The sequence below is a fragment of the Perognathus longimembris genome, chromosome 2, assembly GCF_023159225.1.
Source record: "Perognathus longimembris pacificus isolate PPM17 chromosome 2, ASM2315922v1, whole genome shotgun sequence".
Classification (NCBI taxonomy): Eukaryota; Metazoa; Chordata; class Mammalia; order Rodentia; family Heteromyidae; genus Perognathus; species Perognathus longimembris.
The window spans coordinates 29,836,559-30,091,880 of record NC_063162.1 but is presented as its reverse complement, the minus strand read 5'-3'; the positions used below and the strand labels follow the sequence as shown (position 1 = coordinate 30,091,880).

At 39.0% G+C, this 255,322-nt stretch overlaps 4 protein-coding genes and 1 non-coding gene across 7 annotated transcripts; 3 read left to right on the top strand and 2 right to left on the bottom strand.

The window, feature by feature from the left end:
• The first annotated feature begins 32,584 nt into the window (after positions 1-32,584).
• Positions 32,585-33,340, top strand: LOC125343018 (COMM domain-containing protein 8-like). The gene has a single exon (XM_048335348.1). It carries the CDS (start codon positions 32,585-32,587, stop codon positions 33,185-33,187), a length of 603 nt encoding a protein of 200 aa, XP_048191305.1. The 3' UTR covers positions 33,188-33,340.
• Positions 33,341-95,129: 61,789 nt separating this feature from the next.
• Positions 95,130-173,743, bottom strand: Htr7 (5-hydroxytryptamine receptor 7). 3 transcript variants are annotated; one of them, XR_007209896.1, is made up of 4 exons: positions 173,083-173,743; positions 110,058-110,813; positions 105,085-105,228; positions 95,130-95,204 (listed from the first exon to the last, which is right to left on the bottom strand). XR_007209896.1 is itself a non-coding variant. In XM_048338727.1 (3 exons), the coding sequence occupies exons 1-2, from the start codon at positions 173,643-173,645 to the stop codon at positions 110,054-110,056; spliced, it is 1,323 nt and encodes a 440-aa protein (XP_048194684.1). In that variant the 5' UTR covers positions 173,646-173,743; the 3' UTR covers positions 103,668-105,228; position 110,053. The 3 variants fall into 3 exon arrangements, 2 of the variants coding, with proteins under 2 accessions (XP_048194684.1, XP_048194683.1); XM_048338727.1 differs by lacking the exon at positions 95,130-95,204 and having other exon boundaries at positions 103,668-105,228; positions 110,053-110,813; XM_048338726.1 differs by lacking the exon at positions 95,130-95,204 and having other exon boundaries at positions 103,668-105,228.
• On the top strand, positions 161,420-161,553 carry LOC125347428. The gene has a single exon (XR_007210208.1). It is a non-coding gene; the product is annotated as a small nucleolar RNA SNORA46 (small nucleolar RNA).
• Positions 173,744-187,721: 13,978 nt separating the features above from the next.
• Positions 187,722-210,416, top strand: Rpp30 (ribonuclease P/MRP subunit p30). The gene is made up of 11 exons (XM_048338725.1): positions 187,722-187,839; positions 189,966-190,021; positions 190,684-190,740; positions 191,482-191,556; positions 194,428-194,499; positions 198,195-198,284; positions 206,104-206,220; positions 206,747-206,776; positions 207,357-207,394; positions 207,777-207,856; positions 210,227-210,416. The coding sequence occupies exons 1-11, from the start codon at positions 187,758-187,760 to the stop codon at positions 210,334-210,336; spliced, it is 807 nt and encodes a 268-aa protein (XP_048194682.1). The 5' UTR covers positions 187,722-187,757; the 3' UTR covers positions 210,337-210,416.
• Positions 210,417-213,676: 3,260 nt separating this feature from the next.
• Positions 213,677-221,314, bottom strand: Ankrd1 (ankyrin repeat domain 1). Its single transcript, XM_048338724.1, has 9 exons — positions 221,198-221,314; positions 220,412-220,591; positions 219,019-219,156; positions 218,807-218,914; positions 217,915-218,013; positions 216,093-216,191; positions 215,828-215,926; positions 215,596-215,694; positions 213,677-214,548 (listed from the first exon to the last, which is right to left on the bottom strand). The coding sequence occupies exons 1-9, from the start codon at positions 221,306-221,308 to the stop codon at positions 214,438-214,440; spliced, it is 1,044 nt and encodes a 347-aa protein (XP_048194681.1). The 5' UTR covers positions 221,309-221,314; the 3' UTR covers positions 213,677-214,437.
• Positions 221,315-255,322: the final 34,008 nt, after the last annotated feature.

Sequence of the window (255,322 nt, the reverse complement as noted above, 5' to 3'; positions counted from 1 at the left end):
CCGGGTGGGCGGGGGGGGGGGGTCCCAGGCCGGATGGTGGCACCCGCTCCAGGCACCATAGCCGCCTGCGCTACCCTGCCATGCCGGCCGCAGGACGCGCACTCTGCTCCACCCCGCCCTGCACGAAGCCGCCATGGCGGGACCACTGCGGGACCTGAGAGCCATCCCCCCCTGGCAGCTGCAAGCCCACATCTCTCTCTAGCAGCCAGGTTGAAAAGGCCAGCAGCATGTTTTGAAATCCCTCGGTCCTCAGCTCGAGTGTCCCACAAGTCCAATCCAGTATCTTTGGAGCGTGGACCAACTTGAGCTCTGCCCCACCATTCGGGGGTACTACACACACACGTCCGGTCAATACCGTCCACGACCCAAGGGCTTGCCGTGTGCCCTGCGTTGGCGCCATTTCTGTCGGGCTTCCCTCTTCACCCTTGCGCATATCCCACCTCATCCCGCCAGGCAGAAAAGCTGGAGTGCAGCCCAGTGTGCAAACCTTGAGGGTGCGTAGTCACAAGACGCCCCTCCTCCCCTCAGTCCCCTAAAGAACGACACAGGATGCGAGTGCAGGCGATCTCAGGGTGAGCTTCTGGAACTCCCACCGGGTTTACTGGGGGGGGGGGGGGGAGGTATAAAACAGTAATGGCGGCAGGAAGGGGAGGGACTAACTGGGTATTAACGATTGGCTAATGAACTGTCCATCACAGTGATGACACAGAACTTCCCGCAGAGGCCCGGCCTCTTGGCTCGGCCTCCTGGTTCAGCCGGCGCCATGGTGGCACATGTGCTCATAGACAAGAGGCGGGGCTGATTTGGCATCTCTTCCAGTAGAACCCGGAAGGGGTTAGGAGGGGATAGCAGCCAAACAGCCCCAGATCTTAAAGGTATAGCCATCCCCTACAACATTTGATAAGAGAGTTGAACTATGAGGAAGCATTAAAGAGGCAAAGGATAGTCCCAGCAATGGGAAAATTTGGTGCAAAGTTCCCCAAAGGAAGAACAAATGGGAAACATTCAAGAAGCCAAGAAGGATTCAGTAGGCAAGGTGAAGGCTGAGAGTTAAACCTGTAGAGATAGACAAGGGTTAGGTTTGTACTTTTTCTCTAAAAATTAACAAAAATTAAGTCCACAGATTAAAAGTAAAAATTGGTATTTTAAAAAGATCATTTCCTGACACAATGGATGAGAGGGCCACATATGGATTAAAAAAGTAGGAACAAAGGTAGGCTGCTATCCTAGGCCAGGCATAATCATAATTCAAGATGGCTGTTCACAAGGAAGTTATCTCATTGACAATGAAGAGACTTGGGTTTCAAAGTGTTAAATGACCTAGGCTCTGTCACACAGCTAAATGATCAAGCTGGGCCAATTCAGAAACTCAGTCTTCCGAATTGAGATTCAGAGCAATTTCAATTCCACCAATAAGCTTACTTGAAGAACTAAAATGGCTTCAACCCAGAACAATTATAATATCATTGGTGGCAATTTATCTAGAAGATTTCAGTAAAGGCAAGAAAGGATAGATGGCTATAGAATCATATGAGCTTGATGCCAGTAATGATGGAGAAGCAGAAAGATCAAAGAAATACTGAGGTGAAAACAAGCACAGAGCATGGTGCTAGAATAGCACTGAGGTGGGAGAGAGCAATGTCAGGGAAATCTCCTGTTTCTGTTTCGAGCAAATGAGGAGAGAGTGGACTTAGTCTCAGACACTGAAAATTTAGGTGCTGGACAATGATTGTGTTTCATGACTTCCAGACCTCCAGATGGGAAGCTGGAGCAAGTAGCAGCAGCAGCAGGTTCAGAACAGGAAGAACCTTGATCCAAGGTAGAATCATACTTGGTTAGGCAAACACTGTAGAAAGCAGAGAAATGTTCTCTCTGATGAGTGGGAGAGGAGGAAACACCAGTCAGAAGTGGGCTTTTCTCCTGCTCAAAAGTCAAAAACACCTAAGATGACTCCATTAGTTCGCTTTCTTTCTCTATTCAAAAACCTTCACTTTCCCAAGTGCATTCACAGTCACCAATGAAGGTTTGTAGAGATTTCTTTTTACTGGTAGAGAATGTATCTTTTAATTGGGACAGGAATTGATGTTTGACCAACAGCAGGAAAAGCAATCATTAAGGCAGTGAGGCTTTCTCATTTGCTCTGAAATTGCTGGCTTTTTCTTACAAGCAAGGGTGACTGACCTTACAAGTGCTCAGAATAAGCAGCATTGGAAAAGCCTCTGAACAAGGGGATATCCCAGACCCCTGCTGTCCAGGCCAGGCTATGTCAACAGCTGTCTTCTTTCAGGTTCTCAGCCAGCTCTTCTTATTCATTTCCTGTGAGAAAAGTGCTAGTGACCCTTTTGGGCCAGCTAATTTTCCCAGATGAAGCAAAGAAAGCTTAGGAATACAGATTTGTGGTTAAAATTCCCTTTCCCTGGTAGGAAAACTACTCCTAGGTGACCCCAAGCTCTGTTTTTACTACCTTTGTATTTCTGAATAAGTTATTTAAATCATTTTCACTGGTGCCTCCTTAACTATAAAATGACATATCAATGTTTCCTCATAGAAGTATTGTGAGGTTGTGAAGCTTAAACAAGATGATATGTTCACAGTTATGGTTTCGATGTGGTTTTAAATGACATGTCCACCAAAATGGTCAATTCCCAGTACTATCCTGACAGGTGTTGCTTTTGGAGAAATAATTGCATCATTGCGTCCTCTGACCCAAGCAATAGATTAATTCACTGATGGAATTTCATGGTATCGATTGCCAGGTAATGAAAACTAGGAGTAGGTAACTGGAGATAGCCCTTGATGCTTTATGTTAGCTTTATGCTAGGTTCCTTCCTTTTTCTTCTTACTTTCTGGCTGCCACTAAGTAAATAGCTTTGCTCAACCACATACCTCCTGCCAGGATGTTCATTCAGCCAACTAGCTATGCTTCAAAAACCTCTGAACTAGGAACCAAAATTTAATCTTTCTAATTATTTTGTTTAGGTATTTTGTCACAGCAATGAAAAGTCATGGAGACATTATGATAAAAAATCATATGTATAACATGGAAATGCTTTCTTTTGTTCCCATTCTACAAGAGTTTTTTAATGGCCATAAACTGTATCTGTCTGTTTTCTGTTGCTATACTTGCATACTTCAGGCTAGATGAATTTGTAAAGAACAGGAATCTCCTTAGTACATAACTAAAGGGGCTAGAAAGCCCAAGAACATGCTACCATCATGGTCTCAGTGTCTGGTGGGCTGTCTTAATGCTATCTTTCTTCCTCTTCTTATAAAGCCAATAATGCAATATCGAAGCCACATCCTCATAATTTCATCTACTTCTATTTCCCTTCCAAAGGCTTCTACCACTTATTTCCATTAACATGTGAATTTGAGAATTAAGTTTTCAATAATGAATTTTTGGGAGCACATTCAAATCACAGGGCTATCTGAATCACCTAATAGGCTTATTTTTCATAATAATCTCTTGTTCTCTCCTTTAAGAGTGGTAGGAAAGCCTTATTCCAGATGTTTTAATAGAAAAAAAAGTAGTAATCACATAAAAGTCTTTATTGCTATGGGGGGAACCTACTATGGAACGCCGTATTCCCATAAACACTCAACAGTCATCTGTTTCCTGGTCTCTTTAGGTCCTAATGGAAAATACCAGTGGAATCAAACATTAAATAAGGGAATACATAAAACTATATTGGGAATATTTGAGTATGAAGAGAGAAACAAAGACAGTCCTGGGGGTACTCTGAATTGAATATGTGTTGTCCAAGGATCTACCTGAAATTCAAAACTGTGAAATAAATTGTTTGAAAGCCAGTTAAGAATCATTCAGGTCATGGTACAGAACATTTTGATTAAGAATCACCCATCTTGATTCAGGGAAGAACTGTCCTTAATACCTGCTGCAAGCTTTGAAGTCTTTTTTATGCACATGACAATGTGTGAGTGAAGCAATTCACTCATACTTTTCAGAAACCTTTTAACATAGTTTAACTTTTGGAGATAATAGCCAAAGCAAATGTCAAATGATAAAGGGTAAAATAAAGCTTTATGTCTAAAAACCCTAAGACTAGAAGATTAAAAAAAAGTCACAGGTATCTCCAGAGTTCACTTAAAATGGATGACTGAGATTATTTATAATGAGGCTAGAGAAAAGGATCCTATTACAGCTTTTTAGCAACAATTACTACTGTGGACAGATACATCTAATTCCACTCAAATTGTCTTGACATATGTTTCTGAGGCTATAGAATATGGAGAATAAGAGAAGATACACATAGCAGTTTAATATGTCTTTCTTAAACTGGCAAATGAATCCATGTCAGACTTTACCCTAACCAGCCATTTCCACTTGCTTCCTTCCTGTAAATCTTAAGGAAAATCTCATTCAACGTGAAACTGGAGTTTTTAGACCGCAGGCCACAAACTCCGGGGATTGTATAGGTCAGCCACTCACTCCTGTGTGACTAATAAAAGGACATAGTGAAAGGCAGAGAAAGGAAATTTATTGCAAGCCCCTGGAAGCTGGTATAAGAGGATCAGGAAGGACTTCAACCCATTTTCAGCTGTCTTGGAATGAAGACATGAGCATTAGGTTTAAATAGACATAGAACAGAGACAGGGATCAAAAGATTTGCATAGTTAAACAATTCCAGTTACAGAAGTGTCTAGCTGACCCTTCTCTCTGTTTTGGCACTTGGGGATTATGGAGAAGTTCTTATCATGTCTTCACTTGAGGGCAGCAATGGGGTTCCAGAGTATAATCTCACCATTATAGGTGATTGTCATGGGTAGAGGGCATCTGACCTTGAAAGACTCTGCTGTGCCTTAGGGGTAGTTTCAGTCCAGTTCCTTGTCATAAAGATGTTATTAGTCCTTTCTTTCCTTTCTTTAGAACAAGGACTGATACAATATGGAGACTGAGATAACAAGCATTTTTCCTGCTTTTACTTAATTCCTGGGTACAAGTAAGTACATACTTATCAGAAAAAGCAGCTTTAAAGCATTGGAGGCAGCTAGAAGCTTTATTTACTACACTGGAACTAGTGTACTAGCTCATTCATCAAGTTCCATCCAGGTCTTGTGTTTCCATCTCTCTACTCACCACCTAACTGCCTTGATACTACTACAATGAATACCTTGTCTTTGATGAGACACAGTCACTCTTCCCTAACTGCCATCCATAAGGATGGGCCTCTGGGGGGTTGTTTACGACCTAAGCCAGATTTCCCTACCTTTGTGATTAGTTTGGAGTTAGGCAACTGACCGAAGCTAGACAAGTCATATGTCCTTCCAAAACAATTAGAATTGCAAGTCTTAATGCTTCTGCTATGGCTTGAAGCATTAAATTAAAAACTAAGTCACCAAGGAAAACAATACTCCCTTAAAAAGATCAAAAAAATCGAAATGGTAAAGACGAGATTGAAAAGTATATGCAAGAAAAGAAATGGGAAATGTTCCACTAAATTACAAATCTGTATTTACTTCCTATATCTGTCCATGAGACACCATTTTATCTTTGAATTTAAGTGTTGTCTCTTTTCCAAATTAGCTAGAATCGCCTCTTCCTTGAAGACACTTCCTCATCTCAACCAGATGCCCTCTTTGTTCTCTCATGGATACTTTGATCATCGTGTATTTCCAGTTCCCTCTTTTCCTCACTTCCTATATCCCTCAAGATGCTGGTTTATCAGTATCCTGCAACTGACTCTGAAAAAGCTCTGCTGTGTTCTTATGACTAAGGGATTGCGCTGATGGTAGAAGAAATTTATTCATCTCCAAGTTCTAGGAATCCCTAAAGTATCTTTTATTAGTGAGATGAGGCATAGAATGACAGATTTTTTAACTTCCCTTAGGCAAAGAATTCCTTGCCTATTAATTCTGCTATCCCTTAGGGTGTCTAGAAGTTATATGGATTCCAAAAATCCAAACAAGCAAAAGCCTACATCTTTTATTTTCCTGCAGGTATTGTGGGAAATGTGAATTCCTATTGGCCAAATAGAGCCTGTAACTTCCTTGAAGTCTGTTTTCATGACATGACTTCCAGGATGCCTCTGCTACACCCTAAGTTCCTAAGAAATTATGAAATGTCATAGAGGTTCAACATATATGCCAAAAACTGTGGGGCACACCTGGAAGTCAACTAGCTGGCCCCGTCTGTTTTCAGTCTTGGGGCCATGTGTGGCTAAGATGGTGGTGCCTAACAACAATGTGCAGCTGCTACAAGTGTCTTTGGTTATAACCTGGAGGCGGTTCTGTGGGCTGTGACGTCCCAGCTCTTCCGCCCTTGATGGACAGCTCATGTCTCCCCTTCCTGCCAATCTTAGACCTGATTGGCTCCTGTGCCTTATATTAGTGGCACATACTTCCCCAATAAACGAGATCTTGCTTCGACTTGACTCCCAGGCTATCTGATTGTCCTCCGGTGAGGGAGGGCTGGGTGCAGGCAGCCTGCCCAACCCTTCTCCTTTCTTGGCTCGTCCAGTTGGGGTGTGCCTCCCCCATCTCTCCCATGGGTCAGGGGAGCGTGAGGGGCTAAAGACCCTGACAAAAAACAAATCCCCCCTGAGACATAAATTAGGATCTTTAGTTAATAGTAGCCTGAAGAATGTTCTTTTATTCTGAATTATACCAACTCCTAACTTATATACAGTCACCAGGATCTTTTATTGTTATTCATTCATGTCTTTACATTAGAAATATTTATTATTTACTATATTCCAGTCACTATTGCATGTTACATTGAGGCAATGATTGAGGGAACCAAACAAGACAAGGAATTTTGGTTCCTTGTCAGAAGGGATTGCATTTGAATTTAGCTTTGTAAAACCAAAGGCTTCTTCTCATGGGGCTGGGAATATGATCTAGAGGTAAACTGCTCACCTCATATACATGAAGCCCTGGGTTTAATTCCTCAGCACCACATATACAGAAAATGGCCAGAAGTGGCACTGTGGCTCAAGTGGTAGAGTGCTAGCCTTGAGCAAAAAGAAGCCAGGGACAGTGCTCAGGCCCTGAGTTCAAGGCCCACCCAGGACTGGCAAAAACAAAACAAACAAAACCAAAGGCTTCTTTTTAAGAAAAAGATGCTTTAACCTATCATTGGGATTAAGATTGTAATGGTAAGACCTGGTCATTGGTAGGTAAGTAGGACTTGGTCATCTGGATTTCCCAGACAACTCTTTTAAATAGTGCACACTGAAATCCAGCCAAGCTGGTGAACAAATAATGTAATTATTCTCCCATCAAGGAAGCAGCTCTCATTTTTTGCCTCTACTTTTTTTCCTCTTTATTGTCAAAATGAAGTACAGAGGGGTTACAGTTTCATATGTAACACAAATGCATTTTTTATCCAACTTGTTACTTCCTCCATCATTCCCTCCCATGCCTCCCCCCTCTCCATTTCTCTCTCATGCTATGAGTTGTACAGCTGGTTTACACCAAATTGTTTTGTAAGTATTGCTATTACTTTTTGCAATGGTTTGTCTTTTTATTCTTTGTCTCTCGATTTTGGTATTCCCTTTCCTTTCCCTAGTTCCAATACACATATAAACAGTATCCAGGGTACTTAGATCAGATACAATGATAGCAGGGGTAAAACCATAGGAAGGAAATACAAGAGAGAAAAAAAAGGGTACGGTTTCACATGGCATGTTGAAAATAATTACAACAATGATATACCACTTGTTTCCATAACTTGGAGTTCATTTCACTTATCATCATCTTATGTGTTCATATGGGCATAGCTATTGGACTAGTGTGATCTTCTGTTATGACTATCCTAGACATGTACTAATTAAGGGAAACCATAGAGTCCATGTTTCTTTGGGTCTGGCTCACTTCACTAAGTATGATTTTTTCCAATTCCTTTCATCTCCTTACAAATAGGGCAGTGTCATTCTTTCTTATAGAGGCATAGAATTCCAATGTGTTTATGTCCCACATTTTCCTGATCCACCCATCTACTGAGGGGCATGTAGGTTGGTTCATATTTTAGCAATAACAAATTGTGCTGCAATGGACATAGTTGTGCTAGTGGCTTTAGTGTGGTCTTGCTTGTAATCTTTTGGGTAGATGCCCAAAAGTGGGGCTGCTGGGTCATAAGAGAGCTCTATGTTTAGCCTTCTGAGGAACCTCCATACTGCTTTCCAGACTAGCTGAACAAATTTACATTCCCACCAACAATGTAGTAGGGTTCCCTTTTGGCCACATTCCTTTCAGTATTTGTTATTATTGGTTTTCCTGATAACAGACATTCTTACTGAGGTGTGATGGAATCTTATTGTTATTTTGATTTGCATTTCTTTTATGGCCAGTGATGTAGAGCACCTCTTCATATGTCTCTTGGCCATTCTCATGTCCTGATCTTCAGTGAAGTCTCTTTTTAGGTCTTTAGCCCATTTGTTGAGGGGGCTGTGGGTTCTTTGAGGATGTGTTTGGGAGGAACTTAATTTTTTGAGTTTTACGTATATTTTGGATATGAGACCTTTTATGAGCCAGGCACAGGTAGCTCACACTTGTAATCTTAGCTACTCAACAGGCTGAGATCTGAGGATCACAGTTCAAAGCCAGCCAGGACAGAAAAGTCCCCATGAGACTCTTATATCCAATTAACCACTCAAAAACAGAAAATAGTGCTGTGACTCAAGTGGTAGAGCATTAACCTTGAGCACAAAGAAGCTCAAGGACAGTGCCCAGATCCTGAGTTCAAGCCCCACAATCAACAAAAAAAAAAAAAATCCCCAGCAATTATGGATAAAGGTTTGTTTCCTGGACCATAGACTTGCATGTCCCGCAGATTCACTGGTTCTACCATATTTTATGGATGACAGAGAAAACTTGTGCCTTTCCTCTTTCTTAATATACTGTGGGCCTGAATTTTTCCCTTTCCTCAATAAAACTTATTCTTTAATCTACGTTATATGCCATGCATCAATTCTTCCAAACACTGGTATCCATAACATGACCACTCAGAAGGTAACTCTATACAACACAAATATCTTATTGTAAATTGAGGTTACTAGATAAGTGGTAGAGACCAACTTAGATGATATTTTGAAGACTGATTTGACTGATGAGGAAAATGTAAGCTGTCATTTGATAGTTGTAAAGTGCTCCCCTACTATGGGAAGAGCTGAGATAGAACAATTTAGATCAAAGGTGTAGTACAGGTAATACTATAATTTCTTTCTTTTTTTTTTTTTTTTTTTTTTTGCTATTGTGTCAAAATATCTGAGAAAATGAATTTAAAGGAGGAAAGATTTGGACTCATGATTTTACTCCACTATTACTGGCCTGTAGTGAGAGACAATCTTCACTGTGAGAAGCATTTGGTGGAACAAAGCAGCTCACTTCCCCCATGGTTTCCAGGAAGCAGAGAGAGGGAGACAGGGGGTGTACATGGATAAAATATACTCTTTCAAAAATACACCCCCAATGACTTACTCTAACAAGTAGTAAGTTCAATGACTGTCTCCAGCAAGGCACCATCGTTTAAAGTTCCCATCATCCCCCAATGACACCACCTAATGGGTGTAAGTCCTCAACATGTGAGCTTTGGGGAGAACTTTAACATTTGAGCCAAAATATAGTTTGAGATGAGACTATTAGTACAAACTAAAACTCAACCACTATCCAAAGCACCTCTCTTGTTTGGTCTCTGGAATGGGAAATAATCTATATTTCAGCAACAATCAGAAGACTATGGTAAAAAGCAGACCTGTCAGAGATTTCCAGCTTGCCAATCCAAGTGATCACTGAGCAGTTAGTTCCCCAAGGTAGGCACAACTTCTCTTCCACATACTCTCTGTTATATAGAGAAGATGGGTTTAAGAAATATGCCTCTCCCTAGCAGAAGATCACAATAGCTCAATAGCTATGTACATCTGAACACATAAGATGATGCTAAGTGAAATGAACTCCAAGTTATGAAAATAAGTGGTTTATTGTTGTTGTTAGTTTCAGTGTCCCATGTGAAATTATGCCTTTTTCTTTTGTCTTTCTTGCCCAGGGTTTTACATCTGGTGTCATTGTAACTGATTTTGGTGCCATGGGTCTTGTATATACCTTTATCGGAACTAGGGAAGGGAAGGGGCACATCAAAATGGAGAGACAAAGAGTAAAAGGTGAATCAATACAATAGCAATACTTACAAGACAATATGCTGTAAACCAATTGTACAATTTGGGGTTGGGGGAAGGAACTTGAGAAGGGAGAAAGGGGGAAGAAAATTAGAGAGAAGGTAACAAGTTTGATAAAAATGTACTCCCTGCCTTGTGTATCAAACTGTAACCCCTCTGTACATCTCTTTGACAATAAATTAATTTGTTATTAAAAAGAAATATGCCTCTCCCGTTACATTTGGATTCTGGATGTGAAGCCAGAATAGTGATTGTAATGATGCTAATGATGGTGACAATAACCAATCAAAGCTAATCTTTGATTATTCATATGTCAAAATCATGGTAAATACTTTCTTATATCATATAATCCTTATAAGAATAGTTAACTATCACAAAACACTTAGGTCTATGAGAGGGCACCTCTGAGAAACAAAGGTTAATAAAAATTTGTGTTTTCTTTCCACTACATTTGTCATAGTGGCATGATAAATGAAATTCCAACACATGTTTGCATTATAGAAGAATTGTTCTAGAAATAAATATGAGAATGTTTAGGCATGTCCTTGGACTGGGCTTTGGAATACATGGTTCACAAAGCAAACACACTGCTTCCTAGCATTCTCCAAATAAGAACTCTAAAATCTGGCCACTGAGAAGACATTATAATGGAATGACTAGAACTCTGACAGGAAAGATCTGGTCCTTAAGTCTTAAAGCAGAACAAAATTGGGTGTGTGTTCCTCCTGTAAGGAGTAAGTAGGAGGAAGGCCACTTCTTTAGAAAACTCTAGTTAGACCTATTTTTCTGTAGCACAGATAAAGCATGTTTTTGGAATGTATATATGTACATATATATGTTTTTTACATAATTATGTATATTTGCTACATATTATCTAACATAATTACGTAAAATTATGCTGCCTACTCTTTAATCTTTTAATTTTTTAAATTTCATTGTAAAGATGATGTACAGATGATGTACAGTTACATGAGTCAGGTAATGAGTACATTTTGTTTTGAACAGTCACCCCTCCCTCATTCTCTCCAAGTTTTTCCCTTCCCAATTCCCTTCCCCGCCCCAGTTGTGTAATTCATTTCCAACATAGTGTCTAGTGAGTATTACTGCTGAATTGGTTCATTCTTTGTCCCACCATTTCTGTGTTTCCCTTTTCCCTCCCCAAATCGGATAAACTTATATACAAGACAAAGGATAGAGAAATCATAAACAGTGACTGAGGGAATAAACCAAAGGTAAAAAAAATAAGAGAAGAAAAGAACCACAAACAGTACAAAAAAAATCTTTTCTCCAATTCTTGGAGTTCATTTTGATAAGCATCATTTTATATGATCTTATATACACAGCTATTGAGCCCTTGTGACCCGCTCCTACCAATATCCTCCTTTGCTCTCACTGTGTGAATGTTTAGCGTGATGTCTAATTAATCATGTCCAAGTGTAATTATTTGTCTTTTTTTTTCTTTCTTTTTTTTTTTTGGCCAGTGCTGGGCTTTGGACTCAGGGACTGAGCACTGTCCCTGGCTTCTTTTTGCTCAAGGCTAGCACTCTGCCACTTGAGCCACAGCGCCACCTCTGGTCGTTTGCTATAATATGTGGTGCTGAGGAATCGAACCCAGGGCTTCATGTATATCAGTCAAGCACTCTTGCCACTAGGCCACATTCCCAGCCCCAGTTTTTTTGGGGTTGTTTTTTTTTTTTTTTTTTGAGATGGGGGTCTCATTAACTTTTTGTCTGTGGTAACCTTACGTCATCATCCTCACAATCTCCTCCTCCCAAGTAGCTAGAATGGGAATCAACCTCTGCCTACTCTATTCTAACAGATTGAATTTAGACTGCATATAACTCTCATCTAGTTCTTCTCTTTAATCTTGAACTTTCCATGTGCTTTCTGTCTTTCTATCACAGTTCTGAATCTGCCTTGTTTTGGTTAACTCAACAAATTGAGTTCACCGAAGTGCTATAAAATTTAACTTCAAAGTCAAATTTGTATACACCTTATGATCAATAGAGCATAAAACTTTCTAGGGAATACATATAACTTACAAATGTCCTTTCACAACTTCTGCTGCAGCAAGCTGTCTGAAGGCATGTCTGTCTTGCTTACCGCTGTCCACTGTATTTTAATGAAGATATCTAACCAGCTACTGACTATTTCTTAAGCAAATATTTTGACTGTAAACATTAATACAGAAACAGTTTTTAAAAAGTGCCACCATCAAATTATTTAGTTTGCATAGTGTTAATTTCCTCAAAACTACCCTGTATGTCACAGGATAGGCCCTGCAAAGACTGAATTCTCTTAACTTCAATTTCTTGCTCTCAACTTCAGTTTCTTGCTCTCACAGAAATCTTATTTGCACTTCTTCTTTCCTGGCTTCAACTTTCTCCCCATGGCGAGTTTCTATCATTTGCATCTGTATGGCGTCACTACTTCTCTTGGATAATGTGAATCATACATTCTCAACCAGCTACCAATGGAGCTGCCAACCACAGAACTCTCTTCACTCTAAAACCACAGTGAAGGCTTTGGACTAGTTTTATGGCTGTCTCTGGACATATCCTATTATGACCATTTTCAGGTAAGCCCTGACATGGTGCACCCACAGGTTCCTAACCACAGGCCTAATTCCCACGAAATAGTAAATTGCCTACTCATTAGACCTGTCCTTCATAATGTTGCCTCATACCAACTGAAATCCAATCCATATCCAGAGAAACAGACTTCAGTGACATCTTCCATATCCCAACCTTACTGAACTGTAACCTGAACTTGAAGACACACTTGCTGTTTTTCAACGTTCTAATTTGTTTTGGCTGGCAACAGAGCATTCATCAACTGCAGATGATATAGAGCAGAACTTCACTTCCTCTTCATTTTCCTGTCAGGCTTTTCTGGGTTCTCTGGGTAGGTGATTACAGTCAACCCCCTCCAAGAGGAACTGTTGCTTCAATCAACAATTCCAAGGGCTGGTGTTTACTTTCTATCCCAAAGCCCCTTCATCTCATAAGATTATAGCCTTGTTTGGTGGAGAAGTGAGATGTGTAAGATGCAAAGTAACAGGGATAAAGTCATAGCTTTCCATTAGTACATTTTATTACTAATAATGTCAAGAAATACTTTCCATCTAAGAAAGAAAATTCCTTTTCCATGATTTCCCAAAGTATTTGCTATTTATAAACCAGGGCTAAGATGTCATACTATTAGCACTTACAGCTGGATGAAATCTTAGGAGATAATCTGGCTCCGAATTCTGTTTAAAAGGAAGTCTGAAAAGGGCCAAGGAAGCATTGTTTGCTGCAAATTTTTACTTCTTGTCTAATTGCAGGATTCATGCATAATTGCACAGGATTGAAAGATATCGCCTGTATGGTATAGGGTAAATTTATGCAATAGATTTCTTCCTTTCTCATGAGATTCTTATGATCCCCGTTTCACAGCTGTGAATAGTCTCAATTCATCTGACAGAGGCAGAGAGGGGAAAAAATAAGACTTCCTATAACAATACTGAATACAGAGCCCTTGACTTCAAGTCATCAAGAATGGTTTAATCAAAAACATAATTTTGCATAAATTGTCTTATAGCAATTAAGTGCATGAGGATAGATATTACAGTTTATAGATTTTCTCTATTGACTGAAAATGAGAGTTCAGACTCAGGTGTGACTAACTCTGGTTGAATGTTACTTTGTCTCCCAAATTATAATGCTACAACCCAAGAAAAAGAGAAAAGTACCTCAGTTTCCCCATTTGACCTTCAATTTGCATATGGAGAAAAAAATCCACCTCATCTCTCTCTGTCCATTTCCCTTCCCTTTCTTTTCTGAAGTGCTAAGAGAAAGTCACCCTACTAAGCCCAGAAATTAGATGTCAAATACTGCCCTGCCTTGTTTCCTTTCTCTGTCCTGTTTTCTTAATTGACAGTTTAGGGACATGCTGTCAACAAGTCACACAGCAGACAGATGCCAGCAGTCAGTAATGAGATGCCTATTTTTAATCAGAGGAATAAGGATGCTTATAACCATCAAGCATACTTTCTAGTACATATGACAAAGCAATTCATATAAAATATATTGATAAATGGGAATCATAATGTCACTTTAACTAAGGCTTTCTACAAAATAATCTGCCCATCTCTTTGCAATGATTCAGAAAATATGACTCTCTGGTCATAAAAGAGTGAAATAGTTCAATTTATTCTTCAGTTATAGTAGAGCCAGCTATGTGATATGTCCATAAAGACATTAATTCTAGGAAAACATGAGGAATGATGTTCACATCTAGGAAGGTGATAATTTCAGTTTAGCCTATCTTACCAAACCACATATGTAATGGATCCTGAGAATCATATATTTAATGAGATTGGAAAATTATTTAGATTTACTTGAAAAATACAAGAAGAATAATGCTGAGTGGTTTTTATACTATAATACTATAGTAACTCTGTTAGACACCAGAAGGAAAAAAATAAGTTAAGTCCAGAAAAACCATGTCCCTTGTCCTGTCCCCAGATACCAGATAGAGAGGGAGACCAGATTTCTACTATGTTATTCCAAAAAAGGTAGAGCTAAGATCAAAAGGAGCAAAAGTTCCAAAGGAAGATAAACCCATATAATTGATAGCTTTGAGAAAATTCCCTTCAAAGCTCACGGAAGAACCAAATTGTAAGATATCCAACCAGACAAACCTAGAGTTTCCATCACTCATGTTTCCCAGAAGAGATTCCTTGAGCTAATTGTCCCATGAGGTTTTATATGTTCTCCAATAACTGGCTCATTTGTGGGCCTCAATTTACCACTTTCTGTCCCAATCAGTCTTACAGATGGCCTCCAAGGGCATAACAGAGGGTGGTAGAAATAAGCCAGGGACTGCTAGGTAGTAGAGGCTCTCCAAGCACTTTAATGGATCTTGATAAAAAGTTCCCTAAGCCTTTGTCCTTTTCAAATGCTGTTACCAAGGCAACTGCTTGCTTGTGACTGTGAGAGCAGACAGCTCCTGCATGAAATTATGGCCACTTTGTTCTGAGAACAAAATGATTTGAATGACCAGAGCTCAGGGCTTGTTTTACTCAGTGTGTGAGCCCGCCCAAAGCTTGTGATGTTACAAAGTAAGACACCAGCTAAGTGGTTCCTCTCAGGAAAAATTAAAAAAAAAAAACAACCCGTCTGTGTTTGTGTTAAATCTCTAGACTCCATTTCTATCATTAGAACTTATTTCTATTAGGCTCTGCTTCAGTTTTGATTCCAAGAATAAAATCACTGGCAACAATAAGAAAGTAAGTCTCAAATGTCAGTGTGGCTAAATTTGTCATAACCCTCTTAATATGAATTAAGTCAAAATAGGATAAAGTTTAATTGCATGATTTTTCATGTGAGAGTGCATGGTTTTAAAGTTGAGCTCAGCCACTTACTAGCTACTCGACCTTGACTTTGGTTAAGTTCTTAAACCTCTTATGCCGTTCAGATTAGCAGCTGTAAAATAAAAAGAGGAATCATATCAATGACCTGAGTTTCTGAGTAAATAGGTAAGTTCATACATTTAAAGTACTTAAAATTGGTTGGGAATATGGCCTAGTGGCAAGAGTGCTTGCATCACAAACATGAAGCCCTGGGTTCAATTCCTAAGCAGCACATATACAGAAAATGGCCAGAAGGGGCACTGTGGCTCAAGTGGCAGAGTGCTAGCCTTGAGTAAAAAGAAGCCAGGGACAGTGCTCAGGCCCTGAGTCCAAGCCCCAGGTCTGGCAAAAAAAAAAAATGCTTAAAATTTATCTGCAGAGATAGAGTGATCTATCTATTTTTGTAAAGGTGAAAATTATGCTGGTGGGGATGATGATAATGATGGTTATGACAGGGACCAGGAATCAGTAAAGAGAAAATATCTAGAGGCCCTATAATTTATTTATTGTATTCTATTGTATTTTGCCTAGGCAAGCAATTCAAGCAGAGCTTGATAATAATAATTTCTATCAAGACTGGAGATTAACATAGACACATGCTAGAGGTTTTTTTTCCTTGAAGAATTTCTATTTACAGAAGTGCCCATGTGTTCAGTAATAAGTGATTTGAGACAAATTACAGCTTTGATTACCAGAAGGGGACCGAAACGTATTGGATGAGAGAGTCTTGGGAAACTATTGGGCCTTATGATTTCTGGCAATATACGATGGAAACATGGTCATGAGGATCTCCAATTTAGGACAAAAATGGTTGTTCTCAGTCTGATAAAAAAGAAAATAAAAGCTTTCCCCTAGAACAAGTTTCAACATTTATAGCTCTGAATTTTGCCCCTCTTCACGTGAAAGAAGATAGAGGGGTACTGCTAAGAGAGGTCATAGAAATCAGCCTTCTATTAAGATATGCCCTTTCACCCCTGTTTTCCTTGTGTATGCGCACTTTCAGGCACCTTCAAAAGATCTGATTTCTCCAAATATCTTGGGCTTACAGAAAATAAGATGAGACAAATAAAAGCAATTAACTCTTACCTACATATCAACCTGTATTAGCGGATAGGCTGTCACTTGTCAATGAGTAGAAAAGGGAAAATAGGACAGAGCTGTTCTACAGCACCTTGGATTTTCAAACCCAGCTTATTAGCAAAGTAGCCTTCAGATTTGACTTCTTCTTTTTTTTTGGCTGTTCCTTTTTTTTGCATTTTTTTCTTTATTGTCAAAGTGAAGTACAGAGAGGTTGCAGTTTCATATGTAAGGCAGTAAGTACATTTCTTATCCAACTTGTTACCTCCTCCCTCATTTTTCTCTGCCTCCCCCATTTTCCTCTGCCTCCCCCCTCCCCTTTCCCTTCTCCCCCCATGAGTTGTACAGGTGGTTTACACCAAATGGTTTTGTAAGTATTGCTTTTGGAATGGTTTGTCTTTTTATCCTTTGTCTCTCAATTTTGGTATTCCCTTTCCCTTCCCTAGTTCTAATACACATGTATACAGTATCCAGGGTACTAAGATCAGATAGAATGATAGCAGGGGTAAAACCACAAGAAAAGAATATGAGAGAGAGAAAAAAGGGGTATGGTTTCACATGGCATGTTGAAAATAATTACAACAATGATACACCACTTGTTTCCATAATGTGGAGTTCACTTCACTTGTTCATATGAGCATAGATATCGGGCTATTGTGATCTTCTGCTACATAAAATAAATCCTCAAAAATCAATGGCTTTTATATATGCCAACAACCTGAAAAACGAGGCTGAAATCAAGAAAGCAATTCCTTTTGCAATAGCCTCAAAAAACATAAAATACTTAGGAATAATCTTAACCAAAGAAGTGAAAGATCTCTATGATGAGAACTTTAAAACCTGAAAAAGGAAATTAAGGCAGAATTTAGGAAATGGAAAAACCTCCTGTGCTCCTGGATTGGGAAGATTAACATTATGAAAATGGCAATATTGCCAAAGGCTATCTACAAGTTCGATGCAATACCCATCAATATCCCAACACCATTCTTTAATGAAATAGAGGAATTCATATGGAACAATAAAAGACACCAAATAGCAAAAACAATCCTAAGTAGAAAAAAGTAGTGCTTGAGGAATTACAATACCAAACTTCAAGCTGTATTACAAAGCTATAGTAGTAAAAACAGCTTGGTATTGGCACAAGAACAGGTCTGAGGACCAAGGGAACAGAACTGAAGACCCAGAAATGAACCCACAGAACTATGCCTACTTAATCTTTGATAAAGTAGCTAAAAAAATAGAATGGAAGAAAGGCAGCCTCTTCAACAAACGGTGCTGGCAAAACTGGATCAACACCTGTAACAAACTAAAACTAGATCCTTTTATATCATTCTGCACCAAAATCTATTCTAAATGGATCAAAGACCTCAAAGTAAAATCAGATACCCTGAAAACACTACAAGAAGGAATAGAAGAAACTCTTGGGCTCCTTGGCACAGGATGAAACTTCCTTAATAAAGGCCTAGAAATGCAACAAATCAAAGAAAGGTAGGACAAATGGGACTGCATCAAACTGCAGAGCTTCTGCAGGGCAAAGGCCATAGCTTGCAAGATAAACAGAAAGCCCATAGATTGGGAGAAGATCTTTACCGGCCATACAATGGTCAAAGGCCTCATATCTAAATTATACATAGAACTCAAAAAATTAAATTCCTCTAAAACAAATACTCAAAAACCAACAGCCCCCTCAACAAATGGGATAAAGATCTAAAAAGAGACTTCTCTGAAGAGGAAATGAGAATGGCCAAGAGACACATGAAGAAGTATTCAACATCACTGGCCATAAAAGAGATTTTGACTTCTTACATTTAGAAGTTTCTCCTTCCTCTTTTACCATCAATAGTCCACTGGAAGGAAGATCACCAAATTGCCCAATATCCTCTTACCAACCCCCTCCAAGATGGACATCAATGGTGGTTTCTGAACTGAGACAAGGGCAGTGTAGAAGAGTAGTCCTGATGGTGATTTTTCCAACAAGAATGGATGTACATGTAGCACCATAGCTTCAAATACTCTGCTTAGCAATATGGCAGCTTCTGAGGAGAGAAGGCTCCCGGAGTCACACAAAAGAATATGAGGAAAATAAACCTGGCACTGAGGTTTAAATCTTGCCTTATGAAGGCTCCCTCTGGGCTCTCCAAATTTAGACACACTACTCTCTTCTTGTTGTCTCCATTGGAACTTGCACATACTTCTGCTATAATGTATAACCTATAACCTTTCAAATTTTTGAATATTACTTGAGTCCATCTATACAACAATGAACCTTTGGGGAAGGAGGGCATCTAATGTGTCTTACTCATCTGCTATCCAATGTATTAGCTCCACATGGCTCCAAAAAACATGATAGCCATTAGTTATTCCAGAAGTTAATCATGCTGATATAACAGGAATAAGATAACCTTTTGTGTTTTTCATAGACAACTAAGGGAAATTAAGAGCGCGAAAGTCTAAAGTAAACAGAAAAGCCCTCAGTTCCTGCATTGACTCCACACAAGGGAAGACACTACAGTGTGGCAGGCATGATGGAATTTTGTTCTCTCCATCTCTCTCCATCTTACAGGGCTCTACACTGCTCCCTGCTAGGGGCTGAAACTTCTATGATAGAAGGACTAAGTGGTCTAGAGGTGCACTAGGGGTGTGCAAACATAGCCCAGGAAACAAGCAGAATGCAAGTGACCCTGCCCAGCTTCCAAGCAGGTTTCTCCAGTCAGATTTTTTTTTCATTTCTAGGCAATGCTACTAGGAAGAATAAGCCCTTTTCTCCCTCAGAAATCAAAGACTGCTCAGAATGATTCACACAAATGTTCTCAAACCGGACTGTGCTTTTAAAAATCACCTAGGGAGCTTTGAAAATCGACTCATACTTAGGTTCCAATTAAATCAGAACATCTGGGGGTGGAGCCAGTTTCTAAAGGTTCCTAAGATGATTCTAATGGGTAGCCAGGGTAAAGAACAACCAATTTACACAACCCTGATCTTCCATATGCAGGTTAGCCTCATGATTACAATTATTTGGGCAATCAGTTCTCTGCACAAATATATACATTATTATGCTTTATTGCTGAGACAGAGTCATTGCAAAGATGAAAACAGTTCTGTTAATGAACACCTGGTTCTATTAAGATGTCCATTTGGTAAGTGAGAAATCGGCCCAGCACAGATACTGACAACTAACTTTGGATTTATATTCAGTGGCTTGTGCATTTGTGTTAGCTTCTTGAGAGAATAATTCCTTCTTAATCAGTTCTTCTCTGGTCTTGGCATTGCTCTTTTCTTCACAACAAATCTGCTCTTATTAGGACCTGGAAGGGCTGGGCAGTTGCCATACCTAAAATCTTAATTTCCACTAAGCAACTGTCTCCCACAATAATCAAGCCAGTCCTGTGTGTCTCAAATTAGTAAACATACATCTCTGTGGGGGCCATTATTCTGTAGATCATAATTACGAACTGTTACCTTTTTAAGTGAAAAATCTTAAATGAATTAAAAACTAAATCTATGTTCAATGACTGCATCCAATGATTTTGTGAGTTTGGGGAGCTTACTTTCATAACTGAAAAATAATTTTTTTCTAGTGGGTGCACTGACTGGGTCACGAAGCAGCTTGGATGAGCATCTGCAAAGAAACCACTGTGGAGGTTATATTTAACAAGTGCTTCTTCCAAATGTTAAGAAAAGCAAAAGACTAGATCACTAGCAAGCAACAGCCTCGAATCTGCTCAGAAAGAAGAGATTATAAGATACAGAAGGTGATTAAATCAGTGCATTTAATATCAATTGTTAGCTAAAATGAGGAGGAAGCAAAGGGGACCAGAGGAGAGAAAAAAACGTAGCTTGTGAATGATAATTGAATCACTTCATGGTGTTCTTATTAGAAGAATACTGAGCAAAAATAATATGCTTTGTTTTTCTGTGTGTTTTCTGTTTTAAACATGGAAAAGAAGAAAAGTAAAGTGTTATAATGCCTTTTGAATGGGGCTGGGTACAAAGGAAAAAAGAGAAAAAAAAACACTGAACAATATCTTGGTAGAGCAAGGGCATGCAAAACATGTGTTTATTTTTTGTTTTGATATTCCATGGAATTGATAAGAGAACTTCTCAGTGCTTACATACAGCCGTCTGATATCTCAGCCTAGCAAGAAAAAAAAACACAGCTATTTCTACATAAATAGGGCTTTTTATTTTGAAGTTTCAAGTTATTTCTAAGAGAAGCAACTGAAACTCAAAGTACCTTTGAAAAGAGGTTGGCATGGTCTAATACTAAGAAATATATATATATCAAATGCTATATATGTATATATCATATATATATCAAATGTTTCTCATTTGGGGGCTTGCTTCTAATAATATTTCAATCTACTCAAATAATATTAGCTAACATATCATGGTACCTTATTTAAAGGCTATAAGATACCATAAAATATGTATAAGATGTTTGAAAGACTAGCAATGTATAGTAAAATGTTCATTTTGTAATATACTTTTATTATCTTTAAGTAGTTATACAGAAGAGTTGCCATTTATTAATCCAATGTATCTTGTTCAATGTCACTTTCATCATTCTTCTCCATCCCTCCCAATCCCAACCCTTCCCTCAATTTCTTAATTTTGTAAAATGTATATTGAATTTTGTAACTGCATTCTCCCTCTTTACCTATTCTTATTACCTAATTAGAACTCCTTTGTATCAGTGACAGTGAGAGAGTCAGAGACTTTTTGAGACTTTTTTTGTGAGAATTTTATGTAAGCTTTGGAAAATCTACCTCCTGGAAATTCTACAAGCACATATGTAAATGTTCTGTAAAGAATTTCTGGACATTACATATTTTCTAATTTACTTACGGATGGCTGAAAGGGCTCATGAATCTTTGTCTAAGAATCCATGGACCAATTGCAATGTCTTGCAAATACCATGTTTCCTTGACAGTTACAAATACAGTTTTAGGTTTTGATTTTATGCTATTTTGATTTCTCTGAGCAACCTCCAGTGTTAATCCCTGAGACTGGCATCTGGCTAAGAATGCTTCCCACCACTCACAGGTGCTCTCCATGGTACTGGCTCTAGGATCTGCCTCTTTCGTTGACTTGCTCCCTTATTTAGCTCACGCGCACGCACACACACACACACACACACACACACACACACACACACACTTGACTTCTTCTGAAGTCATCTCTCTTTGTAAGCCTTCTTTGGAAACCTCCTAATCTTAACACTGCTTCATTTAATCAGAAGTTGTTACTTAGAAGATAATTCAATTACTCAATGTTTTACCTCCCTTTTCCATGAATACTCACAGAAAGCCTCTTTTCCTTGAAGTCTTTCCTGCTTCAGAAGTCCTGCATTTGAAAGGATTGTAATTTTTACCTTTTAAAAAATGTTTTTAAATTTTAAATATATTTTGGATCAGACACAATTGTAACTCAGAGAATGTACAAAGAATTTTAAAAAAGAAATGGAATTTGTTTTGGCTTGCTAAGGCACATACACAAGCACACACACACACACATACACACACACACACAAATACACAGACACAGATCACACACTGTGGAACTTTGGCATTCAGTGGTTATTTGGCCAGATTATTTAATAGTTAATTTTTGAGGAGTTTGTGTTCTATAATATTTCTTATATCTCATTGTTTAACAAAAAGAGAGATATAGACTTGAAGATATTTGTTGTAATTACTCCTCATTTAAAGACACAAAAAGTCTAACTACAGGTGAGAGGAGTGCTAATTATTTAAAATATATTGATGCTTTTATGATACAACATCAAGCTTCTTTCTTTCTTTCTTTCTTTTTTTTTTTTTTTTTTTTTTTTTTGGCCAGTCCTGGGGACTGAACTCCAGGCCTGAGCACTGTCCCTGGCTTCTTTTTGCTCAGGGCTAGCACTCTACCACTTGAGCCACAGTGCCACTTCCGGCTTTTTCCATATATTTGGTGCTGAGGAATCAAACCCAAGGCTTCATGTATACGAGGCAAGCACTCTACCACTAGGCCATATTCCCAGCCCTTTGAGTTGCTTTCTTAACTACTCACAACACTTATATCAAAATTAAATTGAATCAACTAAAATATGTATTACAAAATAACTGATTAAGAGAGTGTATAAATTTTAGCTCTTTCATTATTGTAAAATTTACCATCTATTAACATAAAAAACAAGTACAGAGGAGATCTGCATATTTACTCAAATAAAGAAACAATAATAATGTAAAAGAGGAGAGAGAATTAATAGAGCTGAAAGAATCTGCGGTGGGTCTATCAGTATTGTAGAACTAATAAAAGTTCAAAAAAATAGTATCATATCAAGCATATATATTATAATCTCTAAAAGATAACATTCAGACCTAACAAAACTAATGTGCCTGTACAAATATTAAATAGATCTTTAAGGCAGGAAGTATAAGTTGAAATTAAGAAGGACCTGTAATAATAGAAATGGGCTAATTTCATACATGTTACCAATTAATACAGAATTTAAATGTATGAGAAAAAACATAACAGAAATATAAGAGAAAGAAAACTTCATATTTTGAGAATTGAACAACAGTTCCTACAACAGTGTGTGGGGGGAAGGAGACAAAAATTACATAATAAATAGATACAAAAATTAAATTAAGAAAATATAAGTGAATATATGTATGTATATGTGTATGTAGACTGAAAAAAGTCACTAATTACATTCTTTAAAGATGAAGACATAATATTCACCAAAATTGACTCATGTGCTGGCTATTTGAAAAGCCTAACAGAATTCAAAACACTCAGAATTATTCTTAGCATGTTCTCCTATAAAAATGGAATTAGCTGTTGGTCAACAACAAAAAAAGACTTACCCAGAAAATTCTCTAAATAACTAGAAACTTAGCAATATGCATCTAAATAAAAATCCATGAGTCAAGGAAGAAATCAAAACTATCATTATATGATTTAGGTTACCCTGTGGTACTGTGTATTTCTCATGCTAATTAAAATTAAAATTATGGACCAAGAAGTAAAACTTAAATCAAATAGCTATGAACCTTAAATTTCTTTTTGAAAAGCTGATCCACTGTAACAAGTGACCCATGAAGGAATGAGTTTGCCTTTTCTTCCTTTCTCTCATGACTCTGCTCTGGGGACAAACCCAAACTGCCAAATATTTGGCACATCAATGGCATTCCTGGCAAAAATTCTAATAGAAATTTTGTCTCTCTGGCCAGAAAACACAGAAAGGAAATCTTAGTTATCTGGAAAGTGTAAGGCATTATGTTCCTACAGAAATGGAACCTGGAGAAAGAACTTCCCTAATTCTGAGTAGGAACTTCATCGAATCTTAAACTCTACATCTGTGAGGAGATCAAAACATACAGTAAAGACATCAAAAACTGAACAGAAATTAGAAAGACTGCTTACAAGCCAGGTGCTAGTGACTCATACCTGTAATCCTAGTTACTCAGAAGGCTGACATCTGAAGGAATGTAGTTCAAAGCCATCTGGGGAGAAAAAAAAAAGCCATAAGACGCAGTTTCCAAAAACAACTAGCAAAAAGCAGAGCTGGAGACATGGTTCATATGGTAAAGTTCTGGCAAAGCAACCAATCCAAGCAAGTACAAACCACTAAATTCAAACTCTAGCAAATACTACTCACAGACAGAAAGATATAAGTTCAAACTCAAATGTGCTCAGAGTTACTGAATAACTAAACAATAAAACTATGGAGTAGTTCTCATTGGAAGATATAGATGATACAAAGCCATAGCTAAAGATTAATTCTCCATACATCTGTATACTATAGCATATACATATATATGGTATAGTTCAATAAAAAAGTTCTACATATGGAAATAAAATAAAGTCATTGCTACTAACTGTATTTTCCACTCCTGTGAGCAATTAACAGTAGATTTATTTGTATTTCCATCTACTGTACCCTCAAAGACTTTGTAAAGTAGTACCCAAAAGTGGAGTTACACTCTCTTCCTGAATCCTACAGCAAGTAGATCCTTCCTCATCATCAATGCACATGTTCACCAACAGCAGCAGCTAAAGGAATTAACATCAGCACATGTTCACCAGCAGCAGTAGCTAAAGGAACTCTTCATCTCTTGACCGTTTCTTAGTGATGAGGAACAATTCTTCTGTTTAGAGAATATCTTCTAGGCACTCTACATTTGTTTTATCTCTCTCTCTCTCTCGTTCTGTCTTCCCCTCTTCTTCCTCACCCGCCCCCTCCTGTACTATCACCACTACAACAGCCACCACCATTTTCCATCTCTAAAGAGAACTGCAAACACATTCCACCTATCCAATGCCATATTCTCTGCCACATGTTTTCTGACCATCATGAAGATTCTGTTGCTATGATTTAGGGTGCCAAATGCATCATGAAGGAGATTATGCTGTCATTATTTGGGATGCCAAATATATTTTTTGAACAATCCTAATTGGCAAATGCATTTGCAAATTTAGGCCAGGTCCAGATGGTCACAATTCTATGAATAAGTAGACAAAGTATTCCATTCCAAATCTGAAACACATGCTAGCCTCTCTAGGTCAAGTACTGATTAGGCCAGAGATCTGTGTGTGTGTGTGTGTGTGTGTGTGTGTGTGTGTGTGTGTGTGTGCATGTGTGTGTGTATGAGATATATTTCTCCATTTAAAAAATCCAGCTAGAGGAAATAGAATAAGGGAAAACTGGATGGCTTACATGTGTCAGTCCATTTTGATTAAGCCAAACAGGAACTTCTATTCTCTTCATGGAAGACACACATTTGTCTAGAGAATACATCAGACTCTGACAATGCCAAGGCACGTAAAATTACAAAACTTGATGCTAAAATATAGTTTGCTAGGTAAACCCCCTTTTCCACTCCTTGAATCTAGAACAACTTCCTGTCTAGCCTTGGCTAATAGGAAATTCAGAATATGAGATTGTGCCAGTTCTGGGGGTAAGCTTCAGGAGGTGTTTCTGTACTTACCTCTCTTTCACAGAACTCTGCCACTACCACACAAACACACTGGCCTACTGGAAGAAAGGCCAATTGTACAGATCAAGATTCTTCTTAGCCAACCTATAACCAATTGATTGACAAGTATATGTAAGAGTGCCCAGGCAAGATTAGCCTCTCTAATCCACAGCTGATCATAAGCAAAGAATGAGCCCTACAGAAAGACAGGACTAACCATGGTCCCAGACTTTGAGCTGAGCATATTCGTATTTGTAAGTCACTATGATTCACAGTGGTTGTTATACAAATAGGCAACGGATTAATGCAAAATAAGTACACAGGGGAATCATATTCTCATTATCAGAGACCTAGACTTTTGAGAATATTTGGGTCTTATTCTTGATTTTCTGAATGTACACAGAGATAGGACATAAAGAATATGAATGAAAGAGTCTGAAGTTACCAACTCTACTTGATTTGGCTAATATCACATTAAAACTTGTCACAGTTCTATTCGAACTCCCATGAACAGCACTTAAGTACTTAATATTGACAGAAGTATGTGAAGCATTTTGCGTCAATGTGTTCCCATAATCTAAAGAAATGGAGGATTGTCCAGAGTGTACATAAAACCAGCCTAGGACTGTGAAACCTTCTGAACCCAGAGAAAATCCACTGCCTCCACTGTGGCAATGAACAGAGCGGCGACTTACAATGGGGCTGAAATTCTCAAGTCAATATTTGCTCATCCAGTACACTGAGTAAATGACAACTGCAGTCCAAATTATCCTTGAAAATGTCTTTGTTCATAAACTGCAACACCAGCTGCAGGAAGCCTGCCAGTTCCAGTTGTTTTTTCCTCCAATTTTGCACAGATAACTAGTGTTTGGGAAGGGGATAGATGAGTGGAAATATGTTGACTCTGTTTCAGACTCTATGCTGAGAGAGAGAGAGAGAGAGAGAGTGTGTGTGTGTGTGTGTGTGTGTGTGTGTGTGTGTGTGTGTGTGTGTGTGTAAAATAGCTGGCATGGTTAGGTGTTCACCAAAGAGTTATACGATTCATTTAACCCCCTGAGAGATCACTATACTCACGTTTTCCCATCTGACAACCAGAAAGACATGAAATTACTTGCAGTATTAAAAGTATCTCTTTTTTCTGTCCCTGTCTCCTTTCATTGCTGCTGTTTAACCATTTACATTCATAAATGTCAAATGTGCATCTGGTGCAAGTCTACTATCTGTTTTTGGAAATCACAACATGTCATCACTTGCAGAAGAGATCAAAGCAATAACAACTCTGTGAGAGTAGGCATCAACTGTGAACTTGATCCAGAATCTTACATGACTGTGCTAATTATTGCTATATAACCTAGAGTTATGTGGCCTTGCTCTATATGTGATATTACTAGAATTCAGTAGCTTTATCTACAAAATAATTCAACTGTCAAAAAATGTGTTCATACAGGGCTGGGAATATGGCCTAGTGGTAAAGTGCTTGCCTCGTATACATGAAGCCCTGGGTTCAATTCCTCAGCACCACATATATAGAAAAAGCTGGAAGTGGCACTGTGGCTCAAGTGGCAGAGTTGCTAGCCTTGAGCAAAAAGAAGCCAGGGAGAGTGTTCAGGCCCTGAGTTCAAGCCCCAGAACTGGCAAAAACAAACAAACAAACAAAAATGTATTCCTACAAAAAAAAAATTTAAAAAACAAAACAAGCTAGACAATGATCACTCATAACAATAATCCTAGCTACTCAGGAAGCTGTGATCTAAGGATAGCAGGTTGAAGCCAGGCCAGGGAAGGAAAGTCTGTGAGACTTCTAGCTCCACTTACCAGCAAAAAAAGCCACCAATGGATCTATGGCTCAAGTGGTAACCATGAGCAAAAAAACCCAAAACACTCAAGGACAGCACCCTGAGTCCCCGAATTCAAGCACCAGGACCAGGACTGGTACACACACACACACACACACACACACACACACACACACAAACACACACACACGAGTTTTCTAACCCTTTAATAAGAGATACTGCTTCCAGGAAATAAAAATAGGCAGAGAACAGCTAGCAAGTCTCCTGAGTGCTACATGAAACTAGACTGCCAACATCTGCATCTAGTGCCCCTGGACCCAGGATATGACAATCCTGAGCTCTAATTTTGGTTCTTCTCCTTATTATCTGCATAAACTATAGCAACTTAGCTCTCCTGAATTTTAATTTCCTCATGCATACAACAAAACTAATATTTCATACCTCATGCTGTTTTTGTTAAGTATATAAAATAACATATGTTAGGCACAGACATTCAGTGCCCTGTGGTATCACTTAAGCAGCAGAAACAGAAAACTACTAAAGAAAAAAACTAAACGAATTGGAATGGTTCTGGGTAAGCACAAAAGTCTAAAACAGAATGAACAAACCTTGGGAAGACTAAATCTAGAACAGATTTTGGCCACCTCACAGTAGACTAGGCATTTCTCCCAGGACTTTCTTTAGCTTCTATGTTCAGGACATAATCCAAATGTTCTAACTTGTATCATGTGACTACATCTAGGATCACAGATTTTTAAACCAACCATGATTTAAACCCCTACTAAGGCTACATGGAGTATGGAGGAGATAGCTTCTTAAAGGAAAGATTTGGGTTTTTATGTTATTAGAATAGAGAAGTGGTCCTTTGCAGAGAGAAATCAGATTTTACACACAACCCTACAAGTTGTCATCAAGATTCCCCAAACACTGGATTTTTCTAAATCATCATGGATTTAAAGCATAAAAGGCTTATCCATTGACACTATCCTGTTAGTCATGCCCTTGCTCTGACTTTTCTTTTCTGTTGAACTTTTTAATAGTTCCATCCTGGATTTCCTAATGAAAGCCATGAAAGCCTTGTCAACCTTAATTACCTTAGGGTCAAAGCTCTTTATATAGATGAACTAAGCTATAAAATACCATATTTCCAGTACAAGGTCTGGGAGTTCAAAGATTTCTTTTCTAACTTACAGAGACATACAAATGCCACGTAAGTAGTGGACCAGTAAATCAAAACCCTGAACTTCACTAACACTAACATGAGAAACTCAGAAAGCAGATCAGTAACCTCACCTCACCCTCAGTGCACTTCCTCCTTTGGTGAGCTCACTTGGGCTATTGAACAGCTGTCACAGCTTGGCCTGGGTCATCTGAAACTCCACCATGGCAGGTCAGACAGAAACATCAACACTATATTTAGTCCTGAGGATAAAGATGAGGGAAATCGGGACCAAAGAAGCCAAGGTGAACAGTGCAATCTGTGCTTTTGTTTGTAATTTTTCTTAGTAAAACAAGAGGCTGCTTGGTGTATACACTTAGGCTGAAGAGCCCAGATTCTAATGTGAACATTCTGAATGATGCCTCATATCTCATTTTCTCTTTCTGTGGCCTCTTTCTATTCTGAACAAAATAGCCTAGTGAAATTTCACACTTGCAGTCCACACATAGGGAAATACAATAACTTAATCAGTATAGTTCAGGATCACTTGGTCTAATCTGTCAACCATTATCTACCTTTAGAAGCATGGCTTTCTTGTTGTGGTTCTCAGATTTCTTGTCTCTTGAGTTAGGATGCTGAATGCCAGGATTCCTAAAGTCCATCCCTTCCTGTTCTGATGTTCACTAGCATTAGGTCCAGAGGGAGTTCAAGGAATAAATGTTCCCACTTCTCAGAATTGAAGCTAGCCCTGTGGAAGAAATAAGGGCAGGACATGCCAAAGAGCTCCCATTTATCTCCTTGATTGCAAATATGCACTAATTGTTAATGACTTTATAGGGTACTATAAGCTGAATAAGGTTGCATGGTATGTTGGTTAAAAGCATGTACTCTGAAATTAGTATATCTGGGTTCAAATTCTAGCCGTGCAACCTTTGGACATGTTGCTTAATCTCCTTATACTTCAGTTTCTGCACCTCTCAAAGGGGAGAAACACAGTAGTATCTTTTTCACAGAAGTCTTACCAGGATGAATGAGTTAATGTACCTAAGTACTCATAGCAATGTCTGTCATTAAACCAAGTGAAAGGCTAAGGGTAGCCTTTCTCATGGTGGCCCATATTCATTCTGCAAGCATAAGATAAGAAAATGTTTGTGAACGTCCGTGCAAAGTGGTAAAGAAAAGAAGAAATTCTTCCCTCTCATTATTTAGCGATGTGAGTTGCCAAGACATTTGTAATGGAGTTATCAGTATGGGTCACCATCATCAATAGCCTTCTTAGGATTGTCTTCTCAGTAAATCATCACCAAAGGATAAGTGAAAATTCACACAAGTATTTTGCATAGGGAGTCTTTGCATAGGGAATGTTGATTCTAGCTACATTCAGGAACTTTGCACATTTCTTCCATGACGAACAGATTGGCCAATCCTATAAGGGCATATAAAGGGCTCAATGTATGGTTCAAAAACTTTGCAATCCTTAGTTTAAAGGAATTCCATGACAAAAGAGCCTATTCTTAGATATTTTATGGCTGTAAATCAAAATACAAAATCATGCGTTGGGGGAAACCATTTGTTGTGTTTTAAAATGAAGTTTAAAATAAACTGTTAAGATTGCTCTTAAACTCTGAGCTTAGCGTAAATACTATTTTGAGATATTATTACTCAGTACATAAATAAGAGGTACCAATATAAGCTGTATGCAGTGCCATAATTTCTACATACCAAAGAATAGCAGCTGCTTGCTGCAAAGATTTCAATTCCAGTCTATCTTTAGCTTCTCCTTTCCTCATTTACAATGGCTGCTTTCATTCTAGAATACGGATATGGAACAGACTATAAAAGCCATACATTCATCTATCTGTTTTAGTCTGTCTTGCAGCAAGAATATCCAAGATCCAAAGAAGTTATTCTAAAATAGTCACATTATAGAAAGCAATGAGTATCACATGGAGGATGATATATCTCTTCAACTCATTCTTAGTTAGTATATCAATTTATTTCAGATTTCCACACCACTGTTTCAATATTGTTGAACAATTTTAGCCTATTCTACACATGTACAATGGAAGTATCCTGGAAATACCAGTAGCCAAAAATTCTTATTACAAGAGGAGGTATGGTTCAAGTAGCAGAGTGCCAGCCTTGAGCTAAAAAGTTAAGAGGCAGCATGAGGCCTTGAGTTCAAGCTCAGTCCTGGTGAACAAGAAGAGGAAGCAAAAACAAAAGGAAGAGTGTGAGGAGAAAAAGGAAGTAGAGGTCAAGACAAGGAGGAGAAGGAAGAGGGCTGAAACACACATCACAAAAGGAAATTAAGCTTAAAAAAAAGAAATCTGAATAAAGTGTGAATTTTAGTTAATATAAGTATATCATTGATTGTAGCATATTAATGTAAGATGTTTAAAAAATAAGGAAACAGATGTGGGGTCCATGGAATGTTGTATCTGTTGTAATCTTTGCAAAAACAGCTCTAAAAAGCTTTATTTAAAAAGATATGAGCTTGGCTTATAAGGCACACTGACCACAGTGGGACAGATGGGGGGGATAATAGAAAAACAATACTGCAGTATGGTGTATATAATAATCAAAGCACATAAAAGGAGCCAAGCCCAAACAGCACACAGATGACTCTTGTTGGGAGAGGTTAGACAAACCTTCATGAGAAATGCATTGCCTGAGCTACAATTTTCAGGAATTAATCAGGAGATAAGGAATTAACCTGGACTCCTAAGCAACAGGAATGCCTGGTTCAAAAATTATACACAAATTATATCAAAAATGATATTCCTTTATCTGCAAGGCCAAGTAAATGCCTAAAACTTCATTGTACTTAAACTACACAAACTATATTTTACTCCCTAAGCTGAGAATAATCACCTTTTTCACCTAAAAAAAAAACCACTTTCCTTCCAACTTATCTTTGGTATGTTCAAACTTCCAGCATTATGACTCTGGCACTTAAGCAAGATAAGCTGTACACAATTCCATAATTTCTAAATACCAAAGAATAGTATCTGTTTGCTGCAAAGATTTTAGCTCCCCTGTATCTTTAGCTTCTCCTTCCCTCATGTATAAGCAGGAACTGCTTAAACAGCCAATGTGATAGCCAAGAAGGTCAGCAAGTGACTAGTGGGTGGGTAGTGCATACAGCATGGATCTCCAGTTGAAGAGATGATTCATTTCCCAATCAGAAGGCAGTCGGATGGTGCAAAACTCCACCATGCTGCTCAGAATGTCATATGATTTAAAGCTTATGAACTGTTTCTATAATTTAACATTTAATGTTTTCAGACCACAGTTGATTATGCATAGCTGATAACATAAAAAGCAAGACTATCTTTAACTATTTGATATCATGTCATTAAATACAAGAGGAAGACAAAGAAGCAAGACAGGAGAGTAGTCCTTAGTTAGGAACCAGATTAGAAAGTAGGCAGTAGCTACACAAGAGACTGGTCCCTTCTTAGCTAGAGGAAAGTCTAGGCTTTCAAAGCCATTTATAAAGGGTATCTGAAAGAGCAAAACAGCAGGAAACACTGCAAATAGGCATCTCGTTCCCTTTAAAGTAAAATGCCTGTCACTAGGCTGCTACTAGAAATAAGAGCTGGAACACACAGGGCCTGACCTACTGTTAATTCCATTTATCTGCTGATGCCTTCCGCTCAATCTATTGATAGTTAATTGTCTCTATCTAGATGAAGATTTGTGACTGGAGGAAAAGAACATTATCAGTCAGAAGATATGGAATGGACAGGACAAAAAATCAGAAAGGCCCAATATTTAAGGCTGGCTCTGAAAGATAATTTTCTGACTTCTGTCAGACCAGGTGCAGTCTCCATGAATCCATACTGAGTCCATGAGGATAAGGACAGAACAGACTCTGGGCTAAAGGGAGGAAGGAAGGGACTGGAGATGCAGCTTAATTTAGGAAATTGCCCTGGGGATCAAGTTCTGAGTTGAACACAGGTCAGAAACCCAGAAAAGCTATCAAAATAGTGATGCAGTTCTCCATCATACAGAGCTACAAGAAAATATCACACTAAGAACAGCATTGTGGAACACGCAGGATGGAGCCGGAAGACAGGACGGCCTTGTCGGGGCTGTGGAAGCTACCTGCAGAGCGGGGCTTGCCATTTCTTCACAAAGTAATTGATGGCATCTGTGGCCGAGCTTATCCGCTTTACCAGGATTATCATAGCGTCTGGAGTTCAGCAGAATGGACACTTGTTCTAGAAGATGTTACCAAGTTTTTCAAAGTTGTAGTTGGTAAAAGTTTATCTGATGAAGAGGTACTTCAGCAGTTGAATCAGTTAAATTCATTTCATCAAGAAGCTATCATGAAATGCTTGAAGAATAGGAAAGATGAACTCAAGCAGGCTCTGTCAGGAGAAATAGTTGATATTTCATCTGCTCAGCTACAGGATTTTGATTGGCAGTTAAAGCTTGCACTTTCTAGTGACAAGATTGCTACATTACAAATGCCACTTTTAAACCTTCATCTAGATATTAAAGAAAATGGTGAAGTAAAACCATATTTTGTTAAAATGAGTAAAGAAGAGCTCCAAAATCTAATCACTTCCTTGGAAGCAGCTAATAAGGTGGTCATGCAGTTGAAACAGCTGGGAATTATAGATACCAACATGCTCAGATATTATTGCTACCAAGGATAAGACAGAGTGAAGACTGTGTTCAAAGATCCTGCCATGGTTGACTGCTCTCCTAGGCTGAGAGCATAACAGTGCTGATTCGACAAAGATAATCTATCACCATCCCTAAAGAACAGGAAATTACATGGTTGATAGGAAATGCAAAAACTGAAAGATGAAAAGCTAAAATAACAGTTTATATTTTCTGATCATTTTATCTCCATTTACTAAATTTGTGGGAAATCTTTGTAGATAGTCTAATTGAAAGCTTAAACTAGGTCCTAAAGTAATGTAAACATAGAAAGCACAAATATACTTGAATATTGCTTATATAATTATGTAAATAGCAGACACATATTATGATAATTAATTTGTGATATTTTAAAAAGTAACTTTTTTAAAGAAGGTATAAGCTGCATATATAACTCAGGAGATCTTTCTCGTATTACAAGAAAAGGTTATAAAATATAAAGTTTTGTAGAGAAGAACTGTCAAACATTAATAAGGAAAAAAATTCTCAATTTGTGTGAAGTGGGAAAATAAAAATGACATTGTTCCTTCTGCCAGTTTCATGTCCGATTGGAAGACTACCCTTGATTTAAAGATCAATGCCATTGTATAGTGTGTATGTTATTACACAAATGTCAGATAAGACTGCAGGACCATTTTTGTTACAAATTCTTAATATTGAGTCTTACACTTTTGAATGTTAAAAACATTGAAAAACCATTTTTAACCTCAGCTAACAAAAACAAACATTCTGAACAGATAAAAACTTCATGCTTTATGTTTTTAAAAAAAAAGAACAGCATTGTGGGTCACAGCTTTTGTGTAATTGTGCAGCTTTAAGCACTCATTTCTCCATATCCATGCCAGAATTTGTTATTTTCACAATAGATGGTTTCTTTTTTGTTTCTCTTGGTAGTAGCCATTCTAGTGATTATGAAGTGCTAACAATATAGTCTCTATTTAAATAATCCATAGCGTTAAAGATCGGTAATCAGTTTTTCTAACATTATGTGTTGAAAAATCTTTTCCTGGATGAACTATGTTGGCAGCCTGGCTGAAATTCATAGTCCCTTTGTGTATGAGGTTCTTTCTAGTCTCCCTTGTTATTGGTGTGTGTGTGTGTGTGTGTGTGTGTGTGTGTGAGAGAGAGAGAGAGAGAGGGGGGGAGGAGGGGTGTGTGGGGGGGGGGGGAGGAGGGAAAGAGAGAGTCGTGGGGCTTGAACTCAGGGTCTATCACTGTCCCTGGACTTTTTTGCTCAAGGATAGTGCTCTACCACTCAAGACACTGATCCACACCCAGTATTTGGTGCCTGATTGAAGATAAGAGTCTCACAGATTTTCATGCCTGGGAAGGCTTTGAACTATTGTCTTCAGATTTCAGCCTCCTGAATAACTAAGATTAAAAGTAGGAGCCACCAGTGCCCAACTTTTCTGCTTATTTGGACCAGTTTTTGCATCTTGCATCAAGGCGAGGTACACAGTTTTCAGGACGCAGGATTCTCCTCTACCACAGAGCTAGAGGGAGATTTCTTGGTATAAATTGCTTGTTTTGGAAGATTCTGAACATTAACACCGGATGAGGATCAGAGTTGCAGATCTACTTTCTCATAGTACTCATGATTTTACTGGTCATCATCTACAATACCACCCTTTACACACTCCCAGAAGTTTGGCTTGTTTGAATGCTATTTTTTCCATTTCTTTTAGGAAAATATTCGAAAATCAATGTTTGAAATAACTAAGGAAACCCTTAGAGTACCAAAAGAGAAGAATGTTAAACTCAGCTTGAACAAGTCTCAATAAAATTGAACCCATATGTGTTGTTGGCAGCATCAGAAGAATTTTTCTAAATTCATAAATAAGAACCAAATTAAAACAGTCATCAACAATAAAATACCACATGTGAGGTTCTAACCTTTCAGGTATAGTGCTAGGGGTATAGAGCTTATGTTATCTCATTAATTCCTTACAAGAATTCAATAATGGGAGCATTATCACCCTAATTTCCAGTAAGCAAATTGAACTTAAAGTTATGTTAATGAATTTTGCCTACTTGCTTGGGAGTAGATGATCTGATTCCAGGACTGCTTGATTCTTATGTCTTGTTCTTCGTTCTTTCTCCCACTGAGAGGCAGCATGGGCTCTGGTTAGAATGGGGACTCCAGGAGCTAATATATCTTAAGTTCCAGGCTAATATGAGTCATCATCACTCTGAGCTTTCATTTCTTCAAGATCCCACAGGCTATTTGAATTCCTTAGGGATAGGAGAGAAGAATCAATGCAGACAAGCTGAATGAAACTGAGTAGGCTTGTTTATTCTTAGTACCAATCTAAAGATTGTGATAAAAGTTCGTAAGGTAAATATTCGCAGATGCACATTGACTGGAAAAGCTAAAAGCAAACTTACAGAATGGTGATGGTTACAATTAACTTGAGGACTTACATTTGCTCTCAAAACTATTCATACCTACTTGATTCCTTAGCACAAGATGTGAGAGGTAGGGACTATATCTGTGCTCTTATCCATCATTTGCTGCCTTAAATGTTTATAGGAATAGGAAAAGGGAGACACATGAAGAGGAGAGAGAGAGAACGCAATCAAGAATTCAATCTATCTACTACAAAATTAAGAGTAGGAAAGGGGTGAGTAAGAGGGGTGAGTGAGAATGTTTAAAATGGGACACTGATTATGATGCATTATATTCATAAACTGCTTTGTTGAATGGCAACTACTTAAAGATAATTTTAAAATGTAAAAGGTATTTTTAAGTTAAAGAATTAGTTCTTACATACAACTGAGACAATTATCATGTTCTTCTGGATTTTGCTCATTAGCTGGAAACTGTTAAGATGAGATAGCCCACAGGACTCACAGCAAACAACACAGCAATTTTTAATATCTAATAATAAAGCTCAGGTTGTAACTCAATAGAATACTCAGCTAGCACAAAATCCTGGTTTTGATCTTAGCACTACTAAATGAACATGAATAACAAGCATGTTGGCTGAGAGGAAGATAGATGGTAAAGTAATTGGACAAGTGAGTTAATGAAAGATGTCTACAGATTGAAAATTCTCCAGTACCCCAATATACCTCAAGTGTTGGAGCACCAGCTTAGCAAGTTCAAATCCCAGTGTTGCCAATGAGGGGGAGGGGCAGGTAATAGAAAGAGAGAGAGAGAGAAATAAAGTTATCTTGTTTTAAGACAAAAAAATAGTGATAGTTTCAAAATACTCTAATAAACTGTCTGATCTCTTAAGAATAGAAAGAAAAATTCTTGCAAGTGACCAAACCCAGAGTACTACCTCAACAGGAAGAGATATAATACTAGCCTTTGAAAGAGTAGAAATTTAAAAATATAGTAGAATCAAATCCATGCCTAAGAGTGAAGATTGGAATCTAACTCTATAGCATATCAAGTGTTGATGACCTTTTCATGGATAGGCAAGGTGAAGGAGAGTAAAGCTACTCATTACTCACTCAGAAAAAAAAAATACCTAGGATCATTATCCAAGTACTTATCTGGGTAATCAAGTCTGAAGATGGAAAAAGGAGGAAGGACTGGGAACAATTAGATAGATTCTTTTGTACCTGTATAGATCAGATTACACTAGATACCTGATTTGCTATTTGTAAAATACACATTGCAGGTGAAATGATAGAGATAGAAGAGGGTTGCGAAGACGTTTCCAGACAAGTGGAAACACAAAGGTAAGAGAAGCGGCAGTATTCACATCAGATAAGATGGTTTCACAAGGTAGAACTTGTGGTTTAAGCATTGTCCTAGAATTGAAATAATTATTACAGAGTGATAGAAGGCACAGATTTAGAAATTCTGTTAAGTAATTATAAATTACGAGTTAAAAAATACGTCAGCTAACTATGGGGAGTAAAGCTCTTCTATGTACAAGGAAACCTTTTTTAAAATGCTATTATAATAGACTTCCAAGTACAACTCTTTTAGTATCTACTAGTCAAGAGTAAAGACATAGAAATAGTTAACAACACACAATTTAACAGCTATATATAGTAGTGGATAGAAGCTGGTTTGTACCAACTTTTTGAAATATGATTGCATGCATCTCTTCCCACTGGCATGCGCAGTGCTATTACACTGGAGGCTGGAAATAAGCCATGGAGGATATGTATATGCTATGGAAATCAGCAAATACTACAAATTATCATACCCAGAACTGGTAATTAAATATTTACCAGCACACCACAGGAACTACACATAAAAATGTATACTCTTCCAATAGAGACTACAGTTTGTGTTTATAGGGGAGCATGTGTACACGGATATATTTACCCATGGAACAAATTGAAAAATTAATCATGAATTAATCAAAAGTAGAGATTTCAAGATGATTTCCAATATATACACTAACAAGTACTTAAAGTTAGTAATCAAGATAACAAGTACTACCACTGAGAAATGTAGAAATGTATTTCTAGAAAGTCTTAGATGAAAAGAACACAGAGAAAGGAACATTAGAATAATCTAGAAATCAATAGAAGGGAGAAATATTCATTTTGACCCTATGAGACCAAACACAGTACCTCACCATCAAGGTTTCAGTGGATGTACCATTTCTCCTATGTAGAAAAGAGATCCCAAGGTGGAAAACCGGCTTCTCTTGGGTTCCTGGGAATTTCCTGAGAAGTTTGCTTTTGTCATTCCTCACAGAGGACTCTAAAAATATTGTCCAACTTCCTCAGGTTAGCTCAATATAGAGAAAGGAATAAAGGTCACAGCAACTAATACTCAGGTATTCAGGTGATGCTACATGTTTACCACTCAAAATAGCCAATTAAAGAAACTATCCATTGGATCTATCTACTTCTAAAGCTGACCAAGTGGAAGATATGGCTGGAAAATATGGTCGACAATTTTGTCTTCCTTAAGTCCATAGCCAGCAGTCCATTGTGGTGCAGAGCCCAGCTTAAGAACACTCCTAGTCAGGGAGAGAAGCCAGCAACACCACTTAACTGTAGGACATAGACTCTGGACCACCGTAGGGAAAAGCCTGAATCTTTTTTTAAAATTTTTTTTCAAATTTTTATTATCAAACTGATGTACAGAGAGGTTACAGTTTCATACGTTAGGCATTGGATACATTACTTGTACTGTTTGTTACCTTGTCCCTCAAACCCCCGTCCCCTCTCCCCCCTCCCCCTTTCCTTTTCCCCCCCCCTGAGGTGTTCAGTTCACTTACACCAAACAGTTTTGCAAGTATTGCTTTTGTAGTTGTTTGTCTTTTTTTACCCTGTGTCTCTCAATTTTGGTATTCCCTTTCAATTTCCTAGTTCCAATACCAGTATACACGGTTTCCAATATACTCAGATAAGATTACAGAGATAGTGTAGGTACAACCACAGGAAGGTGATACAAGAACATCATCAATAATAGAAGCTACAGATACACATGGGACGTTGAAAGTAGTTACAACTGTGATATAACAATTGTCTCCACAACATGGAGTTCATTTTACTTAGCATCATCTTATGTGTTCATAAGGGTATAGCTATTGGACCTTGTGATGCTCTGCTATGACTTGCCTAAACCTGTACTAATTATTCCCAATAAGGGAGACCATAGAGTCCATGTTTCTTTGGGTCTGGCTCACTTCACTTAGTATAATTTTTTCCAAGTCCTTCCATTTAAAAGCCTGAATCTTGACCATGCCTAGCTGAGGAGCCCAGGGTGAGCCCTCATCTTGGCAGAGAGCCAAGTCAGTGATCCTACTCAAATCCAGGGCACAGCATAGGCTGTACTCAAGCTACAGACAAGACCAACCAGAAAGCTGAGCCCACAGTCTTATGCAATTGCTAAGTACAACTTAATGTCGTATGGAGGCAAGAATCTAACTAGAGTACCTACGCAATTTGGGGAAAGTGGCCGATAGTCTCACCTAGGGTAAGAGCACAGTCTATGAAACTAGTCCATCATGGAACCTAGACAGCAAACCCACTAAGCCACAGGGTTCAGTCCATAGTTCCAAATAACAGTTAAGCCACCAGACTATGGAGCAAAACAAATGGCACTATATGATAGCAGGGCCCAGCTTCTCACCATCTAGTTACAGGAACAACTATTGGCTCCATCTGACCAGGAAGCCAGGCTAGTGAAACTGCCGAACCATGTAGAACAGCCTGGAGTGCAGCACTGGATGACTGTGGATGGTAGCCAATCTGACTATTAAGGCTCAACCCTAAGCAATGATAGAGTATGGTCCACAGCCCTGCCTAGACAAGAAACCCAGTCAACAAACTTGGGCAGTACAAGTGCAGGACACAGCTTGAGGCCTAAATTGAACATGGGATCCAACTGGTTCACCCAGCTATAGAGCATAACCTAGGACCTCCCACCCCACAACTATGGATCCAACCTATGGTCCCTTTCAAATATACAAACCATCCACCACACCATCCAGCAAGAAGAGTACAATTTAGAGGATGGGATGGGGTTCGGTAGGGCAGGGTGGGGTAGGGTAGGTCAGGGACAGAGAAGAAAGGAGAGGAGAGGATAATTTAAAAGACAATAAAAGAAACTTCAATATTTATGCTTTGTGATTTTTTAATTAGACACAGTTTGAAAATCACGAATTTATGTTGTTACAATTAAGATGCACTCGTGAGAGACTAATTTGGGCAAAATACTTATCAACTGTCACTCAAAGGTACGAAAAAACTTATCACCTTCAATCTCCTTTCTAAAGCCAATCTTCTTGCAAGTTGTATGTAGAAGTTAAAGAGATGCTGCATAGGTGTGGAGCCATTTGATGGTAGTTACCATTCTATATGGGATCAAACTCAGAAGACAGGTCACCTTAGCACCAAAAGGCTGAATGAACTCCCAAATGCCAAATTTCTAGTCTGTTTAAATAGTTTAAACATGAGGCTTATTTCATAGTACAGAAATCTTTGTCCTCATGCTCCCTTTGTTAGCAAGCAGCAAATCATTGCATTGTTGAAATCATTGCATTATAGTCCTCAGATTATCCTCTTGATTCAGATAGGTACTTTGCTCCATCCTGATGATACATTATTGTGAATATTTAACTAATGTGTAACTTTCCCCAGCAGACTGTCAACTTCATGAAGTCTGAATACTAGATTCAGTCTAGATTGTGAATGACATGATACTAAATCCTCGTGTAGTATGTGGAACAGAGGAAAAACTTTATATTTGTGAATATTAACATAAACATATGTTCAGGTTAATATCCTTGAAAAAATTATTGTAAATTGTGGCTTATTTCTATTCTCAGTATAAGGTACCCATACTTTTTTCTCCAAAAGTAACTGAACTAAGAACAGTAAATTTGGTTTTATAAGGAAATAGATTCTACTAAAGGGCAAATTTATAGTTTCATGCAATTCAGCAAAATGGCAGCTTTCAAAACCTTGTATGTTTAAATGTAGAGCATTGAAAGTCCAATTCAAGAATATTTTCTGCTGCAGGAAGAGTATCTTCACTGAGATGTGAAGGAAGTTAATTTTCATCTATTTAATGCTTTCCACACTCAAAGCTTTGTTTGTCTGCACTAGGCAAACAAGCAATGACACTCTATTAGCCTCTAAAGTTTCCAATGCAGCCTGCATAATCATGTTGAGAATACTATTATATTTTACCCCATTTTCAGAAAATTTTATATACCCAAAAAGGCCAGTTTTTCAACATTCATTTTCTGTGCAGCAAGATGATTTTTCTCCTTCAATGTCCTTTCTAACCTGAAAGTATTCCTCATTGTTTGAAATCATTTCAAACTACAGAAGTGATAGTCCGTCTTTGTTGGTTTTATCTAAGATCAGCCTATGCGTTGTACGCATAAGCACATTTTACATCCTTCATTCGTGGCAGACATCACTAATTCATTATGGCAAATATAGAGCTTAGATTTAAAATGTAAATTCCTGTTAACACAGGCCTCCAAGCAGTCATTGCAATTAATTAGTGTTTGTATGAGATGCAATTTTTGACATCTCTGCTCTAAAACTTACCTGAAAAAAGTTAAACTAATTAAAAATCTTGAAATCCATTTCAGTTCTATTGTTTATACTTATTTAAAGTCAGTTTACTCTAAACATTCTTCTACACTTCAGAATAATGAAATGTCAACAGTTGTCATGTCGGTAATAAGACAGTACTAGGTAGGAACAAGTTTAAGCATCGAGAACTGTGTGTTCCTAAGAAAAGCACCTACCACCATTTCCCTTCTGAAAATTGGATCCAAAGTCCATCATCTGAAGTACAATTATTCTCCAGGCAAGCCCTTTGATGATCAAAATTATACCACTTCCAATTTTTGTCTAATACAGAACAAATGATTCTAATTAATAGGTATGCTCAGTGGTCCTTTCCCCAGTTTTTAGCTTTTCCTTTTTTGCAGGGAAGGGGTAGAAAGGCAAAACTTGAAGAGTGAAACATCTTGTCCTTTCCAGTCTCTCCTCAGATCTGTAGAAATCCAAAAACTGTTAACATTTCACTAATGGACTATTTAGACACACAACTGCAGGAGGGAAGAAAACAGTTTGTATTATGCAAGCCTCTTCAGAAAAGCAAACTCAGAAAGATAGTACATACATATGTATATATCTACACATATGAATATATATAATGTGTATATATCCATATATACTTCTATATATACACGTGTGTATAGATATACATATGTATGTATATATATATATTTGGATATATGTATAAAGACTTCTGTGCATACATATGCACACACATTGTGTGTGTGTGTGTGTGTGTGTGTGTAACAGTAGGCTTCTATTGGATGCATGCAAAAAGATACGTTGTAAGAATATAGGGTCGAAATGATGACAGGCAAGAAATTCAGGCAAGAGTTGATAGTCCAATCTTGACTTCCTAAACTATCTGACAGCCCAGAAGACTAGAAATGCCAGGAAATTTCTTCAGGCAAAATTTCTTCATTTCCCATGCGCTGCTTTGACTTACTTCACTGAGTGAGATCAGAACTGTCAATATGAGCACTTGTTTAACTTGCTTTTATCTGTGTATTTGCTTTTTATTTGCACTAAGGTGCAAATAAAGGTATTTTGGGGATGTGACTAACATGTAAAGTCATATATTTTAGCCAGATATGTACCATAACTTAGTCAAACTGTTACATCAAATGTAAACATCAAAATCAAAGGACTGAGGATGTCATCCAGTGGCAGTGTGCTTGGTTAACATGTACTGACCTTAACTTAACCATCACTTAAAAGATAAAAACAAACATCACATAGCCCTATTGCTGCCACAAACTGATGAGGTTTCAGAAATAATTAATTTTTACATATAATTCTGTCAGATTAAAAATAGATTTTTTTCTTGTTCAAAGATTTCAAAATGATTGTTCTGTGTGCATGTTCCTTTGAGAAGGAAAAGAGGAAACTTTCTCCAATATATTTTAGAGTTGTTTAAGGATTAAAGAAAATCCCTAAAATATTTCAGTCTTTCTGTATAAATGTATGAATACATCAGAATTTGACAGCACTCTTAGGCCAAATGCCTGATATTATATTACCATCAAAGTATGTGACTAGACTTGAAGCAATTCAACTAAGATCAGGAACACATGATGTCCTTCACCACAGTATAGCATTTCTTTCTTGTTTAGGTCTTTTTTATCTTTTATAAGCCAGAGAAATACAACCTTTTGAGAAATTTACAGTCTCTGTAACCACTTTGGTTTAAGTAAACACGATAAAGGGAAAGCTTTATTATTGCCCTAAGTTCAACAATAAATAGAGAAAATGTGGAACTCATTTAGTTTATGACTACCACAAATCCAATATTCTCTTGTTCTAAGAGTTCTTTTGATTTATTCATTCATCTTGTTTGACATTATTGCATGCTGGCTCCGTCCCAAACTCTTTGTGGTATACTGGCCATACAGAGATTCCCAGCATTAAGGAAATAAACCTATAAGGGAATCTTAATACTTACCAAACAACTGTGAAACAGGTAGAACACTTTTTCTCTGCACAGCAAAGCATAAACATTGCTTGAAAGGCTACCACCACCACCTGCCAATAGGTACATCAGCCAAGTTGAGACACTGATTATGCATAGTAGCATCACTCTCGGAAATACATCTACTTCCTAACATACTCGCCATCCATGCTCCTTTGTTTCATGTTTTCTCCCTGGGCCCTTGAGTTTTCCCTCAACATAGCACTGCTTAATCCTTATTTGTTATTTTTGTTATCTACTTCTTGTTCACTATCCTGAATGGCCTTCTCATGATATAGTGCCTCAAGCAGAATAAGACATTAATAGATATTTTAGGAGTAAATGACTGGCAAATCACAATTATATGAAACCATTATTTTGTTCCTCATCAATCATTGCCAAGTATAGAATAACTCCATTTGTTACTTCTCCCCTTGGAACATACAGGATCAAGAACAATGGTAATATTTTCCTCATCCCAGAGAATTAGCCTTTAATATCATAAAATATATATTTTGTGTATTAATTTCTCTTTTCTGCATGTAAAATGTTCTATATCATCTTGGAGAAAATAGTGACCCTAGTACTTTTCTATTCTCCATAATTCACAGAAGGAAGCCTCGTTGAAACAAAGTGGATGCATACTCTCCCTCAATGGCAAGCCTTCCACTAATGCAATTATATTGAATAAGTATAGGTTATTACTCTTTACATCTAGCTGGTTCCCTCCATTTCCCTCTCTCTTGTTTTATCTTGGCAACTGTAGTGTTGGCCAGAATCAACAATATAACTACATTATTTTAATGCATCACAAGCTGGTAATAGTTCTTACCTCAAGTCAAAAAGCATCTGTCAATTTCTCTACAATTGCACTATTATGGCACCCTAGGCAGTAGTAGTTCCATCCTTCTGGTACTTTCTCATTGTAACAAGTTCCTGGTGCATTCCCTGACATTTCTTATGTGGCTGTGAGTACAGTCAACCCTGAAGCCTTCTGATGATTGAGGGAATAAAGAGCACTCCTATGTCAAATCTGCTATGTAATGTGCAGCATAGAAGATAACCCCAAAACAGCCTGGATAACACCAGGTAGAGGAAGGAATGGAGCATACTGAGCATTCCCCAAACTATAGATTCTTACAGACTGGCTGAATATTTCCTCTTGAGTAAAACAAGACTTACCCTTCTGACAATATACTGCTTGTGACAGGAACCCAAACCTCAAGGCAGCCGAGACAGAAAGGAGAAAGCAAAGATGTTTGATCACTTTCTATAAATCTTGGCTATAAGAACAGATTCTTCTTCTTCGGTTTCCACAAAACAAAATACTGCTCAGCAGTTTGCTTAATCAAAATGCAGCTTGACTATTTTCTGGGCTATTTTACTGCTTTCGTCTGCCAAACATTCTTTCAAGATAGATGCCACAAGAACAATGCAACCTGTGTGTTCCTCCAAGAACAGAAAGAATTATTATAGATATGAAAAAGGCATGCTTTTCATAGATCTTTATTGGGTTATTGAATTTCTAGACTTAACGTCTACCCTTACCATTCTAACAATATATGCAGTAGTCTAGAGATGCTTCCTAATGCCACTCCAGATTTTTATGGGTAGAAATGATACTGACAAACAAAAAAATTAATCATGCTCTTAAAGTTTCCCTTTATGAGAAATAGCTTAACAGACTTCTTGTTCCCTCTTAGATCAAGACTTGTGGGATTATCGACAAGATAATATAGGCCCTCATCTTGCTTAAAGAACCAAGGAATTCTTGAGGATTCTTCTTTTCAAAGATATAAACAGTGAATTTAGTCATTAATAATAAGTACTTATCAAATGTAAATATGTTATAATACCCCCAAAAGCAAATTCACCTATACTTCTGACTGTGAGTTACCTAGTCTCATAGTAAGCATTTTTAATATATTAAGCCACTTAATGCTCTCTACAAAAAAAAAGCTCCATGCAATAGGTGATTGTATGGGAAAGCATTCCCTTGAAGAAGACAAGCACTCTCCCTGTGCCTTACCATAAGTCAAAAGTGATGGGGCCAAGTACCAAGTAAATGCATACCACAACCTGTAGGACAATTAATCAAATTAAACCTTTCTTCCTTTAAGTTGGTGTGTGTCAAGTATTTTGTCACAATGAGGCAACTTGCTACATTCATTCAGATGGATATCTTTCCAATCCCTAGGAATTTCCTTGCTTTATTACTTAGCCCATCTTTTAGCCTGTGCTTAGCAAAGGTGATTCCTTCCTGGGTACTTTTCCCTGAAACACAAAGAAGCACAACTGAGAAAGGATAACAGATTTTAAATACAGTTACATATTGGTTCCCTCAGTAGGTGCCACTGTCTTGTGAAATTCCAAGTGAGCCTTTTACCTAAACTAATTAGAGACCTATGTTCCTTCCATAAAACTGGCTTCATTTTAAGTAATAGGCAAATTCAATGTAACAAATGGCCTCTACTGTGTACAACCAGAAAAATTATAACTCTTTGGCTTGTATTTTAGTTCCTCATTTCCTCCCCCAAATTACAAGGTTACTTTAATTAAGAATTCTAGACTCACAAGCTTATAAAGCAATGATGCATTTAGTGCTGGGAATAGAAAACAACACACACCATTTCTTTTTCTATTCTCCATATGGGAGTATCTCTCACTGCTTTCAGGATTTAGGGAATGTAATGGGTCATAGAACTCTAAAACTAATCCTAAATACAGTTTATTATAAGTACTGCAGTTATTTGTCTGAGAGGATGCATTAAGGAAGAAATCAGGATGATCAGAAACAAGGAAACCATGCTCAATAATAGCCAAGACTAAACACTCATGCTCTGTCAGACACCTCAAATACTTCACATGTTTTTGTTTTATTGGTGTATATTGATCATACATAGCAAGGAGTTCATTATGACATTTCCATACATACATATGCACATACATACATACAACACCCTTTGATCACATTCACTCCTCTTCTTTAGTCTTCAGGGGAAAAAAACACAACACAAATGCCATTTTTATCATCTACTTATTCAAATAAGAAAACTGAAATACAAAGAAGTAACTGGTCAATGTTGAACTCCAGTGTTGAATTCCAATTTCCAGAATTTCTAATATTTTTTCTACTTTACCTCTTTTGGGTTTTTTTTCTAATCTTAATCATTATATCCCACCTGCCTCTTGGAGTCCTTTTAGCCTGACTGTCCCTCTTTTTGGCCTCAGAGATGAAGATAGAGCTGCTCAACAAATTACTCAGGGGGGCTTACAGGGAAGATAGATTTCAGAAATCATTTGGAGGTTTCTGGGGTGTAGGAAGAGGGGACATTTTCCTTGATACTCTCTCATAAACATTTGCAAATATATACCTTATATATTTCCCACATCTGTCTGGGAGAGAACCTCTGAACACATCCCTTTGCTCAGTAGAAGCAAACAGTAGTTAACAGTAGTTAATGTTTCCCATTTGTACTTACATTTATGATATTTAGGAATCTAATAAATAGCAACAGCACCAAGTTAGGTCACAGATAATCCATGAGCCTGTTTCATCTGCTGCCTCTAGCTATTATCTATTTGTTGACAGAAATATATCAGCTTCAACCCCTTTTCAGTACTACTCAAATTTATTTAGACTTAAGGAACAGAAGAAATTTCATTAGAGTCTACAAAACCAATCACGATGCTGGACAATCTCCAGTTCAGAGTTTCAAGCCAGAAAACTCTATTCCTCTTCAACCATATAGGATGACTTTGGAGCCTCCAGAATCAGAACTACAAATTAAAATCTAAGGGAACTTGAGCTTTGTTTTTTCTTGTTAATTTGTCACAGGTTCCCAGGAGTCTATCCATCAGAGAGTAGGCAATGAATACAACCTAGCTAGTTAATGAGTTAAAACAAAACTGCTTTCTATATGTCTGGTTCCATTTTGAAGGGATCAGATAAGTCTTTTTGTTTTCATCCAAATTTGCCTGAGAGTTTCTTCTGCAGGATCCACACATAGAACATAATCTGAAAGGAGAATCTTAGTTCAATTATGTATTTCTGAGACTTTTTCAGTTGCGGCAGGACATATTGACTTCAATACAGGCATTTGAGAGATTGAAGATAAAGGCCTGCAGGTACCCCCAAATTGTGCAAATGTGCAAATAATGTGAGAGTGATTCAGATGTTGATCTTTGGAATCAGACTTACGTTGAAATCTGCACTCTGCACTTGTGAACTGTTCTTTGAATCTTTCATAACTTGTTTTCCTCAACATTAAAATCAAGTAATATTGCATAGCAGAACTACTATAAGAATAAAATGAAAACAGAGGAACAAAGTGTGAGCAAAGGCAGTAGTGGTATTCACTAGACAATATGCTGAAAATTAACTATATACAACTGTGGATGGGGATGGGAGGACAACTGGGAAAGGATGGGGTAACATTGTCCAAAAAGATGTATACTGTTTACCTAACTTATGTAACTGTAACCCCTCTGTGCACCACCTTTATATTAACAATAAAAAGATAAAAACCTTATATGAAAATAATAAAATGAGATCATGTTTCAGAAAGTGAGCACATGTCTTGTAGGAAGTTTCTAGTACATATAAAGAGGCAGTGGGGGGAGCATGTTGGACATCAGATGAGAAGCTCATCCTCCATGTATTTTTTTAATCCTTCCTTTTACCACTAAAATTACATTGGTTGAACAATTATTAATTCTCCTTTCAGTCTGTGTCCTTCCAGAACACCAACGCTCTCAGAGAAGAATTATGATATTTTCTAGCAACTTGCCAAGGGTATCTTGCCAAGAGTGGTTCTCATCACCAGGGCTCATACACATAATGAGAATATGTTTTACTAAATTCAAGATTCAGTATTGTTTCCAGAAATATTTAGCTTGCTTCTGGGCCAGGGCTCCCACTTAACTTAATCTCAAGTTGCATTTCCAAATAACTTCAATGAAAAGAGCCCTTAATTGTTACATATTCTGAATATTTCAATCTCACATATTATTCTCAATATCAGTACAGAGAGAAACCTCTTAGATTTCTTAGTCCTGGCTAGAAATTTCATTGACTGTGCTGAGGGAATTGGACTTGAAGGAAATAATTGTGATTATTTAGTTAAAACATACACTTACACACACACACACACAGACAAACACACACAGAGAGAGCCATAGAAACATAAGTGACAGGCTGATTATTTTAAAATTTATCTTGAAGTAGTTATTGCCATCACTAGCAATGTGGTTCTATGAGAAAAAAATAGTGTTGGATACAAAATGGAAAAAATAGGTAATAAAGCTAGCATACCTTGTACCAGGAGCTAGAATATGACATGTGCCATGCTTCACGTGTACTACTTTTATGTTCATGCTCTGTCATTTATTCATCATTAACCAACCTGTTGTTTGAAGTTTTGGAACACAGTACCTAATTAGAGAAAATGTAACACAAAACAAATAACTCAAAGTTCTTTCATCTAAAAATGAGTTTCCACACATCTAGATCTAAAGTTGACTTAAGTAGAGAGTGAAGACCTGACTTCCACAATCCAAACAAGTAGGAATGCTAGCCTTGAGCAAAAAAGCTCATGGACAGTGCCAAGGGCCTGAATTCAAGTACCAGGACCAGCAAACACACACACAGTTTAATGGGTACTTCTTCAATTAGTATTGCCAAATCCACTGGCAAAGGAGGAAAAACTAGATTATCTCTGTATAGATCAATTGGTCTAACTAAACTCTATAGTTTCCACTCATAATAATTTTGTTATGTTTATACCATAGTCAAGTTTCAGATCAATTGTTTATATAGAATTATGTTCTCTTTGCTCATTTGCCAGTTTCTCCCAGCTCACTCTTTCTACAAAACCTTTCTTCAGTGTTTTTTGTTAGTCCGAGTCAATAATCAGAAACAAGGAGAGAATCAGTGATTCCAATCAAGCTCTTGAACTTGGTTCCTGAAGGAATCACTTGCTTTTCAGACAAATGGAAATAATCTGGCTGCACTAGATCTATTTTTATGAGATTATTCTGAAGAACAGGCTGTTGGAAATATTCTACCTTATCTACCTCCAAGAGTTTTCTAATTGAGGACAGTGGTTTGAGAAAAGTCCATTCTAAGCTTTTAATACCATCAGTTAATGCTAAGAGCTTTGTTTCTTACATGCTTCGATAGAAATAGCCACAAAGGCCAAACTTGAAAATAAAAATATCCATTTGTATCTCTTACATAGTAATTCTTCTCCACATTGTGCAGAACTATACCATGTATTTTTAAAAGTCTTTATAAACACATAAATTTGCTTTATTCCATACAATGTCATAGATATTAAATGATATCTGCTCCATTTGTGTGACTGGTTTTGCACCAGCAGTGGGCCTTGAACTTGCTTCACTCTGGCTCACTCAAAACTGGTGCTATATTGCTTGAACTATAGCTCCACTTTCAGCTTTTTTTTCTGCTGGTTAACTGAAGATAAGACTCTTGAGGGTTTTTAATGGCCATGGTTGGCTTCAAACTACCATCCTCAGATCTCAGCCTCCTGAGTAGATAAGGTTACAGACATAAGCCAATGCTCAGCTTTGATTTGTTTCATGAATCTCTCCAATATGTCCTAGAATAAAAGGTGCAGTGTGTGCTTTCCCTCACGGAGCTCTTCTGCATCCTGAGATTTGTAGAGTTCCCTGTGCAGCTTTTACATGTCAAATGGTTTAGGCCAAAGACCTTGGCTCTAATCCTGGCTCTACTGGCAGAATGCACTTTATTTAACTAACTTTCCTCATCTCCAAAATGTGCAGATAAAATGAGATAATATCTAAAGTCTGCCAAGCGCTTGGAGGGAGAAGGGGAAGTTCTGGAATCTCCTGTTCCTCCTTCCCTCCTGGGACATACATTGAATTCTTCACTTCTTCGATTTCCATAAACACCACTAGAAGCAGCGACTATTGGATTCGGTCTGATTGACGGGCTACAGGCCATCCCTGGGGTCACAGTCGCTCCTTTCAGCACAATAGAAAGCTCAGAAAGCTCCTAGGCATGGCTCTGTCTCTCTGTTCTCAGCCAGAGAGCTGGAGTGGTGAGTTGGCAGAAGGCTTGTTTTCTGCACCCACCACTTTGCTCTCTCCTTTCTGTCAACAGCAAAGCCTGAGCCCACCAGCCATAGTTTCTTCCTAGGTCACTGTAAGCATTGGGCTGGAAACAACTACATTTCTCATGCAATCTTTCTCTCTGTATCTGTACCTCCACTCTCCTACAGCTGAAAAATATGATTGGATATGAGTAGATGGCAAAAAAATAAAATGCTCACATGGTTCAATGGGCTTCACAAGTATCCTGTGAACTGAACCTATTAAGCATGTACCTTTGTCAATTTGTGCTCCATGTATTCTTTATGAGTGTGCTTTCCTAGAAACTTTTCATGGAGAACAGGAAGGTATATTGGATGAGAAGCACAGGTTCTAAGTCATTTGGCTCGCATAATATTGTCATCAATAACACCAGACCAATGAAATGGCTTAGAGAATATAGGCAGATTTCAAAAAGTACCATAAACCATTTCATCAAAAATTATCTTATGCCTTAATTCATGTAGAGCTGCCATAAAATATAACCTCTTACTTGACAGTTGTATGGCAAAAATTCATTTGATGCAATTAACTTGCATGAAGCCCACAGCCCATCCCCCTCCTCAGGATATCTCTATCTCTTGTCTCTTTTCGTCTTTCGTGTGCACACCACACACACACAAACACACTACAGTGTGGACATGAAGGTATATTACTGCATTTACTGAGGAGGACTAAAGTATCTACTTCTTAAGAAGAAACAGTAGAAACCACTTTAGGGGTCCACAGCCCTCACTACACACATACAGTCAGGCTTACACACACTAGCATTTGCCCACTGGAGACCTTGCACACTAAGTTATTGTGTGTGTGGAAAATGAATTCTCAAGGACATATCCCTGGACAGAAATAATTTGCATGCAAGAGGCAGCTGCTATCTATGCCCAGAAGATCTCAGTGAATTCCCCTTCACCAGGAACAATGTTGAGCTAAAATTCCTATTGGCTTTTCCTTCAGGGCAGTGACTTACCAATAATGAAACTTTCCAGGGTTTTAACCTCCAATCCTGTCATGAGAATCCTATCATTTCCACGCCATTGACTAAGTTCCAATGCTTCTTTCAGGCGAGAAGTGAAAGAAATAAAACTCAAAGAATATCCTGCAGCCACCTCCGTCAGCTACAAAAACCCCAACCTAAAGGATCATGTCTAGAAGAAAAACAGGAAAAAAAAAAAAAGGCAGTCTAGAGTTGTAAAATTCCAGAGCCACTTTAATTAGCACTTTTTTGCCTTTGTAATAACGAAAGCAGTCTATGCCTAAGATTTTCCGTTTTGCCTAACATTCCCTAAACAATTCTCAAGCTGTTGCCATTAACAAATGCAATGTTTTCTAAAGTACATGAGCATTTGTAGTAATTAAACATAAGATGTTTCTCACTGTTTCAGGTCTCTAATGTTGGAACCCTTTAGCTGGTCTTCTCAATTACAATGGATACTTTCTTTCTTGTATCTTTGCTTTGTTCAATAGGAAGGGAAGTACTAAGATATGATGACAGGTTATATACTGAATGTTTTGTGGATTATCAAAGCAGTTTGTATGTACAGTGTATCTTTTTATCTGTGTCACCACTTTAACATTTCCACTCCCCTTTGACCCACCCCTTCCTTTATATTTCTTGTTTCTGTGATCTATATAATGAATTATTGCTTGCATCTTCTCCCCTTCTCACCTTATTCTTCTACCCCTCCTTAGCCCCACCTTCCCCTCTTGCAAGTACCCATTTCCTGGTGCATATTCTGTTGGGCTTTGACTTAGTCTTTTAAAATAATTATGCTTTTGTGCTCTCCATGGAGTCTATTACACTTTAGGTAATTCATTTTTAACCCCTTGCTACTACCCAGTGTACATACTTGTAGATTTATAGGCATATTTTAGCTATCACAAATGAGGGAAACCATGCAACTTATGTTTATTTGAGTCTAGCATACCTTGCTTAATATAATTTTTTTCATTTCGTCATGAATGATACAATATCATTTCTTCTGATGGATGAGTAGAATTCCATTATGTACATATACAATATTTTCTTTTCTTTTCTTTTCTTTTTTTTTTTTTGGCCAGTCCTGGGCCTTGGACTCAGGGCCTGAGCACTGTCCCTGGCTTCCTTTTTGCTCAAGGCTAGCACTCTGCCACTTGAGCCACAGCGCCACTTCTGGCCGTTTTCTGTATATGTGGTGCTGGGGAATCGAACCCAGGGCCTCATGTATACGAGGCAAGCTCTCTCGCCACTAGGCCATATCCCCAGCCCAGTATTTTCTTGATCCATTGGTCCATTGAGGAGCATCCAGGTGGATTCCATGTCTTAGATATTGCAAATAATGCTTCAATGAACATGGTTGTGCTGGTAGCTTTCATTTGGCCTTGTTTGTACTCTATTGGATAAATGCCCAGGAATAGAAGTTGGGGCATACGATAGTTCTAAAATTAAGATAAACAAGGAAAGAGGAGAGTTGGGAAGGATGATGCACTGTATTCATAAACTGCTTCAGTGAATGACATCTCCTTTGTATAACTACTTAAAGATAATAAAATATTTTAAAAAGAAAGAAAACTTTAGGAAAAGAAATAGGAGATGAATGTACGGAGACTTTGGAGAGTGAGGACCCTAGTGGAGATAGAGAAAGAGATGAAAGTGAATTAGATTAAAAAAATCATTCATACATATGTATACATATACTATATATATATATATATATACATCATAGTGAATACTAAAATAAAGGGACATAAGAAGAGGATAAGAAAGAAGGAGTGAATTTGGCCAAAGTATTATATATAGTAATATATAGCTATATTGCATATATTATTATATAACATATATGAAAGTATCATAACAAAACCTCTGTACAATTAATATATACTAAACATAATTTTAAAAAATAAATTTCAAACAAAGGTATGACAAATGGATGCACAGCAGTAGGAGGGATCCACCGTGAAAGAAGTTGAGAGAGAAGAGGAAAGAGTGAAGATCAAGACTCACTAAGAATAAGAGAGTTGGAAACATGTTCCAGTAAGATCTTGTTGCTTTCCTTCTTTGAGAAAAAGCAAAAGATAACAGGAAAGATCCTTGCAGTGGTATAAAGCAAGGAGGTAAGGGGGTTGTACATTTACCATATGTGCCTCCTTTAATCCCAGGTAAACCCAAATGCCTCGGCTTTATATAGATTTGTATCTCCCCAGCCGAAACTGCAACCAAGATTAAATATGTTACATTTTAAAAATCATTAAATATTCAGAGACAAATCTTAAATTATGCACAAAAGCTAGCATAATTATAAAATTATATAAAATTCCTGAGTTCCCGTCATGCACCCTTGCTATAGGTAATATAGTACATGACACCATATTTATATCCCTGGATAAATAATGAAGACATATGCAACTATGTTTTTTTATATAATGCTTTTAAAAATATTCAAATGTGAATCACACAAAACATATTGTTCTGTCACTTGTTTTTTTTTAACTCAATGTATTTGGACATTTTTCCATACAAGAACATCCAAATCTAATTTGTTCTTTTTTAAGGACTAAATTGTATATGGAAAGACAGTAATTTAATGAGTTCTCTCTTAAGTGACCATTAGGTAACTTGCATTTGCTTATTATTACAAGCCATGCAGCAATTAAATTGTTGGTATGTATATTTTTGTAGAGCTAGACAAATATATCTTAGATGTGGAATTCTTGGCTTAGAAAGAATTCACATTATGAATTTTGGTAGGTTGTCTGAACTGTCTCAACAACAATTCCTACAAGTCATGTGTTGTTTTTTTCACATCCTTGCCAATACTCAGTTTCCACCTCTGGATAAAAATTCTATTTGATGTAATTGACATTTCTTCAATTATGAATAAAATTAATAATGTACCAAGCAAAAAACATTCTAATGGATTTATAGTACCCTGTTTATACACATATATAGACTAACATACAATTTTTCAGTGAATGACCCACTAGTATTCTTTACTCATTTTTTTTGCTAGTGTTCATTTATTCATCCTCATTTGTAAGAGCCTTTCTATTAAGCTATTGTAAATATACATATTTATTGTATGTGTTCACATTTTTCCCACTTTTTCTTTGGTTATTTTTACTTAGTTTACAGAATTATTAAAACAATAAAGTTTTCTTATGTTTTAATGTAGTCCAACTCATCAACTTCGTACTTTCTGACTTCTGAGGCTTCCCCAAAGCTTAATTAATCCAAAATAATTTTTCTACATCATTGGTATTTTCTTCTTCACTTTCTTCAAATAATTCACTATGTATAAATGTTTTATTTATTTTGGTATCATACATCATAGATTCTCAAATTTTAGTGCAATATAATTTAATAACATAAATATTAAAATATATAAAACAAATATAATTTATTAGCAACACAATTTTTCTCACTAATTTTAAATACTGTCCAATTCCAGATCATGTGAAGGTCTGTTTCTAACTGCAATCTGTTCTGCTGAAGGTTTTCTATCTCATTTACAAACTGATTTAATTATTGTAACTTTATTATTTACTTTAGTATCTCCTATAACTAATCTTTCCTCATAGCCCATATGTTTTTGTTTCAACCTGCAAAAGAAGCATGCAGAGTTTCTCTTCAAGTGTGGAAGTTTTGATTTTCTTTGAGAAATAACTACATTTCATTTCTGGGAAAAGCCATTGAGTGGGTCCTGTGCTTATGTAATCCCCACGCACAGCCCTGAGAAAGACCTAAATGCAGACTCAGATACAGTCTGCTCCATGTGGGACCGAATTCTGCTTAGAACTGTTAATTGGGCAAATCTTTTCATAGACGTATGTTTCTACAGTTTCTACACTCAATAGAGAAATGTTCCTCCACTGAGGTGGGTTTATAACATTTCATTCTTTGAATGTTCTTTGGCCAGCAATCATGTCTAGGAGTTGCAGAGAAAGGGTGGATATGTCAAGAAAAAGTCCTATGTGGACTCCTCATGCTCTCCTCAGACTACACTCTCATATGAGAATGTAAAAAGGACCAAACAAGGACAGAGTCTATCTGTTTAGGGCCAAAGCTTTTATTTTATTTCACATTTGGTGTCATTAAACAGTGAACAGATTGGATTGGGGAAAATGTACATCATTAAGTTGTAGAGTTCTGATTTATTCTGAAGCCCATAGGGGAAACTTTATGACTGTGGCTTTTTCATTGCAGGAATAGGAAACATCTACCCTAGAGGTCTTGTAAGGCCTGTAAAATACTTTGTAAGTGATGGGTCAGACATATGTGTTTCTTTATGATTCTAGTTGGCTGCCACCAGCCATCTGCCTGTGTTGATGATATTTTCTATGGCCTGCAAATGATACTATGAACAGCTAAACTTTTTTTTTCCCAGATAAAAGTTTCCCCGGTCCTGAAGGAGTGATTATGCAAGGGACAAGCTGCTCAAGAGCTCTCCTCTAAAAGTACAAGAGGTGGGCAGGTGGCTTCACTGAGAGCTGGAAGAGAGGTACACACAGTCAGTGAGCTCATAGAGGAGCTTCACAGACTTCCTAGTCTGGAGTCTTTTGTTCATCCTCTTCACTGTGAATTCCTCTGAAGCCCCTAAGCTCCCATAAAGCTTTGGGCCATTGAACATGATTTATGAGGGTTTTAAGAGCTATGCTGTGCCCACTTTTAGAAAAGTAGTCAAGACACATGAAGGTGGAGGGTAAAGAAAACTGGCAGAGCAGCAGCCAGAGAGATGGTTAAGGTAGCAGTTACCACCATTCCTGATTGCTGTAGCATGTAGAATTTCCCAAGGGTTCCTAAAAATTCTTAAGAAATACTATTTGGGACACATTGGAATTGCCACAGGTGGACAAATTTGCATGCTAAGGCAAAGTATGGCCTCATATCTGCTGAAGAAGGGACATCGTTTGAATGAAGGCTTTCTGTAAACTTAAAGTGAAATATCTTTTAACTCATTAAACAATTTAATGTTTTTCAAATAAGCCAGCTTCTAGCCAGAGGTATAACTCCATGGATAGAAAGATTGCCTAGAAAGTGTGACCCTGTGTAAGTGAACTGAACACCTCAGGGGGGGAAAGGGTAAGGGGGAGAGGAGAGGGGGGGTATGAGGGACAAGGTTACAAACAGTACAAGAAATGTATCCAATGCCTAATGTATGAAACTGTAACCTCTCTGGACATCAGTTTGATAATAAAAATTTGAAAAAATAAAAATAATAAATAATAAATAAAATAAAAATAAAAAACTGCCATTTTTAATAGTCAAAAAAAAAAGAAAGTGTGACCCTGAATTCAAAAGGCACACACACACACACACACACACACAACAGGCTTTACCCAAAGAATAGTTTTCACATAATCCAGTAAATCCAATAAGACAGAAAGATTCTGTATCTTAAACAGAGAGTACAACTAGCACAAAAGATTAAAATCCAGGTTATCCTGGTGATTGCCATAACTATCCCTATTAGACTAAGGCTCCAAAGATCAATTTTTCCCTTGAAAATTATAAATTTACTATTATTTTAATGTATATTTTCTATTGTTATTGTAAAAATGATATACAGAGGGGTTACAGTAACATAAGTCAGGTAATGAGTACATTTTCTTTTTGAATGGTATTATCCCTCCCCTCACTGTCTCTCAGTTTTTTACCTCCTATACCCACCCACAAGTTGTATAGTTCATTTTTCAACATAGTTGAGTTGCATTTGTTCAGCCTTTGTCACACCATGGCTGTGCCCCCTCTTTACCCTCCCCAAAACAGATAAACTTACAAACAAGAGAAAAGGCAAAGAAAACATAAACTGCAATAAAGAAAAAAAAATAAACTTTATTTCAATTTCTTGGAATTCATTTCAAAAAGTATTATTTTATATGATCATATGGAAAAAGGTCAATTTTGGTTCCAGTCTCTGCTGGTAAACAAGAAAAAAGTCTCCAATGATGGGCAGTCCTAGAGTTTGCTTCAAATATTATCCTTCTTAGTCTATCACTGTTCTTTGTCCCTTCCCTTGATGTGAAGCTAGTCTCCTATCCCTCCCACACTCACTGTAGACTGCCTCTTGGGTCCCCTTTTTCAGTACAAGATTCCTTTGATATTTCTTTGAAGTCAAATTGACTTCAATATGGGGATCTGGGGCAAGCATTAAATTGCTACCTAAGTTGTCTAACCTTGTGACACAGTTTTCACATAAGATCATCTAGGCTGTGGTTTTCACCCAGTTCTTAGAGAGGTGTGATAAAGCTGTGCTTGAATCATGTTCTATTAGTCCTCCTGAGTTCATTGACCCCCTTAATGAGCAGCTATTGGATGTGTGTTTTCTGTACTCACAACTCCACACGGTGGATAGAAATGTTGAGGCTATGATCAGCTTTTATTTCCAAATGCACTAATACATGATTCATAGTACAAGAAGTATCTATGATTTAAAATAAATATTGGAAAATAATATATTATATGCAAATGCACAAAATCTATAAACTTTTTACTTTATATTTTTTATTAAAATGAAATCTATGTGAGGGATTTTCTTATGGTGTCTCCATAATTTTTCTGAATGCTTGCTTTTCTTTAAAGTAAACAATTTTGGGTATGTTGGAGAATTCTTAGACAAAGTATACACTTAAGGCATTTTTAATTTGGAAATTGATAGTAATGAATTTTAAAAAGTTAGTTTTCATATAATTACTGTTTAACATTTTGGGCAAAACGTACTATTCTAATTGGTACTATGGGCCTGCATGAGAAAAAAATCCATTGAATGCAATATACTGTATTGGAATCTTTCATTTTTTCCCTGATATATTCTCATACATACGTATACATATGCACATATACATGTAAATTTAGTGTTCTGGATTTTAAATGACCAATAGGGTATAAAATATATACCACTGCATAATTTTCATAACCATTATTTTAATATTCACATCCATTATCTTGACTATTATAATGTAGCATAGAACCATTGCCCATTATGAGACACATCCAGTCTTCTAGCTTTTCAATTCTTTTGTGAAGACAAAAATAGTCTTTCCATGTTGGTGGTGGTTTTCCATAAGGCAAGTACTTGGAAAGAAAAAACAATAACTTCTTCCTTTGTATTTGTGTTTTTTAATGAAATTATAATTATTCTCATAAGATTAATATGGTTACTCTTAAAGATTTTTGCTGCACTTGTTTAAATTTATATCTGTCTTTGAATACTAATCTTCCACAATTTTCTGACTACTTTTTCCCCTTTTGAGGTTAAAAAAAAGCATATTTTTTCTGTTAAATCTTGAGGTACAAAAGTGGGTTCATTAGCACCAATAAGGCTGTAGTGTCTTTAAGAGCTACACATTAAAATAAAACATCTCTAATGACTTAAGTATTTTTCTCTATTAAATTAGACAGTAAAACATCTTGACTTCTGGAACCACCTCTGTGCACTGGGAACACAGGAATATATTTTCTTGAGTAATACAGTGGGTTTGCTATACTACAATATACTTGCCTTTTTTTTTTCTATAAACCTGTTGGCATGAAACAAGAATGTTCCTGGGTCTCCACCTGCATAACAGCACTCTGCTACTCCTTTAATTTGATCAGCTTTCTTGAAATCTCCTTTTGTGTCCCTCCCACAGGCTTCTAAATCTATCCATCCACAGATTCAATCTTGTGCCCTTCACAGTGCTTGCTAGGCTTTATAAGAGCAGGCATATTAAGAACTTCTGTTACATTTGAACATTTACATCCAAAAACAAATATTTATGTCAAGCTTCTTGTAGTGACTTCTGAATATTCTTTTTCCTTTCAGCAGATTTCAACACAGATTAAAGAGTGGAGAATTGCAAAATTATTGCAGAAACAAAAAAAAGGACCAAAGTCCTGTAGCTAAAAACCTTAAAAGATTCTACAAGGTAAATGCATTTTGAAATGTCTCTATGCAAATTTTGGGATTCTGAATAAAACTAGGAGCACTTTAGAAGATTAGCTAGCTATTCAAGCTATCGACAAGTACGATTCAATAAGAAATGTTCAACTGTAGAAGTCTATTAATATTTGATACAGTTAAAAGAAAAAGGCATCCATTATGAAAAAAAAAAAAGCAAAATTAATCCGGAGAAAAGGTATCAAAAATCTTTAAATCAGGCTAGGAATGTGGCTTAGTGGTAGAGTGCTTGAGTAACATGCATGAAGCCATGGGTTCAATTTCTTAGCACCAAATAAACAAAAACAGCCAGAAGTAGCACTATGGCTTAAGTGGTAGAGTGCTAGCCTTGAGCAAAAAAGAAGCTCAGGGACAGTGCTCAGGCCCTGAGTTCAAGCTGCAGGACTGGCAAAAAAAAAAGTCTTTAAATCTTTTTTGTAGAGGAAACCATACTTTTAGTTTTATGTATATTTTAGATAATTCTCTAGCACAGCTTTGGTTTTGTCTTCGTTTTGACAAAATGCTTTTCTAAATAGTACTATGAATGACTTCCTGTAGTATTAGAGCCAGATATATGGTTTTCTATGTATTTTCTGTATAAATATATCAAAATATCCAATTCATATTTTCAATATTTTAAATTTGCTATATTGTAATTGTGTCTTTATAAAAGGCTTTTTTGTACTTCTCTTTCTTTAGGCAAGGTTTCTGAAAATATTTCTGTTTTTATTTTTGCTTCAATTTTAAAAATTGTATTTGAGGGGCTGGGAATATGGCCTAGTGGCAAGAGTGCTCGCCTTGTATACATGAAGCCCTGGCTTCAATTCCCCAGCACCACATATATAGAAAATGGCCAGAAGTGGCGCTGTGGCTCAAGTGGTGAAGTGCTAGCCTTGAGCAAAAAGAAGCCAGGGACAGCGCTCAGGCCCTGAGTCCAAGCCCAGGACTGGCAAAAAAAAAAAAATTGTATTTGATATTGCCCATGAAGAATACAATATTTTGTTATTTTACTCTATGGAAATTGTGTTAAATATTTCATCTTTGAAGAATTATTGACATATAATCAATAATTAAGTTGCATACATTTAAGGGTTCAGTAAAATGATTTTTTTTTATTAGTTGGTTTGTTGTAATCCTGAGGAGCAAGCCAGGGTGTTTTTAAGGCTATTATGAACAAAATTGTTTCCCTGATTTCCTTTTCAGTATGTTCATGTTAGTATACAGAAGAGCTAATTTTTGTGTTTTGATACTTTGCCAATAGTGTTTACCAGATTGAAGAATCTTCTAATGGACTCTGTCATCTTTTATGTATAGAATCATGCCATCTGCAAATAGGATAATTTGATTTCTTTCCTATTTGATTCCCTTTGTTCCTCTCCCTTGACTTATTGCTCTAGCAGGAATCTAAGCACTATATTAAATAAGAGTATAAGAAGTAGACCACTGGAAAAAAGATAGTGGTGAAGCAATTGGGAAGTATCCTAGCTCCCTCTGATCAAACAGAGGTATGTCCTAACACTCACTTCACTCTAAGAGATCTACAATAAGGAAAATATAAGCAGGGAGTCAACAAAATGAAGAAGAAATTATACCTAACACACACTAGGACAGAAAATTTTGAAGTCTCTTCCCCACACACCCCTCATCCTGTGCCTGCATAGTGGCTAAGCCAGGAGGGAAGTCCCATGGCTGCCTTGGACCCTGACCATTGCACACAGCAACACAGATCAGCAACATGAGACTACCCCATCCAGACGCAGAAAACTTTCACTACACTGCCATTCAGCTCAAAACCAATGCCAGGAACTCTGAGTACCCCCACCAAAGACCCCTCCAATGGTGAGCAGCACTGGTGGTGACCCAGAGTGCTTGGTCCAGACCCCTCCCTCCAACCCAAGAAGGGACACCATACTTGAAGTGAACAAAGAGACCAAAGCCTTCCTACATCCAGGGGAATCTACTTCCCATTAGGCTCAAACATGGTCCAGGTGCTGAAATGCTAATCCCTGCCCTTCTGGACATAGATTAGAGCTAAGAACTAGGGCCAGGATGACCTTCCCACTGACTAGTGGGAATCCTCCTACTGCAGACACAGATCCTGGCCAGTACACTAGACTGCTATGAGCCATATAATAGGAACCCAACACTGAGCCTAAGCCTAGGCCAGGACACCAGACAGCCCAGCCCACCACAGAACCCTAACAACTGACCCAGACACATTACAGCACCACCCAGAGTTGAAAGTTATTAAATGCCAACAAATCACACTCCACCATTACATTCCACCACAATTTCAATGACCCAAGTGCATAAATCACAACAAAAGACTACAAAATTCATGAACCATCGAGACAACACACCAAACCCAAAAGCCAACAACAATCCAGGGAAGGACCCCAGTGTGAGTGAAGAAGAAGAGATAGAGGACAAAAGAACCATTAAAGTACTAATGAGAGAAAAGGCCAATGAAATTAAAGGGAATATCCAAAAACAAATACAGAAATGCAAGGAGGAAATTACTAAGAACATAAAGATCACACAAAAAGATATGGAGAGAAAGATAGAAGCCCTACACACCTGTATCTGCTGTTAAGAGTAAAACAGAGGAATTAGAACAAAAAGTCCAAGTCATGGAAAAAGCACTCCAAACATGGCAAAGGGAAATCCAAGAATTGGCAGATTCAGCCAAAAGATCAAATTTCCACATACTTGTGATTGATGAAGGGAAAGAATTCAACGCTAAACATATTGAAAAACCTTTTCAACAGAATAATAACAGATAAGTTCCCCAATATCCAGAAAGAAAATCTCACTCACCTGGCAGAACTCCTAATATACAGGATCCAAGAAGGAATACTTGTAGTGAAAATTCTGAATGTAAAAATCAAGGAATTGATTTTAAACATAGCAAAATCAAAGAAGGAGCTATAGTACAATGGAAAGAATATGAGAATCTCTGCAGATATCTCCACACAAACTCTCAATAAAAGGACAGAATGGAATGGTATAATTCAAATCCTGAAGATCAAAAACTTCCAACACAAATTGCTGTACTAAACAAAGCTGTCACACACAATTGATGGTAAAACTAAAACCTTCCATGCCCAAACAAAAGAGAAAAAAACTTAAAGGAATTCATGAACACTAAACCAGAGAATGAGAGATTGATGACTGAACGTATACAATCAAAGTAATAAAAATAAATTAGGCAAAAATCACTAGACAACTAGTTTAGTAAGGTCAGGAAAAGAAAAGAGGTAAAATACAAGAAATCAGTAAAGTAGCAGGAAAGATATCCCATCTCTCCATAATAACCTTAAACATAAATAGACTCAATTTTCCAACCAAAAGAAGTAGAGCAGCAGATTGGATTAAAACAAATCAACAAGATCTATCCATTCTTTGTCTCCAAGGGACACATTTTACACAAAGATAAAGACCAATTCCAAGTAAAGGGACAGAAAAAGATATTTCATACAAATGTATTCTGTAAGAAGGCAGGATTAACAATATTGATATCTGATTAAATATATTTCTTACTAAAATCAGTACAAAGAGACAAGGAATGTCATTACATATTAATAAAGGAAATGATCCATGAAGAGGAAATCACAGTGGTCAATATTTATGCACCAAACAATGAAGCACCTAAATACATTAAACACTTTTTGACTTACAGAACATAACAGACCCCACACAATAATGGTGGGAGCTTTCAATACTCCACTCATGCCAGAGGACTGATCAAGCAAAAAGATAATAAAGAAGCCTCTAAATTAAGTGACACTATTATTCAAATAGACAGATATCTAGAGTATTCCACCCAATAATGACCCAATTCACATTCTTCAAAGCAGCTCATGGAAGATTCTACAAAATTGATCATATTTTAGGACACACAAAGAACCTTAGCAAATATGAGAGGAATGACATAACTCCTTGTATCATCTCTGATCACACTGGAATCAAATTAGTTCTCAACAACAAAACAGATGGCAGAAAATTCTCAGACACAGGGGAGACTGGATAACATACAACTGAATAACACATAGGACACAGAAGAATCTATGGAGGAAATTTAAAATTTCTTATAATTCAATGAAAATGAGAACACATCACAGTGAATCTCTGGGATACAGCAAAAGCAGTGCTGGAAGTAAAGTTTACAGCGCCATGTGCACACATAATAACAGAAACAGCTCAAGTAAATAGCCTTATGATGCAACAAAAACTGCTAGAAAAGCAAAACAAAATCAAATCCAAAACTACTAGACACAGAGAGATAGCTACGGTTAGGGCAAAAATCAATGAAATAGAGTCTTTAAAAACTATAAATAAAATTGCTGAAACAAAATCTGGTTCTTAAAAAATAATGCACTCGACAAAATGTTAGCAAGATTGATGAAGAAGATTCAAATCAATAATATCAGAGATGTCACAGAAAGCATTATAACAAACATAAAAGAAATTCAAACAATTGTACAGGACTACTTTCAAAATCTATACTCAAAAATGAAGCAAAAACTAGCAAAAATGGACAAATTTCTAGAGACAAACTGCCTGAACTGAACCAAGAGGATATAAACAAGTTAAACAGGCCCACATCATGCAACGAAATTGAGGAAGTAATTGGATGTCTTCTAACAAGGAAAAGCCCAAGCCCAGTGGATTCACCACTGAAGTCTCTAAGACTTTTAAAAATGAACTAACACCAATACTCAAGCTTTTCATGAAATCAAAACAGAGGAGCAATTTCATACCCATTCTGTGAAGTAGGTATCACACTCATTCCCAAACTAGCTAAGTATACAACAACAACAACAAAAACAAAATACAAGCCAATTCCTCTGACAAATGCAAAGCTTTTCAATAAAATATTAGCCCGAAGAATCCATAAATAAAAATTTTAAAATATACATTATTACCAAGTAAGCTTTATTCCCAGGCAAAAGGCTGGTTTAACACTCATAAATCAATAAATGTAATTCACCATGTTAACAGAACCAAAGACAAGATCCACATGATCATCTCATTAGATAGAACTTATAGCTATAGGTAGAAACTTCTTGAAAGGAGTCCCAGGAGAACAACAGATAAGAGAGACACTTGACAAGTGGGACTACATCAAAATAAAATGTTTCTGCACAGCTATAGTTACTAAACTAGAAAGACAGCCAACAGACTGGGAGATCTTTATCAGCAATATATCAGACAAAGGCTTAATATGCAATATATACGAAGGCTTCAAGAAACTAACTCCTCCAAAACTTAATAAAACTATCACTAAGAGGGGAAAGAAGCTAGTTCAGGAGATATGTCTCCAAAGAAGAGGTAAGAATGGCAAGGAAATTCTATTGTTGCTGATCCTTTTGTATCCTCTTCCTATGGTTGTATCCGCACTATCACTGTATCTTATCTGAGTACACTGGAAACTGTATATACTGGTATTAGAACTAGGAAAGCGAAAGAGAATATCAAAATCGAGAGACAAAGGATAAAAAGACAAACGACTCCAAAAGCAATACTTGCAAAACTATTTGGTGTAAACCAACTGAACAAATCATGGGGAGAGAGGGAAAGGGGGAGGAGGAAGGGGGAATGAGGAAGGAGGTAACAAACAGTACAAGAAATGTACCCAAGGCCTAACATATGAAACTGTAACTTCTCTGTACATCACTTTGACAAATAAAAAAAAGTGGCAAAGAAATACATGAGGAAATGCTCATCATCCTTGGCCATAAAGCAACTGCAAATCAAAACAACTTTGAGATTCCATCCCCCCTCCCACCAGCCCAGTTAGACTGTCCAACATTATAAATTCAAACAACATTTGTTGGGGATGTGGAGAAAAAAGAACCTTATTGCACTGTTGAAGAGAATGTAAACTAATACAATCACTCTGGACAGCAGTCTGGTGATTCCTCAAAAAACAAAACATAGACATTCCCTATGATCCAGCCGTACTACTCCTGAGCATCTACCCTGAACATCAGGAGCCAGGATATGATAAAGACACCAGCACATCCTTGTTCATTGCAGCACTATTCACAATAGTCAAGATATAGAAATAACCCAGATGCCCCACTACAGATGAGTGGATCCCAAAACTGTGGTACCTATACACAAGGGAATTTTACACACCATTAGAAAGAAAAAAATAATTTCATTTGCAGGGAAATGGATAGAGCTAGAACAGATCATGTTAAGTGAGGTAAGACAAACTCAGAAAGACAAACAGCACATGTAATCTCTGATATGTGGAAATTGGATCTAAAATACACTGAGATATGATAAGTTATACAGGATTCTACATGATCACACATAGCCCAAAAGAGGATACCCTTAAGAGAGAAGTACAAAGGTGCAATGCCTATGTGCCTCTTAATACTTACATAAAATAATATATACATGGAAACAAACTGGAAGATATGGAAACAAGATACTTCTTTCCTTCTTAAAGTTTTAATATTTTTATCTTTTCATGATTCTGTCTTCTTTTCCTTATGTATACTGTATTAAGTGTACATCTTTAGGAGGGCTGTGGGGAGAGTACAGAAATCAGGAGAAAAGGATGAGAATGGCAGCAGTGGAACTCACTGGACACTGATGAAAGCAAGCTATACAACTTGTGGGTGGGAGGGAGGAACTAGGAGTGAGGGAACACAGACACTGTACAAAGGAAATGTACTCATTAACTGACTCATGTAATTGTATTCCCTCTGTACATCACCTCTATAATAATAATAAAGTAAATTAATAAAAGAAAGTAGTAAGCCTTTTATTCATTCATGATTTTAGAAGAAATATTTTCAGTTTTTTCTTATTCAAATAATGCTGTCTATAGGTGTGTCATATATAGTCTTTATTATGTTGAGCCATCTTTCTTCGATTCACAATATCTTCAAGGCTTTTTTTTAATCAAGAAGACATGTTGAATTTTGGCAAAGATTTTTTGCAAATATCCAGATGATTATGTGATTTTTGTCATTTATTTGTATTTTAATTGAATGACATCTGTCAACCTGTGTTTGTACTCCTGGAATGAAGCCAACTTGATCATGTCATATGATCTTTTTAATCTAGAATTGAATTTGGCTGAGACATTTTGCATTGCTTTCCATCACAAATATTGGTGTATACTTTTCTCTGTTATGTTCTTATCCAGTTCTTTCTAGTTTACGAAATAATTTCAGGAACATTGGTGTTAGACTTTCTTTGATGATCTGATAGAACTGAAGGGTGAGTTGTTCCGAAAAATTAACATTAAAGACCTTGCTAGATTATAATTAGCTGAAGCAGTTTATGGCTACCTCACTTGAATGCAGAAGATACTTTAAGGAAATACTACACTCAGAAGAAGAAGAAAGGCAATCACAAACACACTGGGAAAGGATAAAATTCAATGGGGAATAAAGGAACACGTGAGAACCAGGAAAGAATCAAATACATAAGCCTAGAAAAGAAACAACAACAAAAAAACTAAGAATTAATCATGTGAAAGAAAAGATAAAACAATCCTAGACTCAAATGTTAAAAATAAAATGAAATAAAGAACATGGTATACATCTCTTAACCATACCCTTATAGACTTAAAGTTCCCATCAAAAGACACAGATTGCCAAAATGAGTTAAAAATCCTATATTTGTTGTCTACAAGAAACATATATTAAAACAGAGTGAAAAACACAGACTAAAAGTGAATGGATATAAAAATATAGGCCAAGCATATGAAACTCAAAAATAAGTAGTAGTTAAAGGGAACTAGTTAGATAAGAAAAGGCATTGCATAAAAGGAAGAATTAATCAAGAAGATAACTACAATTATATGTTTATGTATACAACCAATGTCAGTGTCATCAAATTTATAAAACAAATTTTACTGAACATGAAAGGACAGATAGGAGCAAATAGAATAATAGTGTATACCTACAATACACTACCTTCATGAAATATCACTAACAGAAAAAGGAAATCAACCAAGGTATCTCAGAATGACATATGGCTTGCAAATATTTTGCCTTGCTATATAGATTGCCTCCTACCTCTGTTGGTTATTTCTCTAGCAGAAGTATTTTTAGTTTGATTTAATCCTGTTTTGTTGCCTGTGTCTTTGGGTTTCCCACTCAAAACATTCTTGCCCAGAAAAAAATGTAATGAATATTTTATCACCTTTTCTTCTAGTTTCTTTATAGTTTTAGTTCTTACATTTAAAATGTCTTTTGAGTTGATTGTTGTATTTGGTATGGGATACCAGTCTTATTTCATTCTTGTACATGTGGATATATAGTTGCCTCAACTTCATATATAAAAGAGACCATAATGCCCCTGTTGCATGTTTTTGGTAAATTTGACAAGAATCAATTGAACATGCATGAATGAATTTATTTGTAGGATTTCTACTCTGTTTCATGTTGTATGTGTCAGTTTTTATGGAAGTACTGTATAGATTATAACATACTTTGGAGTCGATAGTGTGAGGCTTCCAGTTTCCTTCTTTCACTCAAGATTTCTTTTTCTATTCAGAGTCTTTTGTTGTTCTATGGTCACTTTAGGATTATTTTTTTCTATTTTTATCATTGGAATTTTTATGGTTATCAGGTTAAATCTGTAGATAACTTTGGATAGTATAAACTTTTTAAAACAATGTTAGAGTTCTTTCTTAACTGACATCATTTTCTTCATCAAAGTATACTTCAATGTATAAGTCTTTTATCTTCTTACTTAAAGTTATTCTTAAAATGTCAAATAATCTTGTGAAGTGGGCTTGTTTTCTCACTTTCTTTTTGGGTAGAACATTATTGGCTTACAAAAATACGAATGATTTTTTTCATGCCAGTTTTTATCCTCTGTTTACTGGATTTATTTATTAGTTTAACTTTTTTGTTGTTCTAATAGTATGGTGGTTTATATAACCAAGGTTAAAGGCCTATAATTTTCCTTTTAGTAATTTCATTTGTCTGACTGTACTACCAATGTAATGCTGAACTCATAAATGAGTTCAAATGTATTCTCTCTTCCTCAATTGCTTGAAAGACCATAAAAAATGTCAGTATTATTTCTTTAAATGTTTGGTAGAATTCAGCAATGAAGCCATCAGGTTTTTGAATTTGCTGTGATGGGAAGCTTTTTATTACTGATTCAATCTCATTACTTGTTATTGTTCTGTTTAGATGTTCTATTCATTGTTCAGTCTCAGTAGATTGTGTATACTTAGGAAGTTATTCATTATCCAATTTATTGTCACATAATTGCTTGCTGTTATCTCTTACCATCTTTGTGTTTCTGTGGTTTCAGTTGTAATATGTCCTTTACAGCTCAGATTTTGTTGGTGTCTTCGCTCTCATTTTCTTAGTCTAACTAAAGGTTTGTCAATTTTGTTTCTTTTCATGAAAACAACTGTGGGTTTTTGTTGTTCTTGTTTTTTACATTTTGTCTCTTTAGTCTCCATGTCACTTATTTCTGCTCTTATCTTTTTTTATTTCTTTCCTTTTACTAACTTTAGGCTTAACTTGTTCTTTTTCTAGTTCTTCGGCTATAAAGTCAAGTCATTTATTTGTAACATTTCTTTCATAATATAGAATGCATTCTTATAAACTTCTCCCTTAGCATTGTTTTTGCTGTATTCCACCAATTTTGGTATGTTGTATTTTATTTTAATTTGCATTAAGGTATTTTCTGATTTCTCTCTCAATTTTTTGTTTGATCCATAGATGTTTAAGAGGGGCTGGGAATATGGCCTAGTGGCACAAGTGCTTGCCTCATATACATGAAGCCCTGGGTTCAATTCCTCAGCACCAATATATAGAAAAATGGCCAGAAGTAGCACTGTGGCTCAAGTGCCAGACAGAGTGCTAGCCTTGAGCAAAAAGAAGCCAGGGACAGTGCTCAGGCCCTGAGTCCAAGGCCTAGGACTGCCAAAAAAAAAAAAAGAATCAATAGCTTGAACTCAGGGCCTAAGCACTGTCCCTGGTTTCTTGTTGTTCAAGGCTAGCACTCTACTTACTTCTTGAGCCACAGCACCACTTCTAACCTTTTCTGTATCTGTAGTACTGAGGAATCGAACCCAGTGCTTCATGCATGCAAAGCAAGCACTCTATCACTAGGTCAGATTCCCAGTCCAAGTAATTGATTTTTGTTGATGTTATTTCTTACAGTGTGGTTGTTTCAGTCTTTGTTATCTGCTAAGCAAGGCAGGTGCCCTTGGGAGCAAACTCCTACTCTAATGCACCTTCAATGTCCTTTCTTTTCTCAGCTACAATTTTGGAGAATGAAGTATTTCTAATATTATCAGTGGGGGAAAGGATAGTTCTAGCAGAGAATCACAAAAGCTCACTGACTATGTACATATGATTATATAAGATCATGCAAAATGAACTACAAGATATGCAAACAAATGGTTTTTCATTGTTGTTGTTATTTTTAATGTTCTACATGAAATTATTTCTTGTGTTTTTCTTCCCTTTGGTTTGGCCCTGTTGTCACTGTATTTGATTTTGGTACCCTGGGTATTGTATATGCATTTGAATTAGGGAAGGGAAAAAGAACATCAAAATGGTGAGACAAAGGACAAAGAGAGAACCAATGCATTCGAGATACTTAAGACAATATGTTGTAAACTAATTGTACAACTTGGGGAGGAATGGGGAGGAGGAAAGGTGGGAGGAGGGAGGAGGTAACAAGTTTATAAAGAAGTGTACTCTCTACCAATGTACTGTAACCCCTCTGTACATCACTTTGACAATAAAATCAAATTTAAAAAGAAGTGTTTTTGTTCACCACATTATGCTAAAATGTGTGCATGCAGAAAATTGTTGTTGTTAATGTTTTAACCTAATGAACTTGTGCTTCATGAGCCTGTAGCAGAGCATAATCAAAAATATGTCTGCCATCCTTCCTTTTGAGACTATGATTCTAAATAGGCTTCTCACCAATATGCCCACAAATCAAGTGTTTTCCTGTGTAAATATGTATGCGATCCCTAAACAACATCTCCATACTTCCACTATGGAACTAATGGAAGATATTATGGAAGGGCATTGTATTGGAAACAACTGTCATTTCCTTACCTGCTGCAGGTAATAAATCTTTCTCCATGTTTTGCATGAATGTTTTTGGGTTTGGCACTCACAAAATATGTCCTGATGTTTTGCTTGCATCTTCTCAACTAAATTTAGAGTTGCTTTGCACCCAAAGGGGCGATGTGGTTCTACTGGGGATACAACTTCCTACTCTAGTGCAATTCTATTAGTTAAGGTCAGTGGAGCTGACCATTGTAGAGAACTCAGTAGCCAAGACTTGAGGGAAGAGGGGAAAGTCTGCTGGGATCTTCCTGTGGTAAAAGCTGATCTTCCTCAGTTGATTTTCTCTCATCTGGAGACATCCTTCTGTGTTCCAGGTTCAACTCTTAGGTATACATGTGATGGCCTAACACCACTGTCCAGTGCAGGGTGGTTGCATGCAGAGATCAGACATGGAGTCAGGCGGAAGGATGAGGAGTCCTGAGTCTAGGCTAGCAGTGAGTGGCACCACTGTCCTGAGTGCAGGCACTCCCACAGCATTGCTGCTAATGGTAGGTGAGGGCTGGAAGCTCATGAAGCACCCAGAAGTTCAAATTCAAAAGACCACTTTTCAACCAGCAGCTCAGTGTCATGTCATGACTCTGTAACCCCAGCTATGTAGGAAAATTAGACCAGAAATTGAGCCAAGATTGTTCACAAGATTCCACTTCAATGGAGGAAGACTGGAACAATGGGACATGCCTGTCATTTCATGTACAGAAGTGATGATGAAAGATAGGAAGAAACAGGGCTAGAGGCATAGCTCAGCAGTAAAACACCTGCCTAGTAAATCAAAATGGTGAGACAAAGGATAAAGGGCAAACCAATGCAGTAGTGATACTTACAAGACAATATGTTGGAAATTAACTGTACAACTTGAGGGAGGCAGGTTGGAGGAAGGGAAAATGGCAGAAAAATGAGGGAGGGGATTACAAGAAATGTACTCACTACCTTACATATGTAGCTGTAACCCCTCTGAACATGATCTTGACAACAAAATTAAATTTTAAAAATCCACAGGACCACAGAAAAAATCCATAAAAGTTAAAGTTGTTACTGTTTGCTGAGCACATGTTCTGATGAATTCCACAAAAGACAGAAATGGTAAATCCCATAAAGTTTCTGGATACAAAATTAATGCACAAAATCATAAACATATCATTATACAGAATGAACTTCGCAAAAATTAAATCAAGAGAACTATCCTACTTAAAATTGTTACCCCCAAAAGTAAAAATACTTATAAATAAATGTATCCAAAAATGTGAAAGACCTAGACATATATATATGTGATATATATATATATATGTTGGGGTTTTTTGCCCCTCCCGGCTAGGACTCTTACTTCTTCCTTTCCACTCTCCCTTTCACGCCCTCTCCCCTAGTCATTCGACCTGCAAATAAGCTAGAGTGGAACGGAGGAGATAGCTCCGACCTGGCGCGCACGTGGTCTGCCGCAGATATGTGCTCGCCTCCTTACGCTAGAAGTCTGGCAAACATATGCAATGGGGCCGGCTTCTTAGAGCGAACTGACTTTATTAAGAGAAGGACAAGGGGAAATGATTCCGAGGGAGGGGTTCGGCCAGGATGTCGATAGGCTGAAAGGTATCACCTGACCCCCAAGGGCTAACGTCACTCGAGCGTGCCGAACCAGGGCGGGGTTGGTAGGTGCCAGGCTGGCTAGCGTGGGTTGGGTTGGGGGCAGTTTGCCCAACCGGTTCCTCTGGATTCCGATCCAGAGGGGGTAGCAGGGCCGCATTCCCCAGGGCTGGGGGAGGTGCATCAAGCCCCTTCCATCAAGGGGAAAGATGGATCCCAGCATATATATATATATATATATATATATATATATATATATATATATATAAAACACTAGTGAACACTACAAAAATATTTGAAAAACATGTATCTGACCAATGACAATTCAACAGTAAAAATTTTAAAACTCAACAGTTAAAAAGAAAATAGCCTATTAAAAATGAGAAAAGTACTGAAGAAATGCCTTTCCAAGGAATATACACAGATGTCACATAAACACATGAAAATATACTCAGCATCATATGTCATTAGAGAATTGCAAATTCAAACAAGGAGTACTACTAAATACTTGAGCTACAGCCCAATATACTAGTGACAATATCAATGTGTTCTACAAACGTTGTCTCCCAGTGTAGCTTGTCTTTGTATTCTTTAAGCAATGTCTTTCAGGGGAAAAATGATTGAGTATTTAAACATAGAAATTCAATCTCCATTCAGGTTGAACAACAAATTACACAACATAAAAATTAATGAACTAGAAGTGATAGAATTAGCCAAAATATTGTATGCAATTAGAGCGATTTTAATTTTTTTTTTTTTTTTTTTTGCCAGTCCTGGGGCTTGGACTCAGGGCCTGAGCACTGTCCCTGGCTTCCTTTTTGCTCAAGGCTAGCACTCTGCCAGTTGAGCCACAGCGCCCCTTCTGGCCGTTTTCTAGATATGTGGTGCTGGAGAATCGAACCCAGGGCTTCATATATACGAGGCGAGCTCTCTTGCCACTAGGCCATATTCCCAGCCCCGATTTTAAAATATTTTTAAGGATAGACTGAGAGCTATTTAAAATGTCTAAGATCCATGAAATACAATATGAAAGGAACAGTATTTTGTAGACACAGTGATTAAGAATTTTCCAGGAACAACTAAATATACCAATCCTCAGAGTCAAGAAGCACAGCAATCAAGAGACAAAGGATTAAAAAGACAAACCATTCCAAAAGCAATACTTACAAAAAACATTTGGTGTAAACCAACTGTACAACTCATGGGAGGGGAGGGAAAGGGAGAGGGGGGAAGGAAGGAAATGAGGGAGGAGGTAACAAGTTGAATAAGAAATGTACTCACTGCTTTACATATGAAATTGTAACCCCTCTGTACTTCACTTTGACAATAAGAAAAAATGCAAGAAAAGAAACACAGCAAACAGCACAACAGACATACCTGGACACAATAGGGAGATGATGCAGTGTTCCTAAGACAAAAAAAAGAAAAAAAGCCTTACAATGAGCAAGGCAAAAATTCACCTAAAGAAACAACAATTAGATTAATATTATTTCACAATGAATGTTAGATGACTGCAGAATGACACACTTCAAAATGCTACCGAGAATATCATACCCAAGAGTATGTTTAGAGGTGGTTATTTTGGTGGTACTGGGGTTTGAACTCAGAGCTTGTAGTTGGCTTACATTTTTGGCCAGTGTTCTTACCACTTGTGTGCCACATCCAACCAGGCTCTCTACTGGTTATGTAGGAGACAAGGTCTTGCCTAGCTGACTTCTAACAACAATCCTCCAAACCTCAGCTTCCTGAGTAGCTATGATTACAGGCGTGAGCCACTGGTGCCTGGCCAAAAAAAAAAAAAAAAATGGCTTTAATACTGAAAGTGAAATCAAAATATTTCTAGACAACAAAAACTAAAAATTTTCTACTAATTGACAAAAAATGGGCAGAATATTAAGAATGTAACTTAAATGAAGGCCTCTATTGCACTTAATTTTGTTGTTTAGGTCAACTTTATACCTGTGGTCATTTCACTCTCAGACTGAAACAAATTAACAATGTATTCCAAGTTCTTTTAACCCAAAATTCTTTCATTGGATATTAAAGGGCTTCAGTCCAATCTATTACATTTGGCATTCGTTTGCATTGAAAAACGTCAGGCATGGTGCCAGTACTGGGATTCAAGGATATTAATCACATGAAATGAACTGGTGGTACCTTCCAACCCAGGTTAATTTGCTATAAAATAATTTGCTTGTCTGCTTGCTTATTTTTACAAGAGACTAAATGGCTTTTGCATAAGTGCCTAAGTAGAAAGACTAGGGAAATGATCACAGTATAGTGCCAATCTCAGATCTGGCCCTCTTTCCCCTCAGTAGTAGCATGTGCATCTTGGATAAGGATGTTTGGCAGCAAAACAGGGAATATTTGTCAATACTATTTATACAAAGACACTGGCAGCAGAGGCATCCCTTCACGGTGCTTTCTGGACAGCAAACCCAATGAGAGTCCAGAACAGAAGAGTGGAAAGCAGGGAGAAGCAGTGGTTAAGAACACATTTGAAAATACTCCTGGGAAAGAACAGGAAGAGGAGTCACCAACCATGGAGGACAATTGTCCATAAAACAAGAAGGCAGAAGCAAGGGAAGTACAGTAATGCCTCTGCAAATGTATGTGCACACAGTAAGCAAATATGACATCAAGCACCTTCAGGGTATTTATTTTTGGACTGTTTACTGGACCACACAGCTCTTCTTATGAAAGCCTATCCCTGTGGCTTCTACTGAACATATTTTCAATTAGATACAGAATTCTTGTCACAGAGAGACTGACTCTAATAGCATTCTCACTGTATCTATTCTTCCTAGGCAAAGGTTGTTGTTGTTTTTAATGTACTATATGAAGTTATTTCTTTTTTTCTTTCATTTTTCCCTCCTATGGTTTAGCCCGTTATCACTGTATTTGAGTTTTGTACCCTGTGTATTATATATACTTTTATCTGAATTAGGTACAGGAGAGGAACAACAAAATGGTGAGACAAAAGGACAAAAGGTGAACCAGCAGTGATACTCATAAAGCAATATGTTGGAAACGAACTTTACAACTTTGCTGGGTGGTGGCATTGGGGGGAGAGAAAGTGGGAGAAAAATGAGGGAGAGGGTAGCTATGTCTGACAAGAAATGTACTCACTACCTTAGGTATGTAGCTGTAACCCTTCTGTACATCACCTTAACAATAAAATTTTAAAAATAAATAAATGAAATGGAATATTAAAAACAGAGTGTAATGAATTGTTCCACTTTACATGGAAATCAGAGCATTGAATGCAAAGCACAACAGAAAAAGCAGAGGAAAAGAAGGAAAGCAGGTAGGAAAGAAGCAGAGGAGCATAAGCTGCATCAGTACCAAGAGGAAGGTGATGGTAAGGAAACCAGAATAGTAAGGTATTAAGAAGCTACTGAAGATAAATAGACAGTGAAGCTTTCCTAGTAAGAGTGAGCCACATCTGGGATTATGGTCTAAATAACAAGAAGAATAACAATTGCTTATCTATCCAGCCAACTTTCAATCTACCTACCTACCTATCCATCCATCATTGGTAACCAGCTCAATAAGAGATACTAATAGAGATGTACAACAGGTGAAACTGAGCACATAAACAATGATACGAACCTATGTCTGTACTTAGCTTCATCAGCTCACTGCCAGCACATGTGTAGATCTGCTGCTAGGTATATGACACACATAAGAACCTATCTTATCCTTCATATGTGAAGAACACAAAGCAATGACTGTTTGTTTTATAAAATTACACATTCTTTCTCTTCTAGTAATCCTGACTGAGCATCATAGTAAAATAAAACAGGTAATAAAAAGTAATCAAAATTCTAGCATTGTTAATATATGACATTCATAATTTCACATAAATCAGATCAGTATCATTATCTATATCCATACAAACATATATACATACACACAAGTACATCTGTATATACTCATGTGCATGCTTACATACTTCTAAATACTCATGTATTTTTTAAATATATACACCATACAATAGTATTGATAGATGCATGAGTACAGAACGTATATACAGAAACAGGAGATAAATGATTAATAGATGATAGATAGATACATACATACAATACATACATAAATACATACAGAACAGAACATACATACTTTTGCAGACTAGACTTCCCAGCACCTGATATTTTAATAAAAATTGTATCAGTGAAGCCACATCATTTAAGCATTTAGTTATTTTAAACATCTAAGCATTGATCTACAAAGAAAAAAGAACTGTAAGGAAAAGGAAAAGTTTATGGAAGTGTAGACAGACAATTGACCTTATAGTTCCTTCACACAATGAGCACAAAAGAGATTTCTAGCCTCTCTTCCTGTTCATTTTCTATGACAATGTTCTTTTTATAATATAAGCATCTGGCTGCACTGAATATAGGCTTTTTAAAAAGGGGTATCTTTTGCATAATGTGACCCCAAAGGTGAACTTAGCACCTGTTACAGGTCTGAGGAAATGGTGACTTCTCCAGCATGGGAGATGTAAAGCCAGCTGTGTTCAGTCTTCCAAGCAGAAGTGAGCTAGGCCACCATAAACTTTCTTAGGTTTTCAAATTAACTAGATGTAATGTTCACATTCTAGGATCATTTCCAATCCCGTGTATTGAGCAAGTTGAAATGTTTTGTTGCAGAGTTTTTGTTTGCTTTCTTTAAAAAAAAAAAATTCCCAGAAGGTACTGAGGAACAACTGAAAAATTACTAACTCTTAAATCAATATTCATTTCTAAGATAATTTCATTTGTAAGCAGTCTCCAAAATAAAGACATAGCATTATTTTCTTTGCTTAGAATTATTTTTAATTACCTGTTCTAAATGTGGTCATTATGTATTATTAACCCTCTTTGAAAGATATGCCTCCTTGTGTCTGCCTTCCTCAGTGCCCGCGAAAGAGTGGTTACAGAATTATTTTGCATTGCCCAAGTTTGAAACCTTGCAGTTTTCCCACTAGACATACTTGCTCATTGTTTTGTGATCTATTTCCATATGTTGCACCACTATTGCACACATTGCAATATCACAGTTTGTCTCTTGAAGTCTGAATTTTATCAAGCAGAATGGGGGAAAATGTAAATTAGAATGTCTGACTTACAACTTTCTGGCAGAATGACCTGCGAGATTGGCAGATCACGGCTAGTGATTAGGACTAGTGAAAAACCTGAGGCCAAGCATAGTTTTCTCTTGTATAAGAGATTCGTTTTCTGTCCATAGAATTTTTATTAAACTTCAGTAATTTAGCCTGAAAATCTTAAATCTTAAAATCTCGTGTTTTAATTTAATCCAGGAAAGTTTTCTTCTATTTCACTCACCACTTTTCCCTTTATAACTAAAATTAGAGTGAGATTCATATTAATATGAGTTATTTGAATTTTTTTCTGTTCTATTTACTTAGTTCTCCTCTCTACAAAATCTGTTGACCTTATCCTTATAGGTTGATGATGTTTTTCTCTGTATTCAATTTGATGATTCCTTATAATCTCTTAAATATCTTTACCTTTTCCTATCCATTTTTGTGATACCTCCAGCCTGTGCAGTACTCCTGTCTCTGGATGACTTTCAGAGGTTACTTATTCCCTGAAAAGTTTGTAATGACTTTATAGTCATTGTAGTTCTCACCTCACTTCAACTGATACACTCTTCATTTCTTTCTTGATGGAGTATAGTCTTGTCAGAACCTCTTGAGTTCTCTTTTTAGGGAAAACATTGCCATTTCCTTGAAAATGTACAGAGTTCATAGTTGGAATTCTTTCTATGGTTTAGGTAATTATTTTGTGATCCTTTCTTTCCTTTCTTTTAATTCTTTAGTTTCTTTCAACTCTTTTTTTTTTCTTATTGATTGTCAAAGTGATGTACAGAGAGGTTACAGTTTCATATGTTAGGCATTGGATACATTTCTTGTACTGTTTGTTACCTCCTCCCTCATTCCCCCTTCCCCTCCTCCTTTCCCTCTCCCCCCATGAATTGTTCAGTTGGTTTACACCAAATAGTCTTGCAAGCATTACTTTTGTAGTCATTTATCTTTTTAGCCTGTGTCTCTCGCTTTTGGTATTCCCTTTCACTTTCCAAATTCTAATACCAGTATATACAGTTTCCAATGTACTCAGATAAGATACAGAGATAGTGCAGGTACAACCACAGGAAGGGGATACAAGAGGATCATCAACAATAGAAGCTACGGTTTCACATGGCATGTTGAAAGTAATTATAACAGTGATATATCACTCATTTCCATAACATGGAGTTCATTTCACTTAGCATTATCTTATACATTCATAGGGGCATAGCTTTTAATGATAACAAAGATTTATCTTTATATGGCATCAAGTTTTAGCTAAGGAACAATGTGGGAGGAAGGATGATTGTGCATAATATAAATTGTTTATTGGTGTAGGCACAGTTTACCAAATTCAGTTCTGTGTTGTGGGGTCATGTATATGCTAGCATGCACTGGTTAGTTTATTAGAATAAAAGGAAACAGCCAAAGTAATATTTTGGTTTTGGGGAGAAAAAATAAGGCAAACAGCCACGTGGCTATCCTACCCTCAGCCACTACACCCTTGTGTTCATTATCATTATTTGCAGGCAAAACATACGTAAAAAGTAATTGGATGATTCATAGCCTCTGTTGAGGACCCCATCACACCCAGAAACGGGCAGACCCCTTCTTTTCTCCAGGATCCCATGGAAGGAAAAGCTCCAGAGGTAACACCTCTGCTTAGTGATGTTCAGACTCTCTATGGACTATTTCCTCCTTCTCGTTGAAATACCAAAATGGAAAGAAAGACAGCTGGTGAATAATAAACCCTGAGATAAACAAGGGCAAAATTAGTTAGAACCAAAAGATGTGTAACCGAAAGGGAGAAAGAAAATGACTCATCCTCAAAATTATGCAGCAGGCAGAGTTAAGTATATAAAAAATTCTAATATCAAGAGGTAAAGCAGAACTGCAGAACCAATCTGCACCACCAGACAGACAATCAATTAAACTCTGATTGCCCACATTCATCCTCCTGACTCACATTTCCAGGACCTACACAGAGAAGCCAAAAGCAGAACAAGGATTCCAGTCACAGCCTTGACTGCCCTGCTTCACCCCTGGTGCCTCCTCTTGCAGGGCTAGGATCTGTGAAACCACAGCGCATGGGAGAGGTGCTTCATGAGGGCGATGTAGAAGTCCAAGGTTTAGACGAATGACATTGCTGCTGCAATCTGCCAGACACAAGGTCACAGAATGGAGGGGGCCTCGTGTTTTGCCCTGAGAGCTTTAGTGCAGCTGACAGGTCCTTTCTACATTGTGAGCAGGTGAACACAGCTGGCTGGCTCTTCATGCTGCTACTAATCAGATGAATTTCAGATGACAAATACAGTGTATCTGTGACTGGTGTACTTTAGAGATGCCACTGCAGACATTGCAAATTCCCCTGAATCATTCCAAGAGTTCCTGGTGGATGCCTGAAACCACAGATCGTGCAGAACCACAAACACACAATCTTTTATTTTCCAGCCCATACATATATATCTACAACAAAGGTTAACGTTAAAGTCAGGCATAGTAAGTGCTTTAAAAGTAACTCATCAACTGTAATCCCTTTGTACATCACTTTGACAATAAATGAATTAATTTCAAAATAGAACAATCATAACAAAATCATACAGTGCAACTACTTAAAACTTCTGAATGTTTATGTCTACAATTTTCCATTTGATATTTTAAGACTAAGCATGACTGGGCTGGGGATATAGCCTAGTGGCAAGAGTGCCTGCCTCCGATACACGAGGCCCTAGGTTCCATTCCCCAGCACCACATATACAGAAAATGGCCAGAAGCGGCGCTGTGGCTCAAGTGGCAGAGTGCTAGCCTTGAGCGGGAAGAAGCCAGGGACAGTGCTCAGGCCCTGAGTCCAAGGCCCAGGACTGGCCAAAAAAAAAAAAAAAAAAAAACAAAAAGGACTAAGTATGACTATAGTAACAAATCCCAAGGAGGAAAACGGTGTCGAGAGACCTCTGTATTACACTGGACCTCAGCAGAGAATTTCTCACCTAGTGACCTGAGCTCTGCCATAGCTGAAGATATCTACACCGATTTAAAAGGTGGGATAGATCTGCAGTGTGAAGGGAATCTATAGTTGCTTCCCTCCAGGCCTCCCTCTTTGGGTGGAGAATACAGTTAAAGGCAGGAATGCCTTATAGATTAGAGCCCAGGGTTATAGCTCATTGACTGTTTCCTTGAATATGTTTTCTCTGACAAGTTTTCCTCTGTCCAGAAGAATAACATTTCTGAGGTCAAATGAACCAAAAGAAGCACGCTCCTTTTCTGAAATCATTTATGCCATGGCTCCAGTATGAATATCCTTTGGATGCATCCCCCAAGCACATGTGCTGGGGGCTTAGCCCCTCCCATGGTGATGTTTAGTGTGGCCATATTTAGAGGTGGAGTTTGATGAGAGGTCCTCACTCACTGAGGATGCTAATCACAGAAGGAATTAAGGTAGTTTATATGGTACCTTTGGTTAGTTCTCAAAGGAGAGTTGCTATAAAACGCGTAAGTCCAGCCCTCTCTCAGTTTTCTGACCTTAAGATGCGATCTTCCCCTACACTCACACGTCTGCCCTTGTGATGCCATCTGCCACTAGGTCCTCACTAGAGATGAGAACCCACAGACATGTGAGAGAAATACACCTGTTTTCTTTATAAAGTTACATCACCTCAGTTCATGTAGTAATAATACTTGTTACAGAAACAAATACTGGCCAATACAGGCAATAAGTGATACCATTGTTGGAGGCCTTTTCTGATAAACAACTGAGACCCTCTACCAAGATCTCAATTGTTCATGGTTTCCACTAATTGACCTTTCATAATTTTGCCTCAAAAATAATTGGACACATATCTAAATTCATGGCATCATAGACATCATGATACTAATCATATTCAAAGCTCCTAACTTGTGATTTGATATAATGTCAAGATCATTTCAGTTTCTGACTTTCTTCTATACAGCAATCACTTAAATAATTGAAACAAATTTTCTAAGCCATATCCTTCCTTATTTATTCACAATTATCCAATCAATTGAAGTACTTTCCTGTACTTTTCAACCATAATATAATAAGTGCTTTAATCAAATAAGCTTAAAGTTTAATCGACTCAGACTTCAATGACTATGGAAATGTTTTAATAACCTAAATTAAAATCATCTACAATAATTTGCTTGGTCCTCCCAATGGTATTTGTTAGTTGTAGCAGAGAACATGTCATGGGGTTAACTTTCAGTGGTTTTGTATTATATTAGGCAAAAGTCCTCTTCTTTAAACACAACATAAATTTTAACATCTCTATAGATTTCCGTATCAACAAAATAAAAGCACAGGCAATTTATAATTATAGTAAATTTCAACAAAATTTTCTATTGTTAATAACTATTTCATTTCTTTATCATAAACATATGAGTTTGCTTATTTTGAAGTCATTTCAAACTTCTGTTGTTATATTACAAGGGTGGTCCTTGTCATCACTCTGTGGTGACACATCCACTGTAAGGACTTTGAACTAACCCACACTGCCATCAAAGTTTTAACTAGATAGTATGTGCACATTTGTGTGTGCGTGTGTGTGTGTGTGCGTGTGTGTGTGTATGAAATGATATATAAACCCTAAAATGTTTCAAAAAAGCAAACTACTATTTCTGGGTGGGAAAATAATTACAAGTAGGTAGTTTCAGAAGGTTATTGGAGGTTATAAAAAAAAAACTCTAAGCTCGGAAGCCACTGCTCAGATCATACCTAAACTCATGGAGATATCAGAAAGAATGAATTGAATGACGTTTTATCCAATCACACATTCTATTCACCCTTGGAAAATGAATTTGAAAATAAGAAGAAAGGGGGAATGAGGGAACGAGGTAACAAACAGTACAAGAAATGTATCCAATGCCTACTGTATGAAACTGTAACCTCTCTGTAATTCAGTTTGATAATAAAAAATATATAAAAATTAAAAAAAGAAAATAAGAAGAAAACTTGTGAGTCAGGATTGCTATTAAAAATGTACTTGTCATTAACATTTTGGAAGTACAGAAAAGTATAAAAAAGAAATAAAAACTACGTACAATGTCAGCCCAGATCTAATCAGTCAGTTCAGCTCTTAATACTTTGATTTGTTTACATATACATAATCTGCAATCACATACAAGGACATATACATATAAATATTTTTAAGTTAGGATTCTACTCCTTTGTATTTCCATTTCTACTTGGAGTTCACCACTCAAAATTGCAGCATTATTTCTTTTTATATTATTAGTTATATTTTGAAATGCATTTATTAATTGCTATAAAACAGTCTTGCCTGAATATAAGCTCCATGAGCAAGAACAGGATTAAATCTGTTTTGTTCATCACAAGTAAGAAGTACACCATAGTTTATTCAACCACTTTTCTATTGGTTGACATTGAAGTGATTTCCAAGTTTCAACTACCATAAATGGCACATTATCATTTATTAATGTCTAGATTTTCTGACTTCCCCATTATCTGACAGCTGTTTAGTTTCTATTTCTCTAACCATTTTTTCCAGGGGTGGGGGAGAGTTCTGTTTTGCCTAAATAATTCTTGGAGTTTTTGCAATGTAGACTAACTACGAAAGAGGTAAAGTTGAAGTCAAAGGACAAGTAGTCTATTGGCTGGGACTGGAGGGAGAAATTGATCATGATTGTGGAAGCCAAAATATAAGAACAACTGTGTAAGAGAATAAGAAGGGACAAAACTTCTTTACTGAGTTTTTTTTAAATACACGCTCAGAAAATAAAGTGGAGTAAGGACTCTGCCAGCCAGCATCCATCCCTGAATATTAGGATAGTACAACTTCTGAAGTAAGGATCCCTCAGGCTGGAGATGATGGCTGAAGTGGTACAGTGTCTGCCTAGCAAGTACAAGGCTCTGATATAAACTTCAGTACTGCCAAAATGAAAAGAAAACCTCTGTGGTTTGCCATCAGTAGTTTATTTCTCACTGTGACAGGGTGTACAGCAGTAGACATTGTAAGATGGTGGGGGGAATTCAGCTCTCTCTGCATGGCATTTGTCCCACAGGCTGTCTGAGTCCAGCACTGTACTTTCACATCCTACCTAAAAAGGAGAAAACCACAATTGGGAAGTCCCTGTGGGAGATTTATTTTCTCCCAACAATGTGGAAAACATCTTTGTCCCATTTTCTTGCCCCAAACTCATCCCCATCTAGCTGCAAGGAAACTGAAACAAAAAATGAACTTTGTGTGCCCCCACCTCTACTATCACTCCCTCTTCTATGAAATCTCTGTAGAATTATTCCAACGTATCAAAATGGGACATCAGACTATTTGAAATATTAGTCCCAGGTACTGGAATCTTGGACAAAGTGACAGAAGGCTGGAATTGATTCACCCTGACAGTCAATCATATATAACCAAAAGTTTATTTGTTCTTGTATTTTGAACACCACTGGAGCCTTGATAGGTCTTTCTATAAGAGTTGGATATTTTTTTTAAAAAAGAGTTGGATATTCAGCTTTTTCTCCCTATTCTACCTCCTATCCACCTCCAGCCTAACAAAGCCCTTTTTTGCCTGTTACCCACTATTACTTTGTATTAATAATAACCACAAGACCCTAACACAGAACTAAATTATGCTATGATTGTCTCATACCATGAATTTTGGAGGATGGTTTACAGAAATACCATTGAGAAAATGTGTCCTGTATATAAACCTTTACCCTATTTTTATTTTCTTCTTAGGCCAAATCCACAGATCAAGTATATATTTTAAAATATTACAACACTAATTTGGTCATTTAAATGTCAGTACAAAATTATTTTCATATGATAATCATCCAATTTCATCTTTAGAAAATAACACTCTGAGAATTATGAGTAATGGCAAACTCAAGAAAGCCCAGACTACCGGTCTGGAATTAATGGTAAAGTTAGATGGAAGAAGCTAATCATGGATAGACGAGAAAAATCCCAACAGAAATTCCCAATGCAGTGTTGAATGTCCCTTCAGAGGCATACCCTCAGCTGCAGGAGGAAGGAAAGAAGGAGACAGTGTAATTACCATTGGTTCCACCTTCTGTTGTTTATTTGGTTTCAGTTCTAGTTATCTCAGATCAAGGTTTTAGTGGACACCAACCCTTCTACCTCCTACCTCTCCTGTGCTTGTGTCTTTTTCTCTGGGACTCCACAAAATAAATTATTATTTTTACCCAAACCAACCCGTAAAATCTTTACAAAATTGCCAGTGAGAGTCTTGCTGCCAAAAGAGACAAATTCTCTCCAAATTTGCTTATCTCCTTGGCTAGGTAGGGAAGGGATTCAGAAACATAGAGGAACGGAGATTCATGATACTTACTGAGAGAACAGCTTTCTTGTTCTGTTATGACTAGAATTATTCTTCTGAAGTAATATATTCAACTATGAAACTGAAGTGGTTGCCATGTTTAAAACTTATTTCAGGTGTGGCTTACATCTCCAAGTATTTTGTTCTTGCTCTGTTCATTGTATTGTTTTAGAAATATATTCTTAATGAAATTATTACCATTTATGAGCACTCAAAATTGAAATATACAGAATTGGCCTTCCATATCTGTGGACTCAATTTGTGTGAATTCAACCAACCAATGGTTTAAGATATTTGTGAAAATATAATTGTGTCATGTTAGATTTTTCCATGTGATTGTACCCTAAACAATGCAGTATAGTGCCGCTTGCATGGCATTTGCATTGTGTTGGGTATTAGAAGTAATCTAGACTTGACTTAAAGAGCATTTGAAAATCTACCAGGCATATGCAAATACTATGCCATTTTATAGAAGAAACTCAAACATCTGCCGATTTAGGCATTCTTTCCAGTACCTAGAACTTGTATTACATGGATAACAAGAAATGACTATATATATGTAAAGGAACAAAGACAGAAAATTTACAGAGTAGTATAAAAGTATAAGAAAACACTTTAATAAAAACAGAATAAAACGGTCTTTTTAACTTGACACCAGAGTCCAAAATAAATAAAATTGCTTTTGAAAAGCCACTAATAAAAAAGATCTGGTAGGCAAGCACTCTTGCCACTACCAAAATCTATGGTGTCCCTCATAGGGAATAGCTAGTACAAGAATGGGCTAGTCATGGTAGAAGAACAAAATACCCCAATAGCTACACCCATATGACCACATAAGAAGATGCCAAGTGAAATGAACTCCACATTATGGAAACAAGAGTTATACGACTGTTGTAATTATTCTCAACATGTCATGTGAACTCAGATTACTCTTTTCTCTTTTTCCTTGTCTGTTTGTTTGACTTAGTGGTTTGTATAGTTTTGTTTCTCTTCTAGTCCCTTCTTGTGGCTGTACCCTCGCTACCACTGTATTACATCCAAGTACCTTGGATATTGTCTATATGGGTAATAGAACTGGGGAAGGGAGAAGGAATACCAAAATCTAGAGACAAAGAACAGAAAGACAAACCGTTCAAAAAGCAACACTTACAAACCATTTGGTGTAAACCAACTGCACAACTCTTAGGGGGAGAGAGGAAGGGGAAGGGGGAGGGGCAACGAGGGAGGAGGTAACAAGTAGAACAAGAAATGTACTCACTGCCTTTCATATGAATCTGTTTCCTCTCTGTATCACACTTTGACAATAAAGGGGAAAAAAATCTGTTAAAGGGCTTGGAATATGGCCTAATAGTAGAGTGCTTGCCTCATATACATGAAACTCTGGGTTCAATTACTCAGCACCACATATATAGAAAAGGCCAAAAGTGGTGCTGTGGCTCAAAGTGTAGAGTGCCAGCCTTGAGCAAAAAGAGGCCAGAGACAGTGCTCAGGTCCTGAGTTCAAGCCCCAGGACTGGCAAAAATAATGATCTGGTAGATAAATTTTTGAGCAAATTATAAACAAACACTATCATTTACTTAAATAAAATTTCTTTACTGAACCTTTAATAGTTTATAGGGAAGAGTGAAATATACCAAATGTGTTTTATAAACATGACACTATTCTCAAATCTTATTAAGCAAAAATAAAGCTACTGACCAATCTGATTCAGGAATATCAACTCAAAAAATGCTAATATGTATATATTATATTATGCATATATGTACATGAATATATATGGAAATAAAAGTAAATTAGACTGAAAGAATATCACATCATGAATAACTGTCATTCTAGACCTAAAGAATAATTTTCTATTAGTAAGAAAATTAACATAAAATACTTTTTTAGCTACCCCAAACAAGATTTATTTAATTCCAAGTGTCCTCTTAATTTTATAAAAGGAAACAAATAGTAAAGCAGGTGTGGATAGGTACTGTAGGAAAACTTTTACGTATTTATTGCAAAGCAAAAGTCAACATTACACTTAGTAGAAGAATAATGAAAGCATTTCCATTAAAATTGGAAATAAGGTAAGAATGTCTTAGATCATTACAATTATTTAATGTTGTTTTGAATAATATTCAAGCCACTGTAATTAATTAAGAAGATGACACTTGTAATCCCAGCACTTGGGAGCTTGAAGCTGAAATAGTAGAAGTCTCACATCAGGCAGAAAGAGAGAAAGACAGACAGAAAGAAAGAAAGACAGAGAGAAAGGAAGGAAGGAAGGAAGGAAGGAAGGAAGGAAGGAAGGAAGGAAGGAAGGAAGGAAGGAAGAAAGAAAGAAAGAAAGAAAGAAAGAAAGAAAGAAAGAAAGAAAGAAAGAAAGAAAGAAAGAAAGAGGGAGGGAGGGAGGGAGGGAGGGAGGGAGGGAGGAAGGAAGGAAGGAAGGAAGGAAGGAAGGAAGGAAGGAAGGAAGGAAGGAAGGAAGGAAGGAAGGAAGGAAGGAAGGGAAGGAAAGGAGGAAGAAAGGAAGGAAGGGAAAGGAGGAAGGGGTTTCAAAATTACAATTATCTCCAAAGTATAATAACCATATGGTTTTTTAATTTTCTGCAAATTGCATGGGAAAAAAATCTGAACATTTCTGAAACTATTAAGAGCATTAGTCAGGTAACTAGTTTTGAAATAAATAGATGAAACTGTGATTTCTCTCTCCCATGCCAGTGATACAAGTAAGAAAACTATGGCATTTTCAAAAGCACAGTTTAAAAAAACCTAACTGTAAACTGCATATAAATCCCAGTCAGAATCCTAACTGTATTATTTTAGAATTTAACAAAAAAATCTTTAAATTAGTATGAAAAAATATATAACCCTGACTACTACAGGAGACCTAGGAAGAAGACAAACCTTTTCTTTAGTGATGACCCTTGTGTTTAGCACTGATAGGAAAAACAGCAACAATGGGAAGACAGACTACCCAAACACAAACACACAGCAGATAATCTCAGAAAAGACCCAACTATGAGAACTTAGTCCATGAGAGATGGGGAAAGAGTTCATTAAATAATTTGGGACAAAGTGACTAGTCTCATTAAAGGAAATTCAGATTTCATGCATTGCAGTTAGATTAACTCTTATAGTAAATGTAAAAAGTGAAACAAAGGAAACACTTTTAATAACTAATAGAATAGAACAACTCTTTCTTGACACCAACATCAAAAAATATTCAGAAAAAAATGAATTTATATAGAATTTCCAAGCAAAAAGGGCAAAATAGGTCAATTATGATGTTTAAAAGAAAAGAAAAACAAGTAACATAAATGATGGGTAAAGACTATTACTACAATACAACGAATTCTTACAAATCACTACCCAAAAGAAAAACTGTCACACTATGAATAAAATGCAGAGAATTCAGTCTCATCATTTTCTAACAGGCAAACTGAAATAACAGTAAAGAATTTTTTTAAAACCCATAAAATTGGCATCATGTAAATGACAAGAACTGCACAGTGGCAAAAGACAAAGAAAATCAGTATAAGCTTTGACTGTTGATAGACTAAATGGTTTCAAACTTTCCAGGAGGCATTTTTGTCCATCTGTATCACAAATTTAAGTGTTCTGATTTTTTTGGAATCAATTTTTTTAAAATACCTCATTCAACCCAACAATCTCATCTCTAGAAATTTTCCACAGAGAGATAGTTATCAAATAGGGAATACATAGGCCTACTGTTTTACTCATAAAAGCAAAAATGAAAAGATAAAACAAAATGTCTATCGCTAAAGGGTTGGTTAAGTAAATGTGATAGTCTGCTACAGTAATAAAGCAAGAGCATAGCTTTTGTATATCAAGGTAGGAAAACAATCTCAGCATGTATTTTGAACAGGGAGGAAAATAGCCTGTAGTGTAGGACAAACTCCTTTACAAAGCATTGTGTTTATCTCTAGCCATGGATCCACTGCAGTCAGCAATCTGCAAGTTTATCTGGGGATGTTGAGAGCTCCATGGTTTTATTGTCTTATTAATCATTCATTTTATTTTGTTTTAATTTTGCACTTAATTTTTTATAACATTTGTCATTTTAACTACAAGCTAGTAAACTTTTTGAAAAGAATTTGCCTCTCCATCAAGTTTAGAAATGCTTTTCATTGCCTTGGTTCTTTTAGCCCTATTGAAGTGCTACCTCAACCCACCAATCCTATATGGGACAACTTCCCTTTCCATATCTTTATTTTTTATTGTTATTGTAGAGTTGATATACAGAGGGGTTACAGTTCCATGAATCAGTTACTTGAATGAGTAATGAGTATAATTCTTTTTGAACCATTCCCTTTCTGTTGCTCTCTCCCGATTTTTCCTTCCCATCCCCATCCACAAGATATCCAGTTCATTTTCCACATAATGCCTAGTGAGTACCACTGTTTGATTTGTTAACCCTTATTCTACCTTGTATATGCCCTCCCTTATCCTTCCAAATACAAACTAACAAGACAAAAGAAAAAAAAAACAGCAACAAGGACAACCAAAAATGTGTCTCTTAGTTCCTTTTCTTTGAGTTCATTTCATAGAATATTATTTTATATGATCATCTGCACATAATTATCAAACCTTTATCCACCACTCCTATGCATGTTTTCCTTTAGCCTCAGTGTGTGAAGGTCTAGAGTCCTATGTAATTTATCATGTTTATTTGGCACAATTTTTCACATTTTCTTTCATATGGATCTTAAAAATTGGTAGCACTAGCTAGGTGCTGGTGGCTCACACCTTTAATCCTAGATACTCAAGAGGCTGTGATCTGAGGATTATGGTTCAAAGCCAGCCTAATCAAGGAACTCCATGAGACTCCAATTAACCACCAGAAAACTAGAAGTGGTACTGTGGCTCAGAGTGGTAGAGTGCTAGCCTTAAGCAAAATTGCTGAGGGACAGTTCCCTGAATTAAAGCTCCACAGCCAACCAAATAAATGAAAAAATGAATAAGTAAGTAAACAAATAAATAAATAGGTGGCATCCACATTGCTGTGGGTTAAAGGGCTTCTTTGAGATAGTAGCATTGTCTTTGCACATGCAAATTTGTTCACACTTATTCATGTTGTATCACTTGTATTAATTATATACATTACTGGCACTGCATCTATTGAATAAATTGTCATCTATAATTGCTTTGATTACTAATACCACATAACAAAATACCTTAAAGTTCAGTGTCTGAAAATAACAATAACCATTTTCTTATCTCTTAGTTTCTATAGGCCAGACCAGGTATTCCTACTTAGAAAATATCTATTGAGTCCATGGCTCCATAGTGGCTGGCACAGGAACAGGCAGCCGAGAGGAGGGATCAGGCTGGAAACTGGCAGAGCACCTTCCTGTGGCTTCTCCATGTGATGCTACTGGAGTCAGGTCAGTCTGGATGTCCACACAGCATGGCAACAACCATATGCTGGAAATGCTAACTAACACCGAGGCTCGGGGCTCTACAAGTGTGCCAACAAGGAGGCTGAAAGTTATCTTTTCAGACCTCACTTTGAAAGTCCTAACCCTGTCTGCTGCACCCTTTTTTTTTTTTTTTTTTTGGCCAGTCCTAGGCCGTGAACTCAGGGCCTGAGCACTGTCCCTGGCTTCTTTTTGCTCAAGGCTAGCACTCTGCCACTTGAGCCATAGCGCCACTTCTGGACATTTTCTGTATATGTGGTGCTGAGGAATTGAACCCAGGGCCTCATGTATACAAGGCAAGCACTCTTGCCACTAGGCCATATTCCCAGCCCCTGCTGCACCCTTTTGTTGACAAGTCAATCAAAAGCTACCCTAGATCCAAATGGGAAGAAATCAAACTTCCCCAATATACATAATAGTTGGAAGCATTTGGAAGCATGTGTAGGACAAAATATATACTGGAAAAAAAATCTGCCACAAAATGGTTTTACAAAGATCACACCATTGCTCAGCACTGAAATGTAACGGTATTTAAAATACAGAAAGGTACTTCAAGATAAGAAATAATTGATTTTGTTATCTGTTTAATAGTTATTTCAAAATAAAATTTCCAAGTGATAGCAGAACATTGTCTCATGGTTCCTTCAGTAGAGTATTTTCTTTCTTAGCAGCTGTACAAGAGATTACTTCATTTGCCTTTCCAGACCTGCTTTCCTCATTTCTCCTTGCAAGTCTGTACCTGCTTTCCTCGTTTCTCCTTGCAAGTCTGTCTTCTGGACAATGTAGAAAAGTCCCTGTCCCTCTGGCTTCAGGTTAGGCTGGGCTGGTGGAAAGACTTGGCAGGAGACAGGAGGTAGGGAAAGGAGGAAGGAGGAGGACATGGCAGCCCTCTTCCCTCCCTGAGAGCTGGAAAGAATTAGAGCCTGCCCTACAACTCTCTCCCTTCCAGGTGTCTATAACATCCCCCTCCCCACATTCTTTTGTAGTAACAGTCTCTCAGATGCCAACCCCAGTGCCTGCCCTTCCCTTTGTGGATTTCCTACATCCTTATAAAGAAATCCCTGACTGGTAAGACAATGCAAAGAATAACACCATAACATAGAACCAACAGTGTCTCAAAATAGATTAAGCACAGCTTTAGAACTGACTCACTTTCCTTCATGTTAGCAGGATGAACTGAGATGCTCTGTCCACGGTGGGAGAGTTTGGCTGTGGATACCAAGAGAGAAGTTGAGAGGCATCAGGAAAAGCCCTTGTTACATTGAGGCACTGTGTAATTTTGTAAGAAATAACTTTATTATAGAGACGTAATTGGCAACATAAAATTCATCCTTTTAAGGTACACAATGCAGTGGTTTTAGCACCATCGTAGAATTGTACATCCATTGCCATTATCAATACTGGAAATATCATCCCTACCTTAAGCTAAAAGCCTGCCATAAGCAGTCTGATGGTTGTGGGGCATCTATGAGCCTCACTCCAATGTTTACTGTTAAAATTTCTCTTTGTTGGTTTGTTCTTTTGGTTTTCTTTTCCTTCAACTAATTTCTATCATATGTATTACTTGGGTTTCTTTTTTCATTTTATTATTGTCTTTAAATAGTTGTACTTTAACAAAGCAGTTTATGAATACAATATATCTTGATCCACATCACCCCTTTCAACATTCTCACCTATCCCCTTCCTACCCACCCCTTCCCTCATTCTTCTTAATTTGGTAGGATATACATAGGACCTTAACTGCATCAATCCCCTTATGCTACAAACACACCTTAAAGTATGTATTTTCCCCCAATGCTACACCTTACCTTAAAGGACTTGGGCAAGACCCAGACCTTTCCTTGTGGTATATTAGAAATGGGGAGCAATAAGGAGAAGACAGACAGACAGGAGTTACCAACAAGGGGTAGAAGAGCTGAGCACCATTGACTCAGTGACTCACATCTGTAATCCCAGCTACTTAGGAGACTGAGAGCTGATGATGACAGTTTGAAGCCAGTCCAAGGCAGGAAAATTCATGACAATCTCCAATTAGCCAACAAAATCCAGAATTGGAGCTGTGGTTCTCAAGTAGTAGCATGTTGGCCTGAGGGGAAAAAAATGAAGGGACAGCACACAAGTCCTGAGTTCAAGCCCCATTATTGGCACAAAAATGGGGGAAAGGGTATTTACACAGAAATCCAGTTGAGAGAGGTGGAAACAAGAGGCATGGAATAGGACATGAGTTACTCCAAAAGCACATGTGGTCTCAGACATTTAGGAAGGAAAAGGTAACAAAATAGGGACTGCCTTTTGCACATGTGACTGTCCCAAGAGAGGAGACCACTGAATACAGGACATCTGGTTTTCTTAGCCATTAAGGTGGATTTGTTTCTTGAGCATGTTTGTGCAATAGCCCAGTGTTACCCACTTCTATGAATTTTACTGTTGGGAGCAAACCAGAACTTCTCAAACCATCTTCCAGTCTTACCAATCTCAGCAATTTTGATACTTTCAGTTATATCAAATATGTAATGTATGGAAAAGCAGGTCTGTTCTTTGTAGGTAAGATGGGTGAAGAGTCACTTTCTTGTTTTCATCTGATAAATTGCCAATTATTTGATAAGCAGCCAAAGGGAGTATGCTGACTCCAACTGGAGGTAGGAAATAGTTTTAGAAAACTTTAATTAGTCTGGCTGTTCTTATCTCCTCCTTTTACTCCTACTCCTCCTTTTTCCCTTCTTCATCCTCCTCCTCTTCCTTCTTTCTTTTCCTTCTCCTTCTTCTTTCTTGTCTTCCCCCTCAATTTCTTGTCTCTAATGGTGTTAGTTGCTTTCCCTGTCACAGAAGACTGACATTTCTAAAACCATAAGAAAAATTATTCTTTTCTCCCTTAAGTTGTTCTTGCAGATCTTTTTGGCCATGACACAAGGTAACTGACACCGAAAATTGGTGCCTTCAAGTTCCTTCCAGTGGGATTGTTGTGTGTGGTTTTTAAGCCTTTGGAACTTGTGGGAGGAATTTGGAAGAGTATAGCAAATCATTTTCAGTGCTGTAAACAGATCTTAAATGGGGCATTCTGGTGGGAACTCAGAAGGTTGAAATTTCAGTAGATAGAAATGAGGAGGATGAAGGCCAGGCTCTTGAGATTTCAGGTGAGAATGAGGACTGGATTCTAAACTAGACTAGAAACAATTGAGCTACATTGTAGCAAAGAATATAACTACATTTTATCCATGTTCCTAAACTTTTACTGAGGCTGAGTCTTAATGTAATGGATTAATTAATTAACCTGACAAAGGAAATTTCAGGACCCTACAGGATGCAGGCTGTGGCATGATTATTGTTGGATGCTTTTAGCAAGATTTACAGTGAAAATAGGAAGCAAAAGGCAGGGCAGAAGGGTTTTGGTTTGTTGTTTTGGTTTTTTTGGAGCGGGGGAGATTTGAATCATAGCCAAAAAAAAGGAAAAGGAAAAGCAAAGTTCATGAATATGAATAAGTGCAGTTCTTAAAGAAATTAATCTCATTTAAAAAAATAAAAAGCCAACATATATCCCATAAAAATAGAACAACTGAGGGGCAGGATTGGTTTGGGAGAGATGAAAAAGAATGTCAAAAGGGCGATGTTGACCAAGATTCATTGTACTTGCAAAATGTAAACCCCATGTACAACTACTTCAATATAATAAAAAACACATTTAAAAAATTCAACCTAGAGAACATCTCAAGAATTAGCCAAATGGTACCCTTTGTGCAGCCTAAAGGTATGAAAGCATAAACTATTTGAAAGATTTGACAATCAAGTGGCACTCACCCACGGTTTATTTCACCATGCTCAGCTACCCAGACATTGAGATTTTACAAGCCCTCCTCTAAGGAGGCCTGGTTACCACTCAAATGGCAGCCGAATTTGACATCATCCAACATGCAGAATGCAAGACTAACATGGTCACAGTCATGTAAAAGTAGCTAATAAACTTTCCTAGTACTGCACAATAACTAAGTCAATTAAAAAGTATATAAGTGGGGCTGGGAATATGGCCTAGTGGCAAGAGCGCTCGTCTTGTATACATGAAGCCCTGGGTTCGATTCCCCAGCACCACATATATAGAAAATGGCCAGAAGTGGCGCTGTGGCTCAAGTGGCAGAGTGCTAGCCTTGAGCAAAAAGAAGCCAGGGACACTGCTCAGGCCCTGAGTCCAAGGTCCAGGACTGGCAAAAAAAAAAAAAAAGTATATAAGCATACTTTTAAATAATTTGAAAAAAGTCAGTTAACATTTTTAAAGCAATGTTTAAAAATGGTTGCCACGTTAATGTCAACAAAAGTGAATTGCATTTTTTCCAATAATTCCAGGAAAAAAGAAAATAGATTGGGTTACCGAAAATTTAAAGAAAATAAGGGGTTGAAAAGGATTCCAAGGACAGCCAAAGCTTTGGTCCCCTTTGTGTCAATCATAGGGGATGGGGTTTATGAAACTCTTTTCTCTCCTCTTCTTCCCTTGAATTTCTTTGACATACAAAGATTCTCCAGCTCCACAACCATAATATTTATCATTTACCATCTTTCACTTGGGTATCTGAAATGTCTCTTAAAGACTGCCAAAGGTTCCCACCTCCTTTTAACATAAATGCCTTCAGTATAACAATTCTTAGTGTTTCAGACATAAGAATGCAATATATTTAAAATGAGAAGGACTTGAAAAAAGCAATCCCTTCTGAGGGTTTTCTACTTCATTTGCTAGTGGATTAATGGGCCTACTTGTGAAAAATATAAACATAAATTTAATCTTTGTATTATTTAGCCCCCACCTAAAGTCATGCAGATCTGTGATAATTACCAGCAGCAATCCTGGGTAAATAGTCCCAGGAATTCCAACTGCCCATTTGTGATATATGAGGCACACATTGTGTCATAATTAGAATGTGCAGAAATATAGAGGGTAATACTGTGTGGTTAATGACACAAATTTTCACTCAGAAAAGCTGAACTTTGAGATGTTGGACACAGAAAAACTAGAGGAGTCTTTGAACTGTCCTTTCTGTAGAGGGTTTTCTCTTCCATACAGATAGAACTTTCTTGGTTAGTGGTGTAAGAAGCCCAGTTTGAATGAACAAAATAGAAATTTATTATCTCATATGACTAGGGAAATGATTAGAAAGTTGGGACTTAACACAGTTTGATATGTGGGGACCAAGAAGAGAGATCAAATGATTATGGAGTGAAGAGTGGTAGTGGGGGGAAGGGTGAATCAGCACTATTTCTGGTATACACCATGGCATTCAACCCATTCTGTAATCAAATCCCATTTCAACAGCTCAATTTGTGACCATGCTCACACATTCAGAGTTGCCCATATTACAAAGAATCAGTAGTATTTCACAAAAGAACCTTCTTTCTAATCAACGTGAGATAGGATCCTAGGTTTTTAGTTTTTATTTTATATTTTTATTCATTTGCAGCATGTTACCTACACTGAGTCATATAAATAAATGTAGTTCTCATTAGGCACCCAGAAGTGCCAAACTGGTTTGATGCCTTCCATAGAATGGAAACTCAGCAGTTAACTTCTGAACATGAAAACACTCTGGGAACAGGTCAAAAGTAAGAATACGTTGTTCAGAGATTAAAATGTAGTTGAGAATCCAAAGAGTAAAAGAAATTCAAGGATGTTTCTCCCCCCTAAAAAAGTTGCAAACATGAAAATGTCATAAAAGTTAGTACCCTACAATACAAATAAATACATAAGCAACAGAAAATTCAGTAAACCCATGAGCAAGTAATTCACAGAAGAGAAAACTCAAATGGCTCATAAACACATAAAGCACTCAGCCTCTTTAATAACCGAGGAAGTGCAAACTTAAAACTACAAAGTGATAGCATTTTACACCCTTTCTATGGGTGGAAATGTAAAACTTGATAATATGAAGTGCTTGAGAAAATGTGAAAATAAGATAGCTCTCACACACTGCTGTGGGAATTTTTTTTAAAAGGTGGGAGGAGGGGATAATCACTTGGAATTTGCAAAATCTCTTTAAAGACACACACTCTTCCACATAGCAAACTCACTTTGGGCATACTACAAAACTGTTGGGCATCTAAATTTTTTGCACATGTATTCCATAAACATGATTTTGGAAACTATGCGCCAGCCACTTGCAAATGTTTAAATATATATATGTAAATTTTGGTCATAAATTTACTTGGGGGAAAAAAAGGAATTTTAAAGCATATAAATGCACTCATCCCTCAGCATTTTCAGGGGACCAGTTCCAGAATCCTGCAATTGTGTTGAATGCTGCAGATGTTCAAGTTCCATATATAAACGATGTGGTAACGATGTGGTGTTTGCATGCAACAGATACACAACTTTAAATCAAGTCTAGGTTACTCATGATGCTTACTACAATATCCATGCCACATGAAGGATTTGCTGCAATGTTTACAGATTAAACAACATATAAATTATACATCTACAACATGTACAGGAAGAAGTTCAATATGGACACAACTTTCCCCCAAATATTTTTCATTTGAAGTTGGCTGAATTCACTGACATGCAACCCACAGACGTTGAGGACTGACCATACTGACATTGATGTAATAAATCTGTAATGTCAGTCTTTTAAATCTATGCAGACATGTATCAAAAAACTATTAGCACATATCTATTTATTTTTAATATATTAATATTTCTTCTTTAACCACTGAAAATTTTATCTGTTTACATTAACTTATGATTTAATTCTGCATTATCCCTCAAGTTTATCCTACAATACTGTTATGTTTGAATGCCTTTTATTATCACTGTATTGAACTTCTGTTAGAGATAGGCATGTATAATAAAAACTATAAAATTTTATTTTCCTGTGACTTTAAAACAGAAAGTAAAAAATTTTCCTGATTTAAAAACAATATCAATAAATTATTATTTTAAGTAGCAATTTAAATATTATCAGTTTGTGTTAAATTAATTACTACAAAATTACTATTGACCAAAGCTGAACGTATTACACAGTTTGATAAGGATTAAATGTAAAACTTTACCAGAAATGAATCTTTTCATGAAAATGATAGAACGGGTGTTTTGTTTTGTTTTTCATTTAATGTAGGTATCCAGAAATAAATAGAACTTACTTGCAAAATAAAAGGATTCACTGTAAATTAACAGCAACATGAACGGAAGGAGGCCCCCAGTAGAAAAAGCCTTGCCAGCAAGATTGATAAGTGCATTGTTCACATACAACCCACCACATATACCTGTTAAGTTATATAAATCTATTAAATACAAGAATGAACAAATGAGGTAAAATTGGTTGGTGGTGACCATTATCAAGACACTGAATCTAAATTTTTTAAAATGTATGTACACATATAGTATCCAATAATCTTTTGGCAAAGGTAACGGTAACATTTCTTCTACATGTGTGAAAAAATGTTCAAGAAAGGGGCTGGGAATGTGGCTTAGTGGTAGAGTGATTGCCTACCATCCATGAAGCCCTGGGTTCAATTCCTCAGTATCATATAAACAGAAAAAAGCCAGAAGTAGTGTTGTGGCTCAAGTGGAAGAGTGCTAGCCTTGAGCAAAAAATAAGTCAAAGACATTGCTCAGGCTCTGAGTCCCAAGCCCCAGGACTGGCAAAAAAGAGGCGGAGGAGGGGGAGGGGAAGGGGGAGGAGGAAAAAGAAAAAGAAAATAAAAATGTTCAAGAAAATATAAAACATTAACTTGCTTTCAACATCACTATTACTTAAAGATGTAACAGTGATCAGTAGGACATAAATTATGATATTTTCACCTGCTCTACACTTAAACTTACAACTAATGCAGGTGAGTCAAAAACAGAACCCCAGGGAATGACTAGGTTCCCTATTTTTCTTCCTCCATATGAGGAACTCAAAGTCTGATACTCAACAAATTGGTGTTTGCCAGCATAAGTAAATCAAATATATTAGTATCATTTCATGTATATGCATATGTATATATATATATATATGTGCTGCAGTGAAATGCAAATAAAAATATTTTACTTCAGTGTTTTTAAAAAAAAAGGTAGTATGAGTTTGAATTCAGGGCCATGCACATGCTTTTCTTGAGCTTTACCACTTGAGTTACACTTCAGCTCTTTTAGCTTAGTCTTTACTAGACAATTTTACAGTGAAACTGTATGTCTCCCTAGAATTCATAATATGTGCTCTGAACAATCCAAATGGATGAATGGGAATTATGCCAAGTCTTGCCTTCATTGATTTAATTAAATAAATCTAGTAAATTTTTGTAGGTAAGTTAAAAGCCAATATTTAAAATCATGGTACAATTAAAGTCATAAAACCCAGGACAATAACCAGTATGAAGAGAAATCTCTGACTCATGCACACACACACAAAATTTTTCAGGTGTTAATTTTATCTCTTCTTCCAAAATATAGTCTAACACCTCAAAAAAAAAAAACTGACGAGGAATCTGATGGAACAATGAGATGACTTTGTTCTTCACTGCAACTGCTCTCTTGGGCTGGAAGAACAGCCGGCACTGTCTCACAGAAACAGATTTCTACAAAAGACCAGGAGCTGGGGGCGACTGGCCAACTCGCCCTGACGAATCTCAGCTGTTAGCTAATTAGCCTCACTCGTTTTGTTTTAAAACTCTAGGGAAATCCTTCAGTTCTCTGCTCTAATGTTGGCAGGAAAAAGACACAGCCCAATCCTGTAGATGGATAACAAGTGCTTTTAGCTTCAGGGACCTCTAGGAAGTCCCTAAGTAACTAAACCACCATAAGGTTTGCAGCATCCTTCTCAATGAAGATCACACCATGTGATCTGAGCTCCACCATGTGAGCCATCTCAACTACCAACTTATCACACTGATCTGAAATTTCCTGCAGGAAATTACTTGCCTCAAAATAACTATGTGCCTTTTTAAGAAGAGGATGTTGCCCTGTGCTTGGTTAATTGGGTGTTAGTTAAGAGACAGCAGAAGGTTGGATTTGATGAGTCTGTAATCCAGGACCTCCTCAGAGCCTGAGGCAAGAAGACCAAGAGTTTGAGGCTAGCCTGGTCTATATATAGCAAGACCTTGTCAAGCAAGGAAAGAGGGTGGAAAGAGAGGCCAAACAAAACAGCAGAATGTTAGAGAATGGAACACGAGACAGATGTTTCAATGAGAAAATAGAAAGAAATGCATTGTAAATGTTGTATTAGTCAGGGTAATCCAGAGAAAACGAACCAATAAGAGGTTTACTGAAAAAAGTAGGAAAGAGAGAAGAGGAGAGGGGGTGGGAGAAGGGAGAAGGGAAGAACAGATTGAAAGATTATGAGGAATTTATTCATGATTAAGGATACTGAGAAATCCTGTGAAGAGCAAGAAAAGCTCTTCAGTTCAGTTGGAATCTAAATGGCTGAGAACCAATGGGCTAATGGTCTCAATTTAAAGCAGAAAATAAATATCCTAGTTTCAAGAAGAAAGCAAAGTCAACAGGAGGGCAAATTGCCTCTCTCCTCACCTCTTTCTTCTATTCAGCCCACCCACACAGTATACTCATGCAAATACTAACTTTCTCTGGAAACACCCTCACAGATACCCTGAAAACCAAAAATATTACCTATTACACACCAAAGACCAAACTCCCAAATATTTCTTGCCATCTGCTACTTTGGATTACTATTTTTCCTCTCCACTAGTATAGTCATAACTCCTTTCTCTTCACTTTCTGTAAAGTGCCAAGGACTCAACATAACTGTTATCTACAAATCTATTTCCATTTTGTGTCAATTTCTCTCCCTTTCTGTTTCACGTTAGCCATAGTTCTTATTGCTGCTACATTTTCATTGATCATCGTATTTCTGTTAGCTTGTACTATATAAGGGGGAGGGATGCTTGATTTTTATTTAGCCCAGCAAGAACTTTAAAAGCAAAATTTTTATATCAAGGAACAAATTATTTTCTCTGGAGAAAGTGTAAATGATGCAAATTTAAAGCACCATCCAAATAAAGATGCTTCTATGTCTGGGAACCAGATCCCCTGAGTTGGTTGTCAAAGTCTGCAAGTTGACACATAATGCCTAACAAGGTATTTCTCGCTCAAAGCTTGGAGTGAATAATGACATCACAATATGCATGGCTCTGAGTATTTTCCAAATGTGCTGACCCCCTGAAAGTTTCCAAATGGCTTCTTCATGTGCTGTTAAGGACCATCTGGATAGCTATAGATAAACAAGTTTCAACATATGGGCCATAACACATACACAGCTCTGCTTCACTAGAGCAGAAAATTAAGAAAAGGTCACTCTCTTGATATAAGGAACTCGTGCACAAAAGCAGCACTATGTGCTGGAGGGCAGGGTCCTAAGGTGTGCATAGAAGAGTTGAATTCCAATTTCTTCTGGCATTCGCTGGGCCCATTCCTTTGTTCAGTCCAAGTCTCATCAGTTCTTTGTACAAATCTGGTGTGTGGGGGTGGGAGGTGGGGGGCATTTATGGCTTCTAAATAGCTAGTCTATATAACCCTAGGTGCTTGCAAAGGGGAAGATATGCAGATCGTGGCTAGTCTGGTGGTGGGGTGGAAGGGTGTGTGTTTTGAGCTAATGAAGAGAATAAAGGAGGTTGAATACTGTCCAGACTGATTATCTGCAACTTTGAAACATGTTTGGGTTTTATCTGGAGAGAAGTAGGGAGAGTGATAGGGGGTGATATTGATTGGCACAGATTATAAACATGTATAGAGAAGTAACCATGAACTCCTCCCCACATAAATAAGGGAAAGGAGGGGTGGGGAGTTCACAGACTCTGCTCAACCACAGGCTGCATGTGGTGATGCATGCCTGTTATCCCAGGACACTGGAGAAGCACAACAGCGGGGGGTGCAGTGGCATGCATCTGTTATCTCAACAACATGGGAAAGTAGAAATTAGAGGGTGACAGTCTAGACCAGCCCAACCATGAAAAGCAAAACCCTGTATCAAAAATAAACCAACCCAAAGCAGGGCTGGTGGGCTCAGTCAAGTGATAAGAGTGCCTGGCTAGCAAGTACAAGGTCCCGAGTTCGAACCACAGCACTGCAATAAATAAACAAATGAATAAATAAATAACTTCTAATTCAATTCAGGTATATACCTCCTTGCTTGTGTTTTCCACTCCGTTTCCATCCTTTCTTTCTTCTACCTTTCCTTCCTCTCTTTCCCCCCTCCTACCCTGCCAATAATCCCAGAATTAAATTGGGAAGATTGTTGTTCCAGGCCAGCTCTGAAAGAACATTCTAGAAGACTGTATTTTAAGAGAAACAAGTTGGACATCATGGGACATGCTTGTCATCTATGGTGGGGAGTGGCAGATCGGGGTCAAGTGGGATCCCAGGAAAAAAACTGAAATTCTATGGCAAACTGACTAGCAGAAAAAAATACCTTGAGGTGTTACTCAACAGCTGAGGGACTGCCTAGCAATTGCAATGGCCTGAGTTCAAACTCCAGTATCACAAAAGAAAAAGGGAAAAGAAATGAAACATTCATTTGTATTTCACGTGTGTGTGTGTGTGTGTGTGTGTGTGTGTGTGTGTGTGTGTGTGTTCCCAGCACAGTGTCAGGCAAATGTCTCACATGCTGGTATGGAAAACAATGATGAAGACATGATACCAAATAAATGAGAACAGGAAGAGTATCATAGACAGAGAAAGAAAACTTGTGCAAAGGTCCTGTGATGGGAAAGAGCATAGTCTATTTAAAATAACTCAACATTTGTGGTCCAGATATGGTGGCTCATACCTGTAATCCCAGCTGCTTGAAAAGTGGAGATCAAGAATACAGTGGATTGAGTTAGCATGACTGTATGTGCCTAACGGATCAACACAATGTGCTATAAAATACACGATAGAAATTTACTCTAGATTAGAAAGAATGATATTGCACCATTTGCAAAAAAAGAAAGAAAGAACCTAGAGAAATCATGTTAAATGAACTAAGTCAAGCCCAGAGAGACCAAGGTTGCATGCTCTCTCTCATATATGGAATATAGAATTAATTTATATATATGTAAGTGAAGTCTCTGGGGTAATATGCAAGTGCACACAAATGTATTAATCAAAATATGCAGAATCAGGAAGACCACAAATGGTATAATTGTTTAGAAAGGCTAACTCAGAGTCCACAAAAGAAACACCAGGAAACAGTTCATCAAAAAGGAGAAATCAAGGGGCACGGATAGAGGAATGAATAAGAAGGAAGGAGAATACAGTCATAAAATTCAATAACTACCCTACAAAATTAAGAAAATTGAGAGAAGATGCAGGGTTAGGAAGGATGGGGGAGAATGGTGAAAGGGGTAACATTGATCAAGATGCATTGCATTCATAAACTTTTAATAAGTGGCAACTCCTTTATACAGCTACTTAAAATAATAAAAATACATTTTTTAAAGTTAGCAAGACGCCATCTCAATTACTATCCAGGGCTGGTGTATGTGCATGTGTGATTCCAGATACACAGGAGGCTATAGATAGATCTGTGGTCTGAGGCTAGCAATGAACCAAAATTCTAGCCTGAGACATGCTAAGCAAGGTCCAATACTAGTTCTTACCTGAAAAAAAAACTAAAAGTGCATAAAATGAAAGTGGCATTAAGGGGATATTACAAGTGGTAGAGCACCTGTCTAGCAAGTATGAGACCTTGACATCAAAGCCCATTACCACAAGAAACTTGTAAATATTGATATATAGTAAATTAAGGATTCCATAGATAATTAAAATGTTGCAAGGAAAAGTCCCACCATCTCCAAACACTTACTATAGTAACATAAACTAGCCTTCATTTAAAAATTTGTATTCATTGCTACAACCAATTGATAAAACTATATAAAATATGATCATACTATATATACACATACATGTATATATGTATCTCAAGGATAGAATATCATACTAAATGCATGAAGAGTTCTGAAACAGTTTCCAGAAAACTCAGGAACGCCATGGCAGGTACAAGTTTAATATTTATAGAATAAAACACAAAGGCAGCCATTGCTTGGTTATTGTGTCTTACAAGTGCATCACTTCCCAATACTCAGCCTTGCCAGAAGATGACAGCTGATACCATAGAGTGAGAAGAGACATGAGTCACAGTAGTCCTTCTTGTCTGAACATTCACAAAATAGACGTAAACTGTTTACTTCAATGACTTGTCTCCATCCTTAGTTAAAGCAAGAGCTGTGTCTGCACGCACACATATTATGACACCTGAGAAGCAGTATTAATTACTGGATATTTCTCTCATTCATTTTCAATCCCTACCTTTGCCTTTCAGCTCCGTGCCATGTATGGAAAGCAGAAGTTACCCATGAGTTCCAGCACTGTAGTCAGATGAAGCAGAGAACTCAACAGAAGTCATTCACATCAGACAGGATTAAGAATCAATTTGAAAAAGGGAAGTCCTCATAAAAAATTAAACAAACACATTTGAAAATCTAAATTAATACAATGAAACATAAAGTCCTGTCTTATGTAACCAGAGAGAAAATTGTCATTCACCGCAAGCTCCTGAAGTATTTATCAGCTGATGATCTGAGCTCTGACTGCTTTCAACCTGATGACAAATGCCTTCTGTATCAGGAGCCCAATTAATATTCATTAATTAAATCAAGAAATGAACAGCTACCATTTAAAAAGTACAACATTACTGAAAGATGAATCCTTATGCTGGGACACAAGTTAGTACCGAAGAATCAACTACCTATTAAAGGTTTGTTATTTTGTTTTGCTTTGTGTTTGGTTTGGGACAGGACCTTGAGATTTGGATCAGGCTGTCCTTAACTCAAAATCCTCCTGCCTTCCCCTTCCAAGTTCTGGGATTACCGGCAAGCAGCACCACATCATCTGGGTACCTGTTGAGATGTTAGCAAACATATGTGTGCCCCCTGCCCTTCTTTGTAGAGGAACATGCATGACATCAGACTTTTCATTGAAAACCATTACTTAAGTTGCTTTATTACTGCTACAAATAATCTTTATTTGATGTAATATAATAAAACATTTTCAAATTTAACAACATGTATTTGACCATAATCATTTAAATTATGAATTATAAGTATATACTGTCAATTTAGCAACTCTGCGGTTCAGGAATTTGTACAAGCTTTGTCTGACAGAACAGTGTCCACCTCCCCTCGCAGGACAGGCGACCCTTCTTGCATGTGGTCAGAAGCAATGTCAATGACAGCTGGAAGAAGTCCATAGTTCATGATGGAATTCCATTCTGTCCTCTGAGACAACAGACCCCTTCATTGTAGGAAAATAATACTCTCTTTCAATTCACTTTTTATCAAATGATAGTTTGGCTTCCTTTTTCCTCATACAGTTATGGATATTCTTTTTTTCATCTATGTCTTTCCATCTCTTCAGATCAGAGTAAGGACATGGTACCTTTTCAAAGATAATCCTAGCCACAAAGGAACTCAGTTTCTTTACCTGCCCTTCATGCCTATGCCTTTGTATTGGAAGGAGGAGGGGTTAAAGGAGAGAATTATCCAGGCACATATCTGATTTAAGATATAGAGGACATAAAAACAACTTCCCTTGATGATACCAAATGGTATTCTAGGGCTATTCCTACACTGGCCTGCGTGACCCCAAATTCACCCAGTTCACTTGAGTTACTGTGTTCCTGCTCTGTCTCCAGAAGCCCTCAACCATTCATGGAAACCTGATTCTTGCCTTATCTACCTCATACCATCAAGTTATGGACCTGCCCCAGGGGCTCACTGCACCCTTGTAGAAGATGAGAGTGAACGACATGCCAGAATCATGTTAATATACAATGTGGCTAGGAAGCACTCACTCTTCATCGCCATTCAGGACTGACTGTTCTGAAGCGGGATTGCACAAAATAGCTGTTTTCAGATTTTTATGCTTCTCTCCATCCTGAGATCTATTCCTGAGCTATACCATCACAATAAGGGAGTCCACAAGGAAAGTACATGGTGGGAAATTACAGGGACCCTGCAGAAAAGCCAAACAATTTGACAGAAGCTTTGAAACAAACACTGCTCCGAGGAATCACTTGTATTAGCTGATGACTGGGTTCTGTTTTCTAACATGGACATGCAACATATTCAACACTATGCGTACCGCAGTTTACTTGAAAAGAGACCCTTCTGTCAGAGAACAAAATACATTTTTTTGTCTCATGAATGATTCCTGAATATTCATCATGACGCCTAGACTCAGAAGTTGAGGAACTTTCTCTCATTTGCATGGATGTGGATGGATGCAAAAGAAAGCACCAGAAACTGCTTCCCTTCTGGAAATCAGTTCTGTGAGTGTGCTTGCAGCCGAGATGGTTGGGCTGTCTTACACTGAGAACTATTTCCATTTGCACACAATAGCGCTGATCCACAGGGGAAATACAAAGCAGAAGCCACCACCTCCTCCACCAAACACTTTGTGCAACAGATCACCCCATGTGTCACAGGTTAGTGTTCCCCACCAAGGATAGAAGCAGCATTCCGGTGCAGTCTTGGAGAATCATTTCATTCTGCTTCCACCTGTTTTGCCTTGCGTATTTCATCTCCATTATTCCACTTTGGATTATGAATCATGACCTTTTCTTCTACAGTAGTCAGAGCTTTGTCTACGGGAGAGAGGGAGAAAGAGAGAAAGAAGAAATATTTTAATAAAACCATTAGTATGAGATTTCTCTTTAAGATGGGTGTTGAAGACATGCCCTGGGCTCCTTGTCGACCTCAATCCCTGGCTGTGGCCCTCTAGTTATGATGTTCTCTACTGTGAACCCTCCCAATCCCATCTCCCTACATCCCCCTTACTAAAATCCTACCCTTCCTTCAAGACCCATTTCAAATATCACCTCCTTCCCAATTTCTACCATGATCCACAAGGTTCATGTTCATTGCATACCCTTCCGTATTGCCTGATTTTACTTTGTGCTCTGTGTGTTATTTATTAGGAAAACAACAAAAAAAGTTAGATTAAAAGAGAGTAAGGTTGAGGTGTAAATCAGTGGAAGAATGTGTCCTTAGCATAAGACTCCCTGGTCCCCAGCACTATAAAAAAAAATAATAAGAGATATCATTTGCCTTTCCTACTTTGAAACTTTAAGGAGACATTGCAAATCTAAAAAGTAGGCAACTGCAAAACATGGAACAAATAAGCTTTTATTACTGCTTACTTTTTTTTTAAAGTGCTGAATTTTAAGCTAGTTGATGAAGAAAATAACACTGGAGACACTTTTTTTAAGTCCATAAAAAGAAAACCTTTTTGCTTGTTTCTTTCTTTAAGAGAGCAACCCATATCCAATGTTTCAGAAAACTTGATCTTTCTTCCCAGTATCCTCTGGGACTCACTTCATTTCATTTTTTCAAAAACTGTTGGTTTCTGCAAAGGAAGTGTCCATGATGCTGATTCCCAAAGCTTCAGTGTAAACCCCCAGGGTGGCATATTGACAGAATTCATTGCAGAAACCCAAAGTTCCTCTGCTGTGAGACACTATTAGCATCACTGCAATTGACAGGGATTATAGAGGCTCTTTGAAGAGAAGGACAATACAATCACAAAGGAGAAAAGGGGGGAAAAATGAGAGAAAGAGCTACTTCAAAACAATTTCATGACCGTTCTTTTATATGGAAGTATTTTAGAGACTAGTTTTCAGTACCATTCATAAATGGTGTCAGGAATAAGTCTTCACAATAAGACACACAAAAGCAATTTATGGCAATTGAAATCCATCAATAAAGCCACCCAATTAAAAAGAAAAAAAAAGAATCTGGGCTTGTAGCACATTGTTACATTTGTGTTTGTATCTCCAGTATTTGAACCCTTATTCTTTTTACAGTGAAAATGATTAAAATTGATAGTAGTGAATTCAAATTACCAGAGCAAAAGTATTCACAGCTTTTTTCCCTCTATTCACTCCGTTACCCCAGGGAAAATTCTCCAGTGCCTGCTGGACTCCCAAGGTTCTGGTTATGCTGATCAAGAAAATAGGAAGAAATGGGTAAATATTCAGAAATTGCAACATGCAGTCTAGTAGATTGTTCACATAGGAAAAGAAGAAAACTAGAGTGCAGAAGGGAAAATGGAACCCAAAAGGTGGAGCAAGAAGCAATACAGTAGTAATAGAGACCAGAACTTCTAAGCAATCAGAGGGAAAAAGAGCTGAAGAAATTGGAGAGACAGCCCAGGGTCCTTTGATTAGCCACCAGATGTGTGAGCGCTCAAGAAAAATAGGAGGATTGTAAGGTTTCCTGAGGACTATGGATTGGATGACTTTTGTCATTCTTCCTGATACACCAGCACGGAGATGGTTCTATCTTTCAGACCCAGTAGAGTGTAACTCAAAATAGTATCCAGCCCAACCGTGCCAAAGAACAAGTCTTCAAAGCATGACACTTAAAGGCAATTTATGGCAATTCAAATTCATAAGTACTTGTTTGACTAGCATTAGAGTATAGACCTTGTTGGGTCTTAGGCTAATTGTACATCTTTTAGTAGCCATCACCTATCACTTCAGCTGCCATTCCAGTCCTGTGTCCGTGAGCTTCCAAAGGAAGAGGGACTTGTTTATATTTCTCATTTCCCATGTTTATGTTTCTATCCCCACCTTACCTGTGTCATATCTTTTATATGTTTCTGAAGAAAAAGCTAGTGAAACAACTCACACATCTAGCCTCTGCCTTCTAATTCACCCCACTCAGTGCTGCTATGTAAGGTTTCAACTTCTTTTTTTTAACTTTTTATTTTATTTTATTTTTTGGCCAGTCCTGAGGCTTAGACTCAGGGCCTGAGCACTGTCCCTGGCTTCTTTTTGCTCAAGGCTAGCACTCTGCCACTTGAGCCACAGCACCACTTCTGGCCATTTTCTGTATATGTGGTGCTGGTGAATTGAACCCAGGGCCTCATGTATACGAGGCAAGCACTCTTGCCACTAGGCCATATCCCCAGCCCAGGTTTCAACTTCTTTGATGACTCCATGCCCTTGTCACAGAAATTCATGGATTGTTTATTATTGTCTGCATTATGGGCTGGATGGTTCTGTGTTGTGAGAGGCTAAACTGTGTATTGTAGGATATTTACCAGCGCCCCTTACCCTTTGTAGGATGGAAAAACACACACACAAACACACACACACTGAAACTGTTACAACTAAAAACATCTCCAGATACTGCTAAATGACACCAGAGAGAAAGGAAAAGTCCCCTGGGTTGGAAACCAATTGTCTACACTAAAAGTCCCAGTTCTTGGAGATGCCAAAAATAAAAACCCAAACACATCCTTCATAATTTTGTCCCAATCTCCCTTTCTATTCTGATTTCCAACTCTTCCCTCACCATGGTGCATTGTTCTAGCCAGAATGTTATCCAAAAGAGCAGGCACTGGTGGCTCATGCCAGTAATCCTAGCTATTCAGAAGGCTGAGATCTGAGGACCACAGTTCAAAGGCAGCCCTGGCAAGAAAAATGTCTGCAAGACTCTTTCTCTAGTAAACTACAAAAAAAAAAAAAAGAAGAAGAAGGCAGAGTGCTAGCCATGAAAACAAAAGGCTCAAGGACAGGGCCTAGGCCCTGAGTTCAAGCCACAGGACCTGTATTACAAAGGAAGGAAGGGAGGGAAGCAGGGAGGGCAGGCGGGAGGGAAGGAAGGATGGGAGGGAAGGGAGGGAGGGGGGAGGGAGGGAGGGAGGGAGGGAGGAAGGAAGGAAGGAAGGAAGGAAGGAAGGAAGGAAGGAAGGAAGGAAGGAAGGAAGGAAGGAAAGAAGGAAGGAAGGAACAGGCACACTGCTCCTCTCCTGCCACTTCAGTTTGCCTTTAGCTAAATGTTTTGGCAAACTTCATTGATCTTGTGGTGTCAATATCCTTCAAGAAGTCTTCTTGATCAGTATTAGCATGATCTTTGAGTGATTTTTCCTCCCCTTTGTATCCCATGGTTTTTCCTGCTTCCATCTTTCCTAATTACAGAAAGGCTGAGTATGTATGTCCTGGTCTGTTTAGGTTACTACAATAAAATACCATAAGCATAGTAGCTTATTAATAACAGAAATTTATTTCTGGAGGATGGAAAGCCCATAATTAAGATAACATCCTACTTGGCATCCTGTGCAGCATCATAAATTGGTCCAATAGGCATTTGCTTCAGAAATTGTGCCTTCTAGAGGCATCTTGTATAACACACAGAAACAGACTAATTCTCTTGGTTCCCTTTTATTAGGATACCAATTCTATTCATGGGGGCTCCATTCTCATGATCTAGTCACCTCCTAGAAACGTTGCAGCACTAGGTTTCAATGTATGAATATGAGGAAAAGATAAAACACTCAGATCACAGAAGCTTATGCATATCTTTCCGGAAGAAAAGCATCATATTTTCCATACCCACTTCACTGTGTAACAGTTATACCAAAAGAATAGAAAAATATTTTAACATTGCTACTGACCAAAAAAAAAAAAATGCCTGGGATAGATAGAGCTAGTAAACAACAGCTATTTCCTAAAATTGGTCAATTATCCTAAAGTTTTTGTACATATTTCAATTATAAATTCTCCACATCAAAACCACCCAAAGCCCTAAAAGTCTGTCAATATCCTTCCCTTATTTCAATCTCCATCTGAGAAACTACAAAGACTGTGTAGGAGATGGTATTACTTGGGAAAATTTTGGTTCCTTATCCCTATCAGCTCTTTTTTTTTATCTTTTTCCAGATCTCTACACCCACCCTGGCATCTCCTGTGTACACAATTCCATGCAGAAAGACCACAGGAACAGAATATCAGTCAAGTATGAAATGATCAGAAAACGGTGCCAGATGGAATATAATAACTAATCAAAGGGTGATCAAGCTAGTGGCTCTTGTCTATAACCCTGGCTACTCAGGAGGCTACTAGATCTGAGGATCAAGGTTCAAACCCACCCTGGGCATACAAGTAAGTCCAAGAGGCTCTTATCTCCAATTAACCAGCAAAAAGATGAAGCCCAAGGTGTAGCTCAAGTGGTAAGCCACCAGCCTTGAGAAAAGGCCAGGCGAGAGCAGGTGGCCCTTAAGTTTAAACCCCCATACCAGCACATACCAAAAAAAAAAAAAGAAGATGACGTCATAGGAATTCAGATATGAGAACATAACTTATATATGACTTTTGGAGAAAGAATGAAAACTACCACCTTCCTTGTTGTTCATCAGCACACCAGTCGCCTTTTCCAATCCAACTAAGACTTGGCTTTTGAAAGCTTACTGGACAAAGGGCCAGTACTTATACTATTCTGAATGCCAATAATCCACTTGGTAGAAAATAAGCTAGCTCCTGATTCAGAGAGCTTTCTGTGATGTGCTTCAAGAAGTTGCATGAAAGAGTCAGGGGCTAAACAGAAAATAAATGATACAATGTATGATATGTAACATAAAAATATACTGTATGATGTGTAATATAAAGAAATAAGTGATAAATGACCTTACAGCACAAACTCGGGCCTCTCGGGCCTCTCAGCCAGCTTCAGGGCCTCATGCATGCCTGCCGCTGACAGCTTCCGGTTGATATTCCGGTACTGGCACTGGAGCAGGCTGCGGTAGGTGGTCCTCAGGTCCCGGTTGAAGAAGGCATATATAAAAGGGTTAATGAGAGAGTTTGCATAGCCCAGCCACAGGCATGTCCTTTCCACCCACAGCGGGATGCAGCTGCAGGAGGTGCCGCAGATGAAGGGCCTGGCAGTGGAGAGGAGGAAAAAGGGCAGCCAGCACACGGTGAAGGCCCCGACAATGATGCCCAAGGTGGTGGCAGCTTTCTGTTCCCTCTTAAAGATGGAGATGTTTTTCCTTTCGTGTTTGAGGAGTCTGGAAAGGTTGGCGCATTCCTCCACCTCCTTCTGGAGCTTCACCATGCCATTCAGGGAGATGATGCTCTCGGGCTGCACCCGGGGGAAGCCGGGGAACTTGTGTTTGGCGGCGCTTTTCCTAGCGGCCTTGTAAATCTGGTAGTACATGAACAGCATGACCGACATGGGGATGTAGAACGCCACCGCGGTGGAGTAGATGGTGTAGCCAAAATCCTGGCTGATTAAGCACACCTTGTCATCATTCACATTCTGCGCCCATCCGAAGAGCGGGGGTAAGGTGATGGAGGCGGAGAGTAGCCAGACTGAGAGGATCATTTTCGCCATGCATTTCCCATTCTGCCTCACGGGGTATGTGAGCGGCCTGGTGATCCCAAGGTACCTGGGAGAGGAATGGAAAAGGGACGCGTGAATATTGGTATCCTGACTGATCAACTGGGATAGGACCAGCCAGCCCTCACATCATTGTTCCTAGATTACAGAAGGGTAAACCAAGGCTCTGTGACACCACCTGTTATACTGCAAGCCACACAGTAACAGGGGTCTTAGCTCCTGAACACACTCTGACCTCAAAACCCTTCATCCAGCCACACACCAGTGACTCACACCTGTAATCCAAGCTACTCAGGAGGCTGAGATCTAAGGATCATGGCTCAAAGCCAGACAGGAGCAGAAAAGTCCATGAGACTTTTATCTCCAGTTACCCAGCAAAAAGCTGGAAGTGGAGAAGTGGCTCAAATGAGAGAGCCTCAGCATTGAGCAAAAAAGCTGAATGAGTGTGAGGTCCTGAGTTCAAATCCCAGTACGGGCCCAAATACATGAATGAAAAACAATAAACCAAAATTTGTCCCTGCCTGTGTCACACCTTGTTGCTTGTGGCCAGTCATGTTGTTCAATGAGCTAAAACTTGACACTTGGCCTTTCTCCATGACCACCACCATTGCCAACATCAACAAGGAACAGGATAGCAGGCCTGATAGGGACTGCTGTGATACATTCTCACAAATGACCAACATCTGTCACAATGGCATTATTTACCCCCTGATCTCAGCAGTCGTAATGCAGGCCACCTTTTAATTCATTCCAACTTCTCCCTTGTATGGCATTTTTTCCCCTCAAGATTGCATAGATGTGTGAGATTTTTTTTTTTAAATCCTAGGATTTGGGACTGAAAAGTAGGAAGTGCTTTTTTTTAATCCTCACAGAATTCACTCACACCAGAAACATACCAGAAAAATTCTTTAAAACCAAAAGAGCTTTTGCTTCTTTACCCAGTTCAAAGATGGCTAACAAGAGAGAGGGAGGAGGAGAACTCTGAGAAATATCAGGCAAATCCAATGTTTTCTCTGTGCCTAGTTCTACATAAAAAATAAATACTTCTTCATCTCCGTTATCAAGGACTTATAATGCAAAAGAAATTCAGCAAATAGAGAATGCACATAGTGTAAGATGTGTGGTCAAAAGCTTAATATTTCCCAGCTTTTCAATTTTGTTTTTTCCCCTCATATTTAATGGTCTTACCTTCTTTGGGGAAGGATGCAGAGAGCACTTGAGAAACAAAAACAAATGAAAGCTAGTCATTTTGTTGGATTTTTTTTTACATCTTTTTAGTATGGCAAAGGCATATTCTTATTACATAAAAGAATAGGTACAGAGAGTTTCTAACTTGCCAACAGCTCGTTTTCTGAAAGCCGATCAACCAGGATGTTAAAATGTAATAAAATAACCCTTCTTTAAAAAGACTTCATGCTTAAATATCACACAAAAATCTAAAACCATGCTTCCACAATGAAAATTCAAAATAGATTACTTACAAGATAAAATTAAAATACAGTAAGAAAGAATAAGCAGATTTACTTATTCATGCAAACTATTTCTTCAATCCCTCTACAAACATAGACATTTCTGTGTATCTACAGGAAAGTGGTTCCATTTATACACACACACCAAAATCTGTGGCTATTCAGGTTACCGTTATAAAATGGCACAGTATTTATACCTAACCTACACACATCTTCCCATATGCTTTAAATCACATCTGGATTGCTTATAATAGCTAACATGATATAAATACTACAAACATAGTTGTAATACTGTATTATTTATGGAATATTGTCTTTAAAAAACAAGTCTATACATGTTCAGGGCAGACACAGCCATAGTAGGCCTAAGCATTACAACATTCTATCTGCAGCTGGTTGCATCTGAAGATCAACAACTCACAGATACAAAGGGCTGGCTGTATTAAAAGAGCTCCTTCCACATGCTGGGAACTGTCCTAAATGTTGGAGATATAGCAGTAAATGAAAGAGGCACAATTTCATGGAAACGGACACAAGGAGACATCATGTGGAATGAAGGGAAAGACTGAGCACAGTAATATGAAGGGAACTTCTGATCCCTTCCAAGAACTCAGGTATCCATGGTTTTACCGTCTCCCTGCCCCTTTCTTGATGCAACTGACCCACCAGCCTTAGGCTTAACCACTGAAGTTAGGATTATGTTTCAGCTCCAAAATAGAATGAAGAGCTGGGGAGGGAAAGGATGTTTTCTTGAGAATGCAAGAGTAAGAGCTGATAAAAATGTCTAGTTTTTGTTTTTTTTCAAAAAGGGAACTAGGAAGAACAGAGAAACGGAAAAGTGAAAAAGAAAGGAGAAATATGAACTAGGATTTGCTTTGTTGTGGAAGTATCTGAGTTTCAAACAATGGGAACAACATGTTTGGAAATGTTTCCAATTTAAAAAAAAAGTGAAAGACTTTGGCAATGACTAGGGGCCCACAGTGAAACTGATCCTAGCCAAGGCTCCACGCAGACACACCACCACCACTAGAAGTCTCCTTCCCTTGCTTTGCTTGGACATCCTCTCAAGAGTTTCCTGCAGAAGGCCCTTTGCACATCCCTTTTAGATCTCACCCTTGCCCTCTACTATGACCTGTGGACATGGCCTGTTGGGGTTTTTTGCCCTTGCGTCCTAGCTTCCTTTATGAGGAAATTCCCAAAATTTAGGACTTGGATTCCCCTTCTCTTTGTGTCTATATCCAAGAGATCAATGGTATGCTTCTAATCCTAGATTTGGATTGCAAAACACCAGCCTAATCTGAAGCCTCTGGTTCATGGAGAACTTTCTGAGGTTAGTTCACCTATTTCCCCAGGTGGCCACCAGGTGGCAACAGTAGACCACTTTACACCCATGGAAGGGGAACTGGGGTAACAGAAAAAAAGAACTACAGGAACACAAACTTATTATTTGTGGGGTTACAGAGCAAAAAAAAAGTTAGCAAGCCTGAAATTCACAACCTGGTAAACACCTATTTTTGTGGATGGCAGTTCTGTTTTCCCTTACATTCATTCATTCATGTTTTCCTTGCTGGGAAGAGCGACAGACCTTTAAGCGTGATTAAAAATCAAGCATTTCTCCTACCCACATAAATGATACAGAACTAGTCCTCCAGATATTAAAGGATTCCTAAAGGATCTCTCAGAAGGTGAGGCAATCTCATAATAAAGGCGTCTTTACATGTGCTAGTAGACTTATCAGATTCTATATATTTGGTGGCCACTGGGTCTTATTCTCTCTGCATGAGTGTACAAATTAAATTCCATAAACACTGTTGTACTTCAGCTCCATTCTGTTACTGTTTCAAGTCACATCCTACAGTAAAGTTATTACACTTACTTCCTTAGTCTACTGGGTATCACTTCCTTAAGACTTCAGAAAGATAAACCAACTAAAAGATTACTAGAAAAAAATGTGTTCACTAAACTGTCTGGATTTAAAATAAATAAAGTCAAGGGCTTATGGTTTGAAGGATTAAACACTTTAAAATATAATGGGGAAGTAATTCTTTTACCAATTCAAAACTTTTAAGTATCTAGGGAAAAGCTTTTTAAATGGTGAGGATCTACATGAAGGAAACATAAAATGCTACATAAAATAATACTTGAATTCATTAAAAATAACTTTTATTTCTATAATGAGAAAATCTAGATTTATAAAACTACAAGTCAATCTTCCCTTAATTAATCATAACTAGCATTCAACCTCAACTGTACAACCTACTTAGGACTGTTAGTTTGGTCAAATGATTTAAAGTTCATCAAGTCAACTTGTAAAAAGGAGCACAATCTGAAAGGAATAAGGAAATGAGAGTTAATCCCATAAAATAGTTCAAATCCACAAAAATAAAAGCATAATATATATATATTCAAAAACAGGACAAAACAGGTCCAATAAATTGAATATGTAAGGGAATTCAATATTGCAGGAGACTTTTAAATCAGCAACAGAAGATTGGCTATTCATGTATTCTGACATCTACTGTAATAGAAACAATCTTAACTTCTTGTCTTCTACCTTATTAAATATAAATACCTGAGAGATAAAAAATTATCATGTAAAATTAAACCTTGAGATTACTATGACAAAATGTAAGTATTTCTTCAATCCTGAAATGACAATGGTGTTCTTAACTTGGATACAAAAGCCTGAAATTACAAGGTGACATACTGACTCATTTTATTGACAAAAATTTTCTACACAAAAATAAATAAATGATCATTTAATTTAAAAATAACTACAGAGTTAAAAATAAAACACTAAACTTGGAATCCAAGCAACAACATTCTGATACTGAAGGGTCTGTCTTAAAGGTCAATAACAAAGATTACCATTCCAATAAAACAACTGAACAAAAACCAAAGACAAATACTAGTAGCTAGTATCTATGTGGAATTGATCAATAATCAGAGATGAAAAAATTAACACAATAATATACATTTGAGTCATTCAGATTTTTAAGAAAGACAAAAATCCAATATTGGGAAACAGGCCCTCTATTACTTCGCTAGCAGAATTACTGAGATTACAACTCTACATGATATTTTAGCAGTTGATATATATCAACACTTACCCTTTGGCTCAACAACCATATTTTTCAGGATTTTGTAAAGGTAATTATGCAAGTGCAAAATGGCTACTATGCAAAGGCATTAGCAAAAAAAAAAAGGAACACAAGAGGAGAAAAACAATGCAATCTACATAGGTATAAATAGAGTAAATACATAAAGCATGGTATGATTTATACTCAGTAATGTGCATATGTGTATACAAACAATGATTCAAAATTCTAATTTAATCAGGTATAATGATACATGCCTCTAATCTTAGCACTCAGAAGGCTGAAGTAGAACTGAAAGTTCAAGGTCAGCTTGAGCTAATGAGACTGTTTTCAAAGACCAAAATCGAAACACAAAGAGAATCTAAAAACTCTAAACCCCCAAAACCAAAGTGACACTGTACAACTAACTTCGCTGACAGAAAAGTGGGTAGAAAATAGTATTTATCCTGTAAAACATAAATAGAATATCATACAATATATGAACTTTTTAACATAAAGTCGTGTATATATACGAACTAAGAATGTCCACAAAAATATCCACCAGTGTGGGGCACACCTGGAAGTCAACTAGCTGGCCCCGCCTGTTTCTCAGTCTTGGGGCCACGTGTGGCTAAGATGGCAGCGCCTAACAACAACGCGCAGCTGCTACAAGTGTCTTTGGTTATAACCCGGACGGTTCTACGGGCAGTGACTCCCCTGCTCTTCCGCCCTTGATGGACAGCTCATGTCTCCCCTTCCTGACGATCTTAGAGCTGATTTGCTCCAGTGCCTCATATTAGTGGCACGCACTTCCCCAATAAACAAGATTTTGCTTCCACTTGACTCCCAGGCCGTCTGATTGTCCTCTGGTGAGGGAGGGCTGGGTGCAGGCAGCCTGCCGACCCTTTCCTTTCTTGGCTCGGGCAGTCGGTTGGTCAGGGCATGCCTTCCTGTCTCCCCCGCAGGTACCCTGACACACCAGGATTTCAACTGCAGTTTCATCTGAGTTGCAAGAGGCTTACAATTTTTCTTTGTAATTTTCTATGCTTGAATATTTTTTTGTGCCAGTCCTGGAGCTTGAAGTCAGGGCCTGGGTACTTTCCTTGAGCTTTACTGCTCAAGGCTACTGCTCTAACACTTGAGCCACACCTCCACTTGTGGCTTATACAGTGCTTAATTGGAGGTGAGTCTCACAGACTTTCCGGGCAGAGCTGGCTTCAAACCACAATCCTCAGATCTCAGCCTCCTAAGTAGCTAAAATTACAGGCCTGAGCCACCAGCACCCAAGCTCTGAGTTCAAGCCCCATGGCCAACCAAAAAATGCTGTTTTAAAATTAAGAATAAAATGGGGAAAAAATTAGGGAGAGTGTGATTCCTAAATTATATAAGTGACTGACAGCAAAGACAGTCGATTCTCAAAAATCCTTTAAAAGCTGATAATTAAATTATACTGTTTTATGTGATTTATTTGTCAAAAGTGTTTTATTACATTCATAAATTTGTACAAATAAATGAAGCTCGTTGGTATTTGAAATCCTATAATTAACTATGTAAAGTAATATTAGCATTCAAGAAAGTGCTTATTCAAATTATATATTGTCCCAAACCTTGCATAGGACAAATCTTACCTTCAAGACAAAGTAAAGAAAAATAAAGGACTAGACTGATTCTTAATATTACTTAATATGCATACTTAATATTTATCACGCTAATAATTTATGCTCACTGATAATTAGAAAGCAGGGTGCTTTTCAAGCCTTCAGAAATTCACATTAAATGCATTTAAATGTATAAAGTAAATCTCAGAGACAAAGGAGAAAATGTACTCTATAATTGTGAAATGTCTGCAGTGCACATAAGGGGTTATATGGAAGTAAGAATTGAGAGAACAAGAGGATTAGGAGCTATAATCTGCACAGAAAGGGAGTGGAAGCAAATTACCTCTGCTGCCTGTTTTCCATGCTAACTTCATGGAAATGGCGGATCATGGTTCTATAATTAAATGGCTTCTCCTAAGTTTCATTGCTATGGGATAAAAGAAACTGGGTGGAATTACTCTGAAATTATGTGGCTCTTAGAGTGTACACTGTGGAAAAGTTCACATGCTGAGGAGACCTCTTCCAGGAGACTTCTTCCTTTACAGAAGGAAAAATTCACCAGACTTTGCAGACTACAGTAGTGGTTCCATAAGCTGCTGAACGATTAGAATAACTGAAAAACCTTTGAAACATACTAATTTCCAAACTACCATTCTCTTTCAATAAGATTTGGAGATACAGGGTCTTGGATTTAAAGTTATCTATCCTGGGCTTTTGCTCCACACACTGTTGTCAAAAGTCACCTTTCCCTGCTCATTTCCAAGGACTTAAAACCAACCCTGTGAAGAGCTATTTCTTCACATTCATATGTATTTATCTTAATGCTCTGCTTCGAGTCTGGCCTGACAAAGTCATCATGAATCACATTTCCATTAGCCCACTGAAAACTTCTCTTTCCCAGTACATGAAGAGTCATGGTTTTTATGTCTTACTCAAGGTGTAGATTTCTTTTTTGAAAAAGATGCATAATATAAAAGAAGGCTTTGTAAACCATTTGCATCATGACTCACTATAAGAGACATAACATAGCTAGATGCCAGTGGTTCATGCTTGTACTTCTAGCTATTCAGGAGGCTGAGATCTAAGGATCGCAGTTCAAAGCCAGCCCCAGCAGGAAAGTCTGTGTGACTCTTATCTCCAATTAATCAGAAGAAAACCAGAAGTGGTGCTGTGGCTCAAGGGGTAGAGTGCTAGCCCTGAACTGAAGAGCTCAGGTACAGAGCCCAGACCCAGAGTTCAAGCCCTAGAATGGACTGAAAAAGAGAGAGATCTAGAACATTCAGACTTTTAAATGATGATCTTAATGTACAAAATTGATTATCTAACCCAATAATGGATCATGGTGCAAAGTTGCAAAATTACTGGTCTTCACTAAATATATGAAAAGGTATCCAACATCATGAGTCACTAGGGATATGTAAATTTAAAACATGGTAGGCGGTCCTGGCCATCAGAATAATTAAAATTGATGATGAGGATGAGGATAAAGGTGATAAAACCTGTAAGACCAAGTGTTCTGTAATGACATGGAGCAACCATAATTCACATAGGCTCCTGGTGGGACTGTAAATTGATGACATAGCTAAATTTAGAAAACTATTTTTAATATCAGCTAAAGCTGAATGAAACACACTCTATAATGCTTCTCTCTATGTACTGAATATATGTACAAAATACAAGGATGTTCATATTAGTACAACTGGCAGTAACCCCAAATGAAATCAACCCATTCTGTAGGAGTGAATTGAGTATCACTTTCGATAGAAAAGTAGTATACATTTGGGGTGTGCTTATGTGATGGAATTCTAAGAAATAAGAATGAACCAACTAGTGCCAAACCAATTCTATGGGTGATTCTCATGAACATGATGTTGAACTAAAGAAGCCAAAAATAAAAGAAAATATTCAAGAACAGCAAATTTTATCTATACACCAAAATAAGAATCAAAGCTAACTTGAGAAAAGAAGGGGATGTTAATGACAACTAGAGCATAAGGGAAATGTGGAGTTCTGGAGTGTTCTATTTCTTTATTTGGGTATTTACATGGGTATGCTCATTTTTTTTAATTAGACAAATTTGAGCATGGTGACACACATCTGTAATTACAGTGCTCAGGAGGCTAAGGTAGAAGGATCATTAGGATCAAGTCCTCAACCCAAGTTATAAAGGAAGACCATGTATCTAAAAGGAAAGAATATTAAACAAGCTCTTTAGTTCTAATTTGTGCAATGTTCTAAATACGGGTAAGTTTATGCTTTTATGAAAAGTGAAACTGCAAAAATACAAATGACATCACTTGCCATTAACCTAGCTATGGATCAAAACCATTGTGACAATGGTGTCCTACTATGTTTTTAGGCAATTTTTATTGTGTTTTCTTCCAAGCTGCAATTGTAATTAAAGCTAAACAATCTAAATTCCTTATTCTATCACCAATATTGTGGCAGAAAAGTGGGCAGAAGAGAGAAAAAAAGCAAACAAAATCCAACATTTGGAAATAGAACTTTAAAACCTCTTTGAGAAAATGCATTTTTATTTTATTGTACAGGTAACGTACAGAGGGGTTACAGTTACACAAGTAAGAATGAGTACAATTCTTGTGGAACATTGTTATGCCCTCCCTCATTTTCTCCCACTTTCCTTCCTCCTTGACTCTCTTCCCCCCAAAGTTATAAAGTTCATTTCCAACATCCTTGTATCACTGTTGCATTGGTTCACCCTTTGTCCTTTGTCTCACCATTTCTGTGATTCCCCTTCCACCTCCCAGTCAGATAAATTTATATACAAGATAAAGGTTACCAAAATAAAAAAAAGTGAAAACAGGATAAGCAAAATAAAGAAAGAAAAACAAGTAACTACAAGTAGTGTAGTTTAAAAAAAAAAACACCTCTTGTTTCCATATCTTGAAGCTCATTTTGATTAGCATCATTATGGTCATATGTACATAGCTATTGAGCTATTGTGATCCTCTTCTAGAACTATCCTAGACATATTCTAATTATTACAAGTGAGGGAAACTATGGAGCCTGTGTTTCTTTGGGTCTTGCTTACTTGATATGATTTTTCCCCCAAGTTTTTCCATTTCCTTACGAATGGGGCAATGTCATTCTTTCTGATGGAAATACAGAATTCGATTGTGTATATATTCCACATTTTCTTGATCCATTCATTTATTGAGCAGCACCTGGACTGATTCCAAATCTTTAGCTATGGTAAATCCTCAATGAACATAATTATATTGGTAGCTTTAGTGAGGCTTTGACCCAATAATCCCAGTCCTGGGAATTTATGGGAAAAATATTAGTATAAAACAGAGATTAGAGTTTCTCTTTAGTGAGAGAAATAGACTCAAATAAAACAATCACTTAAACCTACAGATATTTAAAAACTCATATCTGTATTAGCTTTCTGTTGTTTCATTACTAGTCATAACATGAAAATAACACCAATTTACTATATCACAATCCTGTATAGTCAAGAGTCCAGCTATAGTCCAGCTGGGTTCCCTATCCAGGGTCTTACCAGGCTGAATCAGGTGTTTGCCAGGGTTGTGGTGCTATGAGGCTCAGAGTCCTTCTATAAATGTACATAGTCGTTGGCAGAATTCACTTCTGTATAGATGTAAAACTCATGAAGGTTACATCTTGGAGGCCACAGCAGAGCATCTGTTGTAGCTTCAAATCTCTTGGACTTGTAGATTCTCCTTGAAAGGGGCTTACCTGACTAGATCAGACCCACCATTATTCAAGGACAAGGGATTCTTTTTTATGACATTTTTAATTTATTTTTTTTCCTTTTTGTGGTTAAAGTGATGTACAGAGGGGTTATAGTCTCATATGTAAGGCAGTGCATACCTTTCTTATCCAACTTGTTACCTCCTTTCTCACTTTCCCCCTGCCTTCCTCCCTCCCCTTTTCTCCCACCTTCCCCCGTCCCCACTTCCCTCCCCGCAATGAGATTTACAGTTGGTTTACACTGTATAGTTTTGTAAGTATTGCTGTTGCATTGGTTTGCCTTTTTACCCTTTAGAGGACAAGGGATTATATTAGGCATAAGAGCCAAAGGAAATAGAATCACCATGTAATCTTAAATTTCTGCTACCACAGGCCCATTGTGGCAGCAGAAGCCAAGAACATCATTTTCCACCAAGGGGATTAAGCAAAGACCTATTTGACACCTGTTAAAGTTGAAACAAGCCTTCCAGTGAGACTAATCTTATCTATACCCTATCATTAATCATTTTTTGTTGTGTTTTTCAGTCATTCCATATTTCTTTAATTGTCAGGTCACAGGTTTTTTGTCCATCTAATATATTAAATTCTCTACATCTAAGAAAATTTACTGAAGTATTTTTAGATAATTACAAGTCATGAAAATGAATATTATAGATGATGTAGAAGATGAATAGTAACTCCTGAATTATACTTGATGTTGATCACTTTAGTTTTATCTGAATTTATTGGCTTTTCTGAATTTTCCCACCAAAGAATTTGGCCTTTCCTCAGAGAAAAAAAATAAATAAATGTCTCTCATTAAGTCAAAACATTACCACCAATAATAAAAGGAAGTAGTGACATAAACCCTTGGCTAAAACATCAAAAGGATATGGGAGAGATAAAATTTGTTTTAGGATGTCTTTGAGTGGTATCTTGAAGCAGCTCTGGGTTGGTTTGGGTTTTTTTGACACAGTTGGAAAAAACTAATACAGAATGATATTCCAGAAGACCTATCCCAATAAAACTAGGACAAAAGGCCAGACATACTGTTGATCAAGAGTGTCCAACATTAAGGACTTTTTCTGTAGCCATCCCTAAGAACTCTCATGTCCATCTCATTGGCCAGGACCATGTGATACGACTACCATGATACTTATAGAGGCTGAGAGACAAATATCCAATCTGGAAGCATTGTCATCCTGATCAATAGCAGGATCTGTTGATAAGAAAAATGAAAGAACTGTTTTGGAGAAAGCAAGCAGAAGTTATGCGGAAGCAGATTCATCACACAGTGAAGGAGAATAGAAAATTGGCTCTTAAATCCATGTGTTCATATAATGATGGAAAGGGAGATGAAGATAGGATCAGTAGAATTTATGTCAAGACATAACAGTAAATAGCCTCCCCAGCCACCACCAAAAATTACACACACACACACACACACACACACACACACACACACTTCTTCCTCCTCAGTGTTGAAACTTCTCCCATGCGCAGTTGCAAGGGTAATTTTCCTACACTTCTTTCCTCTTCCGTTATGGTGAAAATGATTCTAACTAACTGAACCATGGATCCCAAAGGGAAGAAATGAAAACATTATTCTATTCACTGCAGACATTTCGGCATAGCAGAACCCATCCCTGGATATAATGAGGCTCTTGATTAGTCTACTAAAACAGACTCTACAATAAACTAAAGTCTTAACTGCTTCCATGACTCCTTCAAATAAACTGGGCTTCTATAGAAGTATATGATGGGTGCTCACTCTTTACCTTTACAATTAATTTCAGATTTCCTCACACTTGCCAGCATTTACCTTTTCTCATTCTTTCCCATTTCTTCCACCATCAAACTTGCCTTCATACACTCAATACCTGTCTCCATGTGACCTCTTCCACCTATTTATTTCTCCCAACTAAAGTCTAAAAGAATTACTTTGTCCGCTTTCTGGACAGTGGCCCAATACCCTCCAAACACAACTTCAAAACATTCTCCCTCCAGCCTCAAGTGCCCTGACCTTTGTCTTATTCCTCATGACCTCAAACTGATGCCATCTCCTCTGCTGGAGAGATGAACAAGTGCCCTTAATTTTCTGCATGACGTAGTAGGTTGGGAGAAGCAACTAGGAAGAGTTGTAGGACATTTATTTATGCAAGTGTACAGAGAAGAGCCTCCAGCACTGACTGAGAAGGAAGAGACAAAGCGTCATATGTGATCTGGGTGGTAGGTAGGGAGGTGCCACTGCTATTTCTTGATACAAATCTGGAAAGAGTTACTGCCAGGAGTCTGGCTGGGAGAGCTCATGAAGCACAAAACATGGAGCGTATACAATGTGTCACTTTGTGGTGTTGTTTCCTGTATTGTCCTAGGAGTAATCCTGATGAAACTTTTTGAAGGATTTTCAAACTTATTTTCTTCTTTGGAGCAGTTACAGCAAACAAAAAGAGGCTAACATCACCAGGAAATCACACAGTGAAATGCCATCCACTTCTAAATCTGCTGAGAAGTAAAATCTGATGAGACCGTGAGATGTAATCAGTGTTTGGTCCCACAGAAAAAAACAGCAAGATATGATCAAACCCCTTCTCTATCTTTCACATCAACCTCCTTGCCTTAGTTTTGTTCATTTCTCAAATACTGTGCCAGTCTAAAGAAGCCAGGCTAGGTGCTTGTCATAAATAACCCACACTCACACTCGTCTCTCTCTCACACACATACACCCACAGACATGATTGTTTTTCACTCCTGTTTTTCCACTCCTGTTACCTCTTCTCTGAGACCAGGACACCCTCCAGGCCAGTTCTCAGTGAGACAGCTACATAGCAGCCTTGTCATCCCTGTACCCAGAAGGAAGGCAATCAGCAATAGTGGAGAACATGTGACACACCATTTTCACCTAAATACTTTAGGGTACTGAGGCCCCTCTGCCTGGATGACCTATAACCCTTTTCTTTTTTTTTTCATGTTCTAATGGTTATTTTTAATATTACTGTTTTACAACCCTTTTCTTGATGCATCTCTATTCCAATCAGTCATTCTCCCCACTCTAGTGCTGCACCCAGGCCTAGAACTCTGATCCTAGGATGACACTGGTCACATTATCTTATTTGTCTGCCTCACTCACAAAATTATAAGCTGTGATACATGTTTCACAGTTCTTTTTAGAATGCAAGTATGGAGTTCAGTATGTGTCACATGTGATAACTAATTAAATGCATAATCACATAGAAGTCCATGGAGTTCCAAGGGACAGTAAGCAACAGAACAGACCACCTTCAGTATCAAGGTCAACCAACATCAGGAATGACAAAATGAAACGCTACACTTAAGAATTATGAGATACAGTCTGTCCTCTTGTCTCAGCAATAGAAAACATTCCTGTGCCTGGAACACTGAAGGATTCCATATGCTTCAGTTTCCTGTCCCTTAGAAGCATTCCATTGGCTTGAAGAAGACAATAGAGACAAATCAAACTCCATCACAAGGAATGATAGGTTTCAACACTGAAACCTTTCTCACTTTTTAATGCTGAAAAATCGATAGATGACTAGAGAAAAATCTCAAATAATACAGAATTGAAAAGTGACATTTCTCTTCCCCATTCTCCAACAGTGCATTCTTTCTGAAATTCTCTGTGCCTGCTATATTCACATATGTTGAAAGATAATTTTTCCTATAAATGAGATCATATTCTTTCTATATGTTCTACAACTTGTTCTTTTCTCTTCACATTATATCTTAAGCACATAAAATTACACATACATACACACACATATATATATGCATACATATTTTTTGAGACAAGGTCTGACAATGTATCCCAGATTAGCCTTTAACTCATGATCCTCCTGCCTCTGCATCCCAAGTGTTGGGACTCCACAGGTGCACCTCCATGCCCTGCCAATATGTATGTTCACATGCCAATGAAGGGTTTCCATTTGATCCTGGGACTTCTTATAAGAAACTAACTTAACTACTTCAGATTTTACTGACTCCTTTTTTTCTGAATCCATTCCATTTGAGCAGTGGAGTTAAGGTGGGGGGGGGGGGGGTTGCCAGGGAGGGGTTGAAGAACCAGAACCCATAAAAAATGAAATTGTTTTAGTAGTGCTCTTTTACCTTAATACTTTAGGATTCATACAAGTTAATTTTTTTTCCAAGAGTCTGTTAAATAAGAAGTATGGTTATAATAAAGACAGAATAGTATAGGTGTTATTCAAAGTTCTCCGGAAATAATAAAAATTGATATAATTCTAGGAGGGTCTTTATTAGATTGCTTATAGGATTGCAAGCTAAATTGTCCCACAATTCTACAAGTTGAGGAGCTGGAGTGACTCAGTCCAAGAAACTGGACAGCAGAGAGTAAGAAAGGCCAATGGCACAGCCCGCTTTCAAGCTGAAGCCCCCCGGAGAATGGCTGGTACAATTCCACATTCAACAGCTGAAAACTGTGGTCCACAGGTGACAGCGGCAGCAGAAAACAATATTGCGCCCATTCTAGAAAAGGCTGAGCCTGTGTGCCCTTGAAGCTTTCCCCTTCTGTTTCATTGTTCCATCCAAGCCCCTCAGCCTATGCATAATTCCATCCACATTCAGGAGGGTTTCCCCTCTCTGTTTGCTGACACATGTGCCAATCATCTCAGGAAACACCTTTACAGTTTCCCGCAGAATTGCACATTACTAACTTTCTCTAAATTCAGTCAAGTCGACAACTGACCTTAACATCACAGTACAATGCCATTTAGGCAATGTAGAAGAGAATATGGCTTTTGTATTTCATAGTCATAAATAGATATATCTGTTGTTGGGGTTTTTTGAGACAATGTCTCACTACATACTATCAGTATGTACTTCATACAGATCTGGAACTCAATATAGAGCCAAGGCTGGCCTCAAACTCATAGTCCTCCAGTCTCAGTCCCCTACGTACTAGAATACAGGCATTTATCTCTGTACTTGATTTCATTTAGCTATATTTTCTTGCACATTCATAAGCATGAATTTTCTCATTTATAAAATAGAATTTAATAACAGTACATAATGCATGAGCATTTACTTCATATGATGTGAATGAAGATTAGGAGATAATTCATATCCTATTTTTTTAATTTTTGATTGACAGATATTAATTCAGTGTGCTATAGTTCATTCATACGGCATCAGCATGCATCACTCAAATCCACCACCTATCCACTCTCTCCCTGCCTTCCACCTCTTGATGTCTAGAAATCAGTACTCTACATTAAGGTTAATGTGTTTTGTTTTGTTTTCTTTTACTTCAACATATGAAAAGGAACATGCAAGAGTTGGCTTTGTGTAGACATACAAAGCTTATCTCATTTAAAGTAATACATTAAGGTACATTATTCCTTCTGCTGCAAATGACAGGATTGATTATTCTTTATTTTCTGAATATTCTATTTTTGTGTACACACACACACACACACACATACACACTTTATCCATTCATTCAGTGGTAGCCACTTACATTCATTCTGTATTTTAGCTATTATGAATGGCACCACAGTGAATGTGGGTATGCAGGTATCTCTTTGAAATGACCTGGATACTATGCTAGTGGCTCTGCTTCTCAGAGACGGAACTGAGCAGCTTCCAGAGTCAGTAAAGTTCAGGAAGATGAGCTCCAAATCAAGCCAACTGGATTCAAACCCAAACTCAAACTCTCAAAACTACAGAGAGCAATTTAATCACTCTAAGGCCTCATTACCCCATCTTTTTTTTTCTGGCCAGTCCTGGGGTAGGGACTCAGGGCCTGAGCACTGTCCCTTCCTTCTTTTTGCTCAAGGATAGCACTCTGCCACTTGAGCCACAGTGCCACTTCCAGCTTTTTCTGGTGATGTGGCACTTAGGACTCTAACCCAGGGCTTCAGACACGCAAGGCAAGCGCTCTACCACTAACCCATATTCCCAGCCCCTCACTACCCCATCTTTAGCACAGGGTTAATAATAGTACTTATGTAACAAAATTATAATAAAGGGAAATAATCCTCATTAGGCACTCTATACTGCATCAAGCACAATAGGCAGGCTTAATAGGAATAAATGGTGATGTTGGCTGCTGCACTTTGGCTCCCATGAGGCCCATAGTTAAAAGCTTGCTCCCCAGCCTATGGTACTATTGGAAGGTGGTAGAAATATAAAGCAGTAGGTAGGGCCTGGTGGTAAGTTTTAGGTCACTGAGGAAGTGCTTCAGAGGGAACCATGGGCCCACACACTTCCTTCTTTTCTTTCATATCTCGGCCATGAAATCAATGGTGTTGCTCTGTCACTCCTACTAGAAGTGCAGCCCCTCCAACAACAGGCCTAAAAGCCGTGGCTCCATCAAGCATGAACTGGAACCTCTACAACTGTCAACCAAAATAAACCTTTTCTCTTTAGGAGTCAATTATCTCAGTTACTTGTTGCAGCAATGGAAAGGTGACTCATACAGTGTCAATATGAAGCTTAACTTCCCCAGATGCCTTATAATTCCTGATTTGCTTGGTCTATAACACTCCATCTTTTATAAGCACATCTCAATAAGATGGCATGACTCTTTCCAGATGAAAGGCATTCTGAAAAGACTGTACTGAGGCAAAATGCTTTAAAATCCTGCCCCAGGGGGGTGCTTCTGAGCCTGGGCACTGTCTCTTCGTTTTTCACTCAAGGACGGTGCTCTATCATTTGAGCCACAGCACCAATTCTGGGTTTTGGTGGATAAATGGAAATAAGAGTCTCTTATACTTTGCTGCCCAGGCTGGCTTCGAATTACCATCCTCAGATCTCAGCCTCCTGAGTAGCTAGAATCACAGGCGTGAGGCACTGGAGTCCAGTTTAGCCTGCCTTTTAAGTTGATGGCATCGTTTATTCAATATTTTATTTACTCCTTTACTTGACCGGTTTCTTTCTGCTTCTCCTTGTCATTGTCCTCAAGTACTATGATGCTCCTACTGTACTTTTGTTTTTGGTGGTGGTCATAGGGATTGAACTCAACTCAGGGCCTGGGTGCTGTTCCTGAGCTCTTTTGCTCAAGGCTAGTGTTGTACCACTTTTAGCCATGGCTCCACTTCTGGTTTTCTGGTAGTTAACTGGAAACAAGAATTTCATAGCCTTTCACTGTGATACTCAAATCTCAACTCCTGGGTAGCTAGGATTACAAGTATGAGCCATCAGCACCCAGCTCCTGCTGTACTTTGAAGCCCTCAAAGCGATTCATCTCTGAGTTTTTTCTTCTTCTCTGTTATGCTATGACTCTAGAAATTTCTGCCCAAAGGAGAAAAGTTACTAATTGTTATTTTTAGTCTATGAATTCAAGTGTGAGTTCTAAAAAGCACGTTTCTTGATAGGTATGATAAAGACAATTACCCTCATCTTTTTAAAACAAGTCATATTGTATGAGTGGTATGGAACAGTGCAGAATTTATGCATTTGCCATGAAATATATACATGCAAAACTCTCTATCATCATTCCAGTCAGCTCAGGATAAAAAGCCACTTAGCGCTCCAAAATACTTTCATTACCTTAAAATCAATCACAACACTAATCTGAAAAGATCAATTCCTCTGTCACATGCTAAATACCTCTATGTTATTCCTGACCAAGCTCAAAACCAAACAGCCTGAGTATGAACCCTAACTCTACTTCTGAATAGCAAGAGGCAACATGCAGATGACTTCATCTCTTGGAGCCTCCGGTCTGCATCTGTCCAAGTAGAGTAAAGTCCCTCCTTTCCATACTGTGTCAGATTTATTTCTCACTTTATTGTTGGCCTTGGGCTCAGGGCCCTACATTCTCACCATGCTCTTTCATTCAAGGCTGATGCTCTACCCCTTGAGCCACACAGCTCCACTTCCAGCGTTTTTGTGGTTTATTGAGATAAGAATCTCCCAGACTTTTCTGCCCTGCCTCTGGACTGGCTCTGAACCTTGATCCTCAGGTCTCAGCCTCATAAGTAGCTAGGATTACAGGTGTGAGCCACCAGCATGGGGATGTATGTCAGGATTTAAATAAGAAGCTTTTTAAAACTTGTAGTGCAGTGCCTGGCATGTATGTTATTCTCAATAAGTGGCAACTATAAGAGTAGAATTGAGGACAAAAGAGAACAGCTATCCCTGTGGATGTATCATCATCACCATTCTGTACAGTGCTATATTCCTTTCTATCCATTCGGCACCGTTCACACTAGCAGCCACTCTGGGAGAGACTTCAGCTCCTGCCCATTATACAGGCAACTCCCCTGCCTGGAGCACTCTAATTTTCTTCAGGCTGTGCCCTGCTCATTCTTTAGATATCCACGTGGATGCTACTTCCTCCAGAAAGGCCCTCCAGCCTCCATCAGCATCTTGCTCTGCATTCTTGACCACTTCTCCTGAACTATTGCACTGAAATTAAAGGTTTGAATCCTCGGTGATGTAAGGTGCATTAGGGCAGAAACCATGCTTTCCTTTGATCAGTACTAAACCCAAGTCCCAGTACAATGGCCTATATGGTGTGGATAGAACATAACTGGATGAATGAATGAATAAGTGAGTGACACAGCCAAGAATGTAGCAAACACTTCTTTGTCCCACACAGGCAATTAAAAATATGAAAGGTGTCTGATCCCTCAGACAGACCTAAATACTGAATCAATATAATCAAAATAGTGGTAGACTTGGAACTCTGTCTTCTTAGGAAAAGCTGAGTAGAGTCTGTGGGTGGATAGGGGGTGGTTAAAATCCTAGAGACAAATTCCTTTGCTGCCTTTATAATGTCTCTCATCTGTCCATCTGTTGTTCCCACCCCTATCCAAGATTAATACACACACACACATACACACACACACACACACCCCTCTATATAATAAAAAACTCAGTACCTTGTAGACTGTCATGAAAAACATGTTATCCAAGTGCAGAACAGCATACCTGCTTTTCATCTACCGATAGCATCACTGCCTGTGGCAAGAGCCTTTAACTCAGGAAATAGCATTGGATTGCAGCAGTTATCCTGAGCTTCCATTTGGTGATAAATTTTAAATAAATGTTGTTTTTTTTGTTCATTACTTGGCTTTCCATTACTACTGCGCTGATTTGTTCCCCATTTCTACTACTTCTCAAACTACATCCTCATACATACAGACAAGGACCAAATCCCAGGATGCAGCCATATACAAAACCCTATAGACCACGATGCCACAGCTTTCTGCTAAGCAGCCAGACATCAGGATATCTCTGGGCCAAGAGTGTGTTTCCTGGTCAAATTCATGTGGCCACGAGGAGGTGGCCTTTCTGCAAGGTACTTTCACATCACGAGCTTAAACTCTGCTCAGACCAGGCATTTCTGGGAAAGAAATTTCCACAGCACCGAAGCCCAGGTTTTTCTCCCTGCCCTGGACCAGCCTATGCTTTCAGAAAACACACACACGATTTAGAAAAACAGGCAGGTTAACACCTGATCTTTACTTAGCACTGTCAACCTCACACATCCCAATAAGCAGGATAACCACCAGGGGGCCTTTAACACTGTGCAAATGCCAGGTGGACCAGGGCAGGACCTTGCCAAAGATGCTTCATCCGTGTCAGCAGCAGAGAAGTGCTTGTGGTACCCAAGGACTGCTATATATCTCACTATAAAGCTTAGGAATTGTTTTTAAACCAAGCACATTCTCTTGCAAATTGGAAGCTAATGAGGGACCCAGATGTTATATCTTAATTAACATTTCTCTGTGTGTGTGTGTGTGTGTGTGTGTGTGTGTGTTTCCTGATATCTGAATACAGATTCCAGAAGCATCAACAGATGGGAAAATGATAAGACCTAGGAAAGAGTGAGAAAACCTGTCAAGAGTTTAACTTCCCTGTCTCTCCCAATGATTACCTGAACTTTTATTTTTAAACTACAAAGACTTGAGACTCATGAATAATACAGGAAATCTATAAAATGCCATTTTTCAGCAATAAGCAGGACATTAAAATGTAAATTGCAGTTCCCGCACAGCCGTCCTCTATGTGACAAATGAAGCTTTTTCTTATTCCTAGTCTTAACACTGGTCTTCAAGGTGTTTGTTCAATGTAAAGAGAGAGCACAGGGGGAAGCAGACAGGAAGAGTTGCCAGCAGCCTCTGAGAGGCAAGACCTCTGAAGAGGAACCCAAGAGGAGGTCTCGCTGGAAATATCCCCTTCCAACATATTACATAGAAAGCCATGCTCTGTATTACTACTTTTTCTCAGGAAGAGCTCCTGAGGAAAATGGCCCTCTTTAATAATAAAAGGTACCTATTAAGTATAAATAGGGGTCTGGGAATGTGACTTAGTGGTAAAGTGCTTGCCTACCATACATGAAGCCCTGGGTTTGATTCCTCAGTAACACATAAACAAAAATTCTGAAGTGGCACTATGGCTCAAGTGGTAGAGTGCTCGCCTTGAGCAAAAGCTCAGGGACAGTGCCCAGGCCCTGAGTTCAAGCCCCAGGACTGGCAAGATAGATAGGTAGATAGATAGGACAGAAGAGACTGAGTGAGCTAGAAACCAGAGTCCATTAGGCCCCCTTTACACCAATGGCTGGATTTACAGAGCCATCCTCCAGCCCTCTCTTATTCACTCAAGGCCTGCTTCCTCATTATCCCTGCCACTCACTAATCACCACCAATCTTGTTTATGAGTACTCAATATTGTTTTTCCTTTTTATGTTTCTATTATCTTAAAGTAGTTGTACAAGGGATCTGCCATTCAACAAAGCAATTTATGGATACAATGGGTCTTGATCAATGTCACCCTATTCAACATTCTCATCCACCCCTCCTAACCCAACCCACCCCTTCCCTCGCATTTCTTAATTTTATAGGATATGCACTGAATTTCATTATCTTCCAGTAGTTGTGCAAAGGAGTTGCTATTTAACAAAGCACTTTATGAATACAATGCACCTTTATTGAATATATGATTTATCTTTTATTGCTTGTTTTTTGGTTTTGCCAGTCCTGGGGCTTGAACTCAGAGCCTGAATACTGTCCCTGGCTTCCTTTTGCTCAAGGCTAACACTCTACAACTTGAGCCACAGTGCCACTCCTGGCTTTTTCTATATATGTGGTGCTGAGGAATCAAACCCAGGGCTTCATGTATATGAGGCGAGCACTTTACCACTAGGCCATATTCTCAGCCCTCATCTTTTATTGCTAATTGCCCTTAACCTGGGCCTGAACAGCAAAAACAAGTACTAGCACCATCTAGTGGAAAGAGCCTTGCATAGAAAAGACCACCATACTGGAGTGAGTGACAGCACAGCCAAGGGCAATCAGAGGTCACAATAGTAGTAGTAGGTGCTACACGTAGATATCTTTGCCAGCATTCTATAGACCTCTAACAGTTGAACAAAACCCCCCCTTCAAGTTTACCAAATATTGTATAATTGTATAAAATAAACAAAATCCGAACATTAAATAAATCAAATGTTGGTATTGTTAAAGCATCAATAACACAGTCCTGCATTTTAAGCAGGACTCATGGAAAATCTGTGTTGATGGTCTAAGTACAACAGGGGAGACCTCAAACTTTTACATACATATCTATAAATAAGTGTGCTGTACTTGTAAAGCAAACAGACCACTGGAGACCAAGCTTTAGATTTGAATCCAAATATAAAGCCCCAAGACAGAACTGTTCCCAATCTCTATTTCTACAAGAGCTCAACTCTCTTTGCTCATTCTTTTACTAAATATTAACTGACTGTGGTAACAATGTATTGTATAAGGTTAAATAAAGTCTATACTGATGCTTGGCTTAGAGCAAAACAAAATAAAAACCCTTCTTAGAATCGCATGAAAAATGATAGAAAAAACAGGACTGGTTTATTTCAGTGAGTCATTTTTAGCCACTTTTTCTGTTTGATAGAAAAAAAAGAGAAAAAGAAAAGGGAGGAGGTAAATGGAAAATACAGGGAAACACAGGACTATGCCAAAGTGGAGAGGTCTCACAAGTTTGCGCTTGGAATTTGACATCAGCTAGAAAAATGCTTATTCACCCTTGTTAGGTCACCCTTGTGACCTTGTTAGCAGTCACCTCCACTCTCGTATTCCAATCTGCCCTCCCACCCCCTGCAATTTCCTCTCATTATTGATATCCTACAGCACTTGATGCACTGCTCTATAACACAGGAGAACAACCCATTCTTTTGCACTGATGTGTCCTTCCCCAGACACCATGAGGGTCCTCCCTGAATTTCTCAGAATATCTGCTGGCTAAATGATGACTGAGACCAGAAGTAAATAATGAACACTTCAAGCAAATGCCATTTCCTCTTCTCTAAACTATGTTCATATTGTTATATAACAAAAAGCTCTTGAAAGTAACATGAAGACCCAGCAATTCTCAAAGCCTTTGTCCTTGCTCTTCTTTTTATGATGTTTTTCCCCCTATATGTTCTTTTAAGACTAGTCTCCCCAGGCCACAAAATCAACAGTCATTGAAATGTAAAGTAGAAAACAAAACAACCAAGTGCTTTAGTTTGAAATGCTATTTTCTTCTCTTTTGTCCATGATCAAACTGTAAGGAAGAAGGCTCCACATACCAGTGCATCTGCCAAAACTGAAAAGAGTGCTGGGAAGTCCCTGGAAACACCAGGCACTCTACATCAATCCACGCCCAGGCATGACCTCCTTCTGTAAATGCTACTAACAACTGTGCAGTGGAAGGCTAACAGACAACTCAGAACCACTGGATTTCCATGGAAATGATACAGGAAACAGAAATATCAGCATGGCATAGCTGCACAAAATTTACTGCAATTCAACAAAAACAGATCCTTAGCATTGTACTTGCAAAGTGTCTTCTGTTGGTAGAGCTACTCAGGAAATGGAGTCTGTGGAGTTCATAGTTCAAAATCATCCTGGGAAAAATGTTAGTAAATCTGGACTGGACAAAGTGGCTTAAGCCCATAATCCTAGCTATTTGAAAGGCAGAGGTAAGGGGAAATCCCAAATCCCAATCTGAGGCAAGCTCAAGCATAAACTTTCACAAGACTCCATTTTAACAAACAGTCCCTGCCTGTTGTTCCAAACTATAAGGGAAGCACAATGGTTGGGTCCTTCTAGCAGCAAAGAGAAACACAAATAAGAGGATCAGAGTTAGGCCAGCCTTGACAGAAAGCAAGAAACTACCTTGAAAATAACCAACTCTAGAAAGGACTGGCAGAGTGGTTCAAATGGTAAAGCATCTGCTTAATAAGTATAAAACCCTGAGTTCAAACTTGGTAAAACAACAAAAAGTTATCAAGATATCATTAAACAAACAAGCTGGATATAGTGATGTACATATGTAATCTCAGCCACAGAAAAGACACAGAAGGGAGTGTTCCATTCCCAGGACAGCTCTGGGAAAAAGTAAGAGCCTGTGTGAAAAATAACTAAGTCAAAAAAGGCTGAGAAGAGTGACTCAAGTGGTAGAGTGGCTGTCTAAGGAGCCTCAGGCTCTGAGTTCAAACCACAGTACTGCCAAAAGATACAGAAGCCAGAGTTCAGAATTCAGACCCATGCTCTAAGGTGTCTATATAAATGGGACAGACTTGAGCATATGACATAATCTTTTTGCCTCAATTTTCTCCTCTATAAAACAAGAATAGCAATAATGCTACCACCATGGGTCTGTTACTAGCACAGTGGAACACAGGAAACAACCGATAAAGACCATCAGTTATCATCCCCCCCTTCATCACTTTTTTGACTTATCTGCTTATTCCTCTCAGAAGATACATATTTAAACACTTATCTGATACTGTGCTGGAGAACACATAGTGTCCCAGAGTCTGTCTAAAAAAACATGAAAGACATAGACACAGTGAACCCTTGCCATGCCAACCTCCATTTATACTAGTCAGGAAGGAATCAAGTTGCTTCCAGGCTTCTGTTGACATTTTATTCAAATTTCATTTTCATTATCTTAAAATGTATAATCCGTGTGTGTGTGTGTGTGTGTGTGTGTGTGTGTGTGTGTGTGTGTGTGTGTTTATCAGTATTAGGGCTTGAACTTGGGGCCTAGACACTGTCCTTCAACACTTTTGCTCAAGACTGGTACTCTACCCTTTGAGTCACAGCTCCACTTTTGGGTTTCTGTTTAGTTAACTGGAGATACGCATCTTATATACTTTCTTACCCAGGCTGGCTTCTCAGCCTCCTAAGTAGCTGGTTTCTATTCATTTTTTTACATCATGGAGACACCTACCTAGTCTATTGTACTTTTTTCTTAGGCTTTCATGATCAAGCTCCTCTGTGGACATATTTGGATTTCTTGGAAATATGATGCTGATTAAGAAAATTTCAGATCTCTTTTTTTATAATTCATACCTGCACATATCTATAACATAATGTTTTACAAACAAATATAATCAGATGATATTTGCATGCTCCATTTAATCTAATGACAACATACATTCTTATGATATGTTCTGCCAAATGATGATAAATTAAGCTGGCAGAGGAATTCTTTAGTTGGCTCTTTAAACTGAATCCTTTACAATTAATAACTGCATATATTTGTTACTTGCTGTGATTTTCAATTTTAAGCAAGCATTTCCCACTATTTTGAGCCACTGCATCAGTCAGAGAGCAAGCTATTTAAAAAATAGTGTAACAAGGAAATAGCAGGCAGTGAAAAAGCACTGCTTTTTGCAGTGTGAATCTTGTTTTTATTAATATTATGTAGAGAGAGAAGAAAACAAGGAAGAGAGGCCAAGTAAGGGAAGGTGATAATTAAATTAAGATTCTTAGATTGATATAACTAAAACCATCTTATAAACAGAAATTACATCCGAAGTTTATTAAATCAACCTCTTTGTTCTTTTGAATGACTCTTAAGAATAAAATATCACAAACTGTGGCTAATCAATTTTTTAAATACTCCCATTAAAACAAAAGAATGAGCAGTTAAAAACACCCCTTAATCTCTTCTACAATTTTTAAACTTTCCAATGTGATATTTCATATAGTTCAGAAAACTGTTTCTTAGGTCATCCTCAGTGAGCATCTGCCAAGATCAGTAATGGTTCTGATTCCTAGATAGGACATAAAGAACAGCATCACCATGTGACTGTCTGTGAGAAGATTTAAGTCTAGGAAAGAATAAAGACATATGCATATGTAGAATAGACAATATGTATAAAAAACCATGTGTACACATATACATACATAGAATATACAGTGTATATGCATACGCATGTATGTATATACATATATACATATACCTAAAGTAGTGAAGAGGAAGTAGATTTGGGTATGATTAATTCAACTGGAAAGTTAAAGGCAAATCATAAACTGAATTTAGCATTTAAGCTGGATATTGAACACTGAATAGAATCTAACAGGATTAAATGGAAAATACCAAGGAAAGAATCAAGAGGCTTAAGATTCAGAAAATGATCAAGAAAGATGAGTGTTTCAAGTGTACATATTTCTGTTCATGTGCATTGAAAGGGCAAGAGGAAGAGAGAACTGTAGTGAATTTTTGTCATCTTGTGTTGCCCCAGCAACCATGTGAAACTCAAGTTGAACTTTCTCATAAGTGCAGCCAGTCACTGCTGACACCATTTCCAGTTCTACACTCCCCACAGTTCCTCATTGTGGTCATCCAGATATAACTGCCTCGTACATCTGCTCCCTGGTGACCACTTCCCCATGTGACAGCTAGATGCAGTCTGCTTCATTGGCCCCACTAACCTTCATACTCAGCACAGACTTCCCAGATAAACCACAGTGGCTAACTCTCAGAGCAGTACTCCCTGGAATTCAGGCTGCTTGATGTAAACCCCATTAAAACTTCCTACAAGAAACCTGTTTAGGTAGTGTTCTAGATCCACTTTCTGTCCTCCCTGGCTTCCATGAGGACAGCCTACCATTTTTCCTTGTACTCTCCAGATTCTGTAAGTAATAAAATCATTGATAATATAGGAAATAAAGGGTCACATAAATTAAGATATGCTATAGCTTTCAGAATTACACTCACAATAAACATACACATTTTTGTACTGACCCTATCATCCTGTATACTGAACCCAATGAAATGAACTTCAAAAGTTGATTGTCTTGGCTGGGAATATGGCCTAGTGGCAAGAGTGCTTATCTCATGAACACATGAAGCCCTGGGTTCAATTCCCCAGCACCACATATACAGAAAATGGCCAGAAGTGGCACTGTGGCTCAAGTGGCAGAGTGCTAGCCTTAAGCAAAAAGAAGCCAGGGACAGTGCTCAGGCCCTGAGTCCAAGCCCCAGGACTGGCAAAAAAAAAAAAAAAAAAAAAAGAATTAAAGTTGATTCTCTTGTTGCACTCAGTTTTTTTTCTTCACTCATGAACATTGTTATAATTTCTAATAAGATCAAGTTCAATAATACTCTTGTTGGTCATAAACATGAGAATGATTCCTTTGTTTAATGGGAGTTTGGGCTCCTCAAACTGAAATATCTGGCCACAGATATTCCCTATAGTTATTTAGGATTTACCTAGAGAATCTCTAAATCTCTTCAGGACCATACAAAAGGTATATGAAATTAAAGAACTTTGAAAAGAAAAGGAACCATCAAAATCATGTAGCTCCCAGAAAGCCTAGGTGACCCTGTTGCAAGGATGAAGTGATACACAATACCAAACAATCTTATAAAAACACCAAATTTTGTTTATCATACAAGTTTATAATGTAAGCTCTAAGTGAAGAGGACATGAGCATGATTCCATTATTCAAATTTTCAAATTTCTTGACATTCAATACAATGCAAGGTACTGTGGGAGACCAAAAATAAGAGAACATTAAGCCTCTGATTCTAAGACTTCAGTGTCTAACTGAGCAGATGAAGGACGAATTCCATAAAGAGGAGTTTTGTGTGTTTTCTCGTTTGTGGGATGGCTATTGTTGTTCAACTTGTTTTAGGTTGCAGTGACATATGACACAGGAATATTCACAATTCCTGATATAAAATATGCATGACTCGTAATAACACAATAAACACGATAAATGTATCAGACATCCCAAGAACTAGAATACAAACAGTTACTTACATTCACTCCTGTGAGCCTCATTCCCTCCTCTGCCTTTCCATCATACAGGAAGAAAGCTACTTCCTGCTGTGATAATAAAGGATGACTCAAGGGAATTGGTATGATTTGAGCCAACAATGATTAGTACAATTTGGATAGATGGGAAAACATATTAACATGTGAATAAAAGCTTGAACAGTGCTCAAGCATTAAAAACTCCAAGGAGCCTGGATTATGGGCATGATGGTATAAACCCATAATCTCAGCACTCAGGAAGCTAAGGTAGGTGGCCAGTATATACTACATAGTAAGACTTTATAAGAGAAAAAGGAGGAACAGGAGGAGAAGGAGGAATGGGGGAGAAGGAGGAACGGGGGAGGAGGAGGAGGAGGAGGAGGAGGAGGAGGAGGAGGAGGAGGAGGAGGAGGAGGAAGAGGAGGAGGAGGAGGAGGAGGAGGAGGAGGAGGAAGAGGAGGAGGAGGAGGAGGAGGAGGAGGAGGAGGAGGAGGAGGAGGAGGAGGAGGAGAAGGAGGAACAGGAGGAGGAGGAGGAGGAGGAACAGGAACAGTAGCAGGAGGAGGAGGAGAAGAAGAAAACGCTGCAAAAAAAAAAAAAAAAAAACCAAAAAACTGGATGTGGGCAGGGGAATTCGGCTGGAGTACTAATTTACGTAGGGGCTTCTTACAGATAATAGAAGAGTTATGTATGGGAATAATATTCTAAATGCCACATGAGCTATCCTAAATTTATTCTGAAGGCAAGAAGGAGACAGAAGAGAACTTTAAACAAGGAAATAATTGCTCAAACTAGTACTTAGGGATGCATCAACAGGGTGGAAATAGGCAGAATAGTATTGAAGGAAAGATATCAGAATTAAACATAGCTATTCTGGAAGCTGAAATCTGAGGATCACTGTTCAAAGCAGCCCAGGCAGACAAATCCTTTAGACTCATCTCTAATTATCTAGCAAGGTAAAACAGAACTGTAAGTATTATCCAAGGGACATGGTGCCAGTCATTAGCTGAGGTAAAAAGCCAAGCAAGATTATGAGATCTTGAGTTCAAACCTAAATACCAGCACAACAATTAATTAATTGAATATTTTTTAAATTGTTTAGAAGTGTACAAGAAAATGACACCTGACAAATATTTCAGTAAAATCCAACCCCAGCTTCTTTTTTTTCAATTCTTTATTGTCAACGTGATGTACAGAGTAGTTACAGTTTCATAAGTAAGGCAGCTAGTACATTTCTTATCCAACTTGTTACCTCCTCCCTCATTTGTCCCCAGCCTCCCTCCTCCCCATTTCCCTCTCCCCCCATGAGTTGTACAGTTTTACACCATATAGTTTTGTAAGTATTGCTGTTGCATTGGTTTATCTTTTGTCTCTCAATTTTTGTATTCCCTAGGGAAGGGAAAGGGAATACCAAAATTTAAAAATTCCAGAAAGCTGGACGATGGTGGCTCAGTCTTATAATTCTAGCTGCTCAAGAGGCTGTGTGAGGATCAAGATTCAAAGCCAGCCTAAGCAGAAAAGCCTGTGAGACTTGTCTCCAATTAACGACCATAAAACTGAAAGCGGTACTGTGGTTCAAGGTGGTAGAGCAGTAACCTTGAGCAAAAGAGTTTAGAAACAGCACCCAGGCCCTGAGTTCAAGTCCCACGACCAACAAAAAAATAAAAATAAAAGAAAATTCCAGAACTAGGATGGGTTCACTAATGCATGCTAACATATTTACCATGCATACCAAATACAAAGAGAACAAAATTCAGTAACACATTAAAAGAATTATACACTATAACTACGATTTATTCCTCAAGGATGGTGAAAATCACCAGTGATACGAAATTCAATCACTGTAATAAACCACATTTACAGTTCAAAGGACAAAAGCCATATGATCATCTCACTATGCAGAAAAACTTTTGTCAAAGTTCAACACCATTTCATGATAAAAAAAATTCCACAAATTAGAAAGAGAAGGAAACAATCTCAATTTAATAAAAGCCAACTATGAAAAGCTATGAATAATATCGTACTTGTTACCTTCATTAAATTGAGATTGTTACCTTCCTATTGCGGAAACAAAAATAACTGAGAAAATCAAATTAAAGCAGGAAATATTACTATTTTGGCCCACGGTCCCAATCCATGGTCAGCTGGCTCAGCTCTTCCTGAGAGCAGTAAAGCACAATGTCCTAACAGAAAGGCATAGCAACCCAGAGTTGCTCAACCCACGGGAGTCAAGATGCAGAGTCAGAGAAATAGAGAAAGTGACAATTCTTATGGTACTGTAGTTTGAACTCAGAGCCTTATGTACTTACTAGGCAAATGTTCTAACACTTGATCCATATCACCAGCATCTGAGAAAGGAAGGAGGGTCTAAGGACAATACATGACCCTCCAATATCACTCCTTAGTGACCTATTTCCCACATACTAATGGCCCATTTGGTTACAAATTTATCAATGGATTAATCATTGATAAAGTTAGTGGCCTCATGCTCTCCTTTCTTCATTATCTTGGAATTTAATGAAACATTGACGCACAGCCTTTGTAGGCTCATATAAACTGGTGTAACCTTATTAGATAATGTATATGAACCATAAATATATTTATGTATCACATAATGATATTTTGATCACTGATGATCCACATACATAATAGATCACATATAGGACAATGGTAAGATTAAAATGAACCTGGACATTTCCTAATGCCTGGTGACATCATCCAAACATCCTGGCATAATGTATTGCTCACATACCTGTGGTAATGCTGGTACAAATAAACTTATTGTGCTTTCCAGCAGTATAAAAGTATATCATGTAAAAGTTTGCAATACCTGATGATAATAACATTAACGTCTTGTATGCATTTACCATACTATTTTTATTGCTGTTCTAAAAAGTACCTCTACTTACTAGACAAGTTTTCTTGAATGTCATATGCCATTTTACAGCAAACTTCACTTGTTCATATGATATCCTGATTTTATGGAGAGGCTGCCTGCAGTGTTCAATCTAGACCTTGCTAGTTTGTGTGATATACTCTGTGATGTTCATACAATAATGGAGTTGCCTAAGCATGTATTTCTCAATGGTATCCCCATTAAGTAGTACATGGTTGTATTAAAAATAGACAAACTCTTACAATTACACTTAGAGAAAATTATCCCACAATAATAATCCAAGCAGAAATGATGCATCTCATATGATTAATAACATCAGGAAATGGGAAACAATCCAAATATTTAAATAAGGAAAATGTTAAGTAAAATATAGTAGACTGTCACAATTTTTGAAAGATGGTTTCATAGCATGGCACTTGTCCCTAATAAATTTTCCAGCTTTACTTAAGTATAACTGGCAAATGAAGTCGTATATATTTAAGATATTACAACTTCAGTGCTTTGATAAGTGTTTATGTTGTACAATGACCTCAATCAAGTTATTAACACATCTGTCACCTCACAAAGTTACCTTTTTGGTGTGTGTGTATGCTGTGTGTGAAAATATTCAAAATCTACCTTCTCAGCACATTTCTAGTATACAAATATCTAATACAGATTCACTATCATCCCAGTGCTATACATCAGATCCTCAAAACGTATTCATGTTTATAACTGAAAGTTTTTAATAACACTTTAACCAACATCTCTCCATTCCTCATTGCTCTCCCAGCCCTTGGCAACCAACATCTTTTTCCCTGTTTCTAAAAGTTGGATATTTTAACAGTTCACATATAGGTTAGATTGTGTTGCATTTGTCTAAATGTGTCTGACTTATAATCTCCAGATTCACATGTTGCCTCAAATGGCAAGATTCAATACTAAGAATAGAAGGATTAAAAAATCTTGCCAATGTTATCGCTAGAATCTGGGAAAGAGAAATGCTTTTGGTTAATGTAAAATAATAGAATAATGCAAAATACTGTGATACCTATCTGAATTGTTTTGTCAAGAAATAAAACAGTTCTAAAACAATGAAGAATATATCAAGAAAACAGTCATTCAAGGTAACTTTTTCTTATCAGTGACTGTTTAAGCCACAAAAATTTTGATAAATGTTTTTGACAAAAAAAGGGAAAAAAAAGTAATTTGGGTGCTTTCTTGCATTCTGAAACAGCATCTGCTAAACAAAATTCCATCTCTTCCTGATGACTCAGAGTCATTACCACAAACATCAAATGGCACATCATCTATGACACAGTTGTGCCCTCAGGAGCCACTGTCTAGGAATATCTCGCCCAAACCACCGCCCCCCACACACACATACACACTGGGTATTTCTAGGTATTTCATTCTTAGGTGCTTCTCCAGCTTTTCATAACCTTTATCTTAAACACACTGAATATTAGACCTGGAAAATACCTCAGAGATTAACCACTTTCACCCATTCCTTTTGTAGAAGAAATCTTTTCCTCCTTCACTGTGAAACTCTTGGCTCCAACTCTTTGCTGTTTTAATGAGCCTACTGTGAGCAACTCCCTTTTCTAATTTTCTGTTTCTAATCTGACAACTGGGAAACCAGATAAGCAACCTTGTCTGAATTCTATCAGAAATAACCATAATCAAAATGAAAAAGTACTCTAAGAATACAGAGCAAGAATTTTCATTTAAGTTTAATGGTTTTCTCTGGGGCAATACATTGAGGTAACTTGGAAGCCTGTCTCCCTTCTTCCTGTTTTGGAAAGACTTCACGATTCAATACTGAAGTTCTCCAGGACTTTCACATGAACAGTGCTAACACACAGAGAATGACAGGCTCTCCCTATAACCTGCCCAGGTCGTCTTCAGCAAATCAGCCCTTGCATCACCCTGTGCTTCAGTTTTCCCACACATAAAATGGGAAATAAACTCTACCTGGGAAGGAAGTCTATAAATTACACCAACCAAACAAGCAAAAGCACAAGAAATGGGATGACCTGAGTATCAACAAATAATAATACTAAGAAAGGGGGTGAGGAGAAGGAGGAGGTAGAGAAGGAGGAAGAGGGAGAATAAAAATAAAGAATTATCTGTTGGCTTTTAAGACCCGAGAAGCTTATGCCTTACCTGCAGATAGTCTGATTTAAGATGTCTGGGTTGGGACCCGTAAATAGGTTTTGTTTTGCTTGGTTTTGTTTTGTTTTAGAAATGCCTATGTCATTCTCATAAGTGTGTGATCTTATACCAATGTCCAGAAGACTTGGCCCATGCTTAGCCCCCATACCTGTCTACATCAAGACATTGTCCTTCACAGCCCAGATGTCTACTGGCAAAACTCTAGATTTGATTTTGTTTTTCTTTTTGTTTCAACACAGACATTTCTGTATTTCCTTGACTGAAGTCCTATTAAGCAATTTGAGGGATAACAGGCTCATGAGCTTGTATAATGGTAGCAGTAGGTAAAATGTTCTAATACTTCCATACTAGCTGACAAACAGGTCTATCTCCACACTCTCTAAAGTACTTTCATTTTCCAGTCCTGCAGCCCCGTGACATATACCCATTCTAACTGGCCAGTGATATTAAATATTTTAGTATTACTTCTAGTCTTGATAATCTTGGGTTTTTCCTCCCCACAGAACATAAATTTAGACATTAAGTGATTATGAATTGAAGAAAATACCAGCAAATCATATGAAAAGACGTGATAAATCATATAAAAACTTTTCTGTTAAAGGACTTAAAAGTCTTACAAATCCAGGTTAAAGAATACAGTTTGAATACACATACCAGTAAGGATACACAGCATCATTAGTACATAGGACTTACAAATACAAATGACAGTGAAATTCTATTAGAGATTCACTAGTGTCTATAACAAAATATGACATTACATACCCACTAGTGATAATCAAAAAGTATGGCAATACCAAGTATTGGTATGAATGTGAGGGAAACACTGTCACCTTCAAAACAATTTAGTAGTTTGTTAGAAAGCTAAAAGCATACTTAATATACTCATAATATACCCAATAGGAATAAGAACATGGCCCACACAAAGATTTGTGTACAATAGTCATGAAAGAACTGTAAGTTGATGCCCAAAAGTGGGGCTGCTGGGTCATAGGGGAGTTTTATGTTTAGCCTTCTGAGGAATCTCCATACCACTTGCCAGAGTGGCTGAAACAGTTTACATTCCCACCAACAACGAAGTAGGGTTCCCTTTTGGCCATATCCCCTCCAACATTTATTGTTGTTAGTTTTCTTGATATAGGACATTCTTAATGGGGTGAGATGGAATCTCAATAATGTTTTTATTTGAATTTCTTTTATGGCCAGTGATGTAGAGCACTTTTGCATATATCTCTTGGCCATTCTCATTTCCTCATCAGAGAAGTCTCTTTTTAAGTCTTTAGCCCACTTGTTGAGGGGGCTGTTGGTTCTTTGCAGTTTTGTTTTGGAGGAATTTAATTTTTTTAGTTCTCCATATATTTTGGATATGAGGCCTTTGTCCGTTGTATGGCCAGTAAAGATCTTTTCCCAATCTATGGGCTTTCTGTTTACCTTGTGAGCTATGTCCTTTGCCCTACAGAAGCTCTGCAGTTTGATGCTACCCAAAAGACCACAAACAAGAACACACTAAAGCCACCAGCACAACAATGTTCATTGCAGCACAACTTGTCATAGCTAAAATATGGAACCAACCCAGATGCCCCTCAGTAGATGAATGGATCAGGAAAATGTGGTACATATACACAATGGAATTATATGCCTCTATCAGAAAGAATGACATCGTCCCATTTGTAAGGAAATGGAAGGACTTGGAAAAAATTATACTAAGTGAAGTGAGCCAGATCCAAAGAAACATGGACTCTATGGTCTCCTTCATAAGGAATAATTAGCACAGGTTTAGGTTAGTCACAGCAGAGGATCACAAGAGCCTAATAGCTATGCCCCTATGAATGCATAAGATAATGTTAAGTGAAATGAACTCCATGTTATGGAAACGAGTGTTATATCACTGTTGTAATTACTTTCAACATGCCATGTGAAACCGTAGCGTCTATTGTTGATGATCCTCTTGTATCCCCTTCCTGTGGTTGTACCTGCACTATCACTGTATCTTATCTGAGTACATTGGAAACTGTATATACTAGTATTAGAACTAGGAAAGTGAAAGGAAATACCAAAATCGAGAGACACAGGATAAAAAGACAAACAACTACAAAAGCAATACTTGCAAAACTCTCTGGTGTAAACCAACTGAACAACTCATGGGGGGAGATGGGAGGGGGGAGGGGGTAATGAGAGAGGAGGTAACAAACAGTACAAGAAATGTATCCAAGGCCTAACGTATGAAACTGTAATCTCTTTGTACATCACTGACCATAAATAAGAAAAAGTATTAAAAAAAGAACTGTAAGTCGAATATGTCTCATTTAAAGTACTTGGGAATGAAATTGTTTCATATTTGATATATCTCATATTTTAGCATATTTTCATGTACATAAAAAATATTTTGAAGATGGGACAAGAATTCAGACATGATATTAATTTACATTTCCTTTACATCCTATATATCTTACACATTATTAGCAGAAATAATCTTATAGAATGTTTTTATTGCATCTGTATTCTAGCTGCAACCCATCACAGGAGGTATGGTGTAGAATTTTCTAATTTCATGTCAGAGCTCAAGACAATTTGGATTTTGGAACATTTGGGGATTTCAGATTGTTCAATTAGAAAAGGTTCACTTATATTTCTAACACCTAAAAAGTAGAAATACTTCAAAAATCTTTCAACTGTGGAATGAGTGAAGAAAAATATGTACAATAAAATCTACTCAGCAAAAAAGGGGGGGCGGGGATTGACTACTGATGATGCTACTATACTGGTGAGCTCAAAAAGATTGTGCTAAATGAGAAATGCCTTCATGGATGATTATATATTGTTTTGTTTATATAAAATTTCCAAGCCAGGAACCTATGGCTCATGTCTGTAATACTAGCTACTCAAGAGGCTGAGACCTGTGGATCACAGTTCAAAGCAAGAAAGTCCATGAGACTCTTATCTCCTATAAAATATTTAGAAAAGGCCAGAAGTGGCACTGTGGTTCAAGTGGTAGAGCACAAGCCTTGAGCAAAAGAAAGCTCAGGGACAGTGACCACACCAGAGTTCAAGCCCCAGGACTGGCAAAAAAAGATAATCCTATAAAAATAAAAAGGAGATGAGTGGTTGCATGGACCAGAGGAAGAGTGAGTGGATAGATGGTACTGGGAACTGCAGAGTGAAATAGAAATGTTCCATAACTAAACTGTATTGATAGATACCCAGTTTACAAATCCACTCAGTCATTGGTCTACATACAGAATACTAATTATATGTAGTAATTTTCATGATACATAAATTATTTGGCAATGAAGCTATGAAGAAAAAAACAATGAAAAATAAGGAGATGAATATGTTAAATCTCCACTTTTACTCCTCCCCAGAACATCTCCCTTCTCCCTTATCACTAAGCTACCTCTTGATCCATTATGGCAAGCGATGATGTCTAGGGTTAGGATCCAGGTCAATAGGAATCTGCAAGGTTTGGGACCTTCTGTTTGAACAGAGCATTCCAACTCTCTTAACTCCTAAGTATCCACTCATTTGTGGGTAATTTATTGGTATTAGAACTCAAACTCCCCTGTAAAGGTTTAGTCTTGATATTTGGCTTCTACCTGAAGCCAACCACTCTTGGTTCCTGAGCTCACTTTCTCCCTGCCTCTACTTTCCGTTAAGCCTTATCCTCAAAGCATAAACCAGACACAAAAGCCAAACTACCATTTCAGACTACCAGCCAAGAACCCCATTTAGACTGGCACCAGCTAGTTAGCTTTCTGCTACCTCTGATGAGGGGTAGAGCTCAAGCCGTATCTCATAAACTAAAAGGCTTATTCAGATTCCCATTCTTAAAAAGAAAAAAAAAAGAAGACCCCTTTAATATGTCAAAACATTTTCATACTTACACTTAATAATAATTACACTTTCTGTATCAGTTGATTGAAAAACTGCAGAATGACAAAAAGCCTCTATGACAGCTTAAACGTTCTCAAGTGAATTTGTACTTTATTAATCATAACCACATCTATATTTATCAGAAAGGAAAATCTGCTATTTGGAAGCAAGAGAAATCCTTTCACATTGCCTCTGCATTCTGGGAAAGTGTAGAGTTCGCCTCAGAATAATCCGGGGTGTTCTATGCTGTTTGGCATGACAGCAAGGCTCTCCATTGGTGTGATGAGAAAGTGGGGTCAAGCTGAAGGAAAATAAGTTTTTATGCATAATGACATACTACCAAAAAAAGACTTTGTAGGTTATCCCTTGTCAGTTTAAGAGAATGATGGGGTTTTTTGTTTTATTTTATTTTTGTGTAGTTGGTAAGGAAGGGAATGGAAGGAAATAAACACATGTGTAGGGTAAGAAGTTTTATCTTGGAAGCTGTTAAATGTGAATTCAGAACAGTACCACTGCTTGGTGCCAAGGTCTAGAAGATGCCAGAGATCCTAGCCACAAGATCTGCAGAGAGGCTAAGAGAAATGTGGTTTATGATCATTTTCTTGTGTTATCTCTTCAAACTCCTAAGAATAAGTAAGCTTCACAGATACTGAGTTTTAAGCAGCTAGCACAGAACCTAAGTTCCACTGAGTATCAATTCACAGGTCATTTGTAACACCCCAACACTTCAGCATACACTATTAGCTCTTCACAACTCACCCAAAGAAACCTCTTATGCATGGATAGACCCTTGGTATCTGCAGATGTATGGCTTCAGGAAAACAGCCATTAACAGAAAACCATGAGTGCTCAGGTGACAGAGTTGAGTATTCTGAACCTATACTCAACCTGTACTGTGCAAACAGTGGGCCCAAGCATCCACAATGTGAAACTGGATGGCGAAGGCTACATTACTGCCACAAAGATTATTACACATTAATACGACTTACCAAAAGCTCAACGTCAATTCATGTTGTTTTATCTTAAATATCAGAGATACTCAGTTCACTTTTCCCATAGCAGCACTCAGTTTCTGCTAAAGCTATGTCACCTTTCAACACTTCTATAATTTCTCACATAATCACATTATGTGCTCCTATGGACTTGGGAAGATTTCCATAACCTTACCCTTTCATTTTCACTTAGTGGGGCATATTTTCACAAAATTAAAGGCGAAGAAACAATCAGATCACACAACTTGTTTAAACACAATGACATGACCCCAGGGCTGGCAGAAAGCATTTTCATATTTGGAGATTTTGCTCACTAGACACTATGTTGAAAATGAGTTATACAACCTGATGGTGGGAAGGGGAAGGAAACACTGCTAGAGAGTGAGGGAAGGGGTGACACTGTCCAAAAAGAAATGTGCTCTTTTCCTGACCTATGTAACTGTAACCCCTCTGCACATCACCTCTATAATAACATTTTTTTAAATCTAATTGGAGATTTTGGAATTTCTCTTATTTTAAATTTATTTATATTATATTGTATAGTGTACATATTATTTCTATGATGTGTATTATTGTGATATTTTATAAATTATATTTATATCCTATTACATTTATATTATATTTTTATGTAGTAGTTGCTTTTGGTCCAAGCCATGTATAATAAATCCATGAGTAAAGCAGGCTGTACACTTTTATACTTTTCACTGTAAAATCCTGAGAGAAGAGTAATATCAACTGGCTTTACATTGTAGAAACTGGAGCTCACACGGAATAACCTAATAAGGAAGTCTCTGAATCAGAACTAACAATGGCAGGGCTCTCAGAATCTACACTCATCATTCCCTTACTTTATCCCAAGTATAGAAAATCAATTAAAAAGAAAACAACATCAACCTATCAATGAAGTTCTAGTTAATGATATTAATTTTTGCCATTCTAACTGGGAATGCTGATTATCAAAGAAGTAAGCACTACTCTCTAGAGTTTGTATGCTACTACTTTTAAACCATTATTTCTAACTAATCAAGAACATGAATATTCATTCACTCACTCATTCACCAAATATTTATTTGCTGTTTGTCTTGTGCTAGTGCCAACAGCTGGCTTCAGTAACCCAAACTTGAACACTACCAATAAACAGTGCAATGATGGTCTTCCCTTGGCAGTAAGATACTAACTGATTCACTGCCACTTTGGTTTGTGAGTATTATTAAACTGATTAATACCTTGCATTTCTTCAAGACCAAAACTCACTTAACACCACAAGGCATTAATTACACTCATACACAAATCATCTGCCTTTAAATTTGTAACCAGATACACATAAAAAGAAAAAGTCAGCTCCAGCATCACCTAAGTACAGCTGAGCTATGACCTGGATAAAAATCACTATGGGAAGCTTTGGTCCTGTGGAGCTCTTCACCAACAAAAACAATAAAGAAGTGATTCACCCCAACTAATGAGCTATTCACTGCCTTCACTCACTGGAGTATGCAGGAGGATCTTTGTACATGCATAGGCAGTCTGTATGCTTTCTCCAGTCTGCTTCTGCCACTCAGCAACTGCTGCAAACAGGCTGGTTCTCTTTGCCTGCCCTCCTCTACCCCCCCCCACCCTCTTCCTCTCTTCATTTCTGTTCATCAAATGTGAAGAGTAGACTATACAATCTGTAAAATTCTCTGTCACACAGAGTCATAGCAAGAAATTGCTATGTTCATTCAAGGAGACTGATTACAGAGGTATGGGCCAGAGTAGAGGGGGAAAAAAAAAAAAAAAAAAACAAGAGAACAATCGCCATCTCGGCCCCTAGGGAGAAGGGAAGGCACTGGTGCCGCGCCCAGAAGGAAGGAGTCATGTAGCAGTGGCCACCTTGAAAGGACTCTCAGTCAAGAGGCATGGTGAGTGCAAAGCCCCCTACAGGATGTCAGCTGCAGTTACCTACCTTCCTCTCATCCTCTGCTAGCCTCCTCTGGCCTCTCCATCAGCTTCATCCAACCAGAAGCCAGACAACATGTCCATTTTCCAAGAAGCAAACAGAGTAGTGACATGGAGATTGAACTAAGAAAAGTCCTGTCCTAGTCTAGCATTCTTTGATGTTTCCTGGGAGTTATGGGAACCACTTGATCTCTGGCAAGCAAGCCTGGAACTTCTGGGCAACTAAAAATTGGTATGTGCCCACATGCACACCAAAGTCATCCTCTATCCTATCACTCTCAATGTTTCAAGCAAAGAGAAATAAATAAGAAGCCCTTGACCTCTTAAGGACGTTATGCTCCTCCACGGCTAAGATGCTAGTTACTTCATTTTCATTTCATCTTTACAAAGGATATCATGTGACTTACCTGAGTGAATAAAGATTTTCATTCCCTTCTCTGCGAAGCTTAAGGATTAAGACACCAGCTCTGAAGTCAGACACATCTAGGTTTGATTCCAGATTCCAGTTTCCCCAGATTAAATTTGCATTTGTAAAATAAGGATAACAGAAGCAATCAATGAGATATTCAGTATATAGTACATGGTTTGCCTCTTAAATTGTACTGCTTATTATTAATTCCTCATTGGGCATTTATTAAACAATTCTTCGAAGTCTATTAATGGCTTTTGCCCGAGGTACCTTCCTGTCTCTGGGTGCTTCTTTCCATCTCTGGGAATTTCTTTCACATGACTTCTTGGGTTCCCCAAATGCAACAAACTAATCAGCAATTTTTACTGAAGCCACACATTAAATAAATTTGTTCAAAGACTTATCACCTTAGACAAGATCAAATTAATTGCTTTTAGTGGGAAAATGTTAATTTTGAAGATATTCATCTTTTGTTTTAGGAATAAAATCTAAACAAGATAAAATCAATCATCACATCCATTTGAAAAATGTAATTTTAAAAAGGGAAACTTGGATTCTTGTCAGGAGATTTATTTTGGCTGGTGTCTTTTAAGACTGCATAGTCCTGCTTTTTAAAAAAAATTGGGGGGACTTTGCTATGACCTATAGATACACAGACATTACAGGCATGAGCAAGAGGTGCCATAACTTCAAAAGAGAGTCTGAGGGGCTGGGAATATGGCCTACTGGCAAGAGAGCTCGCCTCGTATACATGAAGCCCTGGGTTCGATTCTCCAGCACCACATATCTAGCAAATGGCCAGAAGTGGTGCTCTGGCTCAAGTGGCAGAGTGCTAGCCTTGAGCAAAAAGGAAGCCAGGGACAGTGCTCAGGCCCTGAGTCCAAGCCCCAGGACTGGCCAAAAAAAGAGAGAGTCTGAAAGTCTCACAAATTTCAAGGATATAGCCAACATCTGGTTTTGACTATCTAAACGAGAGGCAAGGAAGAAGTAAGCAAAGTGGCTGTTCCTGACACAGAAGCCAAGATTCAGACATAGAAATTGAGCTGCACACATTCCCAGAGTGCATTTTGTTGCCTGCTATGGGCCTATGCCTTAGGTGGACAAATCCTTTTCTTTCTCCATACACTGTTCTTACCCTTGGATTATCCAGGGTCTACTAGAGAGGCAAACTTCACAAATACCATCCAGAGAACCTGGAGGACATTGTGATATAATATGAACAAACCAGTAGGAGAACATAAATTCAGGAGAGACAATGGTGAGTTTAATAGCTCTCATCAGTTACCAGTTTCTATATTACAAAACTCTATGGCTAAACCTCAGCCATTTATTCAGATTGCTATTCTGTAAATCATGTAAGATGTATGGTCCAGATAGGTACAATTCATCTCAGCTGGATTTTCTTGTGCATCTGTGATCAGATGATAGGTCTTCTAGTGTCTGAATCATTTATGATAACTTCATTCACCTGACTGGCAACTGGAAGCTAATGAAATAGGCCATGGATCTTTCATTATCCAGGCTGGGATTTTTCCAAAGATAGGTTAACAGTCACGGGTTACCCAAGAGCAGCAAAAGAAGGCAAATTTCAATGTGCCTAACTTTTCAAGTCTCTCCTTACATCATGTTTTTGAAAATCCCACTTGTCCAAAAGGGGTATATGGCCCAAGGCTTATAAGGGAAGAGCAGGAAAGTCATACCTCAAAGGATTGTACATAGAGACGTTGAAAGAATTTGGAGCCATTTTTACAGTATTATCACAAGATTTCATACAAGTCATACTTGAAGAAAATGTGATAAAAGTCTCCTAGTAATGTGCTAGGCTAGGTAATAGTCCCTGGAAAAGGAATCAAGACAGGAACCAGTGTGAAAATAACAAAAGGCCAGTGATGAAAAGTGCTCACTTTGGAAGATTCTGGTGATAAGGTTATCGCATCACTTCCAGTATTGTCCAGATATATTTGAAGTGTTGGATCCCATCTTACTATCCCCCTGTTTAGTAGCTTTGCCTTTGGTGCTTGAAAGCTAACCCAATAAGTCTTCTGGGACATTCATGTAATGAGCTATGCAGGTAAAACCTATTACACTGATCACCCTTACAAGAAGATCTTAATGACTCAACATCCTGGGAATTAAATAAGCAATGTCTTCATAAATTATGTGAGGCAAAACTGTGCCTTCAAAGTCATAGCACAACTGCTTCTAGCGACTATGATGAGATCTCTACTTAAAGAGGAAGAAAATAAATCATTAATGGCAGGACTTCCACGTCTTCATTTCTTTTCCCCGTCCCACATATTTCATACCCCCAAAACCACCTAAATAGTTCATTACTTTTTGCTCACTTATCACATTCAGTCCTTTATTCAATTATTTGCTAATCTGATGAATGAATATTTATTAAGTAACTTTCACATGTCAATAGCAGCTAGGAGAGAAGAGAGAGAAGACTAAAATGCCAGTATCCTACAAGAACAGTAGCATTTAGTGGCAGGGGGAAGACAAAGAAATTACAATTTATTTTAGTGACCAAAGAGAAGGAAACTCAGGATAGTACAGGAGGGCCTAGGAGGGCCACCAATCCAATCACTGTGTCCAGACCATGACACATGTGCTGAAACTCAAAGAATGTTTAGAAACTAAGCAGAGAGAGGAATAGCATTATAGAGAGAAGAAACACTTGACCTGAGCCATAGATGGCAGATACAGAAAGAACAGACGAGAATAGAATCAGAGACACAAGGTCCTGTCAACAAACCTTCGAAGAGTTGATTCTAGTTCTTTTCTCTTTTTGTCCTCCTTTTCTCTTCACCTTATTCCACCTGGGTTTCCATCCTCCTGCTTCACTAAAAAAATGTTCTTCACATAATCCCCAATGTCATCTAAGTGATCATTTTGTTTACATCCCATTTTTGTCAAAACATTTCCCCCTTAATTTCCATGACAGCATAGTCTCTAGGCATTCGTGTCCCACTCACCAGCTCCTTTAAAACTTTACAGTCCCTTCTCTTCTCTTACTCTCTAAACATTTTATCTTCCAAGGCCTTTACCATCTATTCTTTCTCATACCATTGTTTTATATACCATTCATGATGATACACAAATCCATACCTTTAGTCCTGACTGCTCTTTAGAATTCCAGATTCTTATAGCAGATGTCCAATGATACCGTGTTATTTAAATCACAGTTCATTATTACTACTAATGTAACTCCTTATGCAACTCAGTAACAGTATAATCATCAGTAGATTGTAGAGTAGAACTGCTTGAGCCAAAAGCGTAAGGATCACAAGCCCTACATCCAATACTTCAGCACTTCCTGCCAATTCTCCCAGACAAATCACATGCCTCCAGCTGCCTCCATCTTCATACTCCCGACCTGGTCTAATCTGCCTTGACTATTTCAGAAGCCTTCCAATGTGTCTTGTATGTTTCATTCTTAACCCTTTCCATTTCATTCTCTACAAAGAAAGCACAATAAAATTTTAAAGTGATAAACCAAACCAGGCTACCGTAAGTTTCAATACTCAGTGGCTCTATTGTACTTAAAATAAAATGTAAACTCTTGACCTAACCTGCATTCCAATATAATTTGTGACTACTTTTCTAATCACATCTCTTTCCAGATTTCCTTGGATTTCTCCACTGTCAACACAGTGGCCCATGGTCTTCACACCAGCTGCTTGCCTTTGCCTGGAAGTTTCTTCCTCCACAATTTAACACATGCAGGCCCTTCATGTTATTTACATCTCAATGTATCTATCGCCTCCTCAGAAAGACCTTCATGATCACCCACTCTGTTTTTATTCTGTGTAGAACTTGTACTAATGAATTTGTGTATTTTCAAATTACTTGTTTATTACTTGCTTTCTTTACTAAAAGACAAGATCCAAAAGATCAAGCTGCATGTTTGTTTTGCTTAAGATATGGAAGAGTAACTAACACAGATTAGAGAAACAGTAAATGCTTAAGTATTAATCCCATATAAGTCCCATAATAAGAAAAGGTGATTTTAATATGTCAAGAAGTGGATACAAAAGACTTTCATCCTTGTGACCCAGAAAGAAAGTCAGAGTGCTAGAGGCCTGTGTATTATCTACAAAACCCTTAATTATGAAACCACAAGGCAATCCATTCATCAGCAGGAAGAATTCTCAAAGACTTCTGTTGAGATTAGAAGAGACATTAGCAAGCAAAACATATAGATTTCTCAAAACAAAATTCTGCACTATTCAGGAAGGTGAACCAGATTGCTTATGGATGGATTAGGGGCCTGCCCTTTAAGTCTCCCCATGATTCTCCATAAATATTGATAACCTCTTTTAGGTGGATAGTTCCGCCTAATGTTCCAGATGAAAGAACTATCCAGCTGCCTCTGTTTCAAAGAGTGGAATATACGATCTGAGGGCTCAGAACTATAGAATGCTCAGGAATTTGAATCACAGCAGAGGCAATGATGAAAATGATAATACAAATGGCTAAATGGGCAATAATAACACTCCCCAAATAGAAGTGCTAGAGATGTTCCCCAAAGGCCCACAGCTGCTCAACCTAAGATTGGCATCCATAACTTCAACACATGTCAGAAAAGAGAGTGCTTTATGTCTGGCCTAGAGGCCATCTTCTTGCTACAGTCCTTAAGAATTCTTCATGCTTAGAAAGGCTCCTTGAAAACAGACCACAAAGTACCTAGTTTTTATTGATGAAAGAGCTAAAACATCCCAATTGTTTGCAACCAGAAGCTAAATGACTCATAACAGCTTCAAGAAAGGTCACATCACACAGCAATTAGCTGTAAAGCAATATCTATAGCTGAGCATTTTAAAGAGCCAAATTTTCTGATATATGAGTAAAATAATCCTAGTTTACCCTCATCCTGAAGACTTGAAGATGAGGCTGTGTCTTTATTCACCTTTGTATCCACAACACTTGAATTATCTACTAGACAAATAATAAGAATTTGCTTTTTTTCTCACCATTTTATCTCATTTACTGATGCCCACAAATAAATTCCTTTTGCTTTTTCCTAACCAGCCCTCTGCCATACACAACCAGATACCACCACCCTTTCTCTGCCTGTCTCTCTGTTTCTGTCTGTCTCTGACTCTGTCTCTGCCTTTCTCTCTCTCTCTCTCTCTCACACACACACACACACACACACACACACACACACACACACTCAAACATGTGCATGGCCTATGTATTAGAGCTCATTATACCGTTGAACCTTAAAAGTGAACAATTTCCCATATGCTATCCAATTTAGCTATCACAAACATATGAAGAAGGCTTAGTATTATCTATTGTGTAGATAAATGTCTTGTATCTCAAGAAGTTTAGTGACTGTTCATGAATATAGTTCAGTGATAGAGCACTCAGAAACTATGCACAGGCCAAGGGTTCAATTTCCAGAACCTCAAAAAAGGAAGGAAAGAAGAAGGGAGGTAGGGAAAACTGAGAGGAGAGGAGAGAGGAGAGGAGAGGAGAGGAGAGGAGAGGAGAGGAGAGGAGAGGAGAGGAGAGGAGAGGAGAGGAGAGGAGAGGAGAGGAGAGGAGAGGAGAGGAGAGGAGAGGAGAGGAGAGGAGAGGAGAGGAGAGGAGAGGAGAGGAGAGGAGAGGAGAGGAGAGGAGAGGAGAGGAGAGGAGAGGAGAGGAGAGGAGAGGAGAGGAGAGGAGAGGAGAGGAGAGGAGAGGAGAGGAGAGGAGAGGAGAGGAGAGGAGAGGAGAGGAGAGGGAGGAAAGGAAGCTAAGTTTTGTTTTTAGAATCACAGAACAATAAATGTCAATTTATAGGTTTGGAATTGAATTTGGGTCTGTTGACTCTAGCACCTGGGAGGTATTCATCTTTAACTTGTATATCCTTATCTCCAGTGCTAGGGACCATACTAGTACTGGCCAGACTCAAGCTTCAAATCTGAAAAACAATAAGTGCTTAAGTCAGTCTGAGAATAAGAACACTGACCTGAAAATGAAAGGCACGTGTGGCTTTAAGTCTTGGATTGCCCTTTATTAAATCTGTGACCTGAGCAATATTTGTTAACCTGTCTGAGTTTCTCATCTGTGAAAAAAGGAGGTAATAAAAATGCTTTCACATACACTGCTTCAAGGACTAAATATAACATAGGAACTAATCCATGTTTAAAATAAAACACAGATGCACAATTCTCATCCATAAATCTGAAACCCAAAGAGCTCTAAAATGAGAACTTTTTCTTAAACAAGTTGGGTTTGTTTCCTATTACTATCATAACAAATTACCATAAGCTTAGTTGCTGTAAACAACTTGAGTATATTTATTGTCCTATGGTCAGAGTCTGATATGAGTATCCCTGGGCTAACATTGAGATATCTATCTGGAGATTCCAGCAAGAACCCATTTCCTCCTCATTTTTTGCCTCAGGTCCTAGTAGAGATCTTGGTCCATCTGTGCTACCATAACAAATTAGTACACAGTTAATAATTTACAATAAACCATAGAAATTTATTTCTCAGAATCCTAAAGGTTGAGGAGTTTAAGATCAAGGCACCAAAGGAACTAGTGTCTGATGAGGGTCATTCTCTATGCAGCTGGAAATAAGTCCCAAGTATTTTTAGTCTAATACAGAGGTTAGAGATCTAATTCCAAAAACCCTGAAATTGATTAAGGACACTTATCTTTAAAATTCTGCTCCTCTAGAGCAACTACCTAATCTCGATTAGTCAGAATTCATCAGAAAAAGGTCCAATGAAAATAAAAGGAAGAGAGATCAGGGAAGCCAGTGGTGTAACTCTTTGCCAAGGCCACAGGACTGGGTTCCCAAGAACCACAGGTGCACATCCCAGAGTCCAAAGACAAGAAATGTACAGTTTAGAGGTCCCAAAGTAGGAAAAGAAGGGTGGTCTAGCACCAGAATACAAAGAGAATAAAGTCTGGGTGCTCTATTAGGATGGATTGGATGGTGTTTGCCCATTCTGAATGAGGACAGAACTTCCAGCAGTTCAAATGCCAGTCTCTTCTAGAAACACCTTCCTGGATGTACCCAGAAAAAAATGCTCTGCTAGCAATGTGGGCATCCTTAATAAGATCAATTTAGCACATAAAATTAACCACTACAGGTTTCTATATAATGTGCATGTACATGTGATAAATAGTCACATTTCTAAAATCCAAAAAGTTCTAAATTCTGAAACACAGCCTGACCTAAAGAGTTTTATACATGAGACCATGGGGTCAGACTAATATCATCATAACAACTACTATTACCATCAATATCTTCTCTAAAAAGGCAAGAGACATGCTTGACAGGATTTACAACATTGGGACCAAACAATCTGTAAGAGTCTCAAACAATCTGAAGGCAGAGCACCCCAACCTCAATCAAATTTGATTCTGCTTTTTTTACTGTGTTCGTGAATGAGTAATTAGACCTCTATCAGCCTCGTGGTCCTCATAATGCAGGGGTAAGAACCATCCAGAATCATCAAGATCAACTAAAATGAATCAGTGTAAAGTCCATGGTACTGGGCCTATTACACAGTACACCATCAGTGAGTGGTATCACTCCTTCCAGTTATTATGCTCCTTACTTGCTCTGCCTTTGTATCTGACATGCTGGCTTTCGTTCTTGGATGCAAGAGCTTCATAAAAAATGTGTTTGTTCACTGAAGAAAAAAGAGCTCTCAGGTTTTTCATTTAACTTTGGCTGCATTTTCACCCTGTTCCAAGGCACAACAATGATGATAAGAACTGATTTCTGGCTCTAACCGCCTAAGACTTTCACACATTGGCAACTTTGTTAATACCAGTGTTCTGTGCACATCTGTAGAACACAGCAAATGACTCACCAATTAACAATGCTTTGATGGTACCATCCCTTGGGTTTATACTACTGCCTACACCTTGCTTCTGTTTTCACCAATCTCTTGATGCTAATTTATTCTCTCAAGTAAATTCCTCCAGTGCCACAAAGTGGAGTGAGGCCTGATATATAGATCTGGGGTCCACAGCAGTTTCTTTTTTCTTCTCCTCTCCTTTCCCTCCCACAGTTAACTCAAAACAATAAACTGAGCACTTACTACATGCCAGGTACTCTCCTGTAGGCTAGCAGTGTCCAATAAGACAGGCTCAGGCTTAGCCCTGTAGATTATATAGATAATCCTACGAATCATGAATTCATTACAGTTAATTTCACAATCCATTAATTACAAATTGAGGTGACTGCTGGGAGAAGAAGTACAGGGTGTTATAAGACTGTTTAAGATAGTCTGGGGATTCCAGGAATGCATCCATGAAATGATAACATCAAATGGAGGACCAGCTTGAAGAGCCATAAGAATTAATAGTCAAAAAGGCAGAAGAATATCCCATAGGGGAAATGAAGAGATTTGTGAAGTTCCTAAATATGAAAATGTCCAGGAAATGAAAGGGCAGATTTGCCAAAATATAAAAGAAGGAAGGAGGGAGGGAGGGAGGGAGGGAGGGAGGGAGGGAGGGAGGGAGGAGGAGGAGGAGGAGGAGGAGGAGGAGGAGGAGGAGGAGGAGGAGGAGGAGGAGGAGGAGGAGGAGGAGGAGGAGGAGGAGGAGGAGGAGGAGGAGGAGGAGGAGGAGGAGGAGGGAGATTGGGGAAGAGAGAGAGAGAGAATTGAATCCAGGGTAGAAGTTGACAAATAACAAGGTCAACTGGGCCAAGTAAGTTCCAGTTTAGGCCTTCCAGTTAAGGATGATTTTTATGTTTTAAAATAGTTGAGAAAATAAAAAAGAACACTATTTGCTAGTATGGTAAAGGTTTTATTAAGTTTCAATTTCAGTGTACATAAAGTTTGATTGGAACACAGAGTAACTCATACTTTGATAGACATGGCTGGCTACTTTCATGCCATAATAGCAGAGCTGAGGAGTTGTAACGAGGACCATAAAGCCCTTAAGCCTGAAATATTTACTATCTAGCCCTTTAAGAAAGCAAAAGTTTGCCACCCCTGATTCAGTGAGAAGGCCAAAAGCTTAGGTCATACAATATTTGAGGGGGGCTCAATGAAGATTTATGATCTTATGCTAAGAGCATAGGAACCTGGCAAGGAGTGTGATTCAGGAGCGTAGCATAATCCAGTAATGCCCAAAATGGATGTATGAATCTTTACCTCAGAGACTGTGAATTAATTGGTCTTGGGTACAGCCAAAGTTTTCTCATTTGGAGATAGAAGAGAAATCACAGGTGATTCTAATGTGTGCATAAGTTCAGCAACTATGGGTATAATTTCATATTTAAATGAATATCCTATTTCAGTTATTCCCCTCTGGCTACACAATAAAATCAACTAGGGGATATTTTCAAACATACCAATGCCCAGGTCCACCTAGACCTACTGAATTAGTATCTCAAGAGCAGGTCCTTAACTATACTTGTCCTGGTCACTCTAATACAGAGTGAATATTAGAAACTCCACACTATGGGTCTAAGGAAAGAGACAGGGAAATACCGTAACAGGCTATTATGAATGACCCAACTAAAAGACAATGGAGTCTTGAGTTGAGCTGGAGGAAGAGAAGAGGAAATGAAGAAAATAACATCAGGACTTGGTGAGTACATAAGTGTGTTGCTTTGGTGGGAAGTTTTGAAAATGACACTCAAATGTCTAGTACAGTAACTAGGTACAAAGTGATACCAATATTGGGAAGGGAGCCATGGAAGAGGAAAAAAGATTGGGGGTGGGGTAAGAACATTTGTTCTATCCTAATTCAGTATTTAAAAGGAGAGTGCCTGAAGCAGACTTTGGTCACAATAAGGCTATGAGAATGGAATCAAATGGGTAAAAGCCCTTGAATGCTATCCTAACAATATCCTCTTCATACAGCACAGTGGCTACTTGATTGCCATGGCACAATGGTGTAATAGGACATAGGTGGGCCTTGGATTCAGGCACTGTTCTTCCATATACAATGTCTGTGAGCTTCTTTAGCTTTCTCGCCTACAGAATGAGATTAAATGTGTTCACTTGATCTCAGAAACACTCAATGACAGACAATAAACACCCCGTTAAGGGTGTTAGAAAGGTTCAATAATACTATTGTGTTAGGTGTCTAGAAAGCTAACCAGTAATAAAGAGACTAACAAGACAGTAGCATTATCCAGGAAGGGTTCCTTAAAGAGAATGACACGACGATTGACTCACCTGTGCTTTCAGAAGTGTATGCAGACCTGTGTTAAGATGGACAAGCATGTAAGGAAGAATCAGATACTGAAGATTCATAGATAGCATGTAACTCAGATGCATGTGATCAACAACAAATGGTATTTGTTCAACAGTTAGTAAAAACTCAAAATTCCAGAAACCCTCTCTCCAATATCCAACCTATGCTTTCAGCACACTGTCCCTCCTTCCCAAGCATGGAACTTGTTATCCATCTGGATGAGGATGGCAAGAGCCCTAGTCATCTGTTCACAGTTCACAAGATGAAAGGACAAAAATTAAGAAGACACTCAGCAAGTGTCTTGAAAGAAGTTCCCAGAAAACCAAAACACAATAGCTCTACTATCATCTCTTGGACCAACACTTAGTAATAAGACCACACCTAACTTCAAGAAACACTAGGAAATACTGGATTCTCAGCAGCCATATCCCCAGTCAAAAACAGAAAATCCTGCTGACTCCACCTGCTGCAAGGAGAATCAAAAGAGGTGTTTGTGTACAATATACAGCATTAAGTATCAACTAGTGATAACCATTTTCCTCCTGTTACTTAACATAAGAAAAATTAAAGTGTTGTCGCCCCCAAAACAGGCAGAAGACTTGTTTCTTTTCTTCCTTTTCACATTCCCTTAGCAAATACCAAAGAGGATTCAGTCAATTCCTAAAATGTACCAACAAGCTGCAAATGAATATTAGAGCTGAGCAGAGATGATTTCCTTCGAAGAGCAAGGTGATCTGGAGAAGCCAGATTCCCTCTGCACTGCTGATCACAGCAGAATAAAAGCCAACAACAGAATTCAGATCATTGAAGGGAATGAGTCATTGTACCTGGCAAGGAAGCAGAGTTTCAGCCAGACACCAGTTAGAACTAAACATTATGGCTCTTGGAAATAAGCCCGATGAGTTCCTGTAAATATGAACCACCCAAAGCTGACCCCTGCCCTCATGCATGAAGCTAAACACAAATGGCTGAAGATACCACTGAAGCAATAACTGCATCCACTCAGATCAATCACACGTCTGATATAGATCCAGGTACACTTCACAATATGTCATCAAATAAACACTTTTGTCTCTCATTATTAAACAAAATGCTTATGCTGAAAAGTGCCTCAGATGTATATGGATACTAAAATAATCATTTTAAAGTAACTTTTTGTGTAATTACCTCCTTGATCATGATAAGAGAACTGCACCATCTCAAAAGTCGGTCTCTCTGATCACTAGAAATAACCATGGTCCTTGTTCTCATGATCCACATTTCCTTTCCTTTCTTTCTATTATTGCCTCTCTTAAACATCCTTAAATAACGTCCTTTGTGCACTCCAACATTTTATTTGACTAGAATTTCATGTATGTCAATGCTGTATTTAAACCTGTGATGGGATTTTCCCCATTCTTGGTTATGTTGTAGTGCAAAAGAATCTCTGGCTCTTTGTGTTGCACAGCTGATATGTGGCATTCAGTTGTTGCTGTATAGATCCAGGAACATGGGGGGAAAAAAGAATTTCATGTGTATATTCACTTGCATTTCATTCTTTCTCTTCAGCATTATGTTTGTGGCTCCCAAAGTATTTACTGGTGAAATTAATTATACAACATCTGGATTTGATTATATAACATTCTATATTATATAAACTATATGACATCTGAATTATATTTAAGTCAATGTTCTAATAAGTTCTCCAAGAAATCTGGATGCATGACTCAAGTTTGATAGCCAATCGTGCAGTTGTTAATTCTGTAAATGTATCACAACCTATTTACCAGTCTGTACTGTTGATAAATGCATTCATGAATTGAAATTGTGGTTTCCATCTGGTAAATAATTGAAAATATTCTTGGAGAGCTTTGTGGGGGGGAGGGTCAGTTGTGGGGCTTGAACCCAGAGCCCGGGCACTGTCCCTGAGCTCATTTCTGCTCAAGGCTAGTGCTCTACCACTTAAAGCCATACTTCCACTTCTGGTTTTTGAGTGGATAACTGGAGATAAGATTCTCACAGGAACTTTTTTGCCCCAGCAGTCTTCCAACAGCAATCCTCGATCTCAGCCTCATGAGTACCTAGGAATACAGGTGTGAGCCACCAGTGCCCAGCTGATAAATATTCTTGTAGAAGGTTTTTGGTGGACAAGAGTCTTTCTGATATATATCCACCAGGAAAATAACAAAAGCAAGAGATGTATGTGTCCACAACAATACATGATGATGTCAAACTACTTCTATAGTGGTTTATCAGTTTATAATCCCCCTAGTACAGTATGAAATTTCTCTTTATTCCACATCCTTGCCAACACTGCCTATTTTTCAGACATTTTTATCACTGTCAATCTTGAAGGTTAAACATTTTTATTTCTCAACTTTGAATCACAAATTGCCTATTTCTGGGTGTTGTGGCAAACATTATTATTATCATCATAGTGCTGGAGAAGTGAGGGAGGAGGAAGAGGATTTTGAAGGTGGCTGGGGCTACCCAGCAAGTTCCAAGCCAGTATGGACTAAATATTGAGACTTGCTCTCAACAAAACAAAAGTCATCTGTTAGAAAACAAACTTTCAGACATGAAATCAGTTTCAAAATTACTATCAACAGGGATTGATTGGGGTACATTCTGAGAAATGCATTACAAGATGATTCAGTCACTGTGTGAACATTGCATCACACATACAGACTAACATGGCTAAAACTTTATCAGTGATATATTTTAGGGGCCCACCATCATACGTATAGTCATACATTGACTGTAACAGATGACTGCATAGTAGTTGATGGGATTTCATAGAGGAGGAGTAGGACTGATTCAAGAAAGAACTTGGAATGGTAGAGAAAATTTAAAAATGTCAATATGAAAAAAAAGAAAAATGTCAATATGGCCAAAATGTGGACAGAAAGACACAATGTACTACAAAATGTTTTAAAAAAAAAATAAGGCAGGAACAAACTAAGGACCTTGTAGATATGCTAGAGTTTGAATGTGATTCCAACTGAAAAGACAGTAACTTGAAACAGAAAATGTATGTCATTTTTTATATTTAAAATACTTCAGGCACCCTTTCACTTTTACTTATAATAAGGTTTGGCACTTCAGACCAATGCTTTCACTGAGAAATAATTTAAAAGGCTATATATAACACAAATACACAACACATACATACATTGTTTATAAGCACAATAGAGTTGATGATACAACTAAGACTTCAGGGACACAATCCTAGAAAAGAGAGAAAGGTCAGCCAAAATCCCACTACCCCTTTGAGTCATGTACCAAGAATGAGTTGGGGGTAAATATCGGAGGATCCAAGCAAAGAGTTCTAACAGAAAGTTGCTAAAAGAAGTTTTAAACACACATGCACACACACACACACACACACACACACACACACACACACACACACACACACACACACACCAGGAGAGCTTTGGGAAGTCTTTTGGAACTAGAAAGACAAGAATGAGAGATCTGGTAGGTTGAGAGAAGATTTTAACCAGCTATGCATCAGACTTTGGCCTCATATCTAAAATATACTTAAAGCTCAAAAAATTACCCCCCCAGGGGCTGGGGATATGGCCTAGTGGCTAGAGTGCTTGCCTCGTATACATGAGGCCCTAGGTTCGATTCCCCAGCACCAATTATACAGAAAATGGCCAGAAGTGGCACTGTGGCTCAAGTGGCAGAGTGCTAGCCTTGAGCAAGAAGAAGCCAGGGACAGTGCTCAGGCCCTGAGTCCAAGCCCCAGGACTGGCCAAAAAAAAAAAAAAAAAATTACCCCCCCCCCCAAACAAACCCTCAAAGAAACAACTACCCCATTAGTAAGTGGGCTAAAAACTTAAAGAGAGAGGGGCTGGGGATATGGCCTAGTGGCAAGAGTGCTTGCCTTGTATACATGAGGCCCTGGGTTCGATTCCCCAGCACCACATATACAGAAAACGGCCAGAAGTGGCGCTGTGGCTCAAGTGGCAGAGTGCTAGCCTTGAGCAAAAAGAAGCCAGGGGGATAGTGCTCAGGCCCTGAGTCCAAGGCTGGTTAAAAAAAAAAAAAAAAACTTAAAGAGAGACTTCCCCAAAGAAAAAATAATATTCAATAGACACATGAAGTAATGTTCAACATCTCTGGCCATAAAAAATATGCAAATCCAAACAATATTGGGATTCTACCCCACCCCAGTTATAATGGTCATTATCAAGGAAACTAATGATAATAGATGCTGGTAGGATTGTGGCCCAAAAGGAACACTGCTACACTGTTGGTGGGATGTAAACTTGTTCAGTCACTCTGGAAAGTAGTACAGAGGTTCCTCAAAAAAAGACTAAACATAGAGCTCCCCTGTGACCCAGCAATCTCACTCCTGAGCCTTTACCCAAATGACCACAAACAAGGCCACACTAAAGCTACCAGCACAACTATGTTCATTGCAGCATTATTTACCATAGGTAAAGATATGGAATCAACCCAAATCAACCCCTCAGTAGAGAATGAAACAAGAAAATGTGGTATATATACACAATAGAATTCTATACTTCCATCAGAAAGAATGACATTGCCTTATTTGTAAGGAAATGAAAAGACTTGGAAAAAAATATATTAAGTTAAGTAAGCCAGACCCAAAAAATCACAGGCTGCATGTTTTCCCTCATTTGTAATAACTACAATGTGCCTAGGATATTCTTGGCAGAGGATCACAATGGCTTAATACCTATGTGCATATGACCATATAAAATGATGCTTATCAAAATGAACTCCAAGAAACTCCAAGAGGTCTTTTTAGTATACTGTTTGCAATTTTTTTTCCTCTTTGGTTTATTTCCTGTTGACACTTTTTTTAATTTTTTTTTTTTTTTTTTTTTTTTTGCGCCAGTCCTGGGCCTTGGACTCAGGGCCTGAGCCCTGTCCCTGGCTTCTTCCCGCTCAAGGCTAGCACTCTGCCACTTGAGCCACAGTGCCGCTTCTGGCCGTTTTCCGTATATGTGGTGCTGGGGAATCGAACCTAGGGCCTCGTGTATCCGAGGCAGGCACTCTTGCCACTAGGCCATATCCCCAGCCCCACTTTTTTTAATTTTTGCACCCATTGTCTTGTATATATGTTTATCTGATTTGGGGAAGGAAGGGAAAAGGATTCACAGAAACAGGGGGACAATGGGTGAACCAATACAACAATAATAGTCACTAGACACTATGGTGGAACTGAACTTTACAACTTGGGAAGGAGGAGAGCCAGGGAGGGGGAAAGTGGAAGAAAATGAGGGAGGGAGTGACATTGTTCAAAACAAAATGTACTCCTTACCTTACTTATGTAACTGTAATCCCTCTGTACATCACCTTTACCATGCCAAAAAAAAAAAAAAAAAGGGAAAGAAAGAATGAGAGATCCAGGAGCCCAAAATGAGGAGCAGAAAACTAAGCCCACAACTTGTCTGGTATTCCCCAAGACATTTCTTGAATTTTGAACAATGTAGGACAGGTTGGCTAAAAAGCTGTGCAGAAAGCTCCGAGACAGAAAGTTTTCAGTAGGAGTTTTGACAGTTTGTAGTTATAAAAAGAGAAACATGAGATATCTCTACCAATCAGAGGTGCACACCTTAGGCTCTTAGCTAAAAATCTCATGAAAACTACATCCTAGAAAGAGACATCTGCCTATGGAATACAGCTTATGTAGGAACAACTCAGTCCTTCAATATGCTCACCTAATAATGATTTCCCTGAAGGAAAATATCATCCACACCATCTACAATTTTCATACAAAATACTGAGTACACGGTCAAAATTTATCAATCATTTTAAACCACAGACAAAAAACCCAAAGGAGGGGACACAGATCACACAAAGAAACCACAAATGATACATATTTTGTAACTGGTAGATTTGACTATGAACTAAAATTATAAAAAAAAAAAAAGAAAGAAGAGATACCATATAAAAGGGTAGAGATGTTCACCATGATATTAGAATGCACCTTTTAAAAGTATCAAATGGCATTTTTACAACTGTAAAATACAATTAGTGAAGAGCTCAATATATTTTGAAAGGGTCAAACAACAGGTTAGACATAGAAGAAATGATTGATAAATTAGAAAGCAGGTCAAAAACCTTTCAAAACTAAAGTACTGAGAAAACAGCAAAATGGAAACCAGAACAAGGCATGTGGCTCAAACCTATAATCCATGCTATTTGGGAGGTAGGAGGCAAAAAGTTCATAGGAATCCATCTCAATCAATGGCTGAGTAAGTAAGTGCATTCCTGTCATATCAGCTACAGGAGCAGCACAATGGCTGGGCACAGTAGTGCATGACTGTGTGGGAAAGTACAAATAGGAGTACCACTGCTCAGGCCATCCCAGACATAAAGCAAGACCTGATCTAGAAAATAACCAATTCACACAAGGAAAGGGGCTTCTGGGGTTGCTCAAGTGATAGAGTGTATGCTTAGTAAACGCAAAATACTGAGTTCAAACTATAATAATGTAAAAAATAAAGAAGAAAGAAAAATAAGGAAGTTAAGAAAGGAAGGGAATGAAAGAAAATGAGATACGTGTGACCCATCAAAGGTACAAAAGACGTATAAAGATAAAGAATGGAACGATATTTGAAGAGATAAGAGTATACTCATACTTGAGGGTATGGATGGGGTTAGGAAAGATGGAAGAGAATGATGGAAGAGGCAATACTGACCAGATGCACTCTCCTAATAAACTGATTTGTTGAAGTGAAACCACTTTGTACAATCAGATAATTTATTAGATGCAAACTGATTAAATGAATGCACAAACACAAAAATTACTAGAGACTCTAAACAGAATTAACAGCAAATAAACAATACAACAAAAAAAGAACATGAAAACAAATCACTTCCAGATCTAGGGATAGCACAGAAAAATTGATTTTTCTAAAAAAGTAAAAACAAAGAGAAAAACCCAGCTAGGTATATTGGGACACATCTCTAACCCCAGTATGGGGGGGGGGGGGGAGTTAGAAACAGGAGGATTACAAGTCTGAGAACAACCTGAGCTACACAATGAAAACTTCCCTCACCTAAACAACAGGAAAGGGAGAGGGAAAGGGAGGGGGGAAGGAGAGTGGGTGAAAGAAGGAAAACAGGCAAAGGGGAGAGAGCGACTGGAGAGGAGAGGAGGAGGGGACAGAGATAAAGAAAGAGACAAGACAGGGAGAGAGATGGAAAGGGAGGGAGGGAGACTTTCCCATTAGGATGAAATACACATTACCATCAAAAGAATAATAATAATGTTGGCTACTGGGTGATTGTCCAACAAAAATTATGGAAGTCTGAAGATAATGGAATAAAGTTTTAAAATACTGGAGAGAAAACTACAAATACAGAATTTCATGCTCTTTAAAAATATTCAAAAATAAAAGTAAGATTAAGACATTTTCAGAAAAGTAATGACAGATTTTATCATCACCAAAACTTCTCTTTTTAAAAAATGCTAATGGAAATTTAATTGGGCATGAGAAAATGACCCCAGATGAAGCATAGTAATGCAGGAAAAAAAAAAACTAAGATCTGCCAGAAAAGTATACATGTTGGTAAATGTAAATAAGTATTCATTATTTTAACAACAATGAAAAATGAGTTCAAAAATCTACAAACCTAAAGTACATAACAACAGAAAGTATTATAATAGCCAGAAACTAGAAGCAACTCCAATGTCCACCTACAGGTAAATTGAGAAACTAATTATAGCAATGGAATTTATACAATGGAATGCAATCAGCAATAAAAATGAATAAACTAGTGGGATGCTGGTGGCTCACACCTATGATCCTAGCTACACGATAAGCTAAGATATGAGGATCACAGTTCACAGCCAGCCCACGCAGAAAAGCCCATAAGTCTCTTAACTCCAATTAACCACAATAAAACCAGAAGTGGAGCTATGGCTCAAAGTGGTAGAGCCCTAGCCTTGAGCAAAAGAGCTCAGGGACAGCACCTAGGTTCTGAGTTCAAGCCCACAACCAACAAAAAAAGTAAATAAATAAATAAACCACGGATAGGCTAAAATCTATGGATGAACTTCACAGACATTATCTTTAACAAAAGATGCTAGATTAAAGAGTTCAAGTAAAAGTACAATTTATGATGTTAAAAGAACAAAGGAATCGTTTGAGGTATGAAGTTAGAAGTGATCTACTTTATAGAATGAATAAACATATGTTCCATTGGTGGGACTTCATCAAGCTCCACCTTTAAGATTGTCTATTTTTCTATACATGTCTTCTTAAGTTTAAATATATATACAATATGCATACACACAAAAATTAAAGAATAAAACTCCATTTATCAACAAGATTAAAAAAACAAAGTATGGGGCTAGGAATGTGGCTTAGCAGTAGATTACTTGCCTAGCATACATGAAGCCCTGGGTTCCATTCCTTAGCACCACATAAACAGAAAAAGCCTCAAGTGGTGTTGTAGCTCGAGTTAGAGTGCTAGCTTTGAGTGAAACAAAGCCAGGGATATGTTCTTCATCTGGGTAGCTAGAATTAGAAAGATCAGCCACTAGCACCCAGCTCACCCAAATAAACTTTTAAGAAGGTGAGCACCTTAAGAAATTGGGGAGAATATGATAATTTCTTTCTTGGCTACAAATTTAACTTTTCAATTCTACTGTCTATTTCCTGTTTTGTTTTTCTGTTTTTATTTCTGGATTCTTATCATCCCTGGGTCCTAATCTTATTTTCCATGATAAATCGTGCATTTGCTTCAATTCTATATTTTTGGGGTTTTTGTACCATTTTATTTTTATTTTTTTCTGAATAATTACTTGTTTATTGTCAAAGTGATGTACAGAGAGGTTATAGTTTCATACGTAAGGCAGTGGGTACATTAGAATTTCAGAGATAGGTTCAGAGATTTTACTGCATTTTAATGGTCTGCCTTCTTCTATTCCTTATTTTAATCATAAATAACTTTGTACTTTGTTTGCTTAAAGAGATTTCATGATAAATAAATAAATGTTGTGTGTAATATTTTTTAAAAAGCCAGGGATAGTGCTCAGGCCCAGGACTAGCAAAAATAAAAAAGCATTCCTAATAGATATGTACTGACCCCTAATAACACCTTCACCTGAAGTAACTATTCTCCTGACTTTGATTTGTATCATTCATTCTTCTGCATTAGTTTATGCTTTTACTCTTTTTCTTTTTAGTACTGTGGTTTGAATTCAGGACCTTGTGAGGTTTTCTACCATGTAAGCCCTCTCTCCACTTTTTTTGGATTTTTTAAGGTATGGTCTGGCCTTATGTCTGGGCCAGCCTTCATTACAATCCTGCTATGATTCCATTGGGATGAAAAGTATGTGCCACTGGGCCCAAACACTGTGTTTCTTCCCATATATGTAGGATGACTGGAGCTGAACACCTTACCTAGGCATTGGTGAATGTTTATGCCCAGGCTGGCCTTGAATGGATATCTACTAATCTCCCTCCCAAATAGCAAGGATTACAAGCATGGGCCACCATGCTGACTTTACTTGAGTTTTTACCCATAAGATTTTCTACACAACTCTTAGAACTGTTTTTGCATGTTTTAAACTATATACAGAAGGTAATTTGAGATATATTTTTAAAACATCACTCCAAGAGGAACATGAGGGAACATTCTAGAATGAGAAAAATATTCCAAACCTCAACTGCAGCATGGGTTATATGGATTGAAGATGTGGGCATCTTGTTGTCTAAAGTTCATGTCATTTAAGAAATTTTAAATAGCTCATGTTAACTTCTTCAGAGGAAATGGGTGGGGGTGGACAGAGTGGAACTGAGAGGGCCAGTTCAAATAATAAATAATAATGCAGTAGAGCTGGTGAGTGTCAAACTCATGTACGGAGAGTAAGGAATGAAAGAGAAGACTCAGACACAGTTGTTTGCACTTTCCTGTGAACTGCAGCAACTGGGAGGAGAATGGGCCAAAAGGGGAATTCATAAAGAAAGAAGAGTAAAACTGGCTTACTAGAGAAGAAAAACTAAAGACACAGCAGAGATGAGGAAATCAGTAAAGAAAGTCCTTGTGAAGGTAAAAGGAAAGAATGGAAAGCCCAAGTGTTTTGGTGTCTGCAAGGACACAATGTCGTCTTAGTTTTTAACCAGAAGGAAATAGGTAGTTCCATGGTGAAGGTAAGGGAGCTCCCAGTCTGTGACTACTACATTTCCAACCAACTCAATCTTTCTCTGAAAGTTAGGTGGGGGAAGAACAGGAAATTTGAAACCTACGAAAAACAATATGGCTGGGAATGATTAAGAAAAAGCAGAGGTTTCATTCTGGCCATATTAAACACCCAATAGACACTCCAAATTCTTGCAATGTAGTAGTATGAGCTTAAGAGAAGAAATAGTATTTTTCTCATCTTTGCTCTGGACAAAATACGATGTAACTTACATTTGATACTGAAGAGGGAATGGCTAAGGAAATGAATGAAGATTAATTCTTTGTGTGCTGGTCCTGGGTTTTCAACTCAAGGCCTAGGCACTGTCTCTGAGCTTTTTTGCTCAATGCTAGTGTTCTACCACTTGAGTCCCAGCTCTACTTCTAGTTTTTGTTGGTTAACTGAAGATAAGAGTCTCCTGGACTTTCCTGCCCAGGCTGGCTTTGAACTACAATCCTCAGGTCTCAGGGCAGCTGGCAGCTAGAATTATAGACATAAATGACCAGTGCCTAGCTGATGATTAAATGTTTTCCATATATTCATAGCACAGTTATATCATCTGGCATGTTGTACATTAGTGCTGAAGAAAGCACTACTTTCACAACTATTCACCTCGGATACATCTTTTTTCTCACTTTTACTTGTATGTGCTCTTAGAAGAAAATCAACACGTCTTCCAATTTAATCAATTCTTCATTTTATCTAAAGAAATGATATGCTGATCTTCTAAAATTATTTTTAGGCAGAACTCATTAATGGGGCAATTTTCATAAGGGAAGAACAAGCAGGATATATATGTCTATCTCAGCATGATTTGTGATGGTCAGAGTATACAGTCAATGAAGAAATTAGAACGTCTTGCCAAGAAGAATTAACCTCTGTCCTATATTCAGGACATCCCTGATAGTGCTAAATCACACATGCCCACTGAGTGAAGGATGCTTTTAGCTCAAGTACAGGAACCACAGCGTGACCTCAGCCCAACCTGAATGTGGCCAGAGGAACAGTAGCTCTGTCTGCCTGAGGAGACGAGTTAATCCTATGTGCTATTTATTTATCACTTACCAATTATGAAATGCAAAAGCAAAAAGGTTACACATGCATTACTTGCATCACAGATTGTTATTTTTTTACACTAATTCTCATCTACAAGGACTCCATTCATGGAAGTAGCACCGTTTTGGTTGGTTGAGCAGTCAGATTTCTGTGCTCATGGTTCATGTATATACTTATTATGTATACTGAGTGCGTTCTCCTAATTCCTGTTGCCAAAGCCAGACTGTAAATGCATATGTTTTTGTCATTCTTAACTACAGTAATTCAGAACCTCAGCTGCCAAGTTGGGTGCCAATATTTCACATACGCACTTCAAGCTCTGCTCTTAAAATAATTTCTTGCTTGCTGTCAGAAGCTCCAGTCATGACGTATAAAATGGCAGGATCATTTTAAAAAAAAAAAACTGGAAATCACTAAATGCAAGGAGAATGTATTCTGTTTTTCTGAAAATATGCCCTCTCCTATCATTCCCTTTATTTCCTAATTATAAACCTTGGTCAAGCAACTGAAATAGCAGAATATTTCAAATATCAACAAACCATAAAGAGCAATATTTTCAGAGAGCTTCATGCTGGACCATCCTTTGAGACACTCTCATTTTATGTGTGGAGGCATCAATTATTTCTCCCATGTTGAAAGGTCTACACATTTAAAGGTCCCATGGGGCCACAAAGAAAATAAGCAACTATTTCTCTGTATCATTAAACACAACAGGATACTTAGTCCTGGGCTGGTTTTCAGACAGCAGCATTCTGAGTGCAAATATTAAGGTTTAAATATTTCAAGTGACACAGAACTGGGCTGCCACCTAAGAGCATTGAGAGACCATACTTCCAGTTGTCAACGTACATATTATTTTCCAGGCCCCCCCCCCAAAAAAAATCAGCTCCATTAAAAAAAAAATCTCACAATCTTACAGTCAAAAAAAATAAAATAAAATAAAAAACCTGGTGCGGAGTGGGTCTCCTAGTACAATAAAACACCCCCAAAGCAGAATCCCCAAACTCATCCCTGGCAGATGACCAGCCTCTATTTCAATTGCTCCCCGGGAGCCCTCCAGAGCAGGTTCCCAGGGCATATGACGGAAGAGTGAACCTCTCACACAAGGAGTAAGGCTCCAGTCAGTAAACTCTCTGGAAACCGACAGCTTTGCCCAACACCGAAAGCAGACTTCCACAAGGAGATTCAGAATTAGCAATCATAACAAGACATGAAGACGTCCCCCAGCCTCCGCCCCCTCCCTCCCCACCCCACCCCCATCCCCAGTTCTGGGATTCATCAAAAAAAAAAAAAAAAGCCAAAACCTTTCTTTCGTTGGCCTAGAGAATCGTGCTCCTACAATCCAAGATCGAGGCAGCTTTATTCGGACAGATTTCTCAAAGCCAGGAATGACTCTATACCTCCCAACAATGGTTTGTTTGCCCAGCCCAGAAAGAGCATCAAAGCTGGTCCTTTGGAAAAGCAGGCAGAGGGCCCCCCTGGTGGAATTATTACTCGTGCTTTAAATACTCAAACTTTGGTCTGAAAGCCATCACGACAGTAATCGGGAACATTTCAGGATGTTCTCAGAGAAATGGATACAGGCTCTGTCACTGAAGTTGTTTGGTGTTCCGGTTGATGCGTGTGGGGTGGTATCTGAAGCTCTGCCCTCCATCCCTGCCTTGAAATCTGGCTTGATCCTCTCGAGTTTATAAAAAAAAAAAGAAAGAAAGAAAAAGAAAAAAGAAAAGAAAAGCTAGGTCTCAGGCTGAACGAACAGCCCCGTCCCCACACAGCCGGGTGCCCCTGGACGGGGCGTCCCGGGGCCCCTTACCTGTCTATGCTGATCACGCACAGGGTCATGATCGAGGCCGTGCAGCACATGACATCCATGGCGATGAAGACGTTGCAGAAGAAGTGTCCGAAGATCCACTTGCCCCCAATGAGGTCAGTGACGCTGACGAAGGGCATGACCGCCACGGCCACGGAGAGGTCGGCCAGCGCCAGGGACACGATCAGGTAGTTGGAGGGCTGGCGGAGCTTCTTGACAAAGCACACGGAGATCACCACCAGGCAGTTGCCCGCGATCGTCAGCAGCGTGATGAGCGTCAGGATGGAGCCGATCACAACTTTCTCGGCTCTGCCGTAGTTGATCTGCTCCCCGCAACCCGAGACATTGTCCGGCGGCGCGTCCCAGGTGGGCGCGGGGCTGGCGGTCGCCTCCCGGAAGCCGCTCAGCAGGTGCGGCGTCCAGGAGCTCGCCACGGGGTCCGCGCCCCCGTCGTCGTCGGGGCTCAGGTCCGGGAACCCGCGCCCCACCTCTGGCAGGATGAAAGAACGCAGGTGGCCATAGAGGTCCGGGCGGCCGCTGCTGTTAACGTCCATCATCATCATCATCGAGCCGCTGTGCGCCGCTGCCCATGGAGCCGGCGCCCCCGCCACGCGCTCCGGCTGCGGGGCCCCCGGGCTTCACCTCGCCGGTTCCGCTCCGCCTGGCCCAGCCATGGGGGTGTTGAGGTGGAGATGGGGGGACGAGGGGGGACGCACGCCGGCCGCTGGGGGGCGCCCGGCTCGGCCTCGCGGCCCCGCACGTCCCAGGCCCCCCAGTCGTTGCGGGTACCGCGGAGGGAGTGGGGGGCTGCGGCCACTCGCGCGCAGGGGTGCCGGGGCCAGGGTAGGCGGGGAGGGGGGAGGGACGGGACTTCCCTGCAGGAGGTTCCGCTGCGCCCGACGGTCGCCTCGGCAGACGCGCGGGATGGCCAGCCGGGCTCCGCGCCCCGCACCGCAGCCCGCGGCCCCGCGGCCCGCAGCAGCGCGCGACTCCGGCGGCCGAGTGCGCCGGGCAGCGGCGGCAGAACTTGCGGAGTGCGCCCCGCCCCTCGCGCCCGCCGCCGCCGCCGCTCCCCTGCGGCAGCCGCGCCGCGTTCCCGCCGCCGCCGACACCGACACCGCCGCCCGCGCCCCACGCGCGCCCGCACGGGCTTCCCCGGCCGCGCAGGACCTCCCCACCGTGCGGGCCGGGATCCCCGGACGCCTTAGCCGACCCGCAGGAGGGTCAGCCGCCTTCGACACAGCCCGACCTCCTCACGGTCGCCAACCACAACCTGATGGGGGTTTTTTAATTTTTCTTATTTTTGGTTTTACGGGGAGTGGGGAGGAGGGTGGGCAGGGGCGGGGGGGGGCGGGGGCGTCGAACCGGAGTTTTTTTAGAGGAATTTTTTTCCACCCTTTAATTTAGAGAAAACGTTTCCGAGCACCACAGCCAGCAATAAATAGATACTTCCGTTTCCCATTCTGACCACTTCTGGGGGAAAGCGAGGAAGGAAGGGGAGAAGCGAGCCAAGTGGGGTGGGAGCCTGGCTGAGACCAGAGCGAAGAAGAATAGAAGCGAAGGGGAGCGACGTCTCCCGGGAGGACCTGCGGCTCAGGGCTCCGGCTTCCCGGGGACTTGCACTCTGCCTCGCGCGCCTCCCAGGCCGCTAGACACAGGCCTGCCGGCTCGGAAAGCGCATCCCGGCGGCCTTTGTATTCAGACTTCAAAGCCCACTAGATGGAAACGCAGGTTCAGTTCCCACTGACGCTCTGGAAACCTTGCACATCAGTAAAGTTCTAACGGATTGTAAATACGAAGAAAAAGAGGGGGGAAACTCAAAAATGTATCGATCTGAGTGCTAAGTACTTGGACTCCTCAAGGTGGGTGGGAGCCAGAAAAGCAAAACCGATGCTATTGCAACTGATAGGCAATAATTACACTTCAAACCTAGGCTTAATCTAATTATGTGCCTATATTCTTCACTTTATACATTCAAAAACAAAATTAAGAGGCAGGAAAAAAATCCTCTAAATAATCGGCCAATGTTCACAGCTCCTTCAAGAAGTTGAACATCTGAGCCTCCCCTCCCCCACCCCAAGCAGCATTGAGTCAGAGGAAGAATCAGGGTAATGGCCAGGCTACAAAGTGTATTATTTAAGGAAGTGGAAAAGGAACTTCTCCAACTTGATTTACGCTCATATTTAATCTCGAAGAAAAGAAAAATAATTTGTATCTGGTTCATCCCTCTGTTGTTGCCAGTCCTGGGGCTTGAACTCAGGGCCTGAGCACTATCCCTGGCTTCTTTTGCTCAAGGCTAGCACTCCACCACTTGAGCCACAGCGCCACTTCCGGCTTTTTCTGTTTATGTGGTGCTGAGGAGTCGAACCCAGGGCTTCATGCATGCAAGGCAAACACTCTACCCCTATGCTACATTCCCAGCCCCTGGTTCATCCCTCTGTATAGAAGAAGAAATTGAGTTTGGAAGAAGTTTAAATTGGTTCAAGACCATATGATGACCTTGGAATGTCGTGATTTTTAGTGTCGAGATTTAGAATGGTCTTCCTTCACCTTAAAAGTTCCTTAAAGTACATTTCCAACATACGTCTGACTTTTAACATTTTATTTCACTTTGATTTCTCATATTTTTTGTTTGTTTCCTTGAGTGCCCTAGTAAGTTTGGGATTACATATTCTTTCTTGGCTTTTTCAAGTACTATCTACCATAATGGACTATGGAAACATTCAGAAATTAATAGTTTTTTATTTGAATCTATAATCATTATGATTTTTCTACCTGCCTTCTTACCAATACTTTATAACCATTTCTGATTCTTCCTTTGTGTTGCTTTAGTCCATTGGGGCTTCCATAACAAAACTATTGGGTAGCTTTAAAATTAAAGCCCCAGCAGATTTTATATCTGGCAAGGTCTCATTGCCTGATTCAGAGACAGCCACCTGGCTGTGTCTCACATGACAGAGCAGGTGAGAACACACTGGAGACTCTAAGAAGGGCCTAAACGCATTCAAGGAGGATCTACCTCCCTCCCCCATGATCTAATCACTTCCTAAATACCACCATGATGGGCAATAGGGTTTCTACATATGAATCTGGGAAGGAAGGGGGAAAACAATTCAGTCCATAATTTTTTTTCAATTTCATAACATATAAATGCCCCAAATCATTAAGTGTATTTTCAAAATTATTTTTCCATACCACACAGTCCAAACTCCCCTTTTTAACAGAACAGTCACCTCTATTACAGTATCCCCAGCGATGGCTGAGTGTATTTAAGAGTTGCTAGATTTTTTAATTTATAAGCTGTCAGAATGCATAAACACTGTTATTGAAAGAAAAATCTCGGCTCCTGCAGCATTACCTTGCTATGTTGACTCTAAATACCATCTATCATTGTATTATCCTGAAACCCTTGCCAGAACTCTCTGGAATTCTTTCAGTTTCTCTCTAGTCTTTACTAACAAATAATGGTATTCTAATAAAAAAAATGTTAAAAAATCTTTCTTCCAAAGTAGAGCGAAAGAGTTCACTTCATAAAATATTCACAAAAAATATAGAAGTAAAAAATATATAGAAGTATTTATCAAAATAGTCTGTTTATTTTTGCCTCGTGTTTTAAATTTTTACATCAAGGTGTTGCTTTCTTTTTCCTCCCCCTACCTCTGTGCTCTGCAAGTTACACAAGCGATCTGAAGTGAAGTGTTGACATTAAATCGAATCGTGTCTCTAGCTTTTAATCCCTTTTTATTTCTTTAGTTTTTGTTGTTGTTGTTAAATCTGCCTTAAAAAGTACCAATCCTCATCTAGACTCTCATTGCCTATAACATTCTCATAAAACTGTCAGTCAGAGCACCTGAGAATACAGCTTTCTGATATTGCAACCGACAATCTCCCGCTCTCAAAACTGCTCTGGGGGCGTGAAGAAGAATAACAGAGTCCTACAACATGAATTATCATCTTTTGTTTGTTTGTTTCTTTTTCGGTGCTAGGGATCAAACCCAAGACATTGCAATTGCTAGGCAAGCGCTTTGTCACTGAGCTACATCCCAGCCCATTTTCCCTCCAGGTATTTTTCTAGCTCAACCATATGCATATGCTGCATCATATCTATGTAAACCCACACATGCCATCCATAGGACATAAGCTTAGGATAGTTTATTGTCCCATAAGCAAGCACAGTGACAATCTAGGTTTACTTAAGTACCATAGGTAAAATAAAGCATGCTGATGTTAGGCCTGCAAGAGTTCCAATCACTTCCCATACCCAATGCAACAGACCATACAGATTCTGGGGCATTTAGGACTTGGGTTTTTTTTTTTTTAATTAAGAATATGAAACCTGTACTAAGACTATTGTGCATAAATTTACAAACTTCCCCCAAGCTAGTTTATAGAGCAGTAGTATAGACAGGATTCACATCCCAGAGACAAGGACATAGATCTGACAGCAGAGGCTTTTTGAGGCTTACTTGGGATAAAAGCAGTCTGGGACACAAAAATGTCCTCTTCTCTTTGACAGTCCCTATAACCATAGTTAGTCTCATTATTTTACTAGGCTCTTAGAACATTTCTTTCTTATTTAATGTAGTACGTGTTGCTGTGTTATGCTTTAGTTTTTTTTGTTTTGTTTTGTTTTTTGCCAATCCTGGGGCTTGAATTCAGGGCCTGAGCACTGTCACTGGCTTCATTTTGCTCAAGGCTAGTACTCTACCACTTGAGCCACAACGCCACTTTTGGCTTTTTCTATATATGTAGTGCTGAGGAATCAAACTCAGAGCTTCATGTATATGAGGCAAGCACTCTCCCATTAGGCCATATTCCCAACTGATTGTTGTTGTTTGTTACAGGACAGTCTTCTACATTAGACAGTGAACTTTTAAATAAGTGGGATGTTATCTCACTCTTGCCCACATACTAAGTATTCAATAAGCATATTTCAAGTGAATTGAGTGTAGAATAATATCTAAAACTAGAAATCATTCATGCTTTAAAATAACGCCTTTGCCTATCCTATGTTAATTAGATATATGAATATTATGATGCTGCTTTCATTTCTTTTCATTAGCCCTTAACTTACGACCTAGGCACTGTCCCTTAGTGTTTTCTGTGGCTAGTAGTCTACCACTTGTGCCGCAGCTCCACTTCTGGATTTTGGTGGTTAATTGGTGATAAGAGTCTCATGGACTTTCCTGCCTAGGCTGGCTTTGTACAGCAATCCTCAAATCTCAGCCTCCTGTGCAGCTAGGATCACAGGCGTGAGCCACCTGCGCCGGATCCAGGGTGGCTTTTTAAGAAAGTACTTTTTTTTCTTGTTTCTTTCCATTTAGAAATTTTTCGTTCTCCTTACAAAGTAAGTGTAACCTTTATATTTTTCTCTTACAAAGATGAACAGAAAAACATTAGAAAACAGATACATCCAAGAGCATTTATCTGTGTTATTAATCACTTTTTCCGCTTCACTCTGTTTTGAATATATACGTGATGCATGCACACCCTCTAGTGGAGAAACCATTCAGCAACAGATTTCACAGAGAATTTGCATGACAAGCCCAGGAACACAGGGGCAAATTGAACATTGTCACCTTCCATAGTCTCTCTCAACCTGAGACTTCTAATGAAATGAGAAATTAAGTTCCTCAATTTAAAGAGGGAATAAAAAGTTCTAGGAAATTATGGCTCATGTGATAGAGTACCTGCCATGCAAGTTTGAAATGTTGAGTTCAAATTCTGATATATTAAAAAAAAAAAAAGATAAAATTGGTTTCAATGTTGACTCATTGAGTCAACCTTAATCAGCGTGCAAAATGCAGACTAGGTATTATGAGTTCTTCATTGTAAAGGACACAATTTGACATCCTATTGGGTATCTAGGTGGAGATATCAACTAGGTAGGCACAAATTCAAGAGAGGAAATCTCGAGAAAAGGAGTAAAAGAAAAAAAGAAATGAGGCCTGAGAATTTAATTGGGGTTGATCATACATCCTGAGGTCAGGAAGAAGAAAGGAAAGCAATGGAGACTGAGGCAAAGCCAATGCATGAGGGGAACTAAAAGAAACTAAATGGGCCTAAACTCCAGGGAAGAGCATAAGGCACAGAGTCAAGTAGGCAAGAACTAATTCAGCAGAGTGGTCAGGATACAAGCAACTGGAATGAAATCAGGAGATGAGAAGAAAATGACCACCTGCTGGATAAACAATGCTTCCAGTACCTTTCCTTAGGAGTCGAGGCAGAAGCAGAAAGGATGTATGGTAAAGGTAACCAAAAAAGAAAAAAGAAAGGCTAGGAGACATCACTGAAAAATATAGGTACATCATTTTGTTGCTGCTATTGCTGTTGTTGTTTGTATGTTTGCAATTCAAGACAAGTCCTCACTATTTGGAACTGGCTGTGTATACCAGGATGAAACAAGGTTATCCTGAAAGTTATTCTGGTCCCAAATGTCAGTAGTGCTAAACTTGAAGTTGGAAATGCACATCATAAAAAATAGAATGTTTAGGTGATTTTTTAAAAGAATTCACTACTTCTTTGAATTAGACTGGAAAAGGAAAAAATGATGTTTTATCCTGAATCACAATGGAGTGCAGTTGTTTGTTTGATTTTGTTGTTAATCATTAGCATTATTAGTTACCCTTATTATTTTGAATAACTATGTGCAGTACAAAATTCTGCCTTGAATCCTGCAACTAGAGGTAATATTTAATTTGATTCAGGGCATAACCAAAGAATTGTGCAAAAATATGCTTTTTAAAATAGACTTTCGCATAATGGTTTTATATTAAAGATAATAATTCTCAACATATAAGAACGCAAACTCATTTTGTGTGTATATGCCTATTCTAGGGCTTAAGCTCAGGGCCTTGGTACTGTCTCTGAATGGTGGTCTACCACTTGTGCTTTGAGGTAGATAACTGGAACTAAGAGTCTCATGGACTTTCCTGCCCAGGCTGGTTTTGAACAATGATCCTCAGACTTCTGCGTAGCTTGGATCATAGGTGTGAGCCATGCACATCCAGCCCAAACTATTTTTAAATAAAACATTTTGTAAAGTTCTCTTATTTTGGATCAAATTCGCAAATAATATAACTTATCCTTTTAATTTAAAGTGAGCCCAATTCTCCAACTGTACAATATGCAGAAATAAGAATGATAAATCAGAATGAATTTTAAGTATGTGCATACTTGAACATCATTGTATCAAAAACACATGTTGTTGCCTGTATTTGATTCTAATAAACATGCACAGCTTTAAGATAAGTAAATATTATCAGTATTGTTCATTTGTATACAATATTTTGAAGGATCGAGTAGATAGATGTGCATGTATATACACATGTATATATACATTACTTGTGTATTTTACACATCTGCTAACAAACTAATATTAGATTATTCTATTAGGTAATATATATTAATAGTGATATATATGTGTATGTATAGGACACACACATGCATATACACATCCATATATCTATCACCATGAACATTACTACTTCAGATGTGACAATACATAGGTGTGTTGCATTGCCAGCCCAAATAACATTTTGCCAAATTTTGCTCTGTTTCTGAAATGACCAACAACTTTTATAGTTCTTTTATAATTCTAACCAATTATTAGAGTTCCAAGCAAAGCAAAGGGTTTCCCCTCTATATAATAACATTACTGGAAAATTCTGTGCTTACTACAATGGAAAAATGCCACAATGCATTTATATAGAAAATACAAAGTTATGTTCTAGATTCTGATGATAACGGTAGGTGAATGTCTAGCAGAACATTCAAATACAGGATGATGGACAAGTATTCCTTGTGTGACACTTTCCAAATGGCAAGAGATGGATGCGTGCATGTCTGACCATTTCCTCTCAAAACCAATTCACCACGCTTCTCAGTTACTACGACAACAAGAAATGTAACACACTCACTGTGGCAAGGAAAAATATGGCTACACAAATCTTCAACTGCCTCTCCTGCTAAGTCTATGGGAAGAAAGAACAGAAACTATTAATGCTCTTGTAGGACACTGATTCAAGCGGAGTTCAACAAACATTTTCCATCAAGTATATATTTACATGGCATATAAAATGATTATACATAAGCTGGTGCAATAGAAAATATTTTAGGCTTTTCAACCCACAATGAAAAATGGAGGACCTTGTTTTTGGTGTTTAAATGATGAGACAGAAAACACTGGTACAAATTTTTAATAAAATTCAAAATATAATGACAAGTGTAATTTTTTGTAATATAGGTCTATTCCTAAGAAGAATGGAATTCTCTCCAAAGGGATAACATTTTGTTTAATTGGTGTTCTGCCATCAAAATAAATGAAATGTTCATTTCTTAATTTCTATCATAAGATTTTATGTATTTCATCTTTGAAAAACTCTTATCACACCAAAAGGTCCTGCCAAATGCTGATCCCAACCCACAAGAAAACTAGTTTTATTGACCTAAAATTTATACAACACAGTGTTAACTATTTCAGAGTATGAAAATCAATGGCTTCTTCATATACTCATCACCAAACTGTGCATCACCAGCAGGTAAATCCAACACTGACCATTTTCAATACACTAAAGAAACACCAGTACCCGTGAAGCAGTCACAAGCTATTTCCTTCTCCCTGGCCCCAGGAAACCACTAATTTGTTCTTACCTCTGTGAATTTGCTGATTCTGGACATTTTGTATAAGTGGAATGATTTCATATGAGGCCCTTATTTCTTTCACGTGACAAAACATTTTCAAGAATTTTCCATCTTGAAGCATGTAATCGTACAAAATAATTCCCAATGTACAGCTACCCCATGTTAATCATCAGTGGGTGAGCATTTGGATTGTTTCCACATTTTGACTACTATTTATGCTGCTATGAAAATTCTTGTGGAATTTTCCCCCCTGTGGTAGTAGTACCTGAACAGCAATGTAGGCTGGGCTTGTCAAGCTGAGAAAACACCCATGGGGCCAGCGGAAGTGAAATGTGCCACACTTCTGGTTCATACCCACATTCCATTTGTTTTTCCTCATGAAGGGTGCCATCAACAAGTAATAAATCAAAAAAAATTTCAGAAACAAGTGTTAATTCCCACATCCACATTACACATCGCAGCTGACACACAAAGGCTCTCAGTCATTGTCTGATGTGTAAAATACTGTGTGATCAGCTGGGTATTTCCCTACCCTTTATTTTGTGAAAACATGCCTAACACACACGCACGCTAAAAGTTAAGGCAAAAGGAGGATGAAGTGTGTTTAATTAAGAAAATGAAAATGTTAAATTTGTTGAATGGCACTGCATCTCTTTAGCAGAAGTTAGGTGATGGTATCGGAAAAACGAATTAAGCATTGGCACAACATTACTGAACTCTATGCATCCTGAGCATGGGTGGTTTTTCCTCAATAACATTTCCTTGAAACCAGGTATCTGCAGACACCAAGGGTCTACTGTTCTATCTGATTTACACAATTTTTTGTCAACCATTTTAAAACATAAAGGTGGACCATTCACTGGTGACTCACACCTGTAATCCTAGGAGGCTGAGATCTGAGGACTGCAGTTCAAAACTAGCTCAGGCAGGAAAGTCAATGAGACTCTTATCATCAGTGGACTACCAAAAAGCTAGAAATGGAGCAGTGGCTCAAAATGGTAGTGGTCATGGACAGCATCCAGGCCATGAGTTCAAGCTCCAGGTAGGACTAAATAAATAAATATGTAAGAATGATTACAGGCATGTAAACTATAGAGAAACAGGTGTCGACGTGGATATGGCCCCAAGCCACAGCTTGCTAGCCTTAAATTTAGGCTAACTATATTAAAGATAACTGCCAAATTCCAGTGGTCCAATATTATTACTTTTATGCCCTGCAGTTAAAAACTTCCCTTTATATTAGTAAATGAAAAAGTTAAAATAAGCAATATGGTCATGAAGTGTAAAGGTTTAAATAAGAAGTATTTGGGACCAGAATCTGCAATTGCATAGTAAATGAAAAAGCAAAAAATAAGCAATATGATCATGAAGTGTAAAGGTTTAAATAAGAAGCATTTGGGGACCATAATCTTCTATTGCATAATTTGGTAGTATCATATGAAATCCATTCATAATTTCCATACCTGGAATCCAATTGCAGTACAGAAAATAAATGAGATTATTTCTAGCCAAATGAGTTTTCCAAAGATACAACTTTGCTATTTATGAGCAAATCAGTTTATATGCTTTTCTTATGAAAGAAAGACTATTCTGAGGGACTTAGAATGTGGCTTAGCAGTAGAGTGTTTGCCTAGCATGCATGAAGCCCTGGGTTTGATTCCTCAGCACCACATAAACAGAAAAGGCCAGAAGTGGCACTGTGGCTCAAGTGGTAGAGTGCTAGCTTTGAGCAAAAGGAAGCCAAGGACAGTGCTCAAGCCCTGAGTGCAAGCCCCAGGACTGGGGGAAAAAAAAGAGTATTCTGAATAGTTAAATGGGGTTCTATGTCATCAACTAAAGAAGCAAATCTTTCACTTCACTGACAGCTGAGATAGGTATTTCGTTGTTGATGACATTTGTGAGTGAATCTCGTTCTACTCAGAATTCCTCAGAATTCACTACAGATGTACAAAGCATGAATCATATGGGAGCATTGTCAAGACCCTAGCCCGTGTGTGTGTGTGTGTGTGTGTGTGTGTGTGTGTGTGTGTTTAAGCTCAAGGTGGTTTCTGATTAATAGTAAAATAAATTGGCCTAAATTCTGTCTCTCAATAAAATCCTGTCACTTTGTGCTTATGTTTTTTAAGTCTGATGTGCACACTGACCCTTGTAGAAATCCCATCTGTAGTCATGGTTACCAATGCTGAGGAGGCTACTTTTAAATTCTCAAAACTCTTCTCTCTACACCAAAATAAGCAATTTCTAATCTTGTGCTTTTTAATTTTTTTGAAACACCATTTCCCAAAGATTGCTATTTGTGTCAACATTCTCAAACAACACAAATAGCTTTTAGGTATCTATTCACTTATTAACTGTAATGAAAAAATGGCAGAAATAAATTAGTCTTTCATGTCACTGGATCTGCAAATTCTAAATCATACTACAACATGCTGAGTGATAGAATTTATAAGTGTTACATTTATAAGTGCTACTTTCTGCTTAGGCACTGCGTTTTCATTATCTTTTCAATAAGTAATGTTTGTAAACTTGACTACGATATTAAGTTTTGTTGTGTGAGCAACTTTTTTTGTTTATTAGCATGCAACAGCATCAATGTGATGGCTAATTTTGTCAACTTGACATGCCCATGAAGTGGAGCAAATATTTGCTCAAACGTTTTTCTAGCTGATTGAATGCATTTCAGGATGAGAGAAACATTCTAATAAATAGACTGAACAAAACAGACTATTCTCCATAAGGTGGGTGGACTTTTTTCAGTCACTTGAGGATGGATGGAATGGAAAAAGCAGAGAAGCTCTCAAGTCAGTCCTGTATTTATGTTGTGTGATCCGCTCTTTCCTCATCCTTAAGATTGTGAAAATTTGTCTCCCAAAAAGAAAATAATGCTCAAAAAGCAAGATAAAAGTTAATGTGGTAAGTATCCAGGGGTTCATTCGAGTTATCCTAGCTACTCAGAATGCTGAGATCTGAGAATCACAGTTCAATAAAGCCTTGGCAGGAAAGGTGTGGCTCAAGTAAAAATGCTAAGGGACAGTGCCCAGGCCCTAACTTCAAGCTCCAGTAGCGCCTCTCTCTCTCTCTCTCTCTCTCTCTCTCTCTCTCTCTCTCTCTCTCTCTCTGTCTCTCTCTCTCTCTCATACACACTCACACACACATATTATTGTGTTTAACTTAAGTAGTACAGTGAAAAGGCTGCAGGTCTTTAGCAGAAGTCAGGTAGTGGTATGAGGAAAATGAATCAAGCATCCACAGTAGATCTTGAATCCTATGCATCTTGAGCATTCCCAGTTTTATCTCAACTGTGATCTCCTTTGAACCAAATAGCAAGGATCTGCTGTACAGAAATTTAAAACCTGTAGGAAGATTTCCAGCACATTGGCATTGTTTTGACATACAATCTCTGATAAGTGGATTTTTTTTCTTGTTACTTTTTTAAAGATGCATTTGTTTTCTTCCCATATGATGACAAAGTATTGTTGAGTCACATGGGGGCTGGGGTTTCTTATTGGGTAATGGTAGGGGACATGTCAGCTAAAAACTGCTAGAAGTGGGAAAGCTTAACAGGCCGTTTGAAAAACACTGGAGTGCTTCCTCAATTATACAGTGATCCTACAATTTTATGTTATGGCATAATTGATCCTACAATTTTATGTTTTCGCATAATTCAACAGTTCATTTATATAATGTTCAAAAAATGGAAGCATCAAATGGGTGGAATGTACACCACTTGTATATTTCTCAGAAGACCAAAAACATTTCAACATTGCTCTTCCCTTGTCAAATCCCTTGCCTTAAACCAGGTGTGAGCTAGCCGCCCATAGAGAGCCCTGCTACCTTGTGGTTGAAGATGTTAACTACACCCCATCTTAATAGGGAAGGACCCAGGAGGAGAGCAAGTGGCTGCAGCAGTTTGCCAGTTCCTACTGTGGAAAGAAAAGAGGGAGAACAGAGAAGAGGAGAGGGGAGGGGAAGAACTGGGAGGGGAGTAGGAGGAAAAAAAAGAGAAAGAGAAGGAAAGGGGGGGGGGGGCGGAGAGAATCACAGAAATGGTGTAACAAAGGGCAAACCAATGCAACTAGACACTATGTTGGAAGTGAACTTTACAACTTGTGGTGGGGGGCCGGGGAGGGGAGGGAGGGAAAGCGGGAGAAAATGAGAAAAGAGGTGACACCGTTCAAAAAGAAATGTACTCACTACCTTATTTATGTAACTGTAATCCCTCTGTACATCACCTTTACAATACAATAAAATTAGAAAAATAATAAATGAAAAGATATATTAACCACCTGAAAAGAGAGAGTGTGAGAACCCAATTTTCTATTTCTGGTTGACTCCCACCTCCAGTCCCGAATCTCTAGCCTCCAGCTGCATGGGCAGAATGCTGTCGGCCTGGTCCTGACCATCTTCAGCCGCTGAAGAATATCTCCGCCCCTAATGATCTTTGATGTAGCTTCTGTAAATCAGCTTGCTTGCCAAACCTCCTGCTGCACGTGGTTTTTGCTTTTATAAACCCTGCCCCATTGCAAGTTGGTGCTGCTCTTAGTTCTGAGACAGGGAGCCCAGCATAAGACAGTTGCCAAGCTTGACTCTGAGGGGCGGGGGAGCGGGGAGAGCCTTTAAAGTGGTCCTAATCTATATCCTCATTCTTAGACTCCCTCTCTCTCAATCGCATTCTAAGCTCAGGAGCTCCCTAAAGCCTTAGCCATTGCTTTGAATTCCATTTCTCCTAAATTTCTTCCCATTGTAGACTAGCTTTTAAACATCAGTATACATTTCAATGCATCAAAATGACAGCTAAAAGGTCTATTCAGATATGTTTATACATTATAGCTTACATAAAACCAGCCCAATTGTTTTTTACTCATGCTGCATTGGTTTACTCTGCTATAACACTTATCACAGGGTGTTTATTTTGCCTATGATATATATTGCCTTCCAAACTATTATCCAAGAGAGCATTAACATTTTACACATACTATAACTATAGCACTCACTATGGTCTGGAAAATTGTAAGTGATCCATAAAAACTTACTGCAAACCAAAATGTGCCTTGCATTCATCCACAAACGTTTTGGATTTGTTCACAATATGTTTCAAAATTAACACTTTACACATTAATTATATCAGCAAAGTCTTACAAAAATCAAAATAAATAAGTGCAATAAGCATTAAGCTCAAACATGATGTCTTTATATTTATGACAACTATTATATTATTGTACCATTATTCATATACTTGGCTCAGAATTACTCTGGTTGCAAACACTAATACAAATAATTTGAATCAGGAAAATGTGATAGATCTCTGAAATGAAACACTCAAACATTTTAAAGTGGTCTGTGCTAACTACCTGGATTAATTTCACTCGAACTAATTTTTAATTAGATTTGAGTTTAAAACGTGAGTTCTACCCAGACACTGGTGGATCACACTTGTATTCCTACTCAGGAGTCTGAGATCAATAGGAATAAAAATTAAAAAGGAAAAGAAAATAAGAGGAGGGGAGAGGGAGAAAGGGGAAGGGAGAGGAGGAGAGGAGACAAAACTTTTCTCAGGCTGTCGGGTTGAGGTCTTGGTGTGGGTCACACAACCTTCTTGAGGACCCCATTTTCTTAGGGTGGGACTGTTTGAGATTGGGTCTCCCTCTCAGCATATATCCCATGTTGGCCCCGAATTCGAGATCCCTTAATCCCAAATCCTGGGATTGAACCTTAATTCTGAGCTTCACAATGCAGTTTGAGGTGTTTTTGTTTTTGTTTTTGTTTTTCAACAATTGGGAGGTGGGTGGGTGAGGATGCAAGTGTAAACTACAACTCCCAACATGCCCCGGGGGAAGCCCAACCTCCCTGATAAACCCACACTCCCTGTAGGTCCCTTGGGGGAAATGGGCGGCTCTGCCGAGAAACCACAACTCCCAGCATGCCCCAGGCCAGGGCAACTGGCCACTCGAAATAAACTACAACTCCCCGCATGCCCGGGAGTAGGTACGGCGGCCGCGCAGACAGAGACACGCGGGAACTCTTAGGAGGTCAGCATGGCGGTGTTTGCAGATTTGGACCTGAGAGCGGGTACTGACCCGAAAACTCTTCGCGGACTAATCGAGACCGCTGCGCACCGTGAGTGTGGCTGGCTTCGTGGGTCGCAGCGCTTGCCCCTCGTAACTCACGTCGGGCTCTGCTCAGTAGTTCTTCCAGGCTTCTCGTTCCGGGTTCTCCTGGGGTCCCTGAGATGTCAGAGGAGGGAGGCTGATGCCAGCCGCGGGGGCTGCTGTTGCTCCCTCTTGTGGGAAAGGTTCTGGAAGACTGTTACCTGCTCCTGCTCTGTCAGCCTCCTCACACAGTGAGGGAGCAGGTCCCAAGAAGACCCCGCAGCTGGTGAACCGTAGATGTCAGGCCGGGCTGGACCCCCAAGGGTTCAGTCATCAGCCGGTACTTTGAGTTCAACCACCTCTTCCTGACTGTGAGGACAATATCTGGGCATATGCAAGGAGTTGGGACACGGGCCCAGAGGGGGTGTGGAGGCCCAGAGAATGGCAAAGGAAAAGAAGGGGTGGTGAGTGTTGCCACAATAATATTTAGAGGGAGAGTAGGTGAGGGGCGGAGGACTTGAAAGGACCAAGACTCATTGTGAGAGCTCATTGCTGATACTTTGCAGAGGTGAAGCTAACCGAGTGAGTCACTATTCTTTCATGTCCCCATTATGAAATACAGTTTTCTTGATCCCGAAAAGCTGCAACATCTGGGTCAGGTCCTTTGTCTCTATGGTCTCAAAAAATGAGTCCAGGACACCGAGGGAGAAGTAAACTTGTGAAATTTATTGAAGGAAAAGATTAGCAGAGCACTTGGCTAGACAGGGGCTCTGGGTTGTGTCATTCAGGGGTTAAGAAGGTGTCTCCAGGAGAAATCTACTAGACTCTCAAGATCATTAGACAGCCTGCAAGCCCTATCAGACCTGAGAGTCTCCAGACATTTGCACAAGTTCTTCAAGCATTGTTTAGCCTCTTTGACTGGATGCCCCTTTAAGGCACACCACTGGGATCCAATCAACACTTTGTTCACATTCAAGTCTTCAAGGGGTAATGAGCCATGATGCCAGGACCAGGGGCCTTATGTGCAAGCTGCCCAAGGCCGTGGTGATGTGGTATGTGGTATCTCCAGACCTGTATATAGGATTACTCAAGGCCTTGGTGAGGGATGAAGAACCATGATAGGGTGGGGCCTTTTCCTGGTTGCTTATGCAGTAAATGAATATCTTTTAAAAATAAATGCTAAAAGTTGTGTTTTCTTTAGAGAATTGTCATAATTTACAGTAGGCTTGAAAGAGATGTGGAAAAGCATGTACATTCTTAGCCAGTCTTTATTTCTTCAAGATGAAAATTCATGATATATGACAGGAGATCACTTCAACTCATTAGGCAAAAGGCAATAGATTAGCTGTGAGTGGTGGCTCCCACTCGTAATCCAGTCTAAGGAGAGGGGTTTGAAGTCAGCCCAGGCAGAAAAGTCTCAGAGACTCTTATGTCCAATTAACCAGCATCAAAAAAAACCCAAAGTGGAGGTATGGCTCAAATGGTAGAGCATGAGCTTTGAGCAAAAAAAAAAAAAAAAATGAGCAAGGATATGAATCCATAAATCCAAGCCCTAGTAATGGCACAAAAGGTAGACAGAGGGGGGAAGGAAGGGAGAGAGAGAGAGAGAGAGAGCTGATAAAAAAAATAAAAACAGAAGACCAAGACCCAATACTCTGTTTATAATGTGACATTAAAAATTAGACAAAAAACAATAATAATAAGATTCATATATCTGCTATATAAGGAAGAAATACACCAAAACTATTTGGGGAGTTTCTCCTAAGACAACAGATGAACACTTTAGGAAAAAGTTCTGTAGAAGAAGAATAATTTTTAGTGGCCAAAATAGCATCTCAAACAGGTATAATAAAGTGTAACATAGGAATAATACCCATGGAGAACCTAAAATCTAACATTTAAGTAACTTAGTTATATTTAGATTTGAAAGCAGTCCAGAGTTCTCACCCATAACTTCTCTGCCAAACTGCTTCCTAGTTTTTTTCTTTCCAGTGCTGAGGATCAAACCTGGGGCCTGGTGCATACTAGGCAAGCATTCATTCTACCACTGAGTTACATCCTCATCTTCTAGTTTTTTACCTCTAGAATCTAAATGGTTAGTATGTACAGGAAGGAGAATGTTTTACAAGGATATTCTTTTTTCTTCCTTTTCAGTTGGATATTCAGTTGTTGCCATCAATCATGTTGTTGACTTTAAGGAAAAGAAACAGGTAAAATAAATTCTGAAGTTAATATGTATAAAGTATTTACAATTAATGTGTTTATATTGAGAATATGAAAGCAAGAGATGAGTATTTCTTAAATGCACTCTTTGTGCACGGTTATATTATTTTAATATTAGCAAGTCAGCTAGTATGTACTTATGCAAATGATTAAGATTTTTGTGATTCATTCTGGCATGACAAAGATTCTCCAAGTTGTATTGGTATTAATTAAATTTTGTTCAGTCATGTTTACAAATATTAAGCATTGTTACTAACTGAACTGTAACCACTGTATTTTGTGTTCATTAAATTTTTTTGTTATAGACACATTAACTGATTTCCCTCTTAGACTAATAAATATATATATGGTTATATGTGTGTGTATATATATATATTTCTCATTAGGCTTATCAAATACTTTACCTTATAGATATTTTCTCTCTAAAAGTTAGTGTTTAATCCCTTTTATCCACTGATATTATTAGCTGCTTCTCTACCCTTTTGTTTCCTTCCTTTAAAGGAAAAAAAAGGAAAATCTTAGTTTATTTTGAATGCCAGAAATTAATTTCCTTTAATTTCTTTTTTTTCCTGAGCAGTCCTAAGTCTCCTCTTACATTCATACCTTTAGCACGCACAGTTTAGGGTGACTTTTTTGTCATTTATTATAGGAAATTGAAAAACCCATAGCTGTTTCTGAACTCTTCACCACTTTGCCAGTTGTACAGGTGGGTAAGAAGAATTCACTTTCAAAGACACTCTGTATAAGTACTGTACCATAACCTGAATATCCCCGCCTCCTCCCAGTCTTGCCTTCCCAGCAAGGCTCAAGCTCTTAATGAAATGCTGTTTATCCACTCAGTATCCTCCTGAAATCCTATAACTCCTTCCACCCTCCTAGCCTCCCATATGGGAATTGAACTCAAGGACCTGAACTGCCCCTAACCCTTTTTCTCATTGATTTTCTTGAGCCTGGACTAGCTTGGGCTTCAGTTCTGCTTGTGCTTCCTTGTGTCACTGGGAATGACATGCCACTACATGTGGCTATTGATTGAGCTGGGTGATGGGAGTCTCGTGAACTTGTTTATACTTATGCTGGGTTTAAATCATGAACTCCTGATCTCTGCCTCCCAAGTATTTAGTTTTACAGGCCTGAGCACAACATCCACTTAGACCTACAACTTTTTAAATGATTGTATTATGTAGTTTAATATACCTATTTTAATTTTTCCTCTGGTTGTATTATAAACTCCTGGAGAAGAAAAGCTAGACTTAGATGTACAAAGAGATTACAATTCCCTAAATCAGATTATGAGTACAATGTATCTTGATCAATGTCACCCCTTCCAGTGTTTTCCCCCATCTTTACCCTGCTAGTGCCTTTCCATGAGTGTTTTCCATTTAAATAGGAAAATTAATCCACTGTGACTTACACTCTTTGATGTAAGCTTTTTTGGTTTTGTTTACAGGGAAAATCAAGACCAATTAAAATTTTAACTAGATTGACAATTATAGTTACAGATCCATCTCACTGCAATGTTTTGGTAAGTTAACTATTTTACCTCTTTACTTTTGGCCTTGTAAGCTGTACTGACTACTGTTAAACTGTTATGCCAAGTCGCGAAACCACCACCAAGAAGACCACCGAGACTCAAACATTCCGAAATGCAAAAGCAAGGCAAGACTTTATTCAAGCGGGGCTGCGGCCCGGGCCTTGTCCTACCCACCAACACAGCGGAGGTTAGGAGGCAGCCTCGAGCTGCGATTACACAGAGCTTATAAAGGCCAAAGACAAAGTTACAGGTGTTTAAGCAAGCAAGATTACGGGTACAAATCTGATTGGCTCAGGGTTTGAGGCATTCTAGGGGCGGTTAGAGTTAAGCATTCCCAGGCGGTTAGAGTTCTCGACCGGCTGGGCCCTAATAAGCTTGTCCTGGGTTTGCTCACAGTTTAAACAGACAACAAAATGGGGGTTGCCTGAAAATGGGGTTTACTTTAACTCTTCATTTCCCCCTTCAAAACATTGTTGTCCATCATCTCACCCCATTCTTTTTATTTCTTCTCACCCCCACAACCCATGACACCTGTCTTCATAATTCACTCTGTGTACTGATGTCTTCTGCTCATACCATAATTAAGGAATTTCTTCTCAACTGTTACTCACTGAATTCTGTGAACCAGACATAGGGTGCTTGGCAGATTGCTGTGTATAAAGTAGACATGATCCTTGAACTACAGAGCTTGTATCATTAATAGTTACAAATGTGAGGAAAGTAAGGTGCAAGAGAGGGAGGGAGTAGCAGATTAAGAGTCTTCTGGGAGTATATAACCTTAGTAAATTGATTTTCAAGCTGGGACCAGAAGAGACAGTAATTGTCAAATAGCTGACAAATAGGAAAGAGCATTTGTTCAAATAGGTGAATTACATGAAGATCCTAAAGCCAAGGAAAACATAATAAGAACTCAGAAATGAAACAAGACAATTCAGGCAAAGCTTAGTGAGCTGGCTACAAGGAATGAGTTTAGGGAAGGAGGCCTACCTCACGATCCAAGGGGAAGACCTTGAAGCTTTTAAGCAAGAGAATAAGATGGTGAGATTTGCCTTACAGAGAATGGATTAGCAGGAGAGGATTTGAGAAGGAGGATTGAATGGATTTGGTGATTTACTGTATGTAGAATAATGACTCCCTAAGAAGCCAGGTAGAGAGACAGTACTACCATTTGTTGAAATAGGTCATGCAGGAAGAAGCTGGTCTTTTGTGTGTTATGTTTGAGGTTATTGTGAGAATTCAATGGAGCTTATCAAATGGGCAGTTGGAAATAAAGATACGGCCCTTCAGAAGAGTGAAAGTTAAAGATGCTCTTTTGGTCATATGTGAAAAGTAATTAAAACCATGAGCATAGATGAGGCTTGAGGTGCCATGTCACAAAAGGAGACAGTCCCAAGGGACTGCTCCATGTGACAGTGGAGTAGAAAGTGAATAGAATGGAGACTGAGGAGGCACAGCTCTCAAAAGACAACAAGAAAGAAACTGGGAAGGAGGAAGGAAAGGTCAGCAGCAGCCCTGTGCCCAAGTTCTCAAACAGGAGAAGAGAAAATCACTAGCTGCCTAGGCAAAAATCATAATATAGATAATAATAGACACGGTCACTGAAGATCTTGCTTGAGAAATATGACCCTATAGGAGAATTAAAACACCATAAGGTAATTAGTGAATAAAAACTCTATAAAGAGATTCAGTTGTAAACTAGGAGAGCTTTGAGTGTGCCTGCTCATAGAAAACATCAAGTAGTGAGAGAGAAAGTGAAGTCTCTGAATCATCTAGCACAAACACCTCTGTCATAGAACAAACGTCAAAAACAAAACTCTCACTTCAAAATAATTAGCATGGGTAAAGAATTTGTGAAAAGATCAACTAGTGTTTTATACAGTTATAAGCCAACATTTTGGTTGTTTAGGCCCAGATAAATATAAATGAATTGAAAAGACCTGAAACCAGCCCTGTGTCATGTTTACCCAGCATGCCCTCTTGATTCATCAAGGCACCTGCTACTTCCTTTAAACCTGCCTCCAATTATCATTATACTACGTCTTTTCATAAAATAAGAAGTAAAAATTTAGATAATATCAACAAACAGAATTATCAGAGTATTATCCTTGTATTCAGAGATTGGACATTGGGTCGTCTTTATAGCTTTCACATACGCTATAACTCGAGATTTTCTTTTTTAAACAGTAAGTCTTTATTTTTCACCAGTGTGTTTTTCTCCTTTTCTAGGACTTTCAGGTATTTTCTTGTACATCTGACATCTTAATTTGCCTTTAGTGCTACTCTCACTGTGAACTGAATTGTATCACACGTATTCACTTTACAGAACACACAGCACTTAGTCTTCTATATTAGTAAATGCCATTGAAGTCAGACATGCCTTGATGAGTTTTGTATCCCAGTGTCCAGCACATAGAAAGTGCTCAGTAAGTATCTGGTAAGCCCGCCCACTAGTTTGTGAGATGAAGGGCAGCCAGGTATTGTTGTACACATCTGTACTCCTAGTACCTAGGAGAAGAGTGAGGAATTCACATTCAGCGCCAGCAGGAACTACAGTAGAAGATCCTGTCTCAAATGAACAAACACACAAGAAAGATCAAGGGCTGTCTTGGAGTTTTGATGTCTCAAACACTCTGTTTGGTACATCATTAAAGCATATATACTGTGGAAAGGAAGGATGGTTGATGGATTGGTGTTGGTATCTAAATTCCTATGAGCTTTCCACCAACACACAAAGCAAAACAGAAATGTCAATAACATATTAGAAGTCATAGGTGAAATGTTAAGCATAACTAGATCTCTAGGCAGAATTCCATGTTTATATTTTCTTACTGCTGTGTGGTAACATGTATTTTATATTACTAGAGAGCAACTTCGTCCAGGGTCCGCCTGTATGATATTGTTGCAGTTTTTCCAAAGACAGAAAAGCTTTTTCATGTAAGTAAAAGTGTTATATTTCATGTTAAGTCTGATATTGTACCCTTGCACATGACCTGTTTTGTCAAGAAACTCTTAGCACTACACCTGGAGCCCTGGGATTTCATGGGGATATATTTAACTGGCATGCAATTTAGTTTGTGTTTATTCATCCTGTAAGACATTGGTGAACTCTTCTTGAAAGAGCTCACCAAGTTTCCTCCTATTTCCTATCTCTACTCCAGAAATTCTGCCAAAAATTTCCATAGTCAGCATGTACAAATAGGATTCCCTTTCCTGTTGTGTATTGCCTTCCTTTTATAATTGCGGGTTTTTTGTTTGTTTTTTTGCCAATCCTGGGGCTTGGACTGAGGGCCTGGGCTCTGTCCCTGAGCCTTTCTGTGCTCAAGGCTAGAGCTCCACCACTTGAGCCACAGCACCACTTCTGGCTTTTTCTGTTTATGTGGCACTGAGGAATTGAACCCAGGGCTCCATGCATGCTAGGCAAGCACTCTACCATTAAGCCACATTCCCAGTCCCCTTTTTATACTTTTATAGCTAGCATTTTATTTTTATTTATTTTTTTCGCTATAAAAAGACTCTTTATTGAGGGAAAGAACATACAAACAACATAAAACTCAAAAGTTCGCCCATCATTTAATTTTTCTCTGATTGTGAATTGAAAGTTAGATGTTACCTATACATTTTGTGTATGTGGGCCAGTACTAAGGCTTAAACTCAGGGCCTCTCACTCTGCTAATGGTGAATGCTTTACCACTTGAGCCACACCTCCAAGTTCCAACCTGTACATTTTCTGAGAGTTCTAATCTATTTATGGTTGTTGTTTGTTTTTGTTTTTTTTCCTTGTTGCCAGTCCCGGGGTTTGAACTGGCCTGTCCCTAAGCCCTTTTTTTTTAATAGTTTGCTTGTGAAGCTTGAACTCAGGATCTGGGTGCTTTTTTTTTTCTTTTTCTTTTTATAAAGACCAATGCTGTACTACTTGAGCCACAGCTCCACTTCCAGCTTTTTGGTGGATAATTGGAGATATTCATCTCCTTTGAACTGTGATCCTCAGATCTCAAGCCTCCTGAATAGCTAGGATTACAGGCATGAGCCACAGACACCCAGCTCATTCATGAAATCTTTAAAGCACTTTATTTTTAAAATTAACTGCTTTTGCAGAAGAGCAGGGAGTTTAACATGTATGCATCTCTTGTCAACTTTAAGGGATTATAGTAAAGCAAAAAATATAGATAGATAGTTACATATGGTATATATTATTTCTTTGAAGGAATATTTTACTGTGAAATATTAAGTATAGTGATTTTTAGAAATTTCAGAAAGTTGTATTTATCTAGACTTTAAAAAAGATCCCTCTGGAAAAAGTGTACCTCAGAAGCTGTGAAAGCAAAATCTGTTCTAAAATTGTAGATTTTTTTTCCCTTGAGTTTATCCAGTAGATGGAGCTGTTGGCTAAAAGCGACTGATAACTAGTTTTCAAGGTACCTTATCCAATCTTTTAATTTTTATTGTTATTGTAAAGGTGAGGTACAGAGGGGTTACAGTTACATAAGTATGATAATGAGTACATTTCTTTTTGAATAGTGTTACCTCTTCTAAGGTCATTTTCAGCATCATGTCTGCTGAGTATCACTACTGCATTTGTTTTCTTCCTTCCCCTCCCCCAAGCAGATACATTTTCATATAAGACAAAAGGTACAGAAATCAAAAACCATAACAAGAGGAAAAAAAAGAAGCAGTAAAATAACGTAAAACTTCTTGTTTCTGTTACTTGGAGTACATTTTGATAGACATTTTATATGATTATATGAACATAGCTATAGGGAAACACTACAGATTGTACATGGATGCCTTTTTTAATGGGTTGCATTATAAAATACAAAAATATAGTGATTCTCAGGAAATTTATTTTGGTTAAGAGTGAAAGCAAAATGCAAGTAGTAAGTTGGGCATATTCAGCTCTTATCACTGTAGTTACTTGTTGAAGCTATGTATATGTTTTTTTCAAGTTCCATAACAAAAAATGATTCAGTACAGTACAAGAGTACCATGGGCATTTCTAAATATGTGACACAACTTAGTTGTTATTAAATAATAATAAAAAGTGGGTTATGTGGGTTATATCACCTTAGTGGTGATTATGGAAACAAAACACTGAAGTAAACATTTGTGCTGGAAAATATATATTTAACTAATCTTCCAAAGGACTTTATTTCTTTGGGGTATGGGGGCTTGAACCCAGCACATGTTAAATATTTACTTCACCACTGAACTACATCCCCAGACTTTTTTACTTAATTTTGAGACAGGATTTCACCAATTGGTCCAGCTAGCCTCAAACTTGGGCTCTTCTTGCCTTAGCCTCCTGAATAGCTGACATTACAGGAATGTGTTCGCATACCAGTCCTTTACCTCAACATCGCTGTCTTGTCCTCTGAAATTCTGGATTATGGGTATGACCATGCCTAGCTTTTATGGTTCTTTAAATGTACCATTTGGATTGACAGAAAGCAAAATCAAATACTTTTGTTTAGAACATTTTAAATTCCAGGTGTCTTAAAGAGCCAACTGGAATGGTGCTTTATAGCTAAATATAATTCACATATATAATTCACATATATAAACCAACACAGATCCCTGTTTAATTGTCTATATCTGCAGTAGAGACACAATGGAGAAATAGGTAACTAAGATATATCCTAATTTACTTCCATTTGGGGGAAAGCCCTTAACAGGGTTTTAAAAAAATAAACTGCTTTTATTTAAAAAAAAAAACATTTTTTCTATGATAATAATTTCAATTAGTAGAAGGGCATGCATAAAAAGTATGCCTTTCTGTGGCTCAAGTAGAAGCTCTAGTTTTGAGCACAAAGAGGCTCAGGGACCGCATCCAGGTCCTGAGTCTAAGCCCTACAACTGACCAAAACAAACAAACAAACAATGTTTACCTTCCATCCACCTAAAATTCCCTCTCATTCCCTCCAGTGTCAGCTACTACTACCATTCCTGTTGTCTTTTCAGGAATTACCATTTACCTAGCTCTTCTTCCCTTCATTCTGTCATTGTGTCCATACTCTTTTCACCCAAAAATCAGTAATGCCATGGTTTTCTTTTATTATTATTATCGAATCAAGCATTTATTGATGACAATATATCAATAGGCAAACATAGTCATAGGACACATGATGACAAATTAATGAATGCTTCTTTTGCTACTTGACAGACTTACTAGACCTTCAGTCCTGGGACAGTTCATGGCATAAAGATGTTCAATAAATAGATTGTAGAGTAGCTGGACCATGCATACATTCCATTTTGCTTATTGCTTCCCTGTGTTTTGAGAGCAGTGTCTTCTTTCTGGAACAGTCCAATGCAGCTTTCTAAGTGCTGAGCCTCTCTCATCAGCCCAGGTCTTTGTAGAAGACAGTATGAGCAGAGTATGCAGGTACTGGCTTTTGAGAAGGTTCCTGGCTCTGCCCCTCTATTTCAGCTGGGTTTCACTTAAACCATCCAAACCACAGAATGGCTATTCAGTCAGCTTCATAACAGGTCAGATATGTTTTGGCACAGACCTTCACAGAGCCTGTGGAGTGAGGTGTGCCCATGGAGGTTTTCTATAAGGTGTGACCCTGTCCTTCCTCTTACTTGTGCCTGGTTTCAGTTTAGCCCTTACCTATTTTTTTTCTTCTTGACAGGTTGCTTGCACACATTTAGATGTGGATTTAGTCTGCATAACTTTAACAGAGAAACTACCATTTTACTTCAAAAGACCCCCTATTAATGTGGTAAGTGTTATCCCTTGAGTTCTTTAACTTAGTCTGTAGGAACTTACATTAGCAGATTGGAAGAGAAGAAACCAGTGTTGCTACAAGGGAAAAAGAGGAATAATAGGAGGCAGTTTTAGAGTAGAGGATATTAAGCTGATCATGCTGTCCCAGCTATTCAGGAGGTTGAGACAGAAGGATCAAAGCCCAGGTAGTTACATGCTGTTTCCAAAACAAATAATAATAAATAAAGAGTCTACTTATTGCCAAGGTGTTTTTGAAAGACCTTAGAAATTAAAGTTTATGAAGTCTTTTCATTTGTGTGTTTGACACAGGGTCTCACTATCTCCTTGTATAGCCCAAGCTGGCTCAAACTCAGGATCCTCCTGCCTCTGCTTCCCTAGTGCTGGGATTATAGACATGCATCAGCATACTTGGCTCTGTTGTAGGGAGTACAGCTGACTCCATCCTGACTAGGAAAACATAATAGGAAATGTTGGGGGGAGTAGATTAGGTCAACCTGACCCCAAAATTCTGCTTCTGTAAATGGCTTGCTTAACTTGTTATTTGCTCTACCCCCTGTGTCAACTTCCTACATCTGCGTCATGCTTGCTTTGTTGTGTGTTCTACCCCTGCATCAGCCTCCTACGTCTGAACCTATTGCATGCTCTACCCCCTGCGTCAAGTCCCTACATCTGTGCTATGCTTTTACCTTTATAAACGCCAATTTGAGAACTGCTCAGGGTCATGGTGGCAGCTCCCGAGTCTGTGCTGTGTCCCTGGCTGGTCAGTTCGCTTTATGCTTCCCCAATAAATCCATCTTTTTGCTTGAGACTGTCTCTGAGTGGACTCGTGGAGAGATGGGAAACCTCCTCCCTCGAACCCTGTAACATTTCTAACCCCATAACAGGCTCTATGAATGATATTTCCCAAGATGGTAGCTAGTAATGATGGGCACTTACAGTCTGAAAATTGAACATTAAAGCTATAGAGCAATCAAAACACAGGGCTGGGAATATGGCCTAGTGGCAAGAATGCTTGCCTCGTATACATGGAGCCTTGGGTTCGATTCCTTAGCACCACATATATAGAAAACCGCCAGAAGTGGTGCTGTGGCTCAAGTGGCTGAGTGCTAGCCTTGAGCAAAAAGAAGCCAGAAACAGTGCTCAGGCCCTGAGTCCAAGCCCCAGGACTTGAAAAAAGAAAAAAAAAATATGGAAAAGTGTTGGGGATTCATCTTGGCCTTAAGGGGGGAAGGGCGAGGAGAGCGATCCCGAGATGCCGCCCTTCCCCCAGCCCTGGGGCAGTGTGGAAGTGAACCACACCTATCTCCTTCTGGGTCCGGAACCAGAAGGGGTAGCTTTGAGACCATCCCCCACCTTGCGCCAGTGAGCATGTGTGCTCCCCTTTTCGCGCGCTTTGCTCAGAGGGCAGTACTATGGGAAGTGACGTTAGCCCATGAGGGAGGTCCTTGGGAGCTGCTCTTGGATGGACAAGCTTGCCAGCCTATCGCCAGCCCATGCTCAATCCTCGTCATCACTACTATATTACTGTGAGTCCCTCCCGATTAAATTGGATTGCTCTCCGAAGCGTCTCCGAGATCTGACTGAGCCTGGCTTCCTTGGTGGGTAAGGAGGGAGGAAAAGGGGATCTCGTTCGGCCACGTGCACCTTAGGCTAGCCCGTGTCCCTTCACTCCACCTTGGCTGCCTGTTGGTTGGGTGCCCAGGGGAGAGGGTGAAAAGGGGAGCACTGATAAGGGAGTAACCTTAGCATCCCCGCACCGGGGGAGGTAAATCTAGCCCGGCAGAAAAGGACAAAACAAACTCAGGTTACCTTCCTAATAACTCATTAGAGTAGTCATGTGTTTAACAACCTTTTTCTTCCTCTTGCCATAGAATTTTTTCTCATCCCTCTTCTACATAGTTTCTCATATTTTCTCATACCTTTCGTCTTCCATCTGTCACATCACCTTGTGAGTCGCAATACATTTCACATCAGTACCTTTCGCTAGCTATGAGGTCAGCAGTTGTGAACTATTTGGGAAGCTAGCAATTTTATTTTAGAGCCCTAGCTACCAAAACCCAGGCATGTTTTCAAAAACTACTGTCCAAGAAGAAATGTAATAAATATAGTCCAAATCACATATTTAGTTTTATCAGAATTAGACCATCCAGGATTTTTTTTTTTTTTTTTTTTGCCAGTCCTGGGCCTTGGACTCAGGGCCTGAGCACTGTCCCTGGCTTCTTCCCGCTCAAGGCTAGCACTCTGCCCTTGAGCCACAGCGCCGCTTCTGGCCATTTTCTGTATATGTGGTGCTGGGGAATCGAACCTAGGGCCTCGTGTATCCAAGGCAGGCACTCTTGCCACTAGGCTATATCCCCAGCCCCATCCAGGATTTTTTTTGAAGTGGATAATTCCTTTATTCTTTTGTCTGTAGTAGAACCATAACTTCATCGATTTTTGTTTCTTTCTTTCTTTTTTTTTTTTTGCTGAAGAATCCTCAGTATTGAGGGAAACAAGGCAGGAGAAAATGGATCTATTTGGTGTGGAAAAATTTAACTTGACTTATGTCCTAATTCTGAAAACTATGCTACTCTACTTGTACCTAATGAGAAGTACTAAAAAATGTGTAGTCATTTACTTGAGCAGAAAATAAAACTGGTCTTTTCCAAGATTACCACCAAACATATAGCATCATATTTGGTATGTCATGTTGGTACTTCTAAATGAACACTGAAGAATACCCAGAATCGTCACATTTTAGACTTGGAGACCTATGTTATTCAGTAGCTTGCCAGATATGGGCTAGCAAGCACTCATTCACCTCTTCCATCACAGGACAGTTAGGACATTCTGATTGGTTGCCTGTCAGAGAAGATATCTGGTATACCGCTGGTGTGTATGATAAATGCAAAAGCACGCACAGTTTCCTCTCATACTGTTTCTCTTCAGATGTAGCAATCCTTGCCTTTGGAAGTTGGCCTCACCTTTTCTGCCAGCTCCAGGCTGCCAACCCAGTCCTATATAAACATCTCTCAAATTAGGCAGTGCAACACTCAGAAAGTTGTTATTAAACCTTAACAACTCTTCCACCTTTTTCACCTTTAATGAACTAGGAAGTCCACTTTCTATGTCCTTGGTTGAAAGGAGATCATGGCACGATACTAAAGGACAGCAGTGCACAGCACGTAATTATGTCCCACCACAATGGTAAGATTCCCAGCGACTATTTGAGAGCATTTAATTGGGTTTCTTACAAGCATGCCTTAATGTTAATCAGATTGTTACCTTGAGTATCTCAGCTGTGTCATGGACCTTTTTTAAACTGCCTCAGTACCTTGCCTATGATGAGTCTTTATTGTAATCATTCTTGTTGAAATCTGGGGAACCTGGCCACTGTGTTTATCATTAGTCATTATGTGATTGTCATTGTTGGGCAGAAAGCACACACAGGGAGGCAGGGCACTGGGGCAGCATGAGGAGGAACCTGGCACTCAAGGAGAAGCACCAGGACAGCTCACCACCACCACCAGCACCCCACGCACACACCTAATTCCATCTGGAAGTAAAAGAAAGCTGCTGCTGTGTGATGGGTGTTTGGAGCATAATTCCCACATTTTTTTCCATTTAAAAATTCTGAAAAGTAAAAAATTTGAAAAGTGAGAGGGAGAAGCAATATTTAGCAGAGTCTCTTTTTGAAAAAAAAAATCTAGTGTGAACATTTTACATATGTTGTTGAATAAAAGCTAGATGGTAGAATATAAGGGAAGGCTGCACAAGGTTTATTTTTAGCCTGGTGTAGAAGTAGACTGCTTGTGTGCTTTGGTCTGGAAGCAGAATAAGCCCTGTTCATTTGTTCACTTATTTTTCATTTAAGAGAAAAAGCTAGACACATTCAGGGGTCCAGCTTATAGTTTGGGCCATTATGGTCATCATATAGGTGTGTGTGGCAAGACAGTAAGTACAGCATGGCATAGCGTGATAGAAGTGTATGGTGCAGGAAACTGCTTACCTTGGTATGGCCGGGAAGAAAGAGAGCATGCACCAGCGTCCCAAGATATCCCCTTCAAGGGCCCCCCTCTGAAGACCTAGAGCTCACCTCCTTCCACAGGCCCACCCCCCACAGGTTTCACCACCTTCCAGTAGGGCCACAGTCTGGCAACCAAGCCCTTAGCACATGACCTTTGAGAGACATCTACATTCATACCGTAAAAGTAACCAAGTCTAATCTTTATAAGGAAACAGTTCATCTACACCCAGATGTTCATGTGCATTTAAAATATAGAAGTATTCTCTCTGTGAAAACACATAGGCGCTATGTAGTGCAGGTAGGTATCAGCTCTTCTAGTCTGGAAGAAGAACTTAAGCCACCAGAAGCTGATCAATTCGCTTTACAGGAATCACTTGATTGGACCCAGGAGGTAACAGCAGGGATTGTCTTTTGTTTTTTTTCAGCATTAAAGTTTGGAGTCTGAGCCTCACACCCCCAAGACAAGGGCTCTGACATGGAAGGTTCAGGCCTTGCACCAATCCTAATTTGATTGAATTTTGTGCTCATTTCTTTTGTTGTGAAAAGTAGGCGTGTAAGATAGGTAATTCATTAGTCTTTTATTGACAGGCCAGAAGCCAAGTGACAATTAGCATCTTGGAAATTGGGATTAAGGGTGGGAGAGAGCTAGAGAAAATACTGTGTATACCAAAACATTGCATTTGTATACTTGACAGCACCATCACTTTTGTTTTCTTCAGCCACCCACATGATAAGGCACCATAACTCCAGTTTTACAATTCTCTCTAAAATCTTCTACAAAGCTCTCTGGAGCCTTGTATAACTTGTATAGTAATCCTAAATCCATCTAAAAGTTAAGTTCACCTTTTCTTCTTTCAATTAAATGTCTCTCCAAGAGTTGGCTAGAGGGCTGGGAATATGGCATAGTGGCAAGAATGCTTGCCTAGTATACATGAAGCCCTGGGTTCAATTCCTTAGCACCACATAAACAGAAAAAGCTGGTAGTGGCACTGTGGCTCAAGAGGTAGAGTGCTAGCCTTGATCAAAAAGAAGCCTGGGACAGTGCTCAGGCCCTGAGTCCAAGCCCCAGAACTGGCCAAAAAGAAAAAAAAAGAGTTGGCTAGAGATGTGTACTCAGGTTTGATTCCAAGTCTACAGTCATTCCCCACTAGTAACTTCTTTGCTTTCAATCTTGTTTATTCTTTCTTTTCAATCTTATTGTCCTGCAGCAATGGCTTGAAGTTTACTGAGTTGGGGGGGGGGGGCAGGGTTTTGAACTGGTGACCTTACATTTGGTTAGGCCGGTGTTCTACCACTTGAGACATCTCTGGCACTACTTTCTGTTGCTTTTTAGGGGAGATGGAGTCTAGAAAATGTTTGGACCCCGGCCAGCCTCCAATTGCAATCCTTCCTCATTCAGACTACTATATTAGATTCCAAAACAAAGTACCATAAGCAAAGAGGTTAAAACAACACAATTCATTGCCTCATAGTTCTGAAGGCCAGTTATCAGCTGGGTGGAGTTCCCTCTAATGTGTAAGGGCCCTTTCCTTGCCTCTTTCTGGCTTCTGGTGATTTGCCAGCAATTTAGCAATTCCCAGCCTGCAGCCACACTAACTCCAACCTCTGCCCTGTGTTCACTGTTTGTTCAGTTCTTTGTGTGTCTGTCTTCACATGGCCGTTTTCTTTAAGGACACTAAGATTAGATTAGGACCCTGCCTCCTTTCAGTATGACCTTTGCATATTAATTACTTCTGTAATGACCCTGTTTCTCAAAACCTTACTTACGAAGAATCTGAAGGTTGGTAATACACTGTATCTTTTATGGATAGAGACACAGTTCATCTCTTAATAACTGGCAGTCCTTTTTTTTAAAAAAAAATTTTGGCAGTACTAGGGTTTGAACACACTGGAGCCATGCCCCAGCCCACCACAGATTAAGTCTAGCAGTAGATGCTTCTTAAGTACTCGACTTGCCTTCCTTGTACCCAGCAACATGCAGCCAGAGGAGAAAATGGGGAAATTCTTAGCTAACGCGGAAAAGCTCTTATGCCAGGCAGGTTAAGATTGTAGCAGCCTCCCTGTTGGTAAAGAAAAGAAAAGAAAAAAAGTGTATAGTCAAAAATATTATATTTGTATGGAGTAATTCTGGGGAACATACAAAAAATTATTGGAAGTGATTGTGGGATGGGGCAGGTGAGAGCAAAGAAGCAAGTAAGACTTGATTTTGTTTTCTTATGTTGCTCTGGACTGTGAGTCATGAAATTAACTGTTTTAAAGAATGGAACCCTGAAAGATTGTCATCCTTTTGAAATTAACAGGGAATCAGCACATTGTCCTCCTAATCAACTCCTGTTTTTTTCCTCTTCTTTCTCTGCAGCTTTGCTTAGAATTGGAGTACTCAGAATTGTATTGCCAGTGTTTCTTGATTCAAATGTCACACACCCGCCCTTTGTAGCATCTTTATGACTATTATTTCTCATTAGTAAAGAAACCTGATCATCTGCTTATTCCTGAACCTTTGGTCACGCAAACAAAGGCAATCAGGGAGACTCTGTCCTTCTTTATGAAGAGGCTATTATGAGCAATCATCTGATGAGCTAATAGCAATTTACATTCAAATGGCCTTAGAAGCAGGAGCCCAGGTAATGAATGTATTTTATCCAGCTAAAAATTTAAAATAAGTTGTTATGAAAGAAATACAATCTTCACTAGCACATTATCTTTCAGTTTTTCAAGCGTTTTCTTGGTAATTTTAAAAGTGAATCTGATCGATGTACCAGGATCAAAATCATGTTTTAAAAAATTAACCTGATAACTATATCTTTGCTCCCTCTCAGGAAGGCCTCCCCCTCCTCCTGAAAAATGGTTAGAAATTTAGATTTGCTTAATTAGGAATATTTGGAGATCTGATCATACAATTCTATGTCACTCCTTGTGTATGTCCTGTCTAAAGGGGAGAGGTAATGACTTACCTGAGCGTCCTTCCCACCCATTCCTTGGGCCTTTTTTCAAACCTTTCTTTGTCTCTTTCTTCATTCTTAGGTCAAATTGGCAAATCCTTGCACTCACTGAAGAAAAAATTTAGAGGCAGGCACACAAAGTCACAGAGCAGATCCGTAGTCAAAAAATAGATTTTATTGAAGTGACAGTGTTCATAAAGTAACAGCACACATTTAAGGGAAACTGAGAACAGGCCACTAGACCAAGCAGTCACATGCCCCCAGTCTTTGGCATGATTATGGACAGAATTTAAGGATTATGCTAAGGACATTTATGTAATAATAGATTTTCCCAGGAAATGAGAAAGTATGTCCAGGGAGTAGGGAGTGGAAGTATCCTAAGAGCTAAAATGATGATTGGGGGAGGGGGGTGCGCATGCCTAAAGCTCTAACTACAATGAGATGTAAATGAGGCCTCTGGCCAAACTGGGACTTGAGTCTCTGTTGGGGTCATTACTGGGGGACCATTGGCTGCTGTACCAAACAGCAGCCTTAACCACAGTGGACCATTGTTTCAGGATAATGGCAGAGCAGGATATTTGGCAAAATGTACTCCTATATATGGTGCTACACCTGTTATCTGGGTTCTTTGTGTTGCTATTCTCTGTCTACCTGCTTACCCCCATCAAAATTACAGTTAACCCTCAGGGTAGCAAGCTCTGATAGCTCAAGTACAGCCTGTTCTGTTTCCTTCTTGTGACAATGCCTTTTGTTTCCAAATCTGCCTTTGCTTAAAGCAGTTCCTTGACTTGTGGGAGAAGTGTTGGAGAGTGAGAAGGGATTGTATATTTATCCTTGACAATTTATTTTCTTCATTTCTTCTGAAGGCAATTGACCGAGGCCTGAGCTTTGAACTTGTCTACAGCCCTGCTATCAGAGACTCCACCATGAGGAGATACACTATTTCCAACGCCCTCAATTTAATGCAGATCTGCAAAGGAAAGGTATACTTTCAGGAGGTTTTTTACCTCTTCAAACACTGGAATTGGCAAGTTGATACTTTTTCCTTAAAGCAGAAAATCCTCACAAACACTAGAATAAATCCCTCTTCCCTATTCCAATGATCTCTACAATGTTTAGTTTAAAAAAAAATCCCTAGAGAAGAATAACCTAAGGGAGGAAAAGATTGATAGCATTTATGTTTTGATAAAGAATTTGCTGTTTACCCACCAGAAAAGAAAAGTCTGGATAGCAGTTGCTCATCAGTGGAAGTAAGGTTTTATGGCTATTTCAACTAGTTTTCTAAAAGTTAATTCATCTTTACTAAGATGTATTTGGAAAACCTATTCCATTTCTTTTTATAGGCTACCTTTAGTTTGTCACGAAGCTTTTCATTTACCTTGTTTTTAAAAGAAGTTGTTATCTATGTCTTAAATGTTACAGAGGGATTATTGGTTATTTGTATTATAAGATTCTTCGATTTTTCACTATATTTTTGAAGATTAATATTGATCACTTTCTGTTTTGTAGAATGTAATTATATCCAGTGCTGCAGAAAGGGTAAGTATAGCATAGAGTACTTTAATTTTGCTTTTACAGTTATAAAACAAATCATATTTATAGGATAACAACTAAAATAGTAATGTTAAGAATTTCCTATTTTTAACTGCATTTTTATATAGTTATTGCTGAATAATAAATTTTATCTTGATTCATTCTAAGTGCAAAGTTTTATCTGTAATTTTTTCCCCTGGGATGGTACTGAGGTTTAAACTCAGGACCTTGTACTTGCTAGACAAATGTTCTGCCAACTGATTATTACCCCCAGGCCTTTTTTGGTTTGGTTATTTTTCTGGACAGGGTCTCAGGTTTTCACCTGAGGCCAGGTATAATCCTCCTACCTGTTCCTTCCAAGTAGCTGGAGTTACAGGTGTGTACACCATACATGATCCTACAAAATACTTTCCAAGATTTGTTTATTTTCAACAACCTCTGTCTCCCAGTAAAATGATGAGGAACTAAATTTGTGCAGTTGGCTTTATTTGAAAACTTAGGTATGTACTGTTAATTTACTCCAAATAAAGCTGTTGAAGTGTTGTCAATAACTTCTCTCATACCTTTTTTTTTCCATTTGTTTTAGCCTTTGGAAATAAGAGGACCATATGATGTGGCAAACTTGTATCCTTTCCTTAATAGGAAGTTGAAGCTTTCTTTTAGGGAATATGAAATGTTCTTAAATATGCATCAATCTTTAATTGTAAGTTTACTGATTAGCAACTTCAAAATCAGATTACATCGGTTGTAGAGAATTTTATCTTCTGACCTTTTAGGTTTAGAGGGAGGGAGAGGGAGGGAGTCTATTATAGAAACCCTAGAGTTCCATGAATCTCTCTTTCCTCCACATACTGCTTCCAGCATTGGTTTCCCATCCACACAGACAGCTGTGGAATTCATTAGGTGTTCTCTTGATGCAACTAGGTGAGCTAGCGTTTCCAGTTATGTTGGTGTGAGTCTCATTCTCTTGGCTGATTCCGGTTGAGATCTTTAATGGTGCCACCAGAGGTTTGCTGTTTGGACTCTCTGAGAATGACGCCAAGGCTGCCGTGTCTGCAAATTGCCGAGTGGCACTTCTCCACGGAGGTGAGCAAGATCTTCCCGTAGAAACTGAACTGAGCTGTATCTGCCTCTCAGAGTGCTTTAGGGTCATCATTTCTCAACCTGCTTTAAGACCCATCAGCGCTTTCTCACCCTTACTTCAGGTTTTCCTTTCAGTCATTTATGGAATGAATGTAGTCAGTATCATAGGACAGCCAATGAATGTGTTCTTTCAAGAGAACTGAGATGATAGAAACAATATACTAAACCATTTATTACAGAAGTAAAAACATCTGGTGTATTTTTTAAAAACCCAATTAACAAAACTTAAGACTTGACTTGACTTGCATTTATTAAGACTCAGACTGTTTCTTTTCTCAATTTTATAGACATGGTCAGATATGTGCAGACTGTATTTCTTTTCATTCATCTTTCATTTACATATACATACTTCACCTTCATTCCATTCTGGAAACAACTGAATTTTTTGCTCATCCCATGATAAACATGGTACCCTGGTTTTATTAGACATTGGATTTGCATGAGACAGCAGTGTGATGTGTCCTAAGATGGTTCGTTCAGCTTAGATTGCTTTAGAAGATATGTAGGATTCTAAAGCAAAGAAAGGCAAAGAAACTGTTAAACTCTTCAGATAAAGTCTCTGTAGCATTGCTCATCATTGTCAGTGTCATGTTTAAGAGGGGCACACACCACTACACTGAACACTACCAGAAGATGGCTCATAGATAGCTTTTTGTTCTGTTTTTGGAGACAAGAGTCTTCCCATATAGCTGAAGCTGCCCCTGTACTGATGATCCTTATGCCTCAGCCTCCATAATGCTGGGATTTTAGGCATGCCCCACTTTGCTCAGTGGTAACGAGTTCTGACAAGGTCTAAAACCTCATGATGAGAGGAATCATGGGAAACAATGCAGGAGTGATTACGTGGCAAACAAAATATACTTAGGCTATATCACAGCTGGCTTCAACATAGAAGGGCTTCCGGTTGCCAGTCAGAATCAGACAGTTCAAGGAAACTAGTCAAGAGCAGTTCTCAGGAAGTTGTAAGGAGAAGTTCAAGGTCAGAGCCTTCAGCCTGTGACTGATGGGTTGGGAGTCCTCAGGCAAACATCAGAAGATATCTGCTTTAGCACCTAGCAAACAATGGTAGCACCCTGCTGCAAAGTGGCTTCCATAGAGCTACTTCGGATTTTCTCAGCAAGACCATTTAGGAGGTACTGTGTATAAAAAAATTATAAGCAAGCTTCCTGGAAATTAGATTCTTGCTGTTATTTCTAAAAAGTGCTGCTTTGACTGATAATGGTAAAAATTGTGCTGTTGGTTTGTTTAGAACCTGTCAGTTTAGATTAAGTAGTAAGTGTCCATTTTTATTGTGATTCTTTTGATTTTATCTATTTCTCCATCATCCCTTTTGACTTCTTAAGGACAAAGTTTTCCTCTGTTTGTATGACATCATAGCCTTTCCTAAGATACCCTTCTTGCCTCAATTCCTCTTTTTTATGTTCCTGCTCCAGCCTCTTCAGATTGTGCTTCGAACATTCTTGCCTGAGCATTTTCTCCTCACCTTTGCAACAGAATACATTTTCTCCTTTGTTTATTCCTGTTTCTAGTGGTACTGCTTTTTTTGATACTTTGTTGATTGATCCAAGCAGATAATTATTATTTATTAATTGTTAATTATTATAATGATTGATTCCTATTATATGTCTTAATGTATTTATCTAAGTCTACAATAGGAGAGAACACTGTTTTATATCTTTGTACTCTACATCTAACAGTGCCTGCCCCTGAGGTTTTAGGCAGAAATTAGCAAAATTTCAGTTGAATATTGTCCCATCCTAATCTGAGCATAAAAATAATTGCCTTATTTTTGCTCGTTGTCACCAGTATATAAAACACCATTTTATTCATTCACTCAACAAGCATTTTTTGGATGTTATTATCTAGCCAGACTATTGTTGGGAGTAGATTGTTGAGAGGCCTGTTGATGGTGCCCTAGGAGATGTGGTACATGCTGTAAAATGATGTGAATTCAGACACTGTGGGAGCAGTACCATTGACTGACATAATCACCTTTCTTAAAGCAATCCTTAGAGCCAGTGCCTACAGCTTGGGTTCTGACTGCATAAGATGCCTGAATGGACAATTAGACATAGAGCTGCCCTGCAGTTCTTCCTGGAGGTGGTCTTTAGGGATGGATTTGAAGTTGATGATAGATTGCCATCTGTGTATGTTGGGAGGTGGGGGGAGATAATGGTGTCTGCATCTGAGAAGTTCACTGGGGTTTTGTCATTTACTAGTGCTCTAAGCCAAAGAAATATGATGGCACTAGTTAATCCACCTCTTTTTTTTTTTTTTTTTATCTTGGAACACTGCAATTCTTCTATTTTACAGAAACTAGAAAAACCGCTTTTGGAATTATTTCTACAGTGAAGAAGCCTCGATCATCAGAAGGGGAAGATGATTCTCTTCCAGCCTGCAAGAAAGCTAAATGTGAGGGCTGAAGGGGATGGCTCAGTCTCTCCACACCGCCTTCCTCCCCTTTACACTTCATCCACAATGGAAATAAAACTCTTGCAAGACACACTGTTTTCATTTAAAGCTAGAAACCAGAATGTTAGACTCCAGTCATCAAAACAGTATTCAAAATCTAGTAAAGCAAGTCCTGCAAGGCATGTGGAATAGTGGTACCTGCTATCATCTTAGCAGCTCTGAGGCAAGAGTAGCACTAGTTTTAGGATAGCCTGGACAATTTAGCAAGACCTTATCTCAAAATAAAAAATTTTCGGGTTTGTGTTTTTAAAAGGTGAGGCAATAGGGATGTTGCGAAGGCTCACAGTGTATCTCAGTGAAGGAGCATTTATTTGCCTAAAATGTGTGAGGTCATAGGTTCAATCCCCAATACAAAAATTAGATAGATAGATAGATAGATAGATAGATAGATAGATAGATAGATAGATGAAAACCTCATTCTAACACTTACAAATGCAGGTGCCTAAATGAAATATTAGCAAAGAATAACCATTAAAATGGGTAGATTTATTCCATGAATATAGGATAATTCTTCTAATATACTTTATCATTTATATGTTAAACAAGAAAAATCAGAATATTCTAACATATCAAAAAGGCACTTCTGATTTTATAAATAACAAAACTGTTAGCAAGTACAAGGCTTATGGCACACAGTAGCACTTGGGAGGCTAAGGTAGGAGGGTCATGAGTTCAAGGCCAGCCTGGGGTACATAAGAACAAAGCAAAATAAAACTCTTGGCAGAAATACAAGTAAAGGGAAATTGCACGCATGCACACACCTATATGCATAAGTGTATGTGTGTGTGTTCATATACATATTAAGAAGCATAGCTCTAAAAATGAAACGACTCCACTAGAATTCACCAAGAGTAAGCTATATTTATTTACAAGTCTGTTTGTACCAATTGCATTTAATACTGCAAACTTGGCAAGTTAATTTAAAAACTGAGTTATGACAGTCAAAGAACTCCCAGGATGTAGAGCTGTGGCTCAAGTAGTAGAGCACCAGTCAAGAGCAACAAGGTCAAGCAAGAGCATCATCAGGCCTTGAGTTCAAGCCTCTGTAACACACACACACACACACACACGAAAGACCTTCAGCTCTGTTCCCCCCATTCAACAGATTTCAACTTTGGTGCAGTGCCAGCCCCATCCTGATGGAGATCAGATTTCACAGATGTGGCTGTGCCCACTGGCCAGTGCTTCTGCTTCCCACTCAGGGAGTGTGGGTGGTATTACCACCAGTGACCCCTTCATTGACCTCACCTGCAGGGTCTGCACTATTCTAGTGTGAGTCCACCCATCACAAGTCCAGTGGCACTGTCAAGGCTGGGAACTGGAAGCTGTTCTCAACAAGAAGCCTGTCTCCTTCAAAGAGAAATCCTACCAACACCAAGTGGGGTGGTGCTGTAGAGTTCTCTTGTGTCTTACCATGGAGAAGGCTGGGGCTCACTTAAAGAGTGAACCAAAGGATTTCCTGTCACCTTCTGATGTGCTTATGTTTGTGATAGGCAGGAAATATGAAAACTATCACAACTCATGTAATAACATCAGTAAACCTCACCCCCACCCCCAGCCAGCTGCTTAGCCTTCCTGGCCAAGGTAGTCTATCATAACTCCGACATTATAGAGGGGCTTACGGACCATTGTGCCACTCGGAAGATCATAGGCAGCCCCCTTTGGAAACAGACAGGACAACTCTAAGACTTCCCAGAACACCCATCCATCCATTGCTGCCTAGACAAAAAGACCCTATCTCACAAATAGCCTAAGTAAAATGGCTGGGGGGAAGAGGGACAAGCAGTAAATGTGTGCCTAGCAAGTGCACAGTTCTGCATTCAAACTCCAGTACAACCCAAAACAACAAAGCCAGCTAGGCACTGGTGACCTGTAATCCTAGGAAGTTGAGATCTGAGGCTCATGATCCAAAGCCAACTGAGGCAGGAAAGTCTCAAAAGTCAGATGTAGAGCTGTGGCTGAAGTGGTAGAACACTATTCTTGAGTACAAAAGCTCAAAGGCAGTGTCCAGGCCCTGAGGGCAAACTCTCTCTCTCTCTCTCTCTCTCTCTCTCTCTCTCTCTCTCTCTCTCTCTCTCTCTCTCTCTCTCTCTCTCTCTTTCTCTCTCTCTCTCTCAACCAGGCACTTGAAAGTCTTAGGCAGGAAGCTTATAAGTTAGCTCAAGGCCAACTTGTGCTATAAAAGCAAGACTGTCACAAAAGCAAAACAGAACTCAAATATCTCACATGACCACTACCTTTTTAGTGTCACCCAAACCTCCTTCCCAGTTGGCAAGTCTGTCCTCTGGCTGTTTCTGGTGCTGCTTACTAATCTTCTCCTTTCCCCAGAGCCTTTCCTGAGCTGAAAAAAGTCACTGCCCAGAAGTTTGCCCTCTAAGTCCAGCCCATGCCAGTGACTGGCGCTGGACCTTCATCGCCAGCCTCTGACCTCCAGGGCAGACATTTAAGCTGACATTTTCTTTCTCTTGAAGCCACCTTTGCCTCATTCCTGCCCTGTGCTGCTCCCTCCTCATTAAGTAAATCACTTGTACAAGAATCCTCATTTCAATAGCACCTGATTTAGGAGAAAATTGAACTAAATTAATGACCCCCCACAAAAAATCCAATAAACATAAGAATGCTTAAATTTACTAGTTTTTAGGGGGGATTATTTTTTTTAAAAACTTTTGCTGGTCAGGTTGAACACATTTTAAAATTCACCTACCTATTCTAGGAAGGCTGATCTGTTTTTCTCATCAGTGGTGTTCGTACCTGAATTACAATCTGACAACAAAACAACTCCCAATGGTGGTCAGAAATCATTGACATCTTGTGGAAGGCCTTTGACCCTACCAGCCCAGGTCCATAGCATAGTGATTGATTAACACCTGAGTAGAGTCAAGCACTAATGGAACTTCATTTTTTTTACTTGCAGAAACAACTCTGGCCACCAGGGGGTGCTTTTGCCACACCATTGAAGAGAAAGAACTCCAGTTCCTCTGAATGGTTATGGTCTGAGGCCTTGCTGCTCCTAGTGTAGTGGCTTCCGTTGCCTCCCTATTACCTGGAAGCCTGTTAGAAATAAAGACTCCTAGGGCTTCAACTGAGACCAATGGACTCCAGGCCCGCATTTAACAAGATCCCCAGGTGATCTGTGTGCATGTTTATACTGACTACTGACTACGCTGTTTATTCAGGAGATTTCACATCTAAAAAATCTTTAAAAAAAAAAACAAAAACATCAACTGTTCATAAGTGGACTTTCTCACATGACACATTTCCATCGTGCTGACAAAGGAACTTAAAAAGAGGTTTTGAGTTTGTTCACTTTTATTATGAATACAAAATATACATATAACACAATGTACATTTATACATTTATACTTTACATTTCCTGTGATCTTTTTTTCATTAAACCCAGTGGCCGCACTGACCACTCCCTCCACTGCCCTGCGCTCACCCTCGTGACATCCTCTTCACCTTGATACAGTGTGACTCGGGAAAAAAATGCCACCAAGCCCATGGGTAAAATGGCTGGCTGCCTTGTTCCCTTCAGCAGTAAAATGGCTTTACTGTCCCCCTCCACAGAACTGCTTTTGTCTTCTTGTTATTCTTTTGTTTCCTCCCCTGTCTCTACATGTCTTCCATTGCTTCATTCAAATATTACCATGAAAAAATCAAGAAAAGAGGGCTGCAATCACCACCCTTGTCCTTTGAAAATACCTTGAAGTATTTATGTGAGTGAGGACACATACCTAGGCACTTAGAACACGGCTCACTCCACAGTTTATCTATGGGAACACTTGAAAGTGTTACCTACAAATTAAGTCTTGCTCATCAAATGGATGCTCATGAGATTCTGCACCCCAAGGCCATTGAATAAATAAATAAAGAGGAATAAATAAACATAGAATATAAGTTTCACTAAAGGAAATTTAAATGCCTATCCGTGTGCTTGCTGGTACATCTTCATAACAAGTTGATGGATAAAAGCTGTATTTGATCGCTAGTGGCTTTGGGGCCATGCTTTCAAAATGGCAATGAAGAGCTCCCAGTGGGTGAGTGTGGGTCTCTTAGAATGTTGCTATGCGGGAGGTTTTGTAGGAGCTGTCCTTGAGACTGTCAAATATTGCTTTGGTTCCATTCTGCCAGTGGAGCACCAGATCCATCGGGGTCTTCCCAGCCTAGTCAAAAGAGAAGAGGAAACTCAACATGTTCCTGTTCATATGTGCTCTCTGTGTGTCCTACTGAGGTAGATCTGTAGTTGTGATGTGGTTTCCACTGTGAGTAATCTGCATTTGATTCAAACTAACCCTCACCAGGCTTCACAGAGTGCTTTTAGTGCTTTGCATTGGCTCGCCCAACCCTGGCCATGGAACTACCCCAGGTAGACACTAAGGGGCAAGAACAGTCCCAGTCATTCTGAGAATGCCTGTAGACATCTCCAGTATGCTATAGAATGGGCTCTGGGAAGGGGCTACATACTACTCAATTATATTGATTTGAAAGGGAAAAAAGGTTTTAAATTAATAAAAATTATAGGCAAATGATGCTACTTCAGCACCTGGGGTTAAGTACTCCTGAGCTGCTCCTGAAGGCACTTTTCACACTCTTTAGTAATTTGTAATATTCCTCCTGCTGAAACTTTTTTAAAGTCATGGTAAATAATAGTGTCTAAGAATGAGAACTCTGAGGGAAAGTTGCTTACATTATTCCCTTCTTTCATGTGAAATGAATAGACACCTATGCATGTATTTTTAGGACCTAAACATAAGAAACTATTTGGAGGTGTGCACATTTTAAACAACAGTGGAGAATGGGTAGAAGTCATCTGATAAATACCAGCTAAAGAGAGAACGGTAGCATTGTGCATTGTTCTAAGGCGAGAAGGACTATTCTGGGTTGCTCAGATTGGATATAGATTAATTTAAGTTCATTATCAGCTAGGAATGAACAAGGCAGATTGGTTTCCAAGACTGAATTTTTCCAAGAGATATGGTAGTCACTCTTCACTCTCTCCGTTTCTGACCATGTGCTTCATTTCCCTCACCTCTTGATCACATGACCCAAGTCCTCCCCCAAGACTAATAGTGCCCCTTATGGAAATGGCTAAGAACAGTTAAACAAGTTCCACCCCTACCCCACCCCCAAATACTGCTGTGATGGAAGCTGTCTAAGAAATTCTGGAAATGAAGAAAGCCTACACAGGATTCCTTGTTCTGGCTACTTACACAGTTCTTGATGTTGAGATCAGCACCATACATAATCAACAGCCTGATCATCTTGTACCGGTTCAGTCTCACTGCGTCATGCAGCGGGGTGTCTCCTTCCTAGAAAAAGCACCATCAAAGGCTGAGTGGTAGGTTTGAAGCAAAGATATTTCCCCTCAAAGGCATGCCAGCTTGGCCAGGTGATTCCCAAAATGTGATGAGGCGGTAGGAGATGGGGTCTTGCAGGACTCACCCTGTCCTTGGCATTGAGGTCTGCCTCGCAGGCGATGAGGTGCTCCGCGCACTCGTAGTGGCCAGTCCTCACCGCCACGTGCAGCGCTGTGCTGAGAAGCTGGGACATGGGAAACAGGGCTGACTCATCACGAGTGGGGACAGAAGCTGCCCCCCACACCAGGCAGGTGTGTCCACACGTAACCTGCTTCCAGACCATCTCAGTGCCCAGGTGAGTGGGTTAGGTAGCGTGCTGGGAGGTGGCAGAGGGTAGGGAGGGGACATACCTTGTCCCTAGCACTGATCTTGGCGCCTTTGTTCAGCAACAACTTTAAGACATCCAGGTTTCCTCCACGGCATGCCCAGTGGATGGCTGTAGATTCAAGCTATCGAGGAAGGTAAAGGGACAGGACTGTGTAAAGGAGAAGCAGATATGAAGATTCATCCTTGGGCTGGAAGGCTCAGGAAAGCACAGGTTTGCTATGGTGACTGCGATGGCCCTGGATAGCTCGCATCTACATCACCGCTTGTAACTATTGTAGCTTTAGCTAAACCATGCATGTGCTCATACACTCATGAGTGTGCAGATGTACATCATTCACAAATATAATAACATTCCAAAATATTTTAATCTAGTTTGGAAGCACCCTGTGGGGTCCCTGTTGCTCTTTGCCTGTCCTCTGGCTCTGTCTTATTCTAGAACAGTCTCCACACCCCAGCCATCTTCCCTGTAGTCACTATACATTGCATGCCTATAGTGAAATAGGGAGATCAGTTCTGGCCAGCGCCATCTTGGCCACATGGTGGATGGCAGGGTCTGGCCTCTTGTCCTCACCATGCGGTAAGGTCAAGCCCCTCCCTCCAGGTGATGGGCATGCCTAAATCCCTGGATGCAGGGATGGGGACTTGGCTAATAGGTTATTAAACCTGTCAGTCCAGTGTCTGGGACTGGAAGTTCCCTGTGACCCTGCCCCATGACTTGATCCTATTTAGGCCCCACAGGTGCCATTACTTCATGCCACTATGCCACATGTCTCCATGTTCGCGTCCTGTGTCCTGTCTCCTGGCTCTTCTCCCATCACCCTGGCTCCCACATCAGCTCTCCATTGGAACTGAATTGGTTTGTTGGTATTGTTTGTGCTTTCTTTTCTCTTTGAACTTCATGGCTCAGTTTCCTAAGAGTGTTAGGTGTATTTGCTAGCTGCTGGTTTTTGAGACAGGAGTCCACCATGCAGTTGCTGGCCTTTTAATAAAGACTCCGATTCGACCTCTCAAAATGTGGCTTCTCTGTTATCTCACCTTATAACAGTAGAAGTTTGACTTCTCTCTGCTCTATTTGGCATCTTTGGCCATCTGAATTCCACACTCATTTTTGGTGCCTCCTCATAAATATTTTATCAATTTTTTTAGTTTCTTTAATTTTAAAAAATGTTTGGTCTTTGAATCCAGTTTGAACCAATCCCTTTGCATTCTTTCTTCCTATTCCTTTTCTCATCTTGCCATGAAGAATGGCAAGGGAAGCATTTTCCCAGCTCAGTTTTCAGTCCATAAAATATACTGTGTCTATACTGGTCTTTGTAGAAATCACAGTAGGTGGATTATTAAGCTGAAAAGCAACTACTTTTCCTTCGATGCAACTCATTTAGTATGCAGTCTAGCTCCAAATCTAATTTATGGCAATTGGCATCTATCATACAAAGGATGCAGGTAGAGAGTTCTTACACATTGCAAGAGGCCATGAGCAGGCTGCCATATATAATGGAAGGACAGGTGTGTTGAAAGGCAAGTGTCAACTGTATTACTTCTCAGTAACGCCACTGACTTGATAATGACCCAAGTTTCTGGTGATGTTTTTGAATTCTGCTCAGCAGCTTTTACTTCCTGCCCTTTTCTGAAACTTTTCACCTTTTCAGTATGTATGAAAATACCTGCCATATGACCTGGTCCCATCTCCCAATGTTCCTTTGTATGAAGAAATGAGCTTTTGCCTAGCTCTCTCAGATCAATTTTCAATCCAATTGGGCTAGGTTCTTTTTTTTTTTTTCTCCATTGTAAGTGTTCTTCCATCTACTTACTTTGGCTCATTTCCAAGCAAAGAAATATACTTACCATATCACGGAATTCGATCTGGGCTCCAGCTTCCATTAACTTTTCCACAATTGCCAAATGTCCTTCCAAGCATGCTCTATGAAGAGCAGTTCGTTTATACTGTTGGAGATGTTTAAAAAAGATAGCATTGCATATATAAATACACATAATCCTTTAAGAGGCATGAAGCTGGGGGCTCTGATGACCTGACGGATAGAAACTTCAGTACTTCTTTATGGATTAGAAACACAGGTTTACTAGAATTTCAGAATTAGAACAATTATCGTGCAGCCCGAAGTTGAGCATCTTGCCATATAGATTTCTAAGTGGTCATAGACTGACATTGAGACATGTGAACCCTTGTTCATATAGCATTTCAAACAGGCTTTTTTTCACCTGTCCAGAATTGTTCTAGATTAAATATGGAAAGAACTACTTCATTCATTTTTTAAGAGAACAAAAGTGTTCGTTTTTGTGGGATTTCTGTTTTAGTTCATAGAGGAAGAGTTATTGATTTCTGGTAATTTGGTTCCATATGAAAAAATGAATGGGACAACTTTAAGTATTTGGTTTACTCCAGTGTCCTATGCTTATACATAAAGAAACTGAAGTAAGGAGACAGTAAATGAGCTGCTGAAAACAAACAGTAGCCAGGTAGTGGTAGAGCTAGAACCTAAATTTTGTTTTTTAGATTCTTGGTCTAATGCCCAGGTATCTGAGTTCAAAGATGATGCTAATAATGTTCAAAACCAATTTCTGACCTGCCTTACTAAAAGTCTATCCCAAGATTGTAAGGAGTTAAAGGCAAATAATACTCATATAAATCAGCTAGAATTATTGAGTATAAAACATTGATAAGGGATACACAAATAATAATCATCTATATTTCTGTAGGGCTTAATAGCAGCCTTACCTCATCACAAACATCTGGGTTGTTGTTGTCTGCCAAGAATTTTTCTACTACTGGCACCTTATTCTCCAGGGCAGCCTTCAGAAACCTAGGCACATCCACAGGTTCTGTCTAAAGTAAAAACACGAATAAGAAGTATGGAAGCTCCTTTCAGGTATCCAGTCAACTCCTCCCTTCTCCCCCTGCTCAAGCCCACAAACCCCAACTGTTCTTACAATGATTTCGGGTTCTGCTTCCTTCACAACTGAAACTTTAGTTTTTCTGTATTTTTTCCTTTTCTTCAGTTGAATGATGATCTCCAGATCTTCTAAATTTTCAAGCTTGGATCTCTGTTCTAGCTTTTTCTTTTTGAGCTAATAAAGAAATCCATATTTCAAAAATGAAATGAGTCCTATGACATGCTCTCAGGTAGTGTCTAAACAAGAGCCACAGGGTCTGAGGTAAGTAGATGAATGGTTTGGGCCAAAGAAATGAAGCAAATCTTTGATTTCAGTGTATAGTTTGTAGCCAATTATTTGATGGTCTTCATTCTTAATTTCTTTACTTATGGAGTCAGCCATTGATTTGCTGAAAACACCGTTTAGCCTCTAAGTGATGATTTGGGAATTAATACTACAAACAAGCTCCAACTTTCTATAGACTTTCTTAAAATCATGGTCAAAAAATGAAATTGTTTACCAACCCCAAGTAATCTAATAATAATAAAAAAATTCTAAAATATCAATGTCACTCTCTTTCAATGCCCATTAATTGGGGGAGAGTATATCTCTGGAAAAGATTTATCTAGAGATACCTCCCCACACACTTCCAGCTAGTTTTCAATCTGTGTTAGTAGCTAAAGAAAAGTCAGCAGGCATGTGGTGTCAACAGACAGCAGATACAGTATAACAATGATGCACAGACCACAAACCATGTTATTGAGAAAAATGATCTCCTTTGTTTGAGGTTAAGTAGATTATTTATGACACCAGAAATTGACTGAACATGATTGTCTTTCCAAGCTTATCTTTCAACTAAAGCATAGTCCTGGCACATTAGATCACAGATGTGGAATTCAGAGGTCATGATCTTACTTAAGTATTATTTCCCAGCCAGGCACCTGTGGCTCATGCCTGTAATCCTGACTACTCAGAAGGCTGAGACATGAAAACCATGGTTTGAAACCAGACTGGCAGGAAAGCCATTGAGAGTCTTATCTCCAATTCTAAAGAAAGCTAAAAGCAGAGGTACAATGCCAACCGAGAGAGAGAGAGAGAGAGAGAGAGAGAGAGAGAGAGAGAGAGAGAGAGAGAGAGAGAGAGAGAGAGAGAGGCTCAGCTCATGGACAGTGCCCAGACCCTGAGTTCAAGGTTCAAGCTCCAGAACCAGGTCCAGCACAAAAGAGAGAGAGGAGAGAAAGAGGAAAGAGAAGAGAAAGAGAGATGGGGAGAAAGGTACAGAGGGAGAGAGAGAGAGAGAATTTCTTTCTGAATCTGTCCCACATATATTGAATTTGGCAAAGAGATATCTTTGGATAGAATGGTTTTATACTTTCTTTCCCTTCTATCTATCCCACCCAGCCCAGCCCCAAACTCTCATGTGAGAGTGAATGTTACGGAAGATTCTTACCTCTGCCTCTCGCTGCTTCTCACTTTTCCACTGTTGCTCCCCCAAGTTCACATGGTGGGCTGGGAGTGTCTTTAGATCCTCTTGTTTCTCTAGAGTGACAGCAGCTTCATATTCTCCATCTCTGAAGTCCTCAGGAAGGAATTCCCCTGCCTCCCCACTGCTGTTTTTCTTCCCAGTGACCTACAAGGGAAAGGGTGGCAGGGTCAGGAGCAGTGGGGACTCTATGAGAGGCCTTCGGTCCTTGCTCCCTGCTAGCAGCCACTGGTCAGAAGTTCAGTCTCAGATTTCATCTGCAACAAGTACCTACAGATAACCCAGAATAACTTCCAGGTACTTGCCCTTAAATGAAGTCCAAGGTCAGGTTGAAATATTTTAGTTATACTTTTGATATACATAATCACATTTCTCCTAAGAATGCATACCTCCCCCATGCTTAAATTTTCTTTTCATTCTTTTAAGTAATTTTGATATCTCTTGCCTTTGAATTATACAGTTCCCATGCATTATTCTTGCAATGAAACATTTATCCTAAGGCATTTTGATAACTATATGTGATTCCATAGTCTACTCATAAAACCAAAGGAGAAGATAATAAATAGGAACTATGCAGAGAATTCATTACTGGCAGCTCCATTGTGTTTTCATCACATAAACCAACCTTTTTACTCACCTGACATTTTCTGACTTTCCCTTACACTATGCCTAAAAGAAAAGAGCATTTCAACTCTCAAATAAACCCCAAGATGAAGCAATTTTCACCGTTTTGGAAGAAAATGTCTTACATACCAGCTCCTCTACTTTCAGCATCATCATGCTGGCGCCGGTGAGTGTGTCTGTGTGTTTTGCTGCTGTGGAATGAAGCCCTGGATGTAGCCCTGTCCAGCGCCTCCACACCATGCAGCTTATATAGTGTGGGCTGGGTGAGATAATCTTCCAACCTGGGAACCCAAGTAACACCCCCACCCCCTCCCCACCGCCAATGGCCAACTCAGAGGCAGGTGAATTTTCATTCCAGACTTGGTGTCTGGGAGGCTCAAGAGGGAGGGAGGTGACAAGCTGGCCACACTGAATATGTGAATCAGGGAGAAATGTGAGAGGGCCATTCCTTTGGCAGTGACCACACCGCTCAGCAATGCAAGTCATCCTATTTATCGGGAAGCGGAGGGACAGCTGTCTGTGGAGATTGCACCACACATCACTGCTCCTTTTCCTTCTTTGTCAGCTTTCATATGACTACCCTATCAAGAAAATGTGAATGTCCTGTGTATCATCCTCGCCCTAATATCTTTCTGATAATTAAGTTTATCAGCACTTCACTTGGGGGAAGTGTGGCTTCAAGACCATGGGTAAACAGCCCTGGAGGAACGGAGCAGGGTCCCAGTGGCACTTGCCTATATCTGTGTGGAATTCTCTGGAGTGATGTCTAGGGCTAAAATGGCCCCATGACATGCCACCTTACCATCATTTTAAGAAATTGAAAGCATTCAGTAATGTACTTTTATTTTATGATGTCACTGGCCATAATTAGCATATGACATGCTGGGTTCTAAAACAGAATACTAAGGGGAGCATTTTTCTTTCAAAATGGATCACAGTAATCCAGAGATAGATTATATGAGATGGGTATTAGCCAACAGCGTGACCTTGATTCGGTCACTGAGAAAACTCAGAAATGTTTTGGGAAAGTGAGTCTCCAGGGTGAGCTTGTCAAAAATGCAGTTTTTAGTCAATGGTAACAGCATTGCCTAGCATGTGTGAGGCCCTGGATTCTATCTCAGTGATAAATAAAGAAGGGAGAAGAGGAAGAGGAGGAAGAAGAGGAGTGGGGAGAGGGAGAGGGAAAGGGAGAGGGAAAGGGAGAGGGAGAGGGAGAGAAGGAAGGAAGATAAATGTGAAGGGAGAAAGAAGGGAGGGAGGGAGGAAACAAGGAAGGAAGGGAGGAAGGAGGGAAAGGAGAAAGGAAGGAAAGAAGGGAGGGAGGGGAGGAGGGTGGGAGGGCAGAAGATCTCCAGGCCTCACTTCAGGGAACTATAAGCTGATTTATGGTGACTCTTCCTAGCACCTATTTTTTCTTTCAAAGTACCCAAATGATACTGACACAAGATCTAAGATGAAGTGGCCAGAGAGGTAATTAGCTTTGATTTGGAGCAGGGTATAAAAGACCTCTCTGGTTTTTCTTCTCTGAGGTGTAGTTGTGAAAAATATTGAGGCTTTCCTTATAGTTTAGGGAGAAATTGGGTTACTTGCCAAAGCCATTTAAAATCTTATCTTTTAAATAAAAAAGAAGAATGAGAAAAAGGGATTATTGGTGGAAGGCAATGTTAATTGCATTTTTTTACCTTTTTGTATGTATCTCTCCTCAAACTCACCATTCAACAAACATGACTGCCTTTCTTCTCTTGACTCTCAAAATGATCAGCCAATGTGTTGAGCTTCTTGAAATTAATAGAGTGAGACATTGCCTTCCAAACGGAAAGCGTAATAAAGGGGGATCTTCTTAATTATTCTTGTACTATGGGCTTTCTGTTCTAATGTCCTATCATACAAAAGGGATGAGTAAAGGAAATCTCCCAGTTTTTTCTTTGAGGTAGGTAAATTGCTGCCGATAGATACACAACTATGCTGTACATCAGAAATGGAAATCAACGAACCTAGATCAGATCTCTTAATAGGAGTTCCTACCAAGACCCCCTCTGTGCCCAAACAAAACCGATTAAAAGCCTGGCTGATTCTGTACAGGCTCCAAGACACCCTGAAGAAAACTTTGCAAATAATTCCACTAGAACAAGTGATGGAATGAGCTAGAATATGTTCCAGGCCAGTAAAATCATTGATGAGCCAATCTTTCCTGGTGTTGACCAGTTGGTCATTATTAAGAGACAATCCATTTTTGAGGGCTTTTCATGTGTAAGGTTAGATGAACCCAAGACCTCACACATGCGAGGCAAGTGCACTAGCACTGAGCTCCAACCCTAAAGAAGGGCTTTTTGGAAAGACATCTTAGACATATTTAGCTCCCTAACATTGTGTAAGGCAAAATTGTATTCTCAAACCATTCTTACCCATCAAACTTGAGATTAAAATCTCTCAATAAGAAAAGAGCTCTCTGATTTATTTTAAGGAGCCTCCCTCCCATAAAAATTCACCTGGCAGATACATTTTAAAAATTATTTAGTTTGCTTCATCATAGCCTCAATCTAGGCATAATTTTTTCTCACCAACATGAATTAGAATAACAAATCTCCTAATTGGATCTCAAGTCATTTAACAATTCATGGTTATACATCTTTGGCCAGAATGAGAATGATCCCTGAGCTCTGCTAGTTTGCTGCACAAACATTTCCCCCTCCTCTCCAGATTTATGTGTTTCAATGGAGGAAATGAGAAGTAAGAAGAATTATAACCCTGCCTATGGAAAGAGAAAACTGGAGGCAGAGAAGCAGATCCTGAAGCACTTATCACTGGCATCTAGGAATGAAAATGGTGCCCAGACACCACCTGAAGTTCATGTGCCATAGTTTAGTAACAAGAACAATTTTGTCTTTCTTCATAAAATATGGGAATATTCTATTTTCCCTTTTTTTTTCTTTTTTGTCTATCATGGGCCTTGGACTCTGGGCCTCGGCACTGTCCCTGAACTCTTGAGCTCAAGGCTAGAGCTCTACTACTTGAGCCACAGCACCACTTCCAATTTTCTAGTAGTTAACTGGAGATAAGAGTCTCACAGACTTTCTTGCCTGAGCTGGCTTTGAACCACAATCTCATCCTCTTGAGTAGTTAGGATTACGCTATGAGCCACGGATGGCTGGCGCTTTTCTGTTTTTTTATTTATGTGCTGGTGTTGAGGATTTAATTCAGGGCCTCACATTGTCTCTTGCTTAGTTTTTCCTCTCAAGGCTGATGCACCTCCTACTTAAGCCACACTTCCACTTACGGCATTTAACTGGAGATAAGAGTCTCATGAGGGGCTGGGAATATGGCCTATTGGCAAGAGTGCTTGCCTCATATACATGAAGCCCTGGGTTCGATTCCTCAGCACCACATATATAGAAACCAGCCAGAAGTGGTGCTGTGGCTCAAGTGATAGAGTGCTAGCCTTGAGCAAAAAGAAGTCAGGGACAGTGCTCAGGCCCTGAGTCCAAGGCCTAGGACTGGCAAAAAAATAAAAAAGAGTCTCATGAATTGTATCTGCCTGGGATGGCTTGGAATCTCAATCTTCAGATCTCTTCCTGAGTAGCTAGGTTAACAGGCATTAGCCACCACCATCACCCAGCCTGGACTATTTTAATTATATGTGTCATATGTGTATGGTTGTAAAAGATAAACTAGCATGGAAAGAATATTGCTTAGTTGAGATCTTACTGACTATTGATCTGATATTTGATTTTTCTTCTCAATAATGTTTTTGAAAGTGTCTTCTATCAGCACAAACAAATCTCATTATTTTAGACAACTAGAGGGTTTTCATATGTGGATAGAGCATTTCTTACATATCTACTTCCTTTTGATGAATATGTAGACTGTTTTTCCATGACAATCATTTGAGGGGATGGTTGGGAGGGGGTCTCAGCTGGCCTTCAACTCACAATCCTCCTGTCTCAGCCTCCTTAGTGCCAGGATTACAGGTATGAACCATCTTGTCCAGCCTCTCAGGGGTTATTGGTATTTGCTGTAGTTTTATAATGCATAACCTTTTACTGTTATTAATGCTTCTTGTCCTTAGAACACCTAAGTCAACACTAAAAGGTAGAGTTCAAGGACCGGAGCCAGATTCTGACTTGGAAGACACCTTGTTCCACTGTTGTACTTCTAATCACTCATTTGTCATTCTTCTTGAGAGCTACCCTGTCCCAGCTGTTGCTTACCTTCCTTGGCTCAGAGAAGTGCTGACTTAGCCTGCCTAGGAGTCCAAGCATCCTCTGAGCCAAGCATAGCTCAGTTACACATTCAAAAATGCCAAAGGGAGGTCAGGAAAGTGAAGCAAGCAGAGTTTAAGGTTGCTGCCCCTCACTTGGAAAGCCAGAAATGGAAACACCTGACTTTGAGAAACAGAGACGTACTGGAAACATCTTGAACAGAATTGTGGCATCATTGTGACTTCATTTCTGGCCAAAGGACAGAGTGAAAACTAAAATGTTTCTGCCCTGGGTAAGAGCCAACAGGACTGCCCCCCTTGGAGGTTTCCTTTTCTCAATGCTGGAGGTCTTCTGACACTGGAGATAGGTAAAGACTGGAGGCCTCATCCCTTCCTTTCCCCCTCCCTCACCTTCTAGCAGCTGTTTTGTCACAGTAAGTAATGAATGTCACTATAAATTCCACCATACATGTAAATTCAGATCAGTCAACAGATATAAAGACCAGTGCAGATGATCTATAAACTCAGAGAAGCCTGGTCCTCTGTTCATTTAGACATGGGACAATACAAAGTCTGACACAAAAAGTATACTCATAGCTAATGGGGACTACATGCCAACTAACAACACCAGGTCCCACTCTAAGACTCCAAAGGCACAGGCAAAAGGAGCTAACAAAATATTTAACTGAGACTCAGCAGGAATCTTATTTTCTTTTCCATTCCCCTTTTATTAAGAAATGTACTGGGTGCAATGGTAATTAACAAAGGGTCTACCTGCAAGCGTGATGCTTGAGCTCTCAGTTCATTGACATCTTTCAAAAGCTCACTAACCCTAACAAGGGCAATTTCCTAGTTGGGGCTCCTGAGACCAGAATTATCATCTCCTTGGACAGTGGTTTTAAAGATTGGGTACCACTTAAAAGACACTTTGAAGCTTTGTTTTTTAAATGCCCTTGGTACCTGTGTGGGTGGCTCATGTCTGTCATCTTAGCTACTCATAGCTCCAAGCCAGCCCAGGCAGGAAAGTCTGTGAGACTCATCAATTACCCTTAAAAAAAAAAATGGTACTATGGCTTAAATGGTAGAATACTAGCCTTGAGCAAAAAAGCTCAGGGACAACACCCAGGCCCATGCTCCTCTATCCTCCCCCCACCCCCCAGCTCATGCTCCTCTACAAGTGGTGGAGTGGGCAGTTATTTTCATCTGGAAATTTTAATTACTCTGGGTGCTGACTAATTGGAGAATGACAGTTTGAAGCTAGCCCTAAAAAAAAAAACTTCAAAAGACCTTCATCTCAACCAATAGCTGGATGCCACTTGCTACTTATATACTGTACTGTATGTGGCTGTCTCAAAGCTGCACAATTCCTGCCAATGTGGCTCAAGTAGTAGAGTGCCCGCCTAGGAAGCATAAGTTCAAATCCCAGTAACTAAAAGCAGATAAGTAAATGTATACATATGCCCAAGACATGAAATCTAAAGCTTAGTACTACAGACCAGGTATTAGTATTTAAACAGTTTTCCAACAGATTCTAATTTCCACTTCACGATAAAGATTTAAGTGAAAACCTATGTAAATGCATCACTCGAGTTTCTATTCTAGAAAAGTAGTAGACAATAAATCTATCTATCTATCTATCTATCTATCTATCTATCTATCTATCTATCTATCCTGGTCTCAGAATTTTTATCATTTGAAACCTTATCTTTAATAAGACTATGAGAAACACACACATAAAATTTACCCATCCAAGGCCAGGAATGGTGCTCTTGGATAAAGCACCTGCCTGGCATGCAGCAGTCCCCAGTTGTTCTATATTACTTAGTCTGTTATGTATCAGACATGTTTCTGGAGCTGAGATATCCCCATGATCACAAAAGGCAAACATCCTTGTGACCCATGGAGTTGTTGGGGTTTCAAGGAAAATCATAGACAATGTGACTGACTTCTTATGCCACACGCCCAGGAAGAAGAGGAAGCCTACAGCTGTGTGCCTGAAGACTGTGGCCTTCTCAAAGAACCTAGCCTCTTAATCTTGCTTTGCTAGTGTCCACTTGCATAGCTCTAAGAATTCCCAGTGCCAAGGCCCTAAAATAATAGTTTTGAACAAAACATTTTTTACAGCCCCAGAGTCATATCAAGGCTTCAAAGGTCACTGAATCCAAAGGTAGAAATAAACATTCACACCTACAGCACGGCAAAGTTGATTCTCCAAGCCTCTTAAGTAGAAAATGGTCCACAAAGCTTTCATTTGCCTACTGCTTTTTTGTTTTCAATTCTTTCTTCTTTTTTTTTGCGGGGGGGGGGGCGGTCATGGGGCTTGAACTTGAGCCCAGGATGCTGTCCCTGAGATTTTTTTTTTCACTCAAGTCCAGCACTCTACCACTTTGAGCAACATGTCCACTTGAGCGTTTCTGTTGATTAATTGGAGATGAGTCTCACAGTTTTTCCTGCCCTGCTAGCTTTGAACCTTGGTCCTCAGATCTCAGCCTCCTGACTAGCTAAGATTACAAGCATGAGCCACCATCTTGAAGGCATGTCACCACACACCCTCCATTTACAAAAATAGATATTTTAAGACTAACTTGAGAACAAAAATGAAATCTAAGCAAAGACAACTTTTAATATACTTTTCCAACCAAACTTCCTGAGTTTGCTAATTAACCCAAAGATTAGAACACTTGCTCTTGCCTTTCTGATAATCACAAAGGGCAGTCAGCAACTTTCCATTAAAATTCTTATTTCCTCCATCAATAGGTTATTGTTCAGTCCCCTGCACTAATTCTCATAGTCTTAGGAAGGCTTAACAATCAATATTCTGGGGCTGTTGTGGTAAGGGTGTGGGTTACAACTTTAAGAAAGAATATGTCTGTTGGGAGAAATGGTAAAAATATGAACGCATAACAATCTCCCTCAACTTTCTGAAAGGTCACATTTACTTCAGGAGATGAAATTTCACTGAATGGATGAGGGGTGATGGGGAGTTGACACTGAAGAGCTTTAAAAAAAAAGTAAAGAAAGAAAAAAGTCTGATTGTCATAGCAACGGTCAGAAAAGATTTTGATGCAACTTTGGAATTACTTCACACCCAATTACATAGGACATCCACTTGGGATGAGAGATAAATGCTTCTGTGACCGAAAACATAGGAAAGAAAATCCACTTAACCGTTTTGGCCATTTATTAGAGAAGGGGAGAGTTATTTTCAAAAATGCAATTTCAGAATTCAAAAAGGACTATGGGAAAAAATATTTTCTCAGTGTAGTTTAGATTCTTCTAATAAAAAAGAGATGCCATAAGACTTCTCAAGAATAAGTTTTTTTTGGCAAAGAGAGGGATATTTAGGGCTAGTAAGATACTGTACATACATTAAAACCATTCCCTGGCCATCTGGAAGGGCCAGGCTAACCAAGCAGGTAAGCAAAAGCCTCTTTAAGAACTGACCCTTCCCTTTCTATGCTTCCTGGCTGGCATGAAGAATGGCAGTTCACCACAAAGCTCTTATGGCTTATCTAAATCTCTGTAGTTAGCCTGTGTCATTCTAGCTTTCAAGAAGAACATCCCATCAAAAACAGTTATTGATTTTTAGGATTTTTCCCCCCCCTACAACGACTTCTACTAGTTAAAGGGGAGGAAAGGCTAAAATGGAAGTTCCTACCATTGAACAGTTTTCCTCCACTGGCTCATAATCCTTTTCCTTTCTCTTTGTTTCTTTTTCCTCTAACATTAAAAAAAAATCACCATCTGTTAATAGTAATATTTTGAGTGTTTTGATATAGGGCTTTATTACATGGTCCAGACTGCCTGGAACTTACTATAAAGCCCAGACCAGCCTTGAACTCTTGATCCTAGTGCCTCAGCCTTCTGATGGCAGATGCCATCATACCCAAATTCAAAACATGTTTCACAAGTAGCTATCATTAAGCTCTACTTTTCTTTGTTTGTTTCTCAGGTGAAAAGGCTTTAATACTGTTTAGTTCATTCTCCTAATTATGCATATCAGAGCATGAAACACCTGAGGAGATTACATTTATCTGTATTCTCTACTCATTCAACTTATCTAGACTATTCCTAGCAGACAGCCTGCCTTTCAGATGTGTGGCCACAGGGAATATGCACTACTCTTTATGTACAATTCTTGACAAAAATGTTTAACCCGAATCTAATCACAAGGCAACATTTGGACAAATCCAGAATATTGGGCATTACACATAACAACTAGCTTTGGGTTTTCAAAAAAGCAGAACACAAAAGAAGCAAGGAATTCTTTCAGATGGAAAAGACTAAGGACAAGTTGTAGTGGCAAACACCTGTAATCCCAAGCAAGAGGATCAGGAGTTCAAAGCTGGTCTGAACAAGGGCTGGGGATATGGCCTAGTGGCAAGAGAGCTTGCCTCATATACATGAGGCCCTGGGTTCAATTCCCCAGCACCACATATACAGAAAACGGCCAGAAGTGGTGCTGTGGCTCAAGTGGCAGAGAGCTAGCTTGAGCAAAAGGAAGCCAGGGACAGTGCTCAGGCCCTGATTTCAAGGCCCAGGACTGGCCAAAAAAAAAAATCAAAGCTGGTCTGAACAAAACTAAAAAAAACAGAACTAGTGAATATGAACTGTGGCTGTATCTTCTAATTTAAAATACAAAAGGCATATATTACATTTTTGTGGTATCTAGAGAAATAAGGATGGTATGTTAGAGAACATTATTGACCTAATAATCATTTTCTTGTGATTGATTTTTTTTTTTTTTGGCATCTGGTATCTATCCCTGTCTTCAAGACATGAATTCTGAAGAATTTAGGAATTAAGAGATCATGCTTAAAGTGGTTTGGGAAATACTAACAAGTATGTATAGAGAATATACAACTGTTCAAGTTGTTCAAGTCTCTGCACTTTCCAAAACTTTAAGTAAGGTATTTTAGGAAACTAGAAAATTTCAAAGTTTCCTTGAAGTAATCTCCCTGCTGTATGCAGCCCTTAGAGCAGCCTTGGTACACGGCAGCCACTCATTAATGTGTATTTAAAAAAAGAAGGCAATGGGCTGGGAATGTGGCCTAGTGGTAGAGGAAGAGGAAGAAGGTAGAGAAGAAAGAGGAGGACAAGGAGGAGGAGGAGGAGGAGGAGGAGGCTCAACTCAAGGTCATAGGGGACAGTGAAAGCCAGAGAGGGCCAACATGGGGGTAGAGTGCCCCAAGGGTACTCAGGAACAAGGATCCTGTAGGGCAGTATTCTTCTAGCCATGTGTTTGGTGCTGGCAGCTGGGCAGAGTTTAGGGGCAAGAAGCCACATTTCGCCAGAATGCCTCAGCCAAGACCTGCCTTCTCACCATCTCATGGATTGGACATGGCTATAAAAATCTCTCGCTTTCTGAAGGGGATCAGTGTGTAGAACTATAGCTGCCCACAGAACCCACTGGTTCCCTCATCCCTGACATTCAGGAGAAAGTTCAGCATCCATAGACCCTCAGGGATCCTGAGATTATCAGCTCCACTTGACAAAAAGAAGCAAATGATGACACTGAGTCTCACCATGAGGCAAGAGCTGACCGCTCTCTTTGTTCTGTCTCCTGTCATGCCACCAAAGTGATAATCTTGTTGGTTGGAACTTGGGCTTTTGTACTCTACCTTAGCTTTTTCATTCAAGTCTACGGCTCTTCTACTTGAGCCAGAGGCACGCCATTTCTGACTTTTTGCTGGGTAATTGGAGATAAGAGTCTTTTGGACTTTTCTGCCCAGGGTAGCTTTGAACCAAGATCCTCAGATGTCAGCCTCCTTGAATAGCTAGGGTGACAGACATGAGCCACTAATACTCGACTGGCAACTCATTTTAAAACGATGTTTTTGGAAATTCTACCAATTGTAGACATTACCTAATTTCTGAAATCAGGAGTTGAGGAAATATATGTAGTAGGAAATATCCCAAAGATGAATAAAACAAAAATTTCCAGGAAAGTCAATGGAACAGTATACTGTCAGAGCCACAAAGGGAACTCCACATTTCTTTTCCTTCCTTCCTTCCTTCCTTCCTTCCTTCCTTCCTTCCTTCCTTCCTTCCTTCCTTCCTTCCTTCCTTCCTTCCTTCCTCTCTCCCTCCCTTCTCTTTCATTCTTTCAATCTGTCCCCAGGCATACTCCACAACCCCTTTTCCTCCAAAGCTCCCATCTCAGGGCTGAGGACTGAGTATCCGCACCCCATTTCCTGGTACATGGAGCCATGCTCCACTAATAGTGACTAGTTGAGATAGTTGAGAAAGAGGCTCAGAGCTGTTTAACCCTCTACCTTGTCCAGTGTAGACCTGAGGAGGAAGAGATCTTACCTCTCCCCATTGAAGGAGCCTAGCCGTGCTTTCTAAACAGAATTCACATAAGAAATAGCAGAACTTATTTGGAAAAACTTAGTCTTCCGCTGCCAACATAAGCAGGTCTTTTAGGGAGGAGGGAAGTGGTAAGCGCTCCAAGATCTTTGCTCTCATCAGGAGACAAGGCTCTCCGATTTCATAAAGGAATTTAGAGATCAGACTGACGCCTCAACAGTTGGAGTCAGCGCTGGGCTGAGTGGAGAGCAAGAAGAGGGCGGGCCGGGCACTCTTCTCTGGCCTGTGCAGCCTAGGGATTGTTTACCAAGGGATGAGATTGGCCTCTCTCTGGCTCACTGGGAAGGAATGTTTGGCAAGGAACTAGCCTCTGGTGGCAAGAGCAAATGGCTCCCTGAGGAGTTGCTTTGGGTTAGGAAGGGATCAGAGCTACCAACCTGCACAGATGGCACTGGGTGGAGCTGGAGGAGGGCAGCTGTTGATTTCTCCAGGTAAATCATACATTGAAAGTGGAGAAAAGGGTTTAGAAAATATATCAAAACAAACAAAAGGAATGTTTGGTTTGCTTTTTTGTCTTCTGACTAAACCACTTAGCTCAGCGCCTTGCCCAGGTCCTTTCACAACCCTATTTAGGGGGTGCTGAGATGATACTTGGTGAACCATTCTGCTGATATCCACACTTGAGTGAGGTGGAGGAAGATGTTTTTCCTTATTTGGTGGCTCTGGAGCCACAACCTCTGCTCATCTCACTCTTCAGCAGCAGAAGGCCCTGCAGTGGACCATGGAGCAGCCCCAGCCACCAGCATTTCTTTATCTCAGTTTTGGCTGTGGAATTCCAGGGCCCACCCAGGGCTCCGGATGTACTTCACTCCAGGGCTCCCCAGGGGATGACAAGCAGATAACATAGCTTACATGCCTTTTCTTTTCCCTGCATACCAATCAGACCAGCACTGAAAAGGAAGCAACCACAAACCAAGAGAGATGCTTTATTTTTATACAGACATTGTTCAGACTTCTGCACTAAGCTTAACATTTCGCCAAAGTACTTTCCTATGTGGCTTCAGTTAATCTCTTCAGTCATTCTGGTATTTTTTTTCCCACAAATGAAGAAATGAATAGGTATAGATAGAGATGATCAAAAAGTCACCTCGAAAAGTCCATGTGGAGGGCAGGGGAGGAAGGAGGGTGAATAGCAAAGTCAAGTCTGGCTCCAGACCCATGCACCTTTCTTGTAGTTGTTCAGTGCGGTCATAACCTAGCAAGACCCTGTCGGAAACATGAATCAGGAAGCTTTACCAAGTTCTAACATGACTTACTCCAAGACAATCTTTCAGGCAGGGTATGTAATGGTACATTTCTGCTGCTCATCGGTATTACCACGTTCACAACCACAGCTCATTTGCAAATTGCAAAGAATCTACAAGAAAGTAAAGAACAGACTTGCTGAGTGTATTGTTATATAGTAAATTTACGAGAAGCCACATGTTGAAGGATCGAATCTTGGAGTTTTTATTAGAGCATTAGCTGTCTGAAGGCAGCCAGTTGCTACAAAGGCCTGCAGCCTGCAAATACCATTAACACTGTCAGGAAACAGACTGGAGAGGAAAGATAGAATGAAAACAATACCAACAAACCAACTCAGCTACAATGGAGAGCTAACTTGGGATGCCACAGTAACTGGAAATGAGCCAGGAGATAGGACACAAGATGCAAACAAACATGGAGACATGTGGCATGGTATAATGGCACCTGAGTTGGCCTGCCCCTAAATAGGGTCAGGTCAGGGGGCTGGGTCACAGGAAGCTCTCAGTCCCAGGCACTTGACTGACAGTTTCAGTAACCTATAGGCCAAATGCCTATTGGCCACATTACCAGCCCATTGCCTTCTTTTTTTAAAATATACATTAATGAGTGTGCCAAGGCTGCTCTAAGGGCTGCATACAGCAGGGAGAGGGATAGAGGTGTATCTCTTACTTGAAGGAACTTAACTTTTAAAAGTTTCTAGTTTACTTAAATGTCTTATTTAAAGTTTTGGAAAGTGCAGAGACTTGGCCAACTTGAATTCTTGAACAACACTGAATTCTAAGGAATTCAGGAACATCCATCAAGACAAGAGTCACCATGTGGCTAATGATGGCACTGGCCAAATCTGACCTCCTTATACAATATTAGTGCACAAATGGCTATAAAATATGAAACAAAGTAGCCGGGTGCTGCAGGCTCATGCTTATAATCCTAGCTACTCAGGAAGCTGAGATCTGAGGATCAAGGCCCCAAGCCAGCCTGAGCAAGACAGTCTGTGAGACTCTTATCTCCAATAAACTATCAGAAAAAGCCAGAAGTGGTGCTGTGGCTCAAATGGTAGAGAGCTAGCCTTGAACACACCTATACTCCCAGGTATTTGGGAGATCCAATGGTCAAAGCCAGCCCAGGTAAAAAGTTAGTTTGAGACCAATTTTTAGCAAGTAAATTTAGCATGGTGTGGTACATGTAATTCTAGTTTCTTGGAAAGCACAAACATGAGGGATGTTGGTATGAGGCCTAACCCCAGACCCAAACTAAGGCCCTTTCTAAAAATAAGTAAAGCAAAAGGTCTAGAGGCATGGCTCAAGTAGTAGAGGGGCAGCCTAGCAAGCACAACAGCCTGAGTTCATACCTTAGTATTGAAAAATAAAAACAATCAAGCAAACAAAAACAACTGCAAAAGAAAGGAAATGCCCAGCTACATGCTCTTTATAAGACATGTGCATACACCAAAACAATATTGGCTGGTTGAAAATAGAGATGGGCAAACATTGCATGTGTATGCTTCCAAGTATGCACAAAGGACAATATACTCTGTGTGTGTGTGTGTGTGTGTGTGTGTGTGTGTGTGTGTGTGTGTGTGTGTAGACTGGGGCTTGAGTTTGGGGCCTGTGTGCTATTTCTTGGCTTCTTTGCTCTAGGCTGGCACTCTACCGCTTGAGATACATCTCTACTTTCAGCTTTTTGCTGGTAATAGAATGTAAGAATCTCTAAGACTTTTCTGCCCAGACTGGCCTCAAATCTCAATCCTCATAACTCAACCTCCTGCATAGCTTGAATTACAGGTGTGAGCCACCAGCATCCAGTTTATTATTACTGTCCTTATTACAATTCTCAACCAAAAGCACCAAATGATTGAATGAGACTAGAAACCCATAATCTCCCAAGGTCATGCTAATTAATAATTTTTGTAAAATAAATAACATAACATTGAATTATTAACTATCAAATCTGTGCAGTCAAAAGAAGTAAATAAAGTAAAAAGTACTGTTTTGGCAACAGGAACTTGCTGTCTCTTCCACTGGATAATTTGGCTGGCTGCAGTTTATTTAAAGCAGAGAGCTTAAGCTCAGACCTTCAGATTGGAAAGACTGAGAGTATTTTGGGGAGGAGTTATTTATGCTCCATGGTATTTTACGTCAGGGAAGCATTACAACAAATAGACCGTGAACATCATACCACATCCTAAGGAAAAACAAAAAAGCCACAGAAGGTTCTTGGAGCATCTCTTCAGGAAATCCTCAAGCACTTCAGGCTCTTGCCAGTTAGGATAATGTGTTCATAAATTTCCTCTAACAAACTCTGTCCAGAATCAGAAAAATGACAAATCAATCAAATTTGAAGGGATTGATCGCTAAGCCATTCCAGGATGATGGGCCTGAATCCAGGAAAGGAATCTATGCCAACACATGAACCCTTGCTTGCCAAAAACGAAAATAAAGACCAAAGGAAAGTAGTATGTACTTCATTTCCACTGAAACCCTCCACACTAGGCGAAAGACTGAAAGGATGGCTTAGAGGGCTGCACAGCTGAGATGCAATTTCCAGCAAAAAACAAGGCCCCAGGCACTCATTTCTTAAGAAAATCCCATATTTCTTGACAAGGATTAGGTTAGTGGAGGAGAGGGACCAGAGAGTCAATGGCAAGCAGTGAACAGGGCACCTGGACTTCTAAAATATATCTTTCTAGGGGACAGACTTTGAGTCAATATTTTTTTAATCCCCAAAGTAGTTAGTGATAATCAAATAATTTACTTATTGTGAGAAGTGTTTATTATACACTATGAATTAGGAATTCTGAATAAGCTGTTTACCAAGGGCATGTGTACGGGGAGGGGGTGCTGGTACTAGAACTTGAACTCATGGACTGGGTACTTCCCCTTAGCTTCTTCTTTGCTCAAGGCTGGTGCTCTACTACTTGAGCCACAGCTCTACTTCTGGCTTCTTGGTGGTTAAGTGGAAATAAGAGTCTCGTGGACTTTCCAGCCAAGGCTGGCTTTAAATTGCAATCCTCAGATCTCAGCCTCTTGAGTGTCTTAGATTACAAGCTTGAGCCACCAGTGCTGGGTGACAAAGAGAGAACTTTTGTCAGTAGGATTCCTGTACTTGAGAAGAGCTATTATTTGATGTAGTTGAACTCTTTCATATCTTATATTCTGTGTCCAGATCAATACCTCCAAACTTCTTGGAAATAGAGTGATTATACTTTGCTACTTGGCCATTGCTAGCAAGTAGAACACACACACACACACACACACACACACACACACACACACACACACACCTGTATATATAATCAGGTATTAACCTTGTGTGGCTTTGCCCCCCACCTCTCTCTCTCTCTCTCTCTCTCTCTCTCTCTCTCTCTCTCTCTCTCTCTCTCTCTCTCTCTCTCTCTCTCTCTCCCCCCTCTCCCCCCCTCCCCGCCCCTCTGCCCATTGCATTCTCCTTTATTTTCCTCCCTGTCTGGTGAGTCTAGTTGTTTGCCTCTGTTTGGGAGGAGGAAGGTGTTTTCTCTCTGTCTTTCTCTCACTGTGACTCAGTGTATGTCTCCATCTCACTGGCTGCTGCCTGCCCTCTCTTTCTTCTCTCTGCCTCCCTCCTCCTTTCTCCTGCATTCTGCTTTGGCTGTGGACTGCTGCCTGCTGCTGCTCAGATTCATTTTCTATTGATGGAATGAACATTAAGGAGGCCCAAATATGGTAATGGGTTTCAGTTGGGGCTGAGATTTCAGCAAGCAGACAGTGTTTGCATCTTGCACTGTTCTAGGGAAACATGAGGTTGTCAACAACCCTGGACCACCTTAAATCTGGACACTTAAGGTCAGGAAGAGACAATGATGTAGCCCAAACCCTGTTTAGAAAAGGCAACAGGAGCTTTCTGCTGGCAGCTGTCACTTGTCACAATACAGTCAATTTCCATCCCACAGCAATTTGCATTCATGACCCTGTTATGATCCCTTTCCTAAGCCCTGCGTGGGGAGGAAACCATCTTGTTTAGCATCATTTAGGTAATTAGAGGAAAGCCACTGGATAAAGAAAGATCAGGTACAACAATGGAACTACTGAAAGATATTTTCTTTTCCTTTTGAATGTACCCTCCTTTTAAAAGAATGTTCAAAGAAATTGCCACATCAAAGTTCTAAAATGTCAAGAATGCCTATTATTTCCTGCTGTAACTATAGCCAAGAACCTTCTAGAACATGGAGATATCTTATTCCTTAAAGTAAAGGATAAAAGCTAATATATTTGCCTGAGAATTTTACCTCCCTGAGAAGTAATTTTTTTTCCCCCAGGTGCTCCTTGAAGTAAAAAGCCTGGCTGGAAAAAAAAAGTTCAACCAACCTTTAGGGAAATTAATATTTTTATTAAAAACTTTTGATGAGCCAATCATTTCTCTAGGGCATTTTCAGGAATTCGCCTTTATTGCATGCTTTTAGAATGTATAGAAGATCTTCAAAATGGACCACACTGACTTCAACTACAGCAGAGAGCAGCAGCTGAAAATTAGGGTACAGCTCCATTTTCCTACATTCATTTTTGTAATTTTCTAAAAGAGGGGAGTCCAAGCCTAACTAATAGACAATATAAACAAATTCTTGAAAGGGGTGGAGTGGTGTCAGGAGCAGGGGATAGACAATGAAGAAAAGCAGCAGGGGAGAGTGTAGTAACAAATTCAGTGTATATCCTACCAAATTAAGAAAAGTGAGGGAAGGGTTGGTTGGGAGGGATGGGTGAAAATGTTAAAAGAGGTGACATTGATCAAGATGCATTCTAATCTTAAACCACATTGTTGAATGGCAAGTCCCTTGTACAACTACTTAAAGAAAATAAAAATATTAAAATTAAAAAACAGATAATACAACTTGCCTATACATGCAGTTTACCCTCCCCAAATGAACATAATGTCTTAATTTTATAGAAGTAACATAAAGGTGAGGCATTTATCATTAAAATAGTATAAACAAGTATTTCCCAGGACACCACAATACTAAAAGGTTGTAATGAAAGTCAGTGGTTTGGATCTTACAATGAATAAGTTTGGAGTTGTGAGATTTTTTTTCAGTCTGATGGACTGCATGCCCAATGCTTGGTGTTTGAGTTTGAGTTTCCTGTCTTACTCAACAGACCATGGTACCTGCCATCGTCTACCTAGTAAAGTTACCCACCAACAAGAGAATGTGACTGCACTGTCCCTGTGGGAGCCGAGGGAGGAGTGGGAGCAAGGCAGAGAGGTGGAGCTCTTAGGAAAGATGATCTGCTGATGAAATGGATGGCAGGGGGGTCTCTGAAGAACTCCTGCCAAATGCCACACTGAAGGCCATGGATATAGGCTAGCATGAACTGGCAAATTAGTAACACAAGAGATGACCTACATAAGTTAAAGACAAATCTGCCCATTCTTCCTCCCCCTTCACACAACCCAACACAGTGAAGGGACAAGAGCATTGGAGACATGAGAGAAAAGGTGTGCAGAGCTTTGACCCATGTAAGAGACTAAAGTTTTATATTGTACTAAACTGCATTTTAATACCTGAAAAAAATAAAGAGAAGGTTGTATAGTTTGCTTAAGATGTTGGTAAAGAATAAAGGGAAAAGTACCATGGCTCATGCCTATAATCTTAGCTACTTGGGAGGCTGAGATATAGAGAACTGTGGATTGAGGCCAGGCCAGGCAAAATGTGCACAAGATTTCTTCTTGACCAATACGCCACATGCCTGTCATCCTACGTTTGTATAGTACTAAGGTTTGAGCCAAAGCCTCATGCTTCATAGGCTAGAACCCTACCACTTGAGCTAGCTATCCCTCTAGCTTTGCTATTTGCTGGTTATTTCAGAGATGGAGTCCCCCAGACTTTGCTGATGGGACTGGTTTCAAACCATAATCCTCCAGAACTCAGACTCTTGAGTTGCTAAGATCAAAAGACACATAGGAATAATATTGGGAAATACATGAGAATCATAAACAATTCACATTTTAGAATCCACAAATAAAGCTCTATGGCAACATACACTCTTTTATTTCGGTATTAACTCTGGTGACTTTTGAACCCTAATGGCAGACTTGAATATTTGCTACAGAGACCATATGACACAACTTAAAATATAGCTGGCCTTCTACATCTTTAGCTTCCATATCTGAAGATAAACTCCCCCAAGTGGAAAACATAGGGAAAAAATTGTGTTAGTGTTGATCATGTACAGAATTTTTTTTCTTGTCATGAATCCCACAATGGTACAGTAAAACAACTTTACACAGCATTTACATTGCATTAGCTATTGCAAGTACTCTAGGGATGGCTTGAACTATGGGGGAAGATGTACATAGGTTATATGCCAGTGTTATGATATTGTAGGTAAGGCTGAACACTTTGGATTACGGAGTTCACACAGGGTTCTGGGATGAAAATGATGCCTCCTCAGAGAGTGAAGAACATATTTAAATCCTTCACAGAAAACTTTCTCTGCTACCTGTCTTAGGCACAGACAACTCTTCAGCTTACTATGAGTACACAAGAGAGGTCTAGAAGAAACGACAAGGAGGCCTTGTCCAGCCAGGCCATGGATTGTGAGATCATTAAATCCTGTTTTAAATGGATAAGTTTAAAGATAGTTTGCTATGCACTAATAGCTAACCATTTTTAGATACCTTATTTTCTTTTTTTTCTTTTTTTCTTTTTTTTTTTTTTTTTGGCCAGTCCTGGGCCTTGGACTCAGGGCCTGAGCACTGTCCCTGGCTTCTTCCCGCTCAAGGCTAGCACTCTGCCACTTGAGCCACAGCGCCGCTTCTGGCCGTTTTCTGTATATGTGGTGCTGGGGAATCGAACCTAGGGCCTCGTGTATCCGAGGCAGGCACTCTTGCCACTAGGCTATATCCCCAGCCGATACCTTATTTTCTTGACTTCTAATTAAATGAAAAATATTCTTTTATAGGGAGCCAAAACAAAACATGTCGGGCTGGGAATATGGCCTAGTGGCAAGAGTGCTTGCCTCATATACATGAAGCCCTGGGTTCGATTCCCGAGCACCACATATATAGAAAACGGCCAGAAGTAGTGCTGTGGCTCAAGTGGCAGAGTGGTAGCCTTGAGCAAAAAGAAGCCAGGGACAGTGCTCAGGCCCTGAGTCTAAGGCCCAGGACTGGCAACAAAACAAAACAAAACAAAACAAAACAAAACAAAAAAACATGTCTTTTTGTTGTTTGTTCATCTTATGTGCTGGTCTTTGGATTTGAACTTGGGGTTCACTCAGCTGTTGCTTGCTTTGCTGGTCCCCTACCACTGGAGCCACACCTCCATCACAAAATATGACAGTTCTGAAAAAGAAAAGAAAATCATTCCTAAAACACTGAGCATCTGAGGATCAAATGTAAACTTTTGTTCATGTGAATAGTTACAGGTTTTCAGGTAACTACTTTTAATAAAAAGCAGTTCATTGACCCAAAACTCTTCATGAAGCATGTTAAATGCCTCGGTTTACACTGAACTTCATTCTACATGCCAATTTTCTGAATTTCATGCCAACTAGGAGCCTTAGAATTTGACAGGATCAACTGACCTAGCTCACCCATTCTTTGCACACTGGTGGCAGAATTGAGCTGCTCCGAAATGAACCAGGTTTGTTTTCTGAGCATTGCTACAGTTAGCTGACTTCCTGTGCAGAAGACACAGGTGTTGACTAACCACAGACATGTGAAGGCTGACAATGAGAGCTGAGCCCCATGAGGTCTGAGAAGACCTGGGATCAAACCTTCCCACTTAACCTGAAGCACCTGCCTCCACCACAGCAACTAAGTTCCCACAAAATACCAGGGGAAATGACTGAGTTAAGAGAAGATCCATGTTTCCATCTGGTACTACCTTATACATCTTCTCTCCATGCAACAGGTTTAATGATATTTAGCATGTCCTTTATTCAGACAGTGAAGGCTAACCATGGGCCAAGTAATGCTCTGGGGACTGAGCTGTGAACAAAATCAAGTCTTGGCTGTCATGGGAGAGATAGAATTCTATGATGGAAGGAGCCAAAAAAGAAACATATAAATAAGTAAATCCTATATACTATATGGTGGACTTATCCACCATATAGTATATAGTAAAATAAAGCTGAGTAAGAACTTGTGGTGTGGTCCAAGGTGCCTCTTTTCACTGATGGTGGGTGGGTCTTAGTCTGTGTGGGGCTTTCTTTGAGTGCCAAGAGGCTTAGAGAGCCAATTAATGTTTGAATGCTATGTTGTTTCTGTATTGTAACTCAGTCAGGAGCCGGAAACATCTCAATTACACCAGAAATAAGTTGTTGAAAAGAAGAGATCCTTATTTGTCCCTAAGGATTTTCATCAGTGATAGAACTGATACCCCATGCTATTAGGGAAATTCCTATGGACCGAAGAGGTTTTGAAATATCTATTTCCCATTGGTGCCAAGGTGAGAGATAGAGATACTGGCTTAAAATAACCTTCCCAGGACCAAGCAACTTAATGGTACACTTAACCTCGCTGTGACCCATTTCCCACATCTGTACAATAAACCATCAAGGGCAGTTTCCAGCCTACCTAACAAACATGAGATCATGCATTGAAATCACAGTACAACAACAACAACCTAACATAGATCCAGATCTGTACAATGACTACTGAATTATAGCCCACAGTCTTCTGAGTTCTAAAATTTTAAGAGTTAAAATAATGGCATGTGATTGTGTTAATATAAATAAAAGAAACAAGGGATTTTTTTTTTTTAGCTATTTGGAAATCCCCCATAACAACTATGACTAGAAATAGAACTCAGATTTATAGCCCAAGATAATCTTTGCTATCTCTTCAAACATTCACAAGTTTCTTTCTGGCTTACTGTTATATTCTATTGTGCGTTAGGCCAAATCTATTCTATTGTGATTAAATAAGAGCAAAGTTGAGTACCTTAAAAAAGTAAGTAAACTCATAAACTTAGGCTAGCAAAGATTGATACTACAACTGCCAAGAATACAATACATGACTCAGGTGACAAACGGGTAATGAGCAAGGGCGTCTTTGTCTAGGACAAAGTGGGCTTGTGAGATACATGGGATCTCCCAAAGCCAAGGGCATACAGGGCAGCAGGCCTGAAGGGGTTCACACCAGGGTCTGAATCCAATCACCAGGAAACAACTCAGCCCCTCCTGCCAATTACCCAGGCACATGGTCTCTTATCTCTGCCTCTCTCTGCATATCTACTTCCCTCATGATGAGGGCATGTGAGCTGGGCAGATTCACAGAATTAAAAAAAACACACATGCTCCAGGCAGACCTGGAATCTTGAGAGTTAGTCACTAAGGGTGCTTGCTATAAGAGTTTGCTGCTCTTTGAAAATCACAAACAAAGGCAAGCAAAACAAAACAACCCCACCCCCACCCCCAACAAAACATTGGATAAGAAGAAATAGAATTGATTTTTTTTTTTTTTTTGCCAGTCCTGGGGCTTGGACTCAGGGCTTGAGCACTGTCCCTGGCTTCTTTTTGCTCAAGGCTAACATTCTACCACCTGAGCCACGATGCTACTTCTGGTCTTTTCTGTTTATATGGTGCTAAGGAATCGAACCCAGAGCTTCATGCATACAAGGCAAGCACTCTATGGCTAAGCCACATTCCCTGGTCCCTGGAATTGATTTAAAATTGTCAACTCCCTGAAAGATCCAAACCAGGCTTGAATAGTCCCATTCCCTCAATTCACCATGTTTCTGAAGACACTTGATCTAATCATGCAAAAGATCAGCTAGGAATAATAAATACTAGCTGACCACATTCAGTCTCAAGAGCTAGCTTTCCATCAAGAAAAAGTGGACCTTCCCTAGTACTCAGACACCTTTGATTTTATTTTTTTAATAATAAATTCCAGGAGCTGGGGATATGGCCTAGTGGCAAGAATGCTTGCCTCTTATACATGAAGCCCTGGGTTCAATTCCCCAGTACCACATATACAGAAAATGGCCAGAAGTGGCGCTGTGGCAGAGTGCTAGCCTTGAGCAAAAAGAAGCCAGGGACAGTGCTCAGGCCCTGAGTCCAAGGCCCAGGACTGGCCAAAAATAAAAATAAAAAATAATAAATTCCAGATCTCACAATCATCTGCCCCCAAAGTTGAAGACCCAGGTCCTAGTTTCAGGCTTTGGTAAGAATTTCTCCTGAAGCTTTTTCCTGCAGCCACTTGGTGAAAAGCACAGAATCCTTTCCCTACTGGCTGCTTTGAAAGAGGATGAGATCAGGCACCTTTGTGCATGAGCTGTGTAATCTTGCCTGGGTAGATTCATCTCTCTGAACTTGTCTCATTCTAGATGGCTAGTTTGCTTTTCAAGTTGTCACTTTTGCTAGTTTACCTCTTCAAAGCAATGTTACACACCTATCACATTTTGTCCTATGTCAGCTACCATTGTAAATGCAGTGGTTTGGGATTCTTTTTTGGAGGGAGGTGCTAAAAATGTTCATTAGAGGGCATGGTGGCTCACGCTTGTAATCCTAGTGATGTGGGAGGCAGAAGCATGAAGATCTTGGTTTGAGTGCAGGCAAGTGAGACCTTTACTCAAAAACAAAGTAAAAGCAAAAGGACTGAGTGAATGGGTAACGTGTTCAATCTTTAGAACCACCAAAAGAAGAAAGGTTGTCTTTTTTTTTTCTTTTTGCAAAAATATTATTAATAATTTACTGAAAATTGACTCTGGGTAAGATATTGAGTATGGTTATCATGATGGGCTGGGGATGGAGACATGGAATAATCTTTTCCTTAAGGAAAGTCCAATTCAGTGTGGGGGTCAGACAGGTACACAAGCTGCAAACTCACCTGGCAGGGTTTTTCCTGCTTCTTCCTATAATCTCTGACTTTGGGGAAATTGTTTCAGTAATAGAAATTGTCAAGTGCAGAGCTGTTTTCTGGGTGCACAATTCTGCTTCCTAGTGGTCTACAGAGCATGTGCCCATTGCACACCCTTCTGTCCTAAAAGAGATGGGTCCTGGATTCCAAGAAGTTAGGCAGCCGTTTCTGCCAAGGTGCAGTCCATTGCCTTGAGATCCTGAGTGGATCAACAAGAGGCAGGCCTGCCCTGTGTAGCCTCTTGCTCCACCTCCTCTCTCCTGTACCACTGAAAGGATTGACGCCTCCCCTGCATTCACTCAGGGCTGTGCCTGTGGACACCCTTTGTCCTCACCTCCTGCAGCTCTGGCTAGTTCTTGCTGATCTTCCAGGGTAGTTGCAAGGAACATTGGGTTTGGTTCTGTGGATGTAGGAAGAGGTGGCAGCCCTGTAAGGAGATGGGGGTGGAGGGAAGGAAAGATGGACTTCCATTGTTTCCCCCCAAATTCTAAAAAACATACACTTTCTGTCTATAGAAAGATTTGCTTTCTGCTTATAATATCCACCCCAGTGTAGCCTGGGTGAGGGGTTTTCCCCTCTGAATAAAACTTTGGTCCTGTGAAATAATGGTTCTGGCTTTATCAAGCGAGAGGTACCGGTGCTGTCTGTGTTCTGGGTAATTGGAATAATCTGGTATAATCTGACAATGATGGATACTGACTTTCCTTGATCTCTCCCCCTTCCCAAGGGACAGAGAGGAGGTAGGGAGGAGTGGAAAATTCCATCAGTCTCCTAACAATGAAATATAGTGCTGATGTTGATTCAAGCAATATTATTATGGAGAGGTTCAAGGAAGTATTAATCTTAAGACATTGTGGAAGATGTTAGCAATCTATTGAATCTGCATGTTGATGACGGTCTGTGATTTCTAGAGAAATTGCTTGAGCTACACCTTGCTATATACGAGGAACAGTGTGTACCCAGTGTAACTGCTTTATTCATCCCTACTTCCCCCCCAACTTAGACTTTGAGCCACTTGATGGCAAAAAAAAAACCAACCCTACCCTATCACCACAACCAACCAAGGCCAAGCTACCTCCTCACTTCACCAACCACCACACTATATCTGGTTGGTTGTGGGGTTTTTTGTGTTTGTTTTTTTGTGTGTTTTTTTGGCAAAGGGAAGGAATTGTAACTTAGGTTCAGCATCCCTCCCCTCTCTAAGCCATCAAGGTTACACTGTAAAGCTAGGCCATGATTGATGAAGCAGGATACATAAAAAGACAAAGTCTTCCAAGCCTGGAGCAGCTGGGCTGGGAAGTAGCTCTGTTGGTTCAGAGGTGCACAGGGTGAATGACACTGCCATAGTCAAGAAGGGAGGGAGAACTAGGCAACAGTAGCTGAGGGAGAAAAGAGAATGTAGGAAGCACACACCTGTGCCGTGTCTCCAGGGCTGCCCCACACCCTGACCTGTCTGTTAAGTTGTGCAAACAGATAGATAATTCCACTCAGAGCCCGAAGCCATGACATAGTGGAGTCATATGCACAGCTCCCCTTGTTCTGATTTCATGCTTACTAAGCAACTGACACATTACAATTTGGGATCCCATGTATTTATTAGTGACCCATGTTGTTATTAAAAGGTTATCAAGGAGCTTACAAAAGGGCATATACTTCAGTTAAACAACAAAAAACGGGAATGTGAATGGATACTATGGATTTTAAACATGTCTGCCTTGTGCTTATTTTATCACTATTTTTCTGTTTCCTCCACAGAAGCTATCTCTCACTCAGGGGGAACTCATCACAAGTTCCAAGAGGAAATGTGTATGTACCTTGTGTCTGGACGATTTGTGGACTTAATCCATCTGCTCTCAGTAGCTTAGACTGGCCACTCACAGAAGCTGAATTTGATTGTCTGCAGGATGGGAGAGGCCAGTACTGCCAAGAGGGAAGCAGGGATCTGAGAAAGGAGCCAACCCAGAGTGGTCGGGACTGAGAGATGGAGGGAAAGGAGGCTAAGTGCAGAGGAAAATCAGAAGGAAAATTCTCAGTTTCAGTGATGCCTAAAAGTAGTGCAACTCATGAAATTTTTCAGTAGAACTTTCTGGCTGTTCTCAATGAAAGGTTATGATTTCAGCAGGTGAGAAAAATGGAGTGAGAAAACAAATGGGGCTAGAGAAGAAAGTGTGTAACTATCAGTAAAATGAGCAAATAACCCCCTGCTTCCCCCTCAAAAATGTGCTTGAGGAGGATTTCAGCAAACTTGCGAGTGTGAGCCCATCAGATCCACTCAAACTTCACAGCTATCAACACTCTATGAGTAGCCCAGTAACCAGAAGCCAGTAACAAATCAGGCTGTTGAGGGCTGGGGATATGGCCTAGTGGCAAGAGTGCCCTGGGTTCAATTCCCCAGCACCACATATACAGAAAATGGCCAGAAGTGGCGCTGTGGCTCAAGTAGCAGAGTGCTAGCCTTGAGCAAAAAGAAGCCAGGGACAGTCAGTGCTCAGGCCCTGAGTCCAAGCCCCAGGGCTGGCCAAAAATAAATAAATAAATAAAAATAAAAATCAGGCTGTTCGGAAGAAATGATCAAAGTTGAAAGGAATTTCTACCTAATAAAGAAGATGCTGTGTAGAATGGTCATACATGCAACAATAGTCTTTTTTTTTTTTTTGGAGATAAGGTTCTCACGGACTTTTCTGCCTAGACTGGCTTTGAACCACAGTCCTCAGATCTCAGCCTCCTCAGGAGCTAGGATTACAGGCATGAGCTACCAGTTCTCACCTATCAACAATATTCTTACAAAAATAAAGCCATGGATTTGATTGGATGGTTTCTTAAAACATCCTGCAGATAGCCTTGAAGAAAAAAAAGAAAAAGAAGAAGAAGAGGCAGCTCAGGGACAGCACCCAGGCCCTGAGTTTGAACCTAAGACTGGCACAAAAATAAAATAAAAATAAATCCTGTACAGTAAACTGATAGCTAACACCAAGTACAATCCCATGAGGCCATTTCTCTCTCTCTCTCTCTGTCTCTCTGTCTCTCTCTGTCTCCTCCTCCTCCTCCTCCTCCTCCTCCTCCTCCTCCTCCTCCTCCTCCTCCTCCTCCTCCTCCTCCTCCTCCTCCTCCTCCTCCTCTTTCTCCTCCTCCTCCTCCTCCACCTCCTCTCAGCTGCTCTTTCTTTCTTTCTTTTCTTTTTTTGCCCTGGGGTTTGAACTCAAGGCCTAGGAGCTGTCCCTGAGCCTCTTTGTGCTCAAGGCTAGCACTATACCACTTGAGCCAAATAGCCACTTCTAGCCTTTTCTGAGTATTTATTGGAGATAAATATCTCACAGACTTTTCTTCCCAGACTGGCTTCAAACTACAGTCCTCAGATCTCAGCCTCCTGAGCAGCTAGGATTACAGGCATGAGCCACCGGTGCCCAGCTGAGTTCAGTTTCTTAAACTGGGGAAATGGAACAAGTCATATGCATGGCTCTCATGTAGAATGATACAAGCAGAAAATCTAACTTGAGGTCACTGAATAGTTCAAGGTTCTAACTCAGTTAAAATTCCTTAAGATCAACTCAAGGAAGCTGGCACTGAGTCTTATGAGAAAATTAGATAAGAGACTCTTGTTATTTAGTCAGAGACAATTTTTTTACTCTGAGTTTATATAAATCCAGGTCTTATGCAAACAATGTCTTTGTTTTCATTGTAAGTAGGTTTCCCACCTACTTCCAGAAGGAATTCCTCCTCATTTTATAGGAGCCATCCTACCTGCAATGTGGCTAAGTGTGTGTGTGTGTGTGTGTGTGTGTGAATCGCATGACTTCAGCACTGTGCGACTAGCCTTGAGGTCATAGGAGACTGAAAGACAGTGCAGGCAGCCCTGTTGCTTATATAAGGTGTGATAATCATACATTAAAAGTATACCTAATAAAGGCATTCCACTCCTATGGAAATAGAGAAATCTATGAAATCTCTAATAACACTGGACATAATCTTAGATGTTAGGTTTCGAACATGTTGTGTGTCCAGCCAGCTCTTTATTTAAATGTCCATTATCTATTTTGCAAAAATGTATAAAAAGTTTATCTCTTGTTGTTATATATTTAAATGACCCTTTTTCCCCATTGAATATCATTTCCAGTCCATCCACAGAATTTTATTTTAATATATTCCCATGTTTGAAATGTACTGATCAATATTTATAATGAATGAATAGTTTTGTAAATTAAAATCAGTTATTTTTATTCTTGTGATTATAAAGCTCTTATCATCAAAATTTTATCTGGATTCACTTAACACTGCAAAAGATATTACAATATGATTGATCAAAATGTAACTATATTGCAATTTTTAGTAGGCACTTAAACATAAGAAAATGATATTAAGTGGTCTCTTAATGTAACTTATTGGGACTATATTTTCAGTTAGTTTATGTACTTGTGGGTAAATATTACTTATTGCTAGAGAGTTCTGTTTCTCATTTATATTTTTAAAAATGAAGTAACCATGAAGAAACCTAATTTATCTAAATTATTAAATAGAAATGAAAATAACTTTATTCTCTCAATGCAACTCAATTACTTAAACTCCTTTCATATCATATCCCCAAAAAATCACACAGTAATCCATGTTATAGTAATATTTAATAACCTTGAAAAAGTTGGTCCTCTTTTAATTTTGCTGAAGCATGACTCTGGATTATGGACTGAGAGTATAGCGCAGTGCATGTGCCAGTCCTGGGGCTTGAACTCAGGGCCTGTCCTTGAGTTTTTTCCCAAGGCTCACACTCTACAACTTGAGCCACAGCTCTACTTCTGGCTTTTTGGAAATTAATTGGAGATAAGAGTCTCACAGACTTTCCTGCACAAGCTGGCTTAGAACCATGATCCTCAGATCTCAGCCTCTAGCACCCAACTACAAGGTATAATTTTTAAAAAATTGATCTGACTAACCTAGCAAGAGAAGTTATATCTGAATACTCTTGGTCCCACTGTAGAAAGTATTATAAAATGACTGTTATAAAAAAAGGAGTATATCACACAATCAAGGAGCAATGAGTACAAATATAGGAACAGAGTATTACAGAGAAGTGTTGGACAGCTCATTAATAAAATGTTCAGCCAGGTGCTGGTGGCTCATGCCTGTAATCCTTGCTACTCAGAGGCTGAGATCTGAGGATCATAGTTTGAAGCCAGCCCAGGCAGAATCCCCATGCGACTCTTCTCTTTAATTAACTACTCATAAAAACTTTGGCTCAAGTGGTAGAGCTCTAGTCTTGAGCACTAAGAGGCTTAGAGACAGGCCCTGAATTCAAGCCCACAACCCACAAAAATAACATAAATAAAAATAAAATGTTCAGTTATTTATTTTGAGTTTTTGATGAAAGGGGTATTTATCAGTAGTATAATATTTGTAATTCAAGGTGATTTCTTTTTTTGTCAAATTGAGTATTTTTCAATGCAAAATTTACATTTACATTTCATATTTTTCATGCTAGAAGGTTCCTAAAATTGTTTGCGCTTCAGGACCACTAACCCTATATCTACCTCTGACAGGTGGCATGACTAGTAAGACAGGGAAGGCTTGGTACAAAACAAAAGAGAGCTGTGTGTTGAAGAGATAAAATGTGGGATAATTAGTGGCTTCGGGGCTAGATTAAATAGCAAATGTCCATTGGCTGTCTAAATGAATGTTGACAGTTAAATAAATGAACCTGCAACTCAGGAGTTTGGACAGTCATTGTTTAGTTGGTGCCCTGAAAGTTCCTAGGGAAAGCATAGAGAGAGAAGGAGAGCTCTGAGACCCATGACAACACTTACCATGGTATTATAGAAAAGGAGTCTCAGCCCCAGTGGCTAAAATCAAAGAGGGAAAGCCAGGTACATGTGCAGCTCAGAAGCCGAGAGGAGAGGGTCTCGTGGAGAAAGGAATATCAGTTTGGTCTAGCTCTCCTGGGAAGCTAAGAAAGACAAAAACAGAGCCGGCCAAGAGCTTTACCTGTCAGTGACTCCAATATAGTGGAAGGGGAGGGAGGGGAGTGGAGAGTCCCATTAATTCCACCAATACTTTTCCTTCCTTGTGAGGAGCACATCTGTGGAAATGTATAAGAGATCTGGATCAGAAATGAGCCAAATCAAAAAGTTCTGAAGGTGGACAGTTGGTGGTAATGTCTCTACAATATGTAAATTTATTTAATGCATGCAAACTGTATATTTAAACAGTTATAATAGTAAATGTTATGTTATGCATACTTTGTCTAAATACATGATATATATGTTTTGAAAAAGTGAGCTGGACAAAATCATGATTTTGACTTTGGTCTTACTTTGTCTTGAGGAGTTAATGGTCCTAGATTTTTAGAAACAGGAACAGCCTATTCTTTAGCTAATTCATTTTTTTTTCTCCAGAGGCAAACAATACTACTAGAATTTTGATATTCTTCCAGAGATATTTTATGCATGCCCAAGAAAATACATTAAATTTTTTTGTGTATCATATTTTACACATTTCTCTTCAATTTGCTTTTTTTTAAACCTTGATGAAATTTCTCAGGGAATGTCCCCTATCAGTACATCAGAGTTCCAATATTCATGCTACATATTTTTCCGGTGCATGAATTTCCACAGTTGATTTAATCAGTTCCCCCTGTGGTGCAAGTCTAGATGATTTGAATGTTTTGGTATTCTAAACAATAGATAGCCTCTTATACATGTCAGTTCCCTTCTCTACCTGCTCAAAGGCTGAAGAGATATGGAATTGTCTAATTGCAATTTTAATCATTTTCAACATAGGCAAACCTGACTTCAACACTGTTGAGTAGATATTTGGAATTTGATCCTAACTGACCAAGGCCTCTAATCCTGCCAAGTGATCATATGTGTCTCATTTACAGAGCATGGATCCATATTAATCTTGGAAACTTTTGAAATAAACCCAAGAAAATAATGTAAATTTCAAAACAAAAAAATAAACAAAAAACCAATATAGTTTCATATTCTGAAAGAGAGTAAATTCTGAGTTTATTCATAATTAATGAGACATTTACTTGAGTCATAGTAGACAAAAGAACTCCAAATTCTTTGAAATTGCTATGTCTAGCCTTGATGTAAAAGAGAGTCCATTTCTTAGTCTAACAACAAACTGTCCTAGATCTTGCTGCAGTAACAAAGGTTGGCTTCTCACCTAGGTGATAATTGGGTGAGATTTGATGGGGAACAGGGAAAGGAACTCTACCCATGCAGTCATGGCTATGGCATCAAACATATATGTCCACATTCCATTGGCCAGGGCTCAATGGTTCCCATTTCCCGAGAGGCTGGAATGATGGTCCTCTGTGCTATGTTGAATATAATGGATTGAGGTGAACTCATAGCAGCATCTCTGTTCCATCAACACAAACTAGCTAACAAGGTAAAGTGGTATGAGACACAGAAGAGAGTAACAAATATATGAGAGAGGAGAAGAGAAAATAATAGAGACCTGAGCTGGACTAGATAAAGACATTGGCTTTTAGACAGGTCTTTGGTAAAAAGGGTGTGGAAATTGATTACAGAATTCCACATCATATTATTTATGGCTTGTGGGACATAGCAATGTGTTAGATTGACTGTGAAATGAATTGTACATGATTTTCATTTCACAGGTGGAGTCAATCATTCTCCATTAGCTTGTTTTTTGTTTTGTTTTGTTTTGTTTTTTTACAGTCTTTATCAAGTTCTGTGGTAAAGAATCTTACTAGGTATTTCTAACATGAAGTATCTGGGCTTAGAGGGTTAAGATTCCTATCCAGATACATACATGAAAAATGTTCAACATCTTCAGTCATCAGGAGAATGCAAATCAAAAACTGCATCGAGACTTCCCATCTCATCTCAGTTGGAATGGTGATCATCAAAAAAATAAACAACAGAGGGGCTGGGAATGGGGCTTAGTGGTAGAGAGATTGCCTAGCATGCTTGAAGCCTTGGGTTCAATTCCTTAGCACCACATAAACAGAAAAATCCGGGAATGGTGCTGTGACTCAAGTGATAGAGGGTTAGCCTTGAGCAAAAAGAAGCCAGGGACAGTGCTCAGGTCCTGAGTTCAAGCCGCAGAACTGGCAAAAATGAAAACAAATAAACAACAAATATTGATAAGGATGCAGGGGAAAGTACTATATACTCTTGTTGGAAATATAAATTAGTATATCCACTATTGAGATCAATAAGGAGGCACTTTAAAAACTAAGTATAGAATTACCATATTGCTCTGCTATGCCTTTTATGGGTATTTAACCAATAATTTAGGCCAACATAGAACAGAGAGACCTGCACTGTCATGTTTATGGTAGCACCATTCACAACAACCAAGTCATAAAGATAGCCTAAGTATTGATCAACTGATGAATGGACAAAGAAAATGTGGCATATATTCACCATATCTGTGGGTATTATTTAGCCATAAAGAAGTCAAAATTATATCATTTACACAAAAATGGATGGAAGTAGAGGTAAGCAAAATAAGACAGATTCAATTAGGTAAGCATTATATCAATAAGATAAATTTTCTTTGATATACAAAATTTAGAATAAAGAAGACAAGAAAGCCAATGGACTATTAGAGTAGTGGCCATCAGAAAGATGAAAAGGGAGAGAGGATGATGAGGGGGTAAATATGATCAAAGTTCAGTATATAGCATGCAAATATGAAAAATGTAATAATGAAATCCATTACTTTTGTACAATTAATTTTTTTAAGAAAAGATTTCTGAGCCGGGTGCTAGTGGCTCACACCTGTAATCCTAGCTACTCAGGAGGCGAAGATCTGAGGATCAAGGTTCAAAACCAGGAAAATCCATGAGATTCTTATGTCCAATTAACCACCAGAAAACTAGAATGGCACCATGGCTCAAAGTGATAGAGCTCTAGCCTTGAGCTGAAGAGCTCAGGGACAGTGCCCAGGCCCAGAGTTCAAGCCTGTGACCAAAAAAAAAAAAAGATTTCTGTGCAGGTTATAAAGCAGGGTGGGGTTCCTGTGGAGCTACCCTGGCCATGTTTCTTCCTATCTGGTACACTAAACATTTCACTTGCTTCCTGGAGAAAGTAAGGAGCAAGAAAGCATCCTCAGAGGCCCTGGCAGGGCTTTTGTCAAGCTATGCACCATGACTAATCTCAAGGATGCTAAAATATAATCATAACCAAGGCAGCTTGGTGATTATGAAAAGAAATGGCGTGTTATTACTTCAAACCCAGATTCCTGTGCACCTAGCAACTATCCTACATCAAAATAAATAGTCATTTTCTAACTCTCACATTTAAACGCAGTCTGAAGTAAGAGCCTCATTTGACCTCAGAAATGTGAATGTCTATGAGGTAGGGTCTGCATGGGTGGGTTTATAAGAGTATGCCTATGTGAGAATGTGTTTAGGTTCTTACATGTATTTGTGTTCCTGTGTGGATATTTGTATGAGAGAAGGGAGGAGAGGGAGACAGAGGGAGTGAGAGAGAGAAAGGAGAGGCAGAAGAAGAAGGAGAGAGAGAGAGAGAGAGAGAGAGAGAGAGAGAGAGAGATTCAGAACTGGAAGAGAAGGCAGCCCTAGTGGACCCACATTTCCATAACATTATATAAAACTCTAGTTAATTGGCTGTAGAGAAATGGGAACTCACAAGAAACTGACATCAGGACTGTTGAAAGGCTCCCAGAAGACTTAACCTGCACTGGCTCTGCAATCACATGCACCTGCAAAGCTCTAGCTTGCTGGGGAGAGAGCAGAGCACACCTGGCAGCTGACATCTGCCTGCAGGAGGAAAGACAGGGCTTCACCCCTAAGTAGAAGAGCACTGGCAACTCTTCTGTTCTCTGCTGTCACGCTCAGTTGCACCCTGCCTGGATCTGCCTGTCAGCCTGTGCTGATTCCTCCGGCCCCATTCCAGGCCTTCCTATCTGGACTCTCTTCTCAAAGACTTGTTGCCTCTCCTAGTGTGCTCTCAGAAGACTCTGGTTTCTATAGCAACGGACTGGATCCCCTGCCTGCCCAGTATGATGTGTGCGCCCACCTGCCAATCCACATGGATTTAGCTCAGCCCTCAGCCTGGCCTCTCCATCCAGTCAACAATGCAGATCATTGATCTCATCCAAGAATACAGCAGGGAAAACAGAGATTCAGTAAATACACAAATAATTTTGTATGCCATTCTAATCTTGCAATTCTCCCATCTGCTTCATCTAGGTACTTTTAAGCTTACAGGAAAAAAAAAAAAGGTCAGCTGTCCATTGGCTTGTTACGATGTTTTCTCAAACATCTTTTGAAAGAGGAGTTGAATTCAAATTTATTTTTAATCTAGGAGAAGCAGCATAATGTACTTGTGAAGAGAATATCTTCTTGTGCTGTTTTCTGTCATGTGTAGGCTTTTTATTTTCCTGAAGGACTGAATTGGAGGAAAAGAATAGGTAAAGAAGCTTCTCCGTGGGCTTTCTGCAATCTGGAAGGAAGAAAGTTTGTACAGCAGAAGTTTCAAAGTCCCAGAGACTGTGATTTTCTGTGTTGCAACTGGATTCACATTTGCAGCCATCCATGTCTCCAGAACAGCTTGATGAACGTGCATTCTGGAGGAGTGAACAGAGCTGTCTAGTCCAATGCAGAAGTGGGGGTGTGGAGCCCTGTAGGTTGAAAGAGTAATCCCCTAGCAGCTGAAGGGCCTGGCAGAACCATTTGTCCTCTGGAGTTAGCTCCTTTTCTACCAAAAGTAGTTGCTAGACAGCAGGTTACTTAGCACCTTAGGCTACTAGGAAACATTCTCTTGGGAACCTCAGAAGCATGAGCAATACATCTCTGTTCTCATTCTGTTTATATTCTAACCAACCACCTCAGCATGCTCCCCCGACCCTGACCCCATCTCAAGCAAAGGCAACTTGGTAGAACAGATTTTCTCCATGTGATGTTGAAAGTAATAAGTGTGTGTGTGTGTGTGTGTGTCCTGGTACAAGGTTCTTGAACTTTGGGCCTGGTCACTATCCCTTGGATTTTTCACTCAAGGCCGGTACTCTGTCACTTGTGTCACGGCTCCACTTCCAGCTTTTCTGGTAGTTAATTGGAGATATGTATCTCAGATCTCAGCCGCCTGAGTGGCTAGGCCTGAGCCACCTGTACTTGGTAGCTTTTGTTCTGATAAGCTTTTAGGTGTAGGAGGGCTCTAACTAATCCCATTTTACTTGACGATCTCAGTATTACATGAGAGAGGAACAGCTGATCTTGTCCAGAGCTATCAGCAGCTTGGGGGGTAGGGAAAGGGAGGAAGACAGGATTTAACGGCATGCTAGGGTCACAAGGTAAGTCATTGGCATGAATTTCAACATAAATATTCTAATGAATAAGTGAGCAAGTTTTCCATTCTATTATTCTGTGACAATTCAAAAACAATTCTGTGGGTTTTCAAAGAACATAGTGGCCATTTACACATCAACCCCTGGAAAATTCAGACTGATGAAAGGAATCTATTTTAGTCATTCAAGGGAATATTGAGCTGCTGATTTGGGGAAAGCAGCCAATGCAAATAAGCATGCTATATTCATATATTCACCCATTTGGAAAAAAAAAATAGATGGTAAGATTTTTCTCCCGACAAGGCAGATCCTAGAATGTGCCAGCATCTGTA

Bases quoted from the DNA above. Each gene is read 5' to 3' on its own strand.
- LOC125343018 (XM_048335348.1), top strand. From the start codon at position 32,585: ATGGAGCCGGAAGACAGGACGGCCTTGTCGGGGCTGTGGAAGCTACCT.
- Htr7 (XM_048338726.1), bottom strand. From the start codon at position 173,645: ATGATGATGATGATGGACGTTAACAGCAGCGGCCGCCCGGACCTCTAT. The intron at 110,814-173,082 runs GTAAGGGGCCCC...TTCCTCTCCCAG, and splicing joins TGCGTGATCAGCATAGACAG to GTACCTTGGGATCACCAGGC. The intron at 105,229-110,057 runs GTAAGGTCATTT...TCTCTCCCGTAG, and splicing joins GAGAGGCCCGAGTTTGTGCT to ACAAAGCTCTGACTACTGTA.
- Rpp30 (XM_048338725.1), top strand. From the start codon at position 187,758: ATGGCGGTGTTTGCAGATTTGGACCTGAGAGCGGGTACTGACCCGAAA. The intron at 191,557-194,427 runs GTAAGTTAACTA...TTATATTACTAG, and splicing joins CATCTCACTGCAATGTTTTG to AGAGCAACTTCGTCCAGGGT. The intron at 207,857-210,226 runs GTGAGCAAGATC...TCTATTTTACAG, and splicing joins AGTGGCACTTCTCCACGGAG to AAACTAGAAAAACCGCTTTT.
- Ankrd1 (XM_048338724.1), bottom strand. From the start codon at position 221,308: ATGGTGTGGAGGCGCTGGACAGGGCTACATCCAGGGCTTCATTCCACA. The intron at 218,915-219,018 runs GTAAGAACAGTT...TTTTTACTTTAG, and splicing joins AAGCAGAACCCGAAATCATT to ACAGAACCTGTGGATGTGCC. The intron at 216,192-217,914 runs GTAAGTATATTT...CTTCCTCGATAG, and splicing joins AGATCGAATTCCGTGATATG to CTTGAATCTACAGCCATCCA.